Source organism: Dermacentor albipictus, chromosome 9 (assembly GCF_038994185.2).
Source record: "Dermacentor albipictus isolate Rhodes 1998 colony chromosome 9, USDA_Dalb.pri_finalv2, whole genome shotgun sequence".
Taxonomy (NCBI): domain Eukaryota; kingdom Metazoa; phylum Arthropoda; class Arachnida; order Ixodida; family Ixodidae; genus Dermacentor; species Dermacentor albipictus.
The window spans coordinates 24547285-24835642 of record NC_091829.1 but is presented as its reverse complement, the minus strand read 5'-3'; the positions used below and the strand labels follow the sequence as shown (position 1 = coordinate 24835642).

The window sequence follows — 288358 nt, the reverse complement described above, 5'->3', positions numbered from 1 at the left end:
GGAAACGCATCAAGGCAGATGATTATTTTTGTGTGGCAGAAGGGGCAAGCCAAAGGGTGTAAACTGTTCTTAGAGTGTAGGAATGCCGCGAACGCGGGGCGATTCGCGCGGTTTTCGGTTATACGAATGGGCGAGTGCCCGCTTTACCGATTCAATATATAGGCGCATGCCGAAGCCACGCCGGCCTTATTCAAGGACGAACGATTGCCGATGTTTCGGGGTTTCGAAGCATGTTGCTCTAGCGCGCATGGTCTCGGTATACGTACGCAATCAGTATTCGAGGAGTGTGTCACGCGATGCTACAGGAGACACTAGGCAAAGTTGTAACCTCACGTATACCGGACGCTTTAATACGTCAGATCTATAATTTCACGTCTCACGAGCTTAGTACTTCCTGAGCAGCTTTCCTGTCGAAGAATCCACATCTTTGTTCTCATTAGTTTAAAGACGAAGCCAATTTATTGCTGTTCTTTCTCAAATTGGTCCCTGCTGTACAAGTTGAAACGCCTGCCCACGCTGGTCCGAAATGCGAGCGAATAAATGGTAAAGGGTGACACTGCTTCGTTCGGGACATTTTCTTCGTGTCATTGCTCCCGACAACGTTCGCTATGTTTTAATGAGCTTTCGCATCCCACTGTCAGGCCAGTGATGACAGCCGTCGAGAGAAGGTTGTCGACACCGCAGGCGCGCAACATAGGCTTATCTGGAAACAACTGTGAACATTAGCACATGTGAACACCATACACAAGTTCCCGTTTGTGGTGTTCTTTCCGTTGCCGTGATTTATATCGATCAGTCATCCCCAAACTTCCGACTCGGCCGGTTTTGGAATGTATACCGACATATGTGTGCACCTTGCTGTATTCACCTAAGCCAGTCTTCGTTCACGCTGTGCATGAGGGGTCTGTGCCTGTGATCTTTGCTTTCCCCTTTCCCATTCCCCCGGTGTAGGGTAGCCAACCGGACGTTCTTCTGGTTAACCTCCCTGCCTTCTTCTTTTCTCTTTCCTCCTCCTGTGCATGAGGGCACTGAGCGTGGGGGAAGCTCACCTATATTAATTATTCTTAATTCGATAGGTAAAGCACGACTGTTAAGCCACGAGTCATCTTCAGGAAAGAGAGAGACGTGATAAAGAAAAGAAAAGGTTAACCAGGCTGAGCCCGGTTGGCTATACCCTGCAGTGGGGGAAAGGTGAGAGGGCAGGGAAGAATGAGAAGAAAGGTACCACTGTGCACGCACACACATGTACAAGTTCATCGTTCAGCCAGGCAAAGGCGGTTTAAAGTTTATTCTGTGTCATGTATGTAAAAGTTGGCACTGCCCGTCATTCCCATTGGGAACGAAGAGCCGTCCGCAAAAGCAACTCCTATTCTCAGGCGACCGAGCCAAGTAAAAGTAAATGATCAAATTAGAGTCATCTTTCAGGAAACTTAAGCGTACCACATCAGGCATCATGCGTCTTTGCGCCGTTTGTACCAGAATGAAACGTGGGTTCTTGATGTTAAAGTGTGGGTTAATGACTGTCTATCGGTACGAGACGTAACCGACCGCGTTACTTCAAAACCGAAGGCCATACAGTGAATTCGCGTTTACTATAAGGCCTTGCGTTCAGCAGTACTTGGACAACGAGAGAGATAGGCCGAAAATAAGGCACCTCCTGCGGCAGCTAGTGAAAGAGGGGAACTTGTGCGGCGGCATACAGAAACGGCGGTGGTCGAATCCGAACAGCATGCAGTAAGCGCCAATAAACTCCCCTACAATCCGCGACGCCGGTGGAGATTCGCAATCGGGATAAAAGAATCGAGGTCTTTCCCGATTCACAGATAGCTTAATGACAGTAGCTGATCGAATGTCAGCGAGACACTGAAGGATAAAATGCTTCGCAACTTGCTCGGAACCTTGACTCGAAGCTCGAGCAGAAAAATGCGGACACGACCGAATCATATTTGGCAGTCCCGTAACTGTTTTCCATCTTGGTCCATGGCGCTCGTATGTGTACAAGGAAAGATGCAAGCATGCGTATAGCGTATGACGCGTGTGGGAACGTTGCCGGATTGCCTCCGGAGCAATTGCAATATACCGTATTGCTCTAGTACAATCTACCGTTGAAGCACATTTATGCCGTCTGCGTGTGTTTAACGCTTCTTCCTATAGATTTTGGTGTGTGTGAGGTAGTTGGTGTTCACAGCCACCCGTAGTTGAACGACAGTGAGCTAATCACGGCATATACCGGTGGTGCAGTTTTCATCTCATTTTACATACGTTCTACTAAGGAAAATATTGGCGCTTAGAAAATGTAACATGTGCGCAACGAATGACACTGAGCGTCGGCTCTTCGGCAGTCACTCCTACAACATAACCTTCAATCTTGTTCACCGTATGTTCCGTTAGTTGGAACATAACCTGATTGGAACTAATGTGGAACGGGATTAAGAGAGTGGAAAACTTCGTTATGCACTTCCGATGCATTGGATCGATGGATTGATCTCAGCGTTCCAAAGAAAGACCTTTAAGCCATTTATGTGTTACGCAGTGGAAGGCTCAGTGTTCATTCCGATTGTCCGTGGTTGTAGAACGTGCACCAGTATATCGGCACATGGACGTTTCCGTATTACCAGTGAGTGAGTGACAACTTTCTTAATCGAAGGAGTGAAGGTTAAGGGAGGCTAAGCTGCCTAGGCGGCCAAGCTGTGCTTCTCGGTGACGTCTTCAGCGAACGAGAGCAAACGAAGCAAACCAAACAAGCGCGAGCTAGAGCTGACGCCTTCGAGGTTAGCCGTCGTCATCGGGCCACTGTCGTGGTCGTTCTTATCTAGACGTCATGTTTGACGTGCCAGCCTCGTAATGTCATGGTCATTGTCCTCTTCGAGCCATATGCGTCAAGCCGACGTCGTGACCCGGTTGGCGTCAACCCGTCTTCTTGCTGACTTGATCACACACGCAAATGCTCGCTTTACATGGACACGCTGTGCCATCAGTAGCACTACCTGGAACCCCAAACGAGCATAGGTACCCAACTACTCGGAAAATGTGTCCTTAAACATTGGTTTTACACTGCTAAGAATCTGCACAGTTTTTTTTAAAGCGCACCTCTTAGGTGTCCGTTCCAGCTGCGGGCATCAGCGGCGGCGGCGGCGTCCGACGACCTCAGCGGAAAATGAAAGAACGAACGCGGAGCGGGATATGCAAGACGCGAGCCGCGAACGGCTCAGACCAATGAGTGTGGCCCCTTCTGTGGCGTGCACGCCGGAAACAGGTGTCATGAGGACCTGCCCGACCGCTTGGCGCGTGCTCGTAACTGGTCCCAGCCGGACCGCTCGTTTCGTACTGTCGTCTCCTCGCGTCAGCTCTCGCTCGCGCTTGTTTGGTTTGCTTCGTTTGCTCTCGTTCGCTGAAGACGTCACCGAGAAGCACAGCCTGACAGCCTACGTAGCTTAGCCTCCCTTAACCCTCACCCCTTCGATTAAGAAAGTCGTCACTCGCTCACTCTAGTTCGCGCTTGTTTCGATTGTCATAGTTTGCGGTTGTTTTGTAATCTGACTGTATGCGCGACGGGAATTGTACTTTCTGGAAGCTACGCGACACCAGCGATTACACTGTAACTTTCGAGGAGGAAGAGGAAAAGTCAGGAAGGAAAGGTAGCGAGGTCAAGCAAGCAAGCGCCTGGTTTGTTAACCTACACGGGGGAACGGGTTTAAGGGGTAAAAAGAAAGAAGAGGGAGGGAAGAAGGTGCTCTTAGTATGAACACGAGCGGTTGTCCATCAATTCACGCCTACAATCGGTCACTGAGGCCATTCGATTTCATAAATTGTAGCAGTGCCCGTGTCGTCTTGTAAGCCTGCGACTCGTGAGGCCATGGCCCGAGAAGCTTTGTCTCTGAAAATGGTCTGTTATGTATCGGTTTAACACCCTCCGAAGAACGTCGGGTTCAGTGTCAAAGAGATTGTAAAAACACAACACGTGCTGGATCGTCTCTTCACAGCTGCATGAGTCATAGATCGGTGTGTCGGACATCCTGTTAAGTAATGAGTAGGCATTCGTAAAAGCCACCCCTCTCCAGAGGCGGCACAGTAAAATTACATCACGGCGGGAAAAGTTCGATGGAATCTGCAGCTTCAATATAGGATCCGGCTGGTGGTGACGGCAGCTGGTGAAAATCGGGGTGTTCCACAAAGTTTCAGTTTTGTTTTGTGCAAGCAAACGAAGACCCCTCGCAGCGTCTGTCCTTGATAAGCGCATACGAACTGTCAAGGTTTCTTTGACTAATCATGTATAAAAGCGTATACGCGGTTGACCAGCAGATCAGATTTTCGACGATCGCCGACTCTACTACATGTCTCTCTCAAAATCTTGGCCTAAATATATAGCAAAATGAAAACACGTATAGAGATGCGCTCAACTGTTTCATTAAGGGGTATGGTAATCGACAGTTTTTTTCTTTTTTCACACCATAAGTGGAGTGTTGCAACCTAGCCGGGCTAAGGTTCGATAGTTTCGTTCCTGTTTCTTTTCTTCTTCCGGGTATAGCTATAAGCACAGGCTTCAACTCACTAATTCTCTCGCAGCTTTCTGTAAATAAAAGAAAAATGAATAATGGATGCCTCCGAGATTTAGATGTTCGTCTCCTGCAGCTGCCGTTATACCCTCTGCATTTGGTCTGGGGCTTATAGCCTTGTGCTGCTGAGCGTGCGCGTTCGTGGGTTCGACGCCGGTTCGCGGCGATTGCACTCCGATGAAAACGAAACGCAAAAGAAAAAGAAAAAAAAAGCTCTTGCATTTGGATTTAGGTGCATGTTAAAAAACAACGGAAAGAAAAACTCCACGTGGTCAAAATTTCTTCGGAGCCCTCCAGTATACGACGTCCTTCATAACCTGCTGTGCAATTTTGGGACGATGAACCATATAATTTTATCATGTCGATATGGGGTGTAAATGTCAAGTTCTAAAAGATTTCTCACACGAGCTGGCGTGCAGGCCTCTCAATACGTTGGCACGTTAGTTACTGTCCGTCTGGCTTCCTTCCTCCCGGTAGGGGCCGGGCGCAGACGGAAACGTCGGCGGCTAGAGCTACTGTATATGCTACCAAAGGTAGCATATACAGTAAGATATATGCTACCGGTATATGGTACCGGTAGCCTTTTACGGTAATATGCTACCTTTGGTAGCATATACCGTAAAAGGTAGCATATACAGTAACTTTAAGGGCCACCAGACGAGCAGACGACAGCGCACGTTATATGCTTGCTTACTTACTTACTTACTTACTTACTTACTTACTTACTTACTTACTTACTTACTTACTTACTAACTGTATATGCTACCAAAGGTAGCATATACAGTAAGATATATGCTACCGGTATATGGTACCGGTAGCCTTTTACGGCTACCGGTACCATATACCGTAAAAGACAGCATATACAGTAACATTAAGGGCCACCAGACGAGCAGACGACAGCGCACGTTTATTGCCGCATGGAGGGGCGACACTCTCGTCCTCGTTTCCGTCGGGGGGTTGTGGGGATCTGTGCATAGCGTGATTCCGGCCGATTAGTGTCGCGTGATTCGGCGAGAAATTAAGCGGGCGTCTTTTGCCCGACTACACCGCGGCGCGTGCCACCGACCATGCCACTCACTATAGTTGCTGCCAGAAGAACACCTTTCGCGTTTTTGTACATCCTGCGGTCGGGGCTGTGTGGGAGATGGGGGGGGGGGGGGGTATTTACCATCTCCACGTTCAATCCATCGTCGTCTCTGGCCCGCGTCGCGTGCCTGCGAAGCTTCGACGGCACGAGCCTAGCATGCGACCCGCTCATACGTTGATACGTCGGTGTTCTTTCATATATATTTTTTTCTCCTTCGGAGCTATATACGCTTTGGTTCCCACATTCCCGACTCCGGCAAAGCTGAAGAAGCGTCCGGATCACGCGACCGAATAGCCAATGCGGCGACGCGCACTGATTGGCTCTTCCGCATGATAAAAACGGTGGATGAGAAAAAAAAATGAAAAGAAAACAATATAAAGAAGGAAGAAAGCACCAACGAAACAAATTATAAAAAAAGAAACCCCAGGAAGGAAAGAAAGGCGCACCGGTGACGATGACATCGCTCTTCTTATTTTCGCCCGTTCTCTCTCTCTCTCTCCATCCATTCCTCGATTCTCCAGTCGATTTTTCTTGCTTCGTGGCAGGCAATGTAGGGTTACCTCCACGTCGAAAGCTAAGCACGGCGCGCTCTTTTCTAATTGCGTCCGTTTCTTTAACCCGAGTCGCCGAGCGGTTGTCGCGTGATTGTCGGCAGTCTCCGTATACGCTAGACGCGGGAAGAGACGAACGATGCGACGGGCAAATCGGAGAGTGCGACGTCTGTCGGATCGTCGATCGTTTATTCTCTGTCGTCGTCGTTTCTGTCGTCTGCATGTCGCTGAAGATGCCGCCACCGTCGCCACGCGTGCGGACTCGCCGCGTAAACTGTGTGGCATCGCAATCGCTCCTTTGGCCGGGTTTGCGTGCGCGCATCTGTTGGAACTGTCGCGCGCGCTGTTTGTTCCTCTCGTTATTCGCTCGCTCTGTTTGCCGCCTAATTTGCGCGTCGCGAAAAAAAAAAAAGCAAACAAACTTGGCGACGCGTGGGGTGTGTTCGCGGTCGTTTCGTATTTGCTCGACCCCTTGCCCGCCGCGCCGGCGTCGTGTAATTACCGCCCAATAAGTTGCTTTATGTTGCGGTTGTTGTTGCGGTGTGTTTATGTTGTTCGTTCTGCTGTTTTGCCGATTCCTGTGACACTTGGCTGCCCGTCATTTCTTTCCTCGCGTGTTTGGCGAGGCGCAGGCTGAGAGGCTGCTCGTATTAAGCAGAACGAAGGAAGCCTATCCCCGCGACCACGACCGATAATGGCTGGCGTGCTTGCGGTTTGGCGTCTTCTCATTAGTCACGTACGGTGGCGCCGTGGCGCCTCGATTGCGGTTGTCCGCAGTCGTCGCGCCGAGCTGCAATTTGAGCCAGAACGCGAGCGCGGCGTTCGTGGCCTTCTGCCTACTGTGTGGCTGGCGCCGTGGAGGACGGTCCTATGCATGCTTTCCGCGAGTGCCTTCGGGCTGTTTGCTTACACCCTTGCCGGAATTGTTGAGGCACATAACCTCTCCGCACGCCATTGTTAAGGCGAGTAGTTTGCCTCCTTCACCCGTGCTCGTGATTGGTCGGTGGCCGGGCAAGGGAAGGAAAACGTTCGTTCGTTCGTTCGTTCGTTCGTTCGTTCGTTCGTTCGTTCGTTCGTTCGTTCGTTCGTTCGTTCGTTTGTCGTTCGTTCGTTTGTCGTTCGTTCGCTCGTTTGCTCGTTCGTTCGCTCGCTCGTTCGTTCGTTCGTTCGTTCGTTCGTTCGTTCGTTCGTTCGTTCGTTCGTTCGTTCGTTTGTCGCTCGTTCGTTCGTTCGCTCGCTCGCTCGCTCGCTCGCTCGCTCGTTCGTTCGTTCGTTCGTTCGTTCGTTCGTTCGTTCCTTCGTTTGTCGTTCGTTCGTTCGTTTGTCGTTCGTTCGTTCGTTCGTTCGTTCTATTCGCTTTCATTGGGAAACATCATCGATGGTTCCTGCACAATTTCTTTCGTTTATTTATTTGTTTGGTTGCTTCTTTATTTATTTACTTATTTTGCAGATGCACTGCCATGCACTGCTAAAGGCAACACTCTAATGTGCGTCAGGTAAAAACTGCATAGTCAAACGCGGTCAGAGGAACGTACGGAAACGACAGAGACGAGCGCAGCCGTGGTATAGTGGGTAGAACGCCAAGCCCGGCTGTGGATGGAGTGTGCCGGACACCCTTCGTTTGCCCTCGGGTTGGAGCATCTATATAAGGGTTTAGGACCCGTAACAGCCGAGCATCTGGCCGGCAGTGCGCTGGTTTCTACTTTACCACTGGATGCCTAGAGGCAGCTCTAGCCTGCTTCCCAATTTTCAGCGAGACCTTCTGTGGCTGGTCTGTTAAGACCTATGACATGCACGAACTAGCCCGATTAAATGTTCTGATGTAAGGGTCTCACATTGCTCGAACTTCGTAGCTGCAAGTGCCGACTGGAACTATGTCAATGTAGTGCACGTGTAGAAACTGCCAGCGCCACCAATCACAAGTAATCGAAAGCTGGGTAATTGTACACTTGCTAGACTTAACAAAAAATCGCGCGCACGTGCTCTACTATCATGCGTGCCCATTCACCGTGACTCACGAGGAACGTGGCAATCTACCTGAAGAAGGTAAAGCGGTCGACAAGCGAAATCTAGCCGGGGTTTCTTTAATTGTACTCTTTCGAACAATGTGAAAGGGTACACCCAGATTGATTTCAAATTCATGTAGTGGCAAAACACGCATGTAGTCCACGAAAGTGTTCAATGAGCCGAAATATTCGACGGGAAAGCTACTTCTTAGAACAAGCTAAATTCACACCGGCACACCGCGAATAATCGTTGCTTGATGGTGATATGCTGCCTGTTGGTGATGATGAAGCTTTGCTTGAAAGCGAATTCGTTGTTCTCCTGTCACATTTGTCGCGAATTTACCTTGTATACAGTACCTTTTTGCGGTAAGAATGAATGAATGAATGAATGAATGAATGAATGAATGAATGAATGAATGAATGAATGAATGAATGAATGAATGAATGAATGAATGCAGAAATCCATCTGCAGCAAAAAGAATGGCAGTGTCTATCGATTCAGGGAAAAAAAATACATTTCTTTGGACGACTTCTGATGCTGTGTTCCGCACATACCACAACACTGTTTTAGCCTCGTTTAGAACGCTTCACGAATGAACGTACAACACGCTACCGCGTGATAAGCTGTCCAGTCAGAAAGGGTGTAACGGAAAGCTACCAAACGCGACGAGGTGACAAAGGTTCCAACATGCGCTCTTTTATAACTTCGCAGCCCACTGTGACTTGCGCAGTATCCCCTTTAACCGTAGATAAACTTAGTCATGGGCGAAACGCTCCGTGCAAGCCGGTCCATAGGATCCTGATCGCGACGTGAAAAGCTTCCGGTCCTTCCTCCGGTCTTCGCGCATACAGTCGTGCGGAAAAAAAGAGGGGAGCGAGGGTCAACGATTCAGCGCTGCCACGTCGTCATCACCGAGTAACCGGAGCGACTCCGAAGGACGTTACAGAGCGAGTCCGCGTTGCGTAACACCCCGTAGAGAGGAGAGCTTGGTGGCCACTATTCAAGATGGCGCGGAGAACGAGGCCGGCCACGGAAAAGACGGTACTCCGAATTCGAACGACGAGTCGCGCGCAGGCGCTCCAGAACAATGCGCATCCAGACGCGCACACTCTTAACGACGTTTCGTCCGATGGGAAGGGGGACGGGTGGGGGCGTGGCGGCGCCTCTTTCGGCGTCGTGCTCGGCCGTTTAGGCTTAGCCCGGAGGCGCGCAGCGGGTCGCGAAGACAAAAGGGACAGTGCGGAGGCGACTCGGCGGGCGCTGCTGTCCGTGGAGCTGCATCGGGACTCGCTTCCCGGAAGGAAGTAACCGAGCTGGCTTGCGCGGTGGTAATGACGTCCCCTTCGCTTTGTCCTGGAGGCGCGTGCCGGTGCTGACGCGGGTCACGTGGCACCTCTTCTGCTTCCGAGCGAAAGAAGGGCGAACGATATAAGCGGCGCAATGACTCGGCGGAGACATCAAGGCGCTGCAGGGGGTGTAGTCGGTGACGGGTCGTCGCGGAAGTTCATCACTCACACCTGCGCAATATGTTCCAGCGGCTTAGCTTAGCAATTAGCGTCTCTTCAGTACGGCTACTGGAAACGCACATTGAAGCGCGGAGTCGAATTTTTTGGAACGCAGTCTGCCCGCTCCGTTGGCGTTGTGTAGCAATCAATAGTTGCACACACGCAACAAATCAATTACATATTAGTTTGCTCTATCAAGAAAGTTATAATTATACCTAGTGGTCGCACTATGAAACATCTTGTGTGTCACATGTTTAATCACGCACAGAACTATAGCCCCCTCCCCCCCCCCCCGCGCCCCCCCGCCCCGAAAAAAAGAAAAGAAAGTTGGAAAGGACGTTAGGGGGGTGCGCTGAAATCTCGTAAGCACCAGCTTAAGAGATTCGCCGAGTGCATGATTGATGAGGACGCAATGTAATCAGCCGCAGTGGCCGCAGCAAACACTGAGGCTACCAATCGGGCGCGCATTTTATCTGACTCTTGCTGACGCGAGTCGGTCACTGTGCACCTCAAGCTCAAGCTGTGACTGCTCAGAAAGAGCACGTACAAGCGTCCCCCTCATACTTCTGGGACACTAAAACCAAATATTAACTCAAGCTAAAGTGATATATTCGGGCTCCAGAGCGTGTAAGGCGTCAGTACTATCTAGAACATAGCTTAATTTAGTTATCCAAAAATTAAGGTAAATTCAGGACGAGCTTATAGGCTGCCCAGGACATTCAAGTACTAGCCTGACGACGAAGGCACTCCTCATAATAATTCTCTCACGAGTACTCAACCACTCGTTATCAAAGTTTACGGTTATACGGCATTATCAGAAATGCTATTTGTCTAGCTTTATTTTGATTTTTTTCATATAAAAAAAAAGTACGCATTGACATTACCCTTGACATCGAAAGGTTTCTTTTTTCTCCACTCTGCGCCGCTCACGCTTTCGCGTTTCGATGGTTTCGCGATCGGGTAGCGCTGCGTTGGTTTTGCTGGCTAACGAAAATCACACAAACTGTCATTAGCAGAGCATTCCGCGTCCGTGTGATGTCGCAGGATTCCCGAACTGTCCACGCCACATGACCAAGATCAGCTGCAGCGGCGAATCCAACGCTGTGTCGTGGCTCGGTTTCTCCGTGGCCGCGCGTTTGCGTTTTGCGCAGAAAACCGTAGCGCCGCCTCTCGGGCGCGCCGTTTTGCTCACCGACGACTGCAAACGGTGATGATGGCGCATGCAACGTCACCGCTCTCCAGCTGGTGGGCGGGGAATTTGAATTGCGGTAAAGGTACATACGAACCATTCAGACAGAATTTTCTCTTCTTGGTATGAAACAAGCGCTGCGAGGTTTCTGGAATGGTATTCTAACAGTCCACCTCGACTTAGCATTGGCCTTCAGTGTATGTTCAACTCGACCGTGCCTTAGCTTGTTTTTGCTTCTCCTATGCGGTGGTCCGTAGGCACCGGAGCCTCCTCGTTTGGGTTAGTTTCGGTGCCTGCATCGCTCTTCCAAAGCACTCAATGCTTCCTCGTTGCAGCCCGCGTTTGTTAAAGTTAAGCCGCCAAAGAAGTTTATGTATTGTTGAGGTAAAGTATGATGGCGTATGTACGTCGGCGGCGCCGTGTGCAGGAGGTACACGTGAACTCGCTATTGCAAGTCATTGCATTCGCAGTTTTATGCGAAGACAACTTTGTCCAGGCTTGTTGGTGTGCTATAGTTGGTTTTCGTAATGAACAAATAACAGCGCATGTGTGTGCCGCATTCTCGTCCTTGTCTATTCGCGCTGTTATTCCTTCATTATGAAGGATTTATGCGACGATCCTTCAATTTTTCCAGAGAGAGAGAGAGCGAGAGGATGCATAGAAAGGCGGAGAGACCGGTTAACCAGAGGTAGTTTCGGTTGGCTACCCTGCACGAGGAGAAAGAGTAGTGGTTAAAAAAAGGAAAGAGAGTGGAAGGGAGAGATATATAGAGACGAGCAGAAAGAAACCGCGTACACGGGAGCACTATGATTGCCAACGGTAGCTCAGTTGTTTGACTTCGCCGCCACGCAAGCAATGAAACGGCACGATAATGGCCGGAGACCCGATGAGCTGACATTCCGGATGCAGAGCCGGGGATGGAGAGCACGCTTCTTTATGGATGCATAGGCATGCGCTGCGAGATGCTTGACAAGAAAGCATCGGTACGTCGAACCGATGGCGCAAGGTTTCATTGGTCCGACGCTCCGATTGTTTCACCGCCGTAACGGGTCCGTGCCGGGCCCTCCCATCCGATTCACCGTTACGTAAGCAGTCGTCAGCCAGGTCAAAACATGATGCCAACAAGCGAGGCACTTCGCCTGCATCGTACGCCGATCCAATCGAAGATGTTACTCAACGACAAGGAGCGTTGACACATCGGGAATAGGAGTACGCATGCCAGTGTGCAGCAATGCAATGAGTAAACATAAAAGGGCAGGTATGCGGTCGTATAAGTGCGGCTCCCTGGAGACATTCTGCTGCGGTGAACGGAGTCCAGGTTTTATGGACGCATATGGAGCGGAAGAATACGTGTACGCAGTGTGTTTGGTGAGGGGAAGGATATGCTGAAGAAAGGCTTAGAAAAAACAAATGCGTAAGAACGATAGTGCACCTCCATCATCTCTGCCTCTTATCTATGGTAACTATCAGTGATCACCTGTCACGCTCCCTATATATCGTTCAACCTCAACCGAGTGGTCGAGATCGGCCTCCAGCGGACTATCTGCTCACTAAACCGCGCAACATTACTTTTGCTCCTTCCACGTACTACTCGAACGCAAGAGTCGAAATTTGCAGCCAGAAAGACAGGCATGAACAACGCTTATCTATAGGTGATTGAAGGGGACGTTTCGCAAGCGCAGCGCTGTTAGGAACACGAGAATTGCTGCATGAGCGTTTACCCGTTGCGCTGCTATCGGTGTCCAAGTCTGCGGCGCGGGTAAGCGAAGAGCTCTGCTTGCACATACGTCGAGTAGTTCGGACACGGGCGCGCCGACCCACAAAAGCCGTAAGCACTCCTGTAACACAAAGAAAAGCAACAACAATAAAAATAACGCATACTCAGTCTCGGCCCCGTCAAAGCGAGTGATGAATGGCGCGACCGTATATACCAGAGGTGAAGCATGCCCCCCGCCTCCCGAGATGGTCCTGCTGCGAAAGGGGAAGAGGTCGCGATCTGCTGTTCCACGTACGCCTGTCCCGGACAGAAGCTTTGCATATCCAAGTACCCCGGTCGGCGGAGCGGTCTCCGCGGCACAGATGAGTGCGCCTGCTATGAGCGTAATTAGCCGGAGTTTCGCGAGAGAGATGGCGAACGCCGAGTGGCGCGGGTGAAGGGGAGTGGGCATGCACCGGACGACCCTTTCGCGGTTGGCGTGATTGATTAGCCCTGTCTTACGGTCGACCGAACCCATCACGAGCTGGGTATTGAGAAACGCCGTTTGGTTTAAAGAAAGGCGATGGCGCTGTTTGCAGCGTTTCGCATACGCGGGCGGGCGCACTAAAGCGGCCGAACGGGAGCGAAGACGGCTTAATTTTGCGAAACGCGCGGCAAACCGCCGTAGCGTTCCGCTGCTTCATGCATCGAAGGCGCTAATAAAATGGACACCATATTTGGAGATTTATGTGTCTGTAAGTATACTATTTATTGATTAATAGAAGCCACGGTGTCGAATTGTGTGCCGAGAAAGAATTTGCCGATCGAGTAAGCATCCATTCTTCCCTGGCTCGTGTCTTAAGAGAGTTTCTCCAAGCGGTCAACTCTTCGCAGCATCTCCGTCTATAATATAGTATGCACGTGACTCCATCCCGGCCGTTTCAGTTAAGTTGTACAGCTTGGACGACAGAAATCCGAGCATTATGCGTGCAGATCGTCTTACACCCACATTATGAACGCGTTTATGTAAACAACTGGTTTAGGCGATATTATTTGCATCGTCATGGTGCGAACACGAAGCGTATCACGGAGCATTGCAAACCGCATTTCTAATGAATGAATTGTGGAGCTTTACGGACCAAAACCAAGATTTCATTATGAGGCACGCCGTAATTTATGAGGGATTCCGATTTAATTTTGACCATCGGGGGTTCCTTAACGTGCCCCCAATGCACGGGACACGGGCAATATTGCATTTCGCAACATCGTAGCCGCAAGGCCACCGCGGCGGGCAAATTGCATGCTTGTGTGCGGGCACAGTTTAGTGCAGGCCGTAGTGTAAAGGCTTGTCCCGGTCTAGCCTATCCGAATATACTCCATTAGTGCCTGTTCTAAAAACGAGCAAAAATAACCGCGCTGAAAGCGCGACTCATCTAAAACCTCTCAATCTATCCTAACGTAATATACGGTCATCATAGCACGTTCACCAGTACAGTAATAATTACAGAGCAGCAGCGCGACTCACCAGAAGCCTCGCAATTTAGCCTAACCCAATATTCCTCGAGTCATTGCAGAAACGACTGATTACCATTCATTGACGCGACTCTCTCAACAGCGAGGAAGTGGGCGGGGGGGGGGGGGTATCAAGCAACGCGGTCCAGTGTCGCGTGCCGGCACGTCCTCTGTCATGCCGCCAACAAGGGCACGTGCACGTGACATGTCCCGTGGAAAACGCCAGTGCCTCCAGTCGGCGTCCCACAGTGGTGTGTGGGTGTCGCGTTCCACAGCCGGGGCGCTTCGTATAGCGCCATCCCTCCCCGCAGAAAAGCGGTCATTTGCGATGATCAATCTAGTCCTCGGGGAAACGCAGTGCTATAGACCGGCCAGAGGACTTCATGAGGCGAGCGGTCTCGCAAAGAGGTGCGCCGCGTTTCGATGGCACAGCCATAATGGTGACCGAAGAGGTTCCGCCGCAAAGTACGGTGTGTGCCCAATGTCGCCAACCGCCGTGAGCGATGTGATGCGAGAGGGCGGTGAACTGTGCCTCCGGGAGCGTGTTTTTCGACGGAGATTCACGAGCCGCGTGTCTGGAGATACGGTGCAGCCGCGGCGGAGGCGCAAAATCAAGATCGTTGGCGTTTGCCACCACACATATCAGCGGAGGGGGGGGGGGGGGATGTCCTTATGCTTTATAGTTACCCGTTCCATCCGTGTAGTTCGCCACTCCATTTATCTGTCTATCTGTTTGTCCGTCCGTGCGCCCATCCAGCGTTCATCCATCGTCCGTCCAGCCATCCATCCATCCGTCTGTCCACCCGTCTGAGCCTGTCAGTGTTGGCGATTCCTGTGGCCGGAACGCGGCGGCTACGCTCCAGACGTCGCTCCGGCGCTTCTTATTTTTATCGTTCTTTTTCTTTTTTCATTTCACTCTTGACTTGCAGCTCATTGTCGTCGTGTCCTCAAATCTTGCTTCGCGCCATTTTACAACGCGATTCTTTCTTAGCGGCCGTCAGAACGACAGCGTTCGCGACGTAAGAACTCGTGCTCCAGGGGCATTCAGTCGACTTGAGCGCGCGCGCTCGCACAATGGCGCGGAGCGTCTTTTTGATTCGCCAAGCGTGTCGTCCTCTGTGTCGGCTGCTGCTAGCTCGCGAGTCGCAGATGCTCGAAAGCTCTTTTCATTCTTTGGCTGTGTTGGCTTATTCTGTTTCGGTGGTTCTATTTCATCTCGCTGCACTCGTTCTTGTTTTTTCAACCTTTCCTGCGAGTCAGAAACCTCTGCGGAGGCAAGCGTATGCGGTCGCCACGCGCTACTTATCGTGTGGTTCGCCGGACGCCCATACTGCCGTTCACTCTCTCTTCTTACGTCCCTCTCCTTCCTCACAGGCGCGTTGCCTGCATGCATTGTGTGGTCTGCGTTACCTTAGTCTGCCTGCGTCTGGCTCGTACTCACAATGACGTCGTCTAGCAGGTCACGCGACGACATCACGTGACAGGTGGTGACGCGTGTGCGTGAAGAGTCGCTCTTCTGTCGGTCGTCGGGAGTTCCTTCGCCCGCTTTCTTTTTCTCTTTCTTTCTTTCTTTCTTTCTTTCTTTCTTTCTTTCTTTCTTTCTTTCTTTCTTTCTTTCTTTCTTTCTTTCTTTCTTTCTTGTCCTCTTCTGAATAAGCGGCGTGGAATCTGGAGCGAATTTGTTGTTGTTACCGTCTCTGCTTGTTATGTCGTTTCTATTGATGCCTTCAATGCTGCGGCGGCACGACGCGAGGTCGTCTGCGAGTCGCATCGCTGGCACTGAAAGCCCGCCGACTTCTCCGATGATGCAATTGTTCCCCTTCTCCTCTTTCTCCCTGGCACCCACTTTTGCCCGCGGAGCACTGGTTTCGTTGAGATGCGTGGCAGCTGCAAGGGTTATCTTCTATTCCTATCTGCGGGACGAATGTGTAATCAAGATCATTTTGTATTTGAGCGAGTGACATCAATACGCTGTCGCAAATATTGTGTGCCCGTGGCGCGGAACTGGAGGAAGTTTCCCCGTAATTTTTTCAACACCCTTGGGTGATCGTCTTCCGCATCTTAGTCGAATTCTCGCAGTCCCCACTAGGAATTCGAATACATTCTTTTCGAGTGTACTTCGTGCCTTTATTGTGGTTCTTTTCACGCTTTCCGGCCTTATTGCCTTTCCATTGGTTCTTACGGTAACTGAGTACATTTGGCTATCAGAGGATGAGGCGTTTCATATATATTGATCTTGCTCTGTCTGGTAAGCAAGCACGTGTGTATGGTACATTCAAATGTGTATCTCTTAGTATGTACGCTCCTCGGTGTGTGAGGAAGGCTGGTGGCTGACTTGAGGCCTTGGTGGAAGAAAGTTGTCCAAGGGACGGGAAACATCGTCGTAGACACGGGTGTGCTGTAGCAGAACGAACGCGACAGAGTATGCTAGAATGAATCGTAAGAAGCACAGAAGCGCGCAAAGCGTATAAAATTTCTACATACTTAATAGGTGTACCACTGGATATGTACACTAAGGACGAATGGCACCCTAGAAAGTTCAGTGTCGCGAAACAACTTGAGTATGTCGCCTATAATAGGCCGTCGCTTCTACGAACACTTATTCATTCCTCATCGGATGCCTAACAGCGGCGCGTGCCATCGTTACAGATCTGGGACAAAGCTATACAATTTATTATGTGTCACTGTCCTTAGACTCACGTCGATAGGCCCTGCGTACTAATGTCAGCCGCTTAGACTTCAGAGCGCTCTCGGAAGTATATACATACCCTCGCACATTGCCCGAATAAATCTATAGTGCGCACGAGGCCATCAAAGTGCCAGTGCGCTTCTTGAAGGCATGCAAACTGTACGTGCGCTTTTCACTGTGCGTGAACATTCATCTGGAGGAGAGCGCACAGTCTCTTCTTCGTCCTTCTCCACGTGTGAGGTAGCCAACCGGGCAAGGCGCTAACCTTTCTACATTTCTCTCTCTATCTGATCCAGTGTTACGCAACGAAACTGCAGCGGCCCCAGTGACACTGACTTCTCATTTCGGCTCTTTACGCGGACCAATCAACTGCATTGGAGTGTGCAAGAGGAAAGTATACAACATATACTCTTATAGAATAGACCAAGTGAAAGAGTAAACAACGGAAGATATCGAGAGAGAAGGACACGGGACGGGCGCTTTCCAACTAGCCCATCTTTCTACCTTACCGTTAAAGAGCAAAATGTGGGGATTGGCATCGGTACCAGACGTTCAGACAAGGTTTCGACAGCAACGCGAAGAGAAAGCTGCGGTCAAGCTTTCGCGCGACCAAGAAAAAAAAATCACGAAATGGATGTGGGACAAAACGTGCGCACAATGCCTTGCTCCGCACAAGCAGTTCATCCCAGGCGCGCGAAGCGCCGGCCAGGCTTCTGCAGGAGCGAGCCCGCGCTCGCCACATCCCCCGTGACGGCCACAGATGGCCGAAACGATTGTTTCGTCAGTGTGACTGTAAACGGTAGCAGCCAAAGAGGACGACAAACGGCAGGGAGGCGGGAAGAGAGAGAGGGAGGAAAGACTGGAAAAGCGGGCTAAGTAGTTCATCACGCGTGACGTCCGAAATCGTGGACATGTCCGTGCAGGAACCACGCTTGGTCCTGCAGCCCAGCCAACCGTGACGCGGCGCAATCTTGTCTGGCTCACACCGTACAGCGCGTCATGGAGTACCAGTGCGCAGCGTTACATCGCCGAGCAGACACATCCGCTGTGATTCAGCAGAATGCGACGTTGGGCCAGTTGGTTGCTGCTTAAGTTTATTTACTCTTATACAGCTCGTTCGCGCTCGGAGATTCGGCTCAGAGTGGCGCCGCATCTCCTGCCGCTGAAATGCCACGTCGCCCACATTGCTCGCCCTTCGCACGGCCGGAGATGCTGCAAGCTCTCGAAATACGGCGAAAACGAGGACATCGCACGAAATTTTGCTTCACAATACAATTTAATCGACAGGATGAATGTAGAAGGTACCCGTAAGAGCAGCCTGGCTAGTGTTTTTGGTAACCGATCGGCAGCGGAAAAAGCGGAATTAGGCACCGCTGAATTTGATTCCGCGCCGCTTTAGATGCCGAATGTCGTAGTGTGAACGCGAGTTTACCGAGGGAGAAAAGAAAAACGTTATGTATATCCAACGCAAATTTTTGGACCATATGAAGCGATTCTTTCGTGGAACTAAATGTTATAAGACTGTTCACCTACTGCAATGCGTTTTCAGCATAGCGATTACGTGCCTTCAGAGCATACCAGCAATAAGCGGAGATTCCCCCCACCCAGGCGACTCACGTGATCCACGCGACCGCCGATGACGTAGTCTCTGGGATCGGCCCACTTTTCATCACGCCAATTCCGGAATCAGCCGAGTTTACTGTCGCATTACATCGAGGATCGGCCCGCTTTACTGCGAACAGACGCAAGGAGCGCGCGCAGACTTGCCAAACCACAAGAAAGAAAGGTACAGAAAAGTTCGCTTTAGTAAAGAAATTATGGTGCTGAAGGAGAACGTTTGTCGCACTGGGGCTGTTTAGGTATCGTGTTTTGTTTCAGTGCGTAATTCTGTAGGGAACAGAGCCGCCACCTGCACACCTTTAGGGATAGTAAAGAAGGGGCTGCATGTAAGCCGATTCGTTATGTGAGTGCTGTGTGAGTTATTTGATGTGACAGGTGCAGTAGTCATGGTTAGCCAAATCAGGGAGGGGTTGCCTCGAAAGCGTAGCCTGAAGCGCCACCTAAATATGTCTATAACTGAGAACCGTATACAGATATGCCACGGGGGCTATTTAGGATTTATGGCTGCTCTTCTGAGCTCGAGATCATAGGTTCGGTTCCCACTTGTGGCGGTGCCCGCGTTCCCATCTCAGGTGAATGCGGAAAGACTCGTTCGTCGAGCCTTTCCGCGTTCACCGCGCTCACCGCGGCTCGTTCGTCGAGTTTATGTAGCCGCAATGTTTACTGGGAAACGCTGGCGGCGAGGGCTGCACCCGAAGGCGAGCTTTCTGGTAGAAACACGGCGTCTTGCGCGGGCCGCGATGCGGAGGAGGTGAACGCCATCTGGAGGTGTTGCAAGGAATCAGGCGCGCCGCTTCGTAGCCTCCGAGATTTGCGCTCGCAAATCTGCGACGCCGTGGCCGGTCTATGAATGGCAGAAACTTTGGAAAATGGGCTTGTGTTTCAGTTTCCGCGTAACATAATTATGTTTTCTCGTATATTCAAATTGCAATCCGATGCTACCATGTAGGTTGTTTGTACGTCGTAATTTACGATTTTTCTGACGTATTTTACTTTGAGAAATTCAATTAGTTCAGTAGAGAGAGGCGAAGAGGAAAGACAGGGAGGTTAAACAGAAATTAGTCTCTGGCTTGCAACTCTACACTCAGGTTGGGAGATAGGTGTTGGAAAGAGGGCAGAAAGGAAATGATTAAAAAGGTACACACACAGAGAGACACACGAAGGGCGTTCCGTTTAGAGACTGTCACAAAGGCCGGTAGATCGCAAGAAGCGCATTATCGTTTGCACGGCCTTTTTCTGTGACGTTAGGTCGTGCCGATGGTGTAGATTTCCTTCCTCAAATAGTGGTCAGTCGTCCGGCTGGTTGAGTTCGTGGCGAAGGGATTCTCTCTGTGGACTGTACTGCGGGCAGTTGCACAAAATATGGCCAGTCGATTCATGGCCGTAGTGGTCACAGGTTGCGGTGTCGGCCATCCCTATACGGAACGCATAGGCTTTGGTAAAAGCAACGCCTCACCACAGTTCATACAAAAGCGTGGCGTCTCCACGGTGAAGCTTTGATGGGACTCGAAGGCTTAATGTGGGATCAAGGGAGTATAGCCGGGAATTCCTGAAATGTGGCTCGTTCCATTGCGACGTGGTGCACTGGCGAGCAAGCAGGCGGAGCTTCCGTGCTGCGTCAGTTCTAGAAAGTGGTATTGGTACGTGGTGGTCCGCAGTAAGGGCTGAATGGGCAGTGCTACACGGTGGCGTCTGTGCGGTTGGGTATGCGCGGTTGGGTTTGCATGGTTCGCCATTTTTGCATAAACGATGGTCGACGCTGGATGCGGGACAGCGACGGCGGATTCTCTGCGACACGCAGGGCTCCTAACTCTATCGCGCTGAAATGTTTCTCAAATGCGTTCAAGCAGTTGTGTGTACCGTTATTACCAGAATTGAACGAAGTGATAGAAAGAGAAAAAAAAAGGCAGTGAGGTTGACCAGACGCAAGTCCGATTTGTCACCCTGCACAGGGAGAAGAGGATATAGAGATGAAAAGAGAGATATAGCACAGTTTCGTGCCCATTCGGCGTAGCTCCGGCACCAGATCAAGGCGTATAATCCCGGGTTTCGCCAATGTTGACACCAAATATTTCGGACAACTGCGTTAGATCGAACTCAGCCACGAAAGCGTTATTTGTCACCAACGAAGTGGTGACAAATATTCGCTATAAACTTGGGCTTAACCCGTCACTGTACATTTTTCTCCGGCGCTAGAGCTGCCGCATCTGCGCGCCTCGTCACACAAGCAATACTGCACCGTTTTAACAAAACCAAGGGGGCGACGAGGCGTCCAAGCGACGATACGTTACGCGTGCCTCGCGCTATACGTAGCGTGACGCCGGCCTCTCCTCGTTTCGCGATTGATCGCCTCAGCCCCACATCAAGTTCATTAACACGGCGGCTCAGTCGCGTCGCTCTGTGTCGTGTCGGCGTTTTCGGCACACTTTTGACGCCTGAGTAAGCACGCTCTTCGCGACCGGCGTTGCGCGCAGAGCGGCCGGACGTGCCAGGATTTGTCGTAAGCCGCTGACGCCATAAGCACGACAATGGTTTGGCCGGCGACGGTTCACCACGGGCAGCTGGGGGTGCTTTATTTATTCGTTTATTTTGCATGTATAGCGACATGCACTGATGCCGTCCGAATTAGAACAGGTTCGTTTAACCTTCGAAGTATTTAATTGTGGGGTGTGAAACGTGCCGAGAGAGAGAAAATGAAGGAGACATATAGGCAGGGAGGTTAGCGATAAGGAGAAATTTTATTTACTACCCTACACTGAGGAAAGAGGAAGGTAAAACTATTATATATATATATATATATATATATATATATATATATATATATATATATATATATATATATATATAATATGAGAGAGAGAGAGAGAGAGCACAGAAAAGCACGTTTTGACGAAGGGGACGTTAAATAAGGATCTGAAGTTACGCTGTGTTACCAGACTTAGCATCCGTGATGGCATAATGATCACTCTTGACGTTGGAGGAGGCTTGGCTAAAATTGTCGGGTTGAGCGTCCCGAAACATCCAGAAGAGCAAGACCGGTGGCGGCGACGCCGCGGAGTTCCTGCACCAGGTCACGTGTTTTTTCGGCGTTTGATCCAGTATAGTCAACTGTTTATTGGCACATGAGGACTACATTGCCTTCTACAGCAACCAAAGGCTCAACCTTGCGAGGTTCGCCACCCCCTTTTTTTTGCTTATGCACCAAAGCGGCCCAGATATGAGAAAGCTAATTAGAAGTTTGTGACGTCACGTGAAGGTGCCCGTCGCTGACGCTCCGGTGCGAAACTCAAGAATAGAGGTTTGGCTATCGTGTTCTCCCGTGAAATGTCAGCGTTTTCAAGCTGAATAAAGCAATTTTTTTAAAGGTTCTTCACATGTAGCAACTGATTTAGTGTTGCTCTGTAGCGTGGTAAGCCAGCAGTGACAGCATGAACGAACGCGACAGGTATTTACCATTCCTGTAAACCAACGTGACAGCCTAAGGAATGATAAAACTGAGAACAGGCGCCATAAGTTTTGACATGAAGCACGGAGTCGACCTGTTCTATGATAAATCACTGTCTGTTGCCGTAGGAGTCCTCATTAAAAGACCTGCGATGCGTATCTGGACATCGTAGAGGTGCTTTCGCATCTCATCTTGCAGTAGGAAGAGAGAGAGAGAGAGACGACTCCGAGAAACCAGACCCACTAGTTAAAATTTAAGGCACGCCTGCCTACTAGTTAGCCACGTTCTTCATTACATTCGAACTGCACTTTCGTATAAGCTGGGCACCGAGGTTCGCCTTCCCAGATTTCGCGATTAGGCGAGCCCTATAGCAGACGGTACTGAGTCTGAGCTTTCGGCTGAACGCCTCCCACTGTATACAGCCAACAAAGAGAGAGACAGCACAGAAACGTTGCTGTTGCTTCGTTTGCATGCGAAGCATACAAATGAAGCAACAGCCTCGACGCGAACAGGGAACGCCGAGCCCTGCAGTTACGCAGCGTTTACAAGGGCGAACCACCTTCGTGTAGCCCGGTCAGCGTAGCTTTCACCCGCCGCCGACGCTCATCGCTCATCTCGGGTCGGCCGCAGAGGCGCGGCCATTTTCATGCCCACAAACAGTGACGCCGAGAAGATAGAACTGCGCGCGCACACGGGGTGTTGGCCGGCCGCTCCGCTCCCTAGCTCGGGCAGGCAGGCTTAGGCAGGCTCACAAACCAAAAACCCCACCGCGGACGGGTCGTGTTGCGAACGACCATCCCTCTGGCGCGTACTGACAGCCTCTTCGCGCCGTTTAGGCGCGGGCTTCTTTTGACTATCGTAACGAGAAGCTAGTAGTAACTCGGCGCTCACGAAAGCGGAAAGGCACGAGAGAGGAGGTTCGTGGGAAAACCTCCGGTCCTACGAGGTGTGTGCTTCGATATCTCCAAGTGTCTCCCCTGCTCCCTTGAGCACTTTGGAAGCAAGAGCGACCCAAGAAGACGCACTCATCTCCAGGGAATGACTTCGGGGAAAGGGTTCTCCAAGATCGCTCGGCTTGGGCAGTGGTTGAACGGTGGTTCTTCGTCGTCGCCTCCGCGGCCGTCGACGTAATTGCCGTTTCTCGCTCGCCATTTCTCTCCTCCGCGCGGTATGGCTCGCTTGCTCTGGTTTTTGGCCCGGACAGAGGGTGTGTGTCAGTGTACGGGGAGGAGGTGACCGAGGACGACCGAAGGTCGCGCGGAGGGTGATTAATGGCGAGGAGCGAGAAATCGCTGCGCCTCCGCGCGTGCTACGGTATGTGGCGAGTGCCTTCGAAGAACGGTCTCCTTTTTCTGTTTTAATCTATTTCGGGCTTCTGTTCGGTCCTTTTGCGGTCGCCTTGGCATCTGGTTGGCGCTGCCGCCGGCTACCGGCGTGCAGATATTACGCCCTGGCACGCGCGCACTGCATTTCCCGATGTCCAATCGGAGGTGCGCTAGTCGCGCAACGTATTAATAATTACGCCTCCATGGCGCCGCCACCGCCGCCGCCGCCGCCGCCGCCGCATTGTGTGTGCGGGAGCTTTCTGGCATGCGGGGAACTGAACTGCCCGGCGGCACTCGACAGGGAAAGGAGGAAGGGTCGCGCGTGGCAACAAAATGGCTGGCTTTTGGGTCGTAAGCATAGCACTTTATTGCTTTGTTGTTACCCTAACTGGGGCCTTATCATGAGATACATGAAGGGATGTGCATATGCTTGACAGAGCCGATAGGTAACGCGTTACAAAGATGAGTTTTGCATCATCATCATCATCATCATCATCATCATCATCATCATCAGCCTGGTTACGCCCGCTGCAGGGCAAAGGCCTCTCCCATATTTCTCCAACGACCCCGGTCATGTACTAATTGTGGCCACGCCTTCCCTGCAAACTTCTTAATCTCATCCGCCCACCTAACTTTCTGCCGCCCCCTGCTACGCTTCCCTTCCCTTGGAATCCAGTCCGTAACCCTTAATGACCATCGGTTATCTTCCCTCCTCATTACATGTCCGGCCCATGCCCATTTCTTTTTCTTGATTTCAACTAAGATGTCATTAACTCGCGTTTGTTCCCTGACCCAATCTGCTCTTTTCTTATCCCTTAACGTTACACCTATCATTCTTCTTTCCATAGCTCGTTGCGTCGTCCTCAATTTGAGTTGAACTCTTTTCGTAAGCCTCCAGGTTTCTGCCCCGTAGGTGAGTGCTGGTAAGACACAGCTGTTATATACTTTTGCATCATTAGTGGCATAACATAAGAACATCGTGAAGGGCCCGTTGTTTCATGTTTACGTGCCCGAGTGCGAAGGAAAGGAAAGCGCATAAGTCGAAACTGTGCGCGTAGGCACAGACTACCGAAAGAGTTGGAGTTGGCAGACTACCGACAAACGTAGCCGCGACGTCGTGCTTAGCATCCCAACACCATAGCCGCTGAGCAACCACGGCGGGTTGCACTGCAAACGCAAAGCTCGAGAATACTGAATAGTTGACGAGTGCAATGAGTGAGGTGCTCATGCTTCACGGGAATGACTAGAATGCATGCGGCAGCGTTATCGATGATTACCTGTCGACATCCACATGGACCTCCTCGCTTCCTCTTTTATGATGATGGTGATCTGTAAATTATTATTACCTTGTGATCTACTCATGGCGCTATTAACTTCTCGATACTTTGATCTACTGGCACTGTTCTCCTACTACTCATGACCTCACGTTCTGCTGATTCCAGCTACTAATGGTGCATCAGCTGTGTGTCTCTAATAGAATAATCATTGCTCGTCAGTGTCAGCAAGCCGCCAGTGACACACCACCATACAACGACTGCCGTTCGAAGCGCAAAACGCGTGATTTAACGACACACTTAGTGCGTCATTCTCAGTTTCTATTTCGCGTTCAAGTGCTTGCTACGACGTACATCTCGTGCTGTTATCGGGGTCACCCACCCGCGCCTTTGATTATTACACTGCCTCCCGACGGAAGTTTTACGTCATAACGAATGAATGTGATTGTCTTGTGGTAAGAGAAAATTGAGCTTGTGCTAAGCTGCTAAGCACAAGGTCGCAGGATCAAATCAAATGCAAGAAACGACGCCCGTGTGCCGTGCACTGGGTGCACGTTAAAGAACCCCAGATTGTCGGAATTTTTTCCAGAGTCCCCCGCTATGGCTTGCCTCATAATCAAATCGTGGTTTTGGCACGTAAAACCCGAGAATTTAATTTAATATAGAGTGTAAAATTCGGAGCTGTCATCAGTGTAAATAATGGCTGGCTATTCTGGGCTGTGGAGAAGGGTCAAGAGAATGAAAGTAGATTGAGCTAGCTGTTGCATAACATTGAATGAGAAAAAAAGAGAATGAATGATAGGACTGTCATGTAGACGTGAAATTGTAGTACAGTTTAAGAAAGTGACCCGATCCCGAAGCTGTAGTGCACACTAAACAACTCTCTGACCGAGTGGAACTCGCCAAACTTACCACTTACATGACTGCATCAATTAAACCCCTCACTGCAACTCCAACCTCCACTCGGACTTCCTCGACGTGAAGCTACGCTTCTCTGTCGCCTTTGGTTAGGAGTTGCCTTTGTGAAGGCATACTCTACATTAATTGGAGTGACCGACAACGTAGCATGCGAGGTTTGCGGCACCGAAGAAAATATCGACCACCTCCTGTCCACGATATGCCCCAGAAAGAAAAGAACTTGCCAACGCTCTCCAAAAACGGGACAATCGGCCGCTTTCTGTGCAGGTGTTGCTGGAACACCGCCCCAATCGCTAGTCGGCTCATAAAGCGATGAAGGCGCTTTTGTGCTTCTTGAGGACGACGGGCTTGTGCGAACATCTGTGACTATTAATGCAATTTCTATAAGACCACACGCGTCAGCGAACTCAGCGCTAATCTCCTTCTTTCCTTCCCTCCTCTCTCTATCTGTCACCTGTGTTTTCCCCTTTCCGATTCCCCCAGTGTAGGGTAGCCAACCGGACGTTATTCTGGTTAACCTCCCTGCCTCGTGCAGTCACGTCTTCATTGAATTACCAACTCGTACAAGCTTCCACTAGGCGCAGGAGGCTGCTACTCCCTGTATCTTACCCTTGCAGACTCCCGAGCTCCGAGCCGAACAAAGGTTTAGGCGAGATTTAGCGTTTTACGTACTGCAACGGTTGTCGAACCCACGACATCTCGCCGCCGATGTAGCGTTAAGTCAATGAGACGTGCGCATCGATCTCTGGTTGCGTGAGGGCTAAGCGCGGTTCCAGAGACCTGGCTCTATGCGAGTCCGCGCACATATGGCGGAGAAAAGTACGAACTACTGGTTGCAGGCTACGAAGGTTCAGGCGGCGCGAATATACTTGCCACTTTAATCGCGACTGTTCGTTTTGGTGGTCTCGACGTAGAGAGCCACGTGTGCATGAAGAAGAAAATAAACTTTTCTTACACCACGGAGTTCTTACACCACGGAGTTCATTTGTGTCGCGCTAGACATTTACAGAATGCCAATTTCCGCTTTGTCCTTCATTCAGTGAGTCCAAACTAACCTGAATGGGTGGTCTATCGGACTTACGAGAATTAACTGCAAGACGACATGGTATATGCAGCAGGCAGCGAAGCTTGTATGTTCATCTTCGCCACACTCCGAAGGTCTAGTGCATGGATATCGCGTAGTTGTTTTCTTCTCTGGGACTTAACCGATACGGGTGATCCCAACGCTCAGACGTTTGATGCAGCAGTCTGCCTTGTTTCTGCTGCACAAAATTGGTTATTTCGTGCCCGCCGCGCTCTTAAGCTCGGGGCTGTCAGTTTTATTTGTTTCGCTGCTTCGTTCACTGGATCCCGCAGATTAACCAAAATGGGTGGTCTTCCGAGGGTGCCTTCGGAGGGTGAATTAACGAATGGCGTTGTTACAGACGGCACGGCGAAGTTTGTTACATTTTTTTTTTCTTCGCGCTCCTCTCTCTGGTTCCAGTCCGTACAAAACGGTTATTAAATGGTCAGCAGTGTCCACTGCGCGCACTGGTGTAACTGGCTGGCGCAGGCGATAAGCCTCCCCCGTCCCCCCTGCTCTGTACACAAATGGCGAGCCAGATCGATTCGCTCGCGTGATCGCCGCCGCCGTACAGAGGAGAACCCGGTTCGTCCTGTCGTGACGGCCGGTGCGCAAATCGTGTTGGCATTTAATCAACGCCGCTGATCGAGCCCGGCGCGCATCGCTCGTTGCACAAGGGTCGAGACGAGCGCGCAGTATCTCTCGGACATCGCGTGCGTTCTTCGCCGACAGCCACGGAGAATCGATCGCTGGAGGTGTTCGCCGCGGAGCCTATTTCGTGGGCCTGCGGGTTTATCGGCGGCCCGAGCTAGTCTAATTCGTAATGTGCCTATCGTTTACGGTGTGCCTTTATTTATTATTACTATTATGGTTATTGAAGGCGTAGAAGGAGATGTTAATTGGCGCACAGATTTGGCGCCTGCTACTTACTCCCTGTCTCAGGAACAGGTTAAACTATATTTACGCATACATGTTTGTTTGTTTGTTTGAATGCCTCATTTAGACAATACATTGTCTGGGATGTAGGGGCTAAAGGGAGACGCAACTGCCTGACAAAGCGCCCCCCCCCCCCTACCCGCACATTGCTCAGGGGGTGGAACATCATGAAAATATGATGTTCACTTATGCACATAGTTTGTCCAGCAGAACGCGTAGAAGAGCATTTAAAGGGCCACTATGAGAAGCATGATTTCACCTGAATTAGTGAATTACCCTTCCACAATACCAAGAAAGGAAATTTGGAGGACGCTTTAAGAGTGGCACGCGTAGCATTCAAATATACCTCACTGCTTCTAACGCTTCCAGACAGCTGCAGCGTACGTAACCGAAATGTTCACCGGGATACGCTGGCGACGAACGTTATGCACGATGGCGAGCTTTCTGGTAGAAACGCGGCCTCCTGCGTGTGCCGATCCCGGAGGTCATGCACAGCCCCACCAGAAAAATTGCATAATTTTCAGGTTTCTCTTATTGTCTCGCACTTTCAATATTTTATTCTTAGAAGAGTTAATATGAAAGGCATGCGCTGTCGGTGTTTTGTTTCATGACATTTGTTTGTGGGCTGTTACTCTCAAAAGTCCGAGGAATTCAAAAATGTAAACGAAATTATAAGCAACTTTAGTGATAGAATATAACCAGCCATATATAACCTCAAGCCATATATCAAGGCGTGAGTTATAGATATGCCTAAACATATGGGGAAATTTTCCCTCACGGGCAACTCCGCCATCACCGACACCGGATTTTCTGCGACATGGGGCCTTTAACGCTAACGTGTTACAAAGAACACCGGTGATTATCATACTCGCTAATGCGAATTTTGAGCGCAGATGTCTAGGTGTTTTGAATTCGCGATAAATTGAGGCAAAGAATTCGATTCTGCAGGTCAGGGCCTTCTCGGCGGCGGCGCTGAGTCTGTGCTCGAGAAGCTTGTTTAGCACCTGGGTTTAGCAGCTAGAAGCACTTCCACCGGTTGCGTCACCAGTTTGCGATGACACCAGTTTCCTGCGCGCGCACGTCACTGAAGGGGCCGCTCCCATTGGTCTCCGCCGTTCGCGGCTCACGTCTTTCATCTCCCGCTCCGCGTTCGCTCTTTCATCTTTCGCTGTGCTCGTTCATTCGGTTGCCGATAACGACGCCGACGCCCACCGCAGGAACTGGCGCCTACAAGCTGCGCCATGGAAAAAAAAAAGCAATGCCACTTTTACCACTAGAGGACGCTCGGTAAGGCAGAAGAAGCCGCAGAAACGATAGACGGGTGGCGACGCCACCTTGAAGTTCCCGCACCAGCACGACGCACTTGACGTCATTTACTTAGGCGACGTCTGCTAGGGCCTGATTGTTTATCGGTAACAGTGCAGTGTACAATGCGTTTCGAAGCAGATAGTCATTAAGTTTGCCAAGTTGCGAGAACGTTTACTGAGCCGATGGAGGCCCACGCATGAAAAAAAAAAGAAAAGAAATGCTTCGAAACGGCGACGTCACGCTGACGCACTCGCGCTGGGGTTTCTGCGAGAAAAAGATTTAAAAGGTAAAGCGCTTTGACCTTCATTTTCTCTTCAATAATCAATCTATTGCTACGGAATGAACGAAACTAAAGATTTTTTGAGAACGTGTTTTATTAGTTTAAAACTTAGTGTTTCCTTTTTGGTGTGCCTTTAATGCACTCACAGGGACGTAATAGCCGTAACCTAACATAACGCTAACATAAACACAAGATAAGCCCTACATAACAGCCATAACAAACACAAACAGCCGTAACAATCGGTACAACATGGCGAAAAGTCCTGTGCGAATCGAATCGCATGTAATTAAGTAATTAGATGTAACCACTTACGTTGTACTAATTTAGTGATTTATCGATTATTTTGTTTACTCAGTAAGGCTCACTGTAATTCAGTTACATTATTTTGTTTTCGCTAACCGACTGCACACAACCATACACTACTGACGAACCAAGTCTTGAGCACTTAAAGTTGGCGTGAACTACAGTGTCCAATGGGATGAGAACGTGCACGTGTGTTGCCCTGCGTTGCTCCTTCCCACGATTAGCGTCCTGAAGCAACGCCTCGATCACCTGAACATGGAAGGCTTGCAGATGTGCAGACCTCTCTTGGAAGTCCGACTACTGAGCTTTTCTCACATGCCAAATTTTCTCTCTCTCTCTCTCTCTCTCTGTATATATATATATATATATATATATATATATATATATATATATATATATATATATATATATATATATATATATATATATATATATCAGTTCAGGTCATCAGTTTTGAAATATTCTCAGTAAAATTGCGGCAAATATGCACTGTTTTTCCACTTGCTTCCACAAAACTGCTTGTTATGCATTGAAGCTCAAAACTTACTGGAACGCCAGTAGTTCGGTCGCATATGGGACCGCGTATCTGAAAACTGGCGTCGTCCTAAGGATTCGCTTCATTGGATATGACTTTCAGAGTCACCAGTTGCTATTCCAAAAACTGCAATATGTGTCGTAAAATAATCGTTAGAGAGCTAATTAGCAAGAAAATTGTTCGATTGCCAAATATCATTTTGACGCCCGCCTCTCAGAGTATTCCATCTCAGGTCGAAGAATTGTGCTACATAAGCTACAGCTTATTTTTTTTTTTTTTCAAGTTCTGTAACGATGCCAAACAATACAAGAAAGATCCAGTATGCACGCACGACTTATGTACACCTATTTTTGCAATTGTAACACACGAACGCGCTACTGTTGGTTTGGAAAATGTGCAGCTTTATTTTAATTGCATTGCAGATTTGCCCACCTTTCAAGGAACGTAAACACTTTTCTGGCGTCTGTTGCAACTGGTCGTTTAGAGTGGGTAAATTGTGAAAGGCACCGGGAGGACCACCATCAGATGTTTGCCGCCGACAAATTCAAACGGCGCCTCTTCGTAGTGATCCATGGTCACTTCGTACGTTACTGCCAGATATTCACCTATGGGCATTCTTTCAGTTTATCACTGGCCCTAACGGTAGTGTGGCCCTGTCCCCTGCAAGGATGAAGCGCTGCGTTTCGTAGAGGACCCAGACCCGAGCATCGCGCCATTGAGTAGTCACAATCGTGTGAGAATAGTGTTTGCACGTTACTGCACAGTACTTCTCTCCAGCGCCGAAATTGAGCGAGTTTTCAGTGTCGGTGCGGGTGACCCAGCAAGAAAAGTAGGGGAAAGTATCGAACAAAATTTTGGAAAGCAATTTTTAGTCAAGATAAACAACCTTTGAAGGGTCCCAGCGGACACATTGAAAGAGCCAAGCTGGCTCGTTATATGTACACTACCTGTGCAATGTTAATGAAATAGGGACCAAAGTAACGCTAGAATAACGGATTACATTCGAATAATTGTTCAATTACTTCCGTTGGGTAGTAAGTGGTAACCGCAATCAATAACATATTGAAAGAACTAATTGCAGTTTTAATCACTTACATTTTTTTTTCTTTAAGGTGTACAAGTCTGATCACGTTACGCAGAAATTCAGAAAACAAGAATGGGAACAAAAACTACAAAACATGAGAACACGCAAGAAGTATCTATGGCCACAAAGTTTTCGAGGACCATGTTGTGCTACCAAAGACTTGTCCAACGATGACGAGATGCATGAACATTTGGAGAATATCAGGGAGAAACACGTTTAGCCGCGGCATCAAGTTGGTAAACAGGTAAACAGGCAACTGTTCGTCATTCTATCGTAATCATGCTGTCGTTCGGTGAATCGTGATTACATTCCGTGCGCTGTTATCGGGCACTGACCGGCCGGCCAGTCGACGCTGGCGCGGCACTGCAAATGTAAACTGCATAGTGTTCTACGCAGATGTGTAAGTTGGCTTTCCTGCACTGCGTTTTCGGCGCTCGCGGACGAATCAGTGAGACATAGCAAGGTTCGCTATAAAAATAGTAATTTTCGGGCCGCTTCCATGGCGGCCGGCCGTTTCCCGTGTATGGCGCCCCAATTGCACCTATTGAGGTGGGGATGCCTTCGACACACACCCCTTTCCGAGCGTTGACGTCCCATAATGGCCGAGCACGAGGCCGCGAGCGCGTTTTTTACCTACTTTACCGGCAGAAGCCCGGCGGCACCACTTGCCTCCCACAGCCGCGGCGCATGCTTTTCAACAGGACCGTCTGTTATCCGTAATAGGATAGCGATAATAAGGCATCGATTTTTTTCTTCTGAACACTGTAAGTGACGCACGTTATGGAAATCAATGTTGTGCGATAAGGAATTCATTAAGAACCAACGAGCTTAGCATATTTTGGAAGGTGGTTATTTGTCGCACTAGGTGGGGGGGGGGGGAAGGGCACTGCCACTACGCGTTGCGGGTGGCGCTCTACGGTACCAGCATTCCTTCCCACCTTACGCGGAAGCTGCTCTGCTGAGCGCTATTTCTTCAAGGACGAGTTGTGTAGCCCGCGCAGCAGCTGCGACCGCCTGTCGTCTGGCCGCAGACGCTGTGACCACTGACAGGCACAGCGTGTCGAAACTAGGGCTGGCCGAGTATTCCAAGTTTCGAAAACGAATCTTATATACTACACCCTTGGCTGTTCTTATTCGAAAAATAAATGTTGGGTATTTTTGAGTAGACTCCAAATTAGCCAAATAATAACATCCGAATGTTGAATTCTCGTTATAACTGTTCTCCGGATACTAAACAAGGTATCGTAGATTATGAGAAATGAACAACGACAGCACTTTTCGAAGCAACGCAGAAACAAAAAGGAAGCTTTTTGTTGTTGTTGTTGTTGTTTATTTTGCGATGGAAACCTACATGGCAATCCGTGATTTTTGCTTGCTGTCAGTCATTTGGTTTTTTTTTTCTTTTTATCGTCATGTACACTTTATTTTTCGAGCTACAACCTGTGATGTTTTCGTGTCAGCGGGTGCTTTCGGGTACCGTTTATGGCACACAAGTTCTTCAGCAGGTTTCTCTCTCTCCGTGAGGACCGTGAGGGGAATGGAAAGAAACCATGAAGTTCGCCTTCGCGCATCCCCGGCTGCACGTTAGCGAGGAAGTAAACGCTTCTTGCGGATAGAATGGATTCGAATCTCGCTATGTACGCATGCGCATGATGCCTCTAGAACCATGATGCGTTGAAGGCGGTCTGTTCGCTTAAGAAAAGCCTGGTATAATTTGTCTGCGCCCCTGCGTGCGTGCGTGTATTCGTGTTTCGACTAGATGCACTCACGCGAAGCTTTGCTGTGTGCAGATTGCAACTATAGTTGGATGTGCTGCATTTTTTCCCCGCAATATCAGACTTTTTTTTTTCTTTAATTATTTAAAGGGACACTAAAGGGAAACAATAAATCAGTTTAGACTAATGGAGCATTGTTTGAAAACCCTGCACGCAGTTATTTCAAAAAGATCGTTTGATTATTAGATGAGAAAATGAAGGTCCAAGTATCAGTATTTGAATTTCGCGCCGAAACCCCAGCGCCGGTACGTCAGCGTGACGTCAGGGATTCCAAAGTATGTTTTCGCATTTGGGCCGCGTTGGCTGAATAAAGGTTGCCGAAACTTATCATGATTAATATTTGGTTCCTTTAGAACACAGTGTAGTCAATTTGTACCGCTATATATAATTTGTAGGCCCTAGAAGATGCCATCAAAATCCATGACATCACAGCCCCCAGGTGCGGGAACTCAAGTAGGCGTCGCCACTCGTATTTCGTTCTTTCTGGCTTACCAAACGTCTTATCGTTGTAAGAGTGGTGTTTTTGGTGTTGTAGAACGGTAATTTACTGATGCAGAAGAAATCATTTTTCACTTTAGTGTCCCTTTAAAGCGACACTAAGGGAAAATACTAAGTCGGCGTGGACTGTTTAAATATCATTACAGAAACCTCGCAACGCTTGTTTCGTGCCAAGAAATGACTAAGGTTGCAAGAAAATTGCATCTGAAGGGTCCGAATAACGTTTTCGAAATTCAAATCTCCCGCCACCCAACCGGGAGTGGTCACGTTGCGTAGACCGTTCGGGCATCCCGCGACATCATATGGAAGTTGAATTCTGTGCTAGCTGCAGTTTGTGCGAGTTTCGCGAGCCAGCAAAACCACAGCAGCACTAAACGAAACTACTGAAACGCGAGAGCGTTGGCGGCGCAGAGCCGAGCGAAAACGAACCCTTTCGCGTGCCCGCGTCTTTGTCAAGTGTAATTTCAATGAGTTACTTTTTCTAAAAATGAAATAGAAGTGGAGAAGGGGCATTTTATTTCGTCTGATAATACAATGCAAGGATGTTTTTTGCATAGAGTAGTTGAGTACTATTGACAGAATTTAACTGAAAAGTGCTTTCGTCATCGGGCAAGTACTTGAATGTCCCGGGGGAGTCTAATCATGTCCTGCATTTACCTCAGTTTCTCATTTATTAAGGCTCAGTTCGAGATAATATTGACGCCTTGGGGATTCTGTAGCACTGATCTATCACTTTAGCTTGACTTAATATTTGCCTTTAGTGTCCCTTCAGTTAGCGTTTGGGGAAATATAGTTCAAGCCGCCATTCTTTCTTGGAACGCTTGTTTGCAGCGTGGCTCTAAAGTAGTTGAGGCTGTTCGCGTAGTTTCCTTTCAGTGGCAATTACAGATCTCGTGTTTAAAACTGATCCTTTGTCTCTGATAGCTGTATTTTTGCGCTAGAGGCATGTTACCGAAAATAATTTTTTTTTTTTAAAGTTGAACTTTATCCACTTGCATGTACTATCTCACACAGATCCGCCATAACGGTCCCCCATTTTTTTTGCATTCAGACCCTATGAAAAGGTGGCAGCTGCTTTTGGAACCGAACCCGCCACATCCTTCTCAGCAGCGCAATGCCAACCGCCCAACCGTGCACGGCCTTGTTAACCTCCCCCTCCCTCCCTCCCTCCCTCCCTCCCTCCCTCCCTCCCTCCCTCCCTCCCTCTCTCTCTCTATTTACTCCTGATAGTCTACATTCGTAGTTGTTCTTAAGGTTTACGTGTTTGATCTTGTACCTATCCGGCGATAAGATTCTTTTTTGCACTTTATGTACGTGTATTGTATGCATTTTGTGTATTTCACCTGCTCTCGTTCCGCTTCCAAGCGAAACCGCTGTTCACACATTATGTACATGTATAGTGTATGCATGTATACACCTCCACCACGTGACCGGCTTCCCACACTTCACACGCACACACACTTTTCCCCCACTTTGGCACTCCTAATGCTGACGCAATAATAATAAACTTAATAATAATAAACTGCTTCATTAGCTTTTAGCGCTGCAATGTCTGCACTCCATTATGTTTCGTAATGCTAGCTTGGAAACCTGAAGCTGCAATTATTCATCCAACGTAGGAAAATCCGTGATCGTTAGATGGATTTTTTTTTTTACAATTTCGCGTGAATTCATTACGACATCACGGTACGGCTTCTCTTAAGCTTTGTGCTACACCTACCATTAATATTCCTAATTATATAACAGTCAGCGGAAAAATTAACTATGGCGACTTCGATCAGGGATGTTGCTAAGTCTGCACCTTCTTCAGTGAGTTAAGTACCTTATGCATCAAGTGACTTAATTACGTTCCGCACGCACGTAAATGAGCTTCTTTTTATTCAAATCACAGCTCTTGCTCGTAATGTCGTGAGTGTCATCAAATCGTCGAAACTAGAGGCGAAATGACACTACTTAGTTCCATGCAGCTAATTCGCGACAGAAAATAAGCTTCAAGAAGGCGCATAAGAATCCACTAAGGTTGGAAACCGGAAAAGGCGACGTTTAGCCAAATCCATGTGCTGAAGGTTTCCGCTGGCAAAATAGCACGCGACAATAATCCCGTATGAAAGGGGATGCTGTGACTTCATTATTTATTTATTTATTTATTTATTTATTTATTTATTTATTATTACCCTCAGGGCTTACAAGAAGCATTATAGAGGGGAGGGGCATTAGAATATCAGTACATATAAAATATATACAAGGAGAAGTGAAGAACAGTTATACCGCAAATAATATACAGCAACAAATACAATAGTGCAACAATAAAGCAACAATACCATCATAACCATCAACGTTCAAAAAGAAAAAAATACTGAATAGCTGAAAATTGAACGAACTTCGGAAATAGCTTTCCGTGGCTATCCAGGACTCGTACTACCATCTAGCGGTGGCGCCGCGAAACTGACCTCCAATTTTGTTTCTCCGTTCGCAAGGCGCAAACTTCAAACCATGCCTATCGCTGGAGGTCGCGCGCAGCGATGTTTGCTTGATTTATCAGCAACCTTGCGAAGCAGATGTGGACTTTGGGGATACAGCGCACTTTGCACAAATTTCTTTAAAATAGGGTGTCAGTTTGTTAAAGGGAAAAGAAAAAAGCTTGTGAGGCAGTAGAAAAGCAAATAACTGTCGACGTTTATGCGATTAGCATGCAAAACAATGTAGCGACGCACCGTATCCCTGAAGACACCCGAGTTTATAATCCGTAGTGGTCCGTGCGAGGTTTCAATTCTTTCTGCTGTACGCGACAGACACTAGAACCGGTCCGGCTCTCTTTCCTATAACGCTCGGTCGTCAGGATAGGCCATGATCGCACGGTCGACGACGGTATGGCCGCGAAGCGGTGACGATGAAGGAATGACGAAGTAAGATGACATCGATGGAACGACGAAGGCAGTATGGCGACGATGGCGTGCCAACGACAGCGTCAAGACGAATGCGCACATCAACGGTATGGGACGACCACGAGTGTGTGACGACTGCGTGACGACGACGATATGGCGTCAAGACGAGTGAATGATGACTGTACGACGGCGCGAGGCCAATGGGATGACAACGAGTATATGACAATGATGGTGTGAGGCCAAAGAGACGACAACAAGTATATGACAATGATGGTGTGAGGACAATGAGATGACAACGAGTACATGACAATGATGGTGTGAGGCCAAGGAGATGACAACAAGTATATGACAATGATGGTGTGAGGACAATGAGATGACAACGAGTACATGACAATGATTGTGTGAGGCCAAAGAGATGACAACAAGTATATGACAATGATGGTGTGAGGACAATGAGATGACAATGAGTACATGACAATGATGGTGTGAGGCCAAAGAGATGACAAGTATATGACAATGATGGTGTGAGGACAATGACATGACAATGATGGTGTGAGGCCAAAGAGACGACAACAAGTATATGACAATGATGGTGTGAGGACAATGAGATGACAACTAGTACATGACAATGATGGTGTGAGGCCAAAGAGACGACAACAAGTATATGACAATGATGGTGTGAGGACAATGCGATGACAACGAGTACATGACAATGATGGTGTGACAACGACGTGATGACGCGAGCTGGACGACGAAGCTGGAATGACATCGGTGCAATGAGCACGACAATAGGAGGACCACGAGCACATACCTAATTTCCCGAGGCTAGTATACAACTAAGGTCACTTGATAGGAAAACCGGTTGCAGACACAGATACCGGAAAGTTCGTGGAGCATCCTAAGAATTCTGATCGCATTAAAAGCGTGTTTTAAAGGCGTTTCGATGAATGCACACTCTGTCTTTACGTTTTCCGATAAAAACGCGGAATGCCCACAGACCAATTCCTTCAACTTTTCGTATAACGTGCTGCAAACTTGACTCGTGAAATTATGCTCCTAGATACAGGAGAAAAGTGTTGAAAATTTGTCAGCTTCTGTTTTAAGGTATTTCTGCTTCTCGCGCTTGTCTTTATTGCCCGCTAAATTTTCTTGGATACTTTAGTGAGCGAAAGCGCAAGCGGCGCAGCGCCTGTGTTTAATTGTAAACAGCGAAACTAGATAGTGTTATAATTCGACTACGCACTCTATACCAATAGCATGTCTCGCAAACTTTCCCTGTACCAAAACGATTCAAATACGAAAACAAAGGCACCTACTTTTATGATGCCACGTTGGCGTAGAGCGCTGTTTAATTACCTAATTGAGAGTGCGAAGTTCGGTCTTCATTTGCTTGAGTAGTCATCATTTTACAGCGATAGTGGTTAGAGGCTCTCTAGCCTGGTTGTTTTGACGTCCGTCGGTGTCCGTCGCTAAAATACTAAAACACTTCTCAAGAAAATTGCAAAGCTAAAAAAAAAAGAAATATTGTGCCGCGAAGGATTCGGACTTTCGAGTCGCGACCAACAAATTGGCAATCCAGCATTCCACATCTCAGCCACCCGGCCGATGCTGCAGCAACGAATACGGATCCACAAAAAGCGCAATAGCGCGAGCAGCTGCCGTGATTGGCTAAATCTCAACTTATGTATACTGGCTAGAACTGGCGTCCGTGCCTTCATGTTCCTGGTGACGGGCTGTAGCGACGGACGGGTCTGGCCTGGCGATGGAGATCGGCAATTCCTGGTCTAGCACGTTCCTTTCACAGTTGCGCAGGTGGTCCTACATTTTCTTGTACGTGTATACGTTTGTTGGTTGGTTTGTTCCTGGCTTTATGGCTATAACCCCCTACGGAGGATCGGTCAGTCATAAATGGGGTGCTGTAGTAGTTTTTTTTAAATGAAATGAAGATAATGAAGTCATAATCCGTATCCATTACTGATAGCGCGCGTCTGCTTCGTCTTCATTAGTCTTATGTAGCCCTGGGCTTCTTATTTTTACTGGATGACCTAGACGTCGTCTTACTTTCTTCAGTGATAGCATGTCTTTTGATTCGGTAGCACAAATATAAATTTAAAAAAATATGGGGTTTTACGTGCCAAAACCACTTTCTGATTATGAGGCACGCCGTAGTGGAGGACTCCGGAAATTTCGACCACCTGGGGTTCTTTAACGTGCACCTAAATCTAAGTACACGGGTGTTTTCGCATTTCGCCCCCATCGAAATGCCGCCGCCCTGGCCGGGATTCGATCCCGCGACCTCGTGCTCAGCAGCCTAACACCATAGCCACTGAGCAACCACGGCGGGTAATATAAATTAGGAGGGTGATGGTTTGGGCTAGTTGGCTTTCCATTTTAGAACTGGGTGGTACAGCGCGAAGCTGGACAGTGGACATAGGGACAGGGTCCTCGTTTTTTCCTGTGCCCCCTGTTCCGCTTCGCGCTGTACCACACAGTCCAAATATAAACTTGATAAAAGCCGAACGAATCCAGGTGTAGCAGGCTGAAGGATCGTTTTCGTAGAGACCAGTGGTTAAGCCTGGATATATAGTTACGAGAACGAAAAGCCGAGTGATAGTACTTCACCACCGGGAGGCGCAATTTCCACAAATGAACATGACTCGCACATATTTTGCTCTTCGAGAAAATATTGCTCGCTCGCACCTGCGAAGGTGGACCCTTCACATCATTAAAGTCTTCCCCTACCGTAGACTCCATATTTACTCGAAGGAATAATTTTATTGCGATAGCAGTTCTATGGACACTCCAAGCGTATTTTTGCCGTCGCCATCATCTCGGTGAGGTTCCGTATATGTTTAGATGTCCTAGACGTATGTATGCTATATGCCATGCGGTATATGCGGCTTATATTGTCACGCCATTCTATCGCTAAAGTTGGCCATACCAGATCTTACATTCTTGACAAAATTATTCCTCGGAGTTTTTGAGAATGACAGCCCACAAACGTCATGAAACAAAACAACGAGAGCACATGCATTTTATCTTAAATCTTCTCAGGCTTAAATATTAAAAGTGCAAATTTATACCAGAGCTCGAACCTCAAAATGCTAAATTCATTGGCACGGCTGTGCACTAGCTCCATGATCGGCCCAGCAAAGAGGTTTGGAATATGCTGGATAACGAAAAGTGGTTGTAAAGTCGCTAATACGTTGGCTCTAATTATAAGCATACATGAATTCGTCCGATGGCGGCATTCAAACAGAGGACCCCTAGCACAACAGCTCGGTCTTAGCTAACGTTTGCTTCAATTCATACTGCCACTACAGCTACGAGTCTTACATTTCGTGTAATATTCTAACGTGTTGCTATCGCATTAATTGCTTCTTCCTTATGGCGAAACTGGGATATCTTTAATAATACTAATAACAGATACCGTTCTCCGTGCGTAACAATCTACTAACATCGCTATCCCGACAGCATGCTGGCACGCAGTGGCCGCAGCGGTAAGCACGCTAGCTATAAAGGGTGTGCATGTGCAATTATATGTGTCGGCAGAAGGCGCTTGCTTCATTCAAATTCGCAAGAATGCAGTTTGGCACGCGCTCGTAGATACCGTATTATTTTGTACCCGCCTGTTTTGTACACAGGAATGCAATAACTTTTCTGAGCGAAACCATGCGGACTGTGGACCAGGGATTCCGTGATAAAGGTGATTTTCTTTTCGCCTAGGGATGTGAGTATACCTTGGTATTAAAGACTTGTCCAAACTTGGCATTGGGAACGTTGTAGCGCACTCGTCATGCTCAGTTGACTTATCTGAATCACATATAAGTTCACTTCTTGTGCGACGTGAGTGCACTTTTGCTGATAGGTTTCGGTACTAGTTCAATCAGTCCGCCGATCCCCAACGTACAAAAAAGAAAAAACTCGCTTTATTTGAACAATCGGAACACACAACAATGATTCTTGACTATTTCGAACAAGTGCTTCGTGAGTGATCAGTGAAAAAAAAAAAAGCAAATAACGCACTCGTTGGCAATCTCAATATCTTTTGTAGCGTTTCGCTCTTAGCCCCCGCTCCTCGTTATAACGTAGAGGAGGCGCAATCCTTCTAAAGATTCGCGTCGCTCGGGAATTCGTTGAGTGCCGGCACGTCCTCTGGGCGTAGCTTGCGTGTGCACATCCGTCGGGCCTCGTCGCACTGGTAGCCCCCGGGACAGCAGTGTTCCCCGTCCTTGCAGCAGGTGGCCTTGTCAAACGGGCAGCACACGTACGTGCTGTTTTTAGACTGACAGCAGGTCATCTTGTCCGGACAGGTGCTCTGGTCGGGGCAGGTAGTCTTCACTTCTGCAGGTGGCACGAGAGATGGCGGAGAGGTTAAGCGAGTCCGGCATTCCGGCAAACGCGGACGGTTTGGGCGGATTACCGGATGAGTGGAAGCGTATAAGCGTGAGTTACTGGCGTGATGGGGCAAAGCCCCAGTCAGGGATCTGTTATTGCAGTTAACAAGTTTATTCTATTTCGCTTGAACTTTCGGCAGCGGCGTAATCGTTGGTACGACAATAATAGCTCTCTGGTTGATCTTTACCCCGTCACGTCGGCAGTTCGCGCTTACATCTCCAACCCCCTATTCACCCGGCAAAACACCCAGTCTGCTTGCGTTTACCGGAATACCGGACATGCTAAAACTCTTTATTAAAGTTTGAGCATGTCCGATATAAGCAATGGAGACTTTTAGCGTGCGCGCTATTCCAGCAAACGGGGGCGGATTGCCGGATGAGCGGGGGCGTAAACGTGACCGACCCGAAGGGTGCAGCCGCTTGGTGGCGTTGAGTTCAACCAGACAAACACAGAATTATAATTGCAGTAACTCACTATATCCTGCTTCCCTGCTGCTGCAAGTTTTCGGCAGCGGCGTAATCGTGAACACGATTGCACCGCTGTTGCAAATTTACACCACCAGCAGCTAGGCAGAATATGGTAATTGCCTTTGTGTTTGTGTGGTTGAGCTTTGCACCACCAGCTGGCGCCACCAATCTGGCCGCTCACGTTTACGCTCCCGCTCAACCGGCAAACCGCTCGCGCTTGCCGGAATACCAGACGCACTAAAATTATTTACAGGCGTTTGACTTATACCGGCTTAACTCACGCTGGTAGCGACGTCTTGTGACGCTTTGTCTAACCACAATGGCTTACAGACACGTTTTAGTGTTCCTCGAATGCTCTTGCCGAAAAAGCAATTAAGAACACAATGTGTTCACGACTGCGCATTGCCTAAACTTTACACTAACAGCAAAGTAGAATACACTACTGACTATAATAATAGCTCTCTGTCTGTTTGAGTTCTGCGCCCCTGCGTGGAACCACCAATTGTGCATATATATCTTGCCGCACTTTACAGGGACTGCATGTTTTAGGCCTCTTGACAGCCATGTTGCATCTATAGAACATTTTAGTGCGTCCGGTATTCCGGCAAGCGCGGGCGGTTTGCCGGATGAGCGGGGGCGTAAACGTGAGCGGCAAGATTGGTGGCGCCAGCTCGTGGTGCAGAGCTGAACTACATAAACACCGAGCCAATTACTATGTTCTTCTTAGCTGCTGGTGTAAATTTTCTAAAGCGGCGTAATCTTGTTCACAATTACGCCGCTGCCGAAAATGTGCAGCAGCAGCGAAGAAGAATATAGGAGGTTACTGCAATTTTAGCTCTGTGTTTTTCTGGCTGAGCTCTAGCCACCAGGTGGCTCCACCTCTCCGGCCGCTCACGTTTACGCCCCCGCTCATCCAGCAATCCGCCCAAACCGCCCCGTTTCCTGGAATAGTGCACACGCTAAAAGTATCTTATATTTCATAATTCAACGCTGTATTTTGCGCCAGTGGCATGGCGACCCTTGCGCCCCAAAACACCAAATTATCATCATCGTGATCATACCTAAATATTCCCACAGCAACCTACAGTCTTTCAAGCGCATGATTCCTTAATTAAAGCGAAGCTTTTCTTGTCTTCTTCCGCGGTGTTTGGCGCGTCTGCATGGTCGGCTTTTCACCCTGTAAAGCGGACCGACACGAGAGACAGTGCGATCAGCCGTCGCGTAAGCCACATGGTAAAGTCACGTGGTGGAGTACGGCACTGTGTATCACGCCACTCTCTTCCCGGATGTGTGGCATGCCTGTCCTTGCTTCGTCCTCTTGGATGGTTTTTAGGAAATGTCGCTCCGCAGAATTCCAGCGCGTTTCAAAGAGGCTAACGTGTCTTTCGGCAACCGTTACAAATATCGTCATAAGAGTTTTTTGGTATTTCGATTGACTCTCTCTTGCGTTCATTATACTTTCTTTAGACTTACAATTGAATGTCAAGCACGATATTCGTAAGGGAAGCATTAGGAACGCTTTCTACCGCAATTTTGTCACTTTCTTTGATCTGGTCATCTACACAGTTCGTTCCCGTGCTTCGAACTAGAAGACTTCACGCGATCGTTCAGTGATCATGCAGGCGCTACTCGAACGCCAGTGCAAGTTTAGCGCTCATACGAATCAGTACTCATGTTCGTGTGTTGCAATGCCAGCTAGCTGTTTTTCGAGCCTCCACTTGAAAGAATGAGGTCCGAGTAGGCACGCCGCTAAAGAGTGCCATATATGTAGAGTATGCCCTCATACTTATAAGATTGTTTTCACTTCCTTATATACATGTGTCCGCAGAGAGAGTCGCGGAGAAAGGAATGCTCAGTAATTCCGCCCAATAGGATTCCAGCAGATTTAGAAGAAGCTGGACGCTGTCGTCGACATTCGTTATCGATTGTTTTTACGGAAACGTTTGTCAATAGAGACGTTTAGCGTGTCCGGTATTCGGGCAAGCGCGGGCGGTTTTCCGGTTTAGCGGGGGCGCCAACCTGAGTGGCCCGATTGGTGGCGCCAGCTGGTGGCGCAAAGCTCAACCACACAAACACAGAGCTAATTACTATATTCTGCGTAGCTGCTGGCGTAAATTTTCTACAGTGGCGTAATCGTGTTCACAATTACGCCGCTGCCAAAAATTTGCACGGGTGGCGAAGCAGGATATGGTGAGTTACTGCAGTTTTAGCTATGCGTTTGTCTGGTTGAGCTCTACAACACCAGGCGGCTTCACCGCTCACGTTTACGCCCCGACCATCCGGTAATCCGCCCAAACCGCTCCCGTTTACCGGAATGGCGTACAAGCTAAAAGTCTCTAATATTTGGACTTACGAACGCGCGCGCGCGCCTCCTGCCGATAGTTGGCGGCGTGGCCCACGACGGCTGGAGCGCGCTCTCCGTACGGAATGCAGCTCTGTGTCGGCACGAAGCAGTAAAAGCCTGCCTTGCAGCAGAAAGTGCCGTCGCCGCAGCAGGTGCCGTTCGCGTACGGACAGCAGAACCAGCTGAGTTTGTCGTACCACAGGCAGCACTTGGCGCTGCTCGAGCAAGTGGTCCTCCCTCCTGGACACACTATGGACGACGACGACGTCCGGCGGGATGGCTCTGGCTCGCCGGCTCCTTTTCAAAGCATGCATGCACGGGAATTTTTGCGCAAGGGTCTAAGTGTACGAGAACTTGACGCCTATTGCTCGACTGGGAAGTCGGCTTGGCGCGACACGACCCTACCGATGTGGACATTTTACGCTGTGAAACTCGCTTCTTTTTTTTTTCTTTGTGTGTGAGTGTGTGTGTGTGTGTCAAAAATGTTAATTTTGTTTTCATGAACAAGAACTAAAGAAAACCAAATATGGGTGTAGTTTTTTTGTAATGTGACGAAGCCTTCTGTCACGAACTCTGCACTGCACTATACTGCGACTTCAGTAGGCAGCCTGTGACACCTCGAATCGCTAAATTTGCAGTCCTAAGTTTGTGAATTATGGTCAGACTGTTTGGTAGATGGATGCGTATGCCCCCATAATCCATGTAGGCCGCCCTTAGGTGGTACACCAGTTGCGGTATCGCAGTGTACCGCAACGTGTGAACATTTCTTAGATCAGCCCGTGGTCTGCAGAACCAATGGATACTATGAATAAGTTATGTCATCCGAGTCACGGGAAATATGTTTTCGCACATTAGCTTTCATTTCGCCTATGCTCTCGGTGTGAATCAGGGAAAATTTTGCCTTGTAAGAATCATAAAGCCAGAACAGGTTAAAAGCGAACTGTATTTCTGCGGGTCCAGATAGCAGCGGCCCCTAGCGTCAACGCGACGCGACCTATCCCTCAGCCACGTCCCCCTTTACCCTTCCCCCTTTCAATAAATTTTATCACCACCACCACAGGGCTTGTATATAAACAGAGCATTCACAGTGCATGGCTAACTGGTGCTCGTCACCGACCCAATGGGATGGCATTGGCACGAGCTTTGCGAACCCGGTGAGACTGAGCTAAGTTAAGTCATGCAGGAGGCTTTACTGAGGCCGTACCCAACTGACGCCGTACCGGCCCACTGTAATTTGCATGGTATACGCATGAACTCCAACGGGAAACTTGGGCCTGACATGTCAGTTCGATGCGTCTTTGTCAAGTTCGCGCCGGCACCTTGTTGGACTATGAACCTTTTTATCGACTCCTTTAAGTTGTAGTTGTCGCGCTTGGAAGTCCCTCTGTTTTGGCTTTGTTGTATACAGGGTGTCCCACGTAACTTGAGCCAAACATTAAATATATGCATATGTCACGTAGCTGGACAGAACCAAGGTAATGTTGGTTGCCGTCGCTTGGAGATACTCGTATCATTTTCTTGATTTCAGCTTAGATAACTAGTCTTAATTAATCAACTTCTCAGATGAAAAATGTCAATCAGAAAATTGTAGAGCAACATGAACTCCCGATACAGCTTTCTGTCGCTCAGTACGTGCTACATAAAAGTGTTTCTACGAGCTAGAAAGACGCCCGCAAATATACGCAAAATTTGCGCGCGAGTGGCCGCTCAAGTTACGTGGGACACCCTGTACATTCCTGACGAGTGCGACGCACTGATTACCAAAAGGATGGGGGCCATTTATTCATGGCTCGCATTGTTTCTCGCGCTGCAGGTTCAATCTGGCTTCAACATAGCTTCAACAGTTAGCAGAATGCGCCTCCAGTTCTGCAAACACTGGGAAACGCTGGATAACGGCAGGTGAGTCTGTGCCACGACACCCGGAAGCATATATGGTGCAAAGTGATTTGAGATCTCAGCAACTTCCCAAAGGAATAAACGATGAATGCGAAGAAGCCAGCCTTATGTAGTCGCTATAGCGTTGTTTTGCAAAGAAGGAAAACAATATTCCTTGTGAAGGGAATTCGCTTGTGACCTAATGGTCATTCAACCTGTAATGTTCATGCCCTCCTGCTATTCAGCTCGCTGGCTTATAGAGACTACGGCGTCGCGCAGTTGAGCACAAGGTCAAGGGTTCGGTTCCCTGCTGCTGTGGCCACCACTCTTAAAAGAGGAAAGTTTCAGCATGCACGAAAAAGATAACTTCCCGCAAGTGGAGATCACAGATCACACCTCTGCGTTACGCGTAATGCGGTGATCTGGTTTCGCACTTCCCCACGGAAGGGTTATACTTTGACCGTGCGCCGCGCATGAGCGTTATCTCAATAATGCGGGGTGCAATAATGCAAAGAAAGTCAAAGTGACATTAGTGATCCGATGCCGTCTAAAACTGCGTCCTTCTCACCCGAGCTTGGTCTTTGTAGCGTACTTCTTAATTGACTAGTCAGCCAATTTTCATTCGTCCAACCGATCGATATTAAATATTCGAATCTGAGTCATTATACTGTACAATCCCATGTTGAACTGTCATGCTTTTGCAAGCGAAGCTCTTTAGCAGATGAAACGCTAGCGTAGCAATGTTCTCCTAACCGTAACTGATGTCAGTTTTTATTATTATTATTATTATTATTCTAAAGGTGTTTATTAGGCAGAGCTCGGAGCAGCGCAACGTCGACGGGCAGGGCAGTCACAGCTTCCAAGCGCGAGAGCCGTTGCTGAGCAGGAGCGCTCGACCCACTAGCGCTTAGCGCCAGTAGCGCTGAACCCACTAGCGACTCTTGTACAATCTCTTCACTACAACCACCCCCCGGGAGCGAGAAGGGAGCCGTCCGGCGACCTAACAGCTCGTCACGATGAGCGGGTCGTAGTAAGGCTTTAAACGGTCGACATGGACAATGTCGCGTCCACGACGGCGCATGTCTGAAGATGGCTCAACTGGTTCGATTACATAGTTCACAGGAGATGCACGTTCGAGAACACGATAAGGGCCTGCATACTTAGGGACCAGTTTTGATGAGAGGCCAGGGGCAGTTAGAGGAACTGAGAGCCACACGAGCGCTCCCGGATCGAAGGTGACCGTGGCAGTGGCGTCACCGCGAGTGCTCCTCTGGCGCTCTTGATCAGCGGAAGTAAAGGCCCGTGCGAGGTCGCGGCACTCTTCTGCATGTCTGACCGTGGCAGAAATAGGCACGCACTCTGATGCATCCGGCCGGTACGGCAGAATAGTGTCAATGGTGTGCGAAGGGTGTCGACCATACAGCAAGAAATAGGGTGAAAATCCAGTGGTGCTCTGCGTAGCGGTATTATACGCGTAGGTGACGAATGGCAGAACGGCGTCCCAGTTCGTGTGGTCGGAGGCAACGTACATTGAAAGCATGTCGCCGAGTGTACGGTTGAAGCGTTCTGTGAGGCCGTTCGTTTGAGGGTGGTACGCCGTAGTCGTACGATGAACAACGTGGCACTCTTTGAGAATCGCTTCAACGACTTCCGACAGGAAGACGCGTCCGCGATCGCTGAGCAGTTCTTGAGGTGGACCATGCCGCAGGATGAATCGGCGTAGCAGGAATGATGCAACATCGCGCGCTGTAGCTGCTGGGAGAGCGGCGGTTTCGGCGTATCGTGTCAGGTGATCTACTGCCACAATGGCCCAGCGGTTACCAGACGACGTCAGGGGAAGTGGCCCATACAAATCGATGCCAACGCGCCCGAATGGCCGGATAGGGCAGGGTAGAGGCTGCAGACCAGCTGGCGAGTGGTGGGGTGAAGATTTTCGGCGCTGGCAGTCGGGGCATAGCGAGGACTTCGGCGTACGTGCGAGGTCCCCGCTGAGGGAGTTGTTGAGGCTGGCTGACGACTTCCGCGTAGCTGAGTGGCACAGCTGTCGGGATCTGTTGGGGCCTGGCCATGACTTCGGCGTAGCCGTGGGGCGCAGCCGCAGGAACACGCTGGTGGTGTTCAGGCAAGACCTCGTGCAGTTCTTGCGCTATGACACGACGAAGCGGAGGCGCAAAACTTGGCGTAGGCGCGTGTACCGACTGCGGCTGTGCAAAATCCATCAACGAGAGTTGCCGGGCAACTTCCTCGCGGACGAACGCCTTCATTTCTGCGAGCAACGCTGCCTGGTTGGACATGGCAGACAAACCAGCGAGGTGTTCGTCACGCGGTACAGATCGACGGGTCAGTGACCGCTGCCTGCGGAGTTCTTCATAACTCTGACACAGTGTGACAATTTCAGCCACAGAGCGTGGACTTTTGGCCAGCAACATGTTAAAGGCGTCGTCTTCTATGCCCTTCAGGATGTTTCGGATTCGATCAGACTCCGCCATGGTCGAATCGACTTTCCTGCATAGGTCCAGGACATCTTCGATATAGCTGGTGAACGTTTCGCCTGGCTGTTGAGCTCGTTCTCGCAAACGTTGCTCGGCACGCAGCTTGCGAACAGCAGGGCGACCAAATACATCGGCGAGGGAAGTCTTAAATTCCGACCATGTCTGGAACTCTGCTTGATGGTTGTTATACCACAGGCTGGCAACTCCAGCGAGGTAGAACAGAACATGGCTTAGTTTGGCCGCTTCGTCCCACTTGTTATGGTCGCCTACCCTGTCGTACGCCGTGAGCCATTCGTCCACGTCAGTGTCGTCCGCTCCAGTGTAGATAGGAGGGTCGCGATGACGAGGCACCCCGGGACACGCAGTGGGTGCAGGAGGAGGCGTTTGCTGGGAGGCGTCTTGGGGCATGGTAGATGGTAGGGTACGAGACCGGAGTTCCAGGATGATCTTCTGAGGTTACCCCGCACACTCCACCAATTCTAAAGGTGTTTATTAGGCAGAGCTCGGAGCAGCGCAACGTCGACGGGCAGGGCAGTCACAGCTTCCAAGCGCGAGAGCCGTTGCTGAGCAGGAGCGCTCGACCCACTAGCGCTTAGCGCCAGTAGCGCTGAACCCACTAGCGACTCTTGTACAATCTCTTCACTACATTATTATTATTATTATTATTATTATTATTATTATTATTATTATTATTATTAGTGATACGATCTTGAAGCAGTAGTTGGCACCTCTATCGACCCCCACTGCTCTTCTTGGAAGGGCAAAACAAAACTAAACGCACGTAAAACGCTGAAGTTTCTCAAATGTCATGAACAGTTGCGAAGCTCCGCCCATAAGCACTTATCCGCGAGTCAATACGCAAGAAAAATTGTGCAGAACCCATCGAATGTGATTTGCCAGTATAGGCGGGTAGCCCTAACGAACGAGCGAACCAGCCAAGCAACGTTTTCGATGCCGAGTCCGACCATCGAGCAACACAGACCTCCGACCAGCCACGCAAACGGGCGAGATAGTCACAGAACGCTATTTGCGTTAAGATATCACTGCATATTTACCGTCCACAAGGATCGTGTTCGTGAGCCTGCTGCGGCGCTTCGGAACTAGAGGACGCATCAGGGGGGAGGACAGGTCCCCCTTGATGCACCTGGCGGCCTGCACGTCGCACGTGTATCCAGCCGGGCAGCAGTGCTCCTTGTCGTCGCAGCAGACCGCCTGGTTGTAGGGGCAGCAGCCGTACGAGCCGCTTTGTAGCAAGCAGCAGGTCTGGTCGTCCTCACACTCGTTGCCGTCCGGGCACAGCTGGTTGGGCACTGTCGATGACAAGCACAGCCACACCCCGTAAGCAGTCCATTGCGTAAATTTGCGCGTCCCCTAGAAAGGCCGCTGTGTAAAACTGTATATATACAGTGTGTTCCAGCGAACACTTAAAAAAAAAACATTTTTTGTTTAATTACCTGTGGCAGATAGCACAATTCTAGTGCATGAGCTGGTCTACTCGAAGAGGCGGACATGCATGAAAAATTTAAATGCATAATCGACTAATTGAAAATCACTAATCAAGTTTTTAAGTGATTGCTTTATGGCGCATTGAAATTTACAAATTGTAGCCGGGGAGTTCGCAAGGCGTATCCACTTGGAACGAATTCTCAGGATGACACCAGTTTTGAGATATTACTTCCCGAACTATGGGAAGAAATGCATTGGCGTTCCAGTTACTTTTGTGCTTCAATGCATGAAGCGATGTATTTTTAAGAGAGTCAGTTGAACGAGAGCGCATTCCTACCGCAAGTTTGACGACGCATATCTCGTACAAGTGGATATGTCTTGCAGTGTCACCCGCTAGAATTTGTAAATTGCAATATGTGCCATAATAATTAAAGACATAGTGCTTTTTTATTAATTCGTGAATTATGCGCCTTAATTTTTGTGCAACTGATGTACGCCACTTCGAGTAGACCAGCCCGTGGACTATTATTGTGCTATCTGGTGCAAGGAGCTTAAATATATATTTTTTTAAAGTGTTCGTTGAAGCACCCTATATGAACTCGGCACTACACGCTTCGCACGCGCCCGTGCAATCTCGGAGGCCACGCGAAACGACGCGAACTTCGCAGCGGCACCGCTAGATGGCGCAAGGTGTCCAGAGGGAAGAGCAACAGAGGAGTGCGGCTGCAGTACACGGCTCATACATGACGCGTTTCGGCATCGGCAGTACGGCGTGTCGCTACATTGCTTGCATGCTAATCTTATTAACGTCGACAGTCATCAAGACAAGCGTTCTGGTGAATTTTTTCACACATGTTTTTAATAGAAATACGACCGCTGCAACTGGGCATCGAGCCAGTGAACTCATGCGCACCAGCAGCATGTCATAGCCACTGAGTCATCCCGGCGGTCGCTCCGTGAATTTGTAATCCACAATGATTAAACAACGATTCATGGCTGCTATCGAAACTGCTTTGCACGGGAACATCAACTACGCGGTGTACGTTCTCTTCTATACGATGTTGTTTGATATGATACCTGCATTCCCCGAAGTTTTCAAACATATTGCCGCCTGTCCATCTTCATTACCGTTATAATAACGATTTTTTGTTATACACTGATGTTGGAAAATATTTGTGCTTAACAAGCACACAACTGCGTCGGAATTGGCAGTTTCTTTACAGCCTATTTTGCGCACTCATGCTTTTGGAACGGTGTCTTTAAAAGAACTGCCGCGTTTCGAGGGAAGTAAACATTCGTTGACTTGGATATGAATGCGCTTCGTCGTCGTGATGTAACAGAATGTATTGAAACAAACACCACCCGATAAAATCAACTAACGCTAAATCAACTAAATGAGCTAACTAGCCCAACAAGAAGTACTTCTACAATAACTGCGTGCCACGACTTCTTTTCTCTGTTGTCGCGTCATAGCCACGCTGCTGTTTATGGCACACATGCGGTGAACTATCGCACGTGTGAAGGGCCTCTCACCAGGCCTGGACATTTTGAGCTGACAAGCGCAGCGCATACAATGCGCGCTAAAGATCGTGTCTCCAAAGTATCACACCGCTACGCGCCGTGACAAACAGCTGTTATTTGAAATTATAAACGCCGTGCGCCCTTATCACAGACGCCGCGCTCACAGCCGGAAAGGCGACGTCAGTCGCACAAGTGCGCCTACGTAGATGGCAATGCTGTGACGTCACTCACAGTGACACGTGACTTCGAGAATTATTCTTGGTAACATCAGTCATTCGCTTGATCTTTCGCTTCAGTAGACTACTTAAAGTTTAGAGAAACAATCAAACATACAAACCGAATGTATGCGAGTCTTTGTTCCAATTTACTCTGTGCCGCAGCGTGGGGGACGTATTTCCTTTTCGTCTGCTTGTTCCCGCGTCGTGTAGTCGCGCGCGCAGAGAACGAAACTATTTGTCATTTGCTACCGCGTTCCAATGCGAGATCGGTGCTCTTTGATCCGCTTGCGTTGATGATTATACGATGATTATATAAAGTTAAAAGCATGAAGAACTTAACGGACACTAAATCATGGCACTAACTATAAATAAGTTTAGACGGATAGCGCATTATTTCATAACACTGTTGTCGTTAATTTCGAAATAACAGTTTCATTATTAGTATAGAAAATTAAAGTCAAAGTTTGTTTTTGAATTTTGTGCTGAATTCTCAATGCCAGGACGCCACTATGACGTCACGGATCTCAAAGTAATCTTTATTTTTCGTTTTTGGGTCGCGCTGGCTAAGCAAAAGTTACCGAAATTTGCCATGTTCAATCTTTGGCTCCTTTAGAACATCGTGTGGTGGTCTACCTCAACCACTGAAGAAATAGAGAGTTTTAGCCCAGCGGGTTTACGGCCAGCGGAGCGGAGCGGTCTCCACCGTTGCGCCAGCGGAGCGGCTCACGAAAAAAGAATTTTAGCCCAGCGGATCACCCGCTCGAGCGGGGTAAAGAGCGGGGCGCTCTGCTGCCCCACCTAGTGGTTCGAATAGGAGTTACTGAGAAATGAAATTGAATTACGCTTGCTTTTATTATGCAAGAAATGTTGAATAAAAATATATTACATGTTCTCAGTGCATTATTTGTTAATAATGTACTGAGTACTAATGTACGGGTCAGCGCGGCAGTCGCCGTCTTCGATGCAGAACTGCCGGCGTTCATGTTCGCGGCTGCCGTCTTGCATTTCCCATACACGCCCGCGCGCCCTTACGCACGCTCGCGCGCTGCGTATTGGCCTCGAGCTCCACCACTGGAAAAGCTGGCGCCACCGTCGGCGTGACGTGCTAGGAGGGATCACGTGGACATAGCGGCCGCGTCGGCTGCTTCGAGCGCGCCGAAGCGAGCTGAAAACGAGAGTTTAAATTCCCTCGTACGCTGCGGTCCTCATTTAGTGACGAGATTTTCCCGCGTCGAGTGTCTCCTTTACAACGCTTGAAAGGACTACAATATGTAGTGGCTGCCTTTGAAGGCGCGCGGCATGGTAGGCTACTGCTCGGTGCCGCAGGGCCGGACGCACGTAACGGAGGCCGGCGTCAGCCTTATTCAAACGTAGCCGCAAGACAAGAAACTGTGTGAAGCTTGGCTCGCGAAACAAAAAACCGGCAAACAGTTATCGGCTACAACTCGGGTATGCAGCAAGCACAGATCGACGCGAGGAAGATTTCTGCTACGGCGCCCGGTCTGCGATGTTCTGAAAACGCGCACTGAGACGCACGGCCGAGTCCGCTGCCCGACTAATGTCATGACGGTTTGGTCTATGAACTTGTCGATACTATAGATACTGGCAAGTTCAGTGGAGTGGAAAGGCAGCGGTAAGAAGCACATTTAAAGAAAGCATGGCATATGGTCATGTTTGTGTTATGAATTAATGCACTGGATTACAAAAAAGGAGCAGCGGGAAATTGCACGCTGAGAACGCCGATAAACATACAGTGCGACGCAACTCGAGAAATAGTATCGAAAGGTCACAGAATTTTGAAGAAAAAAAAAAGATTGAATCGTCGCGACGGCACATCACAGTCCCCGTAGGCATCGAAGTCTCTACAATGAAATTATTTTTGAACAGCTCTGATAGCGCCCACGCAACAATGGTTGCTTATATACTGTCAAATGCTCATATTCTGCGGCCTAAAGCTCATGGCACGGTGCGAAAACGCACGCGCGGAGAAAGCGAAACAGTGCGCGGACAAGCATGCAGACGCGCACTCGGTCGCTGCGAATCTGCGTGATCGCTGCATTGAGGCTTCATTCTATTACGCTCCATTTAGTTATACAAACACTATAAGAACATGTTTCACATAGTTTGCTCTCAGCGTTTACCTACTTTTCACGCAAGAAGCCGGTTCGGCTGACTCCATCGCGGCGACCGCGCGCAGTGGCGTTCACTGTACGTATTCGGTAAAGAGATAGCGACTGTAAACGATTGTGTGCTTTCAGTTTGCCCAAGATTATTATTTAGACAGTAAGAAACTTCTCTCGTTTCGAAAGTACTTAAGGGAGAGCTCGCGCGTGGTGTTTTCAGTGAGCGCTGACAGCAAAACCTATGAGGAGCGCGCCACGTGATCCCTCATACTACGCCAGCGAGGCGCTTCCGATAGAGGGCGACTCCGTAACTCCTCGCCGCCAATACCCTCCGCTGGGGAGTGCTTTCCAGCGGGCGTAAACGCTGCTCCGTAAAACCGCTGGCCGCCTCAGCGTGGTGCGCATGCGCAGTCGCGTCTCCGCTCGCCCGCTCCGCTCCGCTGGCCGTAAACCCGCTGGGCTAAAACTCTCTAATAACTAGGCCCTAGAAAACGCTGTCAAAATCCACGACTTCATAGCGAGGTGGTGCGGAAACTTCACGGCGGCGCGCGTCTTTTTGTGATTGCGCTTTTTTTTTTCTGGCTTACCAAACGTGTTATTTTTGTAAGAGTGGCGTTTTTGATATTGTATAAGGGTAACTGATTGATATAGGAGAAACACTTTTTCTCTTTAGTGTCCTTTTAAGGAGCGCTTACGTGTGATATCTCTCAGAGGTAGCGCATAGAGTGGTGAATTGATTGCGCCTCATTTCTGCAATGAGTCGGAATTGCCGTTGCAGAGCCTGTGCAATAGGTTAGACATCGACATTGCGAACTTCGGTATAACGAAATTCTCGATGTAACGCAGTATTCAGCTTTTCACAGCCTCTTGTCCATAGAACACCATGTATTTAGAACCTCAATATAACGAAGTGTGTTTGTATGCGATATCAATTTAACGAAATTTCACTGTCGCTCCAAAGGAATGCCGAGGCAATAAATTGAAACTTCCGCTGGCGCCCATGGTCAAATAATTGAATCACGAGCGGGGGCTTGCAAATGGGGCCTCTCAAATTGCGCGTCGCGCGGCAAGAGCGACCGCCGAAGTGGCGCCGTATTATGTTCCGTTTAATGTACAAGTGCGATAAGATCCTATCGCGCCCCGCGCACTGTGTGCTTTAGGTGGGAGTGAAACTGTGCAGGGGTGAGACAAGAAAGATGGTGATTTCACGAGTATCGTCTTTCCAGGCGGGCGAAGAGAAAGAGGGGGAGGGGAACGAGCTCTCAGTGCGATCAAGCGCTCGTGATGGGGTGGGGCGGATAGGGGGGTAAGTTGGCGCGCCTCTCGGCTGTGTCTGCGCACGGCTGTAAGAGCTGCTGAGCGCATACGTAGCTGCGCATCCTGTTTTGGAGGTAATCTGCATCGTGTGCAAGGAGTGGGCGTGCCGAGACGGCGCGGCACCATGTAAGCTGTCTTAAGGCGAGTTTAGTATTGGAGGTTGCATAATCTCGAGTTTCCGTGACTCGCTGAAGCGAGAGGCAGACGAAACACGTGCTCCCCTCTGTCGACGCTTTTCCTGATAACGTCGTCCCAGTTCGGGCGATTCTATCAGCCGCGGGGTTGATAGTGTCGTCGCTGTCCGGGCACGCGAAGCGCACGAGAAGGCATGGCTGGTTTCGCTTAATTCGGAGCGCCAAGAAGATATCGCCATCGTACGTGCCATGAAACGGTATCATTCGTCGCCGACTCCAAAATTTATCAAAATGAATCGTTTTCTCACTCAAATTTGCTCTCTTCCATTGCCGGAAAATTCTGCGGCCCCTTTCCGTGTAAGAAAAATCTAACGGCAACTGCACTTATTTGCATAAAAGTTTGACTCTCAATACAACGAAATTTCGATATAACGAAGCAAATTGCTGTTATTACCGACTTCTTGATATCGGGGTTTAACTGTATATCTTTCCGACAGTTTTCAATTTGATGAAAACGATGTTTGGAAATTGAAGGTGATGTCCTGCCAAGTAGCGCACGCACGCACGCACGCACGCACGCACGCACGCACGCACGCACGCGTACACGTGCGCACACACACACACACACACACACACACACACTGCACACACACACAAACACACAAATGAATTACGCGCCTAGTGGGGTGATCGAATCTCGATCCCCCAGCGCAGCATCCCGAAGCTCTCATCATCAGGCCATATTTCTTTTTCTTCTTAAAAAAAATTTCCAAGTTGGAAACTCACTCCGATACATACGTCTGCACTTGTTGTTTGTTGCGATACATACGTCTGCACGACTGTGTTCTACATCGCCTGATTTCCTCTGATACTCACAAATCACGACTACATTCTCACCTTAACAATATTTCTTATTGGTGTAAGAGATGGAAAATGAAACTCAATGCGACGAAGTGCAGACTAACTACTCCTGTCTTTCCAGTGTTTCATCTATGAAAACAGCGTTAAGGCTTCCGTCCCTTTCCTTCCGCAGGAAAACAGCATGTCTCTCCTTATTTCATAACATTTACTACTGTAACCCTCATCCTCAGCAACAAATACTTTCCCATCCTTCATTCATATCATCTCGCATCGACGATCACCTTCAAGTGTTTGTTCCTCATTGTCACACTAACCAACACTTTCATCCTTTCGTTTGCAAATTTGCAATGATTGGAACCGTTTGCCCACCACCGTTGTATCTATTATGGACCCCAGTGACTTTGAAAACGCTCTTGAATATGTTATCTGATATTTGCATTGTGTTTTTGGTATTTATTGCTACCACTCCCTTCTGCAACGCCCTATGGTCGCTGCAGGTATTCAAATAAACAAGTAAATAAATACCTCGAGATGTTTTCTCTTCGGGACCATAGTATGCTTAAGTAACCTCTATGTGATTCCAACAAAACCTATAGGTTTTGTTGGAGTGACATAGTTGGAGGGCTCAGCGTTGAGCACTGAGATCTAGAAATATTGCACCATTATTTTATTGCAAAATAGAGAGAGAAATTAGATGTATCCAAATTATTCATTGAGTGCGTTAACTTCGAGAAAGAAATGAGCTTAAAAGGGCGCCTCAGCAGTTTTGGGCATTGCGAACAAATAACCGTGGCGCGTTGGTCAGGCGCTTAGAATCGCGTCTGCAAAGCCTCCCTTTGAAAATGGCCATGACCTTTATGTTTCCTTGTCCCCTATGTGAACTTCAGGAAACATCATTTGTGCTTGCTGCATCCTTACTCATCTTTTTGAACGACTCGGAGAAACAACTTTAATCTTTCCTGTAGGATGTTTTCTTTGTGTTCACGACAGGATGTTACCTGGGTGTGCAATCTATCTTACCTGGCTGTGTACTCCCTTGAGTGCAGATTCAGGTAACATAGAGTGCACACAGTGATTATATATTAACACATGCTGCAGATAGGTTGTCTACCTGTAAGATGTATTAACCACTGATGCATCTAGGTGGAAAAAGGGGGTCTGGGGCGCCTGCACCCCCCTCCCCCATTCCTTTAGCAGCATCCGATGCATTGATGGCCAGATGCAATCAACACTACAGGCATTAAAGCCTCATGGAGGGAATTAGCTCTAACTAACGGTAACGATCGTGCAGTAGCTGGAGACGCGGTGCAGTGGCATGAAGTTGGATCCGCCCGTTGCACAGCACGAGAGCAGCTTAAGTTTCAAACTAAAGACCATGCAGCCTCCTTGAGGGAGCTCCACTAGTCAATCAAGGGCACACACATTAACGGCTCTAGCTTCATTCTCAATGATTATGGCAAGTGACTTGGGAACTTGTGACTTGTGAACCTTGTTGATGCTAGTTGATGCAAAGGCAGAGAGTGTTTATCTTGGCAGTGAAGCTGGCCTCTTGGCAGCACGGCAAAGCGACAGTTCAGTTTCTCCTGTACCATATAATAGTGAACAAAGTGCATAGGGAAAATTACGCGCAACTGTAACCAAAGTGACGTCTTACCGGTAACCTCAGGAGTCGCCGCAGAAAGCAGTACAGGCTGGACCTTCTGGACCATGGGCATTGTGTGGTTGCTGGCCTTGTGAAGACACTGACGCGTGGATACCTTGCAGATGTATCCTTCAGGACAGCAACTTGTGTGATCGCTGCAGCACTGTGCGTGCGCGTACGGACAGCAGCCATACTGGCCGCTTGTCAGGAGGCAGCACGTCTGGCCGTCGTTGCAGTAGTTTCCATCGGGACAACGGATTTTCTGTACGGACAGTTCTGCGGAAAAGGGAGAAGTGCAAGTTTGCGAGTAGTTCTAGTCTTGGCTTGAAAGGGTGTTGCATATGTCTGGGGCCATCGCTGGGACTGCGGACGATGGAAGAGACTGGGAGGGGGCGTTGAGCTAGATGATTGAAGCCAAATGAATTGGTCCCAACATGCAACCGTCATGTGAGAGCGCGCGGTAGGTTGTAGTGTTTCCGGTCCGTCCGCGCTTTGCGCACTCTGCAGGCAGAGCAGCCGAACAAGTGCCGCATCAATTAAAGACTACTTTCCTCGCCGTTATACGTTCAGAGGTCACATGTACGGCCCCACTTTTCGACGGAATAAGTAAATGAATCTGCTTCATGGAAAGTTGGCTTGCAAAGGCTGGGTGCATCAAAGTAATGCTCCCTCCTATTTTATTTCCTCAAATATCACTACGTTGAACGGATGTGCACAGTTTCATGTGCTCATGAAGGTTCAAATGGGATTTTAGGGCGAAGGCTCCTTTCCCAAGCGTAGCACTCCTGATGAAAGCCAAGTGTCTGAGAAAGTGTGCCTGTTTTGAGCGCAGTGGGTGCCCGCCAGTGGTGGGGATCGAATCCACCACCTCATGTAGCCGCGGCGGGCGCACCACCACAGCGCCGCAGCTGAAAGGAAGCTTTAGGTTGCAACGAACCGCAGTTTTTCAGTTTTAATACTTGTGAAATGTAGAAACGATCTCATTAAGCGACCGCTGAGCCTATTTTAATGAACTTCCCTGCATTTTTGAAGACATTTTTATTATAACGTCTTTCTGATGCATGCTCGTGCTTTAGGCCTTTAAAATTTAAACGAAGATAGCTTAATGTTGTACACGTAGAAATTTGAAACATGAGAGTTACTGCATAAATACGTACCTGCAAACCGAAAAATAGACATCTCAGTTCTGTAATCTGCTAATATCCTTGTGTCTAAAGCATGTAAATGTGCCTTGTCAGTTTGCCAAAGTAACTTCTATGCTATTCCAACAAAGGCTAGAGCTGTCCTCGTTCGGAGCACGTGATTCTGTATCCTCATGTGCCCTGGGCACGTGCGCACACTGTGCATTCGTTGATTGCGAGCTGCCACGCTTGAGTATATATCACACCGAATGGAGTGGCTCGCTCACCGGAAACGTCAACTTCAACTTGTCTCGGTGCGCCCATAACAACGCCAACATTCGCAACCACGGCTACGGTATGGTTGCTTTTCGCGTGAACCCACTGATGCGTCGATACCCGACAACGGTATCCCTCAGGACAGCAGCTGCTGTAGTCGCTGCAGCACACAGCATTCTGATGAGGGCAGCAGCCGTAATGGCCGAATGTGAGGAGGCAGCAGGTCTGGCTATTTTGGTAGTAGTTTCCGTCAGGGCAGCGGACGCTGTTCACTAGAAGATCTATTCGAAGTACAAACAGGTTGTTTATGCCAGTGTATGTGTGTGTACCTATGCATATACGGCGTGTTTGCCTTAATCAAATGAGCATTCTTAAGGTACTTCATGCACTTTCCAGGGACAGATTTCCTCTTCCTCTTTCTTTCTCTAACAGTTTTCCCGCTAGCTTGGGTCACTGTGGGTGGGTAGTCAATAGTCTAATACGCATACTTCCTGCAACTGCCGATATTAAAAAAAAATGCTGCATGGTCTTAAAGAAAAACACCTGGTATGTATCGCTTGCATGTGTGTATAGATGTACTACATGTGTGTGTATTGTAAGACAGAGGCCGAACCAGCACTTTCGTTCGGCAGCTCCTACGCTCAGCTTGCGTATGACGATTAGTATATGATAACAATGATTGTATACAATTAAAAGAATGAAGAGCTTAACGGACACTAAAGCAAAACACTAACTGAATCAGTTTAAATGGATAACGCATTATTTCAAAACACTGTACTAATTCATATCAAAATAAAGGCTTTATTACTAGTAGAGAAAATGCAGGTCGAAATTTGAGTTTTTGAATTTTGCGCTGAATTCTGAACGCCAAGGCGTTACGGATTTCAAAGTAATCATTTTTTGTTGTTGTTGTTTTTGGGTCACATTGGCTCAGCAAAGGTTCCCGAAACTCGCCATGTTCAGTCTTTGGCTTCTTTAGAACACAATGTGGTGGTCTAGCTTTACTGCTATAGAATTAACTAGGCCCTAGGAGATGCTGTCAAAATCCATGATGTCATGGCAGGCTGGTACGGAAACTTCACGGCATTTTGCCACACGTCTTTTTGCCATTGCACTTTTTTCTGGCTTACCAGGCGTGTTATCATGGTAAGAGTGGTGTTTTTGATATTGTATAAGCGCACTTTATTGATACAGGAGAAATCCTTTTCTCTTTAGTGTCCGTTTAAGGAGCGCTTATGCGTGATACCTCTTGTAGGTAGCTCACACAGTAGTCGATTAGCACACACAGTGGACAGAGGCTCTGCAATGAGCCGGCTTTAATCGACCACTTTTTATATATCATATAGGTATATATGGCAGTTTTCAATTTAACGATACAAATGTTTGGAAATTTTAGGTGATGTCCTGCCGAGTAGCTCACACACACACACACACACACACACACACACACACACACACACACACACACACACACACACACACACACACACACACACACACACACACACACACACACACACACACACACACACACACACACACACACACACACACACACACACACACACACACACACACACACACACACACACACACACACACACACACACACACACACACACACACACACACACACACACACACACACACACACACACACACACACACACACACACACACACACACACACACACACACACACACACACACACACACACACACACACACACACACACACACACACACACACACACACACACACACACACACACACACACACACACACACACACACACACACACACACACACACACACACACACACACACACACACAAATGAGTTACATGCCCAATGGGACGATCGAATCTCGGTCTCCCAGCGTAGCAGCCCAAAGCTCCAATGATCAGGCCATAATTCTTTTCTTTCTTCTTTAACAAAATTTCCATTACGGAAACTCGTTCCGGTACATACGTCTGCAGCTGCTGCATTTCGGCAAAATTGGGCACTGACTCGCAAAAATATTCTCGATTAGGTCGAACATCCACATCTGCATTCTGCACAGCGGTCCGAATTTGTCATATACAGTAGCCAGGAGCCAGGCGCGTAACAAGATCGAGATGCATGCCGTACTCGTCGTCAACAGAGAGATAACTAATTTCGTGAGAACTTGATGATAACTTTTTTCCTTTTTTCGGAATTCATGTATATTTCTATCGTGCCAACGCCAACTAGCTCTGAGATTATCGCTGTTTGTATCACACTGCATAGCACAGTTTAGCGATAGCATATGCACACATGCTACCTTACTTTTACGTCAATGACGCAGTGAAGAAATGGGCAAATTTGTAGCATTTGTTTAACCTCTTCACAAAAGCTTCGTTTCACGAAGATTCCAAAAAATGTGTGCTGAATTTACATATTCTGTTTTTCTTTGAAGTATAAATTTGTGTTCTGTGTTTTGTGTTCCAACTCAGGTACATTATTCTTCTGATGCAGCTTGCGTTCAAATTTCTGTATGTATGTTTTCCTTTCTTTTTTGTTTTTTCTTGCCGCGTGTAGGTTAATATTGGGATCTCTGCACTCGATGTTGCTTATATGACTCAATATTGAATGTGCAAGACTTCACCATGCGCGACCCTTTGCGGTAGACCTGTGGTTACCGCGTTGTGCTGCTGAGTTCGAGGCCGCTGGTACGATCCTGGCTGGGTAGAATCCTGGGTAGGATCCTGGATTGTGATTGGGTTGGATCGCAGAAAGTGCTCGTGTACTTAGATTTAGGTGCACGCAGTAAGAGGTGCCCTATATTTGACCAGCTGTGAAATAAAAATTTTGCGCACTGTTTAAGCGAAAAATTAAAAATACTGCTCAACGAACCAGGAGTATTTTTTCACAAGGCACTTAAAATTAATCCGGAGGTCCCCACTGCGACATGCCTCGTGGTTTCTGGCACCCACAATATTTTTTTGTTTTCTTTTGTTTTGTTTTGCTTGCCTTGTAAAAAGGAGTCCGGGCGCATGTCTCAATTGAACTAGAGTCTTCATTCATAATGGGAACAGCGCGAACAAGACGACGACGGAGTGAAACGACACAGGTCGAGCGCTGACTCACAACTATGTTTACTGAAACACACATCAGGTATATAAGCGACACAAGCAATTACATGGTCAATCGAAGAACGCACAACTGAGCCACGTGTATACAGGGCATCTATTACCGTATCGAGCTATCTAGGTACGTTAGTTCTTGCTGAGAAAGCGCTATCGAAGGCTGGCTAATGCACCACATGCCCTTTCGCTGAATGTGGCCTGCTTCCACAACTAATCTGGTGGATGCATACCAGGGCAGACGATGTCGTTGACTGCTGGACCTGTTAGAAATACAGACATCGACCATATCTCACGCTGTTGAGCAAGGCACAGAGATTGCATTGCGGATTCCAGCTCACTGCTTCGTGACACAGTATCCTCCTAGGAAATGAAAAGGATGCTGTAAAAAAAGCTATTATGTTAAATTGTTCACGCTGCTTGCAGGCTTGCCGCCATTATTTTTTCGTCTAGAAGTTTCATTTAACACAAGAAAATGGATAGTCGAAAATATCATCTCAGTACCTCTTTAAACAAGAGAAAGCCCGACTTTTACACCGTGTGTAGCCCAGGAAAAGCGGGCGGCACTTTGTTACTCAGAATACAATGCCCTGCACATGGAATTCGCAGCGAGCGTGAACGCAGCCTCACGTGCCTGCATCCATTCAAGTGCACCAACGACAGTCATCATCACTGCAATACCGACTGTTGCAGAAGCGGCCATAACGTGTGATACTCTTCGCCTGCCATTTAAGAGTTAGCACAGTGCGAGGATGTGTGAATACAAAGACATTCTTTCTGTGCTTGATGTCCTTAGTTTTCAAGTGGTAGCAGGCGGTGTGATGCTAGTTTTAACGTGAAATCATTATGTGCCCCATCATGCAAAAATCCGTTGGCGTGACTGAAAGATGGCAACAAATATGGCCGACGCCGCAAAGAGTCGAAAGACGTAGAAGAATGCTCGGATTGACATCACATTCCTCTGGGAGGTTCCTGTAAACCAAGTAAATTAATGGCTTTGAAAACAAGATTTAGTGCATTTCGGTCTGCCTGGGAATCGAACCCGGGCCTGCGGGGGGCGAGACGAGCACGCTTCCCCGATGCCATGGCGGCTTTTTTTTTTCTTTATTTCCAGCTTGGCTACAAGCCTCAAAAGTGTTTGTGATCATAGATCACACTCGTTTTATATGTGTCAAAGTATCAAGCATTGACACCACAGCTTCATCACAGTCATTCATCTTGTACACGTCTCGTACCTTCACAACCATTTCCACAAAATATTCATACACCGTTCGGCCTTTAACATCGCAATGTCTATATGCCAACAGACTACGCCGTACTGCGTGCAGTCCAAGTAAAAAGATAACATACATCTGTTCAAAATCGCGTTCAGGGGGTAAAAAACGAATGCCATGTGGATTGAGGAGTACGTCTATCTTTAACGTTCTCTGTAATGTGTCCCAAAAGAATATGGCATTATTACAATCGATGAAAACATGTTCAATCGTTTCAGCTTTGTTACACAGAAAGCATCTGCTTCCCCATGGCACATAAATCCCTCTTTCCTCTAGCCACGTTTTAACAGGCAATGTTTTAACACGTTTACACGTTTCTCTAGCCACGTTTTAACTGGCAATGCCATGGCGGCTCCACAGTTCTGGATTACTAAAGGCGGGCCTAATGCGTGCCTGATTGCGCACGTCATGTCGCATCCGTCTGGCTGATTAAAGTTGCGGCGTGTGTGCGTCGTTGAGCACGTGATGGCGGCGCAGCCAATAGGGAGGAGATGGCGCACGTCATGAGTGTGTAATGAGCGCCTTCTTGACGTTCCAAGATCTACAGACAGTGTAATGCTTTCGCATTCCCACACATGGGCAGCCTTAAGTGTCTGTGCTGAATTTTTTAGATGTTCAAATATTAACGGACTTACATCGCTTATCTTTTTCTGGTGACTGTCTTTTTTCCCGTCTAATCAGCGACAGAAATCTGGACATCTGAAATGTCCAGATTTCTGTCGCTGATTGTACCTTGTAACAGGCTTACTTGTGTATACTAAAATAGAAGCACGAATGACACAAGCAACACAGACAAGAAAAACCACGAAACACAGCGCTGAAGCATTGCGTAGTCTTTCTTGTCTTTGTGGTGCTTGTCGTTGGTGCTGCCATTCGAACATGCATGCATTTTAACCAACTCGCCCGATGACTGCCCTTCTCAGAGATTTATCGAATCAGATTGCGTATGCGGCGCGAATGCTGGTGTACATTGTGGATTCGAGCCTTAGCGAATACGCTAGAATGTGTTATTGCCAGGAATTTCTTGCTGATGCCATTCTATTTAATAATTAATTGCAGTTAGTTTTCTTTTCTTTCATTACTGCTCTGAATGCCGAGCTGTCAATGAAGAATTTATAGGAAATTCAAAGGGACGTAAATCCGTTATGTTTTCAGCGAGGTACTTTTTGGCCGTTTACTTTTTCTGGTTGATGAAGAAAGCCTGCGAAAAGCTAAAGGCTGTTTTTTTGATGTGGGCACACAGTTAGCCACGCCATGTCTTTCATTTCTCATAGGCTTTCCTTATAAGCCGGTAAGAATTGAGCAGTCAGAGAGTACCCGCCCTGCTGAAAATGTGCCAGCTATATGTTTCTTTTAATATCCCATAAACTCTTCATTGATATCATGCCATTTAGAGCAGAAGTAAAAGAAATAGCTCATTGCAATTAATTAATAAACTTAATGGCATCAACAAAAAAAATTATCGGCGGCTGCTCTACTCGACTGTGAACAATATCCACTTGGTTATCTTCGTGTTAAATAGCCTGTCTTTTTTAAAAACTGGATGCATGATAGCTGGAGCATCATGTATACTGTGGGACATATATAAATAGCCAAACTACTTGACCCGTAGATTTTCGACGACCGACGACTGCGCTCGCCGCTATCATGGAGCTTCGAATGCCACTTGTTTTCTGAGACACAAGTTCAGCCAATGAAGAGTTAGGCTGATGACTCACAGTTACTACCTTGCCTATTACCGCGACCACAATGTTACAATATCACCCTAAAATTATAAATGCGATTCCTATGTTCTGCTTGCTACAAAAAAGAATCGGGCTATGAGAGGTTAAGTTCTGCGCTAACAATTAATGAAGCATGGACAATCATTTACCGTTACGGAGGCTGGCCACGCTCCTGAGTGCAGGAACGACCGGGTCCACCTTCTTGACCATAGCCACAGTGTGGTTGGTGGTCGCATGAACGCACTGGTGTGTAGACACCCTGCACTGGTATCCCTCGGGACAGCAGCTACTGTGATCGCTGCAGCACTCGGCGTGCTGATAAGGACAGCAGCCGTAATGGCCGGATGCGAGGACGCAACAGGTCTGGCCGTCGAGGCAGTAGCTTCCGTCAGGGCAGCGGACATTTCCTACCGGCGATTCTGAACAAAGCGTGTCAGTGGAAATAGACAGCGGCGTCAGTATGTCCATTACAAAGTCAATCAAGTTACAAGCTTCTGTATTGTAATGGCCATTATGGAGCGCTACGTTAATATCGATCGATAGATTGCACTTATGCAACAAGGAATGTCAGTCTTAGTCGGAAAACAAGCTTGGTGAATGAAAACAGCAACATCAAAAAAAAAGGTTGACAGGTGACCGGCCGTGTTAAACAGAGTGATATATTTTTTGATACCAGTGAAGGGGGCAATTTTTCAGCACTATGTCAGGACTTCACAGCATACCGCCCACGAGGGCCACACGCTGCCTGAAGGCCGGATTGTGAGAGTCCTGTGGGCAAATTCAGGCATCTGTGAGAACTGGTGCGGCACTTAGCCTCCAGTATGAGGAAGAAATGACAATTTTGTTGCCAAACGGCCGGTACACGCTATGAACCGGTGGTCTCAAGTGCATTGAAACATAGATTTGTGAGCATGTGCAATCTTTCGTTGGAAACCCAACACCGGTGCTGAGATAGCATTATTGGCGCAGTGTCAATATAACTGAATCGAACTTGCATTGCCCTACTGTGCGTTTCGATGGAAGGTCAATTGTACCTGGTAGTGCCTGCAAATCGACGCTTTTGCTTAAGGTTATTCGTCGTTTTTCATCCCATTTACAAATGTTTGATCACACAACAGCGCTTCAGCAGTGGATCTAGTAAAACTTTCTTGAGACTCAGTGCTAGGCTTATATAGATAGCAAGCCATTCCCCGTGGACGTACTTTAGGGCGCTCATAATAAACTGACGAATGATTAACTGACAGTGAATTATCATTTGAACACCCCAATTACAACTACAAATAAGTTCCTCTGTGCTTTCGTTGGCGTCATTATTTATTGGCTCGCTTATATGGTTGTGACCAGAAAACGTCGCACCCTTCTGTTCCCCTTCTTCTCGTTCGTTGTGTGGTGAGGGTTACTTAAGACTAATTATGTGACTAGGCAGAATGGAAGATATAATCTGAGTATCTCCAAACGACCACAAACAACATACGTTTGTTCTCTCGAGCTACGTGTCATTTAGGTATTTTTAAATCTTGGTGCATGATAGTTGGGACACCCTGTATACGGTGCCCCGGCTAACGTTAGCCAAGTTGTTCAATGAATAAAATGAGCAAAATTACGTGGTGCGAGCTGTGCTTCTAAAACATATAGTGTTCGGTTGTCAAATCTCTGAGGTTGAACAGCTTGGCTAACATTAGCTGGGACACACGGTATAGCTGCGCCAGCGTCAACGTTAAATTAAAATCTTAGGGCTATCGCTACGAAACAATAATTGAGCAGGTCCTCGATGTGTGTCTGCAGGCTGGTAATTATGTGAGGTCAGGAGTCACAAAAACCAGCTTCACAAATGATGAAGCTGGTAATTCGTCATATCCTGTCTGTGACTCTGAGTTACTACCTTGCCCGCTACCGCGACCACAACGTTACAATATCACCTAAAAGTATGGGTACACTTCATATGTTCTTCTTCCGGCTAAAAAGAGTCGGGCTATGAGAGGTAAAGTTTTGCACTAACAAATAACGAAGCATGAACAGTCATTTACCGTTACGGGGGCTGGCCGTGCTCTTGAATGCAGGAACGATTGCTTCTACCTTCGTGTCGAAACCGTTTTGCACGAGAACATCGACTACGCGGTATACATTCTCCTCTATAGACCGTTGTTTCATGTGATGCCTGCATTCCCCAAAGCTTTTTAAGCGTAGAGACGTCTGTCTGTCTTCATTACAGTTATAATCATGATGCTGTCTTCTTGTACACTGAAGTTAAAAAATATTTGTGCTTAACAAGTCCCCACAATTACGTTGTTATTGACAGTTTCCTGACAGCCTATTTTCCGCAGTAATGCTTTCGGAACGAGGTCTTTAATTAAAAGAGCTACTGCGTTTCGAGGAAAGTAAACATTTGTTGATCTGGATATGAATGTTGCTGTGTGCTTCATCCCTGTGATGTAACAGAAGGTATCGCAACAAACTCCACCCGATAAAACCAATCTCACAGACACCGAGAACGCTCTGTGCCAACATTTCATGGCACGAGCAAGCGTGACCTGCAATTTAAAAGCAACAGTCGATTTGTGATCGCTGTGGAGGATATATTTTTCCTGTAATCCATTTTCTAAATCTCTTATTGAGAACTCCAGCGAGAACGGAAACAGATTTCTCATAGTTCCTACGAAAAAAAAAAGAAAGAACGCCTTCTCGTCCAGCACTCTCACTGCCGGTGCATGCTGAAATAGAACCTGGAGATGCAGTAAAGTTTGTGAGGACTGCAGAGCTACTACACACACTTCGAGATGGCAATGCTCCCTCAGAGATGATTTAAGCAACACTGCACTGAATACACATTTGAATTTGGGTTTGGCTTACATCTTGCATTCGGTGAAAGCGTTTGCACCAGAATACCCGGCAGAACAACGACAAATGTATGAGTAAATCAACAAATGAATCAACAAAATTACACTAGGCGGCGTACCAGCCACTTCAATCAACGCAGCATTCATGAAGCTCGACAGCTTCCGCACCGCAGGCACCGTGTGGTCAGCCAGCGTGCACGTCTGCGTGGCGACGTGGCACTGGTAGCCTTTGGGACAGCATGTCAGGTGGTCCGGGCAGCACACAGCTTCGGGCAGCGGACAGCAGCCGTATTTACCGCTTGTCAATTGGCAGCAGGTCTGGCCGTTTAGACACTTGTGTCCGTCGGGGCACGTGACGCCTTTAGGACCGGGGACCGAAGGTAAAATGTAATGAAGTGCACTTGGTGTCAACACGGTGTCTGTACTGCGTTGGCATTTTTCACATTCCCTAATTTTCCGGGTTTTCCCAAATTGTTTCTGTGAGGATTGGCTTGCAGTATATGACACCGGCGATTAAAATAAGAAGGGTTTACAGCTTAAAAGTTAGTGCTAGTACACGATTTTCAACAATTCTACTAGTGAATGGCAAATCTGTTGGAATTCACTACAAGAGTTGACTGAATAATGTGTAGACTTGCAATGGATTATGCTCAGTTTCTTCTGGCATGCCACTAGATTCGCAATAACCACTGGATAGGTACAGTGTACCCTATCCAAAGCAACCGCAGCAAAAATTCCGTCTCTCTTTTTTTTTCGTGAATTTTCGAGAACACACTTTTTCAGAAAATTCCAGGCACAGGGACAAGCGAATGTGGCACCCTACCGTGGATTGACAAAGCAGCGCGTAGAAACACTAACGTCTTTCGGTGCCGATATTACAGCGTCTTGCAGTTATGACCTAGTAAGTGAACCGATCATGTTCCTACGCTTGTCATGCATTAGTTCAGGCGTGGAATAACGTAACGCAAGACGTCATTAAAGCAGGTGTACCTGGGACTGAACAAACGACCGTTAGTCTTTAAAGCGCCCCTAAACCACCTAGAGGTCGAAATTTAATTGTGGTGTTGTAGTTGTGCACGACTCTGCAACGAACATTTTGCCGGGAGAATTTTTCATAATGGTGCCGTAACAGCCGAGAAAGAGAGAGAAAATAATCCAGAAAAAGGCAGGGAGGTTAACCAGAGGTAGTTCCGGTTGGCTACCCTGCGCAGGGGGAAAGGTTAAGGGGGATAAAAAGAGAAACAGTGTGGAAGGGGGAGATAGAAAGAAAGAGAGACAAGCGCGAACAAAGCGCTTACACTACAGAGCGGTAGGGGCAGCATTCTTAGTCTGTCGTGAAGCCCCGTAGACCGCAGGAATCTTAATAACGCGAGTAAGGCCTTCAACGCGGATGTTCTTTCGGAGCATTGGCCTAAAGCATTTAGTTCTTATAGTGGGCGATTGTCCAACTGGTCCAGTACTTTGCACATCACTTGTATCTGAGCACCATATCGCGGGCAGACACATAACACCCGAGCTATACACGTTTGATGATCTAAACGAGGCCCTCGTTCGTTTCGCTCTTTCCTTTGCTTCTCTCCATTCGTCTGTTGGTCTCCTCGCCGAGAGCTCTTCCACATGTCACATGACATACGTCATTGCCAATGCGCTTTTCAAAACGCTGTTCACTTCCGGTTACCGCGACTCCGCGCTTCTCGGCTACCCGCTCTTGCTAGCATGCCAGCTCGTGCTCTCACGAAGCGTGCTGCTATGGACTATTTGTTGCGCGCACGTCTAGAAAGGCTCGCCAATATAATGGATCCGTGCGGTGACACACCGTGATCGTGGCGACGATGTAGGTTACTAAGTTCTGCTGTTTTCGCCGACTGGCTGTTAGCCCGTTCCGCGCTAATGCGTGGAGAGTAAAAACGCAGAGGAAAACATTTGCTGCAGGAAGGCGACAAAAGTCGTTGCTAAAGGAAAAGACGAGTGCATTACACACCACCCATATTTCCTTAGCATATGTCTTAATGCTTGTGTCCCGGAGGCGGCGTACCACGCTTTCCGGGAGCTCGGCATGCAACTAGGGGAGTTACACAAGTGAGCAAAATATGCGTTCATTACAACGTTACTAGGTTAACTAATTGAAACAGCTCCAATTCGCTCAAGCCAGGCATTGTGCAGCGTGTCATCATGAGGGGGCGTCATGATGAAGCATCCGGTGTCACGTCATTTCCTTTTTCCACTCGGCACTGTTGCAGCCAAGCACCGCCCACAGATGCCTTCTAGCCATCACAAAGCACTATCGGACTTTTTTCGCACGGCTAATCAGACATAAGCATGACTGTATTTTAACGCGAGTGATTTCGCACTTGCGTTCCGAATCGTTACCAATTCAGAAATGAGCACAAGCAAGCAACATGACTAGGAAGAGCAGGGAGCGCACGTATCTGCTAGCAGACTAACTAGAAGTCATAGATTCTTGTTAGACCAATTTACAGCAAATTCACCTCTTGACATCAGCAGATGCACCCTCTTGGCGTCGCGACAAGCGCTTGGGAAACCGGAATCATTTTTTTCTTTTTTATTCTGTGGCGCATCTGCGGCATGTAGCGCTGCTGCATTTGGCATCATTGATAGTGACGGCATTGTGAATCCGATGCACGTGTTTACTTGAGATGGTTAAAGAATATCGGAGGTGGTTTAGGCACCCTTTAAAGGGAAGCTGAAGAGTCTGTCGAATTCAATAAGACGCTCATATACGGATGCGGGAACCTTATAAACCATGTCGGTAAAATTTGGGTTTTTTTTTTTTCAATTAGGAGCGACGTAATCGTCGGTTGAAATTGCGCTGTAGCTCCGCCCCCCTTTGAGTGAGCGAGCGGAGCGGAGACCGGAAACCGCGGTGTTGTGACGTCAACTCTGCTTCGTTCCTTCGCAGCGTCCGCGACCGTGCCTGACCGCGCTTGTTTCTGCGTGCGTGCCATCGTGTATCTGCTTCGATCGACCCTGCATTCCTTTGTTGGTGCGTCTGCGTGTATGTAGAGTGGTAGTCAACGTGCGTGGTAGTCAACGTGAGTGGTAATCAACGTGAGTGGTAGTCAACGTGAGTGGTAGTCAACAGATGAAGGTCGCTACACGTACCGCATGAACCGGGAAGCTTTTCGCGCGTTTAAACCGTCTTTGTAGATTGCCGACAGCTTTGGACAGCGCACAAATGCCGACGATCGCATCCCCGCTTACGTTCCACGAGGAGGCATGCAGGAACACAACACTACAGTTGTTTGACCGGAAACTAGCTCACTAGATCACCGAAAGATCGCCGAGATCACTAGATCGCTTTGGAAAAAACACACTCACTAAAGAGCATTTCCAACACGAGGAGATCACAAGGCTTTGCTTTCGTTCGCGTCTAAAGCACTGCTCGCACCAGCATCGTTTGCTTCTTCGAGAGGCCGGCTCTTCGCAATCGGCTCGTACATGTAGGGAGTAACGCCGAACTCCTCAGAAAGACGCAGTCTCTCAAAATTTTCCATTACCGTCTCAGAAAACAGCACCAAACTACCTGGCACCGCGCTTCATGTGTAGCGGCAGCGGTCGGCAGCGGCAGAGTTGACGTCACGACGCAGAGTTGACGTCACAGGCAGAAACGAGACGCACGAGCTGGGCGTGTCCGCTGCTGCACTTTTCGTCAAAATAAAATATATTTGCGCTTTCTTTCGCTCAATTTGGATACGATATTCGAATTCGGAGGGTTGAAAACCATTATGTACAGATGTTCACTCATTTTTTCTGGAAAACCTTTCAGCTTCCCTTTAATGTAGTATATCGATAATTAAGACATCTTTGGCTTTTTAGTTGTTGTTCAGTGAAAGTCCGCACTATCTTATCCCCAGAAATGACAATCGCTATAGCATCAGAGTGCCCTAAATAATATATTAGTAAAGTTGTTTTTACAAGCCAATTTAGGTATGTGCCAAAAGCGAGTGCATCGTGATGTCATGATACGTTGGTTCAATCTTCTCCTGCAATCTGTGTGGCTGCCACACGCTCGTTAATATTGAAGGCTTTGTGTGCCTTGGCGTGTTGCCGCCACTTTTGCTTATCGCGTATGTCTGTTTCTAACTTCTCTTTCTTGTCTCTTTTGTGGGCTTACCCCGATAATAGCGCTGTCTCAAGCAAACTCGCTGCTGATGACTGATGATTGACTACGATGATAATGTTAAGTATTATGATGGTGATGTCGGATCACAATTCTCACCTCCAGCTCACTTTCAAAAGGCATTGTCTTTCATTGGCTTCAACTTCCATTTTCTTTTTTATGTATATAAAGAACATCATCCTACCTGTAGCCTTATTGCTACACAGTGTCAGAAAAGCTTTCTCTGTGTTATGAGGTCGCGATAACGTTGATAACATCATTTCGCGACCACATTTTCTATCAAGTGCAAATACCTATAAGTATTTTTCCTACCTTCATACTTGCAAAGCGTAATCTTCTGACGGGCGCAAGAAATGCGTGGTGCAGATCATACCACTTCAAGAATGTGCATCATAACTCTGCCTAGTGCTCTAACGATTGGAAAATGGAAAATGGAAAATGCACGGAATTGCGTAATGTTATTAGTTTCGTGTAAGTAATAGCATTAGAAAAATGGAGTATGCATGCGCATAATCTCTCGAGTCCGGGTAACAGCCGAGGTGATGTGTTGGCAGAACAGTAACTGTCTTGCTAGTCATGATACTTTCATTATTTTTTGTGCGAAATCTATATAACACATGTCGGCGGAAAATTTTATAGCAGCTTTTTACACTCAACTGCGGTGTCACGCGCCTGCGACATGACACCTGCGTGGTGATGCAGTTAAGCTCTGTAAGTGTTGCATCAAATGATGTAGCCAAAACATGTTACCCGAGACCTGAAAAACACTAACAGACATCAGAATGACTGCAAAACTTACCATTGGTTAGGTAAGATCTCATTTTTCGCACATTATGATTATTGTAAAGTAGGCCTGATGCTACCGAAAATAATAGTCACGCAGTTGTTAGCAGTGCTGCATAGTACACAAAAGAGAGTAATAATTTTAAGTGTTAGTGCACGGTTTCTCACGTATGAACACAGTAAACAAGTGCAATGTTAAAGTCGTGGCTGTTAGAACAAGTAGTCTTGCGAACGTCAATTACTTGCAGAGGCCGAAACTCAGCTTTCATCGCACCGTCTTCGAATTCCAGTTAGCAGTTATACGAAGGGCTGCAGACGTTTTCCACAAGGTTTGTGTCAAAGCACGTGCATTTGTTAAATTAGTAGTGACTCACGTATGTCTGCGGCATCATGTGACACATTGTTTCTTCTTTCAGGACGAGACAACGACGAACACCTTGGACGCAGTTAGTTCCATCAGTTAGTACGATAGTGACGACCTTGTATTCTTACCAGTCGTGAAAGTCGGCGGCGGCACTGTCTTCGCTGCACCTCTTAGATTGTGTCGAGAATGCATAGGCATCGTTTCACCAGTGGCTATCTTGACGCACTTCTGCAAGGTTATTATGCAGCGGAACCCCTCGGGGCAGCAGCTGCCGAAATCTTCACAACACGTTGCTCGCGGGTAGGGACAACAGTTGTAGGTCTCGTCGAACAGCTCGCAGCAGGTCTGGTTGTCGAAACACATCCTCCCATCCGGACAGTGTATTAGCCGTCCTGGTCGAAAATTGCATCTCGGAAATATTGGTTTTTCGGAAGACAGCCACACCAGCTAGGAGAAACGCGGCGTTTGCACCCGCCGAGTAAAATATACACGCATACAGATACTCTCTGTTTCGTCATGTCACGCATACCACTACATGGCAGCCTAACTATTCTTGAGTAAAAAATTGGGTAACTCCACTCTTTTGGTGAAGGATACTAGCTATGTTGACCAACAAGAAGTAGTTCTACGATAACTGAGTACCGCATCTTCTTTCCTCTGTTGTTGCATCATAGCCACGCTGATATTTATGGCATACAGGCGGTGAAGTATGGTGCGTGTCAAGGGGCTTCTAGGCCTGGACATTTTGAGCTGACAAGCGCACCACATACAATTCGCGCTAATGATCGTGTCTCCAAAGTATCACACTTCTATGCGCCGTGAAAAACAGCTGCCATTTGAAATTATAAATGTCGTGTGCCCTTATCGCAGATGCCGCGCTCACAGTCGGAAAGGCGACGTCAGTCGCACAAATGCGCTTACATAGATGGCAATGCTGTGACGTCACTCACAGGGACACATGACTTCCAGAAATATTCGCGGCAACATCAGTTATTTGTTTGATCTGTTACTTCTGTAGTCTACTTAATGTTTAGAGACACAATCAAACCTACAAACCGAATTTCTCCAAGTCTGTGTTTCACTTTACACCACGCCACAATAAGGGGGGACATACTTTCTCGTCTACTTGTTCCCACGTCGTGCAGTTGTGCGTGCAGAGAACGAAAGTATCTGCTATTTGCTACCGGGTTCCAATGCGTGATCGTGCTCTTTAATCTGGTTGCGTCTGCCTTAGTGCACGTGAATGTGGCACAGACTTATACCGTTAATATGGTGGTCTCATGCAGAGCGCGCAAACTCGTGCGCTGTGCAAAATGAGACAAATGCAATAGCTTGCGCAACATCGTCACCGGAAGTGTACCGTGCTTTGGGTGCACACGTTTTAGGTGCAGCCTGGGCGGAAAAAATTCATCCGGAGCTTCCTCATTATGAAGTGTCTCAGTACTCACCACGCAGTTTTGAGACGCTAAGCTTCAGATTTTTCATTTTTACTTGATTACCTGCTTTGAAGGGTCGGTGGAAAACGAATTATTACATCAACAAAATTGTGATGATGATAGTTTTGTGTTAACACACGGACATGAACCTGAGTTAAAACTCTTGCTTGGGCTAGTTGGTTCATGCTTGAAGTAGGTAAAGGCAAGGCGCAGAAGACCAGGACTTAGGAAGAACACAAACGACAAGACGACAAGACAGGCGCGTTTGTGTTCTTCTTCCTAAGTCCTGGTCTTCTGCGCCTTGCCTTTACCTACCTCGAACCTGGGGAAAGTAGCCCTTAACAACTTCGCCGTAAGAAAGGGAGCCACTTTTATGCACTTAAAAGCAACAACAAAAAAAAGGAGGGGGAGGGCATCAATATTTTTTTGCTCACGATCTTTAGGAAAACAAAGGGCCCAGAACCTAAAACTTCATGGCTTACCGTCAGACTTCTGTAGTGGCAATTCAACAAGCTCCGGAACGATGCTGTCGACTTTCTCGAGCATCGCTACTGTGTGGTTTCTTGTGGCGTGGATGCATTGCCGAGTAGAGACCTTGCAGCGGAAACCCTCGGGGCAGCAACTGGCATGATCACTGCAGCACTGCGCGTGAACGTACGGGCAGCAGCCGTATCGCCCTGACTTTTGAAGGCAGCAGGTCTGGGTGTCCTGGCAGTAGGCTCCATCGGGGCATCGAATCAGCTCACCTGCGCAGTGGGTATCTGTTAGTGGCGCACATGGAACCAGACCACATAAATGTTGCTTTGGCAGTAACCACTTCCCATCAAACGCAGATGCTCAGGTAAACATTGTGCCTTATTTATTCTTGCTTCGTTAATAATTTCGATGAGCTGTGTATTCAGTGCCGGTAACATATAGTGGCGATTGCTACGCATGTATGGCAATTGCCATTACATTGCAAAATAAAAAAAAGCATTATCTAGACACCCAGAACTATCTCTTTAGGCTGGTATTAATGCATTTCAAACCCATATTTTGGCGGGGGGAGGGTTTTGGTTGTGAAGAACATTGTGCAAAATTTTCTCGTCATTTTAAAATTTCATACCATAAAGGGTTCATGCATCATTTTCATACCCGCCATTTTGTTTCCTCTGTTGTTTCTTTTCTTCCAGAGGCCAGCGCAACCGTTATGCAGGTATTAACGCATTTCTATAACGAACAATATCATTATGGTCATGTTTGCTTCCTGTCTAGAGGCCTGCGGAAACGTTTCGAAAAACAGAGCACCGGACAGAATATTGTGTGTCGGTGAAGTATGTGTTCATACGCATGCGCATTTCTCTCTGCCAACCTCTAAGCACCTTGTTGAAGGCGATGCCATGTGGAACCTGCCTCGACACATTTTTGTTGGGCAATGTTCTTATCTCTCTCTTTCTTTTTCTTACTACTTTTATTTATTTTAATAAATGCCCCACTCTTCCTTTTGGCAATTGCCTTGCTCGACAAGGGCTGAGCATTGAGTACTGAGATCTAGAAGTATTGCACCATTCTTTTATTGTAAAATACAGAGAGAAATTAGATATACCCAAAGTATTCATTTAGCGCGTTAACTTCGAGAAAGAAATGCGCTTAAAAGGGCACCTCACCAGTTTTCGGTGTTGCGAACAAATAAGCGTGGTGCGCTGGTCACGCGCTTACAATCGCATCTGCGAAGTATCCCTTTGAAAATGTTCATGACCTTTATGTTTCCTTGTCCCTTATGTGAACTTCAGGAAACATAATTTGTGCTTGCTGCATCCTTACTCATCCTTTTGAACGACTCGGAGAAACAACCTTAATCTTTCCTGTAGGATGTTTTCTTTGTGTTCACGACAGGAATGTTACCTGGGTGTGCAGTCTATTTTACCTGGCTGTGTACTCCTTTGAGTACACATCCAGGTAGCATGGAGTGCACACAGTGATTATATATTAACACATGCTGCAGATAGGTCGTCTACCTGTAGGATGTATTAAATACTGATGCATCTAGGTGGGAAAAGGGGGTTGGGGCGCCCGCACCCAACTCCCCCATTTTTTTAGCAGCATCCGATGCATTGATGGCCAGATGCAATCAACACTACGGACATTAAAGCCTCATGGAGGGAGTGAGCTCTAACTAACGATAACGATCGCGCGGTGGCTGGAGACGCAGTGGCATGACGCGTAGTGGGATCCAACCGTTGCACAGCACGAGAGCAGCTTAAGTTTCAAACTGAAGACCATGCAGCCTCCTTCTCGAGGGAGCTCCACTAGTCAGACAATCAAGGGAGCATGCATTAATGGCTCTAGCTTCATTCTCAATGATTATGGCAAGTGACTTGGGAACTTGTGACTTGTGAAGCTTGTTGATGCTATATAGTTGACATAAAGGCAGAGAGTATTTATCTTGGCAGTGAAGCTGGCCTCTTGGCAGCACGGCAAAGCAACAGTTCAGTTTCTCCTATACCATATAATAATGAACAAAGTGCATAGCGAAAATTACGAGCAACTGTAACCAAAGTGACTTCTTACCGGTAACCTCAGGAGTCGCTGAAGAAAGCAGTACAGGCTGGACCTTCTGGACCATAGGCATTGTGTGGTTGCTGGCCGCATGCAGACACTGACGGGTGGATACCTTGCAGATGTATCCTTCAGGACAGCAACTTTCGTGATCGCTACAGCACTGTGCGTGCGCGTACGGACAGCAGCCATACTGGCCACTTGTCAGGAGGCAGCACGTCTGGCCGTCGTTGCAGTAGTTTCCATCAGGACAACGGATGTTCTTTACGAACAGTTCTGCGGAAAATGGAGAAGTGCAAGTTTGCGAGTAGTTCTAGTCTTGGCTTGAAAGGGTGTTGCTTATATCTGGGGCCATCTCTGGGACTGCGGACGATGGAAGAGACTGGGAGGGGGCATTGCGCAAGACGATTGAAGCCAAATGAATTGGTCCCAACACGCAATCGTCATGTGAGAGCGCGCGGTAGGTTGTAGTGTTTCCAGTCCGTCCACGCTTTGCGTGCTCTGCAGGCAGAGCTGCCGAACAAGTGCCGCATCAATTAAAAACTACTGGGAACCAAACTTTCCTCGCCGTCAGGCATACAATTTTCTGGGTACCGGGACACGCTGGAATAGAACGGAACCTAAGGGCGGACAAGGCAGCTCGAGAGCACACAAACCGAGCAGCGACAAGCACCGACCCTGAGGAACCCATACCAGTCAACCCAAGCTACTCAGACATTCTGAATTACTATGAGTGGGTCCGAATCAAATACCCTCCACCCCACAAAAGCCTAAATCAGCATGAAGCAACCTCTTGGAGGAGGCTGCAAACAGGAACATACCCAAATCTAAACACACTAAGCAAGATCTTTCCCACCCAGTATAGATACATTTGCCACTGGTGCGGCGCCAAGCCCACCTTATATCACATTACAAGGAGATGCGTTCACAATCAACAATTCCTTCAAATAAAAGACCCGAGTGCGGAGCAGTAGGAGAGGGTGCTCTCCAGCAGCGACTCGAAAGTCCAGCATGGACTAGTAAGGCACGGTTACCGAGTAGCCACCCTCAGTGGTGCCCTGGAATAGGGGCGTTGACCCTGCGCAGATGGCGAAGAAGGCTGTGAAGACCACATCCGGCCGACCACATCTGCCACCGCTAATTTCTAACCAGTTAGAGCAAATAAAGCTTTTCCTCCTCCTCCTCTTACACGTTCAGAGTTAACGTGTTGGGCCGATTTTTCGATGGAATAAGTAAAGGAATTTGCTTCATGGAAAATTGGCTTACAAAAGCTGGGTACATTGTGTATTAGATTTTTATAAAGCTTTTGAGCTTGTCTGCCATGAACTTCGCTCACTAAACTAAATCTTGACACTAACATTCTTGCCTAGATAAAAAAGCTTTGTTGAACTGACAGCAGTTTTAATTGCCAATGGTTACGATTCTTCTCTCTGTCCTGTCCTTTCAGGGGTGCTTTAAGGTTCTGTCCTTTAATCCCTTTTTTTATAATTTACATAAACGATTCACCTGATAGTATTAACTTTTCTATTTGACAGTCATCATCGCTGCAATCACGACTGTTTCAGAAGAGGCCATAACGTGCGAGAAGCTTCGCCTGTCATTTCAGAGGTTGCACAGTGCAAGGATGTGTGAATACAAAGACATTCTTTCTGTGCTTGACGTCCTACTCAGTTTTGCAGGGGCAGCAAGTGGTGTGAAGCTAGTTTTAACGCAAAATCATTATATGCCCCATTACGCGAAAATCCTTCGGCGTAGCTGAAAGATGGTACCAAATGTGGCCGACGCCGCAAAGGCTAAAAAACATGTAAGAAAGAAATGCCCGGATTGACATCACAGTTCTCAGGAAGGTTCCTGTAAACAAAGTAAATTATTGGTTTCCAAAAGAGAATTTGGTATATTTTGGTCTGGATGAGAATCGAGCCTAGGCCTCCTGGGTGCCACGCTTCCCAGACGCCGTGGCGGCTCCACGGTTCTGGCTGACGAAAAGCGCGCCTAGTGTGTGCCTGAATGCACATGTCACATCGCAGCCATCTGGCTGACTAAAGGTGTGGCTTGTGTGCGTCATCGGGCGTGTCATGGTGCAGTCGATGGGGAAGAGGTGGTGCACGTCATCCCGTCATGAGTATAAAATGAGTGCATTCATGACGTTCCGAAGCCCACAGACGGTGTAATGTGTTCGCATTCCCACACATGAGCAGTCTTAAGGGTCATTGTTGAGTTTTTTTAGATGTTCAAATAATAATGCGTTTGCATCGTTTATCTTTTTTTGGTGACTATGTTTTTGCTGTCTAACTACTGTCTCAACGTTATCAGTTATCGCTGCGAATACTGCGCTGCGAGAACTTCCAGATTTCTGTCACTGATTGTACTGCAAAACAGACCTCCTTGTGTATAAGCGTGAATGACACAAGCAATACAGACAAGAAAAATCACAAAACACGGCACTGAAGGATTGTGTGGTCTTTAGTTTCTTTGTGGTGTGTGTGGCTGGCGGTGCCATTCCAATATGCAAGCATTTGAACCAACTAGGCCGAGAATCGGTCTTTTCAGAGACGTATTGAATCAGATTGAGTGCGCGGTGCTAATGTTGGTGTACATCCTGGAATTTACTCCAGCACCTGCGAATATGCCAGAGTGTACGTCCGCCAAGCAGTTTTTGTTGATGCCACTCAATTTAATAATTGATTGCAATCAGCTATTTTTGTTCATTACCGCTCTGAATGCTGAGTTTGCAGGAAGTGCAAAGAAACGTAAAGCCAGTATGTTTTCAGCGAAGTACTTTTTGGCCGTTTAATTTTTCTGGCTGATGAAGAAAGCCGGAGAGGCGCTGCGATCGCCGAGGAGTGTGGACGTGCTCGCGTCGGCTCCGTGTTCGTGAAATGATTTTGCAGCATTTTCTTGCGAATTGTGGCCTAATTTTTACACCAGTCGATCCGTGAAGATACCACGACTCCGTAGACGCCTCATTTTCAGGTGGGACACTCCATTTCCCTGTGCTACGGACATTTTCCTGTGCTGCGAACGTTTTTGTGAATCGCCCACGCCGCCGCCGCGCGTGCTCGCCGGGCGCACCGGATGCGCGGCGCGCACTCGAGCGAGCTCCGCACCGCCGATCAAGTTTCTCTGCAACGAGCATGGAGCTCGAAGTGGCCGCCGAGACGGGCTGGCGAACAACTCGCCTTCGCCAACCGGCGAAGCTGAGGGACGACTCTTCACCCCAGAATGACTCTACCCAAACCTCAAGCACTCGTTCTCGTTCCAAGACCAGGCCACCAGTCAAGGCACAAGTTCTAAAGGCTGGACGCATGCCTCCGCTACCTTCCAACCAGATCAAGATCATCATTCGCCCCAGGGGAGCCCTCAACATCGCCAAAATTGGTAGTCCTACCGTGACTACAGCCGTTCTCCAAGCCGCACAGCTCAGCCCAGCAGATATTATACAAGACACGGTGTGCCCCAACACCCAACAAAATATTATCGTTGTCTGTACACCAAGTCTGCAGAACGCCGACCGGTATGTCTGCATAAAATCTATTCAAGTCAATGGGGTCACGCACGATGTTAACGCGTATGAGACGGCCGCCGAGGACACCACGAAGGGAGTCATCCGCGGAATCCCCCTCTCCGATACCCCACAGCAAGTCAACGCCAATATCGTCAATACCCGCAACCCCCTCGCACTAGCCGCAAAACGCATTGGAACGACAACCACCGTTGTTATCGCCTTCAGTGGCCCCGACGTGCCATATCTGGTCTGTTACGGAGCTACCTTAATCCCATGCTCATTATTCCGCAAGCAAATAGAAATTTGCTACCAATGCGGCCGCCTCGGACACCGCATGGATGTCTGTCCTTTTCCAAATAACAAGATCTGCAGAGGTTGTGGAGTCCGCAACCCACCTCCCGATCACACGTGTAACCCGAAATGCTCACTGTGCGGCGGCCCTCATCTTACAGCGGACAAATCGTGTACGGCTCGCTACAAGACACCATACGTTATTCGCAAGCGCATTGGGGAACGCCGAGCTGCAATGCAAGCCACCCTTCAAGAAAGCGACTTCCCGCCCTTGAACTCCAAGCCCCGCTCCAGATCCCGGACTCCATCACGCTCGACGCAACATTGTTCCCGGACCCCTTCACGTTCGAGACAGCGCCGTTCCCGATCCAGATCTACCTCTACCCCACCCGCCAAGTCTCCTATTAACAAGGTGAGCTTCGCAGAAGCCCTTAAGGGCGCCTCGCGAGAGGGTCGCAACACATCTTCTCCACAGTCCACGAACACCAATGATAACGCAGAAATAGCTCACCTCAAAAAAGAAAATGCCATTATGCGCGACCTAATTCACAAGCTCTCGCAAGAGGTTCGCGATCTTAAACAATCCAAGACACCCGCCCCTACACCACCCGCCGAAGCGCCCCACTCCTCTAGCCACGACGCTCCATTGACACCAGCCCCCAAAAAGCGGGCCCTCCAAGAGGGAGCCACGGGCCAAGTGCGCTCAGAGGTTAAAGACATGCTAGTCTCACTTCAAAGCGCGATGACCACACTCCAGAACGCAGTCGAATCCATGCAACACGCCGTTCTCGCACTGGCACAGCGCGTCACAAACATTGAAACCCACCAACAAACTCTCCCCATGCCCGCTCCTCCTACCCTCCAAACCCCAGCACTGCCCCTGACGGCATCCCCCAATCCCCATCATGGCCCACACTAACAGAGATACACTTATCTGGCAGTGGAACTGCCGAGGCTATCTCCGCAAACAGCCAGTCATCCGTCAACACCTTCGTACCCTCACCCGGCAACCGGACGTCATCATGATTCAGGAAACCCATATCGATTCGGTCACCCTCCCAGGTTACCAACCTTTCATCCCGCCACATGCTTCTCGCCGCCTCTGCACTTTCGTCCACAAGAGAATCACCGCCATCGAACACAATCTCCACGACCGAAACATCGAACACCTTCTCGTTGAACTTATCCCCACCAAGAGACGTAAGGAAAGTATTTTTCTCCTTAACGTGTACAGCCATCCCTCTGCCAAAGTTCGAAGCCGTTTTCTCACCCTCTTCAAGAAGGCCCTTAACGTAGCTGGCACCAACCCCCTCGTTATCGGTGGAGACTTCAATCTCCCCCACACGGTATGGGGATATGGCTACTCGACGACGGCGGCTCAAAACCTCTGGAAAGACTCCCAAGACCTCGGCCTCACTTTCATTACAGACCCCACGTTCCCCACACGCCTCGGTAGCTCCACTTCCCGCGACACGACCCCCGACCTGACATTTACCAAGAACGTCAACAATGCTCAATGGAGCAACACACAACATGATCTCGGTAGTGACCATTCCATCATTGCCATACTTATCCCTCGGATAGCTGCAGTTACTGCCAAACCCCGTGAGTTCACTTGGGTTGACTGGGATGCATTTCGCAAGCATCGTTCCGCTGACCAGCACGCGGAACGCATAGCGGACATTGATGCATGGACCCGAAATCTCCACTCCGATACCAATGCAGCCACGCACACCGTTACCACCGATGCCCCCGTCGAGCGCATGGACAGTAGACTGGCCCATCTCCTCGCGGCTAAAACATCCATCCTATCCCGCTGGAAGGGGCAACGTCTCAACAGGCGCCTCCGCACTAAAATAGCCCTCCTCAATAAGGAAATCGAAGTCCATTGCCTCACTCTGAGCCGTCAGCAGTGGACTGAACTGTGCAATACTGCTGACGGACAGATCCATTGTCCCTCTTCTTGGAAGCTTCTCAAACACCTCCTCGATAGTCAAGCCACCCGCTCTTCCCAACAAGATCGCCTCACTAAACTTCTGTATACAGAAAGGAAGAAACAGGGCCGCGCCCAAGTCTTAGACTACCTCACCAACAAGTATCTCCCAGTGGGCCCAGTGCAATCTCACGGCTCCTACACCGGGGCCCCCAACCCCCCACTGGACGAAGACTTTAGTGTCGCTGAGATCCAAGCCGCCCTGCATAAATTAAATAGCCGTTCTGCCCCTGGGCCCGATGGGGTCACTAACAAAGCCCTCCGTAATCTGGATGATGCCTCCATCACCCACCTGACAGACTATATCAATGACTGCTGGCGTAATGGTGCCATTCCGCCGGCTTGGAAAACAGCAAAGGTCATCCTTATTCCCAAACCTGGCAAACCTTCTAGCCTCGATCATCTTCGCCCCATCTCACTAACCTCATGTGTGGGAAAGGTTATGGAGCATGCCTTCCTCACGCGAATTAGCACCCATCTGGAAGACACTGCAGCGTATCCTCACTCTGTCATTGGCTTCCGGGCCCACCTGTCGACCCAAGACGTCATGCTACAACTTAAGCACCATATACTAGAAGATAGAACACGTACTACTAAAGCTATACTCGGCCTCGACCTCGAAAAAGCATTTGACAGCATAGCCCATTCCACCATTCTTGACCGCATCTCACGCCTTAATATCGGTGCGCGAGCTTATAATTACGTCAGAGACTTCCTCTCTAATCGCACGGCCTTCCTTTCGGTGGGGGATCTCCGCTCCGACGCCCAGACTTTGGGCAGCGCGGGAACCCCCCAGGGCTCCGTTATCTCCCCAATGCTTTTTAATCTTGTCATGATCGGTCTTGCCAAGGAGTTGCAGCAAGTGGACGGTGTCACCCACACCATATACGCTGATGATATAACCATCTGGGCCCACAAAGGCAGTGATGGCGAAATAGAAACGGCACTACAATCCGCCATTGAAACAGTCGAGACCTATATCCAAGGCACGGGGCTTCGCTGCTCCCCTGCGAAGTCCGAACTCCTTCTCTACAGGCCTACTCTCCGTGGCCGCCGTCCAAAATGCTGCACCGCTAAACGCCATTACGAAGACATTGCGCTTCATCTCACGGATGGCAGCCCCATACCCCTCGTCACCAATATCCGTGTGCTCGGCTTGCTCATAGAGGAGAACGGAGCGAATGGCATGGCCCTTGCCAAAATCAAGATGAACACAGCTAACACCATGAGACTTTTGAAGCGGGTCTCCAACCGCCGTGGGGGTATGAAAGAGGAGAATCTGCTCCGATTAATCCAGTCATTCGTAATTTGCCACATCACCTACGTTGCTGCGTATCTAAACTGGTACAAGGCTGAACAAACCAAGCTCAACATCCTCCTACGCGGAGTCTATAAACAAGCCCTCGGCCTCCCCGGTTGCACCAGCACTGAGCTCCTCCTTCAACTAGGCGTCCATAACACACTGGACGAGCTCATCGAGGCCCAACGTCGCTCTCAGCTGGAGAGACTCACTCTCACAGCGACGGGTCGCCATATCCTTACCTCGCACGGCATCACCTACCACCATCAACACGGCCATAAGCACCAGATCCCCTCCACCATACGAGCTTGGATTCACGCCGATCCTATCCCCAGAAACATGCACCCCGAATACAACCACGCACGTCGCACAGCACGTGCCACGGTTCTCACCAAATCCCTTACTCGCCACGACGGTGTGAGTTTCGTCGACGCCGCCGAATATCCCCACGGTACCCGCTTTGCAGCCGTCACCACGCGTGAAGGCTCTCTCCACCATGCTATCAGCCTAGTAACCGCACACGCTGAGGAAGCTGAAGAAGTGGCCATCGCGCTAGCCACACTAGACCCAACATGCCATACCATCGTCTCTGACTCCCGCTCCGCCGTTATCAACTATATCAACGGCCGTATTTCACACCAAGCCTTGCGCATCTTGCAACAAGCGCCCCGCTCAACCGACCATCAGGTTACACTCGTCTGGTTCCCGGCTCATGTAGGCACCGTCCACCCGCACCTCCCCAACCTCAACGAGGTTACCCACTCCCTGGCGCGAGGCCTAGTAAACCGCGCGGGAGAAGGGGAGGCTGCCCCCACCGGTAGGGATCGCCTGACACGCTACAATGATCTTGTGAAGTCCTTCTACTTAGAGCGTAGAACCTTCCCCGGCCCACACAACAAACTATCCCGAGCGCAGGCTACAACTTTCCGCCTGCTACAAACCAATACTTACCCCTCGTTACAGCTTTATAACAAGATCTACCCAGACATTTACCCCAATCCCACGTGCCATATCTGCAAGACACAGCCAGCCACACTTCCACACATGCTTTGGGACTGTACACACCAATACCCCGACACTAACCCCACGACCCTCTCGTCGAGGTGGCACGCTGCCCTGCGTAGCCCCAACCTTGACGAACAACTCTGGGCGACCCAGCAGGCCTGCGAGGCGGCGAAGAGGCAACACCTCGACGTCCCCACGTGGGAGGCCTAGGCCCAGCCACCATCTCTTGCTGGTTTCAATAAAGTTTATTCAGTCAGTCATGAAGAAAGCCCGCAAAAAGTTAAAAGCTGCTTTTTGATGCGGGCAGACAATTAGTCACGCCATGTCTTTCATTTCTCGCAGGCTTTCGTTATCAGCCAGAAAAATTGAATGTGCATAGAGTACCTGGCTGAAAACATGCCAGCTTCAAGTTTATTTTAATTTCCCATAAACTGTTCATTGATATTGCGCCATTTAGAGCAGAAGTAAGTAGCTAATTGCAGTTAATTAATCAATTTAATGGCATCAATAAAGAAATTGCCGGCGGCTGCTCTACTCGACCGTGAACTATATCCATTTGGTTATATTCGCGTTGAATGGCCTATATTTTTTTTAGAAACCGAATGAATGATAGCTGGAGCACCCTGTATACTGTGAGATATATATAAAATGCCAAACTACTTGACCCGTAGATCAGATTTTCAACGACTGACCACTGTGCTCACCACTATGATTGAACTTCGAGTGCCACTTGTTTTCTGAGACACAAGTTCGGCCAATGAAGAGTTGGATCGGTGACTCACACTTACTATGGTGTCCATTACCACGACCACAACTTTACGATATCACCATAAAATTATAAGTGCAGTTCATATGTTCTGCTTGCTACCAAAAAGAATCAGGCTATGAGAGGTCAAGTTTTGTGCTAACAATTAACGAAGCATAGACAATCATTTACCATTACGGAGGCTGGCCACGCTCGTGAGTGCAGGAACGATCGGGTCCACCTTCTTGACCATAGCCACGGTGTGGTTGGTGGTCGCTTGAACGCACTGGTGCGTAGACACCCTGCACTTGTATCCCTCGGGACAGCAGCTACTGTGATCACTGCAGCACTCGGCATGCTGATAAGGACAGCAGCCGTAATGGCCGGATGCGAGGAGGCAACAGGTCTGGCCGTCGAGGCAGTAGTTTCCGTCAGGGCAGCGGATATTTCCTACCGACGATTCTGAACGAAGTGCGTCAGCGGAAACAAACAGCGGCGTCAGTATGCCCATTACAAAGTAAATCAAGTTGCGAGTGTCTGTATTGGAGCACTACGTTGATATAGATCGATAGATTGCACTTATGCAAAAAAGAAACGTCAGTCTTAGCATGAAGACAAGCTCCGTGAGTGAAAATAACAGCATCAAAAAAAGGTTGACGGGTGGCTGGCTGTGTTAAACAGAGTGACACTAGATTTCCTGAGAGCAGTAAAGGGGGCAGTCTCTCAAGACTATGTGAGTACTGCATAACATACCACCCACGAGGGCCACACGCTGCCTGAAGGCATGAATGTGAGAGTCCTGTGGGCAAATTAAGGCATCTGTGGGAAGTGGTGTAGCACTTAGTCCCCAGTATGAGCAAGAAACGACAATTTTGTTGCCAAACAGCCCGTACAAGCCCGTACACGCTATGAACCGCTGGTATTATGTGCATTGAAAGAAAAGAGTTCTGAGCGTACATGATCATTCTTTGGAAACCCAACACCAGCGCCAAGATCGCATTATTGGCCCGGAGTCCATGTAACAGAATCGAACTTGCATTCCTCTACTGTGTCCGTTGTGTCCGTACAACCGTCCGTTGTAGTGCCTGCAAACCGGTGTTTTCGCTTAAGGTGTTCACCATTTTTCACCCCATTCACAAATATTTGAACACACAGAAGCGTGTTGGCAGTGGATCTAGTGACGTTTGAGACTCAGTGCTAGGCTAATATATATAGCAAGCCGTTCCCCATTGACATATTTTAAGGAGCTCATAATGAACTTACCAATGATTAACTGACAATGGATTATCATTTGAACACGTCAATTACAACTAGGGTCTCGACTCCGCCAGGTTTGATGTCTTCAATATCATAGCATAAGAGAGTTTATTGATTGGTCAGCTTCCTGCTCATAAGATGTTCACATGCTATGTGATACCATCGGTCAAGAGGATGTTCCACATACACCCCCATGGCTACGAGTGACTCTGGAAAACTCCCAGAGTTCCCAGGGTTAGAAAGCTCCCAGGGTTAGATGTGGCACGCATACATAAATGCCCCAGAATGTGGACGTGGAGGTAGCCGCCACTGTAGCACAGTTGGTAGTGCAACGCACGTGTATGCTAACCTTGTGGGTTTGTATTCCACTGATGGCAAGTTGCTTTTTACACCTTCATTTTCCTTTATCTTATCGTTTCTACAGTTCAATTATAACTAGAAATTATTTCTCCTGTTTCCCTGGCTTCATTTTTTGTTAGCTTCATATGTTAGGTAAAAAAAAAAAAACACGATCTGCTGTTGGAAATACAGCAGGTCCGCTGATACGAACCTGGTAAAGTCGTCAAACTTCTGAGGTTTAACAGCTGGGCTGACATTAGCTGGGCCAGATGGTATAGCTGCACCAGCGTCGGTGTTTAAATAAAATCTGCAAGGTTGTCACTACGAAACAATAATTGAGCAGGTTCTCAATGTGCGTCTGCTGGCTGGTAATTATGTGAGGTCAGGAGTCACGAGATCCAGCTTCACAAATAACGAAGCTGGTAATTCATTGATTGCTTTGGAGCGTTTTCCTAATTTCCTAATAGAACAGCCTAGGGCAAATGTTGAATTTTTTTAACGCATATGAATTGGACTAGCGCGGCAAGAAATAGTCACTAAATAGCTGCACCCTTTCAGTGCCACTGACGTACCGCTACGTTTCCGCGTCTCATTCCTGCCATGTCTCTGACGTAACCGTACGTTTTCTACTTTCTCCTCTCGGATGTGTGCAGCAACGGGAAATTGGCGAGTTCCAAGGTGGTTCCGCCATGTGTTGTATATTTCTACAGACATGTTTTTTCCTCTCTCTGGGGTTTACTCAGTCTGCATTCTTTTGTTGCTCTTGTTAGCGGCTGTGGAACGCACCCCTGCGTGGGCGTGGTTGCATCGCGGAGAGTGAGCGCCTCCGCAGATGATCTATACGTGGCTTGCGGCCGTCATTCCGTCTCCTAAAAAGCCCAATGGTGGAAGTTCCAGTTCAATAAAACAGAAGTGCTAAAGCTGCTTGCAAGAAGGAAAGTATTGGTTGTTATAATTCAGGATACAAAAAAAAGAAAGAAAAATGCACCGGCGATCACGATACTCCCTAATGGAAAATTCGAGAACAGCTCTATACGTGTTTTCGTTTCGCGATGTATCTCCCAGACGACGCGCGCTCCTCTGGCGCCCTCTCGTAGCGATCGTCGCCACACTACGCTTCTCGCGCTTTCGCCCTACCCTCCTCCGCTTTCCACCTCACATTGGTTCCGTTGCACCCTCCTCTCCGCTTTCCTCCTCGCCTCTTTCGTCCCCCGCTTCCCTGCGCGTTCGCTTTCGACTCTTGCTGTGCTGGTTCGCTCGGCCATGCGGCGAAGCTCGCCGCAGGAACTGGCGCCTGCTCTAAAGAAAGAGGCCTACGCTACGCCCCGTTTATCGAGGTTTTTGGCGGTAGCCAAAAACATGCTAACCAACATGCTAACCAACAACCAAACGTTGGTTAGCATGCTACCTAACGGCATGCGCACGCAGATGGTGTCTTCCTTTTCTGTGCTTTTCTTAATAAACTTCAGTTGTTATACAGCGCTTGTCTTGTGTCCTTCCTTCTTGTGTTGCCTTCGTTTTGCGCGCTGATTCAAAGAACGCCCCTCTTTTACCGTGGCCGCGTGATCGCTTTGATATGGCTGCTCCTGCGGCACTTTCAACTGTTGAGTAGAGCGGAGGCACTACTGATTGCAAATGTACGAGCCAAGCTCGGACTCGGAGCTAGCATGACAGCTGTTCTTGAGATAAGGAGGCAACTTGAGCCGCGTGGGATTCTCAACCTGACACCCCGAAAAAGTGCTGAGAACGACGGTGTTTGTGGGTCTGCTGCTGGTTTTTTAAGGCGAATGCCTTAAATGTCCATGTTTCAAGGTCGCGTGGTTAGGTATGGAAAATCGGAGCGCTCGTGCCATTGCTCGCGCGATCGTCGTCGTGGTCTTCCACATCGATGCCGCTAATCATGCCAAAAAAACACAGTTAATTAATATAGAGCTAAGGCACTCCAACCCACGACCTTTCGTGTTAATGAAGGCTAAGTTAAAGCACAGTTAATTAAGGTAGCTTTACTTAAGGCGCTCATCCCCACGACCTTTGATGGGAGAAAGCATATAATAAGAAGTAATGCATTCGAATGAGAATGTCGATTAATTTAATGAGTGTCTCTTGAGCACGCAGGCTTTCGCCTTCACCCTCCATAGCATATACTAAAGTGACTGTCATTTTTTTTTTTTATACTGTGGCTTCTTATTCCTTCTGTCAGAGAGGAACGCGAGGGCCACATGTCATTATCATCTGTCATTATCCGTGACAGTTCTTTCCCATCTGCATAATAAGCAAGAAACCGTGGTTTGCGTTTGAGAATATTCGAAAAAAAAAAAACCGCCGGGGGAGCGTCATCGTCGAAAAAAAAAAAGAAACGACACTGAAATGGTTAATGGTGCATAAAGCCTTGCTTTATGTGAGAAAAGTCTATTAAATGTAGCTGTTTACGTCTGTCTTTTGTTTTTAAAGCTGTTTCATTTATTATTTTGTGCCGGGGATATCTGAACGCAGAAGAAATGACAAATTTTGAGTCCTGTGGATTGCTTCTGTCAAGACCAACTTTCTGATAAGACGAACAAGCTTTCCCGTCTCTTCGAGCTCGTCTTCACGTGAGTCTACTAACTTGTACGCAACGTGTGCTACCTTGGGTGAAATTCGTGGACTCGCGTTAATGGGGTACTGACACAATATCTTCGAGTCTTCCTTCTTTCTTGCTCTAACCCGCCGTGGTTGCTCAGTGGCTATGGTGTTGGGCTGCTGAGCACGAGGTCGCGGGATCGAATCCCGTCCATGGCGGCCGCATTTCGATGGGGGCGAAATGCGAAAACACCCGTGTGCTTAGATTTAGGTGCACGTTAAAGAACCCCAGGTGGTCAAAATTTCCGGAGTCCTCCACTACGGCGTGCCTCATAATCAGAAAGTGGTTTTGGCACGTAAAACCCCAAATATTATTATTATTATTTCTTGCTCTAAATTAAGATCCGGTAACTCTAAACACCAGAGAAACTACTGTCAAGCCTTACAGCGCCCTCGATAATATAATAGCTTTTCTGCAGCTAGTTGCGCTTTCCTTTCTGCTGTACGTGTCGTGACGTCAGCAGGCAATACGTATGTGGTCACGTGGGAGCAGGACATTGCGACATTTTGACACTTGCTGCGACTCGCTTCGTCTTGCTTCATTCTGCTACATCGGCCTTCACAACGAGCAGCAGCATACGAGGTGACCGAAGGAGTCGGAGAGAGTGTCGAAGCGTCGCACTGTCCTGCTCCCATGTGACCACACACATACTGCCTCCTGACGTCACGACACATGCAGTAGCGTCATGGGAAACGAAACAAAGATTAGCTTTAGGAAAGCTGTTATATTACATTATTTACGGCAATCTGAGGATTCTCACTATTTCGTTTAGGGTGTAGAGGTCTAAGGCTGGCATACAACGAAAAAAAAATGGCTATTCGAAATTATCGTGAGGCTTGTAGCGCGTTAAAAAGACAAGACAAGTCTTTTTAACGCGCTACAAGCCTCACGATGTCTTACCAACAAGCCCGAATCACTGCTTTACAGCATCGAAATTATCGTGTCACGTAAATGTTTACATTTATTTCTTGCCATGATGAGTATATGTTTGTACGAAGGAAACAGTGAAATTATAGTTGAGTAAAAGAATTACTGCGGTAGCTAATCAATTAGTAATCGATGTGCTGCACTGTCCGCATCTGAGAACTTGCTCCAGCATACGAAAAACGCTAGTAGACTGTACGTTAGTGTTCCAGCACTTAAATCGGAGATTTTGTGCATCAAATTGAACGTACCAAAAATTATACGTCGGGCTTTGTGGGGCTGAGAAGAGCTCAAACGGGCGTCTGGCACAAAGGCATGCCTTAATTTACATCCGCACGTTTTCGCGCTATGCAAACTTCTGAATTGTTAATTGAATCATCTTGGGACAGTCTTTAAAACTGATTGTGCGCGCCTGAATGATCGAACGCAGCCGCGTAAGTTTCTTGAGTGTATTCACGCTCCCTAGGAACTGCCCGTGCAAAGCACTGTTTTCCGAGTCAATTAGTGTGAAACGCCGAGATGTTTTTGTTGGATGACTACTCGGGACGTGAAAATCGGTATTTCTCCCGTATATCGGCGTCCTGTCCGGATTTAGGAGATCAGATTCGGTACACACGCCACTCAATCTTGACGACAGCCTAGATATAGGTTAGTGTTCTTCTTTCGTGTCTCTCCGAATCACTGCACATCTCCTATGGTAGCGTGAGAACGAGCGAGTTCGCTCGCACAGTGAACGACCTGCGCTCACGTGACCGAGCCACCTGCAGCGCATCGCCGACGCGTAAGCCGCGGTGTCGGGATGCATTGATGGCGCCTCACCCGCGGAGAGTCGTCGGCTCGGCCCCTGCTCGCGATGCGCTGAGATTCGAAGCTCTCGGGTTTCGCGACGCCGACGGCGGCTCGGCTACGCAAGCGAAGAAGGTCGATCCGGTGGCGAAGCCGCCGCGAGACGGGCCATCGTACTTTACCCTGTGGGAGCATCGTTGGCGGGCATAACGATAGCGCGAAAACGTGATTCAGCGCGGCTATAAACCGACACTGTGGTTCGATCTAAAGCCCTCCTGCTCCTCCTCCTCCTCCTCCAAACTATGCCCGCACACCAGGGCAATCGCTGCCGTCGTTCTAACATTTATTCGAGTTCAGAACGCGTTCATTGCCAAAAATATTTCCCGCTCTAGCGCAGTGGCGTTAGTGGCAGGGTTCGTACATGTCCTCCTTGAAATCTTTGAAAACCCTTACTCCTGGAAAAAACAGATTCCAGGACCTTTCAGAAACTCCCCGAAGATGAATGTGCTCCTTGAAAACTGGGGTTGGAGACGAATTTTGAACATTCAAAGTAACAAACTCCGCATAGGGGCCATGAAGCGTGGACACTGTCGCGAAACATAGACATTCTCATTTGGGAGTGTTGCTCAACGCTTGCAATGTGGCTTATCCACAGCCACCAACTTCCACCAAGGACAGGCATGTTCATGTCACCGTTGACATCGTGAAGCTAGACAAAGCCAGATTAAGCGGCCAAGCCGGGCCACCATTTCGTTTTAATAGTTGTTTCAGATCTCAGCCACAACTGCCTTATTTTTCGAGTCATCGGGCAAGCCCGGGCAGCCGCCGGAAGCCAAGTAATTCCGGCCGACGTCTGGGGGGGCGAGGTAGAGGGGGAGCTGCGTCTTACCCAGATCACCCATACTCCCTTACGGGTGCAAATAAAGTGCTCTCTCTCTCTCTCTCTCTCTCTCTCTTGAGCCCTATGCTTTAGAAGTGGCGAAAAGTCAGCTTCGGGCATTTGGCTTTAACAGGACGAGTATCTTAATTTGGTTGAAGGCGAGACACTGGTAACCATTTATTCCAGACAGCGATTGACATCATTACGATGGAAAAGTCATCTCAGATGAGCCGCCTGAACCTGCTTATCTGCAAGAAATTGCAGCTAAGAAGGCGATTTCAGTATCTTTCAGTGCATTGTGCGAGTAAAGTTTGTTTCAGCTTCTCATATTTTGGCCGTTGGCATCCTTGAAATCTTTGAATTGTCTTTGAAATTTTGTTCGGATCTGCTGCGCAAATCCCATAATAGTATCGGTGGAGGCGCCATAGGAGATCCTCTAGATCGTTGTCACGAGTCATTAATGAACTCTACGAGCGCGTCTCACATAATTGACTTGGTCCTTCTCGGATTAAGCTTCGGGGGCGTGCGTTGTTGATCCTAGGTCTTCAGCTGTAGAGGCTAGATGGGGGCCTCCATCGTAGCCGTACCATTGCTTTTAGTGTTGCCAAGGAGAGTCCAAGTCGAGATAACATGCGATAGACCCTTTTATCGGGTAGTCAGTGAATTCCTGTAACCTAAATATGTGCATCCTCTGTGCCTCAAAAGCGTGGACATATATCCTAGAAGGAGGAGCGCTAATTCGAAGGTACAGGTTGTCAACCCCGAGTCATTAAAACATAAACAGAGACTTTAAATTGGGTGCAACTGATGGTAACAATAAAGTCCGTAGAGACTCACAAACAGGGTGCGCATAAAATCGAGAAACAACATTTGTGCGATAACACACAGGGCAGTGCCTTTGCGTTTCGAGGCCAGAATGCTTTTCTGGCCATGGAACACACGCATGGAACACACGCATGGAACACACGTGAGCGAATATTCGAAACAGAGTGAGGTCTCATCGGTCCGCTGCAGAAGGAATCCGTAGGCGGCTGAGTGCATAGCAATGGAATGCCAGGACTTTCATACAGCATGAGCCGTAAGGACCGCCCTCCTTCCGGAAGCGCTTAGGTTCAAAGCTGAGGGGAGCTTCAGCTTGTCAGCGGTCGAGATAAACAAAAGAGGTTTAGATAATCGGTGGCCAAAAAAGCGGCAAAGTGATGGGGGTGGGATGGTCACATCCATGGGTAACCTTACGAGCTAAAGCGGATAGGCACAGTGTTAGATTATGATGTGGTAGCACGTAAGTAGCTTACAGAGGCCCAGGTGACTATTCGTCTTCACCCTTACTTAAAGGGGATGGCATTAGAAACATGATACTAATATGCGAGACTATAGAACGCAATATATACGAACGCGCTAGCTTGGTAATGCATAGCTAAAGCGACTACAGCGCAGACACACGAAAGGGACGGACACGAGTGCTTGCGTCTGTCCTTGTAATCGCCCCCTGCCTGTTTCAACGCTCTAATCACTTTCTATAAAGAGTGCAGCTGACATATATAGCCGCGCGATTGACCAGTGGCGGACTCTAGAAGGAATCCACTATGGCGCGTGTGGCCTTTCACTTCCGTCGACCTACTCACTATACATTTCATCGTTTCGAGCCAGTAAACTGCTTTCGCTGCAAAAGCTTTTTATGCGAAGCATACTAGCCGCACAACCACGCTCTTCCTTGCTGCGCCGCGCACGGCCGCGTAGCTGCCATATTAAGCGGACGCTTAAGCTTCGCCTTCAAGAGTGGAACGCGACAGCGTTCCCGTCGATCGAACCGCCAAGGGGTGTAAGACAATGGGCTACGGCGCAGCGACTACGCGCCCCTCATCGGACGCGGTGAGCGTCGAGCAGCGCAGCGTTCGGCGCGACAACGAAATGTGCGCCTGAGCAAGCGACGCACGCCTGAGCCGACGCCGACGACACCAGAAGGGGGGGTATTCATCGAGAAAGACAAGCCGAGACAGCGGTGACTGCGGAGAGGGGAAGGGAGAAAGCATCGTTCCGCCCGACGCGATTTCAGGGAACAGGTGAAACCGGGCTTTTCTGCGACACGAGCTCCTTAACGCTGTCGCGTTAAAATAAAAGCTGGTATGCTTCGCATCCTGGGCTTAACCTTAGCTAAGCCACAGCCATTTTTATGTTGCGGCGTCTCACCTCCGGACACTTGATCGCGCTGGTCTCGTGCGAGCGGCGGGACCCGCTCGAGCACCGTCCCGAAGAGCCGCTTCTGAGTGACTTTGTGCGTGCAGCTGCTGTTGGCGCCGTCGCAGCTGTAGCCCGTCGGACAGCAGTGGCGGCCGTCCTCGCAGCACTGGCCGAACTCGTAGGGACAGCAGCCCCACGCCTCGTCGTCGATCTTGCAGCACGTCGCGCCGTCGGGGCACAAGCTGCCGTCCTCGCATTGCAGGAAGCGCACCCGAGCGCCTGCAGCGTTCGAAGCGATCCGACGTGTTCCCGCAGGATGCGTTGTTGGGCAAGTTGGTTCATTGTAATAGGAAACATTGGTTGCGCTTTCTAGACAATCACATGTAAGAAGACAGGACAGGCGCAGGATTGCGCCTGTCCTGTCTTCTTACATGTGATTGTCTAGAAAGCGCAACCAATGTTTCCTATTACAGTGTTCCCGTAGCTCATGCGCCCTGGTGCACGTTCGAGGAGCACCGACACAAAGTCCGTTATCGGACAATGTCTTTATTTTTTAAATTTTTTCTTTGCTTCCTTGATTACCTCACACAATTGCTGAATGCGTCAGCTGGAGCCCTCGCTACGGCTGCGACTACCATTTATAGAATCTCCCGCGGCAAAGCAACGTTGATGTGCCGCTTGGGAGTGACGTTTAAGTGCGCCTACTCCTGTCGTATAGGAAAGGCCGATAGGCCGACGTGATACTCGTGTAGGTGCGAGGAAACCATCGGGCCCCTACTGTGTATCCGTCCCCGCTACGACGTCCAAGTGCTCTCTATCCGGACAACCTTAAACCGACTGGACTAGGGTCAGTTCTCTGAGTCAGATTATACTCAGACCGTGGCCATATCCATCACTGGCACAAAAAGCGATTCGTGCACTAGTGCAGTACTTGAACTGCACCGAGCGCTCCTGTGCATCCTTCCACGTGCAATCGGTGTTTACTCTCTCCCTCTTTACATTCCCCCTTTCCCTTACACCGAGTGTAGGGTAGCAAACAGCACGCTGGTCTGGTTGACCTCCCTGTCTTTTCTCGTCTTGGTTTCTTTCTCTCTCATACTTCATAACGTCATACTTGTCAGTGCGCGCTGACAGACAACATAAAGTCACCATTCCTATTTACAGTGCTAAGATGTTCTCAGACTCCTCCGTACCTAAAACTTGCTCGGGATGGTCTTACCTGATGCAACGACCAGGGCTGTTCCAAGAACGATCAAACTTTTGAGTTGCATGGTCTGCGGAGAAACAAGAAAGCCTCGTGTTAAACATCTTCGTATTCCGAGCGATGTGCTTACCTTCCAAGCTAAACATATACGATCTGGTCGCATTTAATTTTTCTTTATATTGTCAACTTAACGAGCGCTCCGTTAGCCGCACGACACTCTCCCCCCTAATGCTATTACGATTTTCATTGGTAAAGTATTTGTGTTTTTCGCTCATCTTTCTGATTCTCTAAAAAATTAATTCAGGCGTTCAGAAAAGCTTATAATTAGCGAAGAACATTATACGCAGTGTCGTTTTTGAATTTTGCACCTGAAACGCAGAGCCGGTATGTTACTGACACCACAGATTTCGAAATATATTCGCTCTTTGTTCCCGAAAGATATATTTCATAACTCACTACGCATACACTTTAATTTCGTTAGAATGCAATGTAATCCCCTCCACGTCGATAAACTATTTTTTTTTCTCTTTGGTGTGCCTTATAGTAACTTGGAGTTTTATATTTGTAATTTCGTGAAAAATTATGCAGTTCATGTTTAATGCTGCCGTTTGCTTTTATCTATATAAATACGAGTTAGTACAACTATTTCTAGGCAACTTTCCTTCCCATTTCTTCTTTCTTTTTTTAAACCTATCTTATTACTTGCTTGTCCATCCTGTCTGTCCATCCTGTGTATTTGTAAACCTCTTATTGTACCATGTGTCCCAGCTAACATTAGCCAAGCTGTTGAAAGGAAAAAAAATACTTGAAAAAAAAATACAATGCAAGATATAATTATAGCACCTGCCATGTTCGGTCGTCAGAGGGGTGAGGACCAAGCGCCGCAGGTCTCAGTATAGTATATTGCGCCGTGTTTTATAAATATTTTTGTTTTCGTTGACCAGCTTGGGTAACGTTAGCTGGGACACTCTATATGCATACCTGCCGAGTTTTTTACCCGCCGGGGTTGCTCAGTGGCTATGGTGTTATGCGACTGAGCACGAGGTCGCGGGATCGAATCCCGGCCACGGCGGCCGCATTTCGATGGGGGCGAAATACGAAAACACCCGTGTACTTAGATTTAGGTGCACGTTAAAGAACCCCAGGTGGTCGAAATTTCCGGAGTCCTCCACTACGGCGTGCCTCATAATCAGTAAGTGATTTTGGCACGTAAAACCCCATAAAAAAAAGAATTACCATATTCCACGACAGGTGGGGCCACTCTGATTTTCCCGTTGTTTCGTCATTTTCTCACTCACAAAGGCACTTTTCTCGCTACGAAGGACTAATTCGTTGTTACAGAAACTAGATCTTGTAGGTCGAATTAATATTCTCATTTAGTTTCCCTTTAACATTTTATACACTTCGTTTATGTGAAGAAACTCATCAAACTGGTTCTCAAGGGCGTCATTAAACTCACGAAAATTTTTTTTAATAGCTTATTTGTCATTGGAGATTCGAAGTGGAACGTCTAGCGTGGTACATCTAGGCATTCGATTTTGCCCAACTAAGGCCGTAGTCCAAAACCCTGCAGATATTCAATGTGATAGCGCTTTCAAGCGCCAATATGTGCATGTAACATCCATATCTGCTGCGACGCGCTTGTGTAAAAAGGCTTATCGCCTAATTCATATGGATCAAACGTTTTATTCATTACAGACACCGTGCAGATCATTGTCTTAACATTTCTAGATTCTCCAAATATATTCTTCCAAGGCTTCCAACTAACTACGGGAAACAGACAATCCAATTCAGAGTCATGAAATTCTCGATGACTCGCCGTTTCACTTTAACGCTGCCACTTGCGTAGCAATTTTCAAATGGTTGTTGAATTACATATGTCTCTTTATACATATCATAAACTTGTGCTATCGTTCCTTTTTGCATTCTGCTGTTCCTGCTCGCTCTTTCAATTCTGAATATATTCGTTGGCGCGCAATATATTATCTTTATGCATTACTACTACTGTTCTATCTTCTGAAGGGTAAGCCATACGTCAGGAGATCGTCCGTAAGCACAGGAGAAATGAGAAGCCATTTGGCACGGCGGTCACTGCGCCGGTTTTGGCGAGGTTTGTTTTATGTAAAAGCAGGGTGTCTACGAACCGGGAAAACCGGGAATCCTCGGGGATTTTGAATAGTCTGGAAATGCTCAGGGAAAACTCGGGAATTTGTGCCTCTATCAGGGAAAATTAGCCGTAATTTTATTGAAAGGGAACGAAAGTCACGCTAATGCTACTTCGAGTAACAGAGAGCGATCGTAGCAAATCGTCTTTCACGCCGTGTCGTCGGCTCGAGGAGTTGCCAGTGTGCAGTCAACGGCAGATATTCCGGACCCCCAATTTTCGGGACATGCCCTATACTTCGGACGGCTTCGCGGCACCACCACGTACCCCATAGAGTCGATGTATGAAAACGTCTGAAATTTCAGACCCGTGAACCCTTCGCCGTCCGATTTTCCGGAATTTTTGCCGCTACCCCAGGTCCGAAATGGCACTAATCAAAGCCACTGCCACCGCCATTTTGATTATCTCACCGCCTCGAACCGGCGCTCTCGCACCCAGATCCGCTGACAGCCGTAGTAGCCAACACCGCGGCAACGGTAGGCCTAGCTGCTTCGAGCTTCTTGCCGATCGGTGGTATGGTTTTCATTGAAAGAATTAGCTGTTGTCAGCAATGACACTGACTCCGCCTTTGTAATCCTCGTCATTGGCTTCGACGCTCGGAAAGCACGGCGCGTTGCACGATTTTTGTTTCTGAAAGTCAGCTTCGCCTCAGTACAGAACTGTGACGTGGTGAAGCGTACGCAAAGTATTGCGGTGAAGCTTAAGCGTGGCAAGGGAAAATTGTCACTGAACACAGTATGTATTTCTTAATTATACACGCGTGCACATGCGGTCTCTTGTCACATTACGAGCACCGATGTGCCTAATAAGTGTACTGGCAATCCTTCGGAGCTTTCTTCGGACGTGCCTGTGGCGAACTGAGCCACTTGGAGGCAGTAAAAGGCATGGATATATTTTTTTTTCTGATTGCCCGATTTTTCGGACATTTTCGCGGCCCCTAGGGAGTCCGCAAAATCGGACGTTGACTGGAACTGTCCAAGAGGATGCTTCAAATGGTCAGTGAGGCGAACGCGCGGTGGAAGGAGGGCGAGAATAGAAAGGACTGACGCATTGAGGGATGAACGAGGAAGGAAGCATGTCGACTCTTCTTTGAAGGAGCCTGAGCTCAACAAAATGTTGGCTGACGCCGAGATGCAGGTGTCCCTAATGCAAACCAAAATACACTCTTTAAAGCAGTAAAACGCAACACTGAGGCGTTGTGCACGGGCTGAGAGTGTGTCAGGACAGTTGAGGTTGACTATCGAGCTGATGAGAGGGAATATCACTTGTGGCAAAGTCCTGGCCTCATACCTATGAGCTTGCTATCACTCGGTAGAAATAGCTCATAGTCGAAAATACTTTCTTCTGTGTGTATCTCCTTTTTACTCGTATTTGAGAATGTCCGACTCGATTTGCAATTTTTTTCGAATACATTTTATTTGCTGTACATTTTACTAACCCCTCACTTTTATTCTCTTCTTGAATAACATAAACACTACTCCTTGGTACTCAAACTGGATTAAGTCGTTTTTTCTTTATTTTTTCACACGCTTAATGGAGAGTGACAGCATCGGGTGGCATAGTTTCAGCCCGTGTTAGCATAAAACATAGTTCTGCGTCACCGAGGGAATTTCGCAAGGGCACTAAGGAAAAACCTGGTAAACTCAGGGAAATTGGAAATGACAACTTGGTAGACACCCTGTATTCCCTTAAGAGGATATCTTTTAATATATTTCCTGGAACATTTCCTCTTATGATGTTGTATTGGTCTTGCTCTGGAGAGGGAATCTTAAGGAAACATGGGTGCATGTAAAGGCTGTGTCAGATGGCTTGCAGGTCAGTGATGTACTGCAGATTTACGTGCGCACTGCCCCTCTTCTGTGACGCCGGACTGCATTAGAATGGGAGGTGTTCCACACCGCACACATGATAGTTTCTAGCGCACAGACATTTCAGAAACTTGTTTACTCTCTTGCATCACTCCGTGGCTTACCCACTACACCTCATTCTCCGCCATGACCCACTTTGCAGCTTCGACGTCGAACCCCACAATTTAATTTGCTTTCTTTCTCCTGCTTCAATCCACCGCCGGGCGGCCGTCCACTGTTGACCAGCACATCACAGTCATCGCAGTAAAAGGCATGCATATATTTTTGTCTGATTTGTCTGAGACCTTAGGGGGTCCGAAAAATCGGGCGTCCAAGAAGATGCTTCAAGTGGTCCGTGGGGCGAACGCGCGGCGGAAGGAGGGCGAGAATAGAAAGGACCGACGCATTGAGGGATGTCGTGTAGCTTGCCAAAAACTTGAAGATTGTGCGAGGAAGGCACAAATGGACGGGTACAGCCTGTTGACATGTCGCAGACCATCGTACCGGAGAACGGCAGTGGCACCTCAGAAAACGAGAGCGATGTGGACCCTACACGCAGGTCACGCAGATCATTGTCAGCATGTGCCTCTGCGATTATGTCGAAGTCCACAGCAGCAGCGGAAAGCGCGTCGACACGTGACAGGGCATCGGCAATCGCATGAACGGGTCCTTCGATGTACCGGAGGTCGACCGTGAATTAGGAGTTAAAATGCAAGTGCCGAATTTGCCGGGACGTGTGTGTGCTGTGGTTTCCACGAAAAGCGAATGTGAGCGGCTTGTGATCTGTCAGTACGTGGAACGCGGTACCTTCGAGAAGGTGGCGAAAGTGGCGAATGCCAAGGTAGACAGGTTATAGAAAGGACAGGTAGACAGGTTCGCGGTCGAAAGTGCTGTATCGAGCTTCTGCCGGCTTTATCTTCTGCGAAAAGAAACCGAGTGGACACCACAGATTCTGCTGGAATTGTTGCAGAACTGCACCGACGGCACTGGAGAAAGTGTCGGTGATGAGCCGTATGGGCGTGTCGATAAGGGGATGCACTAGGAGGGTGGCGCTTGCCAGGGCATTCTTGGCTTCTTGGAAGGCGGCGTCTGCTTCGGATGTCCACTCCAAGATCGGAGATGGTGCCTTTGTAGACTTCAGCATGTCGATCAGAGGTAGAATGATGCGCGCTATATTAGGCAGAAACCGACGATGGAAGTTCAGAAGCCCGAGAAATTTGCGGAGCTTGCGAAGCGACTTTGGGCGTAGAAAATGCCGCAGAGCTTGAACCTTACTGTCCAATGGCTTGATTCCCTCAGGTGTGACAAGGTGTCCAAGAAATTCGACGTTGTCAACACCAAAGGCACATTTGGCTGTGTTGATAGTCAAGCCATGTTCCTGGAGTCACGAAGACAGCAACCGCAGATGGTCAGCGTGCTGCTCTGGTGAAGAACTGGTGGTGAACCACGTATGACTTCATTGATGAAGCGTTGAAAAGTCTGGCCTGCATTCCGTAACCCTAAAGGCAAGCTACTTGCGTAGAGCCGGACAGCGGTGCGAGAACACCTTGCAGGGAGAGGCTGGTCGTACACTCGACAAGTACACGGGAGCGGAGATTCACGTTCAAACCGAAATGGGTAAGAAAGTCCGCACCTAGCATTGCGAAGCACACATCGGCGAGGTGGAAAATCCACCGAAATATGCGACGCAGGCCCAGGTCAATGGTGAAAGAGCGTTGGCATGTTGCGATTGTGGATGTATTCACAGCTTGCAAAGGCGCAGTCCTCGGACAACGGTGTCGGTCGAGGCGGGAGGCAGGAATGACGCTCACTTCTGCACCAGTGTCCACCAGAAAGCGATGGCCTGCGATCCTGTCTGTGATGTAGAATAGGCGGCTTCGCGTAGCGGTTGAGTCACGCGCCGCCATTAGTGACCTGCTTCCATGGTTCCCTGCCAGCGACAAGGCTGTCGACATTTGGCAGCGATAGCAATACAAAACTCAGAAACGCTATATGTCACCTCATCTTTTCGTGCGAAAGGCTGTAAATGGGGAGGCTGGTTAATGTACTCGGAGTCCAAAGGTTCCGTTTGCTGTATCATGTGCAAACTATTTTCGATTTCAGGCAACCCCAGTGCTTTCACCACGCACGGATTTTCTGATTGGAAAAGGGCAGAAAAAAAAGGTTTGCGCGCATGCCAATAGCGTCGAGCACCAGAACTACGTGGCAGCATGGCTCGCCCACTCTAACTCGAGCAGCACAATTGACAAGGAGCTGGTTAAGCATCTTGTCACTGAGACCGTTTACTGGACAGAGGTGTTGAAGCGCGTAGTCGTTGTAGTTAAGCTTCTAGCTGAGCGCAACCTAGCGTTTAGGGGCAGTGAGGAATTTTTGGTTCACCGAGAAATGGCTATTATTTGGGAATGTATGAGGCCATTGCCAGGTTTGATCCCTTTCTAGAGGAGCACATCAAACGCTACGGGAACAAAGGAAAATGTCACCCATCGTGTCTGTCAAAAACCATTTGTGATGAATTTATCGAGCATATGGCAAAGGCTGTCAAGGAATGTCTCGTTGACGAAGTGAAACGCGCAAAGCACTTCTCTTGTTGATTCGACTCCAGACCTTACTCACGTTGATCAGCTGTCAGTTGTTTTACGATACTATATAAATGGGAAAGAGTACGAATGCTTTCTTGGATTTGTTCCAATAGAATCGCATACCGGCTTGTATCTTTTCGCTACCGCGATGACTCTCTTGACGACCAATGGCATCTCAATTGATGATTGTAGGGGCCAAGCATATGCTAATTCGAGTAATGTGTCAGGAAAGTACAAAAGACTGTAAGGTCAAATCAAAGACCTGAACGAATTGGCAGTCTACGTCTCGTGTGCTGGTCATTCACTGAACTTAGTTGGCGCGTGTAGCGTTGATAGTTGCCTTGAGGCAGTCAAATTTTTCACTGTAATTCAGAGACTGTATGTGTTCTTTGCTGCCTCACCTAAGCGATGGAAGTATCTTTTGGACAGCATGGGCGGAACTGGCCAGCAGCTTGTTTTGAAAAGCCTCTCTGAGATCAGGTGGTCAAGACACGCTCAATCATGTAAGGCCATTCTGAAAAATTTCAATGCAGTCTTGTGTTGCCTTGAAGCTATATCAAAGAACGAGGAAGAAAATGGTGACACTAGGAACAAGTGCAGTCTCTCTTCAAGAAAATGACAAAGTGTAGAGACTGCATTCATGGCGATTTTCTGGAGTGAAATCTTGGAGCGCTTTTACAAAACGAGCGTAGCACTTCAGAAACCAGGCCTAGATATTTCAACAGCTGTAGACCTGCTGAGCTCGCTAGAAGGCTTTGTTAATTCTTTGCGACCTCTCTTTGATACCTTCGAAGAAAGAGCACGCACGCTAAGTACCAATGAATGTTATCAGGATGAGGGCAAACGCATCGTTTTGAGTAAGCACCCGGACGGAAAAAGCGATAGTGCGCTACAGGGTAGAAAAAGGTTTGTCGTAGAGACCTACAATGTTGTACTTGACAGTCTAGGCTCTGCTTTGCGAGTGCGAAAGGCTGCCTACACTGAGCTCTGCGAAAGGTTCGGATTCTTAAAATTGCTGACAGAAGTTGGGAACGAGGCCTCTCTGGCACAGCAGGCTGAGAAGTTGGTGAAAACCTACAAAAATGATTTGGAGCCACAATTTCCTGCTGAAATCGTTCAGTTTGCGAACTTGCTGCAAAACTCTGTGTGCCAGGACACGAGTCCCCTGGGAATAATGAAGTTGCTGCACGAGAGAAAGCTTATTCATGTGTTTCCGAATCTTTCTATTGCTTTGCGAATGTACCTAAGCATACCCGTGGTAAACTGGGAGACCGAACGATCGTTTTCCAAGTTGTCGCTGATAAAAAAATCGCCTTTGTTCGAGCGTCCTTGACGACAAGGTGAACTCGCTTGCTATCATGTCCATTGAAAGTGACCTCCTCCGCGATCTATCCTTCGAACAGCCTATATCTGATTTCCCCAAAGCGAAGGCGCGAAAGATGCCATTTTAAAAGAGGACTGTTTGCGCTATACATGAATAGTTCCAATAAGTTCGTTGTGTCGCCTCCCAGCCTCCACGTTGCCAATGAAACGCTGAGCAGTGTAATTCAAGATATGCAAATCTTCGCTGTTCGTCTCTTGTTTGTTCTTCTCGTGATATTTAGCGTGCTTATAAAGAACTGTATTTTTGTTGTTTTTGATAGTGCCACGTTTATTTAGTGTCGTCCTTGCTTGTCTTACCGTGAACGAAAATATTTTCAAAAAATGTTTTGTAATTACAGTTGGTAATTTTCATCTGTATTCTAGTGCATTTTGATGGTGTTTCCATTGCCTTAAGTATTGTGTATATCTATTGCATATTTATCGAGTAATGTGTATAACGATTGCTGCTCGAATTTTAATAAATAATGTTTGGATACAACCATGCGTCTCCTCACGGGATTAAACTTAGTGATGCAAACAAAGCCTAGCTTCAGAAGGATCGACATCTGAGCTGTGTTGTCTTTTCTACGTTCTTGTTCGTCTCGAGTGCACTCAACTTTTCCTTAAAGCCTAGCTTTTGCTGAAAACAGAATCCAGAATAATTACAAAGTGAACATATGTGTTGGTGTTTGCAAGACCACGCGTTCAAGCAAGTTTTGTTGTTTTCCTTACAATAATAACAATAATATGAATCCCGTTGATCGCACTTCGTTCTCTTTAATTTGGCGGAAATAAAATGAAACATGGCATATTTCCAGTAGCGTAGCAGGCGACAGGGAGTGGGGGGGGGGGAGGTCAGTATAGGGAAAGGGGGCCTGCATGCGCATTAGCCCGGGGCCCCCATTTTTCTTAATCCGGCCCTGACTGGGGCTGAGGAGCCGGGGCGTCGTTGCTGGACGCTGGAGTGTTCGTTTCGTCTTCCATCGCGTGTGCTTGCTACATCCGGGTCACCGGGCTATAGGGGCGCGAAATGCGTCCGCTATAGACAGACGCGCGCAGATAGAAGTCAACGAACTTTGAGTGCAACCGACGAGTATATAGCCGAGCGGCGGTGAAACTTTACCTTTATTGTACGTGCCTTCCACGCCGATGAGGCAGGCGTCGCGAACATAAACATCGGCTCGTTTTGCAGACGTCCACGGCGGCACCGCGGAATCCGATCCTTTACAGCAGTGAAACGCAAGACTGAGGCGTTGTGCGCGGGCTGAGAGTGTGTAAAAGGTCAGCTGAGGTTGACTATAGAGCAGCTGAGAGGGAACATCACTTGTGGAACTTTTGGGTAAGCCAGCTCGAAGCAGGCTAGATTCCGGTCTCATTTCAATCTTAATTTGGCATCTTGTTTCCGTCTAGTGTCTTTCGTGCAAGCGACTTACCGGCTAGGGAAGATTAAGCCTCCAATAAGATTCGAATGAGCCTGAATATCAGAATAAGACCGGACTAAAGAGTTTTGTGCAAGCGGGCCCTGGTCTCATGCCAATGAGCTTGCTATCACTTGATAGAAATAGCTCATAGTCGCAAATATTTGCTTCTGTATGCACCTCTTTTCATTCGTGTTTGAAAATGTTTGACTCGATTTGCAATGGGCTTGACCATTTTTTTTTTCGAAGCTATCGCTGTGCATTTTACTAAGCCCTCCCTTCTGTTTTATTTTTGAATAAAATAACCACTGCTCCTCGCTATTCAAACTGGAATAAGCCATTTTTGTTATATTCTAACATGCTTGCTAACGAGTGACAGCATCGGGCGACATGCCGTCTGCCCGTCTTGACATAAAACAAAAGTTCTATGTCACTCTGGAAGTTTTGCAAAGGCACTCAGGGAAGACCTGGAAAACTCAGGGAATTTGGAAATGTCAACTTGGTAGACATCATGAAAAGAAAAAAAAATTAACTCTGCTATATGAGCAGGTTTGTGGGGAAATTCATCAATATATTGTTACGAATATTGTGGAAAATCTCACAGTAGCGAAGACTGAATCATCAAATGTACGATACTGGTAACTCAGTGACAATAGGAAAAAGAAAAAAATATATATCGCAATTCCGCAAAGTGCACCCATTGAGACATTGTTACCATATATCGCTCTGGAATGCGCCATTAATTTGCGAGTAGGACTTGTACAAAACCCTCGTAAGCGTTGTAAGAAATTTCACATGTGCTCACGCATCCCATTTTTCCGCTTGAGGTGCTCCAACAGATGGGCTTTACAAGACTGCGACATTTGTTCTTTTACGGAGTTAGAAATATGTAAAGTTTGGGCGTCTGTTCTTTTACATGACTGACATTTCCGGCATTTTTTTTTTATAAAACCTCTGAGGCACTTAATCAAAGTCCGGCTTTCTGCAGCTTGTGAAATTCGACTTTTTTTTCTCCTAACAGCTCTCATTCGAATCGGTTGAGCGACTGGGTAACGAGAGTATTTTTTTGCGTTGTACAAGTTTCTGGAATAGGCCAATCGGAGTTGGTCCCGAGCTAATGTTTTTCCCCTTAATGAAGTACTGATATAAATTTTTTGTCCTGTTTTTATTACCTTATTGGATAACCCTCGACTCAGAAATTACGTTATGCAATCTCAATTCCCCTAAAGCGTAGCGAATAGTTAATTACGGTAGCCTTTAATACGACCGTTTCAAAACGCGCGACAAGAGCAGTGTCGCTTCGGAGGTGAATATATGTTTGCAATGGCGTCACCGAAACCTGCTGTTGTAGCGTACCAGACGCACCTAACGTGTGCAAACACACGCGCACACACTTCAGTACTCGAGGGGACAGTCGGGAAGAGGGCGTCCCACTGCGCTTCCGAGAGAAGCGAACTAATCGGAGGGGGTGTTTGGCAGCTTTCGGCGACAGTGTCATTGCACGACCTTCAACCCGGCACTTCCACTTTTGGTGATGCGACGACTAACACGTTTTTTTACGTCCGAAGCCGCGCTGCGTTTCACGAGGTTTTTTAGGCAGGCCGTACAAAAGTTGACGAAATAGTTCATTTGTGGTGTTCTCGAGGAAGCGAGGCATCGCAACGTAACCATCGAGTCGACAACTGGCTAAACACTGCAAGGGGGACGCCAAATTTTCGTGCCAGTACTCCTTTAAACGTAATACATCATGAGACGCCTCATTACAGATCTTCGCGCTGGGACTTCCTCCTGTATATTTGCTAGCCTTGCAGTACGTGCTACATTTGAAACCACTAAATTAAGTAGACAGCGCGAGAAGCACTTTCTTTGGACATCGAGGCATTCAGACAGAATGGCACTCGCTCTAGAGGTTCACTTGCCGCCGCCTGCCAAGAGATACAGCGAAGTAATCAGTTCTCGAAACCAGCAGCAGCGCCTGTGCTTCGCGTGACATGGGCCTCGAGCGATAGCGGGGACCCCACGCGAAACTGTGGAGGGAACTTAATATTCAGCACTTCCTTGTCCCGGATTGCGGGGACTGGTGGCAATCCACACGGATGCAACTGCAACCATATATACCCGCGCTCGCGGAGCTACCTTTCTCAGGCGTTGCCCACTTCCTGTCCAGCAGAGCTTAAATGATAATAACACAATTACCGTTAAAGAGACACTAAAGAGAAATCCTTAGACAAAGTTTTCTTTCAAAACTGCATTTTTGGTAATTTCTCAACAATAGGTTGGTTATTAGAAGCGAAAGTGAAGTTCAAAGCTCCAGTTGTGACATATTTGAACCACCTGTGGCTTTATAAAACGTTCTCAAAACTTGCCAAGTTCGTTTTACGACTCCATCTTTTCTGCTCGGAAGAAATGCCATCCCAATCTATGACGTCACGGCGCGCTAGTGCGGGAACTTCAAGGCGGCGGCGCCACCCGTTTCTTGTTCTTGCACGTTTCCTAGCTTACCAGGGCTCCTATTACGGTAAGAGCACATATATATATATATATATATATATATATATATATATATATATATATATATATATATATATATATATATATATATATATGTATCCGACGCCATAATTTGAGGGTGATAGCTATTCAAGTTGATTTCATGTAGTTATCGAGCCGTCCGTTGAAGATATTATCATGTTTACTTGCCACGGAAAAAAATGCCAGAAAAAGAAACGAAAAACTTCATTTGTCGCAATCAGCAGTTTAGTCTTACATTTTAAGGGCAAGGGTGCTAACTTTCTTTTTTTTTTCACTGTGTTAATCTGCCGCTGTGGCCCTGTGTGCTCTGCGGGTATCACGATATGCTGCTCAGCGCTAGGTCCCGTGATCGATTCCCTGCAGGGGCAACCACGTTACAATGGTGAAAACAATGTAGGTCGACAAAATTAATCCGGAGCTCTTGTAGCTCCATGCTCTGCTTCGAAGCGGTTGGCTGCATTCTTCAACGAGTCGGACACGATCACTCCCGACATGAGAGAGAGCACGCGAGCGCGGCAACTGCGATAATGACTACCATCTACCTGCCCCCACTACCGACAACGCTGCACCTACGGGCAAAAACCCGATCCCCCCGCTCCGCCTGAGTGTGTCGTGTGTGGCGGATACCCCGACACGCCGCACGTGCTCTGTGCACCACCCACTCCCTGACGCCCTCCCACCCGAAACCGCATTCGCCTTCTCACTTGGCCCCGAGCGGCTGACGACAGCAACAGCACCTGCAGACCACGTTGCCGTGGCTACAGTGTACTAGAATATATTCTAGTTCACTATACCGTGGCTAACTATATGTTGACGCAGAGATATGGCGCAGGCAGCCAACGGAATCCTGGACTACGGGTTACCAAGCGCGCCGTATGTCTAATCTTGAAAAAGTAAAAAAAAAATGTTTTAAGTAGATATAGTTTCGTATTACTACTACTACTACTACTACTACTACTATTACTACTACTACTACTACTACTACTGCTGTGGCTAATACAGTGAAAACAAAAACTCACCGCCGCTATGCGAACGGCCGTCGAGCTGCCGGGTAGTGCCGCCGCCGGACCTTCTGTCACGATGCGTGCCCTTCGCGCCAACAAGAGTCCGAGGGCTCTTCGCTCGTTGTCTCGCGCGACTCCGGCGCTTTCGATGATATACACGGCGCTCTCCGCTATCGCTTAAGAGGGGCAGCTGAGTCTGAGTGGTTGGGGCGTCCGGAACCTCGCTCGGCTTGGCAACGGCGAACTCTCGCCGCTCCTCTTCCCCTGGTTTCGTCCCATTGAGCAAGAACGGCAACGCGTCTCTCTCCTCCTACTGCTCTTCCTCTTGCAGTAGCTCGTCTCTGTCTCTGCTTCGCTAGCGTAACGGAGAGAGAGAGATTGTGGGGACGAAGACGTGAGAGCGGTGGCCTCGAGTCTGCTCCGCGTGTTGTTTTTTTTCCTTTCTTCGTGTGAAGAGGGCGTGTACAGGAGGAGGAGGAGGAAAGGATGAGGTGCGTGTTTTATTCGTCTTTCCACCACCACTCGCTGCTTTTGTTTCGCAGCACAGTTTCGCAGCCAATCCTCCCCCCCCCCCCCTCTTTCCTTGACAGCACGACCGGTGGCTTCACCGCTTCTACAATACGCGCAGAGGCTCGAAAACACCTGGGAACGCAGGCCGGTCCGAAATCAACATCAAATAGAAGGCGGCGGTGTTCCGACTATCACTTTCGGGTGTACAATCAGTCACTGTCGCGAGTTTCCGCGTGACTACAATAGGAGTTGGAGGCTGTCCAGTTTCTCCGCATTGTCAAATTGGTGATGTTGTTCCGTTTGGCTTACAGCGTCGTATTGGGTTTCCAATGAGTTCGCAAAGTTCCTCTTGGCCGCCTGGTATCTCTCTGTGCCAGGTCGGTGTCCGGAACCTCGAACGCTTTACGGCAAGTGATGTTGAAGCGTGTGGAAAAGATGATGACGCTCGAGCAGTGAAGACTTGGTTTTATTCTGCATTTTTTCCAGCTTTAGGAGCTGTGTCGACAGCGAAATGAGCGCCGCAGCCGACAAGTCTCGGGTATCCTTTTTCACGCCACCACACTGCTTTTCTCCCGCCGGAAGAAAAAAAAGGGGCTTTTCATCGTCTCCTATTTCCCTCACGTCGTCCGCTCCCCCGCACGTGACGTCAGCCCTGCTGTCATGGTGGCAACCAGTTTGTGCTTCTCGGACGGCGAACAGCGCAGTGGGGTCAACGTTCGGACCACTCACCGTACGGCACCCGTGGTTAGGAGGACTTGAACGTGACAAACCACGGGACCACGCTTTTTGTGCACACGTGCGCAGATTCCTGAAGATCAGTGGTGCGCAGTGCGACGCCATTGTGTCAACACTGAGCAGTCCCCGCCGTTTCGCACGAAATCTTTGTAATGCGGTTGCGATGGCGAGTGATTTTGTGTGTGAAGCTGCGGCACACTCATTGTTCCATTGAGTACTCATAATCACTTTCCTGACGCGTCGGCGTCCTCGGACTACAGCTCTCATGGCGCTGCGCTCATGCGAAGAATCATGCGAAGAATCCTTTCCGCTCGTACAGGAGACGCCGATGCGTCCGATGCTAGTCGCGAGAAATTTCGCGAAAGCGATTGGAAGTGATCGTCCGAAATTAAGGCCCCTTGTGTTAACGTAGTATGCTGCCAGGCAGGCGTTCGCTTATGCGAGAATGTGGCACCGAATCCATTAGACGGTTACATAGACGATTGATAGTCATACGATTGCATCAGATGGGGAAAACATGTTGAGTTCACATCTCCTCCTTTAGACCTTGAAAAAAGCAAAAAAAAAGGACGGGAGGGGGGGGGGGGCAAGTAAGCACAATAGCGCATTGTCCATACAGCGGCGACGTTCAGCATCTTATCGCACGGCTTGAACCCGTGTGTATGCTGCCGTGCCTCTCCGATTATCGCGTTGTGTGTCTGCAGACCGCGTTCTCTCCGATTTTCGCTTGCTTATTGAGGAAAAGCGAATGCGCACCTATCAGATAAGTGCGGGAGCGCTGTCAATGCTTATATTCCTGAAGCTGCGGCCACTAGCTCATCCTTGGTTGCGCTGGTAACGTGCAATCCGTGGTTCGGCCAACTCCTCGTTCTTACCGACCTCACGGCTCACCTGTCTTGAAGCAAAATTCCTACTTTTCAGTCAGGTAGAAAACCGGGTCAGTTGGTCAATAATGATGGCATGAAGCGCTAACCGTGTAAGCCGGCGTATTTTTCAATCTTGTTCTGGAATTTGATAGGCACTTTGCGTTCAGATTGCTTAAATGGAGAGAGAGAGAGAGATGTCTTTCATTGTGACTGGAGATGTCTACCCGGATGTAAGCCTGACATAGTGAAACGTCGAAGTGCCAGTGATGTTCTAGAACACTCTCGGGTGTTATCCGCCCGGCAACTTGTGATAACCAGTCACTCCAGATTGCGAGTATGAGCCCCTTGTTGATGAAGGCCAGTCTACTGCAAAGGTCTCGTCTATAGGGGACTGTAATGAAAGACGACCAATAGTGGAACGCTTTAAATTCAAGGCCGGGATGATTAAACGATTTTATTGCAATGCTTTAACTTTTCGCGCTTCGTCACAGGTTTGAACAGCGCTCCGTTCACATGTTATGACTTTGATCAGTGAACAGTGGATAGGAAAGGATTGGAACCGACCGAAAGGAATCCTGTATACCGACTGAAATCACGCGACGTTGTCATGACCCAAAGCTTTTTTTGTTGCTTTTGTTGTTCGTCTCTGAGTGTCGTTGGTGCGCTTATATTTTCTGATGGGCGGCGGGATGAGCGCGCGCTTGTTTTCCATTGGCATTTACAGATATGCGGCGATATAAGAAGGTTTGAACGCGAGCTAGTTCGTATGAATCCGTACAATGAAAACAGCTCTATTAGAACGCGCTGGGATGGGCAAAGGCCCGTCATGCGTCAGCGCCCTTTCACGCGTCCTCACCGACAAGGAGTGCAGATTTCTCCGGGACCGAAGCATGATGTATACGTTCGTTTTTTATCTTCAGACCCATGCCGCGACTGGAATTTTCATTCTTCTCTCTTTACCTTCCCCCAACTACCCTTCCTTTTCAAGCTTATATATTTGTGCACGCACGATAAAACCAATTGGTGGCAGTAAGCGCTCGTCATGTTTTTCTCTCTTTCTCGCCCGTCTTCTAATAGCGCTGGTATCTTCAATGGCTATTATGTGTACGCCCTTCACGGGTACAGAATAATGTGACCACTCTAAGGGGCCAGTTATCGTCAGTTGGCACAGGTTAAGAATTTTGACAAACCTCATGGATAACGGTGGAACTGAAAGCACTTGATGCACTTAAGAGTGCACAGCTATCGAAAGCGAAGCGAACCGCGTACGGAGTAAGCGTTTCTTTAACAATGAAGCACTGCCGGATCGCTATCTGCGAGCAGACAATACGTTTTCTAAGCACCTAATTCAGAATAAGCCTTTGTTCGGCTCGATCGATATGAAGTCGCCTCGACACGAAAGGTTCGCGGGTTCGTGCTGACAGTAAGCAATCGTAGAAAACGACAGGGAAACGCTCTAAACAGCTCGTTGATTCATTCACTAGAACAGAACGCACATAAAATCTAGTACATGTATCGAGTGTTACGCATAGCGTAGTCAGTGTCGGCCCGATCGCGCGAATGCTCAGCATAAATTACACCCTTACCTAAAGGAGAAGATAATGCAGTCGGTCCTTTAGAACGTCGTTGGGCCGTTGGCAGTGTTCTGTTGGCTTGAACGACCATGTTATGATCTTTATTTGTCATTGCAATAGCAATTATATGGACACACCAGGCGCATTTCTGTCGTCGTTGTGATGTTCCGTGTACAGTCAAAAGGCGATAAACGTCGCGTCGCCGCGCGCCGTATGCTGTATATATATATATATATATATATATATATATATAGACGAGAAGAAAGGGGGTTAACCGAGGGACCCGATATTTATTAGTCATATAATGAGAAGCCAACAAACACTGACACCAAGTACAACATAGGGGAAATTGCATGTGCTAAATAAATGAAATAAAGTAATGATTAATTAATGGAAATTAAAGTGGATGAAAAAACAACTTGCCGCAGGTGGGAACCGAACCCACAACCTTCGCATGTCGCGTGCGATGCTCTACCAATTGAGCTACCGCGGCGGCGTTTCCCCAGCCACTTTCTTGGGTATTTATGTGTACTAGTAGAACCCTGGGAGTGTTAGCCAGCGCCCCCACTCACAGACCTTGGCGGCGGACGTGGAACGTCTTTTTTGCCGCAGGCGTCACGAGAACGTGATCTTTTCGGGTGAAGGCAACTGGTCAATAAACCCACATATGCTACCTGAAGGCATCAATGTTGCCGGATTCGAGACCCTCGTTATGTTATAGACGAGAAGAAAGGGGGTTAACCGAGGGACCCGATATTTATTAGTCATATAATGAGAAGCCAACAAACACTGACACCAAGTACAACATAGGGGAAATTGCATGTGCTAAATAAATGAAATAAAGTAATGATTAATTAATGGAAATTAAAGTGGATGAAAAAACAACTTGCCGCAGGTGGGAACCGAACCCACAACCTTCGCATGTCGCGTGCGATGCTCTACCAATTGAGCTACCGCGGCGGCGTTTCCCCAGCCACTTTCTTGGGTATTTATGTGTACTAGTAGAACCCTGGGAGTGTTAGCCAGCGCCCCCACTCACAGACCTTGGCGGCGGACGTGGAACGTCTTTTTTGCCGCAGGCGTCACGAGAACGTGATCTTTTCGGGTGAAGGCAACTGGTCAATAAACCCACATATGCTACCTGAAGGCATCAATGTTGCCGGATTCGAGACCCTCGTTATGTTATAGACGAGAAGAAAGGGGGTTAACCGAGGGACCCGATATTTATTAGTCATATAATGAGAAGCCAACAAACACTGACACCAAGTACAACATAGGGGAAATTGCATGTGCTAAATAAATGAAATAAAGTAATGATTAATTAATGGAAATTAAAGTGGATGAAAAAACAACTTGCCGCAGGTGGGAACCGAACCCACAACCTTCGCATGTCGCGTGCGATGCTCTACCAATTGAGCTACCGCGGCGGCGTTTCCCCAGCCACTTTCTTGGGTATTTATGTGTACTAGTAGAACCCTGGGAGTGTTAGCCAGCGCCCCCACTCACAGACCTTGGCGGCGGACGTGGAACGTCTTTTTTGCCGCAGGCGTCACGAGAACGTGATCTTTTCGGGTGAAGGCAACTGGTCAATAAACCCACATATGCTACCTGAAGGCATCAATGTTGCCGGATTCGAGACCCTCGTTATGTTATAGACGAGAAGAAAGGGGGTTAACCGAGGGACCCGATATTTATTAGTCATATAATGAGAAGCCAACAAACACTGACACCAAGTACAACATAGGGGAAATTGCATGTGCTAAATAAATGAAATAAAGTAATGATTAATTAATGGAAATTAAAGTGGATGAAAAAACAACTTGCCGCAGGTGGGAACCGAACCCACAACCTTCGCATGTCGCGTGCGATGCTCTACCAATTGAGCTACCGCGGCGGCGTTTCCCCAGCCACTTTCTTGGGTATTTATGTGTACTAGTAGAACCCTGGGAGTGTTAGCCAGCGCCCCCACTCACAGACCTTGGCGGCGGACGTGGAACGTCTTTTTTGCCGCAGGCGTCACGAGAACGTGATCTTTTCGGGTGAAGGCAACTGGTCAATAAACCCACATATGCTACCTGAAGGCATCAATGTTGCCGGATTCGAGACCCTCGTTATGTTATAGACGAGAAGAAAGGGGGTTAACCGAGGGACCCGATATTTATTAGTCATATAATGAGAAGCCAACAAACACTGACACCAAGTACAACATAGGGGAAATTGCATGTGCTAAATAAATGAAATAAAGTAATGATTAATTAATGGAAATTAAAGTGGATGAAAAAACAACTTGCCGCAGGTGGGAACCGAACCCACAACCTTCGCATGTCGCGTGCGATGCTCTACCAATTGAGCTACCGCGGCGGCGTTTCCCCAGCCACTTTCTTGGGTATTTATGTGTACTAGTAGAACCCTGGGAGTGTTAGCCAGCGCCCCCACTCACAGACCTTGGCGGCGGACGTGGAACGTCTTTTTTGCCGCAGGCGTCACGAGAACGTGATCTTTTCGGGTGAAGGCAACTGGTCAATAAACCCACATATGCTACCTGAAGGCATCAATGTTGCCGGATTCGAGACCCTCGTTATGTTATAGACGAGAAGAAAGGGGGTTAACCGAGGGACCCGATATTTATTAGTCATATAATGAGAAGCCAACAAACACTGACACCAAGTACAACATAGGGGAAATTGCATGTGCTAAATAAATGAAATAAAGTAATGATTAATTAATGGAAATTAAAGTGGATGAAAAAACAACTTGCCGCAGGTGGGAACCGAACCCACAACCTTCGCATGTCGCGTGCGATGCTCTACCAATTGAGCTACCGCGGCGGCGTTTCCCCAGCCACTTTCTTGGGTATTTATGTGTACTAGTAGAACCCTGGGAGTGTTAGCCAGCGCCCCCACTCACAGACCTTGGCGGCGGACGTGGAACGTCTTTTTTGCCGCAGGCGTCACGAGAACGTGATCTTTTCGGGTGAAGGCAACTGGTCAATAAACCCACATATGCTACCTGAAGGCATCAATGTTGCCGGATTCGAGACCCTCGTTATGTTATAGACGAGAAGAAAGGGGGTTAACCGAGGGACCCGATATTTATTAGTCATATAATGAGAAGCCAACAAACACTGACACCAAGTACAACATAGGGGAAATTGCATGTGCTAAATAAATGAAATAAAGTAATGATTAATTAATGGAAATTAAAGTGGATGAAAAAACAACTTGCCGCAGGTGGGAACCGAACCCACAACCTTCGCATGTCGCGTGCGATGCTCTACCAATTGAGCTACCGCGGCGGCGTTTCCCCAGCCACTTTCTTGGGTATTTATGTGTACTAGTAGAACCCTGGGAGTGTTAGCCAGCGCCCCCACTCACAGACCTTGGCGGCGGACGTGGAACGTCTTTTTTGCCGCAGGCGTCACGAGAACGTGATCTTTTCGGGTGAAGGCAACTGGTCAATAAACCCACATATGCTACCTGAAGGCATCAATGTTGCCGGATTCGAGACCCTCGTTATGTTATAGACGAGAAGAAAGGGGGTTAACCGAGGGACCCGATATTTATTAGTCATATAATGAGAAGCCAACAAACACTGACACCAAGTACAACATAGGGGAAATTGCATGTGCTAAATAAATGAAATAAAGTAATGATTAATTAATGGAAATTAAAGTGGATGAAAAAACAACTTGCCGCAGGTGGGAACCGAACCCACAACCTTCGCATGTCGCGTGCGATGCTCTACCAATTGAGCTACCGCGGCGGCGTTTCCCCAGCCACTTTCTTGGGTAATTTCCCCTATGTTGTACTTGGTGTCAGTGTTTGTTGGCTTCTCATTATATGACTAATAAATATCGGGTCCCTCGGTTAACCCCCTTTCTTCTCGTCTATAACATAACGAGGGTCTCGAATCCGGCAACATTGATGCCTTCAGGTAGCATATGTGGGTTTATTGACCAGTTGCCTTCACCCGAAAAGATCACGTTCTCGTGACGCCTGCGGCAAAAAAGACGTTCCACGTCCGCCGCCAAGGTCTGTGAGTGGGGGCGCTGGCTAACACTCCCAGGGTTCTACTAGTACACATAAATACCCAAGAAAGTGGCTGGGGAAACGCCGCCGCGGTAGCTCAATTGGTAGAGCATCGCACGCGACATGCGAAGGTTGTGGGTTCGGTTCCCACCTGCGGCAAGTTGTTTTTTCATCCACTTTAATTTCCATTAATTAATCATTACTTTATTTCATTTATTTAGCACATGCAATTTCCCCTATGTTGTACTTGGTGTCAGTGTTTGTTGGCTTCTCATTATATGACTAATAAATATCGGGTCCCTCGGTTAACCCCCTTTCTTCTCGTCTATAACATAACGAGGGTCTCGAATCCGGCAACATTGATGCCTTCAGGTAGCATATGTGGGTTTATTGACCAGTTGCCTTCACCCGAAAAGATCACGTTCTCGTGACGCCTGCGGCAAAAAAGACGTTCCACGTCCGCCGCCAAGGTCTGTGAGTGGGGGCGCTGGCTAACACTCCCAGGGTTCTACTAGTACACATAAATACCCAAGAAAGTGGCTGGGGAAACGCCGCCGCGGTAGCTCAATTGGTAGAGCATCGCACGCGACATGCGAAGGTTGTGGGTTCGGTTCCCACCTGCGGCAAGTTGTTTTTTCATCCACTTTAATTTCCATTAATTAATCATTACTTTATTTCATTTATTTAGCACATGCAATTTCCCCTATGTTGTACTTGGTGTCAGTGTTTGTTGGCTTCTCATTATATGACTAATAAATATCGGGTCCCTCGGTTAACCCCCTTTCTTCTCGTCTATAACATAACGAGGGTCTCGAATCCGGCAACATTGATGCCTTCAGGTAGCATATGTGGGTTTATTGACCAGTTGCCTTCACCCGAAAAGATCACGTTCTCGTGACGCCTGCGGCAAAAAAGACGTTCCACGTCCGCCGCCAAGGTCTGTGAGTGGGGGCGCTGGCTAACACTCCCAGGGTTCTACTAGTACACATAAATACCCAAGAAAGTGGCTGGGGAAACGCCGCCGCGGTAGCTCAATTGGTAGAGCATCGCACGCGACATGCGAAGGTTGTGGGTTCGGTTCCCACCTGCGGCAAGTTGTTTTTTCATCCACTTTAATTTCCATTAATTAATCATTACTTTATTTCATTTATTTAGCACATGCAATTTCCCCTATGTTGTACTTGGTGTCAGTGTTTGTTGGCTTCTCATTATATGACTAATAAATATCGGGTCCCTCGGTTAACCCCCTTTCTTCTCGTCTATAACATAACGAGGGTCTCGAATCCGGCAACATTGATGCCTTCAGGTAGCATATGTGGGTTTATTGACCAGTTGCCTTCACCCGAAAAGATCACGTTCTCGTGACGCCTGCGGCAAAAAAGACGTTCCACGTCCGCCGCCAAGGTCTGTGAGTGGGGGCGCTGGCTAACACTCCCAGGGTTCTACTAGTACACATAAATACCCAAGAAAGTGGCTGGGGAAACGCCGCCGCGGTAGCTCAATTGGTAGAGCATCGCACGCGACATGCGAAGGTTGTGGGTTCGGTTCCCACCTGCGGCAAGTTGTTTTTTCATCCACTTTAATTTCCATTAATTAATCATTACTTTATTTCATTTATTTAGCACATGCAATTTCCCCTATGTTGTACTTGGTGTCAGTGTTTGTTGGCTTCTCATTATATGACTATATATATATATATATATATATATATATATATATATATATATATATATATATATATATATATATATATATATATATATATATATATATATATATATATATATATATATATATATATATATATATATATATATATATATATATATATATATATATATATATATATATACGATAGTGGCTCAATCTCGCGCACGAAGGCAGCAAAGCGACGAGGAAGCGTGGTCAAATGCGACACGCGAGGCGAGACTGGACCAGCCTCAAGCTCGTGCCCGTAGCCAAACATCGGAGATAGGTTTCATCGACTGGAAGCTGACCCCGAAGCGTATGCCGTCGAATAATCAAGGGAAAAAAAAACAGTTCGGGCAACCCATTGACACGAGTTCGTTATCTTATGCCCTCTCACAGCAGCCGATCACACAAGCTTGCCACATGCCTGCGGATTTTGCAACTGTTTATTGTGTGCTTCGACATGCTCCTTGTATTGATATGATTACTAGCTATCGGAGGTCTATCTTACATTACTTCGTTATCCTCGACTTTGTAATCGTATTTCCGTTCAAGTGTTTTATTTATACGCCTTGTTTACTGATTTAGCCGATCATCTTTGACTAACAATTATATTTTACATGGTTGTTCTACACATGTCGTAATACGCTTGTTCCCGTGTGTAGTTGCAAGCATCTTATTTACATGCCTTGTTTGTTTTTAGTATATCGAAATTTTAGTATATCTTAACTTTTAGTATATCGTAATTCTTTCACAATGTATCGTTCATGTCCTCGGCACAATTCATAGTCATTCCCATGATTTTATTACATGTTGCTTTTACGCACCTTCCACACAGTCCCGTCACATCCATTGCTAAAAATTCAACGCCTCACTTTTAACTCATTACCACTGGCCTGGTGCGCTTTGGTCATACTTTGCCCGTGAGCGTTCAATCGCTATATTCATCATCAAGTCAGCAGTTATCGGATTGTTAAGAGGGGGGGGGGGGGGGGGGGCGCTACTGAAGAGGAATTCAAGTATGAAATTTTTGCGTGCCAAAGCCACGATTTGATTATGAGGCACGCCGTAGTGGGCGACTCCGGATCAGTTTTGTTAGAACAACATGTTAACATAAAAACAGAATGTCAAAAAAAGAAACATCGGAAATAATATTTAAATGATATAATTATGTCTTCGACATTAAGCGAAGTGTTGGGATATATAATTTGTGACTTTCCCTTCATTGTGATATACGTAACTTGTTTTCTGTGTGTACTGTATGTTGTGAAATTCGAAATACCTGTTGGCACCAGGCACCATTAAGTTTCGATGAGATGTCCATAAATTTATTCCAGTCCAGCCATCTATACATCACCAATCAACACTAAAATAATAATAATAATAATGGGTGGGGAGGGGGCAAGGGGGGGGAGCGCGAGGTGGCCTAATTAATGCCTTGCCGCATGGACATAGACATCTTTGCGACATTGGATACACCACCACTATAAGACTGGCGGATCAGGCGCGGACCTGTGTAGCTTTCATTTTCCTTTTTTTAAACCGGCCTTGTAACCGCAATTTCCAGTGCTTCCTTTATTCGTTGCTCTCTCTCTCTCTCTCTCTCTCTCTCTCTCTCTCTCTCGGGCGGGCAAAATTAAACCGGAGTCCTCCACTACGGCGGGCATCATAATCCGATCGCCGTATTGGCACGTTAAATTCCACACCTTTATTCTGCCCCAACAGCAGAACGCCATAGAGGCTAAGCTACTGCGGTGGGGAAATTTTGGCCATATCAATGTTGAATTGAACGCTTTAATTAAAAACTATATTCAAGCGTGCATCTTTACGCTTACAAAGGGAGAAACAAAAGCTAACACCTGACGAAGCCCCCCCCCACTACCACCACCACGCTTAAATCGGATGAATTGCACACGAGCTGAGACAGCACGCAGAACACTATATATAGTATGTTAGTCTGGTGTACTTGGAGCTAAATGTGCACAATGAACAACAGACACAGATTCAAACACGCATGCACATCGGAAAATGTATACACAAGAGGAACAGAAAAGAGCCGTGTTCTTTTTTGCAGGTTTGTATGTTTGGTTGTTGTTCTCCGCTGAAAAAACGTGCATACGACCTCGGTTGTGACGTTCCGCCAATGAAGTGGTCCGAAACAGGCTTGAAGGGCCACTTGAATGTTGCAAATACCGAGAGCCGCTGGGGCCATTTTTATACTGTAGTTAAAGTGCAACGAGATAAGGAAGGCCGGGTGAGCTAAACTAAGACACTACATCTCCAGCGTACCCAGTACTTCTATGCAATGACCTTTGTACGAACGGATGTAGACGCACTAGGCTTCAAAAAACAAAACAAAAACAGTGCAAGCCGTCTCCTCTGATACCCAGTATCGGACAGCGCGATCATGATTGCGGGCGCGCCATTGCTGCTACAAATAGCCGACAATGCTTCGTTTCCGTCGTCCCTGTAATAGTCAGAAACTTTCTTGTCAACTTGTGCTGCAGCCTGGAGAAACGCAGGGAAAAAAGAAACCAATACTTTTTCCCAGAGCGTTTAGTGATTCTGCGCAGCTTTGCCCGTCGTGCACGGTTAATAAAAGCACCTGTCTTATGAATTGACCAATCCGCTTCTTCAAGGTAGAGTGCCACGCGGCGCGCAATACGGGATGCCGCTGAATCGTGGACAACCCTCGAAACCAGAAAAAATGCCTTGTTGCAAGGAACTGAGAACGCGACGATCACTTGCAGCAACACTGGCGCCTATCACGCCAGCCTTTATCTGGGGACCTCAAGCCTTGCTGCGCTGCGTAGGTGATGGTGAAAACATTTATTAAAGATGGAGCCTTAAATTATAAATTAAGTTTAGGGTGGCTCTTGGTCACGGGCGGTGGCGTTCAGTGACCTGCTGCGTCCAGCTGATCAGCCGCCTCTGGACAGCCGGATCGGAGCTGGAAACCGTGACCTCTGAACTTTGAGTCCGTAAGTCTCCATTCGCAGGGTGGTTGAGAATCTGGGCAAATGTATATGATGTGGTGGACGTCGGCAATGGGAGCTCCGCGGAGGGTGAATTTTGTGGAGATTTGCGTGGGGTGGATTAGGGCTAGAAAAGCGGGGGAAAGAAAGGTCCGTGCTTGGAGTTGCGTCCAAGTGACTCGCTGCGTACGCGGCTCACACTGCCGTGACGGTCGAAGCTAAGCCGACATCGGATCTGTTCACTGCCGAACCCACAGCGCGGATGAATGCGTTCCCTAAATACTCACGGGGGCTCAAGGCTCGAGGCGTGCAAACGAACGCGTTAAGCTCGAAAAGCAGCGGCATCCATTTTGACCGAGTGAAAGTTGGCTCGCTGGCGTCAAGGTAGAAATGCGAGGATTACAGTTTATGGCTTCGTTTTGTCCTCATGGGAAACTAGCGAGACAACAGGACAAAGTCGTATTAAGAAGTTCATGTTAAATGCATATATATATATATATATATATATATATATATATATATATATATATATATATATATATGTATATATATATATATATATATTCTTTTCTCACGCTTACCTTGGTTCTCCGCAAGAACAGTGGAAAATTACCTATCAAGAAAGGCGTCAGGCAAGGAGGCACAATCTCTCCAATGCTATTCACTACATGCTTGGAAGATGTATTCAGGCGACTGGGGTGGCTGAGGAGTGAGAATCAACGGCGAATGTCTCACCAACCTTCAGCTTGCAGATGACATTGTCCCGTTCAGCAACACTGGGGACGAATCACGAGATATGATTGAGGACCCTAACCGAGAAAGTGTAAGAGTGGGGTTGAAGATTAATATCTTCAACCGACGCTGGTGGTACGACGTTGATGCTGTCATTACGGTCCGGCCTTTGATCACGGCTTGTCGGGGGCGTCCGGAACATGAACGAAAAGCACCTCCACCAGATGTCACGTGGTAGGCACGGCGAAGGAAGCAGCGAAACTGTAACGAAACTAGCGTTTTATTGGGCGAACCTGTGCCCTCAAAAATAGGCTACACTCAAGGAACAATGACAGAGGCGAACACAGTCGGCGATTGTCGAAAATATGATCTGCCGGTCAAGCGCGTCGGCTTTTATACATGGATCTGCTCGAGTGCAACGTTGGACACGTTCTTAGCCTGAGTCAAATCTATGCACGACCAATAGCTCATGATCCGTGAATTGCGTTACTCGGCTGCTGCTGGTTTTATTATTGTGCTCCAGCATGGACGACTACCGTCACCTCAGGGAGGCGGAGGAAACCAGCCACGCATGTGTTTGGAGCGCTGCTGCCCCGAGGTGCCGGTGGAAAGGAGATGCGTGACATTTCGATGGGACCGCCCGCCGGCGTAAAGCAGACACGCGCGACGTACGCGCCACCCCATGAGAGCCGAAGGAAACTAGGCACGCAAGGGTTGGAACGACGACAAAGAGAGCGCGCGGAGTTTTTGCTCGCGCACATGAAAAGGTCGTAGCATGTTAGCCATAAACAGCCTCGCTGTAAAAGCACACACATTCGGATTCGCCTTTGTCTGTGGTGAAGCGAGCTGTTGCCACGTTTTTGCTAGCATAACTAACATAAATTTGTGTCGCCACCTATCGGCAATTCCTAAAAAAGCAGCCGTTCCGGCAGGGTCCCCGTTCCCAGCGCCCGCTCTGGATCTGTCAGTGCGAGTTGGTCTGTCGCATGACATAAAATGACAAGGACGGATATTAAGTACGATAGCGCAGTGAGCACCGTATGTCCATTGTCTTTTTTGGAGCTACCGAGATTCCCAGAACGGCCGTTAAATATCCCGGAAACGTCTACAGCGACGAGTGTTTGCTGAAATTTTGTAAGAGAGACCAGACCACAGTGACCGGCTGTCTAAGGGTGCTTGTCTGTGTCCTAAATTGTTTCGTAATAATTGACGCTTATCGCAGTTTTTGTTTCTTTTTTTAACTTTCAAAGTTATGAATGTCGGTTGCTCTCGCAGGCGCGACACGTATACCCGATGCCCATTTTGGTGCAATCGCCCGTAGAGCAGGAAGGATTTCAGAAGTGGGCTTCTTGGCAACGACGTTCTTATTGTGGTGAAGCCAGCTTTGAAGTGCGCTTTTCGGCGAGCTGCGCGCACGCAGGCATTCGGACACTCGACGGCGATTTTCGATGCGCGTCATAAATATGTAGGCTGTACTGGCGTAATAGAAAATAAGCACAATGTGAATGAATAGAATTTATTGATTGGAAAGACAGAGAGGTCGACCTGATCTAGTGCGCTCTAGTCTGCTACTCTGCACTGGGGAAGAGGGAAGGGGAGTGAAAGTATTGGGATGGATGATGATGATAAGAGAAGTGGTGAGTGCTTATGTATACATGAGACAGTTGCCTCGCTAGAGCCGCTCGTCGAGCTTGGTGTCCTGCAGGAACTTCAACAATACTTTTGTTGCACGCACTGAAATTGCAGTGTCGGGCCATGGGCCGAGGATAGCTTCCTCCGACCGTAGTTGTCTGCCAACGCTGGCTAGGAAACTGTCTAACGTCCTTCGCTCCAGCATATATGCTGGGCAGTAAGCACAGTACGTGTTGCAGTGTTTCGGGCATCTGGCAGTGTACACAATCGGGGTTGTTCGATTGGCCGATGAGGTGTGCGTAGCGACGGGTGAAAGCAACGCCGAGCCGAATCCTGTGTAGCAATGATGTTTTGCTCCGTGTAAGCTTCGGGGGCAAACAGAATTTACCGTCTGGGTCAATCGTATGTAGACGTCTGTGAACATTATCAGAGTGGGCTCTGTAAGCCTTTGTAAGGTCCTGCATGAGTGCCTTGATCATGGAGTTGGTGTCAGGTCGCGAGTAGGCAATCCGTACTTCATCAGAGGAAGAGGAGGCCGATCTTGCCTCACTGTCAGCGAGTTCATTACCAAAGACACCACAATGGCTAGGCATCCATTGAAAGGTAATCACGTGGCCACTTAACTCGGCACTGTGACAAAGTTCGACGATTTCCAGCACGAGCAGATAGTATGGTCCTTTCTTTAAAAAGTATTTTAGCGCCTGTAGCGCTGATTTGGCATCGCACAATATTGTCCATTTATGGGGTGTCTGCGTTCTCATAAAACGGACAGCCTCTCGTATTCCCGCAAGTTCTGCAGCCGTAGATGTCGATTTGTGGTCTAATCGAAATCGTTGAGTAATTCCAAGTTGTGGGATGACAAATGCGGCCGTTGTGGCAGATGGCGTGACCGAACCATCGGTATACACTTGTACAGTCCCACTATATGATGTAAATATATGGGACAGGGTGAGCTGCTTCAAGCCAATGGAGGAAACGTGAGATTTCTTCCTAATTCCGGGTATCTGAAGCCTCACTAGTGGTCTTGGCAATGTCCACGGAGGTGTCACGGGGATGTCGGTGGCCTGGAATCTTGCAGGTACAATGCTTGCGTGACATGCAATAGCTTTAGAAAAAGCACAGTCAAGGTTGGTGCTTGGAAGTGTTGACAGTGGATGGTGTGATTGTCTGGTTAGCAGGCGAAGATAGGTTCGCACAGGTTCACAAGACCTGTATATGTCGATAGGACAAGCCCGCGCTTCCGCTATTGTGCCCTTAGTTGACGTGCAGCGTGGCAAGCCAAGACATATTCGTAGTGCTTGTGCCTGAAGGCTCTCCAGCGTGCGTATACAAGAGGACCCCATGTTAGATAACACAGGCATGCTGTAGCGTATGTAGCCCACAAAAAGTGCCTGGTACACTTGGAGCAAACTTCGCTCAGAGGGGCCCCATCTCAGTCCTGATATTACACGAAGAACGTGTATGAAGTTGGTCAGTTTAGCCCTAAGCGCAGTAACATGTTTGGTCCAAGAAAGGCTGCGGTCTATTATCACGCCAAGATATCTCTGGTGGGTGACTAAAGGGAGCGCTGTTCCGTCGACAACGATTGGATAATGTGACATTGACTTGCGCGTGAATGCCAGGACTGCACACTTAGTTGCTGAGAGTTGCAGGCCTCTACGGCGCAAGTACTTCGCCGTTATGGTAGCCGCACGTTGGAGTCTTGCACGCACTTGTGGACGTGTGACCCCAGATGACCAAATACAGATATCATCCGCGTACGTACTGATACGCACTGTTTCAGGTAGCTCGTCTGCAAGGCCCACCAGTATGATATTGAACAATATTGGGCTAAGGACACCACCCTGCGGAACACCCCTGCGAACGTCATGTCTATCAGTTTCACCATCCGAAGTGGACATGAAAATGGTGCGGCCACTGAGGTAACTCTGCAGCCATGCATACATCCGGCCACCAACACCAATATCCTCAAGCGCCTGAAGAATCGAATGGTGGAAGACGTTGTCGTAGGCACTTTTGATGTCCAGAAATATTGCGCATACCAGACGACGGCGTCTCTTTTCCTGTTGAACAGAAGATACTAGGTCGATCACACCGTCAATTGATGATCGGCCTCTTCTGAATCCATTGATGAAATCAGGAAGTCCACCACTTTTCTCGAGTAGCCATTCCAGTCTGCTCAGTACCATCCGCTCCATCACTTTACCGACGCAGCTTGCCAAGGCTATTGGCCGATAATGTGAGAGATCATGTGGGCATTTCCCAGGTTTTAGTAAAGCCACAAGACGACTGCACTTCCAGTGATTAGGCACAGTTGCTGTGTCCCACGTAGAGTTGTAGAGCGCCAGGAGAATTTCTCGAGCTTCTACTCCAAGATGACAAATCGCGGAGTATGTAATTCCGTCTGGTCCTGGACAAGTTGACCGGCGGGAAGAAGATATCGCAGCGTCGAGCTCGTGCATAGTAAAAGGTGCGTCCAGACGGTGATCACTAGATGACGGGAAAGTCAGTCGTGAATGGGTTGGTATATCGTTCGAAGAGCTCACGAGTAATTTGCAGAAGTCATCGGCGACCTCAACTTCACGCCGGCCTTGCCGTATGGCCACAGCGCCGAACGGATGAAGCTGTTGTGGAGGCGAGCGAAGGCTTCGTACAATTTTCCAAATTCTAGAGAGAGGTTTTCTCGGATCCAGAGAGCCGCAGAATGATCTCCAGCGTTGTTTGTCAAGCTTGTCAAGGTGTCGCAGGACATGACGCTGAGCCCGGCGTGATGCAGTGACGTCTAATGGTGATTTGGTCCTTCTGTATTTCCGTTCTGCTCGACGCCGTATCGCGCGAAGTCGCTCGTACTGGTCATCAATAGATGATCTCGGTGAGGGTGCGCTGAGGTGTTTTGTTGTGTCACGTAAAGTTGCCGCGATGACATCTTCAATATTGGATGGTGCTTGGATGGCTTGACATGCATTGGTCACAGATTCTCGAAATGTTGGCCAATCGATAGAACGCACAGTGTGAGGAGCTGGGGGACGTAACCATTTCAGCTGAACATATGTTGGTAGATGGTCACTTCCATGGGTGTCGAGATCAGTACACCATCGTGTAGCAGACAGCAGGCTTTTTGAAACAAACGCAATATCAAGACAACTGCTGTAGTTAGAGCCCCGAAGGTATGTTGGCGAGCCATCATTGATCACCATCAAGCCTTGACTAAGCATGAAGTCAGCCAAGTCTCTACCGCGGGCGTTCGTCGAAGCAGAGCCCCACATGGGATGGTGGGCATTAAAGTCACCGATGACTATGTGGGGACCCGGACAAGCTTTCAGTATGGACAGCAAATATGAACAGTCTATGCTCGATGTTGGGGGTATATACCCGCCAATTACTGAGAGTGTGCGCCGCTTGTAATTCAGCGTTATGCAAACGTACTCGTTGGAAGCATGTGCAGGAATGTCTTTACGAAGGCACGTTAAATTCCGACGAACAAAAGTGAGCACTTTGCTTGAATTGTGATCATTCTTTGACCACAGTGGCACATATCCAGATACATGTAGTGAAGACGTCATGTTTGGTTCACATATTACAGCCACGGGAAACTGGTATTTAAACATCCATTGGCGAAAGTCTGCCAGGCGGCCTCGTAGGCCTCTGGCATTCCACTGCATTATTGCAGATCGTCGTAATTAGTTTTCAATAGATAGCGCCATGATGCCTTATTGTAGAGCCGCGAGGAGCGGTTCCAAAGCATCTAGAACATGTAGCGCGGTCTTAGCAACCGGCGTCTGTAGTGCACAGGTGACGGGTGACTGGCCGCAGGGGGTTCATATTGCCACATCCTATATGGTCGCCGCGGGTATGTGCCAGGCGATGAGAACGACACTGAAGTAGCGCAAACAGCACGAAGCATACGAACGTATGGCATTGAACTTGTATTTTTGTATTGTCAAAAACACGTGGCAGCCCCGTGTTGCCCACGTCTTGGGATCATAGGGGCCAGGGTGTTTTTTCAAGCTGCACTTGCAGCTTTTCTTCCCTGCCTCCCCCAATCTGTTCGAAATAAAGATATATTCAATATTCAACTTAGCTCTACACGGTGCGCTGGAGATTGCAGGACGTTTGGAGAGAGCGCTTTCGTAGCGTTCAAAAAAGGCGAAAGATGTTTGTGTAACGCTAGAGCGCGATGGTAGGAACTGATGCATATATTTCCTGCGCAATTTCTACTGCCGTTTCTGTAATATTCTCAGCTACATTAAGCTGCTTAAATATCACTGCACTCGTACGGGCTTTAATTGCATATTTAGTCATCATGATGACTCACGTTTAATATCTGTTTCGGCAACTCGTGTGTTGCTACCTATAACATTTTCTTTATTTCTTTTTTTTCCTTTATTTTGCATCGTGTCCTTGTGAAAGAGGGTACCATGGCGTTTCTCACAGTCCCTGTTTTGTTTAGGGACGTTAGAACGTGCAACAAACATACTTTTGTACGAGCAGCCGTTATAAGGCAATCAAGCCTCGCAAAAGAAAGAAAATTAAAGAAGGAAGGAAAGGTTCTTTATATTGGTGACACAGTCGATTTATAGATCTTGATCGAGATCAGTGCACTAGTTCGCCTTATTGTGGAAGCTGTCGAAATGTAGAACAGTCATGTCTACTGAGTAAACGCACTGTCATGCGATCTTTGTATTATTATTATTATTATTATTATTATTATTATTATTATTATTATTATTATTATTATTATTATTATTATTTTCCTGTGTCGTAACTGGTTTATTCTGCTATCTCGGTGTGTTGACATACGGATTCGCAACGCTCACCCTAAAGACATGTTATATAGTAGTTCTGGTCTGCAGAAGAAGAAAAGAAACTGCAGTGTTGGTTGTGGCAGACCTGGCCTCAGGTCTGCAGACTATGAATATTTTCAACCGTAGACAGACATTCAAATTTTCTAGTGATGTGCTGGAAGTTTGGGTCTAACTGCTTATAGACCAACGAATTCAAAAAGTGTGTATGGTGGGGGGGAGGGAAGTGGGGGTGGAGGGGGGGGGGGCGGGAGTGATTTTTAGCGTCACCGCGGCGCGTACAGCTTCGTACTCAACCGCGCCAGCGGAACAACCGCCTGTAGCAGTTCGACGATCACCGGCCAATCGAGCGAGCGTCTCAAACGCCCACCGCATTCCAGCAAAAAAACATAACGAATTACCACTGCGGGGAAGGGGGGAAAGGAAACGCCAACACAACGGAGCGCTCACAGCAAAGACCCGGAGCTCCGGGAGAGGAGGTCCGGGCTCGGCAATATAAATACGCGGCCTAAATTTAGTCGGGCCGGGCTCTCCGAGTCCCTCGCACGCACGCGCAGGCACAGATCCTCGGGCGTAGAAAGCGAGACCCGCCGGCAGCAGTCAGGGCGGCAGGAGCAGCATGTGGGCCGTTACGCAGGACGTGTCCTCGGCGGCAATCGCCAACCTCAAGGAATCAAGCCATGGGGGCTCCTTTCACGGCAGGCACGCTGTGGTGCGTATGGTCACTGTGCTTTGCGGCAGTCTATAACCGCGAATGTTCCGAGGTATGCGACTCCTGCGTGCCATTGAGAAGCGCTTGCCGACGACTATAGCGTGTTTTCGTCCTGTGATGAAGGGCTTTGTTGGACTTTTATACATGTCACTCGACTTTGTAGATTAGTTTACGTAGTAGGAATTTAGTTTGCGGAGTGTATCTGTGACGGCTGTCTCAGGCAATGAAAATGGAGGATATCTGAGGCAAAACAATATTTTCTTGTTGCCGGAGTTTCCGGGAGCAAACGCATTTCTTCAATGCGTTTTGTGTTACTGCAGTGGCGGACGTTGGAATTAGCCTGATAACTTTCATGGCGATTAATAATTAACTTAGCGGGCATGCTATTGCGGAATTGAAGTCGGAAACATGTAAAGCATAAGTGTTAGCTAGAAAAATCTATGCCTTGTAGCAGCTTCGAGATATAGCTATTCAAAACATTAATCGAAATGCCCTGTTGTTTAAGCCATCGTGTTTCCGCGCTGCGGGGAAAAAAATGCACTACGGACATTGTCAACTGGAGCAGGAACCAAACATTTCACATTGAAAGTCCGTACTTCTTGGCAATAGTGCTAGGCACAATGTTTCCAGCAAAAGGTTGTGGTCTCAATACTGACTAGTCTTTAATGCTGCGATTACAATGTGTCCCCTAAAGCCATTAATTAAGAAACTAATTCATAAATCACGTTTATTAATAATGGTATTCGCGGTCATCAAGCAGACTGTGACGTCCGTCACTGCAGTGAAACTGCGACGGCGAGAATTACATTATTTTTTTTTTCGGAATCCGTTATTTTTGATTATCTGCGACAGTCGATGGAGCGACGAGATTTCCTTCTCTGACAATTCCACCCGATTCCATGCCGTCATTTACATAGTAAACCGTCCGTTAGCTGTTCTGCCCACTGTCGGGACTATCGAACTGCCGTGTCCTTTCTCTCGATCTCGAAGCAAATGAAACGTCGTCTGCTCGCGTTTCACCTCTCGGCGCAGACGATCGACAAGCTTCCGGACAAGGTGCTGCTGCTCATCTTCTCGTACCTGCCGCAGCGCGAGGTGGGCCGGCTGGCCCGCGTGTGCCGCAAGTGGCGGACCGTGTCGGCCGACTCGCGCCTCTGGACCCACGTGTCCCTGCGGCCCGAGGTGTCCGGCCTCCACGTGGCCAGCATCGAGAAGCTGCTGGCGCTGATCGCGGTGCGGTTCGGCGCCTCGCTGCGCTACATCGAGCTGCCCATCGAGCTCATCACGCACACCGTGCTCCACGAGCTGGGCAACAAGTGCCCCAACCTGACGCACATGCTGCTCGACTTCTCGACGGCCATGCAGCTGCACGACTTCAACGACCTGCACACGTTCCCCACCAAGCTGCGCGTCATGTGCATCTGCCTCTCCGAGGTTATCTTCATGGAGGGCTTCATGCGGAAGATATACAACTTCATCAACGGGCTCGAGGTGCTCCACCTCATCGGTGAGCGATGTGCGCCTGCTCGAACTTAAAACGTTCTGTCGGGTGATCGGTATCACGTGGTACAATGCAACTGCATTTAAACAACATTAGCGAAGAAGAGCCTGATGTAAGACAGTTGGGGTACGTCCGGGAAAATATACGAAATACGTAGCATAACTGCGGGAGACTTAACAAATACAGCGGAAATATGTAACAAATGCTTTACATTACCGCACTTAACTAAGTACAACGATAATAACATGTGAAAGAGATCTTGGCATCGTGGTCACTGATTTCCTTTCTCTATTAGCTATACAAAGCAAGAATGTACATTCGCATGAATACGTATATTAGCACATCAAAAAATAGAAGTGAGCTTACTGTAATATGCCGCGGTTTCTTCAGTGTGTTTTGTGTTACTGTATTCTGTTGGCGCTGGTTTCACGAGTTCAATAGTCACATCGGGCAGATTTATGCGCCGGTAATCAAGAGCTGTTTCTGAACATTAGTTCATCTCTATCTCTCCCCCTCTCTCTCTGCTCTTGCTAGGCACATATGAGAAGGTTGAAGAGGAAGAGGAGGAAATTTACGAAGTCATCAATATTCACAAGATTAAAAGTGCTGTGCCGAATCTGCGCTGTGTCAACATGTACGGTATCGCGTTTGTGGACGACAGTCACGTTGAAGCCTTCAGCAGTAACTGTATTCAACTGGAGTGCCTTTCACTGAACTTCTGCGCTAAGGTAACGGGTTCCACACTGAAGCTGCTCTTTCAGAGATGTAAAAAGCTCAAGACCCTGTTGATGCAGCAGACAGGTAAGCAAATTTTGTTCTAAGGCGTTTCCTTTACAAAAGCCCCTAATTGTGTTGTTCAACCTAGGACTTAAGGCGGAGCACGTGATGGCAGCCGACTGGGAGAACACGAACATACAGGAGCTGGATATTACAGCCACAGAGCTCCCTACAGAATGCCTTAGCGACCTGCTCTCTCGGTTGCCAAACTTGCGTTACTTATGCGCGGGCCAGCAGGATGGCTTCACTGATCAGGTCCTGGCTTGAACGAAGCGTGTAAAGGTACAATGTCAGTTGACTGGTGAAACTTTGCAGGTCTTGAAGGACTGGATGGAAAAGGGGAACGTCAAGAACCTGATAGCACTGGATCTTGACAGGAATGAGAACCTGTCCGAGGAAGCGCTTCTGAAATTCCTCAAGGTGCAGGGCCACATGCTTCAGGGGCTTGTTCTGTCTGGCATTCCCCACCTGTGCGAACAGTTCTGGCAAAGCACCTTGCAGATCATCAAAAAGATACGGTACGTCAAACATTCGAAATGTTTAGCTTGTCCGCATACGTAGTACCATTTACGGGACATCGGGTTGCCGCAGACGTGCACGTGAGCTGTCGCGTTGGTGGCGCCCTCTTGTAGCGTAGAGTTTAAATAGGTGGGACACAAAGTTACTAATGAAGTCACGAACTATTTCGACTTAGCTGTTGGTGCAAAGTGCCGGCAGCGACGTAAGAGTTAGCTAGCAGTTTTTCTGTTTTTTTTACCTATGTAACAACAACAACAAAAAAAAACGTTTCTAACACGTTGTTTGTGTAATACGTCACAGGAAGCCGCTAGTGGCGTTGTTACTCCCATTCACGTTACCAGTAACAAGGTATTCCGTTGAGGGTAACAGAGATAGAGAGAAAGAGTAGGGTAGAAGGAAAGGCAGGGAGGTTAACCAGACTGAGTCTAGTTTGCTACCCTACACATGGGTAGGGGAATGGGGAGTGAAACAGATCCTACCCAGTGCCTCCATGCTAAAATTACCCGTTCGACAGTTTTAGCGAACCGCTTTCGGTCTACCGTTATCGCAACCGTAGTCCGCCAGCCGACATGTTTGCGCGTGTTAGCCAAGCCGAACCTGCACAAGGCTCAGCTAGCACATGCAAAGCTGGAAGACGGTCTAAGCGTTAACGGTAGAGCAGGAAGTTAAAAATATCAATGTTGAATATTGCGAACGGCAATCTAAGCTCGGCTTTCTTCTCGACCAGGATTCTCGTCGCTGGGATGGCGACTGGCTGCTGCAAGAAGATTCACCAGAAGATTCACATCGACTCCATGCTTGACGCCATTGCCAATAACTGTGCCGAGATTGAGAGACTGGAGATTGGCTGGGACAGTGAAACGCTTCGTTTTAGCGACCGCAGCAGTAAGGCCATTGATACGGTGCGAGTCAAGTGTCTCCGCTTGCGCTGTCTCGTTCTTTGCGACGGAAAGTATTTTGAGCTCGTTAAGTCGAACTTCGATCGAGCGGACAGACACACGCTGGTTCGTTCTACAACAAACTGCCGGGTGACGCTTGTCTACCTTCTGTCCTGCTACAAGGACCTTATCTTTAACTGACTCCCACGGGAGTTTGTGTAACTGCTTCCCAACAAGCGTCCGAGCAATGAGCAACGATGGATGCACAAGAACCTTTGACATTTATTTCATCTAAAATTGTACCTGGCGTCAGTCAATCTTTACTGTTCATGCTAAATTTATAAATTGATCCAAAGGAACCACAGTGTCTTTAGCAAGACCCTACATGTAGCTTATTTTGTTATAGCGCAAGCTTGACACGGACAAAAGGAAGGCACATCAGACACACACAGCGCTGTGTGTGTCTGATGTGCCTTCCTTTTGTCCGTGTCAAGCTTGCGCTATAACAAAATAAGATATGCCGTACCAACAAGCCCCTATTGCTATCCTATCCTCACCTACATGTAGATAGTCCAAAATGCCTGAAGCGAACTTGTTGTGTGATTGTCAATGCTTGTTGAAGCTCAATACACAGCGTGTCTTGCCCGCTGGTTTACTTTCTGAGAACAATGACAGCCCAGAGTTGCTGAGGAATAAAGCTCAAATGATGCATTTCCGAACAGCCCGCCCACCGCATGCTGCAACAAATGCGGTTTCGTGCACGACTACCTTAGGAAAAAAGAAAAACAAAGTGCGATACTTGCGCGTAGTACAAACGGTCAACGTTTGAACCTACATGAAAGATGTTGACTGTTTCCTGTACACGCAGTTGGATTTCTCAGAGCCATAGAGAATTCGGCCCAAGGCGGATGTCGAAATTTGCCTCAAGAGAGCTTGCTGTTAGGACATTTGATATATGAAATTCACAATGAAAACAGCGCACACTAACAGGACAAGAAAATTATGCAGAAACCCTCGGCTATGGATCATGCGCCCATTCCCTCGCCTTCCCGGAGTCCCTTCGTGACAACTGTGAAGAGGGAATGCGTCCACTTCTTGCTCTCGTTGGTGTGTCGGCGTCAACGCCGGCTAGCGTTCGACAGAATGCTCGCTTGCATCCGCGATGTGTACTCCATCCATGGGCGAGTATCCTCTATGGATTCTCGTCCGCCGCACTTGACCGGCGACGGGGAGGGCAACGTGGGACAGAGAGGCGCTGGGCAGGCCGCACCCTAACCCACAAGTTTCAGTGGGGCCGGAGGGTCACGTGACCAGTGTGCCGCCTATCCCATTAGAGACAGTTGTAGGTCAAGCGAGCGCTCACTCTAAGCTGTTCACCCTAACTGACCGGAAAACTCAACCCGCGTTTGTCGCATTCACGTAAACGCCGCTGCACTAAGATTTCGCATACTGACGAACACGGATATAACGTATTATTGATAAAACGAAGTTTACATTTGGATGACCAGACTTGGTGTCATAGGGCTTCCTACGGCTCTGACGAAATGCAAAATCAATCGCACTGTCCGTTACAGCAAGCGAATATTTGTCCCGCTATTAACCCTACATATAGAAGTGCGCACGCAGAAAAGTGCGTATTCTGAAATGCGCGAGCGCATTTTTTGTCAGTTGCTCGTAAGCGTTCAACCAAAGTTTCTTACGCATGATCACCTCGATCGCACCATCGACTGCACCATACCTTGAGAAGCTCCTCACGGTGGGAAAAGCCGAACTGGCGACGGCGATTTCATTCATCGAAGGCGTTGAAAGCATCGTACTTCGAAACGCCGTCAAAAGTCGCACGGCAATTTATTCCTTAGAGTAAAATAAAGTTTTTTTTTGTTATTATTATTGCAATAGCAACCAGCATTTTTCATTTTCCTGTGCTGCCCTCTGCCGCACGCTGCTGAAAACGTTTTGTAAGGGTGGTGGTGGTAGAAACAGTATTAATGGAATCATTATTAATATCTGTACCTGAGCCCACGTTGAGTGCGCGTCGGTTGTGCGTTTCCTGGTTCGCGGAATCATTAATGGCTTCTTCGGGGCAGCATGTCGTTCCTGGAAACCATGTCGCACTTACCGACTACTGGGTGAGCAGGCCTGAGCGCGCTGTTCTGCAAACAGTGCGGCCGATAAAGGCATACTGAGTTCCGTTTGCCGATACGACTGCCTTGGAGTTTGTTGTCGCTGATTTCTGCACTTGGAACTCGCTGTTTGTATCTTCGAAGTGTTCGAAGTTTAAGCAAAGCGTGCACTTGTTTGCCCTGACACCTACAGCCACAGACCATTGTTAGCGTCAAATATTGGAGAAAAGGTGCATCGCTGATATGAAAGGTCAAAACGTAGCAAAATATATCTGCGCACATGCGCCGTGTTGTTCCACCCTGAGACGAGTCAATATGAGCGGCCGAACCACTTAGACAATGGCAGCTGTGATCCAGATAGAGATATTACGGGCTGTTGATTTATTACTGATTCTCGTTTTTCTATAACGCCTTCGTTCTTACGATTTCGCGTGCCATAAAGCATTATTAGAGAAAAATGTGCTCGCATAAGTGCTCATTTATAGGCCATGCTCTTCCCTTGCGAAAAGGTGGCTGCTATAGCTGACACCGTTGGCAAGTGAGCGAAGCGGTTGTTTATGCTGCTGCTTCTCTCTTGAAATTTTCGTGTCATTGTAAGCAAGAAAACTTCCCATACGTGGGTCAATCCCGGAGATAGTTAAATACCGGCCCGACCCGCGGCGGAGGTGAAGCAAGCGTTAAGCACTCCCCATACGAGGGCCGACCCGCGGCGGTGGTGATACATACACAGCTTCGCTGGTCATCTTTCCTGACAGAGTGGAAATGCACTGAGAATTTTTCATTAATTTTGGTAGCTGTCAATGCAAGCCGGCAACTACGTGGTTCATGGTGCAGTTAGGACGAGGCCCTGGCCGCTTTTTCTTTCAAAGTGGAGTTGCAGTCTTACGCTACGCACGTTTTCGCCACCGCACCGACGTCGAGCTACCAGTGGAGTTTCAACGCCGCACACGGCACGAATGTTTACAGTTGTGCGCGACCGAACACTTTTTTTTGTGTGTGTGTGAGCAACCACGCGCGCGACCCTTCGAAAACGTTTCGCGACAAATCCGCTAGGGCAGGGCGCATGCGCATGAAAAAAGTCGGATTGACACTACAGGTGCGTTTGTGCCGTCGCCGTGAGGTTCCGTCGCCGTGAAGCCGGGCCACGGCAGCCCGTGGGCCGGCCCGGAAGCGTGCCCTCTCCTGTCGCGAGCGAGGCAGGGGAGTCAGGAGAGGGAGGAGGGGCGCTCTTCTCCGGCGGCTGCTACGGTGCCTCGATTTCCTCCTCGCAAGCAGCTCCGCATAGAGTGGAGACAACCGCTATCTACTACGGCGTTGGGCACGCGAATGGCGGACACCATAGTAGACGCCTTAAGCGGTCGCCATAGGCTGTACCCTAGGGACGCGTTGCCGGCGCTCGAGTGTCTTGAAAGCGATCTGCGACGTGGCCAAAGTGTGCGCCTGCGCGGGCCTCATCGTCAAGGCGATCTGCGATGTTTGCAGAGTGCCGGCAGCTTTGCATGCACTGTGCTTTCGACGTTTGCTTCGCGTTGAAGGGAGAGATACACGAAGGTCAATGCGCTTGCCTCTGCCGCGATTCCTCACTCCAGCATTTCGACAGCGAGTTTCCGCGCTCATCGAGCGAGATGTGTTCATCTTTACCTGTGCGCGGGTGACACCGTGCTAGTTAATTTAGTTGAAACACGCTGGCGGGCTAGTTGGTTTGAATCCATGATAGAATCTGTAAGCGCGACTGAACAAGGACATAGAAATAGACCCACAAAGACAGCGCCGTCGCTGTGTCTGTTTCTTTATACATTCTTGTTCAGTCACGCTTACACATTATATTGTTAATTTACTTAGAAAGCGCATGTTTACAAGTTTATGCAGTCAGTAAAACTACTGTCCTCACTTTGTACAGCTATCTACGAACTTGCTATCGCAATCGGTGCTCTTTCGGGCGGAACCTTCTTTTTATTTTTGAGCTTACGTACTGCACGTTCACGACAATACAAGGCGCGTCTTCGTAATTTAGTATTGTGAAGCAGTGGAAAGTCCAGTAAATGCATCTATACTATCCGAGCCTTTGGTGGCTTGCGGTGCCGGCACATAGCACCATGATTGCGCTTACTTCGCAATGGCTGTTGCAGCCGATGCCACTGTGTGCTTTTGTAACGATATATCGGATAGAACAAAGATTGTTTTAGTGTAGAATTCAACCTTGATATAACGATGTTCCAGCTTCCGTTACCGGTGAAAGCCGGTTAGAGGTACACAATCACGACTCTTTTTCGGGGTCACCTGAATTGGTGCGCCACCGAGGGCGAGACTCCAGACCATGAAAAGTTGGTCACATGAAGAAACACTGGAGTTGCTTTTCAGATGTTTCCTGTATACATGTAGGGTTTAATGTATGCAGTGTTATTTTTCATGTAACACACTTCAAATTGATGGCAACATAACATTTCAAACCTACTTGAACCAATTTTTAAAGAATGCACCTTGCATTAAATATTTTAAAATATTTTTAGCTGCATGCAAAATTCAGTATCTTGAATACGGTTTATTCGATATGAGAATTCATTATTCTAAATTGTAGAATATTTGTTCCTGTTCGAATATGAGGAATAGCGACATTTATTAGAGCTTTGTGGGAGGATCACTGATGAAAGTCGGGGCTGCTCCTAAAGACGCTTCTGCAGGGCAGCCACAAGTGCCGTAAATAGGCAGCAGTTCCTCAGTGAATGCAGCCAACTTGTTTACAGACATGTGCGGTCAAACAATATGAATGCCTCGCCCTTAGGTGACCTATATGTCTGTTGTCTTGACTTAGGCAAATTTGTCTTTGTTTGGTCAGTGTCATCCTGGTCGCATCTGTTCAAACCAGCGTTCAGTGCTGTGGTATTGGTTCCTTCAATGAGCACAATGTGTGTGCATCCAGTGACATGTTGTTTTTCTTGTTTTGTTACGGTCATTCCCAATGTGCACAACGTAGCTGAAAGAAGTTGTTTATTACTTGCAAGCTACTCATTTGACTGGATTTCCAGTTTGGCATCACATGCACATATCAAGTAACGTAAACAACCATTTTTAACCAGACAGACTCTATGAAAACTTTATACTTCACTTTGCTGAGGTGGGAAAATATTCATTATTTGATACAATATGCGGACATCATTTTTCTTGAATATTCATATTCAGATCAGAATGTTCAGTACTTGGATAGCCCTACAATTTTTATTTCATGACATCTAAGCTATGTACCAGTTCTCTTAATGAAATAGGTGGCCTGACACTGTTGTGTAGGCAATTCCTGCAGAGAACATTACAAACTTATTCGAATCACCTCCTAGTGTACACACATGGTTCTGTCAAATTAGACAAAGATTGTTGTGCAGCTGCATTCTATTCCATCTCTGAGATATGCATGGTCTGGCCGTCTGGGCTGTACAGCTTTGTCGACAGTTGTTGAAGGCATGGCAATTGCTGCTCTGCGCAAATTAAAGATGTTGCCTCCACAAAGTGTGGTCCTCATTATAAACTCAAGGGCCGCATGGCAACAAATCTACCGTGGCCTATCGTCCAAGTTCCCAAACAAATCACTAGCCCCAATGAAAGAAATCGACAACAAAGTCTTCATGGTAAAGTTTCAGTGGATTCCCTCCTACATTGGCATTGCTGACAAAGAAAAAGCTGATGCTCTTGTATGCAGTACTCCTCCGTCCAACCCAAGGTCAAGGGCCCAAAGAGCAATCAAGCTAAGAAATCTGACTTTTGAAATCACTTTGGGTTCCACCACATCTGCCACACATAACCAATAGATTTCGTGAAGAGGAAGCCTGACTCTATATCATATAAGGACAGGATCTGCCAGTACACCTGCATGGTTATTTAAGACGGGGCGCACCAGTTCTCCGAACTGTACGACATGCAACCAGACAGGGGACATTGTACACTTTCCATAGTTGTACCATAAATTCCGAGACGAAAGGGACGCTGTCCTGAAAAATCTGCAACAAAGGGACCTTCCACATATGTGCCTCCAATGCCTTGTGTTCCCCGAAGTACCAGTTATAGACCGCAAAGAAACTTCATGTCTGCTTATCGGATTCCTAAGAGGGACTGGTATGATGGAAATGTGGTGAAACACCACGGTGATGTTATAAGAGACGCTTGCACAGTGCAGTTGCCGGCCTTGATCGCCAGGCTAAACCCACGTGTTGCTACATCACCACCACCATAGGTAAAAATGCTCTTGCTATGTGTTCATTCCAAAAAAATAAACAAGTTACTACTTTACAGTTAGCAGTGCATCATGAAACAAGTGCTTTTCTTAACAATGTGATTAATCGGAAGCTTTTGAGCAGTGAGAAGCAGCACTTGTTTAAGAACAGTAGTTGCACCTCACAGCAACTAAGTGTTCAGAGCAAATCATGGAACAAGCAGTGATGGAACAAAAGATACAGAGCAGTTGGACAGGTCAGTAAGTGAAGTTGTAATTCTCACACATAGTCATTACCAGAGCTTTTGCAGCAAATACAATGTACAGGGTGTTTTTTAGTGAGATTAGTGTTCTTTGGGAAAATCACACATTTTTTGGTATGTCTCTCTGTATCTAACCTCTTTCAAGCCCACTCAGAACATTGGGTATGTGCCCAAATAGGCAACATGGGCCATGTGCAACTGGGTAAGTGACACTGGTTATTTGAACATCCTTAGCTAATCCTCTAGGATGGGTTTGTGCCACTGGGTAGGTGGCTGTATAGACAAGCAGAATATGGGGCACGAAGTGAAGAAGTTTGCAACAGAAAATTGAAGAAGCAGGCTACAGAGAAGTGAAGTGGTTGGCATCAAATGAGCCAAGTGTAGAGAATGAAGTCAAGTGAGCAGAATTGGATGAGAGCATTCATTCAGCAAGGACCGTGGAAGTACGGAGAAGTGAATATGATGCCAGTAATGCAACATTGAAGTTGGCTACACGGAAGTGAAGAATTTGAAAAATACAGGGTGCTGCTGCATTGCTTCAATGCTAATCGCATTAATGTTCATGGTGAGATGGGTTCTGCTAGGATTTTTAGATATCGCAGACAGCAGATAGCACGATGCTAGTCCTTGAGCTCTATTACTCAAAGTGGTGAACATTACTTGCATGAGAAATCAAAACGAATAATCAGCCAATTACTTTACAGGACATGTTGCATCTTATGAAGTGTAACCTGTAAGTTGCAAGGTGCATCTATTTGAAATGAATACAGTGGACTTCCACTAATTTGACTGCGCTTCATTTTCTTTTTGGTTCATTTTATCTCAACTGAGTCATTAGGGTAGATCCCTCTGATCATTAAGTGATGCACTTGAGTGCTCCACTTAAAGAGTATTCAGTAGAACCTTGTTCATACGTTTTGCGAAAAATGTGAGAAAAACATACTAACCGAAAAAATGCACGATCCGATTAACGAAACAAATTCTAGACTTAACTATTGTTGACATTGTGTAATGCGAAGCGTCGCGCGGATCCTTACGGCACGGGATGCCTTCGCGCGTGGAGCTGGTGGTGTTCCGGTGGCTCAATATGCATTTTCTTGTTTTCCTATTGTGTGGTGTATTAAGAGGGCGACAGAAAACCATAACGAAATCGAGCATGGTGGCAACACCGGGTGCCGCTGAAGCAAAACATGATGCCCACATCGCGCTGCCGGCAGCATGGAACGGCAGTGCATTTGTATTACCGCCTACTAAAAGCGTGCAGTACGCTACCAATGGCACTACGTACCTTACACTGTAATAGAGATAAGTGAAGATGCTTATCGCAATAGGTTTGGCTGCGATAGCTGTGAATGCGGCATGTTACTACCCCGAAGATTTGCTGGTACCCAAATGACAAACTGAGTGCTTGCCAGCGTTTTCACGTGAGACAGGCAGCCAAGTATTGCGGTGAAGCTAAATACTGTGATCGATCGCACGCGCCTCGCGCATTTTCTTGTTTACACGGGCTCTAGCGGCTGGAAAACGTATCATACGATTACAGTTTGGCAACATACTGAATGTTGGTGTCGAAAAATTGTGTTTTCTGGGGACGTATAAACCGGTGAAAAATGAGTGTAACTCTACTGGGTGCTTTCTCGATTGCGAACGTTGGCGCCGGCAAAATGTATGTAACGGGAACATATCAATGAGGTTCTACTGGAATTTATTATAAGGTTTTAAAACTGCATTGCTACTGATTGCAGCGGCGCTGTTCCCCGAGTTTTCAGCTGCCCCCTCACAATTGACCTATTTAGCCTAATTGACTATCCGATTGGCTACCCAGGTTGGGTCCTCGATAACTTAGCTTATGGTGGACAAATATTGATCATAATAGCTTGAATGTTGGTTAATTTGTTTCTATAAAAAAATGAACAGAAGGAAAATATACGAAAGTTTCTCACTACGTACATGCACTTCCGGCACACAGCAAGCGTCGTCTGCTTGTGTTACAAGATTCTCCATGTTGACGCGAGCTGGGAGGTGAATGTTGGTCTCGAGCTTTCTTTTTTGCGAGTGCCATGGATCACCCTTGGTACATTGTGGGCTGTAAACGTAACAGTTAGCGGCATGTCAAGCTGAGACATCATGTTCCTCTGCAAAGCAACGTGCAAATGGAGTGGCTGCAGCACATCAGGCTGTCGGTATCCGATCAGCGCCAGCATCTACGCAGTTCCTGCCATCACTTCACGCTGGAGGATTACTGCCATGATAGGTGTGTCCAGGTATTTGGCTAAACGCAAGCAGAAGTGGATGGGCGTTTTAGTGGATAAGCAGAAGTGCAACTGTGGACGGCCTGCATGGCGCAACTAACTAGTGGCGACGACCAAATTTAGTGTGATTAGCAACAACGAAGTATTCAGCATGCATGTTGGTGATTTTCTTTCGCTCACTTTCTTTTATTTTACAGTCATTGGGACATGAGTTCCCATGAATAACTTTGCACTGCGAGTGGGATAACCAACTACGCAAAGTCAAAGTAATACCGTGCCTTTCCTTCCTCTGTTTTCTCTGCATCGAAGTTCTAAAAGTATTAACTCCTATTCAAAATCAAGAAGTGGGCTGTCAGAGGGACTATCATACTGTGGTATAAAAGTTTAAAACATGGATAAAGTGCCTCAGAAAGGCTGGTCAACGTTTTAATATGAGGACCTATCTTCATCAAAGGTAGCCTTGTCATCCTCGGCAGGTTAGTTTTAACAGGTTAGAAGAGGACATCATATGTGGTCATCGTCGGGTGGCTGTAAAGTTGCTTGAGACAATGAGCAGCTCACAGATGTCGTTTCACAGATGTCTGTGACTTCAACAAAGCCTATTGCTTACAGCACACACTTACAGTATGATAAGCACACTGCTTCATTAAAAGACCCAAAGCTAACATGTTCATGGCTTTTTGGAACTCATTATGGAAGACATCAGGTACCCTCGAAATTAGCAGTGCCAGGAGCAAAAGTGTGGACACTACAGGCAGAACGGATAGTTGAGCTAGTTGGTATTTCGTCACCAAGAAACTAGGCCACTGGAGCGATGAAACATGAAAGAGGACACATACAAACATTTAAACGTGCTCCCTTCATGTTTGTGGTCCCAGCACTCTGTGAGGGCCATACAAAATGTAATGACCAACTTTTTGTTCAAAAGTCCGAAAGTCAACAAGAATGAGTGTTTGGTAATATGTGGCACCATCTTTGTTGTAATCATGTGGACATTTGGCATCAACAGATAGCATAATCCAGTCACCAGTATACTAAACAAAATGGCAGCGCACATAGTCTTGTTCTGTCAATGTGAGTAATACATTATCTGGTGAAAGAGCAAATTACAGCCCTAGAAATTTATAAGAGGCTTCAGCTTGCATATGGTGACATTAGAGAGCTTGAGCAATGTGCGAAGGTGGGTCTGGCATATTAAATATGGCCAGACCAGTAATCGCGATTAAAGTTGGAATGGTCACCCTCGGACAGCCATGAATGAAGGCAGTAAAGAAACCTCTGATGCACTCATCAGAGAAAATGGGCAAGTAACAATAGCCAAAATAGCAAGAATGCTTGAAATGGGTCAAAATGAAGTTTGGGAGATGATTGAAAGCCTAGGTTACAGGTAAATAACTGCTTCTTGGTACATTGAAATGGTGCAGAAACTCAGTCACTCAACACGATAAATGACCTACAGGAAAAGTCGCCTTGCAGTATGTAATGCCAGCCATAACATTTGTCCCTTAATAGAGAGAATCACATAAATGTAAGAGAAATGCTTCTACACTTGCTTCAAATGCGAGGCCAAGAATGTGGAACTCTGTGATATATAGGCAATCTATGAATCAGTGCAACACTCTCTACAAAGTTGGAATGGAGTTCTATTGGAGGGGTACCTTCAAGGTTCCCATTTGGTAGGAAACAAAATTATGCAGACAAATGGAGGTTATGTGGGAGAATGAATGAATGTATGAAAGATAGAGACAAAGTTCTGCTTCATTAATGTAGCGTAATAATTTTCTTTTTAATTGTTGCTTTTGATTGTGACCTTGATAGTCTCTGAATGACAGCACAGGAGCTGTGAAAAAGCATTTTAAAACTGGCCATGTACACAAATAAAAATGTGTTTGCACAAACAATGTATTGCACCTCTCCAATGCAGGCTATAGGCACACCATACAAAGACGTGTAGCTTTTGCATAGCTTACATGGTATCCTGCTTTTGCCCCTAGTGGTTTTACACATAAAAGTCTTTTGAAAAGTAAATTTCTTGTTTTTCTGGACCTTTGTCATCTATGGACACTGCAACACAAAAATTCCATGAATGAGGTTCACAAACATCACCCTTGCAAATGTAAACTTCAAAAGTTACTTGAACATTCAGGTTCCGCTCAATACAGCGTTCATGCAGTGTCAATTCAGCAGTGGCTTGCATTGCAGGTTGCAGTGTTCCTGCAGGCAGAGGAGTTTGCGTCCACACATGTTGACTGGAATGAACCTTCCATCGGTTTGGAGCTCCAGTAGCTAGGCCAGCTGGAGGCTCAAACCTAAGACACAGGTGGCCTCCGGGTGATAGCGTTACACTGAACACGCGCTTTCCGTCACTCACACTTTCTTCGCTCAATCCATCACAGTCAGTGACGTGAGGAGCAGCAATGGCAAGCACTTCAATAGAACCAGAGTCTAGGTCAACAACCTTGACGCAATGATTATTTGTATCTGCAATGTACATTTTGCCTCCAAACGTACACAAACCTCCAGGTTCATTGAGCTTTGCTGGTTGTGAATGCAATTCAGATAGAGTTTTATCACTTGCGCCTCCAACAAATGTTTTGCACAATCGCTTTTCCACGTCCACTTCTCGTATCTTGTGGTTGTAGCTATCGGCCACATAAAGCTTTCCTTTAGCAGTGTTCCAGGCAACACCGAGGGGGTGCTGAAGCTTTGCATCTAAGGCTACACCATCTGCATCCCCAAAGCAGAATAGGTCCTGTGGAAGTTCACAAGAATAGAAGATGGGGTGAGTTGGTTGGGTGACATCATTGAAAAACAGTGCAAATATATGAACAATACACTAGAAAGGGACACCTCTCGCTTTTATTTTCTGAGGTGAAGTTGCTTCTCAGAGTTAAGCACCAGCACTGCTCTAAATGTCTGGTAGTAGAAGCATTGATAGGTTTACAGACACTTGCATTGTAGCAAGCCATTTGTTTTACTGCACAAAAAAGGTCTAGCATAGTTAGACTCGGCAGGTAATCTACAGCACTGTGTACTCAAGTTCTGACTTCCTTGAGCTCAACTTCAACCTTGAGGTCAATTAATGTTGGGGCATGTGCACTGCTCTGTCTTGAAGACGATGTGTTCCTTAGCGAGTTAATCGCACATTTAATTATTGGGTATCTGGGTTTCTAGCCTCTTGCGTGAATCGATCGTGGAGGTTGTGCACTCTGAAAATGTGGCCCGATACCAAAGATAGTGCATAAAAAAAAAAATTACGCTGTTCGTGTCCTACTCTCCTCGTGCAAGGGATGATGAACCAGAGTGTCGCACGCAGTGACTCTGCCCCATTCTCACCCAGACTTGGAACAGATTAGCTTTGATCGAAATCGACTAGAGGTTGAATCACCTTCCAACTTTCTTCCTGATTTTTATGCATTCATGCCAATGGAAGTAAACTCACTGTCGCCAGTCAGCAACTGCATCATGTCCCTTTTTTGTGTGTTGCCCAAGAATTTGTGCTGTTCTTTAAACATAAGGCTAGCATTCATTCAAAAGACAAGTACGTAGTAGCTTACCGTAGGATCAAGGCCTCCGCCAACAACATTTTTAACCGTCCCGTCCTTCAGCGACAGCACTCTTACGGATGAACTCTCACTGTCTGCAATGTACAGAGAGCAGGGTGGCTGAAAACAAAGCCCTGATGGCTGGGCAAATGTTGCTCTGAGAGGGTAGCTGTTATTTCTGTTCCCTTCAGCACCGCTTCCAGCAATGCACACACATGTGCCTGCACTGCAAGTCCTGAAAAGCAAGAGTAAAGAAGTTGAGTGGGCACACCATTACCCCAGTCTGATGGGCAAATTTAGTGACACTTTGAGGGAGTGCACTTCGGCAATAACATTACTCACAGGCTGTCAGATGGAAACATTTAGTAACACTTGCTGTGGAGTGCACTTGCCAGAGGACGTGTTTAAAGAACTCACTTCTCTGTGTTGAAGTGTATATATAGTCTGAACAGCAATGTGTCAAGAATAAATAAATAAATGCTCACAGCAGAGTCGGCACTAATCCTATACCACTTTTTGATGATTTCAAATGTTACGAGCTTCTTTGTGTCATGAATGAAGCCCCCCCCCCCTCCCTTCAGAAAAAGAAAGAAAGCTTGAAACGTTAATGCTTGCTGGCTTCCGCAGTTCTGACCTTGTGGATTTTGGATATGTCCCTTGCTTGTATTGGCTCAAAACAAATAGGTGTGTTGATGGGATTACAGCATTTCTATTTTTGATGGCAGCGGTTTTTGTACAGAAACATCTTTTTGTAATAATACAGTAACCGTTTCTAAAACTCAAAATGCCGAGAGTGACATCAACCCTTATGGCTTCATAGATTGACACTGTCATTAATCCCAAATGGCACTTAGTTTTTCTGTCTAGCACCATGCCGCCAAAGTGACACTCAGCGAGGCGAAGTGCACTCGCTCGAAATGTCACTAAATATTGTCGTCTGATTTCTGTACTACAAAAGAAGCAAAAAGTCAACTCGCCGTTTTCCAAATAGCACTTCATCTCGAAGGAAGAAGGCCCAGATCTGATGCAAGCCAGCCATGGCAATGAACACTATGTCGTCCACTAAACAGATGTCCCATGGTGAGTTGAGCGGCTGCTGTTGTCCTAGGTGGCCTCCCACGGTGTCTTCACCTTGTTGCCCTGTCCCAGCCAAGGTGCTCACTGTGCTGTTCTCAAGGTTGACCTCACGGATGGCATGGTTCCCAGTGTCAGCAACAAGAATGAAGTGAGGATCTCGCCACTGAACACCATTTGGTTCATTGAACAGCGTGCAATCTAGAGGACCATCTTGATAACCAGGCTCGGAGCCTCCCACCATCTGAAGTACCTTGCCACTATGATCCGTGATGACGATGCGATGATGACCAGTATCTGCAATGATGAGTCTTGTCTCAGTGGCACACGTTTTGGCTGGAAAGCGTAACATCCCTGTGGGAAGAACACCCGGAGCCAATGGCAATGAGGTCAGAGACGAAGGAAGGAAATGGGCCATTGCCACCCGACAGAAGGGTATCAAAAGCTGAATCGCCCCTTCACCCACAAGAAACAGCAGAGCCTGTCCTGATGGTCCAAGGACAACTAATGTGGGCCAGCAGTTGATCTTCAAACGTTTCCAAAGAGAGCTTTGGGCATCGTTTACTACTGGGTGAATGATGCCAAGGCGCATTAGGGCTTTGCTGACATTGCCTAGCTCCTTCTCATGGTCAAACTTTGCTGAGTGCACCCCAACCACCAGGAGACCAGAGTGGACGGGGAATTCTTGCTCAAGATGTTTCACTATGGGCAGTATGTGCTGGCAATTTATGCAGCAGAACGTGAAGAAGTCCAGCACGACGACCCGGCCACGCAGGTCGGAAGCCACCAAAGGTCGTGATGTGTTTATCCACTCCGAATCTGGAAAAATACAGGAATTGGCTGTATTTTCCCGGTATTTCCCGTGGCATGCATTGTGCGTTACATTCAGTTGCTATATTACTTATCGCTGCTTGTAATGCTGCAGTCAATAGATCAATCTAAATCTGGCATCAACCAATACACACAAAGCTACAGCATTATCAGTGATGCTCCGTGCAGGAGTTCAGTGAAGAAATTCCCTTTTTCGGGGAATTTCGGCCACAATTTTGGACGAAAGGGAGTCTTTGCGATATTACAGGGAATTCTAAGATTGGTGAACTAAATATTAGAATTATGCCTGTGAGCAAGCCATCACTTTAATAACCCACAGCACATACTTTTCAGTGCATGGGCAAAACTAGGAGTTGGTCAGCTTCAAGTTCTAATAGTCATTGTTGCGAGTGTGCTGTTGAGTACAACATGTGAGCTGCAGTTTGTTGCATCAATATTGCATAAGGTAACCTCCTTATAATCGTTAAAGAGCTGCGAGTCACCAGTACTAGTCGATGCTAGAGTGCTGTCTACACAGAAGATATGTTGGGAACCGAGATTATAAAATTCAGTTCTCAATACATTGCTGTCCAACCGAGACGTTGAAAAAACTGCAAGGGTTTGAACATGACTTCACAGACAGTTGCCAAGACACGTTGGTGTGTGTGGGTGTGTTTAACCTAGCCATGTAGGCTGTTCGACGCGGCATCACTTTAATTCCGGCTGCAGAGTCGAAACTCGGCAGAACAACATGCGTAGCGTACTGTGTTCTACTTTAGTCTTTAGATTTGTCCTGTTGCTCTTCCTTTCCTCTTTCCTCCCCTCCTTCCTATCTTCCATTTCTGTGTTGCTGTCACCTCCCTTCAGAAGAGTAGGCAGGCGTTGTGCCCCTTCTGGTGGCAGTTGCCAGCCTGCTCCTCGCTTTCCCTTTCCTGTTAACTGTGTATATGTGTTAAAAACAAATAATAATAATAATAATAATAATAATAATAATAATAATAATAATAATATGTGGAGGGAGATTTATGGGGATATTTTTTATAGCACTGCAAGGAAAATTGGCGCAAATAGAGAATTTTCGTGCACAGGAATGGGAATTCTTCTGCAAGGTATGGAACATCACTACAGTTCATTTTGAAATGCAGCGCGAGAAGACCTGGCACATTCTGAACATAGGCACATACATTACAGTTCGAAATGGTAATCTCCTGTTTTATTGAAGGTACTGCTGCTCAGTATATAGTTGCGCTGTCATTACCTTCGGTGCTATATATTTGCTATATATAGTGCATGCTGAATGTGTTAGCCGTTTCACATCGACACAAAGCACGATCCAGCTAGCCAACATCAATGTAGTCAGTCATAAACTTTATTATCGGTCCTGGGAGTGATGGGTTCTGCGAGCCCACCAGATGGCCCTATAGTAAAACACCTGTAGTTTCCGGTTCATCTAAATAGCTTCTCTCTCTCTCTCTTTTGTTTTGTTTTACACGAGCAGGATTCTCAGCAACAACTCCAGGATAAGCGTGCCCCGGCTAGGAATGTGTTGCACAGTCTAATTGATCACGAGCATTTGGTTTCGCCGCGTTATCAACCACCTCCGAGCTTGTCGTACAAGAGAGACAGGTTACAAATGACAGATTCGTTTAACCAGAAGCAAGAACAGCATAACTTGCCCGTTCCCAAGTCGGCGACGATGAAAGGATCGTCGGAACTTGACACTTCGGCTATATATCTTGCGGCGATTTCATTTCGCTTGCATTCTTCTGCCGCGTAGAACTGATTTTCAAACTCTTCCTGGCTGTTTCGAAGCTTGACCAATGATGTTGGATAATCGTCGCACGTTTCCATGGTTTGAGCGGGACACACCCCGCGTGTAACAAAACGGGACGACCACCAGCAACAAGTGAACACGGCGTATGGGTAGAGTACGGACAAACTGCTCCAAGCATTCAAAGCAGAAGAAAAGGTGTTCCGACGACGCGGTTGGTGAGAAACGCGTCTTATTGTTCGTGGCCTCCGCGATCAGCTCCGGCGACGCGCAACGGCGCGCTGCCGGAGCTGATCGCGGAGGCCACGCATCGTTGGTGGTGGTTCACGTCTGCACCGCTGCACAGCAGCACACGTTAAAAGGCTGAACTAGCGGGAAATTTGAACGTGTAAACACCTGTAACTGTATGCAAAGTGTGAAAGAAATTAAAACAAATGTTTTTAACTGTTCCTATCCTCCCCTATAATCATTCAAATCCCTCAGGCGCCGTAAGAGACGATGAATCCGGCAGCTCGGTCGCGCCGCGTGCTCTAGCAGACGCCGTGTGTCGATCCTTGGAAGCGGTCGCCGACAAGTGCTGCGGGCAGACGATACGCTCTTAGTTTAGCAATGTATGCTTCAATATTGAACAACCTTTCGTCGTCGTTGTCGGTAAGCGCTTAAAAATTGAGACGAACAGTCTGTGAATCGCAAGAGAGGGAAGAGGGGTCAGTATCTCGAGCTGCGACTTTGCCTGGTGAAGACGGATTGTAGGCAAGGAGTGATTCGCACCGACTACAACAGCAGGTTTTGCCTGTACGAGCTCGCAGTTTCCATATTACCTGAAAAGAGTCGAACGCATGGTTCGTAGGATGCTCTCGAACGTGGAGACCAAGTCTTGCGACTACGCATGCGAGAAGCACCTCGACCCGGTTTCCGTCACAAGTACAAGGACAACAGTGCACATTAAGATTTAAAAGCTTGTTGGTAAAGCTTCATTACGGGGATACAGCGCCATAAAAATAAGAAATACTGACAGGACTGGTGCTGTCCTGTTGATCTTTCTTGTCTCGCCTTTCTTTTTTTTTTAAGTTTTTGCACTGTCTCCGTAATGAAGCAGTCCACGGTAAATTTGTTATCGCGACAGGTCCGGAAGAGCAAATTTGAGAAATATGGCTAAGCTAAGGTGCAAGTTAAGGAAGCCCAGGTTGTGCTGCGATGTTGGCAACCAAAAACCCTGAATTTGTTTTTTCGACGCTTAGTACGCTCGTCGATACCACGTATTCCACGGCAGCATGGTTTATGAGGAATTAGCTCTCCATCTGTGGCTTCTAGAATTTTGAACTTCTGCATAGAATCTGTGTGTGAAACGGGCTATGCATCATTTTTCTTTGAGTATAACCAGTGAAGTATATGAACGTTAACTTACTTTACTAGGTGAAGGCACTCCTATTTATACAGAAACTAATCGTATGCAGCGCTCCTCAAAACCCTGCTTCGTAAGAAATGGAAGCGAGAATGCTGCGTATTGTGACAAATAGCGATGGTTGGTTCATGCAGAAGTAACAATGGTAAATTAGGTTACTAGCGGATTCAGCAAAAGACGAACTGTGACTGCCGCACTGAGAGAAATATTATGCGCTTTTGTTCAGAAAAGGTAGCCAAGCGTATCAACAATTAGAAATCACATTTTAAGATTTTGCAACGTAAAGACAGCGGCTTAAGGTTTATCGTTAAAAACAGTAGTAGGCACTCGAACAGCAGGCTACAAAGTGCACTGCCAGCAATTTGACCAGGCAATATCTGCATCCCGGCCATCACCACCCCGGACACCAGCCCTGTAGCTACTCTACAGCCCTGTAGTCGCATGCGCCTCCCACCGGCGCTCCAACATTAGCGCTGTGCTTTCGATGTTTCGTTCGCGCTGAAGCAAGACATGCATAAAGGCCAATTTGATTACTGCTGCTGCGATAGCTCACTCCAGAATTTTCACATGAAGTTTCTGTGCTCAGCGAGCGAGATGTGTTCATGCTTACCTGTCCACGCGTGACAACGTGCTGGTTAATTTAGTTAACAGATGCTAAAAGGGCTATTTCGTTTGAATCCATGATAGAATGTGTAAACGTGACTGAACAAGGACATACAAAGAAGCAGACACACAAAGTTTCTGTCAGTCGGTTTCTTTCTATGTCCTCGTTGAGTCACGCTTACACATTTTATCATTGTTAATTTAGTTAGTAAGTGAATGTTTACAAGTTTATACGGCTGATAAAACTACTATCCTTACTTCGTACAGCTATCTACCAATTTGCTTTCGCAATCGGTGCTTCGCCTTTCGGGCAGAACTGAAATTCTTTTTTTCTTTCTTTCTACCATATCATAATGTTGCGCAGCCTGGAAAACCGACAAGAATGTAAAGTAAAAAATATATATACAACTGCAGTCCCCAAAGGTTCATGACAGATTGACCAGTCCACGTCATTCCTTACTAGTTATGGCTCTCGAGATTATTAACGCCACTAATTGGAATCGAAAATCTCAACGACCACATTCTAAAATAGCATGCTTGGCATTAATTCCACTGTGTGGCAGTACATGCTACAAATGCCAAAGGAAGTAATTTTTAGGTTGTAAACGTAGGTCGTGCACAAAGCTTTAAACATCTATGATGTGGTTGTTTATAGACAAATCTTGAAAAATGTGTAAATTAATGGGCAGTAAAGACAGCTAATTCCTATTCTGCTATATAGGATGTTCAAAAGTTGAAACTTCCTGGAAACTGGTGAAAACGAAATCGCTTGTATAAGAGATGCAACACGGTGCCAGTGGTGGAAGTGGTTCCAGGACTATGGAGCGGCGCCAATGCACGAAAAACAGGGTAAATAAATGTCAATAATTTTTTGTGAGTCGGGGCGTTACCGTGCAGTCTCGAAGCCTCTTTGGTCACAAGCACCCTTTTGCAACTCGTATGAAAGCATCTGTACATGCACAAACTCAAACAGTGCCCCTATAAAGTTTTTTTTTTTGTAATCACCAGCTGACATTACTGGACAAAAGTGATGTATAAACAAGATCTTTGACTAACTTGTGCGATTTTTCAAGAATAGACATCAAAACATTTTTCCCAATAAAAAAAAAAGACTCAAAATGGTGTTTAGTGTTTTTCATATTAGGATAGCATTCTAGCATTGCTATTGAAGCTCGTATGTGGTAAATAATGTGAACTTAAGTAAGCTCAACTCAAATATATGCAATCTTCCTTTTGGTCCAGGAATGCAGTGCTGACCTGCAAAAATGAAATTTATTGTTGCCACTGATCATGAACTGCACACGGCATGGCGCGCAATCTTCGGAGCGCAATCTTCGCAATAATCTTCAGAGAGTGCAGCATACGCTACTGCAACGTATACGAGTTCTTGGAAAGATCTATAAAACTATCCTTCAGGTGTAGGCCTGATTATCATTCTTTTTTTCATTCACTATTCATCAGTCTCGGAGCGAGATGCAACATTGAATGTACATAAGAGTGTTTCTAACACTGGTTTGATTTCAGCCAACATTTCGATCATTCTCCCTGGCTACTTTCCTTTTAAGCAAGAAATTTTGTAGCTCAGTCCTTGGGCAGTAGGGAGAATAGTGGAAAGAGGTCTAAGGTGTAATTGAATAGATTGTTCTAAATACCAGCAGCCGTGTGGAATTGCAGTAAAACTGCGAGTAAGGCAAGAAATTGAGATCTTAAACAACAGATGTTGCAGCACCATCACCAACACTGGGCCCGCAGTACTTGTATGTTGAGGGCGAATATTGGCACAGAGAGGAATAAATTACGACACTTTATTCACTAAAAGCTTATCACAGCCAAGGGACTACAGGTGGCATCCCTATCAAGCGTCCATGCTAGATATAGGAAATTAACGCTGTTCACAAAATCGTACAAAACAACAATAAAGCACACTGGAGTGGAAGAACAAATATGACAAAAAGAAGCACACACAACATGAACACTAAGTTGTGGGTATGCCAGTAAATGACTTTGATGTACAAGCTTTCTGGCCGATGCGTCTGTGGCACTTGACTGCAAGCTAAGGCCTTTGTACGGGCCATCGAATAAAATTGACAGTCACTTCAAATGTGATAGGTTATCTCGTTTTGTTCCTTCATCACGGCACACAGTAACGGCAGCTACAACAGCTACCCCACAAAGCAAAAACACACACAACATCCTTTGGCACACAGGGTTGACTCTAGGGCTCAGAGCGAGCACTCGACAGCTGAATGCAAGCTGAAGCCTCACTCGACCTTTACTCAAACTTGTCTTTCACGACAAACCAGACAAATTGTGACCTGCAAAGCGACAGTTCACATACTGAAAGTGAGAAAACAAATGAATGTGAAAACAGCACTCTCAAAACAGCAACTAGTGAATGAAATACTCAGAACAAACTCGGGTAGGTTTAATGCAAGCCACATAGGAAGGGCATTGTGCAGTAAACATGGCAAAATAGAGTTGCAGTATAAACACTTCTTTACCTAGTAAAAAAAAACTTGGCACTATCATGGCACATTTGGCTGTTAGGGATGCTAGAGACCAAACAAATCAATTTCGACTGGTAAAGCGTACTCTCAAAACTCAAATTCGCACATACTTGGTAGAAAAAGGTCAAATATCAGCAATAAGAACTGTAGTCCACACACAAACCATGGAACAAAATGACATCGATAGGTCATCAGAGATATAATGGAATTTTTTGCATATTTGGGTCTGTTCATGCTTAGCAAAACTTTCCAGAAGCTCTGAAGCTAGGTCATTGCATACTTCTGAATGCCCTGACATCGCCCTTTACTAGTAAATTACTGGCTTCGAGCTAATGATGTCCCTATCTGTGATGTCCATGAGAGCGTGTGTGTGGATTTTCAAGTCTAATTCCCATATCCTTTCTGGTTTACCAAGTTCCTGCACGCAGGGAGAATTGACACATTTGGTATTCAAGATGTTCTGTCTACTGTTCGAGCTTAAGATTATGAATTTTTTCAGCATCCTTTTAAAGATTGTGGGTTGCCACTGCTGAAATGAAAAATCTCGAATTCACAAAAGAGCTATCAATGTTATCTGCCCTGAACATGATGCAAAGGGCAAAGCTGGTCATGATGAACCAGAGGCAGCGTAAAGCGTTCTACCTGAACTGAATATGAACTTGAGTTCTGCTTAACCTGCCTACTGGAAATTTGGTTGACTTGGAGTAAATCCCCCACATACAGCACTTACCATATATAGCTAGATATCAAATGACTGCATACTAAGGCTACCTGACGACAAAACAACATACCTTTCAATCAATTAAAATTTGGCAATGGTAGACTGTGTCTAGCAAAAAAGTTGGTACAACACCAGTAACTATCTTTCATTACAATGAAAAAATGGCAGAAAAAAATACTTCTAAAGAAAAACATCTACTAAAGCTTCACTTGTTTATACATGGCCTTGCATCTGAAATAACACTACGTTGTGTAATATGGCACTGACATTGGGAAATCTCGGACATCAAATGCACACTTCAATGGGGATCTCACGTACGAAGAATTAGAGATCCTGAAGCTTCACATAAAATGCAGAACTCCGAGACAAGATGTCATTCTTGAAGCTATGAACACAAGCAACCGTAAGCAGTAGGAAGAAAATTCTTAAATGCAAAAGATAAATGATTGTTGGACGAAGAGGGCTCAAGATGGCTCAGTCTTTACATACAACAGGCTACAAACACACCAGTTATTTGCGAGTTAAGTAGTATTCAAAGGTTAGAATATCACTCCCCCAGTGGCTACATCTATCTAAACAAGACATAATTAGTTGTGGTCATGTCACCTCGTTAACGAAAGCTTGCACATTTGAAACATTTCAGTACGACCTGCTAGTCATAACTCTGGTCGCATGAGGACTACAGCAGAGTTCTTAAATTTCAGAAATTCGAACATGCAATCTAGTGCACTGCTGTAAAATGTCATAGCCACTGTAGTAGATCAAGATAAGTAAATCTAACATCAAAAGTTCCATGTACGTTCCCGCAAAAGACTTAAAAATAAACAGCTAAAGTGACAATACGAAGCCTCTTGTGCTGCTCACCAGTTGAAAAAACTCTTATGCCGCTCGCAAGTTGGCAGGCAGTAATTGCGTGCAAGCCTGGCATCCTGTCTGAACAACTGGTGGCATGTTCACTGTTACCGTGCACAAGTAAGACTGCAGTTTGCAATTGGCAATGGGAAATTGTCAGAAAAAGGCACATGGGTTTCATGGCTGCTTTTTCTACAGCTAAACTACTAAGCTCTTGCATTTGTTTTTCTAGCTCCTCCTATTTCGGAGAGCTGCTCAAGTCGATAGTGCCATGTTGGCATGCTGTACGTAACAAAGCAGTGTGATGTCAAATTTGCAGCCTCTGTTCTTAATGGCATGCTATCAACTTTAGGAAGTTGGGGTTATTGCTTTTTACTTAGTTTTCCTCAGGGCGAAGCAGAGTCTGGTATGTCCTTAGCATCAAGTTGGCCAGCCAAGAAAAGTAATTGGGAATTGCAGCGCAAAACATATATATATATATATACATAAAGCAATGTAGGTGCCCAAGGAAGGGTTTCCTCAAGTTACCCAAATGATTTCTTAATTTATTTCACCTCAATGCAAATTTCTTTCTTTCTTCCTTTTAATCCTCAGCAAGCTGGGTCCACAAAGTTTACCTTGAAAGTGACTGGGGCTAGAGTTCAGTAGCATTTGTTATTTGTTGAAACTATACCAAACCTCAATTTTGCATTGTTTTGAAAAGACAATTGCCTGGTTCAGTATCAAACAGGGATAAGAATGACAATCAATGCCTGCCTCCACCAATTTGCCCCAGTTATAACTTTCAGAAATTGCCTGTGAAATATGCTAATGCACAGGAAATATGCACTACAACCATTATTTTTTGTGTTGGAACATAAACAGCTTGGATACCCTTTCATGGATGAAATTAAATCTTGCACGCAAGGCACAGTAAGCAAAGTGTTGAAATTACTTAAGCCAGCAAATGTGCTTGCACATAGCAGTCAGACACATTCGATGTCGAAGCGAGTGATCAACTAGCTTGCAATTAGGGTTTGCCTGCAATAGAAATAAAAGACAAACTTTCAACTCACAAGTGGCTACATTGCAATACACAGTAAAACACACTGATAGAGTTATTTTCTGACATGAAAGTTGGTCAAAGCTCTCCCTAATGTGCAAAGAAAAGTAGGAAGTAGCACAGGGAAAAAGAGCAATCAACTTAAATGAATCAGCCATCTTGTATTTCAGTTTCGTCAGAACGCCATGGCATGCAGGCTCCATAAGGACATGCAGCGGCACCAAAGGAAAAGAATTTTGATTACCTCTTTACAGAAAAATTTGTTGGGGCCATCACAGCGCAGAACAGTGTATTATCTAATTGCTATCAACCCACACATCATAGGTTATCATTCGGAAAGTGAGAGGCAGGACTAATTCACAATGGAGTACAAAACTTAAACTGCTGTGGATAAAACGAGAGGCAAAAATTATGATATAAAGAATAACTCTACATATAAAAGATCTGCTTTCACTTTCAACAGCATGCAAGAGTGAGCCCACATGTATCTGTCTTTGCAAACAGAATGTTTTTTTTTTTTCCAATAAATGCATGTACTCGGACACATACTGTCATGGATAAATATAACACGAACAAGTTAGGGCTAACTGGAATGCGTTCTCTCGTCTCCGCTTTTGCCACTTTGATGTCGGCACAACTACAGCTTGCACGGCTAGCTTGGAGCCTCCACCACCCTCGGCAACCGGATATACAGCGGCGCGAAACCGCACTCTCTCCAGAGTTATTACTTGTGAGAGCTGTCCTACTTTATACTTTCCCGCTAGTGTTTCATTTGTCCGTGACAGTGTGCCTAGAAAGAAAGGTAATTGAAGTGTACCATAGTGTTACAGCTGCAATTACATACACCTAGAAATAAAAGCATTAGTCACCTTGTATACGTTGCTGTTGCACACTAACATGCAAAACCTCAAGTGTTGCCATTTTGCATGTGCTATATGCCAATGTGGTCTGATAAATTGGTTAGAAAAAATCCTCCCAAAATATGGTAAGCAAATTAGGTTCCAATGCAATTATCAGACTTTTTCTTCTGTTCAGCAAAACTTTCAATTTTAGTGATAGCAATGCAGTGAATACTGGAAAGGCACTTCTAAGGTGTTTAAATTTTTATGGCAGTGTTTGCTTACGTTATAGAAAAATGTTTGTTTGGTGCCTGTGAAAAAATATTCCATATTTCTAAATACAATTTGCCAAAAACGTTTACAGTGAAGACAGGCACTGCAAATAGTGCTGCCTTTTTTTTTTCGCTCCCCCCCCCCACCCCCAATGATTTCACTGAAGTATCATTTAATACCAGCTAGAATAGACTAAATACTTTGTGGAAATTTCCTGAAAGCATATTTTCGCCATTACAGAAAATTCTGCTAAGTGCAACAGCAAGTTTGCTAAAATGACAGTGGGCTTCAACCATGTCAACAGAAACATATTTCAAACATGTTTATAGTTTCCAGCTGGGATGCACATTTTTTTCACCAGGACTGTGTGCGACCCCTACGAGGTAAGCAGCACAAGAAAAAGAAAATGTTCACAACAATGACAGTTATTGTCATAAAAGAAAAGTGTAACCAACAGGGTGTGACACCTTTGAGAGTGCTAGAGTAATATGGTTAACTGGCCACCTGAGGGTTACTTTTACCTTTGAGTGGAACATCAGTGCTGCAGTTTACTGTGGGAATAGAGGTTTGTTCACATGATGATGTCAGTGACTCATCCTGTCAGCACAAACACTAGATGTGTAACATTAAAAACAAAGCTCACAGATAAGGCGTCTGCCAAGTTCTTCGTTCACATCTACTCCCCTGTATTGCCAGTCAGAGAAAATGGAAAGCAATATTTTGAAAACTGATTGATCACTGCAGTGATGGAGCAATACACACAGGCGCTGATTCTTCCGAGAGGGCATTGATGCTAATGTCATTGCCAGCCATACTTTGTATATGAAGCGTAGATGGCACAGAAGCTTATCGCTTGTGTTCAGCGTCAGCTGTGCAGCATGAAATCTGCAGTCTTGCATGAAGTGCAGATTGCAGAGATGTACCAAATGCACCTCCATTTTCTATTAGATGACAGGCAGTAGTACTGAACAGACTACAAAATGATGTCTCGTTTGAAGACGTAAAATACCAAACGCCTACTTTGCTTCACAACACTGACATGTTCGATTTGGCAACTTTGCTTCTGATATGCTTATCAGGAGTACTGATGCTTTTAATTCTTGCCTTTCTTGCATGGTGACGTGCATATTTAATGTTCATGGCAAAAGAAAGACAGGAAAAAGAAAAGCACTAAGGAGGTACGAGGAAGAGGAAGTGGTAGAAAAGTAGAATGCTATGCACTTTCTGTTGTCGCAAAACCTCGGTAAAGTGCGAAATGGAGTGCAATACAGAACAGTCGGAGCACCTGTCTGCCTTCCTCTCGGACATGACCTTACTTCTGCTGTTTCAGGCAAATTAGGCAAGCACTTAGTTTCATGTACCCTCAACAAAGACTTGCCAGGAACAACACATCTGCTTCGTTTGCGATGCCGGCTACCCTCCAGCAAGAGAGAAATGCGCGGCCCCACTGTCCAGGCCATCGTAGGGCTGGAAGACAGGACGTTCTGGGTTTCAGCTGCACGTCCGAAGAAAAACGTGTCACAGCCAACCTTCCTTCTTTCCAAGACCGACTAGTGCTGCAGCGGGTTGGCGCAGTCAACTCCGCGCATGAGCCGCAGGGCCTTGCGGAAGGCCGTGGTGCGGCGCCAGGGCATGATGAGCAAAGGGGCCAGACTGCCGTTTTCGGCACGCAGCCCCATGAGCAGCAGCTGTCCCTTGAGCGGGCCGCAACAGCGTTCAAAGTCTGGCGCCTTGAGGACAGGGCGCCGAAGCTGACGTCGTGGCAGGCCCTGGCGCAGCTTGAGCAGCTTTGAGCGCTTGCACTGCAGCTGAGATCCCTGAAGGCGCTTCACCCGGGCACGCACCACTGTCGTCACAAAATGGAAGAAAGTCGGGACAATTTTGCAGAATGCAAATGAGTAGTTGCAGAGGCACAGCAAGAGGTGTTATATGTGCCCATACCTCCTTTTTGACTGTTTTCCTTGGTCTATATTTACCTTAATCATGCAATATGAACTCAACCAGAGTGTCAGTTATGTACTGGTGAGCCAAAGCAAAACACAAAATGGAAAAGACAAAATAGAACATATACTTTTGTTTTCACACAAGTCAATGTGTGCAAAAACAGTACAGTTTATTTTTACCACTGATCAGGTAATTTTTCTTTCCAGTCTGCGCTTCATTTAGGCCTAGTGAAAGAACAGCATAGCTGCAGCGAAATGTGGCCAGAAATGGCATCAGTGAAATAAAAACTTTCCCGGAAACCTGGGTGCACAGTCACACACACTTATGGTGTGAGTTCGCAGGTTCGACTCCACACTGCAGCAGCATATTCCAATTAGGACTGAATGCAAAAATGCTTCCTTGTGATGCACATATTAAAGAACACCTGATGTTGAGAGTTCATCTGGAGCTGTCCACTGTGGCATTCTTCAATCCGTTGTGCAGATTCAGAATATAAAGCCCTATCGGTGCAATTCACAGCCTGAAACTTCAAAGTTCACTGTGGAGTTCGCACACCAAATCACAAATTGCACATGTCAAAGTGCATGCAAAGGTGCTCTGGACTGACGGGGCTATGTTTACGAGTGATTGTGGACACAAAACAGCCTCTTTGCTAAGCATGTCTTGTCATGTGTCCTGTGTGTCACTTAGAAGCCATCTAAATTCCTTTTCAAAGAAGAGAATGCAAGACTCATGTCAGCCTCATCTGTTACCTCAAACCCTTACAGTATGACTAGAATCTTTCATAAAGTTTGCAAGAAAATTTAACCAATGCATACAAACTAGTGTGCCATGTCATTCCCTAGCACTGAAACAAGGGGACAAATATAGATGCACTTACAACCAGATGGATTGCAAGTTCATTGCACATACATATTTTCTTGCATACCGGTACGTATTGCTAGTGGGCAAAATGATGTCGCTAAATTTGTGACAATTTGTAGTTGACTACCAAAGAAACCTTGAATTTGAAACTGATAGTGCAAAAACTGTTATATCAACGTTATCCATGCTTTTGAAATTAACACAAATGTCAAACATAAATTGGTATTTCTTTTCTAATCGATTTGTTGAGCACTATGGTCATATGATTAACCAACTAGTTTGACAATCATTCACTGTTTCAAGAATTGAGTAAATACATTGTAAAACCCTTTAAGTGCCACCCATCACATGCAGCGTGGCAATGGTTTTGAGACAACTTGCAGCAAGAGTGCAGATTGTTCCCGTTTAAAAGTTTCTGCATGGAAAGCAAGGGCAAAAGCACAACAACAGTACCACAGTTACTTTATTTCAAGCAAAAGTTAACCAGCTGTTCTGTACAACCTAACAAGATGTTTGAAAAAAAGTATATACCTGAAAGCATACCTAAATTATGCACACTAGCAAAGCTGTTGGAACACAGTTAAAGAAGATCATGTGAAACACTCAGAGAATGGAAACAATACGCCCATCTGTCGCTATACATTATAAAAGGCTGGTGACAGATGCACACCTTCAATCAATCATTCTGTAGAAAACTGACAAAGAGGCTCTCATTCTTTCCTATCCTTCAGCTACATGAGCCATAACTGCCAACTGTGTCACATTATATTGATAAATGGCAACGAAAACTGTCGAGTCTCCCTTATACAAACGGCTCAGCAACTTATTGCACAAATGTGAGCTCTCGTCTACCTAAAGAAGCATCATTTCTCGACGGCATCAAAACACTGCAAAGCTAAACTGCTGAGCAGACCCCCACGTTACGAAACATCCTTGCCAGCTTTGTCATCGCGTGACGTCATCCTAGGGCACAAACGCGCTCCATCGAAACACACGTGGACGATTTGCAGGCGGCGATAGCAAACCGACAAATAAGCGCACCGAAATCGTGAGCGCGTGCGCATTTATTAGAGACAGGTTCGAAAGCGGGGCAAACCCACCGAAGTCGGCGCGGCAGTAGTTGTCCACGAGCGACTCCGTCGTGTTGGCCTGTTGGCAAGCCCTGCAGGCGACCGACGCCGAGGCCTCGCTCGCTGCAGCGGCGCTCTGCACACCGATGCACATGTCATTGTCCAGGGGAAACTTGTCGCAGCGGACCATGTCCGGCCACGGGTAGCCGTAGTGTGCCATGGTGGACTCGCATCCCCTGCGCACGGCCTCGCACAGGCTTCGGCAGGGAAAGATGGGCCGCTCCAGACAGACGGGCGAGAAGAGCGAGCACAGGAAGAGCTGAGTGTCCGGGTGGCAGCGCCGGTTCACCAGCTGCACCCAGGAGCGCGCCTGCTGTTGAACCTCCGCCATGCTGTCGTGTTCGAGCAGGTTGGGCAGTCGCATGCGCGTGTAGCCGATGCCGCGACACAGCGTCAGGTTGGCCGGTATCTCGAGGCAGGTGGGCTGCGCAAGCCGCCCGGCCCAGTCGAACCCGTCCAAGCCGGCCGCCGACGCCGCTGCCGCTACGGCGAGCAGCGCCGGCAACAGGAGCGGGACAAACCCCATCCTGGTGCCCCCTCCACGGATGATGATGCCGCCGCGCCCAGCTGCTGCTGATGCAGCTCCCCGCCGCGGCACCGGCGCGCCGCCAGCGGTTCTCCGGTCCCGTCGCTGCAGAAACACAGGGGCGAGCGAAAGCCGTTGCCGCGCGGACGCTGATGCCGAATCTGTCGCGCACGCACGGCAACCTTGGGAAGAATCCTGCGCACCCCCACCGCACCACCTCCCGCCGTCGTCGCACCCGCCACCGATTTCCTCCGCCTGCCACCCACCAGCCCCAAACAACCGCACCCTCGCGTCCTCGCCGTCCGTTGGCGGTTTGCGCGTCGTCTGCTCCGCTCTTCTCCCCGTCCGTCGTCTGCTACCGCAGCCGAGATGTCTGTCAACGCACTCGCGTGTCGCGTCGAGACGGCGGAGTGCCTCCTCGCTTCGGGCCGCGGCCTGCACGCCACCGCCTCTCTTTACCGTGCGATGACTCCACACGCCTTTCGAAAAGGCGAGCGAGTGCGCCGCCACAAGCAGAAAGAAGCAAGCAACACGAACGCGAGCGTGTCCGCTGAGAGACGAGACGCTTTTATCGCCACCCCCACCCACCTCCCCGCCCCTCCGCAGGCGTGCGTCGCACGTTCGTTGCTCGAGCGCGGCGCAACCAACCTCGTCGCCGAGGGGGGGCGATAGATAGGAGGGTGGCCGGCGCGTGCAGGCACGCACAGATCGAACAAGCGCGGCAGGAAAAAAAATATCCGCGAGGAGGGCGCAATCAGAGACTCGGGGAATGCAGACAGACCCTCCGCCCCCTTGTTAGAAGAGTTAAAAAAAATAATACTGAAAGAGAAGAGTATTAATTGGCTACTGAGGTGGAGGCGCGCTGCACGTGCGTAACGTCCTCGACATCCCAGTGCCCCTCCCCCAGCACGGTTCGCGTAGCTCATACCTCGCGTCCCACAGAACGGCGCTCTATTGAGGCACGGACGTTATTGTTGATATTCGAGGCATGCACTCCCACGAAAACAAGATTGTTATTCTTGTTTTGTTCTTTAGCCGTAAACCGGTGCCCAGGCAGCAACCGACACAGTAGTCAGCGCACCGAAACGTTAGCTGTAGTCAAGCTCCTTATATTTAGACCCCTAGACATAGTGGCTATAAGGGACACGCTCAGTTGCACCCCATAGCCATCTCTTTTTTTGTAGTCCACAGTCCCCGCCTTCGCTTTACGCAGGCGCTACCGTTTCCTGAAGCACGATTGCACGGCCGGGTAGCTTTTATTGCGATAATAATACGGACACTCCAGGCGCATTGCTGCCGTCGCCGTGAGGTTTCGTGTGAGTGAAAGCTTGTGAGAGTGAGCCGGCGAACGCGGTTCAATCTCGCGTGCACTAGCGAGGAACGCTGCACAGATGCGTGCCCTCTCCTGTGGCGCGCGAGGCAGGGAGGTCAGGCAAGGGAGGAGGGGCGCTCTCCGGCGGCTGCTAGGGTGCCTCAATGCTATCGCCCGCCGCTCCGGCGGGCCTGGAGACAACCGCGGCGTCTACTACGACGTTGGCCACGCGAATCACGGACGCCGCAGGGACGCGTTGCCGGCGTACGTGTTTTGAAAGCGATCTGCGATGTTTGCAGAGTACGCGTAGTGCCGATAGCTTCGCATGCGCTGTGCTTTCCACGTTTTAGTCCGCGTTGAAGCGACAGATGCACGGAGGTCAATTGGCTCGCGGCTGCTGTCACGATTCCTAACTCCAGCGTTTTCAGACAGTTTTTGCTGTCATCGAGCGAGATGTGTTCATGCTTACCTGTGCGCGCGTGACACCGTGCTGGTTAGCTTAGTTGAAACATGTTGACAGGACAGTTTGAATCCACGATAGAATGTGTAAGCTGGACTGATCAAGGACGTAGAAAGAAGCAGAAACCCAAAGACAGCGCTGTCTCTGTGTGTGTGTGTTTCTTTCTACGTCCCCGTTGAGCCACGCTTACACATTCTATCATTGTTAACTTAGTAAGCGAATGTTAACACGTTCATACGGCCGATAAACCTATTGTCCTTACTTCGTACAGCTATATACTAAATTGGTATCGCAGTCGGTGCTTCGCCTTTCGGGCGGAACTGCGAACTTTTCCTACATTTGAAATGAATGCCAATGTAATTAAAGGAATTGACAACCGATTTTTAAGGACCTAGTTTTTGTATGGCGCAACGCAAATCTCACCATCGGTAGTGTACACCTGCAGCAGTTCCAAATGCACGTGGATATTTTGTAAGCAGAATTTTTCCATCTGAGCAGCCTCTAGAAAAGAAAGCGTCCCTCCGCCAGCAACGCTGCGAAGTGAGAGTGATGCCGATAGCCCACCTCGCAAATTGTGAAAGCTGCCCGTCGTTCTGCTTTCACAGGAGTGAGTGCAGCACTGGATGAGGTACCAGTTACAGAAGTCTAGCCTCCGCTGGATGTAGCTGTCCGCAAGTCTCCGATGTAGAGATAGGTGATAGGATGTTTCGACAACACTCTCCAAACTGATGTGACATTGCCTTGACATGTACCAGCGATTTCTCTTACGCTCGCCTGTGGCTCTCACTTTACGTAGGCCGAGACGCCGGTCTCGAAATCTTCGCTCAGGATATGGTAACGTCTTCTTCTTTGACGACGTACCGAAAGCGCTTGAACACCGTCTTGAACGTAGGAACTGATAGTACGCGACGACCGGGGTGTCGTGCAGCGTACAGACGTGCGGCTAAAGTTCGGTTTCGATTCGCGTTACGCACGCAATAACCATGTCGACTCCCTCATCCATCGAAAAATGGCCACACGCCGCTGCAGCCACGTTGAGTGACGGAAAGGATAAAACAGCCGATGCTGATGCGCTGCAAAAGCATTTGATACCGCGGATTTCTAGATTACGAAGTTACCAGTTTCTGCTGTTATTATTATTTGCGCGTGCGTCATGGCCTCCGCACGCAAACGACGGCCACGACGCACCACTTTCCGTTCGGGCTGCAGAAAAAGCGCGGGATGTTCGTAACGCGCACCGCTCCAGCTTATATCAGCGCGTGGGCGCGGCATTGCGTCACTCAGCTGAGGTTATGAGCGCTGTAGCTAGGCGCGCAATTACAATTTCGCAAATCCAACAATTGATACCGGATGGACTGATGATCCACTAAAATTTCCTCATTACAAACACCCAACTAGAATAATTAAAAAGCTTCAAATTCTAGTTAATTGTTCCTCTAAATAGCACTTGCAACCCGTTCGATAGCGCCCGTCGCGGCCCCTGATCACTTCACGCAAGAACAACAATTCTACCTCCGAAAGCCTATCATTTAAAACTACTTAGTCTTGAAACACCCTGTACTTTACCTGTCGACTGACGTGCAAGAACGTAGTTCGCGATGACAATGTTGGTGGTTTCCTTCCTGTACATGCGCAGTGTACACACCACAGCACCCCCGAGACGACAGCATGCATGCACTCTGTATGCATGCACTATGTATGCATGCACTCGTGCTGCGCACGTTTCAGAAAACTAGGCGTGACACTTCAACTGATGGCGGAAGTTACCCCTAAACTGTACTCGAGGTGCTGTTAACCCAGGTCCTCAAAAAAATTAAACGCCGGAAATGTAACGAAGTTGCACGAAATAAGGACTGCCGGTGCAGCAGCAGAAAATAAAGTCATGTGTAGGTCTTAAAAATTAAAAGTAAGAGTCCGTACAGCATGTGCTGTTCGCCTAACATGAACGCGTATCGTGTCATCCACGTATTCTTTTGTTGCTTCTACATTTTTTCATAAAGCGTTCACAAAGGGTGAATATTTTCCCTCGAATGAAGCGCGGTACAACACTTCCTCTAACAGTGAGGATTTCAAAAAGAACACGCCGTCGCTTTTGGCGGAGACGAACGACGTGCTGCGAGAACGGCCCGAACTCGTCAAGTGATCTACTTACTTTAGGCGAGTACTACCTCAACAAACGATGCGACACTTATTGTTAAAACGGTTCACAACATAAGAGCACAAGTGAAGTTTTCGACCAGAGTGCATGATAGATGTCGCACATTCACTCCACGGGTTTACAGATACATACAACTACTGAAAAAAAGAGAAAAAAAACGGCACAGTTTTCTTTCTTTATTACTTTAACTAGGCAGGGCGTCGGTAATCTTTCTTTCGCGGCTTTGATAAAAACAACCGACATCAATCTCAGGCACATGAGGGAGCAATGTGTGGAGCCCCAAAACCAGACGCGTGACAAAAATGCACAGCTGATGATTCAGCAATCAAGATGCGTGGAAGGCACCCCCGCTCATTCAGTCGAGGCTAATCTCAGTCGGGTGAAACCTGACAACGTGGGCCTGAAGAGTGGACAGCCGTCGAAACGTCTTGCCGCAAACCTCGCACTTATGCGGCCGCTCGCCGGTGTGCGTCAGTAGGTGCCTCTTGAGGGCGTGCGAGCTGGACAGCTGCTTGGGGCACAGGGAGCACAAGAACGGCCTCTCGTTGGTGTGACTCCGCATGTGACGCTTCAGGTGCCCCTTTACGATGAACGTGTTGGGGCAGAGCTTGCACTCGAAGCGCCGTTCGTTCCTGTGCCACACCAAGTGCTGATGGAGGGACGTTTTCTGGGCGAACGAGCTGGGACACAGGTGGCACTCGAAGGGCCGCTCTCCGGTGTGCGCGGAGCGGACGTGGTTCCGCAGCGTCTCCTTCAAGCCGAACGTCCTGGTGCAGTGCGGGCAGTTCAGCGGCTTCTGAGCGGTGTGCATCAGCAGGAGGTGTCGGTCGAAGCTGTACTTGCACGACAGCACCTTGGAGCACGACGGGCACTGCCAGGTCTCGCCCGTGTGCACGGTGCGAACATGGTTTCTCAGCGTCTCGTTCAAGCGAAACGTCTTGGTGCATTGCTGGCACTTCAGCGGCTTCTGCCTGGTATGCATCAGCAGGCGGTGTCGGCACAGGCTCGACCTGCTCGAGAGCACGCTGGTGCACGACGGGCATTGCCAGGTCTTGGCCGCACCTCGCGGGGACGCGGGAACTCCTTTGTCGTCCTTCGAGCATGGCGGTGCTGACTCGTAGCGGGCAGTGCTTCCGGACGCCTTCGCGGAAGGTGGGTTGTCGTCGCCATAGCTTGGAGGGTTCCAGGTCGCTGATCTTACGCGTTTCGGTCGGGAAGTACCTAGCCCGCAGGCGGGCTCTGTGATGCCTGGCGGAGCGGCGGACACTTCTGCTTCGTCGACGGAACCGACTTGGAACTGTTTCGATCGCTGTTCCGTTCTTGAATCCTTGGCGACATTGTCCCGGGACACACCTTTCTTGCGCTTCACGCCTTGGGGGCGCACGACGCTTGGTGCAGGCAACGGGAGTTCAGCTTTGCCGAGGGATTGCTCTTCCGATGGATGTTCCAGACTCTCGTCCTTGACGATGCCCCGCCCACACGTGGGGTCCGCGACACACGGTGCAGATAGCGCAGCATCGGCGTTGTCATAGGCTGGTTCTTCCAGGCTTCCCTTTTTGGCGACGTCCTCGTACTTGGCGATGGTCTCCTCTTTCTCTTGCTTTATGGCATGCCGTTCGCGAGTATGTAAGTCAAATGGTGGTGGAGACAGCGTGATTTCGTCTGTGCTAACATGCTCGAATTCCTGTTCCCAGTGCTGCGCCCAACTCGCATCGTCCGCAGTGTCCTCGTCGCAAGCAGTACGCCGGTCTTCCTGCTCATGATTAATGGAGATGCTGGCGACCAGGACCCCGCCATCTGTCTCCCGTACCGCACGTGTGACCTCGTCTGTGCTCGAGGTTCCATGCGCGTTAGTTTCAGTGCACGATGTAGGTAACGGCCGTGATGTCACCTCGTCGCCTATGCTTTCGTGGCAGGGAGTGCTTCCGGATGCCTTCGAGGAAGGTCTGTTGTCGTCGTCATACTGTGGAGGGATCCAGGTTACTGCTCTTACGCGTTTTGGTCGGGAAGTACTAAGCCCGGAGGTCGACGATGTGATAGAAGCGCCGTCGGCTTCTATAGTAAGGTTTAGGGGATTCACCAAGGACCCATCCAATGCTGATCGCCCGGTACTACAGATGTGCATAGTAGTGCTTTCTATTTGAACAGCCTGACCCTGCCTTTCAGAATACAGCGGCGAAGTAGTAGTGCTACTGCCTAAGTGCTGAGTACTCACAATGTTGTGAAATCCCGATGTGGCGTCTTTGTTGTTGGGGGCAACCTCTGTTGGCGAACGAAGTACGTCGCTCCCTGAATCGCCTACAGGTGCATTCGCAGTGTACAGTATGTATTGCGTAGGGCTTAAAGTAGCTTGAGCCAGTACTAGCCCTTCAGAACAGCGTGCGGAATCAGGGGCGGCCCTGGGCTCCGGCGGCGACGTTCTCTTGCGCGCTTTCACAGCTTGGCTTTCCAAACGATATTCCACAGTTCCAGCGCAGTTTGGCTGCAAGGTGCAGCGAACATTGTCCTCGACCGTCGTACCGGGCGCTGTGGCGTGCTGGGCGGGCTGCTGAATTACACATCCGCTACCAAGTGCAGTGCGGCAGCTTTCTAAAGTTGTCCCGAAAGTTGTCAGGTTCTGAGAAGATTCCACCACAGGGCCTACACTGTTTCGGCGCGCAGAGACCTGCCTTCGGTGAGGGAGCACCTGTGTCTGACTTGTTTGACCCGCCCTGTCTACGCAGCCATCGAGTTGTTCAGGAGCATTGGGTTTACCTGGAAGTACACCAACATTGTTCGACGGGTTTACTCTGTGGGTTTGCTGTGCCGTTTGGTCGGGCACGTGGCAACTGAGCTGTGTTGCCAGACGTTCACGAACTTGCGTTTGTTCTAAGGTTACATTCGCTGTTCTGTTCTGCCCGGAAAACGTTGCCCTCGGCGCGTCATCTAAGTCGGCATCAATTGCGTCCAGAATGGATACCAATTGCTCCAGCAAGACATCAGTCTCGCGAGAGAGCACTCGGTTGTGTCTTCGCAAATGACGGAGGAGGCTACCCTTATCCGAGCACTCTGATCCACAGAATTTGCAGCGCAGTGAAGTAAACGCCGAGTGCATGTAGGTATCTCTCGGGGGGTTGCTAACTTGATGGGAGTTGCTGGAAGGCCCAAGCGTACGATTCTCGTTTGCGGGAGCAGGCTGACGCAAGTCGGGGAAAAGTTCGTGTGTCAGACTAAACTTGAGCACTTGACGGTTACTCTGCGTTGGCAGGTTGTGATTTCTCTGCCCATTATCAGCAGAGGTCGACGGAAGTGAGCGGGAAGGTCCAGCTGAAGGTTGCATCCTTGCGCGGTCCACGACAAGACTTGACAAAATGTAGGCAGTGGGTAGAACGTATCAAGGCTCGTAGCGATGCGAGGGACAGGAACGTTCTCAAACGCGATGGTCCGGTATGCCCAATATCCAGATTCAGATCCTTTGCCTCCGTCACTACTTATTCATTGAAAGGACCTGCGATAAAACAAAAACAAAAAAATCAATTTTCTTTTTTTATGGAAGGCTTACCAATGCGTAAGAGGGAATTATACACGACGGTGTGTTCAGATAAGGACACTCGGGAGGGGGCGGAGGCGCTCTCGACTATTATTTTATTTCAGCAAAATGTTTGTAAGACCTACCAAAATCTCTCCACACACTAGGAAACGAAAAGTTCTATGCTTGTGTGCTCCTCGCACATTTACTTTAAACTTGGCTAATGAAACTCATGCAGCTACAACGCACTTCGTGCAATCTATGTGAAGTGGTTAATTCAATGTTTTACAGTCACCAGCGACGTGTCGAATTTGGTGATGATAGGTGTAGCAAGGAAAAGTACAACACGCACCAAGAAACGTTTAGGGATCCTATACCTTTTGTGTCACAGTGTTTCGCAGTTTTTTTATGAGCTGGAGGCTTGAGCAGACAATCTAATGTACTTTTCGAGTAGGCAGAAGTGGTTTAAAGCAGCTACATAAAGTACGAAAGCATATAGTTTTTTTAAGCTCTGAAAATCGGGAACATTGTGCGACTGTGTAAGCCGCATTTTCTACATTGCCTCAGTTAACGTCTTTAAAGAGAAACTTCCTTTCCTTCTTTTGATTTTCCCACTGCTGCTGTTGTCTGGCAGACCGCGTCGGGGGGTGGTTCAGAGCGCGGAACCATGGAAGGAGCGTGGCAGAGAGGAAAGCAGACGCAAGAAACTCGTTTGTGTCATTGCGCCACGTCGAATGTGCACAATTCTCTCTGGAGCTCCCTGGGCGTCGCCACATTAGATCCTTCATAGTCCAAAGTTTGATGAAAACTCTTCAGGCGAAGGTGATAACATTGTCAAATAAACTGGCACTCGTCTAAGGTTCAAAAGGAAATAAAACATAAAATGACGTTTCGAGACCGCTAAGGGTCCTCTGTTCACAATGAAGATGAGCGCAAGAGGGGGCGATTTATGTGTTAAAAATTATTTAAATTATGGGGTTTTACGTGCCAAAACCACTTTCTGATTATGAGGCACGCCGTAGTGGAGGGCTCCGGAAATTTCGACCCCCTGGGGTTCTTTAACGTGCCCCTAAATCTAAGTACACGGGTGTTTTCGCATTTCGCCCCCATCGAAATGCGGCCGCCGTGGCCGGGATTCGATCCCGCGACCTCGTGCTCAGCAGCCTAACACCATAGCCACTGAGCAACCACGGCGGGTGCGATTTATGTGTTGGGTGGCGCAGAATGCGCATGTATATCTCTGGGAAATTAACCGTGTCCGGCTAATCGCGTTCCTAGACGTCTGAATATGTAAATATTCCAAGAGTAGTCTTGAAGATAGGCGCTTCTCTATCGCCATTATGCTCGCAGCATCCCAATCGATGATGTGGTTAGTAATGTGATGATCCGCCAAGGCGTTTGAACTTGCATTGCCCTTCCCGACATCCATTCCGTTTCCGTCGCCTGTGGAAACATCGCCCTAGGGACATTTGAAAATTCTGCGATGACTTCGTACAAGACCGCTCCAAAATGTTTTGCCCAATACATGGAATACTGCTTTTTGTGTTATTTGTGGCCAAGACATGCTGTCTTTCCTTGAGCATCTGAACTCTTTTAAAGCGCAGTTCTCTTTGCCTTTTCATTCGACTTTGCCACTGCTGCTGCTGCTGTCAGGCACACCGCGTCGGGGGGTGGTCCAGAGCGTGTATATACTTGGAAGAAGCGTGGCAGAGAAGAAAAGATACGAGGAATTCGTTTGGACCGCAGCGCGTCGAATGTGCACAATGCCCTGCGGAGCTCCCGGGTCGTTGCCACTTTAGCCTCTGACAGCTGTAATTATCCGTGACCCCCGCAAGCGCTTACCTTTCTACCAACGTGCAAGTCCAGAGGGAAGCTACATAGAATGGAAGAGAGGAGTGCGGAGAGGGGGCAGGGAATGTTAGAACCGAAGCAGTCCCGAAACGAGTGAACAACAGCCTTGCCACGTGAGAAGGCAAGGCAATAATAATAATAATAATAATATATGAGGTTTTACGTGCCAAAACCACTTTCTGATTATGAGGCACGCCGTAGTGGGGGACTCCGGAAATTTTGACCACCTGGGGTTCTTTAACGTGCACCTAAATCTAAGTACACGGGTGTTTTCGCATTTCGCCCCCATCGAAATGCGGCCGCCGTGGCCGGGATTCGATCCCGCGACCTCGTGCTCAGCAGCCTAACACCATAGCCACTGAGCAACCACGGCGGGTAGAAGGCAAGGCAACGCTTGATTAAGTTCAAGGTACGGTACGGTGCGTTTCTGCTGTTTCTGAAAAATAAAACCATGCAAATTTGTCTAGCGGACAACTCACGCGGGGCGTGCAGAAGCAGAGCCGTATTAATTAAAGCGCACCGCAGGGTTTAGGCGACAGAACGGAAGCGGTCACACGTCAGATCAACACTTGTGTGCCCGCTGCGATAGCTTCGCTGCTATGGCATTGCTCGAGGTCACGGATTTGACGGAGGCAGCCGCATTTCGACGGGGATGAAATAAAAAACGCCCATGTACTTTGATTTAGGGACACGCTTTAAAGAACACCACAGTGCCAAAATTAATCCGGAGTGCGCCACTACGGCCTGCCTCATAATTCGATGGTGGTTTTGGCACGTACCGCCCCATAATCTAATTCAAATCTAATGCTTCTGCCACGATGCGATGTGCCATGTGAGTAATGACAACGCTCAACCCTCTCAGGGGTTATGAAATATGGCGCACAACAACGCCTCATGCAAACACCTCTCTCTGTGTGTTCTGTGTATTATGAAGACAAACGGCAGCGGTGTACGCAAGGTAACATTCAACGTCAACTCACCGCTCTCGTGTTGGTCTAAACTTTAAAGAAATTACACATTCGCCGTCCACATCACCGCTAATTATACCCAACTAAAGCAGAGAGCACAGGAAACTTCGCTTGCATCGATTCACACAGCGCATGGGATCTGCATAATTTTTTTCATGCTGAAATATATGTGCCTGCTGAAAAAGTAAGTTCAGTTCTGATGTATAGAGAAGTTTCATGTCACATAGCAACTTCGTTTAGATTAGAACATAGCCGGTACCCTCTTCTGACTGTCCTGGTGTGCATGAACACACCCGCAGAACATAATGATGTCACCGTGCAATCTCTTTGAACCAAAAAAAAGTCCAGCCTGCGGCATCGTTTGCCGCGACATGTCGTGGCGCTGTTTCTGCGCGTGAGGTGAAACGTCAACTGGATCGACATGGCTACTGGATCGACACGTGCTCTGCGAGACCGGATTACGCCTATTTCGTCGAACACTGTGTCATCCGAGACATTCCACCGCATATGTAACGTTTGACATGTGGGATATGATCCGTGTTCCACCCATTTCATCGAACGCCACTTTATGGAAAGACTGCGAATACATTTGATCGAACAGAATGACGAGGCTAGCTCCGCCCCGTGGAATGTTGTTCCTTCGAAGCAGTTTTTACCGAACGCTGTTTCATCGCGGACTTACGGCACCGGTGCGGTCACGGCTGTGCGCGCGGCACCTAATAACCCTTCTGGGCAGTGCAGACACCTTGAGTGAGCCGATCCGCTTACCTTGAAGCCGCCGTCGCTGAAGAGCGCCTAGCGGGAGACACACGGTCCGATTTGGTGTCCGATCCGGCGTCCGACGCGCTGGAACAGCAGCCGGAATCGAGGTGTTTTGCCGTGCCGAAGCGCCGGATCGGACGTCCGGCGTGCGACAAACCAGGCAGATTTTCATCGTCCGACGCGTCCGACGCGTCCGACAACCGCACCGTCGTCTGGCCGCAGCCAATGACAGCGCGGCTGGCATGTGACGTTCTCTGACGTTCCCTCTACGGAGGCGGCGCTAGCTGGCCGGTTTGTCGCAGTGTATTTTTTTTTCCCTTGCCTGCTGCAGTTTGTTTCCGACACGAAATAGTTACCAGTTCAGTAAAATTATCTCGAACGTGTGCCTGTTATGCAAAGCAGCGCCTAGTACACTAGCACTAAGCTACTGGTGAGATCGGGAGCTGCGTCGCGAGGGCACTTCGCGGGCAGTCAGCACGGTCGTCTTTGCGACCGACCGTCTGAGCGAGGCTGCTCGCTTCGCTTGCACGATTGCCCTTCGCAACGACTGCGTCGAGTAAACCAATTGTATTTAATTACGGGCGGCCTATGTGTACAGTGTTAATTGTTTTGGCAAACATAACTGCTCTTCGACGAGCTCGGGTTCGATCGTAAGCGCCGTCGGCCGCGGCGTCCGCCTAGCTAGGCCTACCGGCCCTATCGCTGGCTGTTAGCGGAGTCGCGCCGTCGTGAAGTGTTCTGTCACTCGCAGGGGCATAATTTTATTCACAGTGTTCGCGTAAAGCGAAGCAGTGTTGTGCAGAGTTGTTTATGCGTTTCTCGACGTGGCTATGAAGTCAAGCTGGGGCGCTGGCTATGGGCGGAGCTTACGCGCCGCACAATTTTCGGATGCACGCACCGTGTGCCCCGAATCGTCGTATGCCGCACGCCGGAGCATGCGGCGCCGCACGTCGGATCGGACGCCAAATCGTACCGTGTGTCTCCTGCTAATTACCGAGCCACTGGTCACCGTATGGCGTGGAGTTGGGAAATCATCGCCAGATATTTACTGCGCCCTCCTGCGCGCCTAAACTTTCACATTCAGTCATCCTGGCTCACCACGCCCAACTGCGTAATGTTCGCTGCCTGTGCCACTGCAGGTGAGCGGAGCTTTCTGACGGATGGGCGAAGGCATAGACTAAAGCCCTCCCATGCTACTGCCGCTGTCATGAAGCGGCTTTCGCACAAACGTGAGCGTTCTGCACGGTGCAGCCACCTGGTGGCGCGGAGCTTAACCAGCCGAACACACAAGATCACGATCAGAAGCGAAAGAAATGGGCGGGTTGGTATGGAAGTCAGCGCTGTGTCTCGTCTCTTCTCGTGCCTTTGCTTTTGTCCTAGTAGTTCGCGCTCCGAATTCAACATAGATAATGCTAGCAGTAACCAAGTGTAAAACATTTAAAAAGACAACGTGTTCACGATTATGCTACTGTCGAAAATTTACACCAACAGCAAAGTAGAATACACTCGGTCACTGCTACGTTAGCCCTGTGTGAAGCGGTTTGTACATTCACGTTTTTGGATTACTTTCCCCCATTTGATGGATGGATGGACAAGGCTGAACCCTTCAAATCGGGCAACAGCACGCGCCACCTAGCCGTTACTAGTGCTATATTTCGTACTAAGTGGAGGGTGAAATTTAACTCTTGCCTTGATTTTAGCAACCGATCAGATAACCTCAGTTTGGCTATTTCTACCCGCTTAAAGTATATTATGCCTCCACTAGCTGTCCCTAAACCCCAATGCTGTGAAAAATTCAGCCCCTTTCACCGTTCGCCCATTTGTAGGGCGAAGCCCTTTACAGAAAAATATCAGGTGTGCAGCCGTTTCGTCCTCCTCTCCACACGCACCACATAACCTGTCTACCCCTTAGGTACATGACTCGGTACGTCTTAATCCGGAATACTCCCGTCCTGGCTTCAAACAACAAAGACCTTCCTCTAGAACTGCCGTCGATATTTTCTTCGGCAATTTCCTTCTCGAAAGTTCTGTACGTTTCCAGTGCTGATCCCTATTTTCCACAGCCCCCTTTCTGTTTCTTTTACCTTTTTCTTAACCGATGTTTACTGGTTTGCCCCCCCCCCCCCCCTCCCATTTCGCCATTGTCCAAATATTTGCTTAACAACTTTCTGGTTCCCTTCCTGCATTTTGTGTCAACTTTCCTCATGTACAAGTAACTGAAAACTTTCCTTGCCCACCACTTTTCCGCCATTTCTCTCAATCGCTTACCAAAGTCTGTCTTGCTGCTAGTTTCGCTGCCTTCGAATGATGTCCGTCCAATGTCACCATGTGCCCTGCACTGATCTGGTGTTTTTCCGTGTGCTCCCAACGCAAGCCTACCCACTCCACGTTGCTTAATTTGCAACCTTGCTCGAACCTCCGAGTACAGGACCGCATTGCCGAAAGCCAGACCAGCACGCGAAGCCTCTCCAACCAGTGTGTCATGCGCGCGTCCCCGTAGAGTAGAGCCAGTACATCAAGGTACTGTAGGTAGAGTGTACTAGAATAGTCTAGTACACTGTACAACTGTACAGTAGGCGTAATGCTTTACTCTGACTCCGGAGGTGGTTCGCGTTTCCATTTTCAGAGAACGAGATGACGCGAGCGAAAAAAACAATAAAAAATCGGCAGCTGTCTTTCCGATCCCTTTCTTTTTCTGGTAGTGCAATGGGCAATTAAATAATGTTCCCTGCACGCCCGCTGACCCAGGAAGGTCGCTGGTGCGTTGTGATTTGTCGTAAAATGGCTAGGGAGGAGCGAGTGAGGTTTTAAAACAGAGCGCCCGACCCCTCACGAGTGTTCTGGACGTATCTGCACCTTACGTTTCACTGAGTTTTATGCGTCAGACGCTTTGGCAGAATAGGTCAAGACGACAGTTTCGACCCCAAGGACGCTTTGTCGGCTTGAGTAACAAGCAAGCATTAGAGAAGAAGGGAAACGTTACAGATTGACAAAACCTTGCACACTTTGGAGCTTATCCTGTCTCCAAACATTTATCGTGATGACACACTTTGACAAACTTTAGCATCTGTCAGCGAACATGCGCTTGTTATTACCAGTATAGGACAGGCGGGGATTAGCGCCTGTAGGGATTAGCAGAGGTACTGTATACGGCCATGGCTCCCTCTAGGGATCCAGGGCTGCATTAAGGTCTGTCACCTTAGGCTCCAATGTCAAGCGAGAAAGCCACTCCCTGCACGCGTAGGAGCAGCGCTCTTTTTAGTGTGCGCGTGTGAGAGATAACGCTGCACGAAAGGTGAAAGACGTGAATGGCCATAGTCAGGGGACAGTGCTGTCGCGTCCAACATTCCCCGTGTTTAAATTATGAGTGATGAATATGATCCAGGTGAAACGCACGAGACAATTGCATGCACCCGTAGACTGTTTGCATTGGCTATGCACCACTACGCTGATTTAACGATTCCAGAACGGTTATCTTGTCGCGTTTTACAGGTCACGGGCAAATTTCGCCGTGTTATGGGTGTTATGTAGCACAAACACTCGCTGATTAATGCTGCATGCATTACGTAATTATTGTACACGTAAAAATTCTCGTGGGTACATCGAATTGTGCAACTTCTGCAGTTCCTTGCATAGAGAAAAAAAAAATAAACCGCTATTTTATTTCTTTACCTCAAAACACTGCAGGAGCTGTCAGTGCGTCGTGCGATATTCATACCGCAATTTAACCGATAGAACACTTGCGAACGCATTTGTTTTTGGACAGCTGCATCGAAGAAGCAACAACAACAGTGCCGATCTCAATCGCAGTTGGTCGGCGGGCCCTGCGGAGTTTTAGCGTCGCTTGTAAAATGTTGGCTTCTCGGCAGCGCGGTCGGACATGACTCCGCGCGCGTTCCTCGAGGGCAAACATACCTTTCGCGAAAGCCGTAAGGCCCCTCCATCGTGGTGGGCGAAAACGTGTATGGAGTGGCTTTAGTCGTAAGGGGGCAACGCGCGCGGAGTTAAGTCCTGCTAACGACGTGATGGCGCTCGGCAAACAGAGGCAGTAAGAGTTACTGTTTACGGCTTACTGGGAGCACACGCGGTAACCCAATAAGGCGGCGGTGTCCAATGCAGTGCGCGTAACGAAGGACAGAGTCGTACAGTGGTGGCGCGTGACTTGGCAAGGGCGCAGAGTGACCAACTCTCAAGGGAACAGGTGAACTACAGCGCCTCAACGTCAGTGTCTGTGCACCAGGCCGGGCTGTGGACAGACTTGAATCAGCCTGTCTCCCCACCCTCTCCATAGACACACTGCTCTTTATCGCCGCGTATATAGTATTTTCTCTGGCGAGGGCGCTTTAAAGCAGCCCACTCATTACCAATGGGTCAGCCTCAGCTCATCATCATCGTTAGTATCACTGGAGGTGGCGCCAGCGGTGCAACTATGACTCCCTGAAGGGAGCCATATAGAGTAAGCCATATATTGTACTAACTCTAGGGGTTGGTGTCGAGGCACCCTAAGCACGGGCGCTGGCATGGGTATCACCCCGGCTACACTTCACCCCGCCCCCGGCCACGTGTAATGGAAAAAACAAAGTGGCTCGTTAAGTCGACCGCTTGCGAAGCGTTTATGTGCTTCCTTGATTGTGTACGCGCATTACTTCAGACGGCTTGGAACAAACATGGGTGTTGGCTTCGCCGTTGACACGTGCGCAGCCCTACAAGGCTGTCCAAGGTAAAACCAAAAACTCTCGCCCACTGACTTCATTTCTCCCTCAAAGGTGGGTCATAGCTCAGAGACAGGAAACGTAATCTTTCCATTGAGTGACATTTACCACCGCCGTATACCTCCTGGACAGTAGTGGGCTGTGCGCAGGTTCGGTGGTGCTAAAGGCGTGGCTGCGAACAATTTATTCTACAATAATTTCCTTCGTTTAGTATTGAGCCACGTTACGTTGCCCTAGCTACTTCATTCGATCCCGCCCAATACAGTAGAAGGTCACTTTGATCACAAGTTGTGCAGTAATCCTGTGGTCAACAATGGCCATACAAGGGAATAAGGAGAAGTGCAAAGGAACGCACTGCAGTACGGCCGTGGGAGACCGGCACCCGCAGACCATGTCTCGCGAGTTATATCGCATTACGGACGTGTGGCGAAGGCGAGAACAGCTCGTGGATCTCGCGTTACGACGGGTTGTCGGCTCTTCACAAGCGTGACCAGCAGCCACCTTCTGTTTATGCGCTGTGCAACCGCGTGTTTTTCTGCCTATAGTTAACGCACTAAATATGACAAATCAAACGCTACTACATATAGCAGCCTACTATGCAATAACGTTGATTCGATCCTCGTGAAGCGGCAAATAATTACTCGTCAAAGAAGCGAAAAGGCACAGGGCGCATTTCGCTGATCGCAAGGTGGATTCGCCCGCGCGGCGTGGGCGATGACGGTGCAAACTGCACCAAGCGTGCCGCTGTTCGCGCCGACAGCACCTGTGGTTTCGGCGATCTGTGCGACAAGACTCGCCGTAAACTACAACATTTTAGCTTCATTTTCTTCTTTCAAATGTATGAACAGAACCGAAGCGAAACTATCTCACTAGAGGGGGATCGCGCAGTGTGGCCAAACCGCATGTGCGCCCCTGTCAATGGTGATAACTGCACGGCGCGCACTATATCTTCACTTATGCTTGGGCCACGCGCTCCGCTGTTCAACTTTCATTTGACGCTGATAGTACATTGTGTGTGCACATGCATCGAAATTTATGTCTTTCTACATGCTCAGAGTTTGCATCTTTTGTTCACGTCATGTGCACCTTTCTTCTTTATCTTAATGTGCACATTCATTTTACGATAACTATTTGCATCATCTATTTAAAAAAAAAAATGTGCACACACTATTGTTTATCAGCCTGCTAACACAGAAACGTTAACGGTACTCGGCGGTCCACCATATCGGGTGCCGCTAACCCTAGTGACGCCACTGGTTTACGCTCGCATGCTGACAGGCTGCAGTGGCAACAGTGCTGCGACTGAGGTTAAGGCGCCTTCACACATCTGGTGAGAGAGAAATAGGAAGGGATGGATGTCGTGATCATTCCAATTATGCGAGGCGGTGGTAGTTCGGTGAACACAGTGGCTTGCTAACTCAAATTTCGCGCGCGGTTAGCGCAAAGATTTACGGAATCGAGCGAGCTGAAATCCCCAGGCTTCGCCGTAGCAGCGATATGTTTTGTGAGCACGTATCATACATGTGCTTTCTCTGGTCATCCGATCACAATCTAACATATATAACGAGAAACATCTTGAAGCCCCAACAAAATATATATATAAAAAAAAGTCGGCACACGGTTACTCACAAGTATGGTTGTTCTAGGGACCAATGCGCTCACAAGAAGGCTCGATGGCTTGATGCCATACTCGATGCAGTGCGACGTCAGTACTTGGTCAGTACGTCTTCGAATGGGTTTCGACGAACACACGCAGAAGCAGCCACTAGGTGGCTTGAGGCGCTAGTTGTCATGGTGGCATAAAAAGAAGAAAATCAAAACAATATCTGAAATGACATTAAGGCACACATTAAATATGCTTTAATTTTGCCATGAGCCATACGTGCAATGTCTTGATTTCTCAACGCTCTCAGTAACTGAGAAATACGCAATATACTTCCAAACATCCGCGCTAAATGCTCGAATTCTGGACACCGGCGCTAAGACCAAATTTATATAGGAGACACACATTGCGCTGTGTCGTTATTCTCTGTTATTTTGTTTAAGCGCTGGTCTTCCAGTATTTGAACTATGCTAAACCAACCGGCCCAAGTTTCTACCTTACTGAAGGCGATACGTGCGTGTGACTTCTTGGTGTCTTGCATCAAGTGCAACTACAGGCTGCTCCATTGTCTACCCCTAAAACAAAGGGCTGTCAGGTCATCTGACTTGGCCCCGTAACCTAAGTCCTTCAAACTTTACCCGCAACCAGATAAATGACCGGAGAACTCTGAAATCAGGTTAGAGTACGTACGTCATTCTAAACTTTACCGCTTACAGCCAAAACCGCATAAACTTTAGAGCTGATCCCGAGCATTAGAGCTAGGAGTAGGCCGAGGTATGGTTTTGAGTTCCGAACCCTCTCTGAAAGTCAATTAAGGCATAAGTTTGTACAAATCGGACATGTAATTTTGCCTTTCTGGACAAGTTCTGTGGAATGCTGTCTACACCACTGACCAAAACGCCTGTTTATTCAACATCTCCATCAATTTCCTCATTACGAAAAGCGTGTAGGAGCTAGCAGCTTCGACAAACTATCTGAGACTATTTTCTCAATTAAATGAAATCTGACAGAATCACTTCATCTTCGGAATTCCAGGCTACATTATATTCTGTGTTTGTATACAAGAGGTTTAAAACCTCCTTGTTTGTATATCACAACCAGCAGCCTTCTGGTCCACATTAAATAAACCTAGACGTTGACTAAGCGATGACAATAAGTAACGCTCGTTACCCCAGCGCCAAAGCCTCTGTAGCGGCAGTCGTATAATATCGCTGTTCCCCGAGGCTGGAGAAAAGCATGGTTGTGGAGCCACTAATTGTCGCAGCTTGCCTGAGTAGTGGGCATGGGCACATATTCTCTATGATGGGCATGTCGCACGACTGATTGTCGAGAACGGCGAGACACTGGAGCTGGAACGGGAGAAATAAGAGCGCAATGCCACGGCCGTTGCCAGGTGTCGGCCAGCACGGCGTAAGCGTCCTGTGCACGCGACATTCTGCATGACAACGGCGTCAGGCGGCAGCCAACGGGCTGCAGCGCTGTGTCGGCCGGAGAGACATCGCGATGTTGCACGGGCGGCGCGTGCTACTCGCGCTGCTCCTGTGCGGCCTGCTCTGCACGCTGCTTGTGCCGTTCACTCTGGTGCTACGTTCGCCGACGGCCTGCAGCTCTGGTGACGAAGACGACGACGACTATGAAGGCGGAAGCGCGGGGGACCACCGATTAGCAGTGATCATTCCGTTTCGCGATCGCTTCGACGAATTGTTGCGGCTGGCGCCTCACTTGCACCGCTTTCTGCGCAAACAGGAGATTCGGCACAGGCTGGTTGTGGTGAACCAGGTGCGTGGTTTCGTGCTGCTTGAGTCTGGGAAGTCTGAGCGCGGTGGTTTCTTTAGGGATGTCATGTCGAATCTTGCTGTCACCTCCCGCGTGTTCATGCACGTCTCTCTTGCATAATTTGACACCTGACTAATGGCTGCGTTTAAATTAAAACCAAGCGCATTCCGACAGTAATCTATCTCGGCGGCACTGCCTTCCGCTTCGCGAAGCTTGGAACTCTGCCTGTGGCGTCATTTGTTTCTGCGACCATTCAGTTAGAACTTTACCGCTTCAATTGTTATCCTATTATTGCCGTGAGAAATGTCGCGCGCTGAACAGTTTAGAAGTACACAAATGGTTGTCTGATTACATATCCTTCGCTTGTCATAGTACCTGTAGTGTGAAGTGTTTGCCAAACGGGCCTTAAGAAGACTTGATATAGAACTTGCAAGCACAATCGGAATATTGGCTTTGGTTTATTGCTGATGATTGTGATAAGAAATATAGAAGTTAATGATTAACTCACAGGTTGAAGTGAGACTCCTATAGCCAGTGACAACGTAAAATTGAAGTGGCAAATACACTGCTGTAACACAAGTAGCCACTTGTGTTTACGAGCTTGCATAAGAACATGGCATAGGTGAACTACTTTAAATATTGGCGTCTCTCGAGAACAATGTTTTTGAGATTAGAAGCATAATGGGCAAGTACAGTGCAACTTTGTGGGTGGAACCTTTACAGAAAATTTATGTTGTCGCCGAGTGTAGACAGGGACACGTCTCACTGCATTTTGAAAGAAACTCTGTCAGCTGAGCTGTACTGTAGTTTTGTCTTGTTGCATTTTGCAGATTGACACGCTGCGATTCAATCGAGGCTCGCTTATCAATGCTGGCTTCTTGGAGAGCGAGGCAGACTGTGACTATGTTGCCATGCACGACGTTGACCTCCTGCCGCTGAACCCCCAGCTAAGCTATGCATTCCCTCCCAATGGTGGCCCGCACCACCTCGCTGCACCAGGCCTGCACCCGCGGTACCACTACCCAACCTTTGTTGGTGGCATTCTTCTGTTGAGCACAGCCCGCTTCCGCCAGTTGAACGGCATCTCGAACCGCTACTGGGGTTGGGGCCTCGAGGATGATGAATTCTATGCACGTATTCGCGAGGCTGGCCTCAACGTTACACGACCTGTTGGCATTACAACAGGAAAAAAAGACACTTTTCGACACCTGCATGACCGCCGGCGCCGGCCGAGAGACACAGCGCGGACGGCACAGCAGAGGCGCGAGAATCGTCGTAGGGACCGCCGAACTGGGCTGGGTGACATAAGGTATCAAGTCAAGGCAAGACACAAGCTTAAGATTGACGGGGCACCTGTGGATGTGCTTGATGTTAGACTGCTTTGCAATCGTACTGACACGCCATGGTGTGAATTACCTGTAAATTGATTGACATGGACACTTTGGTGTCCACTGGACTCTTGTTTTCTTGCATCAAGCAGTGGTGTGGTCCCCCCCCCCCCCCGACCCTTTTTTTTCTTTAGCACGTGTTTATGTTGTCATCGGTCACATGTGTGAAAACTGCAGTGTCTTCGTTCCTTGCTGCAATCTGGCAGGCCGGCTTTCACACTTGTTACTTTGTACTCACATTGCTGTGGCACTGCGTATAACGAAATGCCAACTAGCTCCCATATGTTGATAATTTTGCAGTTCTTCAGGGTGTTATATTTTTGTTGTTAACAGGCTGCATGATAAAGTGCCATAACTGCCTGTTCAAGGGCAACCTTCAGTGTCATAGATATGTAATTATGACGAAGGAAAGCTGCAACTTTGGGTACTGTCAGAACTATAGTGGTATTCAGAGATTTGTCATTATACATAGTCTTGCACTCTAACCTCGGAACATTCTTTTGCAGGTTACACACCACTCAACATTGGGAACAGGTTTTGTGAAGTTATTTGTTTCACAAGATAGCTGCTTCAGTTGCATGCAGGATTATAACCAGCCCTGTTAATTTTAAAAGTGCAGTGGTTTGAAAGTGTGACATGAATAACAGAGACAGACGCCTGTGTGTGTCTGTCTGCAATTTGTGTTTTGCTTTCAAGCCAATCCAATCTTAGAATGAACACGAACCAATTAGCCCCATTAATTTTTCACCTCTGTTAACTTGTAACACCAGTGCCTATAATTCCTTAGTTAGTCACTGTAGTACATGTTTAGTGCTTGCAACTTTTTTAAAGCAATATTTCTATTTTATTTGACAGTATTCATTCTGCCTTTTTTATTTTGGCTGCTTTTGAGCTTGCACTGTTTTGACTGCTGTAAAAAAAGTTTTCCTAAGCAACTTCTGACTCTGCACATGTACCATGTTTCTTTCCCATGGCAACATGACTCTCACTTACCTCAAACAGCAAATTGGCATTGCTAACAAATTAGCTCATTGTCAAGAGCAGAATTCAGTCTCATTTAGGTGCAGACAAAGTCAATAACAGATTATAGATCCTGAATTGGTTGATACTTGATATGTACACATGAAGGTCACGTTGGAAGATTCCATTGTTAAATTCTTTGCTGAAGCTGCTATCAAATCTACAAGAGCACCAATTTGCACAAACATGAAACATCTGTAGTTGTTTTGCCATCTCTTGGTTCCATACTCATGTGTTTCAGTTACAGAGCTTGCAGTTGTAGGTAAAAGTTTTCAATATTGAACACAGTGCCTGCTGCCAGTAGGCATACAAGTCTCGGACTTTTAGTACAGGACTCTGATGTGACAGGCGATGCTTACTGTAAAAGAATGAGGGCATGTTTTGACATCGTTTTGTAGGGATGTTGTAAGCAGTGTCTGCTCTGTGAAGAATGGCTGCGAGAATAAGCTGTGCTACAAACAGAATTGCTTATCACGTTTATTCACATATATTCATGTAACAGCAACTGAATTTTCAGCTTCATTTATACATTGACTCAATAAGCTGGAGTCGCTACTGTGGGTATGTCCAAATAATCGAATGATCGGAAAAAGTAATGCTCTGAAAGATTGGCCAGTGACTAAATATATTCCTTTGAAATTGGTTCTGCCCTGAACTAGATGCAAATGAAAAATTGAAGTATTGGTGTCTATATGACACTCATAAACAAGCTCTAAAGATAAGGTGATTCACAATAAATTTGAAGTTGACTGGCATGCATTTTTCATGAACCGAATCGAGTTAAGAGACAAACTCGTACGTCTACTTTTTTTGTTGAGCCTGCTTATGTCAAATTTTAAAGAAATTATTCAACACAGTTTGCTTTTTCAATAGGTCCTTTACACCAAACACTCACAAGAAAACACAGTGTAGAAATACAAAGAGAAAGCTTTCTATAAAACAACTGTCGTATTTGAAACTATCACTGTGTTATGATCGGAAGGAAAGGAAACCGACCGCTCAATTTACTAGTTAAATAATAAAAAGCCAACAAACAATGGCCTGAAGGACAGCATAAGGGAAAATATTTGTAGTGCTTAGTTGAAGCAAAATAATTTGAATGAATGTGGATGAATAAATAGTTATCCACGTTCTAGTGCAAGTGGCCAGTGTGTGCAAAAAACTTTTGCATCTTTAACCATTGTGGTATGTAGGTGTCGACAAGCACTGCGTCCTTGCTTGCATTTAAAGCTGGCACAATGCAAAGCATGTTTTTTTCTTTGAATGAACAGGAAATATTTCTTTTGTTTTAGGGAGAAAAAAAGAAAAATTAATTCAGGAACTCCTCTGGCAGTTGTCCAAGTGTGTGTAAGCATTATGCCACTTGCTCATCTCCTAGCAGCCCGTTGTCATTATCAATGTTATGAACTTGATGATAATGCAAGTTTAATTATGATAGAGTTCATTATGGTACTCGAAACCAAGGCCATTGGTGTTAATTGAGGTGAAGTTAATTGTCCACAATTAATTGAGATGTAATTAAGGCACTCAGACCCTCAATCTTTGGTGGGAATCGAACCTACGGCCTTTGGTGTTAGGGTGAATTAAGGCAAATTTAGTGAACCTGTTACAGAACTACCACTACATTTGCTGATGGGGGTATGCAATGCTTTATTGATGGCTCGGATACTTTTTTTGAGCTTGTTCTTCATTGAAATGTACGCTGTTCTGTGCGTTGTGTGGGTGATTTCAATTAATCTGTGCACTCTTCACTACACTTTGCTGAGCATTTGTAGCCTCTGCCTTATGTGGGTATGAGCCATTGCTTAAGGGGCTAAAAGCCGTTCATTGTCTTACAAGCAAATTTCTCATTGGGTTGGCATAGAAATGCCTAAGCATTTAAAAACACATCACTGACAAATTTCTCGTTGGGTAGGCATAGAGATGCTTACGCATTTAAACACGCATCACTTTTTCTTTTTGGCAATTTTAAGGCCACGAGTGACATGCATGATTTTTGAGCGAGAAGAAAGGGGGTTACACGAGGGGCCCGTTTTTATTAATTTATTTTATTGACCAGTTGCATTCACCCAAAAAGATCACGTACTCGTGACGCCTGTGGCAGACTGGATGTCATCTGCCACCAAGGTTTGTGAGTGGTGGCACTGGCTAACACTCCCAAGGTTAGTTTTAGTTGTAAAATATAAATACCCAAGAAAGTGGATGGGGAAACGGCGTCGCGGTGGCTCATTTGTTTAGAGCATCACACGTGTAATGCAAAGATGGGGGTTGTTCCCCACCTGCGGCCAGTTCTTCATCTGCTTTCATTGCCGTTAATTTATCATTTCTCTAATTCAATTCAATTCCCCTATGTTGTCCTTGGTGTCTTTGTGTGTTGGCTCCTCTTGATATGATGATTAATGGTTTTTTTGAAAAGCTCATCTACAGTGGTGTTGACTGTGTCAAACTGTTCTCGATGAATTGTGCAGGCGTCTGTGGCTGCGTGCAATATTTGAATACGAGATGAGTGTGTGTGCCTCTCTATTCTTGCTTACAGAAGTCGTCGTATGCCCTTGACTTTTGATTCCTTGTCATGTTCTGCAACTATGCTGACGTACATTCTCTGGCTTTTTTATCACAGGCTAACGGCTCACATTGACTAATGCCATCCTGTCTTGCAGTGACATGTTTGTTTTTCACACGTTATTGTACTTCTCTTATGCTGATGTACATTCTCTGGCTTTTTTATCACAGGGTAACGGCTCACATTGATGAATGCCATCCTGTCTTGCAGTGACATGTTTGTTTTTCACATGTTATTGTACTTCTCTTATGCAAAGCGTGCATTGCGTTGACATATTAGAGGTCCAGCATGGATGTGCAATCTCTCGTTTATATAATGCATGCAAGAAATGCAAGTGCCTAAATGACACAAGTTTTGACTATTAATTTCTACAATACAGTTCATCTTTCTCAGTGCCTGTGACCTAGATGCATTATTGTTGGTTGTACAACCATGTCATTTTGCGTTACAGGAGCAGTCACTCACTTTCATTAGGCCCGGTGCACAGCTGTCAATATTTTGCACACATCACTCACTTTGGTGCCTTCTACAAGTTCACTGGTTGCACGAAGTAATAGTTCTGATTTTCTTGTGGACTGACTTGGTTTCATTTGTTCATTCTGCCATTGCTGCTATGAAAACAACGGAAGTGTATTTCAGTTATCCAAGCCCCTTAGTACTGAAGCATTTCGGAAACCACAATAAGTTTATGGAGTACCAAATTTACGTTCTAGTCCTGTTATTTTTTTTTTTAATTTCTTTTATGAACTACGTCACCACACCTGTGCAGGTTTGCCAAGTGTCCAAAATTTAGCTCGACAACCCCAACTTTTGAGTAAACGCCAGAGTCCCGACCTAACCCAGTCGGTATTGGCAAATATCCCAACTTTTTTTTCCTTACTGAATAACGATCAGTAAATCAGATTTAATGTTTAATGCGTGATAGCTCGGTTGTATGTTCTTCTCTTTTTATCTTCGCTTGCATTGTGATAAACATAAAGGCAGTTTTGCTTTAGTCTTGCTTCTAGTTCTGTTGTAGGCCATAACCATTCACCGTAACTCTTATCTGTATTGGTAGCCGTTTTAACCAGGCAACTATACTGCACCTTATTGACGCATGTTGCGACAAGGTAGGACTAAAGAAATTGGGTAACTTTGTTGCATGTATGGACTGGTGGCTTTTGGTACTGTCAGGTCTCTCTCCCCGTCCCGACTTCGTCCACTCAAGAGTTGGCAACCCTACATTGCAAATGTGTGACTTGAGCTACTCTGTGTTATGATGTCACAGTAATGTCGACGACGACTTCATACTTGTTAAGTGTTGTCCTCTTTCTTACTAGAAGCATGCGGTAGTCCGTTTACAACTTCAAAAATATGTGTCAGTTCTCCTTTGAATTGTCTAATGTTCTTTATAACCTAATGATCTCTGTCGCATCTCGTGCTGCTGTTACAGCTCATTGCCACAGCTGTGTTGCAGCACTTCACCATGCCACTGATACTGCAATGTTTAGTGTGACTTGTGTTACAGGTTTTAGCAGTCACTGCACTATGCCTCTCCAACAGAAGCATGCATTAGTCTATAACACTTGAATTTTTTTATATAGAACAATAGTAGTAATCGTGATTCTTATGGAAATTTTTCCTTTCTGCAGCTTTGTGCACGTGGTGTTTTCTTACCGTCGACGATTATGTCCACATAGCACTACTGAAAAAAAAAAAGAAAAAAAAGTCCAGATGGAGATTCAGAAACAGATGGAGACTAAGTAATCGTTCAAGCAGGGGATGACCATAATTAACTGTAGCATAAGAAGATAGCACACAAGAATGGAGACACACAAGTACTACGAATTAGGCGAGTTGGTAAAGCCCGTGATATAATATTTAATAGTTAATATTTAACTATAGCACAAACTGATAGAGCACAAACAAAAGAATGGAAATGCAGTGCTCTTGTGTTCTTTCGTTTTTCTGTTTGTGCACCATCTGTTTATGATAGTTAAATATCGTCAGCCTGTACTTGCTTTCCTGATTTTTCAGCTTTAGCAAACAAGGGACATTTTGGGCTGGAGCAAATATTTGGACAAGCAGACAAAGATAAAGTTACTTTGTCTAAAAAGCTTCGGCTTGGTCTAGCATAAGACATTCTTTGTACATCCGCTATTGATTAAAAAAGGAATGTAATCGTGGATACATCTTGAATAGAAGTGTACGGGCAAATAAGTGGCCATCGGGCAGAGATGTTATTGTGCAAAGATAAATAAACTGGAAAATCTCAACATTGTGTTCAAGAGAAAATAGGGGTGTTGATTAGAACCTTGGTGGGCTGTAGTTGTTTCTATGCGGGGAAAAACAAATTTCAGCTTTATACTAAATTTATCAATTCCTGCAATTTCCTTGTATGTTTATGTTTCATGTTAGTATGAGTTTACTAGATCTAAGACAAACATAATTAAGAGGTGGCACTTGGATCTCTGTTTTGGTCGATTGAAATAAAGGGCTGGTCACATTTGTACGAGGATAGTTGGGTGTATCAGTAGTATTTATACTATATACGTATGAGAAGTGATGCATGGCTGTGTGAAATATATTTCTTGTAACTTGTGCTTGTGCAACGCATTTATGTGTGGCTGTAGTTTCTTGGCAGGAAACCTTGTGCTCAACAAGGTGTTTTTGTCCTTGTTCCCTGTGCTGCATCACTTCCTTTTTATATGTAGTAGCTTTTTAATCTTGGTGTTGCAGTTTTGTATTGTGTTCAAACCATATTTTGCTGTTGGGAACGTATGCAGCCTTGCTAATTCTGTGCAGTACTGAAAGATTTGGTTTTCAGTGTGGCAGAGTTGATTATGAGAAATGGGAACCACTCATCCGTGGAATACATCAGTTTTATTACTCTTGAAATCACGGACCCTTTTCAGCTCGTGCAGTTCACCACACCACTGCACGATGTGTCGGCATTTTGTCCAAAAAGAAGACCACAGCCAAACTGCACTATATAATGACCAATGTTTTTCTATTAAATACGTAAAGACGGGAAGAACACAAGTCACTCTACGTGAAGCAAAAGTAGACAGAAGCAGACTACACAGGCACTGTTCTGTCTGTTTCTCATTGTGTCGTCTGCTTCTCTCTACTCTTCAGCCCTGTCTAATATGCCATTTGGCTTTCTGTCAAGCACCAACTAGTCTGCCCTCATTCAGCCAATAGTGTTGTGCTGTCCAAGTGCTTTAGGCCACCTCTGCTTCATTAATCTGTTCTTTGCTTCAGAAATGTTTGGCTGTGGCACTTTTGAAATCTGTGCACAGCAGTATAGGTCCATCAAATTCACCACTATAGAGAAGTAGGCAGAACTGAAAGGTGGCACGACAAATTGCGCAAGAGGTTCGTGCTCTTGCAGTACCTCCTTTACTGCACGGAATTGGCAGGACCAAACTTTGACCTAGCACAGTCACATTTTTTAGGCTTTTTGACACCAAGTGTGCGGCACTTGGTAGGATTTGTGTGAAGATAATTTGCTTCACTTGTGCCTGTCTGTGATGAGTGTGGTGCGAGTACAGTCTCAGTAGCACTGTATTATTAGGCCGTTTGCATCAGGCCAGGCTGTTTAAAATCACTGAAAATCTAGAGTTCATTTTCTGCACTCCTAGTGTAATTGTAGTGCCATGTTATTGTTTTCCTAAGCATTTGAAAGGTGGCCTAGTGGCATGACTGTGTAAATGTGCCATAATATATATGCGTCAGTTGGCTCTGTGTGTCTGAGGGTGTGTGCTCCGGTCATTGAATGCTTCCCTTGTTGCAGCTGAAGGGAGATACCAACCACAGTTCTGACTTCTGTGGCCCAAACGGCACGTCTCCTTACGTTGGATACATTGCCTGCACTAATTCGGGGAGTGGAGGACTTTGGTCCTCCATGCAGGCATCGCGCAGCGTCGTCGTACTACAGTTAAACCTTCTTACAATGAAGTTGCATCCGACGCAAATGCCGCCACTGTATCTAATATTCATAATAAGTGTATATCCATTATACATTGATATTGGCGATGTGCATTTTAGATTTACTTTCTTATAGTGATAATTTGTTATTTCCATGTCCTTTATATCAGGGTATAACTCTAATAAGCTTTGACCAATGCCTATGTGATGAATTCGTCTTTTTCTCAAGAGCATCCCCTCATTGGTCAGTGTTTGGGCATGTGACACTGATGATAGCAGTTGGCTTGATAAGGCGATTGCAGCAGTGGTGGCTGGTTGGCAACAGCACGCCAGAAAACTTTTGTGCATGCAGGCCAAGATTTGCTTGAGTTAATGCCTCTCCTGCACCCGCTGATGTGAGGGTCGAGCTGTGCAAGCTCTTTATAGGAAACAGGTGCTTGTTGCTTGGCGGTACAGAAACTGAAGCTTTTTTCTCAGATCTTTGAGTTAAAACAATCAATCCACATAGCTAATAAGTTGCACTCTTCAGAGCTGCATTGCAGTTGCTGTCTCCATGTCTCGTGGAATTGCATAGAATGGCCATTTTGAATTCCTTTTATTTGGATGTCTGTCTCTCGCATTATATTTTCTGGTCAGCAAACAGCACAGGTTTCTAATGCTACCGTGAAGTAGTACACAGGGATAGCAAAGAGAAGGACAGGCTGCGTGTGCCCATGAGCATTTGCCATGAAGGCTTAACTGCCTATACTGACAGCAATGCTTACAGATCGCTATGCCGTTTCCCTTGACTTGCACAATGTGTGCAAGTGTCTCGCTACACTTCATACTTAGGAGGCAACACTGCGAGTAGTCCAGGCACAAAAGTGCATCACTCTGCACGTTTCATAGTGAACATTGGCCTTGGAACCACATATGTGTGGCATTGGCATTATGTAAAATCGCATACTGTTTGTATACCTTGTGCTTCCAGTGTGTCATGCACTATGTTTTAGTCATGAATGCAGGTGGTGTGCTCTTAGAGCTGTGCAGCGATGCAATTAGGCAATTGTGTCACTCCACTTATGGTTCTATGGTTATGGTTCAGACCCATGATGTCTTCTATGCAATAACTACATCGTCTATTGTGTCTAATGGATGAAACCAACGTGATTCCGAATTACCTAACACATTCCTCTGTCGTGTTGTCATGTGAAACATGCTACTTTTTTTTATCGCATGCAGGTGGCACGAAAATGTTGCTTTAGTACCCGCATCCACAGTATTGCCTGCTATGTACGAAATGAAGTGCAGCTCAACGGGAAGTTAGGTGGCACTCTACATGGCACGTTATGCTGCTGAAAATGCAGTCGACTCTAAACTTTGCAAGTCTGGCTGGTTAAAATCAGTTCGCAATTACAAAAAAAATAATAATAATAATAATAACCTCGACACCCACAGGAAGAGATTTAGATGGTGATGCCAGGCACTATACTATAGCTGGCTTTTGTTAAAAATTTGTAAGCGTGCATCGCATGCACAATTTCTACACATTTCTCAAATACTGTAAACTTGCACTTCAGAACAAGAATTGAAGAGGCATTGAAGGCCAACAGTAAATCAGCTTATACTGGTAAAGTATTGCTTCTATGTACTCTTCATTAATTTGGAGGAAAAAGGTTGACTAATCGTAAGCAAAATTGTGGTGCTAAGATGGTGTGTCGCTGTGTCTTTATGAATTTAAAGTATCTTGGAAGTGTTCCATTTGTAGCTATGTGACTGAGGTGGTGGCATGGAGCAGAGGTAGAACATTGAGCTTCTAATCTGAAGGTCGTAAATTAGACTCCTCCAGTACACTGCATCTACAGACTTGGAATGGTGCAAAAGAAAAGATGCCAAGAAAATGCCAAGACAGCAAAAGAAAAGATGCTGAGAGCAAGTGGGGCAATGCCAGTCTAGGTGGAACCAAATTAATAAGTCCAACTAAGTTTCAACAAAGGCACTCCCTCCTCACCAGAACAGGAATTTGTCTCCCTGGTGCAGCATTCGGCCAGCACCTCCCTCATGATCCCAACATTTAACCGGTGGCCCTCAACCCCCAGCGGCTGCGGAGCACCTGACCAAGGTGGCGGTCAGACCTGCAATGCAGCAGAGGGTGCTAAGAATCTCTGGACCCGGACAGGCCGCCATTGGAAACTGAACCTGGCAATGTTCCAAGACATGAACCATTTCCAGTGAAGGTAGCTTAGCCGGACCTTTTAAGCAATTATTGGGCATTGCATGATACATTATTGGCCTTAGTGAGGTTAGAAAAAGTGTGGAGACTTATACAGCGCTAATAGCCACGTCCTCTGCTACAGAGGACTTCCAGATAAGAGACAATACGAAGTAGGACTCCTAATCCATAAGGACATAGCAGGCAACATTGACAAATTATACAGCAGTAAGGAGAGAGCAGCAGTAGTCATAATAAAGCTGAATAGGAGATATAGAATAAAGGTAGTACAACCCTACGCTCCACCCTCCACTCACAATGATGAAGAAACACTAAAGTTTTATGAAGATGTTGAATTTGCTATGAGAAAAGTGCAAACTCGGTATACTGTAGTCATGGGTGACTTCATTGCATAAGTGGGGGGAAAGCAGGCTGGTGAACAAGCAACTGTCAACTGCAGCATCGATTCTAGGAACACTGTAGGAGAGATGTTGATAGAATTTGCAGGAACGAGTAAGCTCCGAATAATGAATACCTTCTTCAGGAAGTGTAGCAACAGGAAGTGGATCTAGAAAAGCCCAAATGGAGAAACAAGAAATGAAGTAGATTTCACACACTCTGCCAATCCAAGCGTAGTGTAGGATGTAGAAGTGTTAGGTAGGGTAGAATGCAGTATCATAGGTTCGTGAGGTCTAGGATTTCTCCCAATGTGAAGAGAGAAAGAGTAAAATTTGTCAAGAAGGAACAGGCCAATCTAGATGCAGTAAGGGTAAAGCAGACCAATTCAGGCTGGTGCTTGCTAACAAATATGCAGTTTTAGAACAGAGAGATGAAGATGACATAGAGGTAATGAATGAAACTGTAACTAGGCTGGCTTAAGAAGCAGCAATTGAAGTGGGAAGCAAGGCACCAAGGGAACCAGTAGGTAAGCTCTCCCAAGTAACAAAGGACCTAATAATGAAATGACAAAGCATGAAAGTGTCCAACTTAAGAGATCAGATAGAATTTGCGGAACTGTCAAAACTGATCAATAAGGAGAACGCAAGGATATTCAAAATCATAACGTGAGAAAGACTAAGGAAGCTGTAAGAAATGGATGCAGCATGAAATCAGTAAGAAAACTCGGCATAGGACAAGCCAAGATGTATGCACTGAAAGATAAGCAGGGTAATATCATCAGCAATTTAGAATATGTAGTAAAAGCAGTAGAAGAATTCTATACTGACCTGTACAGTACCCAGAGCAGCCATGCTACCTTAATTCGAAGTAGTAATGAACAGGATAGAGAGGCTCCTCCTATTACTAACAATGAAGTTACAATGGCCTTGCAAGACATGACCCAGGGAAAAGCAGCAGGAGAAGATGGAATAACAGTCGATTTAATTAAAGATGGAGGAGACGTAATGCTTGAAAAACTGCCAGCCCTTTACAGCAACTGTCTATCGACTTCAAGGGTCCTAGGCAACTGGAAAAATGCCAACGTTATACTAATCCGTAAAAAGGGAGACATTAAAGAATTGAAAAATTATAGGCCCATTAGCTTACTTTCAGTGTTGTATAAAATACTCACCGTGAGAATTTCCAATAGAATAGCGGCAAAACTTAAGTCAACCAAGAGAACAGGCTGGCTTCAGAAAGGGATACTCTACAGTGCATCACATCCATTTCATCAGTCAGGCAATCAAGAAATCTGCAGAGTACAATCAACCTCTCTATGTGGATTTCATAGATTATGAAAATGCATTTGATTCAGTAGAAATATCAGCAGTCATAGTGGCATTACGTAATTACCTTAGAAAATATCTACAGAGGTTCTATAGCTACGTTAATTGTACATAAGAAAAGCAGGAAGATACCTATAAAGAAAGGTAGTCAGACAGGGAGACACAATCTCTCCAATGCTATTCACTGCATGCTTGGAAGAAGTGTTCAAGCTATTAAATTGGGAAGGCTTAGGAGTAAAGATCGACAGTGAATATCTCGGCAACCTTCGGTTTGCCGGTGACATTGTTCTATTCAGCAACAATGCAGATGAGTTACAACAAATGATTGAGGAAGTAGTGATGAACAGGACACAGAGGCTCCTCTATATAACTAGCGATGAAGTTAGAATGGTCTTGCAAGATATGTCCCCAGGAAAAGTGGCGGGAGAAGATAGAAGAGCAGTCAATGTAATCAAAGATGGAGGAAATATGCTTGAAAAGGTTGCGGCCCTTTATGCGCAATTGCGCCATGACTTCAGTGCACCAGAGAGCTGGAAGAATGCCAACATTATATTAATCCATAAGAAGAATTTAATAATTATAGCCCCATTAGCTTTCTTTCAGTACTGTGTAAAATATTCACCAAGTCAATCAGGAAAAAACCCGCAGTAGTTGCTTAGTGGAATGGTGTGGGGCTGCTAAGCACGAGGTCGCAAGATCGAATCGCGGCCAAGGCGGCCGCATTCATATGGGGACGAAATGCACCTGTGTACTTAGATTTAGGTGCACATCAAAGAACCCCAGGTGGTCCAAATTTCCGCAGTTGCCCACTACGACGTGCCTCATAATCAGATTGTGGTTTTGGCACGTAAAACCTTATTTAAAAAAAAATAAATCAGGGAAAGAGACCAACTTCAGGAAGGGATTGTCTACTATGGATCACGTCCATGTCATCAATCTAGCAATTGAGAAATCTGCAGAGTGCAATCAACCTCTCTATATGGCTTTCACAGATTATGAAAAGGCTTTTAATTCAGTAGAGATGCCAGCAGTCATAGAGGCATTGCATAATCAAGGAGTACAAGAGGCATACGTTAATATCATCAGAAATGTCTACAAAGATTCCACAGCTGCCTTGGTTCTCCACAAGAAAAGCAGAAAGATACCTTTAAAGAAAGGAGTCAGGCAGGGTGAGACAATCTCTCCAATGCTATTCACTGCATGCTTGGAAGAAGTATTCAAGCTACTAAACTGGGATGGCTTAGGAGTGAGGATCAACGGCAAATATCTAGGCGACCTTAAGTTTGCACATGACGTTGTCCTGTTCAGCAACGCTGGGGACGAATTACAACAAATGATTAAGAACCTTAACAGAGATTGTGTACGAGTGGGGTTCAAGACTAATATGTAGAAGACAAAGATAATGATCAATAGCCTGACGAGAGAACAAGAGTTCAGGATCGTGAGTCATCCTCTATAGTCTGTGAAGGAGTATGTTTATCTAGGTCAATTACTCACAGGGAACCTTGATCAAGGGACGGAAATTTACAGAAGAAAAATGGGTTGGAGTGCATATGGCACGCATTGCCAGATCCTAGTTGGGAGCTTACCACTAGCATTGACAAGAAAGTTGTACAATCACTGCGTTCTGCTAGTGCTAACGTATAGCGCAGAAACTTGGAGGTTGACAAAGAAGCTCGAGAACAAGTTGAGGACTGTGCAGAGAGTGATTGAATGAAAAATTATAGGTGTAACGTTAAGAGACAGGAATAGAGCGGTGTGGATCAGAGAGCGAATGGGTATAGCCGATATTCTAATTGACATTAAGAGAAAAGAATGGAGCTGGGCAGGCCATCTAATACGTAGGATGGATGCCATGAGAAGGGAAGTGCCGTCGAGGACGGCAGAGAACTAGGTGGGGTGATGAAATTAGGAAATTCACGGGTGCAAGTTGGAATCAGTTGCCACAGGTCAGGGGTAATTGGATATCGCAGGGAGAGGCCTTTGTCCTGCACTGAGTAAAAACAAACAAACAGAAAAAAGCGCTGTTGATGACGAAAGTATTTTAGCTTATATTGGGCAATTTTGGCTAATGAAAAGTATTGTAAACTTTATAGGAAGAGTCTTCATTCTTTCTGAATGAAATACAGGCAATTCTTTAGCGATGAGCAATTAACTATGCATAAGTAGACGCTGTCAAGATCCACGACGTCACTGTGAGTTAATGCAGGTATTTTACGATGGCATTGCTTCGAGTGTTTCACTTTTACATCCTTTCTAGCTTACTGAGCCTTCTCTGACGGTAATGGTAGCCATATTGGTAGTGCAAAAGTGCAGTTTACTAATGCAGTACAACCTCATGATAACGAAGCCTCACTTGACTCAAAATTATCTTCGTTGTATCTGGCATTTGTTATAAGTATACAGTCACTATAAGCTGATATTGGCAAGAAACATTTCAGATTTACTTTTTTACATTAAATAATTCCTTATATTTCTGTTTGCCATGTCAAGGTCTTTAGCGTCATTGTGTATGTTAAGCACATTTATGTGTATAAATTTTGAGTCAGTTTCAAGGCAGCTCTGGTGGCTTAGCTTCCACCACCTCCTACATTTGTGTGCTGTCCTGATAGCATTGCATAAAAGCAAACAGTGCGCCAACTTGAAAGCAACATAAACATGGCTATACACATGCAAACACATTTTGCTGCTGTGACAATGATAGGGCAGAGGTGGCTGCTTTCAAAATTTTTTTTATTTGTGCTTCCAGCGAGCTGCTGAAAAAAAAAAGGCATATTTTCCCATCATGTCATAGTTTCAAGAAAGTCGTGTAGCTCACAACAACAACATTTTGAAGCAACAACTACGACTGTACTATAAACGTGCACCCCTACACTATACATGCTGCTAGCTGCACGGTGCTTTTGAGTGCGTGAAAGGCCACTGCACATAACAAGGCTCACATATTGTACAGGCCCAACTTGTTGAGGCAGAGAGTTTGTATCTACCATTGATTGTGAAGCTTTGCTACACAGGTTCAATACCATGCTGTGCCGTAAGAGCTAAATACAGGCATGCGGAAGTCCAGCTGTTTGGACTTCAAGGAGTACTGACGTGAAAATGAAAAATTATTATTATTATTTTTTTTGCATTGAATGAAGGTTATAACACACTGAACATTAGGAAAAATATTGGCAAGTGCCAGAGCTCCCAAGATAATTGACCGTAATATTTGTTTCTATGAACAAGCTTCGGCGTCGGTACTCGGGAATTCTATGTGTCATGCCATCACAATAAACTGGCACGCTCTGTCTGAACTGGACACACACACAAGCACAGTTAGAAGAAACCCGGGCAGCACTCTTGTCAGTCTTTTCTTTTTTTTTACAAGCAACGTCATTGGTCTTAGCCCTATTGCTGCACAAGGTCAGAAAATTTTGCTCTGTGTCGTGACGTCACGGTAATGTTGATTACACCAAGTACACCATTTTTAGACTGATGCTTGGTACCAAATTAATATGTAATGTTTCCCCACCTTCACACTTGCTATGTGTCATTCTTTTACATGCACGAAACATGCGGTAGAGTTTCTGCAGCTTTTAAGGTGTGTCAGTACTCTTTTAATCAAAAGTACAGCAAATGCTGCTGTCCTCGAGAAGGATGCTACAAGGATAGATAGGTCATGGCTGCATACTGTGTAGCGATTGTTTTCTTTATCCCTACTTTAATTTGTGGGTGAGGAAAAAAAAAAACAGCCACTAGTCAGGTGGGGGCATAGCCAGCAGTGTTCTTTGTCACTTGGCTTCTTTTCTGGCTGATGTTGGCTTCATAGCAGCTAGCTGCAGGGCCATGTCTGCCAAAGTTGTTCAAGAATATTTGGTTTAATAATTTGAAATTGGGAATCATTAACTTGTTATTCAGTGCCCTTCAATCTTCCAATGAGCCTTATTGCACTCTTCCGGATTACACATATTTTACATTGATACCTGTGTTATCAATGAAAAAATTGTTAATGTCATGAAGCAAGCACGTGGTATAAGAGAAGAGTGCAAAAAGAACTGCCAAGAATGACGCATTTTCCTCATAGTTTCCAGATAACTGTGAAGCATATCTGTGCCAGATTTAGCGGGCTGATCTCACTGACTGCACCTCCAGCTGTGTGTAAGCCTATGCGTTGGTCCTGTTCCTTTAGCTTGTCATTAAATGTCATTGCCGGGATTGGCTATTTGTTGCGACTGATAACTAGAAAAATTAAAAGGATGGAATGAGAAGGAATCCTCACAAAGTACAGCCCTACAGGACTTGAAGGAATATCGAGAAGCACACTGCAGTGCTTGAAGGGAGCACTTAAGGACCTACAACAGTTTTTGTAGACGAGTGAGATAAATTAGGATAGCTTAAGCTCTGTGTTCTTGCCTTCGTTACTCTTACGGTTATGGGAGCATTCCAACTCACAGTTCATGTAACTGCTAGATCCATGGCAGCATCCCGTCCAATCGGGATGGAAAAAAAATAAGCGGATGTTGTACCACTCTGCACTGTGCTTTTGTACTTCAAATTACTTTTCACTTATGTGTGTGTCCTCAAAGGTGTCTGGCAGGCCTAGCCTTCGTGTGTTTTCTGTCAAGTCCTCTTTTCCAATGGCTTCCTCTGTTCTCGAATCAATACATTTTTTAGTTCAGATTCCTTTTGTTCTATCGCATTTGCAGAATCCTTTTGTGTTTAGCAGGGAAGCCATACAATCATTTGGTAATGCAAGGCAAAAGAGAAACACATTATGTAAGAATTGTGACAGAATCTACATCTTGGCCTCACATATAAAATTACCATAGCATGTTGTGCATTGCACCTAGCAACTTTGTGTCAAGAAGCTTAACCAGACATGAAAGCTGTCTGCTTTAAGTTTGGCAATCATAAGTATGCATTGTTGACATGTTCGCAGGTTTTTTTCTTTTTTTTTATGAAGTAATGCATCTGCATGCAACAACACATCCTAATGCTGCCAAGTAACGGCCTCAGAATTGGAAAGCCAGGTTATAATGCACCATCCTAGGCTAAGTTCACGTAACCATGTTTTCTTGAATCAAAGAAAGCTTCTGTTTTAGGACAGGAAAGCTTCAAATAAAACGATGTATGAATAAATGGATGCAAGCACCAGACATAAAAAATGAGCGACTACAGATAAAAGAATGCAGTGATGGTGGACAGTGATTTGCCTAGGAGACCACAGTTTTTCTCAATTGTGGCATGACATTGGGTGGTCCTATTTAATTTATAACAAAATATCTGAACCTTTAGTGAGTCTAGGCACCTTTGCCCACATTGCAAAATTTGTGCATGACAAGATCTATTTATATTTGAGAAATTATGGCATGTGCACCTTTACTCTGACACTCTTTCGCTAAAGTTTTGAAGTGAACAGAGAGATGTAATCAAGGAACACAAGTCACTACTATTCAATGCACTGTTTGACGTGCATGATGTTTCTCTGTGTTTGTGCAACTGTTGTTCATTTAGTTTTCAGCTTCCTTCAAACCTGTGTCTACTGGTTTGTGAACATTTTGAATGCATCTCATGCTGGTGTACATATAAACTTGCTATTACTTTTCAATAGGACTGCCTACTTACGATGGGTACTCAACTCAGCATAAACTTTTACTTCTGAAGTTACACAGTATTTTACAAGGCCTCTTATGGTTTGTTTTTATCAGTATGTGTAAGCTCTGGAATTAAGCTATTTGGCTGACTGGTTGAGGAAATTGCAGCCCATATTGAAACTGCCACATACAGGGTCTTCTTTAGCAGGGAATTTTTGTGGCTCTTGTCTAAGAGCCATGGCTGCTCGCACAGTTCAGTGTGTGATATGAGGTGAAATGTGCAAAGCCTTTCATGCTCAGGATGTAAGCTGCCTACATCAAATGACACTGCATAGCACATGCTGTAACATGCAGGTATGTCCAAATGACTGCTAAGTATCCTATGACATATATTTGCTCATATGAACAAACTGCAACAGAGCTTTAGACCCGCTTGTTGCCCGCTGCTTTAGACTAAGGTGATTCTAACACAGCTTGCAGCTTTCCTTGCCTTACAAGTCAACTCAAACTGCATTAAAAGGCACCATGATGCAAAGTTCTCTCTCAGTGTTTACCAAAAAGCTTGTCTTGGTGAAAAAGAAACTGAGATGTAGCTCAGAAGTACTAAACTGCAGTTACAGGTTGCCTACTTATGAAAATCCGTGCTAGTTGTACTTGTTTATAGGAATAGGTGCCACAACAGTGTAGATAAAGACTGATTTTGACGACCATGAGACTCTGCATGGCCAATTTGTAGATATTAAGGGGCATATACGAGCCAAGCTTGCCAGATCAGAGAGCACAGATGAAGACAAGGCACACACAAATAAGTTTCTTACATAATAGCATATATTTTTTAGTATCTGTATGAAGCTTCTCTGCAGTGCATGAGAGGCAGAACCCTATTTAAAGCACTGCACCAAAGCTTGCTGGCAGTTTATTGGATATTACTCTATTGATGATCTCTAAAGCTGCAACCACACGGAGTGTATTGTATTTCTGGTATATTTTCAGCTTGGCACTGTTGGCATGTATATTTTGTACCATATGGTAATCGATCGAGACAGATACCCAGAATATGCATTTTGGCAATGATAGCAGCACATGGTGCTATGTTGACAGACCAACACCAGGTGGTGCCAAGCTGAAGATTTGTTCCAGTTGCATTCCTGTGTTTGCTGCCTTACATGCTAGCATTTTAAAACTGTGCATTTGATGCTTCTAAAGTGTACTTTAATCTCATTGGGTGTTTTCTGATCTGTTGTGTTATAATTACTGCTTTCAGCTGGCACTGTTGAAAGTTTCATAAGCACCTTGAAGATAGCCGATATTGAAGATGTTCATATCAAGTCAAAAATACACACAGAAGAAATAGCAATGAGGCACTCCAAAAGCTAAGAGCAGCGGCACATCTTTTCAAGTAAATAGGCAGATTAATGAACTTGCTTGTTTCCAGCATGGGCATGAAAAGGCAGTCTATATGGGGACTCACGTGAGACCTTTAGTGTGAGAAAATTCACGCCACACGTAGCGAGTTGTAGCCACGCTGCCGTTACCCTAGCTACATTCCACGCTGCGCATGTCCTTAAAGAAATCTCAAAAGGCAAAGCACCCTACATCTGCAGCAAAAACAAGGTGACAATACATTCACTCTAAGGTGCACACAACCAGTATACATGGTACTTCAATGTTTTCTGCATGCTCAAAGACAACATCTAGATACAATGATTCAACATGCGCACACACAGGCATACCGTGCCATAGCACATTGCTCTTGCATCAGTCTCGATCTGGTGTGGTCCCCCTTGCACTTTCCAGGACAACAACTCTTTAACAATTCTTTTCTGCCACGCAACGCTTTCACACTCTTCCTTGCTGTCTTTTAAGGCATCTTGAAACATAGAGCTGCGCCAACGTCATGCGAAGTTGTTGTCGCAAAGAGTGAAAGTCAATGCGACTGCTGTAATATCTCAAGTCACTGCAAACATATGTAATCTGGAAATGTGGAGTGGGCGATCTCTCGGTGCAAAAGCAGCAATTTTTCATAAACGGCAACAGGTTACAAAGGTAAGCTAGTTTATGAGCAATTGTCATGACAAAAAAAAAAAGCTGCTTAAAAAATTGAGATAAGGAAGTAGACATGGACACATTGCTTACTACCAACTGCCATGCATATTGAGCAGAAGGCAGTTATATACATGGAGAGAGCAACAAAACAAACACAAGTGTGAGGTTCTTAAAACAATAAAAGTGGGGGAAACCATAATCTGAATATGTTATATGTCTAAGCAAAGTTGCAAAATTTCTTTGCCGAACAGCATAAGTGAAGGCGAGTTCACAGTTTCTTCCATTTTTTACAGTTTTTAAGGTCTTGGGCTTTTGTTTGTTTGCTTGCTTTTCTTTGTGTAAGTAGACTGCCTTTGGCACAATAAACATGAGAGTTGGTAGTCAGTACAGCATCTCTGACTGCTTCCTTTTCCTAAAAATTTTTTTATGTTCTCTTATGATTTTCATAGGGCACTTTCAAATTATTGTGAGTGACCTGTGTACCTATACCAAATCATTTTCTTCTGAAAAGAGCACAGAACAATAAACAATCAAATGCTGCACACAGTTAATAAACGGGTAAGCCATGGCTTTGTGCAGACTGGAGAGTTTTTGCGGGGTGGGCAATTTCTCAATTTATTCTAGAAAATTTATACATGCTTGTGCAAGCAAATGGTAGTGCACAATGTCTCGGTGATGGGGCCATGAGTCGACATATATTACGATATAGGTCTACTTTTGCAATACAAGTAGAAAGCAAATATCTCTTGATTCCATCATCATGACACAGGCCCAGGCAACATATGCTAACATACATGTTAGCTAAAATGATTGCTATGTATATACTCTATATATGCTAAAATTATTTCTATTATCCTTAGATGCTTATCACCAGCAAAGCTGTAGAAATAAATGAACTCTTTGGGGCTAACATTTCTGGGCATGCGAGTACTGGACCACTGTGTACATTTTACTCATTTCAAGCTGAAACCTTGCGAGTCAGCAAGCTGTTTAAGGCTTTTTCCAGCTTCACTCGCAAAGTAATTTGTTCACACAACATTGCCGCAGCTCTGTGTCTTTTATTTCTCAGTGTCAGACAGCACTTCCTATAAAAACTAGCATGTCAATACAACCACAACTCTCTAGATCCATCTCTTCAACAACTATAAACCTGACCACACCCTGGTCCCATGCGCTTCTGCTGTGTACTAATGGCACAAGAACAGAAACAGGGCCCACATTGCGCCGTAAGCTTTACATTACTGCAACTCTCCAGCCGAGGGCCACAGGACTGTCGAATGACTGTTTACAAGGCCACTATGAAGGCAAAAATCTCTATATGTCATGCCTGTTCAGCACATACGCCAGACAATCAAAACTAGATGAAATGGCAACCGTGTGACAGAAAGCTGCAAGCCTCACTTGCTAAGTTATCTAAGCTCAGTTATAGGCCACGAGGCTGCCATAATAGCTGCATGGTCAAGGTGCTCGGGGAGCGCAGGGTCTGATAAAACTGACGAAAAAATGGAAAAGCATTCTAAGGTTGCCTATATGTGGCGCAACTTACTTGCTTCAATATCTAAGCACCATGCACACATGGCTGCAGTGTAACAGCAGGCATCTCAATGCCTAAGCTTGCCACAGTACATACAGCAAGTGCAAGCAAACAAAAATGAAGTTCACTGTCTTTTTTTTTCCAAGGTGCAGTGTGTATTAGTTATGAAGCTCGTTGTGAAGATGTGCCAGTTGTGCCAACATCTCCAGTGTGCACAGCAACAGCCCTCTTCACACATTCAACATGGCCACAGACAAAACTACCATCTCTCAGCTACAGTGGGCAGGCATGCTTCGCATAAATCGTCCTGGCACAATCTCCAGAAATTGCAGCTGGTGTACTACTAAGTCTGAGTGACATAACAGACCAACAGCATTATATGGGTGCCGAAACTGTTGTTAAAATAAACACCGGTGTGGAGAGCACCCAAGGCAACATGGATGCCGGAAGTTTCACAGGTGTCTTGATTGCTTTCGTCGTCACAGGTACACGCTGTGGATGCCCTTCTCATGGATGGGTCGCTGGCTTCCAACAGTTGGCCGAAGTTGACGACGAACATGGCCGGACGACAATGTCTGAGAAAGTTGACCTGATGGAGACAGGCAAATGGTCCTAAGGATACGCAGTAGGCAGAGCTATGTGGCTGCGTTTTGCCAGCTAAGGCCATCTACACTTGGTGTCATCATCATTATCAGCATATATTAAAATTCTGTGCAGGACGAATACCCTTTCATAGGTCTCTACTCTGCCCTGTGTCAGCCAAACTCTTCCTAAGCCTGCAAACTTCCTAAACTCGTCACTGCATCTAATTCTCTGCTGTCCTTGACTATGTGTTTTCCTTCCCTTGGCATCAATCCTTTTACTCTAATTATATTAGACAGTCATCTGTTCTACACACTACAGGACCTTAAGCTCTACACTACCCCTTAAGCTTAACTAGGATCAGCACATCCATCTTTCCCTGCTTTGCATTACACCCACAATGTTACGATTCAGCGCTGATTGCATGGTCTCTAGCTTCTGTTCAATTTCTTTTGTTGTTCTTGAAGTTTCAGCCTGATAGATCCATGCCAGTTAAACAGAGATTATATACCTTTAAACTAAGTAGGCTTCTTTTAGGCAAACATGGGGGGATATTAAAAATCCAATTGCCTCACCAGTTAGCTCAAGTAAACGCTAAACACGAGCGCTATGACTCTCAGCATTTGTTCTGTGGTAAGACGTGACTTGGTTGCAGAGAAAAGTGCAAGCCTGCCGTTACGGCATCCTCACCTAGCAGAGTGGCAGAAAAGCCTGGAGCAGGTCGTGTGGCAGGTCATAGTAGACGAGTGACGGGCTGAAGGCTGAGCGCAGAGCTGCGAGATCTGGCAGTGCGGCCGCCCAGGGCTCGCCACGGCGGGCAAACACAGTCAGTGAAGAACGAGGCACTTGTGCCAGCAGCCGCTGAAGGTCGCCCAGTGAACGACGTGCCAGAGGCAGCCACACAGGAAAGCTCACGGGTTGACCAAGGTTGTACTCTCGAACCAGAGCTCCCATGCTCTCGACCATATCCCGCGTGTACCTGGATGGAGCGGAAGGCAAGGTCTGTTACGATTGTAAAACATGCGACTTACTTTGCAGCTCTTGTAAAGGCAACATCAAAATTCTGGGGAGAAGAGTTTGGCAGTTTCCCCCGAAGGGTGAAGCATTGTGCTAAAACTCCTTGGACAGTGTTCTAACTATGTACAGCTAAACTTTGACAACGAACTTCGATATAACAAAATTCTCAATATAACAAAGTATCTAAATTTTCATAGCCTCTTGTCCATAGAACACCATGTATGTAGAACCTCAATCTAATGAAGTATGTCTGTATTTAATTTCAATATAACTGAAATTTCACTGTCGCCGCAAAAAATGCCGAGACAGTAAACGAAAACTTCCACAAACACAGATGGTCAAGTCATTAAATTACAAGCGGCTCCTTGCAAACGCACTTATTAAATGACGTGCCCTGCGACAAGAGCAACTGCCGAAGTGGAGCTACATCATGTTCTGTATAAAGTTCAAATGCAATAAGATCCAATACAACGAAATTTCAATATAACGAAGCAAATCGCCGATTTTACTGACAACGTTATATGGAAGTTTAACTGTACATGATTGCAACATGTTGGCACAATGCAGCACACAAGGCAACTGCTGCTGGACAGAAGGAACAGCGCCCTGGAATATACAAGGCGTCTCACAATGCTGGCGTGATGAGTAGTGCTGCGAGTGGCATTGTGCCTGGGTGTTGCAGAAGATGAAAATGACAGGAAACCGTATGCATTAGTCAGCATCCTGTGTCATATCGGATAACATTAGCTTGATTTTTACTGCTCCGACCAGTGGATACACTGAGCAGCTCAGCAGGAATGCTAGTGTGCTTATAGCATGCACATAGACACCACTCATGCCAGCAGGGGAAGGTAAAACGCTGCCTTTGCTCTGATACTAAGGCGATTGAGCGTAGCATTGACGGCGAATCCACTTCACCTTGTTGTTTTTGCAGCCAAATGCATCCTGCATCTTTGTGCACGTGCCATCAATAGCGGGACAGCACAACAACGGCTGTGCTGGTGGCCTGAACGCACCTAAAGCGTCCGTGTAATTGTTATCACAATAAATAGAGAGGCAGATCACAAGAGTGCAGACTACTGACATGTTCACAGAGAGAGAGATGCTGTCTTTAGTGAAAGCAGGAGATGTTTGCCTGGCATGCTACTTCAGGTGTTTTGTGATAATTATGACATACACGGTGATCAGATATACACACAAATGTCACACACATTCCAGAGGCTGGTCATGTTTAAACACTTTTGTACCACACTATTTTCCAAAATTCTGAACAAAAATGGTGAATTTTTTTAGCGAGAAATTTTGTTATGAAAACACTGCAGACAATGTTTAATGTGTTTATTTAGTCAAGATCTTAACCATCAATGTAAAAAGTGAAGCTTAACAGCACTGAACTTCATTAATAGCCGACGTTGGGTTTTCATTTTCACAAGAAAGCCGGCAAAGCTTGAACTGCCGGCTGCATGATTTTGCAAGGACTGATTTGCCACCTTGTTTTATTTCTTCTGCAAGAACAAACTCGCTCCTACTTGCACTTCCTCTTAGATTGTGTCCTGCAATCTACAAGAAACACAGCGAAGCACTGAGGTGAAACCAGCTTGTCCATGGCATTTCATCGGTCATCCTTGTTCTTTTTTATCAGAAATGCGTGGATGAATCCAGCTCGTCCAAGGCACAGAAGCGGTACAATATTCAGGAAGTACTCGATTGACTTCCTTTACAACTCCAAGGAAGGCAGCACTGCCTTTGTACAGGCAAAGCATGAAATAAATCTGTAATCTAAGTTCACTTGGCCTTGGTTTTGGTAGGAGAAAAAAAAAAGAAAGAAAAATGCCCAATTTGGCTCCTAATTGGGAACAACCTCCACAGTTTATTTTCAGTTAAACCCTCAAACAGTGTGACACAACTTTCTGTTTACCACCAGCTCAGAATACCATTACAAATTGATTTTATTACAAGTAGATTTGCATTCTGGCTTGTTTCTAGCTGGGATATATTAGTTTACTCTCTGTATTAGTATATATAGGTGGAAGCAGTTGATATACATATATATAATCTAGAAGTATAATGGAATTCACAGTTCCAGGTTTTCTCTTGGTCAAACAATGAAATGAATGAAGAGGAGGCAACAAATGTTGGCACCTTAGATTGGTAGCACTCATGCGCTAGTTGGCCCTTCCAGTTTCACCATTCATGAACAGAAGCCATATTACAACAGTGGTTCTCAAACTTCTTGCCATCAAAGACCCATTGACCTGCCCCTAGGCCATCTGGATAGAGACACCTTCAGATATGGTTGCTATAATGAATAATGTGCACAGAAAACTAGATTAGTTGGGACAGTAGCTAAATATACATTTTACTCAGCCAACATTGTGCTGTTGTGCTAATTGGTCGCGTATTAGGTGACTTATGTGCCATTCGCTCTCTAGTATCAATGAGAAATGCAACAGGTTGCATGGGGTCAATGAATCTGCTTGTGTCAGGATCGTTTGAGCACAGCAGAGTCCATAGTCTGGTCTGATATCTACGTGCTTTCTTCTTTTCAAATGCCTCTCCAGGCATTTTATTGGTTCTTTTGATGGCCTATTCTTAGAAATGGTGCATGTCTAATTAATCTGCTCTCTATAGACTCTCTTGAGCTCTCTTCAGGACCTTTCCAAAGAAACATAGTTTGAAAGATGCCTTGGAGCCCCTCAGGTGTGTGTTCACTGGTGATGCAAAACTGTTAAACTATTTTCCATGGAAATGTAGGCAGTTTTCTGAGGCAGAGTGATAGCACACTCTCGATATAGTGCCATCACTTTACTTCTATAATAAATGTCAATCCAAGGCTCCACAAACACTGCTCTCTAATGTGTCTGCGAAGTAAATTTGCAGTATGTTGCATCAATTTCGATACCTGTAGAATGCATGCTCTCAGCAATTGGGCTGATCATTTCAGCTAGTGTACTATCAGTAGTACTATCAGTTCTTCTTTTTTTACCATCAATAGCTAGACAGTAACTCAACTATTGATTGTATCAGTAGTACTATGAATAACTTTCCATAACTATCCACGCCTCTTGTCAATACTGTACAATACTGTATGCTGGAGAACCCACCCCATCTTCAAGCATGAGCCTTCCTGGGTAGTCCAGCCGAGGGAAATGATGGAGCGAGGGAAACGGGTTCGGCAGAGAGTCAAGAAAGTCCAGGCATCCACAGGAGGCACAGCCGCACAGTCTGGTCCTGGCAGCACATCGGCATTCAGCACCACAGGCCCTTGCAACTGTGTGGTGGCACCAATTCTTCATCACCATCACTACCACTGTTACCAGCTGTTAAAATGAAATTTCGCTCTGACTAATTTAGATTTATTAAAATGAAGTACTCTTGTCTTAATATAGTGGAAGTTTGCACTTTCCGTGGAGCCTATGTCCTGTAAACTTTTGTGGCTGACTGCATTGCATGCCTTACATGTCAGATCTGTGTTACATGCATACTTTAAACAAATATGTGGTTTACTATGCACATGTGGAGTAACCGTTAATACTCCATCCAGAGTAACCGTTAAGTGCCAATAAAGGCAGGAGACATGCCTGCACAAACTGTCAGCACCTTTTGCACAGTCGATGCAGTCATCCCAGATTCGTCAGATTGTGTGCTCCACTGTATGGTGTAGCCCACTGTCATAAACAATATTGCAGCATGAACTGAAGCCTAACAAAAGGAAGATTCGCGGCTGCAGATCTTCAGAGTATTGAAATAAAATTTTCTTGGTCTAAATTGATTTATCGTTCTGTGTCACTCAGCAGCAGCCTGTGTCTGCAAGCATGCAGCCTGCGAGGATACCTTGTCAATGTAGCGTGCCAGGATACGGCAGGCAGGTTCAACGACCTCAGTAGACTTGAAGTCGAGCTTGGCACCCTTAGGCATGCCGCATAGGGCCAATTCATGCAGCCACTCGTCCAGTGTCAAGTCGCCATTCCCACCACCATTGCCGAAGGCTGCTGTAACGGATGGGTGCGCCATGACAGGCACTGGGTAACGACCGCTGGCACCCATGCTGACGTCTCCTTCGAGAATCATGCCAGGTCCTCGCAAGGCCATCGCTAGCCGCTGCCGGCTGTTGACGGCATGCTCCCAGACCACCTTGAGCCCGTCGCCGGCAGCCTGTGGAAAGTAGTCCACCAGAGACGGTGCCACCGGGCCCGAAGTGGTACGACCCCTGTGCCAGTATTCCAGTGACATTAACCTCAGAAAGCCCAGATGCTATCAAGAAAAATTGAAACAACTTGTTCACATTTATATCTGCCTATGGAGAGTACACTTATCCAAAAAAAGAAAATGATACAATGTTGAGTAAAAATTAATTTGTCTGCACAAAATTGATTATTTAGTAACTGACTTGATGAACTATACCCAACTGAATATTCGCTCTGGTGTATAAAAGAATGTTACTATATGATGTTCGTTAGGTTTCTTCTGCTTAAGTTGGAATTTTCCATCAACATAACAAAAATGATACATCAAGCTTTGTAGGGCTAGCTAAGGTTGTGACGTGGGATTGTTGCTGTGCCATTTGGAACATTAGTGTAATGCAAACAAGATGACACAGAACTAGAAAAGTGGTGTGTGTGGTCACGTGCTCGTCTCATAACTGCATTTTGTTTGTGTGACAAAAGACTCCACTATGCATGAGTGCATAGTGACCACACTCCAAAAGAGATTAACTTTTGTTAATTCACTTCAGCAAATAGCACAGCAGCTTTATCTTGCAATCATTCCCTTGCGTTCTTGAAATTATACATGAGTGAAACTTCTCTACCTTATTTCATGTGAATGATACTTCCTTGAGTGTATGTTTCATAAAACATAATGCGTGCAGTTGGTTCTAACTAAATGAATGAACTTGGTTTATAGGAATAAATATAATTATGTTCTGGAACACAGACAAAATGGACTGAATGAAGTTGACTTTCTTAAAGACTAATGCTGGAGGACTTAAAAAAATCTGCATATATTAAGAGAAGTGACTTTTGATTTACTTTCGGAAGGTACATGGCATAGAAACAAAGCTAGGACAAATTTTACAAAGGTTGAAGATGCAATAGGATTATAATGATACCAGCATTCAACACACAATGCAGTTAGGGCACTACGAAGTGAAAAGAGCTGTTGCATTTACCGAAATTGCTGTTAAAATACCAGATATTTTGGAAGATACATTCGCACGATCACATACGACTTTTCACTTTCACACAGGACTGGAATGCGTGCAATTAAACATCATAATGAAATCAAATCTAACACTAAAATACCTTATTTATAGCTAGTATTTGTTATAAGCGTGTATCCATTACATGCTAAGATTTTTATTTGCTTCAATATATCTGATAATTTATTGCATCCACGCTCGTTATATTGGCAAACACATGTGGGCTACGGCAGTTACAGAAAGTGTAGCTCGTTAAAATATAGGAAAGATGGCATATTGTTATTGGGCAGAATGGCATAAGTTTCCTGGGATCAGAAAGTCTTGAGAAACCTTGGTTCTCATGAACACAGCCAAATGGATCACTAGTTTTTTGCACCTACCCGGTGTTGGCAGCCCCGGGGCAATGTACTCTGTGGGCCGCCTTGTAGTCTTCATAATGTGTGGCTTGGAAAAAAAAAAAGACAAGAAAAGGAATCACACAAGAAAGAAAATTAGCGTGATTCAGCAACTGTTCTTGCTGCACTTTCGAGACAATCAATCACATAAACTATGTTTATGCTTCAAAAATGGTGTACCATTGCGCTCAGTATGAGCTACAAGGCTTTGCTATGCGTTCTTGCATTGTAGCCCATGATGAGTGCGGTAGCATCTCTAGTTGTGCCATGGATAAAGAAAAATTTTAAGGTCACATGAAGAAAAAGTTATACTCACAGTGTAGCAGAAGAAAATAGTTTTATTTACAAACATACTATTAGCTGCTGCGAGCATCACAAGTTGAATCACATGTACTGGTTGCCAAATGAGTTAATATGACTAATCAGCCGTTTTTTCTTTATATGCAGCCTCGGAGTGCATCTTGTAATTAAGAAATTCAAGAGGACCATGTGTTCAAGGTGTATTTGTTACTATCACTAATTAACTGCTTAATATTTATAGCCCTGGAGGACACATAGTTATTAAGAAGAAAACCAGTTTTAAAGGCATCTTGACCAGCAATGTGCATTGTGACTATGAAACCCAATTCAGCACTTACACATCACTTACACATCAAATGAGAGAGCAGAGTAGGTTTTCATTTAACATTAAATATGGAAATAATCAGTTTGTGGTAAGTGCAAGCTCCCCTGCTGATATAAAATTGTAATTTATAGAGTTACTTTCTTTGGTTATTTGCAGGTCACTTACATAAATGCACCTGCAACAAACAAAAGCTTCCGGAGCACAAAATTCAAGAAGAAAATTAAATTTTGTCACAAATTGTGCAGTCATCCTATAAATGAAAGAGGTGGTCAGTACTTCGCTGTACAATCATATTTTTACTCGCCTAAATTTAGGGCATTTGGTGAAGTCATGAGGAACATATTCGCAATTATGTGCCCCCCAAAACTTTTTCAATCTCTCTTACATATTTACCATGATTATATAAATATGTTCCATGGTTATAAGAAACCAAAATATGTTTGCCCATGAAACCAGAAAGTTTAAGGGATACATATTGCACTCATGTTTAAGTATGTGCGTGCTTCAGATGCACATAATCATGCAACACTTTCTAATTATTATGTCAGATGCGAGTGCTTATCAATCTAAGAACTGGGCAGGTTCCATTTAGATATCACTTCATAGAAAATGTAAGTAGTTATAAGTTTCACTAATGACAGTAAAATATACGCTCTTATACAATTTGATATCTAAAAATATTGCATTGCAGTAGAAACCAATTTGATTGTTTGAACAGTTACGTGCTGCCTTTTCAACTATTTAATACCCTTTTTAATTATCTCTGTGGCGTGAGGCAATTTGATTACTCAATACGTGTTTGAAGAAATTGTCCACGCAATTTCAAAGAGCTTATAGACTTTTTCTGAAAATATACTGACCATTAATAATTGTATGTGCGTTATTTTGTAGATTCAACAGAATAATTTATCTGTGCAAAACAAAACAATAGAATTTGAGCTGCTGTCGTTTTATATACCTACATTCGTTCACATGAGCATTTAATGTACGCATTTTCATTCTACTTGATTTGTAATGCTGTAAGAACAATTATTACATAGTACACCACACAAAACACCAACGCAAAGGAATTGGGAATGCCGGTAAAATTTTACAATTTCTAATATACATTACACGTAATATAACAGGCTTAAATTATCATTTGATGCCGTATGAGAATCTTCCCAGTTCAATTATATTTTTTCAGCAGGCTTATATATATAATTCTGATTATTGCAGGAACGACCACAAATGTGCAATTTATTGCGGATGGTATATAACGTGCAGCGATTTTTTTTCTCGATCGAAGGAAGTGTGCACACTTGCACCCAACGCGCGCGCAATATGTGTGACCTAGAACAGTGAGCGAAATAAAACTCTACGTGTGGTGTAAATAAATAAAAAAAAATCACTCTCCAATTTCTGCACGCGCACATCCGAAATGCGCGCTGTCCCGTTATAGTTTCATTAAACGCCAACACCAAAGAATGCGATCGTGCAAGCGGAAATCGGATTAACAGGGGTTCTACATTATTCCCGCTCGAATGATCGCAATCTTTCACACAGGGCGAGCGCAACAGCACGCGCCCATTGCAAGCGCGTTATAAAACCACCAAGCGCGCACGTTATGTATTGCGCGCTCGAGGGAGGAATAAAATATTAGAGCGACGCGATTTCGCTCCACAACAAACACCGCGGCTATGTACCACAAAGACCCGCAAGCAGACACCGCGTCGAAGCACAAGAAGTACGCGAGTACGACCCGCAAAGAGATCGAAGCGCTTGCTTACCCGACATTCGGATCGGAGCTCCTCAGGTCCGGGCGGGCAACGGTACCGCTTCCATTCAGAGGGCACTGGCCTCGACTGGGAAGGTCAATGACACCCTCAGCCAGCTGAGCCAACGCGCTCCGCGCGCCGCTTGACACAGAAACAATGCTCCCCACCTCCTCCGTTCTTTTTCAGCCTCCTCTTCTCTCTTTTTCGGCACCGAGCGTCCGTAGTGCGTGCGTGCGCGCGGGCATGAAATATATAATTCTCACCCGATCATCGGCGATCGCCACCGAAAGCAAATAGGACGCGCAAACTTCGCGTGGCTTGACTCGGGGTGGGGGGGTTCAGTGCCACCTCGCCCTACGGGACGACGAACGCGCACGAAAGCACCGGCCGGGAAGTTGGTGCGGCGTGCGGAGACAAGTTGCGGCCGCCAACGAAAACGGAACCGACCAGAGCGCACGTGCGAGGTTGGGAGAATACACCCCAGTAGAACGACCCTCGTTCCCCTCGAGAAAGATACGCTGCTAGGCACCGCTACGTTTTTTAAAGCGCTGTAGTCGCTTAAGATGCAAGTACGCACGTTGCTTGTGAAATGAAAATTGCTCTAAAATGTTGAAAAACGCACTTCTTATAAACCAACTTAGAGTTGTTGCAATACTGCGAGATAAATTTGTTATTTTTAAATATTTGTTTTGCTGCTTTGGTGCCGCTCTAATCGCAAGTGTGGTGTCATGGCTGCGCCCAGCGTTAGTCGTTAGTACGCTGGAACGCTGGCAGAGAAACTTTTTCGTGCTGTGCTTACTGTTCCATTAGACGATTTGTTCTGCAAAGGATTTAGTTTTCGAGTTCAGTATGCTCTGGAATTCTTGTGGGAACATTCTTGCTTAGTTTTGTAGCGGTGCTCTTCGCTGAAATGGCGTTAGGACATCAGAAACCGGGCCGCACTTAAGTTTCTTGTGCATAAACACTGCAGCATTTGCTGCGAAGGAAGTACAAGCCCGCGGTGACGGCAGGTGACCATCTTCGTAACAGCCTTCCGACCCAGACAACAAACTTCGCACAATGAGCTACAATCTACAGACCGTCGAAGCTGTAAGTACTCGTCGGCGAAGCTCAATCTGTGGGTCAAAACGTGAACTTGTCGATTCACGTTTGTACGCGTAAATGCTGTTAAAACCTATATAAAAAAAAAGTTTTGTTCTGGTATTGTAGTTTCTGCCTTAGTTTCAGTTTTCCTTTTTTTTAATATGGTGCCCCACAGGAAGTTGGCGCGCTTGCATGTTCAGTACTTTCGCACGAATGATTCGAAAGTTGTGAATAGATTCCGTCACTCATAGTGAAATATTTAGCGCGCACAACTGACAAAGACACAGTGAAGGGGGACACACGAGTGCTTACTCACAACTGTTTTATTTTCGGAAAGATACAGAACATATACACCCTAGCTATCAGCGTTGAGCATGTGCAACAATAAACAGTAAATAACAAGAAAAAGTAAGCAGTACAACAGAAACAGATTAAAAAGGTTCAACCAGTATTTAATAAGGCAAATTCATTTTCAGGTCATATTGCAACCGATGGTTGGCTTATGCATTCTTCAGCACACTTTCTGATATGAAACGCTCCTGTGATTTCACGTGTTAGTTTGTTTTTATCAGAAAACGAAATGTCAGTATCAAAAAATACCACTTGCTAAATCTTTCACTATGGATTCGTACCAACTCGCCTAACTATCAGTTCTGCTGCAGATTCCGTCACAACCAGCATGTCTAAAAGGGAGTTCTCTCAGAGCCATCCATGGCAGTCCTGCAATACCACATTAAAAGAAAAGGGCGATTTGCAATTCTTAGGAAAACTTGGAAAACTGCGCCGTTTGCGAGTGTGAAGATTCCTTTTCCATTTCTGTCATCCCTGTTGCTTGGAAAAACCAGCAGCGGGAGTAAACGCGGGGAAGGCGGGAGATGGAAGTTCAAGACGATGAGAAAAACGAGAGCAAGGTGAAATCGGGAGCTGACGTTTCTACAAATGGACTTGTCTTTTTCAAATAGCAGGAATGGTAAACAAAGCGATAGGCACAGGTGCCTTTAGTTTTATGTGTTACATCATTGTCAAATTCTGCACTAAAAATGTATGAGTGAAAGAAACAGGGCTGGCACTCTTTCCTCGTCTTGTCTTGTGTTACTGGACTAGTTTTGTCATGTAGATTTTATCACGCAAGTTGATTACAGAGCTAATATTGCAGTAACCAAGTGTATTCTACTTCGCTACTGGTGTATAAATTTTCTGCAGCGGAGTAATCATGAACATGCTGCCTTTCTAAGTGCTTTCTTTTTCTACAGCAATATTTGTGGAATGCAAAAGCTTCTCTGTAAGGCATGGCAGTTAGGTGAAACATCACAAGTTGTTGCTACAAGCATCCAATATTGTCCAAACATCCTTGCATATACCAGAATACCGGACATGCTGAAACACTATTTCCAACTAGCCCTATTATTAGTTCTCTTTCTGTGAACTTCAGTCTTTCTTCACACAGCACAATGTTTGCACATGCTAGAACAAGCTTAGAGTGACAGGAACATGAGCTAGTTAGTAGGGATTCATCATGACAGAAGGTAAGGCATGCGGACATGTGCACAAGAGAAAAGAACCAGACAATGCAAATGCAGCTAGAAATCTGAACACAAAGCTGCGGAGATATGTATCTTTTGCACGGATTCTGGGATCCATAAACTTTTTCTTTGCTGACTTTGTTCAGGTACAAGATGGTGAATATTCACTCATGTGGCTCATTGACTATCAGATTCTACTGCTGAGTGTGAGGGTCACAGGGTTAACTCCTGGTCACTTAAGTAAAAATTAAATTCTGGGGTTTTACGTTGCAAAACCACCATTTGATTAGGAGGCATGCCGTAGTGGGGCATTCTGGATTCATTTTAACCACCTGAGGGACTTTAACATACCCCCAATGGAGGGGCAATTTTGCATTTCGCCCCTATCGGAATGCGGCTGCCGTGGCCGGGACTTGATCCCGAGACCTCGGGCTTAGCAGCGCGGCACCAAGTTGCTAAGCCACCACAGCCACCATGTCAGGCAATGGTGTGACAGCAGGTTGCAACGGCCCATGGATGCTCTTGACAGTGACCATGAATTACTTGCAAGCAAAAAACTCGTCGTGGTTGCTCGGTGGCTAGGGTGTTAGGCTGCTGAGCACGAGGTCACGGGATTGAATCCCGGCCATGGCGGCCGCATTTCGATGGAGGCGAAATGCGAAAAGACCTGTGTACTTAGATTTAGGTGCATGTTAAAAATCCCCAGGTGGTCGAAATTTCCGGAGTCCTCCACTACGGCGTGCCTCATAATCAGAAAGTAGTTTTGGCACGTAAAACCCCATAATCTAATCTAATCGACTTGCAAGCAAAAGATTGCACTCCTTATATCTACAGGCAAGGATTTCCTTCAGCTGCAAAGCATTATTTCCAAGAAACTTGTGTTATCTTTGTTGCTTTGTGCTGCTGTCTGGTGGATCACAACATTTTGTGTTCATAAAATTTCCTCTGCCTTGCAGATTTTTGGGGAACTGATTTTGCACACACTATCTATATTAGGAGCTTTTCAAAAAATTTTTGTCAATATATTGAGATAGCACTCACTGCAGCGTGTTGCTGAGGTTCCATGAAAATGTGTTTTAAGGCCCCTTTCAACCTCGGCTTATCTACAATGTGTCATGAGTGATCGTTGCTTTTTGGCTTATGAACAAGGCATGCTCACAACATTGATGATGGTAGACATTCTATCATCATTGCTTTTATTACATTACATTTTGTATAATATTAACACCATTAATACTAAATAATAAGCCATTATGGTGATTTTCCTATTAAAATAAAAGCAACCCTTTAACCCAGTCAGGTGCTGTATGCACAAGTGTGCAGGCCAAGCAAGTACATCAAAAGCAGTAGCACTGATGAGTATTTAAGATCTGTCACCTAAACCTTAGAAACACTTGTGAACAATGTTCTGTAAGTTTGAATAACATGTGTAAAATGTTTTAGTAAAATAAGTTGAAAGGTAGGTGGTTCGGTGTTTTCTTTCAGCGTCAGTGTGTCGTTGCATCTGGCAACTTCACTTTTTGTTTTTCTCAATATTTTACGCCCAACATATCTTTCAAGTGACTGTATAGATGTGAATAGTAAGTGTTCTTACGGTCTATATTCTGTGAATTTGATGAAAGCTTGCTGAAAAATGAAAAATTCTTGATTCATTCTGCAGCCTTACACTTTTTGTGATTATAAAGATGCAAGATATCTATCTGGTGAGAGTAAGTTTTCTTTTTCGATGAACAGAATTAACTGGTACCTGAAGGGGTTAAGGCGTCAAAAGAAGCCCAAGGTATCCTAATCAATCTGGAGCCCTCCACCAGTGTCTCTAATGGTCCCAGTGTTGATTTTGGATGCTAGGGGCCAAAAAATCAGTGTAAGTTGCAGATACTTCCTTGTGACTTGCCAAAACATGATGTGCAGGCGCTGAGGCAGCTTTACTGCAACACGGGTGCGGGCTGCGCTGAAGCAAATCGATACCTGACTGGGATGCAGGCGTCAGTCCAAGCATGGGACATTGCCTGGCAGCTTCTTGACATGACCAAGGTATGCCAAAGTTTCAAAGGGTGTTGACATTCCCTAAAGGGACACTAGAGAGATAAATTATTTTAGATGTATTATTATTAGTAAGTGACCCCTCCACTTTAGCAAAAGCCACCCTTAGCGTAAGAAGATGGGTGGGTATGCTGCCTCGAAATTTCCACACCGGCTCGCCTTGTCGTTTGCTCGAGCCCACTTAATTTCTTATCAGTAAAGATGTACTACATCATAATCTAAAGGAACCAAACACTGAACTTGGCAAGTTTCTAGGTTCTGCTGCACAACAACAGGGCCAGATAGAAAAAAGTTGCTTCAAAATTCATAATGTGGCACTGATGTACTTGCACTAGGGCTTTGGGGCAAGATTCAAGAAATGGAACTTTGACCTTCATTTACCATTCCAATGATGGGTTTATTACTGCTAAAATAATGAAAATAGCTTATATACTGATTGAGCATTTTGCTGTACCATCCCTTTAAATTGGTACACAATGATATTCCAGTCCTGTTTGAACTCACGGATGTAATGAGTAGCGCCAGTTTTGATGAGGGGAAAAAATTGTCATTATCACTGTACAAGCAGAATTTCTCAACATAATAGAAAGTAAATTGGGCAAAATCACAGAAAAAATAGTAATTCACAACCTAGACATCATATTATGTGCTACCTTATTTACGAGCAAAGAGAAATTGAGACATTATTAACGTTGCACTGGTAAGAGCAACTCCGAACTGCAAGGTTCTTTTGCAACATACCAGATGTATTTTCTTGCGTGGACTTCTTGAAACTGTCATATTCTGCTGTTGTCACAGCTAGGCTACGTGGGCATTAGTTTGCAGCAAGAAATACTTCAAAGGTAATCTAATTTCCTCAAATGTTCTGTTTAACATTTCGGTAACTTAGGACACGTCTCGAAATCGTGAAGTTGTAGTAGAGCTTTATTGAAGGCATGTCTATCCCAGTGAATAATTGCGCATTATATCTGTATTTGAAAAATATATTAAATGTGTGGTTTATCTTACATGCACCTGAAATATCAATGAAAGACATCAGCTTTAGCTAACGTGTAAGGTTCAAGCATAACTGCTAGGGCGAGTACAGTTCAAGCTTGTTAACGATTTAAGGAGACATCAGTGAAAATTGCCATTCATATGCTTGCGCTAGTTCATAATCATAACCAATGTGTTGAAAGAAGAAAACTGAAAGACACAGTGGCACACTCAAATTCATTATGTGAGCCTATCACTGAGTCTTCTTCACCAGCACACACTTAATTCTGGAACGCAGTGCCAGTTGGTGTAAACCAATGCATGCTAATGTATACCAATGCCAGACCAACGCCAGCTGTATTGGCTGGCATGGATCACTCACACATTTCAGTTCTAACCTAAAATGGTGTTCACATGGCTGTCTGTGACACACTCTTATTCATTTGTCATCTGAATACAATATGTTATACTTTAGGTTAGGTTAGGATTGATGTGTACGATTGGGAGTGATTGGTGCCAGCCACCACGGCTGGTGTTGACCTGGCAACGTCTTCAATTGGCTCACATTGGCATCTGTATGCACTAGCATAGATTGGCTGGCAGTGCCTTTAATGCAGTGCTACTGAGCTGTTGTAGCATGAGATACGCTGGAACATGCTTCGAAACTTTCAGTGAAATTTGATGTTGCTGATCACGGTGAAGAGAAGACGTTGAGGGTGAAAATGGGTTCTTTAATTTCTGCTCCCATGCCTTTGCAGCCAGTGGAGGTTCAGTACTTCGGTGCAACGACCTTACACACCAAGCTCTCACGTCACTGGCACCAACTGCAGCCACATGAGTATGACGACTTGCGAGTCCGATTATTGCAAGCCATTGTGAAGTATGCACTTGGCCCGAAGCTCGTCCTGACCAAAGTCTTGGTGGCTGTAAGTACTACAGGAGAACTTCAGTTGTGCAATTTATTTATTGCGGTATTGCAGTGAATGATTTAGGCAACACTGGTCAACATTTATATTGAACAGTGTGGGATGAATTGAATGTATTGAATTCAATTAATTTTATGTTCATTTCCCTTTTTGTTATTTCTAAATTTCAATGAACATGAATAATTTCTCCAAAGCTCTATCTGGCTTCATTGTCTAATTTCTTTATATGTTTGTAGCTAACAAAAATTGCATCCCTCTTTTCCCTTTATTCTGCTTGTTTGTTTAAAGCAGAGAGTTGCATTTGGTAGAGCCACTTGGTGCATGTACCTTACAAATATTGTGTTTTGTTTTACATTAGTTGTAGCTTGCTATTACTTTCTTGGCAATTGTAACTTCACGCTGTTGTGCTCAATTCTGTTTTATTTACCAGATGGCATCATATGTTGTGAACACAATTGGAAGCTTCTGGCCTTCTGCTATTGACGACCTGCTCCTGTCATTTTGTCCAAAGGTGTTCACAATCCTGGCAGTGAGTATGTTCACCGATGGTAGCCAGCTTTGCGTTGTCACCTTTATGCACATTCATTCTTTCAAAGGTTCACTTTGACATTGAAGTGATGGGATTGGCAGTGAATGTATGATGTCGACAAATGCTGTTAGCTGTGTGAAGGCATTGTTTTGAGCAAAAGCTGTGGTATAGTAGGCTGAGTTATGGTAGATTATGTGAGGCAGGTGCTGTGGAAAGGCATTGCATTGAACTAGTGTCGTGAAATAGTGATAGCAAGTTGGGCTAAGTTAGGTTAGGTTAGACCTTCAGTGTGGGAAGGCATTGCATTGAACATAGTGTTGTGAAAGTGATAGTATATTGGATCAGGCTAGGTTAGATTAGACCAGGCTGCAGTGCGTGCTTTGCTTTTGTTCATCTGTGCTCTGTGATTGTTACAGGTTAGAATAATCATTCTTGTTAGCTTAGCAGAGTGAAATAAATGTTAGTGTATTGTGGAAGGCTTGGAAAGTCACTTGACTGCACAAAGGCTGTGTAGATGAGGCCAAACTCTCTCTGTTTCAGCCTGACCACCTCCTGAAACTCCTGTTGGAGCTACTGACCTTCATTCCCGAGGAAGTACGTACATGCTGTCACCTGCTAAGGTGGCTTAGTGGTTGTGGGATTTTGCAGTTGAGCACGAGATTAAGGGTTCTAGTCCCATGCCATGGCGGCCGCATTGGGTACAGCCAGCCTAAAGAACTTGCAGACCTTGAGATCTGAATAAATGAATTTCCGAGCAGTTTGTGACCATAGCTAGTAGAAGAGTACAGCACTCTGTTGTTTTCATACACTGTAAAATCCTCCAATTTCATGTCACCAATTGTTAATGAATCGGACACTTTGGGCATATTTGCGGCTAATAAATTTAGTGATTTTGGGCTTGTACCGTGCAGCACACTTTAACCTCAAAAGCTCCTATGTGTTTCTCTTTAAACATTTAATTTTGACTATAATCTTAACATTTAATTGTGACTTAATCCTGTCAGCTGCTGTGGAAGGCAGCCATATTGGCAAGGTTGCTGCACGTTCCAGAAGAGCAGTAAACAACCCTCCTGGAATGGCTGCCTTCTGCAGCTTCCAACAGGAAGCGACTCAAGTGGATGCTAGCGCTGCCTTGGCAGCAGCTAGCTTCCCCATAGTTGAAAGCAACGTTAAATTTTTTTTTCTTGAAAACCAGCAAGTAAATGTGCTGCTTGTTAAACTGAGTGATCAGGGCCATAAAATGCGATCTTTCTGCAATATTTCAGTAAAAACTGAGCAGCAGTAAGCATGAAATAATTTTTATACATTTAAGAGAAAAACTCATGTTTCTGCTTATATGCCATTACAGCTGCAGTCGACAGAGCAGTCACTCCGAGGTCCAAGTCGACAGCCACTGGAAGTGTCCAGTGGCAAAATCTTGACCTTTATCAACCAGCTCGCGGTACTAGATGCTGATGCTCTGAGTTGTCTCAGCTCGTGGTCCCAGCTTGGCTTTGACTGGGAGAAGCAGTTGGTGTTGCTGCCACGCATATTCATGTGCGTCCGGGAGCCCGAGTTCTGCCGGCCTGCCGTTGAAGTACTGACCGTCATTGCAGGACAACCGGACCTTCACAAGTGGGTGGCTGTCAACCATGACAGTAAACTGATGCTGCTCAGGCTTTTGGCTTTTGCTGTGACTTTCATTGAGCATAAGCTTTTAGCTAGAGTCCTAACCCAACTGCGATGGCTATGGCATTCCGCTGCTGGGTATGACGTGGTGAGCTTGATCTCTGTCCTCGTTTTCCACATTTCAGTGGAGGTAAAAGGCAAACTGTGGAACCCTAGGTGGCCAAAATTAACTTGAAGTCGCCCTCTACATCTTACCTCGAGATCGTATGATTATTCTGGCAACCCCAGAATTTAGTGCTTCCATTTCGTGATTTATTGTGCATGGTTGATGATGTGAAGTACTTGAAAACTATTAAAGCTTGTGAATAGTGTCTATTTGATACTATGACCAAGCTGAATAAGATTATGTTTGATTGCTTATTCAAAACTTTGGTATTTGCAGAGTCCTGTAGTGTATTCATAGCTGGGTATTATTAGCAGAGTAAACATTGCGAACAAATAATTTTGTTTGCGTACTCTGGGCCCTTGAGAGAATATGTGGCTGTGCATGGTAGGAATTAAGCTTTAAGATGCACTCATTGACAGCCAGTTAGCATCTGCGTATACCTTCAATACTAAATAGGAAGAGTGTATTGCCTGCAGTCATTCCAGAGCCATAATAGTGCTTCTTCTCTGATTAGATTGGTCGCATTGTATGGGGCCATTCTATAATCAAGTGATGTTGCAATCAAGCGTACTCAGATTTAATTTGTAGAACACAGATGCTGCATCCATAAATAGTACCAAACAATGCCAGTTTTAGTCCAAATGATTGCGATTTAGCTGGAAAAGCCTGGTTCTCCTATAACTTGGCCTGCTCTACTACGTAATTAAAGAGGAAAAAAAAACCGCGACTTCAGACGGGTCGTAAGACGAAGGAGTGGACAGTACGAGTGGTACTACCTTCTTATCTCATTCGTCTTCATCCCGTCTGAAGTCGCGGTTCTTTTCCTTTTTAAACAGGTTGGGCCAGCTGGCCCAAATCTTGAATCTATTGGCCCAAGCCGGCCCAAGCCTTGAATCTACTACATACCTTCTCATTCTTTGTGTCCATAATGACTGGATCAGTGATTCACTTTCATGTTTCTTTATGCAGAATCAACAGTGTACAGTTTTAAAAATCATTGGAAAAGTATCTGGATTTGCGAGTACATAGTGTCTTTGATTTGGTGCTAAAGTTGAATAGAATATTTGATTTCTTATTAGTTCAAATATTCCCTTTAAATATCTGCACATTCTCTACTAGACATGGTATCAATTGCCTATTCTTTGTGATTCGAGAAATAAATTAATACTAACCTTAATGTTTCGTCATACAAGGCAGAAAAAAACAATCCTGACATAGTTTGTTTGCTAGTGTTGTGGATGCCTAATGAGGAATATGTGGCAACTTTGGGGCATGTAATGTAATGAGTTAGGCTAACATCCTCAGCATATCATTAAAATATGTATCTCACTCTGCCCTTTGATTTTTGTTTCGCACCACATAAACTAAGTGGGATGCAACTTGACAGAGCGCACTTAACTGTTCCGTTGAATTAGGAAGACAGTTTGCTGGAGCTCAGCTACAGAAGTGCCGACTTCAGTAGCCCTCTGATGATTGCAGTTCACATATTCTGCTGCAGGTACCCCAAGTTTGTCTTGGAGATGGTTGAACATGTGGTGCGGTTGGAAGATGTCTACTCTGAAAAAATGGCCTCTGGTGATACGGTCAGTATTTTTGCTCTTTTAGTGTTGCACTGCTGTTCGTGTTACCTATTGAAGAACTAGCATTGTTAGAACAGCTGGGAGACATATTCGAGAAATTTTTGGGAATTTATCTTCCAGAGTTCATCTGATCTTTAATGAAAGGTGTTTCCAAGGCGCCTTTTGTTAAATCTGATTTGCATAGGAATGTTGCCTTTTCCTACCACCACTGGCGAGCACACTGGTACATAACATGAAGGTATACAGAAATCCTGACTTGCCTATCTCGCAGTGCATTTGGTGTGCCCAACTACTTTCTTGGTGCGATGACTTTCTGTTTATTACAGTGTTCTCTTGCACCACTTGCCTGTCTTCCTCTCTGCACCTTTGAAACCTTCTCTCTCCCCTTTCATTTTCCGCTAGTTGTTAGCGCTAAGTGTGTGTGCTGCTGTACAGACGGGGTAGAAAAAAAGTGAGCTTGCGAGTGAGAACAAGTGGTGTGTGTCGGCCAGTTGGGCAATGTCGACATCACAAACCCCAGTTGCAATCACGTGAAATGGGCACCATTGAAATGCCTGAGATCATTATCTGCAGCTGGAAAAGGTTGTTACATGCCCATTGCTGTGCTGGGAGCTCATAGTACTCTCGATGTTTAAGTGGGTGTCACACTGTGCGGCTGTTCCTCAGGTTACTAGTAAGGTTGAATGGCACTTGAATATTGCTTCACGAAAATTGAATTGGCAGCACCCAAGTTCAGTCACCTTATCAGGCTAGTCAGTACTTATGTGTTTGTCTGGGATGGTGATTTGGAGCTAGGCGGTCTTCATAAAGGATTTCTGCAGCCAGAACTGTTAGGAGGTAGGCAAGAGAGTTGTGCCTTTTTCCATCCATGGCGAGCAGGTTTTGGCTACAGAAGTTCTTAATACTGCAGTGCTTGGTCCGTGATTTGTGGCAATGCTTGCCCACCTCTACTGCTTACTGTGATAACTGTTTCGATACTTCAAAACTACGTTTGTGATATTTTAGTCAGCATTGTGTTGGTAAAGGATATGGTGCTGCCCCCTTGTTACTATACTCCATTCCATAGTTAGCAGGCAACGCTGTAGTGTGGTCTCAGAAGTGTCACCCGAGTTCTGCCGTGCAGTTGTTTGCAGCCTGTGATGCATTCTGCTATATAAGTACAGTCGAACTCACTTGTAACAATACTGGTGCAGGATGCGGGGTGCGAGGCATGCAGGGAGTGCGGCGGCTCACATATTTTGTCTTAATTTTGCGTTCCTTTTCTTCTCGCCACAGACACCCAGTAGCCGGACTCATTTGTTGTAGCCAGTAATGCGGCATGGAAACACTGTAGTAAGCAGTTTATTTTGCCACAGAGCACACAAAAGTTCATGGTGCGACAACTGCTCATCGTTACATCCGAGTGTTGTTAAAACCAGTAATGCTATTAATGGGTTCAACTTTACTTCTTTGTCTAATTAAAACGTTTCCATGTTTGTCCCTTCTGCTTTTGTTCATGCAACCATTACATTTATTGGTTATAGCTATGCGATTTTCATGGCACCTGAATATTATATTAAGTGGATCATATATTAAGACTGCAGCTCGTAAACGTAAGGTTACATTTAGAAGTTGTCACCAAGTATGCAGCTGAACCTCGAGATGCGGATATCAGCATGTAATGAATATATGCTAACAAATATATGTAATGATTATAACAAATATCGGTCATAACAAAGGTATTTGTGTGCTCGATGTGACTTCATTGTAGTAAGGTTCGATACACTAGAAATGGTAAAACTAGTACTCTGGAACCATTTTCTTTCAGTGCGGGCACACAGACTCTGAACGGGAACGTATGACCAGTGGTGAATTTCATCAGCACTGACCTTCAGCTCGCGATATTGTTTTTCTACCCCTAGTCTTCGTGCTCTTGTCTAAGCGTGTTTCCATTTTGTCTACGGCGCAGACACGAGAAAGGTACACCACGTTTCCCTGACGCATGTGTGCATGCATGAGTTGTATGAGAAAAATCTGGCGACTGCGCTGAGCTTTAGTAATATGGATGCAAACACGCTTTTGCCCATTTGTCCCTAGCTGAGCTGCACTATGCGACCACAGACAAGTACTACAGATCAGGCTCACCCTCCATTTGTCTTTTGTGGCATAGCAGTCGTAGTGCTGCGCTTGTGTTAAGAGGCAAATCGTTTGAAAGCATCTTGAAAAAATTTTTTCCTTTTTTTGTATTTGTGGTGTTATATTATTTCCCCCTTTCACTTCTGCAGTAGTTGTTGTTTACCTATGCTTCACCACTAAGCCTGACATGGAGGGTTCCTGCCCAGGTGAGCGAAGCAACCTGTCGCTCAGTGCGGGGCTGGGGCCTTAGGTAGATATCTGCTTTAGAGGCAGCAGACCAATGAATAATAACACATTGTTACTGCTAATTTGTTGTTTTGTATGCTCTTTTGTATCGACCGGTGTGATCCCGTTTGAACAGAAGTTAAGCATCGGTTCTTGCGTAGTGCGCATTGCCTTTGGCTAGGGACAAATGGAGCAAGGTGCATACTCCTCCATAGAACCGGGGCACTGACCCCAGATTTGTGTCTTGCAATTCACACGTGCGCACAAGGATCGAGCAAAGGTGGCGCAGCTCTCGCGTGTCTGCGCCATTGACAAAACGAAAATATGCACTGTCCGCACTGTGGTTCAGCGATTTCCCAATAAGCAGGTCTTGGATCTTGGCGGTAGTGGGTGATGTGCACATGTGTGGTTGTTATTGCAGGAATCGTGCGGTCACCTGTGCAGTCTGCTTGTAGAAATTGTGGAGTGCCACACCCACAGCTTGGTGACGATGCTCCTCTCTAAGCCTGACCACAAGCCTGTTATACTGAGGCTATTTGACCACCTGTTGGTGAGTAGTCAAAACTTGCATGATCTACTGCACACACTTATTTACCTTACGTAGCTCAAGGAGATGCTAATGCAAAAGATTAGTTAACACATGTTAGTAAATAACCCTTCTCTAATACCCCCCAAAAAGAAGAAAAAAAATAACTTGCTATGCGAAGAAGCTCGGTGAGCCAGGAAAGATGCTCCCACACCAGCCTGCCACAGTGTCATGGACTTCAGGAGCGTCTGATTGGGTTTGGTCAATTTTTTATGTGTAGCAGTAGATTAAGTTGTACTTTAATACAGCTAAAGAATGAACTTAAAATATTGCCGAAACATTAGCTGAGACGAATTAGCTCAAACACAAAAAGATACTTTGAAATCAATGTTACAGTCGAACCTGACTATATCGAACCCGTTTACATCGAATTGTTCTGTATATAGAACAATTTCTGAACACGGTATAGTTACAGTATAGCAAAAGTTATGCTTACATTGAACAAAAATACCAGCAACTCCCGATATATAGAATGACAAGCGGTGCAAAAGTGCCCCCAGAAGTTGGCTTTCCCTCGCAACGATGGGAAACTCGGCGGCACGGGGATAAGGTATTGGGTTACAATAACATATATTAAATCATAACATATTAAAACATATCATCACAAATTACACGCCCATCATAAAAAAAGAGGTTGCGGATTGCAAATGGTTGCACCACCAGTTTTTCTTCTTAGCGTCTGCTGTGCTTGTAGGATGGGGTCATTTACTGCTAAGCACTGGTAGGGTGGGCAACACTTTGTGTTCGCAAGAGGTCAGGAAACTCCTTGTGAGCCTGAAGCCCCTCTGCAAACTTTACTTTCGCAGAAGTTCACTGGGACGCCTCGTCAGTACCCTATAGACGAGACGTGGAGCAGAGGCTCTCTTCCTGCCTGGCACGCCCTGCAGGACGCAGTCTCCGCAGTCGAGGGCTCCCAGCGCGAATCCCTGCTGCTTCTGCTGCAGCCACTCTGGCAGAATCTGTTCGAGGCCCTTCTGCGCAAAGCGCAGCTGCCTCCAGACAACTCTCACTGGGATTCAGGTATGTTATCTTCTCTGGTTGTCTGCCACATTGCTATTCATCTTGTAATGTGCCAAGTACAACTGAGTAACACTAATAACCAAGATAGCACACATTGGATGAATGCAGCAGAGCACAATGTGCATAAATGCCGATAGAGTAAAACCTCGTTGATATGATCCCGTTGCGTGCAGTTTCTCGGTGCCAACGTTCACAATTGAGTAGACGAAAAATTACACGATGCAGTTATGCTTTCTTTTTACCAGTTTATGAATTCCTGGAAAATGCAATCTTTCAGCACCTGTATTCAGTACAGCGCTAGACTATGCTCGTATAATATGTTCTCCCGTGCATGTGATTGATAACAGTAGCCGCCTGCCACAACAGCTTGCCTGCCCTGTCTCACGTGTAAACACCAGTGCACATTGTGTTTCCCATTTCACTACAAGCAAGTCTCTTCCCGGTGAAATGCAAAAACGCCCTTGTACTTAGATTTAGGGGCATGTTAAGGAAGTCCAGGTAGTCCAAATTATTCCGGAATCCCGCTATCAGCTAGAGCAGGCAAATTTTGGGAAACTTTGTGTAGACATTGTAAATACAACCTACTTTGGTGCGGTGATGTGTGCGTGTGGCAGTGAACTGCTCCTCTTTGCGCAAGCAGACTGGGACAGAATGGAGACACGGACATCATGAGCGCATCTTAGTGTCTACGTCTCTCTTTTGTCCAACAATGTTACCAAAGTTCGCATACCAACATGCCCAGCACGCGGCAGTACACTGCACACAACTAATGTGTGCAGCAGTGCACTGCGCAGAAATATTTCTGGGCGCTTGCAGAATTTGCAAACATAATTTTTTTTTCTTAAGGAACAACTACAGTAGTGGCAAGCTTGCCATGACGGTGTGCTGCACCACACCCCACTGGCAAGAAATTTTCGCATTGACCATGCAAGCAGACCCCCGTTGTTGGTGCAGTGCCAAGCAAGCGCTGAAGGCCCTGCTGGACCTAATCAGCTTCGAAGTGGAGCCATAGCATGCGATGCTTCAAAAACAAGGGGGAAGAATAGCAAAATGTACCATTTTGAGAACGCTTTATTTCTAATTTCATCAATTCGCCCAAAGAAAGCATCCAGACAGCGGTGGCCAGATAGCGGTGGCCAGGTGTGGACTCAGAGTTGAACTTGCCTTGTACCGCAGCTCTCACTTGTGCTATAGATTTGACAGTAGTTGTCGCTTGTTGCAAAAGATAAAATTGACTTGAGCTGATACTGCCGGCCACTGTTTTGTGTGTAGAAGAAACTGCAGCCGATGCTTGCGTCATCGGAGGTTGCGGCGTGCTCGAGCTCGCTCCCCGCCGTTGACTCGGCCGTTTACTTTGCCGTCCTGCGTGTGTATTGTGCGAGTGCAACTGCTGCGGACAAATCTGCGGGTTAGAGAGCAGTATGTGCGAAGTTTCACTATTTCACAACATACCGTGCCCTAATTTTGGATAGAACGGAGTTTGGATATAACGAACATCTTTTGCTGAATTATCATAGTCTGTTGTAATGATCATCGACTGTATGAGCAAAGTTTCATTTACAGTACTAAACCACTTGTCGGTTTGCACTGTGTCGTCTTTCTCTGGTGGGTCCTATCATGGTTGTTGGTGCTACTCAGCCAGCATTTTCATTGATTCAAAACAGTTGTGGAGAAAATTTCCTGCTTTTCCCTGAATTTTCCAGAACTGACGGATTCTCTTAAAATTTCGAGTTTTCCCTCATGGTAGACGCCCTGGTTTTTAGCTTTAGCATTGGTCAATGTTAGCAGGTTTGTCTTTTATAGCAAAACCATAAAGGTAAATCTAACCCTTTCTGATCACGATCATTTGCTCACTTTGTGGTTCCTTCTGGCGAGGAATTATTTTATGTATTTTGACTACTGTGCAGAAATACCACTCATGCTAACAAATTCGTTGCAAACAGTTTATTTTGGAAATATTTTTTTTATTTCTTAGACTTCTTAGTCTCTAGCCTGCATCACATTGTTGATCACCACGAGAACTGCTTTCTCTGGGGTCCTCATCATTATCTCCTTCAGTGCTTTCCTATGCTGGTCACCTCAAGGTAGAATAACTTGCTTCTCGGCACTAAAGTAATATTAAAATTCCGTAAATCAAATGCGAGTTCTTTCTCTGAATTGCACATGGAGAAAACGTCGCCATCCTTGATACTCTGTGCCACAAAAAGCATGTACGAATTCCACGTATCGTGCCACTAAGAAAGCCCTGCCCTCATGTGGAGACGCCAGGAAGTGCAATAATCAATAGCTGAAGAAGTGTGAAAAAAAATTTTACGTGTCTGGAAGGGCCCACCTGTGACTGCAAAGAGTTAGTGATCTTTCTTCTGGTAATGCGATCTGGTCACGTATGGTTCAAAGCCTTGCTTACACAATGTTTGTCAGAAGTTCCAAAAGGCACTGTGCTTTTGGCCCGACTTCTCACTGCGCCGTGTTCTGGCATCCCTGTAATGCTTCTGTGGCACTAAAGCCCCGAGGATTGAGCGAAGGGCTTCACACTGTTTCTGAATTTTTGGGGCACAGAGCCACAGCCACTGGAACTAGGAAAACCAGGAAACTAGGGAACTAGGGAAACCTGTCACAGGCACGTGATTGCATAATTGCTTCAGAACCTTTGTATAAGAGTGTACTAGTTTACTGTGCAGTGTACTGTGGCTCCTTAGGTGCAGGAAGGGTCCTTTTGGTGAGGTAACACAGCTAACGCAGTGTGCATTGTAAAGAACACTTCTTGACATCATGTTTGTCAAGATACAATAGCATCTACACATATTATGCAAGAGCTTCTTAAAGCAAATACTTTCTTTAGCTCTTTTTGCCGTTTGTCCGAGGTTGGTAGTTGCACTCAGCAAGGAAAACGTTTGTTCGCTCTCTGTTCCTCACTCTCTCGCTCACTCCTTGTCTTGTTGGCTCTTGTGCGCTCGCACTCATTCATTCAATTTCTCGTTGCGGCTGTGCAATTACTTTGACAATCATGATTGATGGTTTATGCACAACTTTCTTATGTGCATTCGACTTCAAGTAAAAGTAAAACATTTTGTGTTATTTTTCTGGTTTAGCTTTGTGAAAGATAGTGGGTTGCTATTCTGGGGCTAAATTTGTGCTGGCATGGTTAGTAAAGCTCCTTATTGTGCAGTGTTGTTACGATTGATGCATTGTATGCTGTGAACATGGTGTTTGCTTTCAGAGGAGAAAGATGCCTTGCGGTGCTGTCGCCAGGACATTGGAGACTGCATTGTGAGTGAGACATGGCATTCTTTAATATCTTAGCAGTGGGTGTGTAGAAAAGACCTTTGCTTCCTCTGTCCGAAAGACGTGAGGGTGAGAGGAGACCCTTGAATAGTTTCTCTAATTCCATATGCAACTTATCTCAGAGGTGCTCCAGAGGTGCCTTCGGCACGTTAGTGATGAAGGAAGAAAACGATTAGTAGAAATAGATGCTTTTATGTGGGAGTCATTCAGCTGAGAAATTCATGCAGCACACGATCAGACAAAATAATTGAGTGCCAAGCTATTTCAATGATTTATTTTCCTCTCCCCAAGATATTACTGCATGCAGCCGATTGTGACAGTGTAAAAGCAAGCACTTGAAAGAGACACTTAAGACAAATTATTTCAGCTGTGTTAATAAATTACCCTTTTGCAATACCTAAAATTCCACTCTTACTGCAAGAAAGGGCTTGAGGAGACAGAAAAGGCTCAAAAACAAAAGATGGGTGTTGATGTCACTTTGAGGTTCCTGCACTAGTCTGCCATAATGTCGTATATTTTGCCTGCTTCTGCTCGTGCCTGGTTAATTTCTTATAGCTGAAGCTCGATCGCATTGTCTTTGAAAAGAGCTAAAGACAGAACTTGGAAAAGTACGAAAATCTTTTACTCAGCCATGCAACCAAAATATGCAAAAAAGAAAAGAGGGTTAGCTGTATCAAGGACATGGCCGCAGTGGGGTACGGGAAACATCTTGTGCATGCTGCAGAGGGTGTACGGGCACTATGGTACAATGATGACGTAACCAAATACAGAAGTTATACTTATTCATGAATTAGAAAGCTTACGCACCTAAGCTAATGGGGGCCTTAGTCTAATTTAGTAGCCGTGCTTGCTCCCTATTTGTAGTGGGCCTGTTGATTTTACAGAGGTTGCTTGGCCTGTAGGGTTCAGGAATTACCTGCCTGCTAGCGGCACCTGAGGCTGCCCTGTGCTGTTTGAGCCCGTCGCACTAGTAGATGGTTGGGGCTTCTGTGCTTGCACTCCCTATGGAGACGGACACATTCTGCTGTGGTCATAGGGTTTGGGTATGCCTTTGTGTTGCTGCCTGAGTCACTTTATGCCACTTCTGTACCCTTTGTGCCGAACGCATGGGGGGCCATGGCCTGGCTAGCATGAAATTTCTGCAACAATTTGCACGCTCATAGGTGTTATAGCTGGGGGTGCGCAATATGAAATTTTCACTTTCAAAGTGAATTCCAATAATAAAAATTGTGTGCCAATCGAATATTTTTTTAATGCAAATGCTATTGGTTTAGCAAAAAATGAAATTTTTTCACCAACCAGAGGTACGGGAAAAAAACGCGAGTTTATTGCACTGCAAATAGCACATGGAAAAATTTTGCTTAGTGATCAACAAAATTCTCTGGACAGCACTTTCGTTCGAAATGATCATAACTGCAGTTATTTAATGTTGTCTTGAAGGAAGGATAGGTGCTCGACATGTTTGGGGAGTAGCAGCACCCTCCTGGCAGGTATCTCTCCGCAAGCCGAACCAACAGTGGGAACCGTGCTTTCACCACCACTCACATTTATTTTCTTTTTGGCCCAATATTTCATCACACACGTCTTTCAACCTGTACTTGTGGCAGGGAAAATTGCTGCCACAAGCAAGTGAAAATTGCTGTTGGTAGATATTCAGTCTGACAGTGCTGATGTGTAAAGAACCTCTTCAAAGTCTTTCGTTGTTGAGGACACATCTGGGCTCCTTGTTGTTGAAATTTTCCTTGCTTCTTCTGAAGTCAGGTTTTTAAAGCAGTTTGCCATTGCAGCATCCTGACTTACTACTTGGTCGAACTTGTAGTTTGGACACAGTGTTTTCAGGCACTTAGCCCCAGACTAGTAGCAGACACAGAGGTTTCCACCTGGTGTCTGGTGTTGTCTAGATGCAAGAGGAGGTTGCACAGTGTGGGAACTTGAGCTGATAGTACCAGCTAGCCATAAGTGCCAGCAGGGGTCCTGTGATGGTACGCACTTCTTGTGATATGATTCACTGCACAGCAAATACACTTCACCGCAATACAATTCGTATGCTTCGCCGCATAACACGGCTGTACTGGGGCGAAGCTGAGTTAAAGAACTGAGAGCAATTTTCGGGGTTCAAATATTTCAAATACTAAAACGAATCCAACCGAAGACTAACCGATTCGAGTTTTCGAATATTAGCACACCACTACTTATAACTCGTGGTGAGCTGCAGTTTAAGCTAACTAAATTGTTCCTCAGACAGTCGTCATAGGTGGGTTCTGCCCGATTTTATTTTTTTCAGATGGCCCTGTTTGATATCTTGCGGGAGAGCCTGCTCGCGGCACTCGCAGTTCACCTAGAACTGGCGATGCGGGCCCTCGAGAAGGACAGCCGGGCGTGGCCGGCAGCCGAGGCATGCCTGTTGGCACTCCAGGCAGTGGCAGAGAACGTCAGGCCCCACCAGGAGCCGTACCTGGGTCCCCAGTTCCGTGCGGCCCTGCCTCGCCTCATGTCTAACCCGCACCTCCAGCCAGCTACCCTAGTTTGCCTTGGCTCCCTTGGCAGCTGGCTACAGTTGAGTGCTCACTTGTGTGAACCTCACAACGTGTTTGAACCTCGCATATTTGACGTTAAGAAGCTTTATCTCGGGAGCGTAAGAAATCGTTTTCCCCGGTGTCTACTTGCACCACATTTGATGGTTAGTTGCACTTAAATTTAATCCATGAACTGTTCAGGGAGCACATTTTTGATTCAGGCCATCAATGTTGTCACGTAGTAGTGACCGTGAATAATACAGCGGCAAATCTGTGCACTGCACTGTACAGTGTATCACGACAAGCGTTGACGCAAATGGCCAAAAGAAACTGTCGCCGATTGCTGATGCAACACTACAAGTTCTCACTGCTACCACGTGATCACGGGCAGCAGCGTTGCTGCATGGTCCAGCTGAGCTGTCGCTTTGGAAATCAAATACTCAGTCAATTCTTTTCACTGTCCAGAGTACTACACTGTGAGGAGTTCTAACAGGGCAAGTTATGAAACAGCCAAGACTTCGCAGTGCTCATGTTCCTAGTGGCTTTTGTTTCCTTTGACAAAGGATGTACAGTTGAATCTTGTATAACGAAGACGTACCTGACATGGAAATACCTTCATTATATGTAATAGTATTTCTCATCTTATTGGGTGCAACAAATACCTTGATCGGGTCTGTGGGAACGAAACACAAGTGTGATGCCTTCGACAGGCTGATTTTGATGGCCTGTCGGCAGGCTGCTGCATACCAAACATGGCGTTTGAGCAATGCTGCATTACAAACTTGCTCTTTGCGTGAGTGTCTACAGGGTTTTTCCGTAAGGTAATGAGACTGCCTGTCGCGCGGTGCTGCAGTTGCCAGTAGTGTGCCCCCCCCCCCCCTAGAGGCAGGATTTGTGGTGAGGGTTCTAAACTAAGTAATGCACCAGGAGGCAGTCGCGTCCGAGCTCTGGCGCAGTGAGGATCTGAAGGGGCACAAAAGCTGTTTTAGAGTTTTTGTTACGGCAGAAAACAAAAAATGGAGCGTTTGCTGGAGCAGCGGTACACACTTAAATTTTGCTTTCACCTGGGAAAAACTGCTTCCAAGACATTTGCCTTGGTTAAGTAGGCTTACAGAGATGATGCCCTGTCAAGGGCCCAGGTTTCCCAGTGGTTCAGTGAGTTCAAGAATGGATGGGATACCATTGAAGACATGGAGCGATCTGGATGCCCTTCAACGAGTTGTTTGGACGAAAATGTGGCCGAGTGAAAAAATCTCCTGATCTCCAACAGTCATTCGAGTATCAGATTAATTGCTGAAAACCTCAACATGTGCAAAACAACAGTTCACAAGATTATTTAGGAAAATTTGAACTTGCGAAAGATTTATTCGAAATTGGTGCCAAAAGTGTTGAGTGATGAACAAAAACAGTGACTAGTTGACGTTTCCCATGAAATGTTGGTGCAGTTACGAAATGAACAGGACTTTTTATACGGCATAATAACAGGTGACAAATCACGGGTGTTCCTGTACGACCCCGAAATGAAGCGCCAAAGTTCGGAGCTGTACACCGTGAACTCCCCTCACCCTAAGAAAGCGAGACTGTCAGTCCAAAGTAAAGACAATGTTCATTGTCTTTTTTGACAAGTGTGGGGTGGTCCACAAAGAATCTGTACCTGTACCTGGGACATGGCATCAATGCCATGTCCCACAAAGAAGTCCTTGAGCACTTTCACAGAGCCGTCAAACAGAAATGATGACTGGAGATTATCCTTATGTAATATAATCCTTGTGTAATCCTTATGTAATGCCTCTGGGCCTTTAAGGCTTGGGTGCATGTCCCACAAAGAAGTCCTTGAGCACTTTCACAGAGCCGTCAAACAGAAATGATGACTGGAGATTATCCTTATGTAAGGTAATCCTTATGTAATCCTTATGTGATGCCTCTGGGCCTTTAAGGCTCCAATAAATGAAATGAAAAGAGATTGCCGATCGCTGGAAGCTCCACCACGACAAGGTTCCCTTCTTCATGATGCCTCCCGACCAGACGGGCTTCCGTCAAAACCTCGACTTCAAGGTTCCAGCCCACATCTCCTTTGGTGTGACCACCTGCCTGGCCCGAATAGGGATTGCAACCTTGCCGCGGCCACCGTACAGTCCCGATGTGAGCTCGGCAGACTTTTTTCTGTTTCCAAAGCTGAAGAGAAGCCTGAGAGGCCACTGTTTTGACACTGTTCCCGCCATCCTAATTGCTGTCACAGTCTCTGAAAGAGGTTATGGCAGCTGACTTCCAGGGAGCCTGTGCAGAGTGGGAATCGCCTTGGCAGCAGTGCATTCATGCCCAAGGAGGCTATTTTGAAGAATTTTAATAATATGTACCAGTTGGGTCTATAAGTTTTTTTTTTTTACCTTGATGCAGTCTCATTACTTTATAGACAAACCCTGTATGTGTATGTATGTGACCAACCGATGTGATTGCACAATGAGTCTGTGAAGACGTGCATACAGAATGCGTTTCAAGTTGCTCTTGCTGAGTGTTTGACAATTCCTGCTGCGAAAATACAAATCCTGAGTTGTGAGCAAACAAATATGTTTGCTTTCCTGTCACCAGTATTGTCTCGTCTTGTATCTGCCATTTGTTTCTCGCCAATATTAATGTCTAAAGAATATGTGCATATAGTGAGCATTAGATATAATGAAGGCATTTCTAGTGTTACTTGTTTCTCTGTACAGAAGTTCGATTCCTAATTCGCACTATTTTTAGTACAGTCAAACCTCGGTGTAACAAACAACGATACGAAGCAGCATATAATGAAGCCAGAGATGTTTCCTCGTATGTTTGTGTCTGGCATGTGTGTGCTTATGACAGAAATCAGATGTGCTGTACATATTTGCATACTGAACACACAAAAAGAAAAAGAGTGTGCGAAGTTGGAGGGTGCATTTATTATGTAGGGTAAAATTTTGAGCGGCAACCACTAAGCCTAATCTGGGGCACTAAGGTTAGATCTTGAGACCAGCTCCCAATGAAATAGCAGAGGGGCATTTTGTTTTCTCAGCTCGAAAACACTCATTCTGAAGCAGCATCTGCACCTAAATAATCTGCACTTCTGGCCACCTTTTCGGCCTCTTCAACATCAGTAGCACTGCCCCATAACAGGTTTTAAATACACGATTTCCTTTACGATATCAGTTTTTATGCTTATAACGAATAACAGATATGTTGAAGTCATTTCCATTTTGGATGCGGCTTAATTATAATGATGTTTGGCTGTACCGAGGGTCAACTGCTTACGCATATGCATACTTGTGCTGTAATCCCACCGTGCCTGCAGGGACCCCCAGCAGCTTGGCGTGGTGCTGCCTGTGCTTCTTGCGGGCCTGGAGGCTGGCCCCAGGATGTCTATGGCAGCCTCCCTGGCCCTCAAGGACCTTGCCCGAGACTGCCCTCAGGCTCTTGCCCCACACACCCAACCCCTACTGGAGGTCACCCAGCGACTTCTTCTGGGACAGCAACTGCGTCCTCGTGAGAGGGTGAGCCTGCACATTAGTATACGTGCCCACTCCCCAGAATTTTCGGTAAAGTTTATGAATTTGGGCTTGTTTTATGAATTTCCAAATGTCACATCAGTATTTATGAAAAATAGATTCTGTTCACAAAAAAAGTTTCTCATTGATCTCCGAGCCTTCTATTTGAAGTCTTTCATTGGTGAAAGGACGCAAAAGGGGTACTTGCTTAGAGTAAGCTTATAGAGGCAAGTTCCTGAAGAGGGTGAAATTGGCCCCAGCAAAGTCGCTGAAAGAACCACTGTAATCTAAAGACAATGCACTCGTCAATCTTTGGCGTTCCAAGTTCGCTGTTGCTTATGTGCTGCATATAAAGGCAAATCATTGTCGATGAACTATGTATGTATCCCTGAAAACACATGTGCTCAGAGCAAACTTTCAAAAATACATGTGCTATTCCCCTCTGCGTCAGTGCCATGTCTGCAGAATTTTGTAAATCTTAAGAGTCCGCAGGTTGGCAGACGTGCATTAGCTTCATCAAGTATTTTTTGTATGTCCGTTTTGCCGGCTTATTAAACCGGCATTGTCAGTTTTGAGCTATGTATCAATATTTGGCCTGTGCTAGTGCTAACCATGCATAAGGCCAGAATATAGTAGCAAGTATCTAAATTAATCCCACATACAGTAAATTGAGCATACCAGAGATGGTGTGTTGGGCTGACACTTTCGAATTGATTTAAGCATAGAAAACTACCACGAAGCCCATAGTGGCATATTCTGATATACTGGAGGAAGTTTTCTGTTGTAGGTATAGATCATGAAACAAATTATTGATTAATTACCATACTAACTTTTTACTCAAATTTCTTTTGGGCATGAACCTACTCTTCATGCATGCTTTTCCTGCGCAAGAAACAACACAGATTACAAGGACGCACACATGGACAGCGCTGTCAGTGTGTGCTTCTTTGTTGTCCGGGTTGTTTCTTGCACTAGAAAAGCCGTTTGAAGAGTGATCAAAGTTAACTACCCTGACTTTCAGTTCTTTTATACTCTTCATGGCCAGATATAACGCTGAACAAGTTATTCTGATTCTCCGTCATGTGGAATGATGTTTAAGCTTTGTAGGGCTAAAGGGTCCCAGGCTCACCAGGCCCATTGGAAATTTTAGTTATCACTAGAGGTCGTGAAGTCAAGATTGTCAGCGCATGGCCTACGTGTATTGCTCTTATCTGTAATGCCCAAACCTGGTGTAGGGCCCTTTAAGGGAATAAGAGTCATTGGTGTCTTCTAGTTTTTGCTTTGTTGTTCTCCTCACCCCCAAGGTTCGCTTGCTAAGCCTGGCCGGCCAGCTGTTGGCGTCTTGGAACCTCGGACTCTCCGAGGCTTGGCTATCCACAGTGCTGGATTACCAGCTACAGCTGCTGCAAGCAGGGCCGCCCGCGGTGGGAGAGGCATTACGCGAGCTGGCAGCACTCCTGTCGGGGCTGGCAGGTCGGGAGGAGCCGCCCTCACTGGTCGAACCAGTGATTGCACGAGCCCTGCCTGCTCTCCACGCTGTTGCCGCCAGTCATGCCCGTGATGAGGACACCATTGAGGTAGGCATCTGCTAAAGACATGTTGTCGAGCCTATATGACAAACATATGTCATAAATATAGATGCAATGAAACATCGGTTGTAAATAATATGTAGTATTCAACGAAATATAGGATATAACGAAGGGAATAAAAGTTACAGCGACGTTTCACTTCATGAACGTGGGTTACGTGCAGGCGTACGGGTGCTATTCCCTTTTTCTGCATTGCGCGTGGGACGGTGGCATGTGGCAAGCTGCCTAGCACATTCCTCGGGAGCCTCCTGGTGATGCCAAGCCTGCGCCTTTTGCCGGACCTGTTAAGCTTGTGCCCGGTGCTTGGCGACAACTTTGAGGTTGATTGATTCGTGCTCGGCCTGCCCCACCGCTTGCGTTGCTGCTCCGTCCTTGCTCAGCGCTTGGCCTCTCAATCATGAGACGAACCCAGCACGTCCATAGCACACACAGAACCCATAGCGAGTGCCAGAGGAGGTCAACCCAGCCTACTCTACTCCTCTGCGACGCTTTGCCTCCTTCCTCACTTCGCTCAATACCACCTAGACTTTCCTCTAGGTTGCGTTACTTTGCCGCGCTCAGCCACTAGGTGGCTTTGGCTCGGCACACTCCTTCGTAATTTCCTTGGCTACAGTGTGCTAGAATATAAGGGTAATGGGCTCAGCAGGGCCAGGCACGTGAAGCTGCTTACGTTACCTTGGAAACGCAGCTACATTGATCTCTACAGTGCAACGCCTCATGTGCCACAGGGAAAGTGCATATTGCTGCATATGCAAAGAAGAGACATCCCAAACATGCACGGTGAGCACCGCGGCATTGACGCACAAATGGGGAGGGTACGAACGCGGTCGCGTACACATCATTGATCTCAACCATGCGACGGATGTTGCTCTGGCCTGCCATTATTCTCTTTTTCCACCTCCAGGTGCCTTCCTCCTCCAACGCTTGCTTCCCTCGTAGTGACAAACATAATATTGCTGATTTGACAAATGGGGCATGTACGCTTGCACGTAAAAAAACTAATTTGCCCATGCATTATCCCGATGAATACTCGACTGCACTGAAAATGCAAGATGTAAGGCAATATCAGTTACAGTAAATTGGCTTTGTTTCCTTGGAAGTTCAGAAAAGTCTAAACATTCAGAAAATTCTACTTAATATGGTACATTCTGTTTGAACAAATGTTTTGCCAAGTGGCTTGGTTGGCCTGCAACTGGCAACACAGTATGCTGATCCCATGCGACCACAGCAATTTCACGGTTGCATATCGATGGTGCAAAGTGCACTTGTAATTTAGCATTGTTGCATGGAAAGTTACTGAGGGACAGTCAAAACCAACGATAGACCTTTTGCTTCCTGCTTGCGTTTACTTCATATAGTATGTCTGATTGCAATTTTTAGAGTGCAGCTCTTACGCACCCATTTCTGCAGCGAGCGCTGGTGTTGTCCCTCGTAACTGAGTGAACAAACACAGCGAAGGATGAAAGCGATTAGGAGCGCAGCGGGAGATGAAAGGGGCCATGGTCATCTAACTATTCTTAATTTGTCATTGTAACTATGAGCAGAGGGGCCGATATCGATACAAAAACACTGTGCCTCTATGCATAGTTTAATTTAAAATTTCAATTTGAAATAGTGACCGCCATGTGATGTTCGGAATTTTGGGGCCACAACTTTGTCATCTGCTCCAAAACAGTCCGAAACCTGACCGCAAAATTGATGGCATAAATTTTACATAGTAGAATTAACTTTGCTTTTGCAGTGCATTTCAGCTCGTGATTAAGGCAAAGTGCGGCTTCTCGTAGCACTAAAAAAGTTGTCATCATGGCTCCTTCAGTGCTTATGGCTGCTGTGGTCATTGCTGCACATATAGCGCTCAAGATAGCTGTAACATGCTGCGCGTAATGTTGCACAAACGTATGCATTACAGGTATGCAGGTTACAAGTAGCACACACTCAGACTGCACTTTATCTTTATTTGCTTCGCAGGCTCTTTGTGAATGTGTCAAAAGAGCAGCTGTCTCACTGGGTCTGCCTGCAGCCGAGCAGCTCCTGTCTCTTTTGGTTCAACTTCACGAGGCATGTCCCCAGGCAAGTGTCAAGCTGTGTGCTGATGTGTAAGCTTGTGCTACTGCCCAATTGCCTGATCCCATGCTAGCATACTAGGTGACGGCCGTAGTTGAAAGGATGTTCCACATTTGCCGCATGGCCGCAAGTGGCACTGGCTGAAACTCCTGGGGCTCGATCTAATCATCATCATCATCATCATCATAACAACAACAACAACAATAATAATAATAATTACAATAATGTTCTCCAACTACCCCGGTCATGTACTAATTGTGGCCATGTCGTCCCTGCAAACTTCTTGATCTAATACACGTCCACAAATACTTGGGAAAGTGGACGGGGGTACAGCTGTCACCGTAGCTCAATTGGTGGGGCATTGTGTCAGTCATATGAAGGTTGCGGGTTCAATTCATGCACTATAGTTTCGTACTTAGCAGGCAATGCTGCAGAGGCTAGGCAAATGGTGCAACCGTGGAAGTCTCACTCCGTGCATTTTGCAGCACAGTTTTTGATCTGCAATGCTTCCTGCAAAATAGCTGCTTCGCATGTTTTAATATGTTCATGTTTTGGTCGCAAGCGCAAGCTGCGACCAAAATCACATTACTGCAACCATTAGTTGCAGTAATGTGACACTTTGTTCATTCGGTGTATAGTTTCAGAACTGGGACATTTTCCATTTAATAAATACGTTATGCTTCGTGACATAAAGGTATGAGACTTAATGTTACATCAAATTTCATGGCACATAACTGTGTCTTTCTTTCGTTTGTGACACACTTTTTGGTCACAAAGCAGTAAAAGAAGTTTCTCTAGCCTTAGTAGTGTTGTCCACTACCTATAAATCTGATTACGAGCACAAATTTGCCTACTGATATCTAGTGTCATCTGCTGTACTTTCTTTGGCATTGGGATGCACGATGAAAAATAGTCTCACATTTGCTCTCATTCCACTGTGTACACATCTTCAAATGCTCGGAAGGTGTAAGCCTGTGCATTTATCTGTGCGGTACGCTTTCTTGGCAGGTATGCACCGTAGTGCTTATTTTGCAAACTTGTCATCTCCACAGGCAAGCGTTGTGGAAGCCTGTCGGCCACTACTGTTGATGTTATCGATTCCTGCTGACAAGCCTCACCCAGCTGCAGCTCCAGCACTGGGACGGATCTGTAATGCAACCTTGTTGCCGGCGGCAACATCATTTAGCAGTGCGTACCTTCCAAGATCTCACGTATATATATATTTGTTTGCTCAAACCAGCATTTGAACACACATAAAATAAGCATTAAATGTTGGGGCTATAGCTTAGAGATAAAGGGTAATTTTGATTATGTGGAGCTTTGTAATGTTTGCTCTAATGTTAGTGCGCAACAGTTCTTACACTGTGCCTTTATTGAACGCAAATGCCAAGGCTGAAAATCAAACTCTTTACTCTTTTCTTGCCATCAGTGTACTATATCCACCAAGTCTCGGGTGCAGTTCTTGAAAACTTTCATCAGAATTACCTGCTTAAATGCCAACTATAATGAAATTTTGGCCCACAAGAAGCCTAATTTCAGATAGTGCGATACATAGCACAGCCTCAGTACAAAATTTAACATTTGAAATGTGAGTGGACGTGTCACTCCTTGGCATGTCTTCCGAGATTAAGACGTGCTGGGACCTGTGATGTTGCATAAGCAGTACAGCCTAAATCGTATGACACACCGAAAAGAACTTGCAAGGTTTTCACGAGCTTCACTCGGAAGTCTACCCATCTGCCTCGGAGTCAAGGCAACTGTGTCTAGAAATTTTCGATTTGAGTTAAGCCACAGAATTGAACTGCTCAATGTGGCCACATACATCTCCAGCTTGAACTTGCTAGATAGCGAATGAAGAGAAACTGAGGCCTGTGTGTGCAAAACACAGTACAACCCTGATTATACAACTTTCTCGGGACTATGCAAGAGCATTGTATAATCCAGGTGTCTTATAATCTGTCCAACAAAGATTGTCTATAATACGCATTTTTGCTCAAAAGAGTTGTGAGGAGCTCCAACTTAACCTATAGGCTAATTAATACTCTGCAGGACACAGAAACTAAACCGCCCAGAAGTAAATGCAAAGAGAATACTGCATTGCAGTTGCCAATCGCTCTTTATTCGAGAGATTTAGCATACCGTGATTGTGATCTGTGCCTGCCAGCATGCTAAGACATTTTTTTTTTCAGATTTACAAACTTAAAAACTTTGGGCAGTTTCTCGTAGACTTTCTTTTTTTTCTTGAGCCATGCACTGCAGCTGTCTTTCAAGTGCAGCAAAGCCCGCAAGGAGGTCACCTAAGGCCTCATTGCCTGCACAACTGAATCATCGAATGTTGTCGATGCAATGTAGCAAATCCGTGAACATAGGCACAAGCACAGCTGCATCTGTGGTTTAGTCCTCATCCGAAGCGGCAGCCAGCCGTGTCGGCATGATACAATGACCACCGCAAAACTGGAAACCAGATAACAGATGTGTGAGAAGTCTGGTGTGCTTGCGTATAGACAAAGCTCGGAACTGCATGTGTGAACACTTATCTCTGATACGAGCAACGTGACTTCCAGTGACTAATTGATTCAATCTTCGCACACGCTTTCACGCTACTCTGTGCACACTAGAGCGGTATTCTTGAGTGATAATTTTCAGAGATAGTTTCGCTTTCGCAAGATATGGCAACGGACGCATTGAACTGTGCAGCTAAGAGTGCTGTCAGCTGTATATGCAAACGGGTCCAGTGAGTGGAGCAGGCGCTGCTGACAGAAAATGCAGAGCGAGGGAGAAAGTGCAGTGAGTCAACAATGAAGCCGGGCGGCGGTAGAGCGATGTGAAGAGAAGGAAGAGAAATAAACTATGTGAGGGCAAAGGATGCGAGGGAAGGAAAAAAGTAGTCTAACAGGGAGCCTGGAGAACAGTCTGAGCTTTCCGCATGCGAAGGGGTGCCCTACCCTTCCTGATGGAGGGGACAGCACTGTGAGGGAGCTTCCAGAAGGTGGCGATGCTTCTCATGTGTCCACCATAGGGTTTGTAGTTTTGTGTGGGTCATCATATGAGACAGGACATGCATAATCTCACATTGTAGAATTGGAGTTTTTAACGTGTTGTCTCTAGTCTCTATGGAGAAGTCGCTGGGACTGCACCAATTTTTTCGTAAAACCCATGACATTGCAAAATCAGAGGACATGTGCGACCAGCGTTCCACTTTATGTCATGGAGACAATCACAAACCTCTTGAGCAACCACTACCTTAATTTACAAAATATGCCATGCATTTCCTTTGCAAAATGTTCTTCAATCATCGCTGTTGGTTTTCACTGAATTGCACAGGCCCTGGTTAGTCCTGAGGACCCATTTACATTTTGCACGGTTACTTCCTTACCTGCTTCGTGTTGGAAACCCCCTCTTCTTTTTTTCATTGCCGTCCTCTTCTCAAGCCTTCCTCTTCAAAGTTTCCTTTTGCATGCAGTGGTTTATCATTACCTTCTTACTAGTGCGGTTCATTATACACTGCGAATATTTGTTTCCTCTTGTTCACATCGCAGACTTTCAAGAAAGCACAGCTGTCCTGGAGTCATTTTACCAGCTTCTTGGCACTGTAAGCATCCAGGCAAATTATTCTATTGGTAGTTACTTTCAGCCGTTTTGTGGGTTCAGAGGTTAATAGGCGCCTGTGCAAGTTTGTGTAGGACGGGAGCCATGGAAAAACCGGGCCAGCACATACAAGCAGATTGCGGTGGTTGTTTATACAAAAATTAGGTCACAGTGGAGCAATAAGTTACACTCCTGACAATCCCTAAGCTTTTCTTCGTCAAAATGTGGTACAGTTGTTGCTGAAATCTCGCATAAAGGTGGCATTGCAGAATTTCTGTACTGTGCCAACTGTCTTAAAGGTCGTGACGTGCTGCCTTCTGTGAGTTAGGAAGCACAGAAGGTGCCACATGCCGATAGTGTGTCTGAACTACTTTTGTAGACAGATATATCGAAACTGATCATAGCATCAGGGCTTTTGTGAAGACATGAGGTTTTTGTTAAGATTTCATTGACGCCCACCTTTAATTGTGCAATTGAAGCACGCTCTAAAGTTTGTGAATCTAATGTCAATTAGTGAAACTTCATTAACAACATAATTAAGCATCCACCTCTTCAATTATAACCTGGCTGGATAGACCTGATTGTACTGTCTGCCATAGGCAGCTAGTAAAAAAACTAGCAATACTGCTAAGGGCCCAGATGTGTATGCAGTACTTTTTGAAATATGCTCTTAAATAAAATGAAGTGAAAAATGCATGGCATAAAGCAAGAATGACAGACAGCTGAGCTAGTTGGTAAGGATTCATTATGCAAAAAAGAAGTGAGGCGTGCAGACAGGACACAAAAGTAGAAAAGTGGACAACACAGTGTTGTCCACTTCTCTACTCTTGTGTCCTGTCTGCATGCCTCACTACTTTTTTACATAATGCATAAAGCAAGTTGCTAAAATGCCTCCACTCCATAACAGCCAAACATTCCAGTAAAGGCTCCACCCAGAAAACTGCACTGGTTCTCTGTGCCTCTGCTGTGACATCACAGAAATGAGCAAGTGTAATTGGCAGGCACATTTATGCAAAATCTTCTCAGGTTGTGCAGTGGTGTACTCATGACTGCATTCTTAGGTTGTTGACAATTATAGGTCATTTATGCAAGCTGCATTTGAAACATGATTTGTGCCCGCACCCAAAATACTTATTAGGACAAGACCACATTTATAGACTCAGTGTAAGTAATTGAAAAATCTTAATTTTTGCGTTATTTTGTTTTGTTCCTGTCTGTATTCACTGCAAGAGAGACGTCAAAATAAAATTTAAATTTTTGCACAGAATTGTCACCTTGCAAAAAGGTTGTATAAGGCTTAGCCTTTGGTGAACTTAAAGCGTCAAATGTAAAATGGTGTCACTGCAGCTTGCCCGCAAGGCTGCTTACCTGCTGAGCAGTGATGCCGTCAACCTATCCATGGCGTTCCAGTGTGGTAAGCTGCCTGCATCATAATTTTTGCTTGCTTTAGGCTTTACTTTGGACAAATTCAGATGAACAAACAAAATGTGTGCCTTATCAGAAGTTTCTTAACAGAAGTGATCCACAGAAAAGAAATTACGCTATTACAGGGGCACCCAAATATATATTAAAGCGAAAGGGTATGTGAAGTGAGGAGACATTTATTGCATATGCATAATTTAAAGTCGCCCTTGTTTATGCCATTCAGTAATTTTAGATGCTGTCACTGTGCAAAGCTGTGTGTTTTCACAAAAGCTGCTGTTTCACCTAACTCGCTTACAAATCCTCTAGTGCCCTCGTGTTGTTGAATAAGAATGCTCCAAGGAATGAGAGCATTATCGGCTGCATCATGTGTAAACACCACTGGTTCTTGCAACTTCTTGACAGTTTCCTCACCATCACGATGAGCCTGCAAAGGCTCCATAAGGACCTCTTTCAGTCAACGCTTCTGTGGTGTCTACGGCACTGCAGGTTTCTATGTCATCATTGATATTGGAGTTGTTGTTTATGCCCATAGAAGTTTGCGTCATTAGTATTAAAGAAATTGCAGCAGAGTCAATGAGTTGGAATCCTTACACAGCAAAGCTTTTGTTTGAGTGTATATAAAGAGCTGAAACAGGAACACGCGTGAGCACACACACGTGCACACATGTGGGCGGGTGCAAATGCACAAAAGCGCACACAAATTATACCGAGCCTTTTGTTAAGCATAGTTGCTAACTACTAGCGAGTACGACGAACACCTTGAACTCATCATGGTTTCTGAGGCAGCATGTAGACATGTACATGGCGCAGTTGGAATCCATTCTATTTGTGAGAAGCGCTTACTTCCTCATTACTGTGCAGGCACACGTGCGCGAAGGTGAGCCTTCTGGTTCTTTTTTACTTTCCCTCGTACGGCTAGCACCGCAGGATGGATGGATGGATGTTATGAGCGTCCCCTTTGGAACGGGGCAGTGGGTTGCGCCACCAAGCTCTAGCTATTATACTGCCTAATGTCCTACCCATGTTAAACAATGCAAAAAAAAACAAAAAAGAACACTATGAACTGCCACACCCAAATTTTCTGATCCCCTATTGCGAACTGTGCTTTTGGACGTCTCCGTCTTTTGTCGTTTCGCTACTTTTCTTCCACCAATCCTCCAATCGCCTCTTACTAATGCCTATTCGCGGACATGTTTGCTTTACCACTGCTCCCGCTGAACCCAAGGGCTTCAAGGAGGCCAGTGGTGCCTAAATCGACCGCTGGGTAGACGTCTTCACATTCTAATAAAACATGCTGCATCGTTTCCCCAGCTTTACCGCGTTTCCCTAGCTTCGCAGATGAGTGAAGGCAAGCACCATCTGGTGCTGCTGCAAGGAACTCAACAGAATACGCAGCCCATGTGCTTCGTTGTGATCGATTGGCCTAATCAGCAAGGGAACAGCCAGGCTGCAGCCATGCTCACGAATCCTGGCGAGGTTTGCAAAGAAGAGCTTTGCTTTTAAAAAACCATGGCAGCTCATGTTTGACAGAACTGCCTGCAGAACATAAGATGTGCCACACAGACAAAGAAAATGCTGAACTTCAAGTGGCATTTACATGTTCACCTTTTGGCTAAATGTCATGCTTACTAGTAGTTTACCAAGTTCTAACAACTCTGACCATCAAACAGGCCTCTTGAAAACTTGATTTCTGTTGAAAACTTGAGTCCTGACTAATGGATTTCGTGAAGAGTGTTAGCTGCATTGTCCACATATATCTCCGAGGGACATTGAAGAGACACTTTACCGCGCATAGGTAGTAAACGAGTATGGTATGAGCAGTTTCGTTAAATTGAAGTTGACTATCTTGATTATCGCTACCCTCCCCTTTTTTTAACTTCGTTCAGTATTGTACTCTTTAGTTCAATGTCAACGTTCCTTGCTTCTGTTTAAGCTATCGTGGCCATTACACTTCCTGAGAAAGGGACAGTCAAGGCAGCTGCACTGTTCCTGGTAAGTCTATTCCGTTGTTTCTTTATTGCTACTTTAATTGTTACTACTTAATAATTACTTTAAAGAGGACCATTAAGTCAGTGTAAATTGATAGTGTTCGTTAGAAACTGTATTTTGGTTAATTTCATGAGAGGTTGATAATCGGAAGGAAAAATCAAGCCCAACATTTTTTCTTGTCTTCAAGCCGAAACACCCTGCACCACAACGTCAGTGTAATGTCACTGATTTTAAAGAATTTTCTCATATTCTGGCCATTGTGGATAGTAAACGTTTTAGCAACTTGCCACGTTCATTCTTTGGCTTCTTTAGAATAAACATAGTCCATACTTGCCAATATAAGAAATTAACTAGACCAAACCAGCTGGCTGTCAGTCTGAAACCTCGCTGCGAACTGGTGCACGAACCTTAAAGTGGCATTGCCGCCGCTCTTTTATTCATGCTCTCTCGTACCACACATTCTCTCATGGTAGGAGTTGCTTTCTTGGTATTGTAGAATAAAGTACTAATTTAGTACTATACAGCTCAACCTGTCTTTCTTTTTAGTGTCCCTTCAAGACTTGTTCTCTTGTCGAAATGTTGGCTTCAGCAACATTCCTCATTCTAACACGATTAATCACTAGAAACAACATTGTCCTCCGAAATTCTTGCATTATCACGGGTGTGCTTTTGCACGATAACAGGGATTTGATAACAGCTGTTCGGCAAAAGTGAATTACATGAGAATGTAAATGAAATTCTCATGGTAGTAAGCACTCCCTCCCTTCTGACCCTGGCCATGGCATCTTGTCATGGCAGAAGTCCGAGTCTAAGCAGCGCAACGTCATAATCACAGAGCTACCAAGCCAATTGAATAAGTGGAAGAAATGTGAAATGAAAGCAATGAGTTCGAATACACGTCTACGATACAACTCAGTTTCCGTGAACCTTTTTTTTTTTCCAATTTCTTTGTTGCTTGCTTTTGAGCTGTCAAAACGTTATCGCTTTTTACTTCCTGTTCTTATGAAAAAAGTTAGGCACCTGGAATTGACAGCGCTTTCTTACGCAGGAAGATTATTGACTATATTTATTTTACCAATGACATGGAAAAATTGGCTGCCCTCCTACCTCCCGCACCCTCCTCCTCCTCTATGCTAACACAACTAAACATGCTTGTTTTTGAAAGTCTTGCTTTTCTTCATCCTGTTCCATGCGCCAGCAAATTCTTTTTCTGCCATTGTGGGTGGGGCAGAGTAAGCTATTTAAATTCTGCGAAGGAAAGCAATTTCATGAACCACACATTTACATTGAGCAGCTGTAGCAATTGTTGCCTCCACGAAGACAAGTGCCATTGTCGAAAGCCTAGCTCGAGACACACTCCTTGTTCAAACTACTGTCGATCACTTCACCTAAATTGAACAAGGAAACCACTATGTGCAATGCTGTCGCGGCGCAGCTAGGGAAGTGATGAGCAGAGGAGGTGGGTGTGCACACCCGTGTGAGTTCCTGCTTTGGGAGGGGAGAGACAAGCACGGGAATAGGTGGAGGAACTTGGCGTGGGGTCGTCTGCGGGGGCAAAATGCAAAAGCGCTCATGTACTTACATTTAGGTGCGCACACGTGAAAGAACCCCAGGTCATCAAAATTTCATCCTAAGTCCCCCGCTATAGCATACCTCGTGATCAAATCGTGATTTTGTCGCATAAAACCACAGAATGAAAATGTTTAATTAGATGTTGAAATTGATAAATAACTGATGGACTTGAAGAGGTGTCTTGAGTGAAGACATATTATTTGTGGCCCCCATGGAGGAAGTAAACAAAGCTGAAGGAGCATGGCATCAGTTAGCTAGCATCGGTAAGCCGACCTGCTCTGAAACCGTTCAGCTTTGTCCTTGGGATCCATCTGCATGTTGACTCTTGGGAAGTAGGCTGGGCCTTGAACGCATTTTTTTGGTTCGCGGTAGCGTTTAGTAATGTCCTTGTTGCGACCCACACCCACTGCCACCCGTTGTACTCTCTCCCATACTTTTCTCACTCTCAGCAGCTAGAAATTACCGCATGTGTATTGAGTGGTGAGAGCCTATTTCCCATGAAGCTTTTCCATGAACATATTCACAAAGTGCACATGTCTTTGAGTAAATACAATCCATAGGTGAGCTCAGCAGCAGCACCTTTTTTGTTCTTTTCTGCAGGCTGAGGTGATCCAGCAGAGCCAGCAGCATGTGTCACTTGTACAACTTGTACAAGTAGTCAACGCTTACCGGTTGTCCCTTCTGGAAAGGTGTCTCATGGTGTGCTTGTTTTGCTTGATTTCATTTTACGAGTGATCGCTTGTGTGGGCTGTTCATTTCAAGCACTGATAGTGTCGTCCACTGGCAGTGTACAGGGTGTGTACAGCTCCTTGAAAGCCCTCGAAATATTTTTTACCAATGGCCATTAAAATTTCTTGAAAACAGATGTGCTCTTTTAGTATTCCTCAAGACCGAGATGTTGGCTAATCTTTTGCAGCAGCCCTGAAACACTTCTTGAACATAGTAAGAAAACATTGCTGATCTGTATAAGAGGCTCCTGTGAACATGTGAGCCAGATATTATTGCGCTGCATGCAGCAGTGAATTTAGAATCTGGTGTCAAAAACTGAAAAAAATTGCTTGCCCTTGCTTCTGCAACGTTGTCGTACAGCGTCATCTCAAGCAGCTGGACCTACAAACAGCTATTGGCTGATTTCCTGATGGTGAGATCATTCTCAGTATTACGCAGTCGCAAATTTTTAGTTAAATAAATGAAACATACGTCTGTGATCTAAAAAAAAAATAATTTCATGTTTATACTGCTGCATTACAAAAAAAAAATTGGAGGCTTATCAAGGTTAAGCACAGTGGATGCGAAGCATCCACTGAGCTTAACCTTAGCGTATCCTTAGCGTTTGGAGGCATCTTGACCGCATACACGCCCGACGCAAAGACGCTGGCGCGGTTGCGGGCACAGAGACTGACGCGACGGCGGGCGCGCGCCGCTTCATCCCTGGCGTGACGTCACATATCACGTGATGCAGCGATGGTGGCGCCGCCCCCGCATCGCGCGTGACGGCGCGAACCGAAGCGTGGAGGCCTCCGCCGAACGACGTCCGACGGCGCGATATGAGGCCCCATCTGCAGCCGGTGTGACGTCACCACGTGACGTCGCGTGGTGACGTCACATCATGTGATCTCACTTCAGGGTCAATGGTGGCCAGCCACTGCCGGGAGGCGACCGACGGCGCGATATGAGGCCCCATCTGCAGCTGGTGTGACGTCATCACGTGACGTCATGTCACATGACCTACTTGAAGGTCACTTGAAGGTCAATGGTAGCCACCGCCGGGAGGCGACCGACGGCGCGATATGAGGCCCCATCTGCAGCCTGTGTGACGTCATGTCACGTGACCCCACTTCAGGGTCGATGGTGGCCACTGCCGGGCGTTGTGCGAAGGCCCGAAACCTACGTTAATATGCTTCGCATAAAAAAAAAAGTTTCGCATATTATCGTCTGCTGCATGTGGCCTTAAAGATAGCAGTGATGTGCTACATAGCGTTGTCTAGCACGGCTGCCACGGGCTGCTGCAGCCATTGCCGCAACGATGCACGGTTAACCCTTTTGCCACTGAGACACTATACTTTTGGGCAGGGCTTTGCTCCCTTGACTTCTCCCCTGTGTAGCTTCCACCGCGCTAGTGGAGATGGAAAGAGAAAGCCGCGAGTTGGTGGTATAACTTCACTTATGCTTGAATGACTGGAAAATTCTTGCAGCATGAGATTCATACAACGTCATCCTTTAATAGCCATGCCATTCTATGATTAGTTAGAAAAGTGTTTCAGGGTGCATTTAGGGATACGAGAGGGTAGGTGCCCTACTGGTATAGGCCCGAGCAGCGTGCATGCAATGTGTATGTGCCTATTTGTATATGTATGCATATACAATTGACCTCTGTTAATTTGACCCTGACGGGACTGACAGAAATGATTGAATTGTCTGGAAGGTCAAATTAAACAAGATGCAGAAAAAACATCAAAACACACCTCTGATTCATTTGGCACTGTTTGCCAAATTCTAACATGCCCCTGAGTCAAACACGCTCCTGCTTTCTGCGCGACCAAAGTAGGAAACGAAAGTAGAGATAACATTAAAGCTTCTAAACAATGTAGAAACCTATTGCACATCTGATTTTTAGCAAGGAAAATGGGCAAGGGTCTAATATGTGTTTGACGTAATAGTTCTGCGGAAACCCACAAAGTGAAAAGAAGTAATTAATAAAGGGAAAATGAGACAATCACCAAATTGTAGCACTTTCTACAAAGGAAACCCATACGAGTTCCTCGAAAGAAAAGCTTCACAGTTTGAGGAACATTCGTCCTGGTCCAAGACTCAAACTCGGGACCACCGCCTTTCCGGGGTAGCTGCTCTACCATCTGAGCTAACCAGGCGGCTAGCAGATGGCAGGGTGAAGTCGAACTTGTGAACAACTCGAAGCAAACGTTTCTGCAGAACTATTATGTGAAACTCTTTCCATCTGTCAAACTCTTGCCTCGAACCGGCATTATTGCGAAGACGACAGACATGCATTTGCGAGATTGAAGTGGCAACAAGCGAAATTTGCTGCAGTAAATGTACTTCTGAAATGCACAAGGCTGGTTCATTGACATAACTCTAGTAGCTGGAGCAAGATGTCTCAATTTATTTGACTTGCACTGGAATGCCTGTTGTATTCACGGATAGTGTAATGCACTGCATGTTTATGAACTGATTGCATGCAAGTTAAATACCCTCGATAAATGGACCGCACAGAAGTGATTTTCCTGTTGTCCTGCCCTAGAAAAGAAGTGCAAGGAATACTGAATGCCTGTCTTGTCACCACAGGTGGTTGGTGGCGGTGAGTCACCACGGTCAGCGGTAGAGCCCATGGCTGACGTGGTGCTGGCACTGACCAGGCAGAACCTGCAGGCCACCACCCAGGTCATCACGCAACTGCTCTCGCAGCCAGCTTTTCCAAGTCCACAGTTGAAGCAAGAACACAGAGTGCGCTACTTACATCTGCTACTTAGGTGAGATCACTGCCGTAGTAGTGTTTGGTTCATGCAAAGCAGTGTTGGTAACTGCATATCATATTGACCGCAAATAAAGACGGGGACAGAGGGAGAGAACACATAAACAGCACGGGCGGTAACTTTCAACTGTTTTATTCACGGCAGCCCGTGGGCATATATAGGCATATAGAACATGCGCAGATCGCAGCAAACAAGAACACTCATCAGCCTAGCGTGGCAACCAATTATAAACAAAATCTATTTCCGATTGAAACAACCTAATGGAGGTGTCGCTAACACAGCCTTGGCCTTTCTTTTTTATGTAATAAGCCTTCATCAGTTCGCGTGCAGTCTGGTCATGGCTTCTTCCCAGAATCTTTATCTCCTTAAAAAGAGGTGCACAGTGACAGGCATTGCAGTGCGCAGGCAAGTGCACCAATTCATCTTTCGTTAACTTTTGTTCATGTTCCCTGGCTCGGTGACACGGTGTCACGCAGCATGCGAGGTAACTGCTTCGGCTTAGCAGAAACGGTACCCCGGCAGCTACCAGGCATCTCACAATGCTGGCACGATGGTGCGCATCACCAACGACATTGCAGGACTTGCATCTCAATTTTGCACAAGATGAGACTGAAGTTCATAGTTTGAACTGTGCTGTCTGTTGCGCTCAGATCATTGTATGCACCACAATGCATTATGTGCACAACTTCTTGCAAGAACACTGGTGTTTTTGTGCACGGTGGTGATGCCAGCAGCGCAAGGCAGAATGCTGCTCTGGCTCAACTGCAGAGTTGATGGAGCCCGGCATGACAGTGCATACACTTGGCTTCGTCACTTTTGCAGCCGAATGCACTGTGCGTCTTTGAGTCTTTCTAAACTTCCATGACTGGGCCGCACATGGCACTTTAAAGGGGCACTGCAATACTTTTTGAGCGTGGTAAGGAAACATTTGCAATCTGTCGGCAACGCTGCCATGAGCATGCGAGCAATATTCTTCTGCATGCAGCAGGGAGCCTGCAATCTCACATAAAAGACCACTATCGCTCTCCTGCAACTTTCATGGCCTCTACTATATTGCCCCAGTCTGTCATAGTCCATGTCAGGGTCCATGTTATTCCTCACGTTGTAGATCTCATAGGACTTGTCGTTGCCAACTCGTAGTTGCCAGCCGTTGAGCAATTGTTCATGCGTGTTACTCTCAAGAAGAGGCTTGCGCATGCGTGCAAACCCCTCCAATCTCAAACGTGGAAGCTCAAGTTGTTCACGTGTCTCTCCCATCCTGTCATTGCTCCATTGTCGTTCTCGGGCACCTTTGTCAGATTATGGCCTTGAAATTCTACTATGTGGGAAGAAAAAGAGAGGAGTGATTGGCAGGGCATTGCTATCAGCGTCACACCAGCTGAGAGTGTTTAGGAAGAATGACAGAAGTAAGTGTTGGACTTTTTACATAATGCAAAACCACGCAATAAAACAGGACAAGTGAGAAGACGCGGACGCAGCACTGACTACCATCTGCTCTTTGTATCTTTGCTATTATCAGATCTTCTTTGAAAGTTTCTTTGGAACTATAATCACTGAAAGGCATCGCACACACCGCTATGTGTTCTCAGGTTTGAAAAAAAGGCAATAGAGTGTTCTAGTTGAGCGTCCTTACAGTACGCTCCACTCTGAATTGCCCCGCTAAGCCACAGCGGAGTGGCGGGTGATTTTCACGTTTTCACGGAGCGTAAAAACGTCAAACTAAAACACTCTAATGCTGAACCCCTTTACCCCTTGTGGAGATAACTGGTGGTAACAGAATTGTTACCACCAATTGCGTTGTCTAATCACTGGTGTGGACTGCATGTACAGCTGGTGATACACATGAAGACACGGTATATAGTACTCGCAGTGATATGTGCGCTTCATCTGTTTATTGTCTTCCTGTTGCGCTGCAGGTTATAATGACTCAACACAAACTAGCCTGATCTTCAGTTCTGTGTGTACACGTGGCTGGAAAATGTTTTTCTCTGAATGCAGGGAGAGGACCAACAAGCGCCTCATAAAGGAGGCACTCGTCGAAATGAGCCTGGTGTGCCGGGGACTCGTGGGCACAGAGTACGCAGCCCAGACAACGCAGCCATTCCCGTAGGCTGCTCAACGAGCTCAGTGATAGAGAACAACTTTTTATGGTGGGTTGGGTGGTTCTTGTTCAACATAAAAAGGGTTTCTGTGCGAAAGAAACAAATCCACAGTAAAGGTACACGAAACGACAGGGCGTAGTGCGTGCTTCCAACTTATTGAAAGAAGTATCAGCAAATGAATAAGCAAGTAATCAAATGCCTTTTCTGTTTATCCCGAGACACGGTCTCAAGTGTGCGAGCGTGTCTTTCATTTTCATCACTGACAAAGATGCTTTATTTCCACGTAGTCATATTTAACAGATTTAGCCTTTAAATCTCTGACCCTTAGAACATTTTCTTGGGTGAGGAGGCTCATAACTAAAGAAAGAACAGTAAATGAGGATGAGAAGAGCCATGCCAGTTGTCATCTTGTTCTTGTTTTTTAGTGCGGCTGCTTTCTCCCGACTCATGTTGTTGTGTTAGCATAGACTGTTTATAACATAAGTTGTTGGAGTCTTGAATTTCCGCATTATCACTGAAACATTTTTCAAAGGTTGTGCACATGCAAAATATGTAAATCAAGCATGTGTGTGTGTCCTGGAATTGAAGCTTACGACCAGGATGTGCCCTCACTTTCATTGGCAAGGTGGTTTCTCAACTTCCCAAGTTTTGTACCATCACTGCGAAGCATTTCGTTTACTCTGCACTAAACTGCAACTTTGGGCGCCGACTCTTGACACGATGGCGCTGGTTAGGCATAACTGGGGAGCATGCAGTCGCGGGAAGCTTGCCCTTTATGTATGTTGGTACGAGCAGGCGATTTCACGGAGATCTGACTTGAGATCATGCACGCAGACTGAACTGATGGCAGCTCGCTTGAAGTGGAGTTCACAGTCGATCAGCTGGCAACTACCACGAACACTTATGCTGAAAGTTTGTATGGGCACGTACTGGTAGGAATGGCGAAAGCTCATGTGGGGACAATGTTCCCAACTGATGAATTTGCGGGACACACAGTTGCAACTGGCAACGTCGCGGAGTCAAGATCACATGTGTGATATTTGCACTTCGCGATGATGCGCATCGTGCCAGGCAATTGCAAAATGCACTCAGGGCCGCGACTGATTTTTTTGTGATGCTGGAGTTGTAAAAAACAATTAATTGATTTTACAATCAAAGTTAGTATTCCTGGCCTGCCTGATAATCCAGACATTTGTGCAACCCCATTTGTTTCCAGAAAAAATCATTCGAAGACTGTATTTACTTTCTGCACACAGACTGAAGAGCCAAAGAGCAACAATATGCGTATGTTTCGTGCGAACTGCATGGCGTTGACAAGTGGTAGGAGCAAAAGGCTTCTCCATCACCTAGGCTAGCTTAGGAAACCCCTGCACACCCACTGAACCAGCATGCTGCCGCCACATTTTTTGTCTTCTTTTCCCCTCCATTCTTTGTTTGCCCGCTCTCTCTGCGTCTCCTCCTCCTCCGCATCACCCTAGTCGCTCCCTCATTGGCCTGCCTATCTCATTGAGAAGCGTGCTCGCTGCCTCTTTTGTCCACATTATAGCCGGTATTTTGTGTCACGTGGCTGAACTATAAGTAGTATGCGTATACATGGAGTTCTATGGGAAGGTAAACGTGACTGGGGAAAGACCACATTCTATCCTGTCCTGCAGTATAAGTGGTGACGTTATAATTGGTCTGAGCTGTATATGATACGAGGCACTTGTAATAGCTTGCTTATATATTCCTTTGCCAACACGTCCTTTAGTGAAGTTGAAACTGTGCGCTACGTCCCGTCATTTCATGTGCAATTTCTGTGTATTCGTCTCTTTGCGCAGTAACTATTCTGTCTGTGATATCATTCTTAGTACATTCTTTTCTTTTTGTTCACACATCATAGCAGACGACAAAATCAGTGTGCTACTGACTTCTAGTGCTCATCAACGCATTTACTATTGTTGTGAAGATCTCAGCCACACTTCACACCGTGAGACCCTACTGTGTACAGCTGTGTGTGGATGAAGCGATAGCAAGACTGTCCAGCAGATTGCACGTTGTTGCCAAAATTTTCCCGTGTGTTCACGAGTGACTCACCTTGTATTGAATGTCTCTCCACTCAATGTTTCAGCTCAACTCCAGAAAGTCAAAGGCAGTTGCTATATGTCAACAATGAGCTTAGGCAAATTCTGAGATAAGTCAGGCAAGATTACCATCTGCTAAAGTCAAGGCAGTTTTCTGCTTTAGCTTTGCTCCTAGGTTCTCCACCAGGCACAGGGACAAAAATTTGTACAGTTGTAGCAGACTTTCAATGCATGGAAACGAGCACCTTCTTGTCAGCTTTTTGTACAGATTAGGTATACTGCACCAATGAGCAGTAACTGCTCTCTTGGCCTTGTTTCCTTGTACAGTTTCATAAAGACGTTCACTACTGAAATTGAAACCTTGTCTTTGTGTTCTCTTATTTCCAATTTGTTTTTCTTGTTAAAAGAATCTGCAAAGTGCAGGTAATGTGTGTGGTGCTGCATATTGAGTTAGCAAAATCTGAACTATTTGTGTGCACTTCAGATGTTATTTTGCAGGTACATTTTGCATTGCCGCTCTTAAGTCTTATGCTTTCTTTATTAAAGGGACACTAAAGAGGAACACTAAATCAGCTTATGCTGATGAAGTATTCTTTGAAAGCACGATTGCATTACTTTCACTATAATAGGTTGATTTTTTGAAGAGAAAGTTATTTTTCTGAATTTCGTGCCAAAACCTCAGTGCTGGTACGCTGGAGTGTCATCGTAGATTTCAAAGTACTTTTTCGTGTTTGGGCGAAGTTTGCTCAATAAAAGTTATTGAAACTTTCTATGTTCAGTACTTTGCTTCTTTAGAACACAATGTATAGTCCATTTTTACTGAGAATGAATTAACTGGGCCTTAGCAGACGCCGTCAAAATTGATGATGTCATGGCAGGCTGACGCAGGAACTTGAACGCAGTGATGTTGCCCATCCTTTTCTTTTTGTCTTTCCTTGCCTACCAAGCCTCTCATTGCGGTAATAGTGGCATTTTTGGCATTGTAGAAGGGTAATTTACTAAAATGGGTGAAGTCATTTCTCTCTTTAGTGTCCCTTTAAAGTTTGAAGCCTGCAATTTTGTTCTGTACCATGACTGGAACATTGTAATGGGTCTTTTTGTCTTCATTCCTCATCATTCGTCTGATCAGCACAGCAGCTTTGTCGCCACCAGATTTGGCTAGTGTTGTATAGTAGGTGTTTGTAAAAATTTTCAGCAGGTTTATTTACTTTAGCAAGTAGTGTCAGCTTGAACAGAGCATGTAGGAGATTATCGCATAGTCTTCAGCAGCAACCCTTGCAGCTAATGAGCACATTCTGGAATACAGGGTATGCACCAGGTGCAGTGTGCACTAACTTATCGCAAAGTCATGTGCTGTGAAATACAATCCGCCACATGATATTCCGGAACACTCAAATGTGTGGCTGAGCTCTGTGGAGCACCAGTGAGGCTGCCATGGCCATGCATCGAAGAAGGCATCGAAGGCGCAGTGAAGCTCAGGCGCAGTGAAACTTAGAGGCATTGCTTTGTGTCGCCTGCAACTTTATTTGTGCCTGGCAAGCCTGCGTCTTAGTGCTGTGAAGTAAATTTTGCTTTCAGTAGCATGTTGCCGTTGCGGCAAGCCAACCTTGAGTTTGCGTGCCGCATGCAAACGGACGGCGGTTTCACCAGCTCAAGCCCAGTACGCTGGCTCATCAACACCAGTACCATCGGCATGCGAAAACATCGTAGCAGACCACACGACGTCAGGCCTCCAGGCATCGCTGGGCCTGGAGGCGCGAGGCATCGCTGGGCTGCTGATTATTCATCCCTAACAGTCCTGGACTGCCCGAGGCGGTGCTTTCAGCCAATGAACATTGCATACGCAGCCCTGGGCACTCCTGAGCAGTCCTGAGCATTCCGGGATGAAACATTGAAGAGGCCCATCGTACCTGTGCAGGTTTTCTTAAAGGTGTGACTGCAGCACTAACAATCGAGTTCATTCGAGGAGTGTGGCTGTACAATCCCATGTCCCGCACTATCTTGTGAGTGAGTGTACATTCTCATTAAAAAGGTGCTGTTTCAAGTCGCCACCAGCTGTGGCGGCTTGGTAGTGGCCTTCTGCTGCTGAGCGTGAGGGCGTGGGTACGACACCCGGGTACCATGTCTTCCAAAGGGAGCAGAATTCAAAGCAATTGTGTACTCAAGTTTGGGTACACGTTACTCTCCAACATTTTGAATGAAGTGTTGAAAAAATATATACGTTTCTGTAATGCCCTTTAATACCAGATATTCAACAAAATTCTTGAATTAAAGGAGAAGCTGTTGGTAGTCGAATGCTGCTGCTACCATTCCTACTGCATTCTAAACAATGCACCATGTCCACACAAAACAATGCGCTCCCATTCCCTGCCCATCACTGCCCTGAGCTCCTTTAGCCAGCATAACATTGAGGATCGGTGATGTGACTCAGACCACCAATTTGACACCACCAATTTAGGAGTCTATGGCATAGAGGTTTCTGCACTTACTAGAGGGCAACTCTGGTGCTGCAGTCATTCAGCCACCATGGGAATGATGGGTAGCACATGGATCTGTTTGATCTTCGTGTTTGGGGCTTCAGAAGTTCTTGTGGATTCGTTTAGTATGCTTCATCTGGGCCTAAATTGGCCTCGGTTTCAAAGCAATTTATATATTTTCTTTTAATGCAGGGGGTAATAAGACTCTGCAAGCACACATACTCACTACTAATTGCAGTGATTCAACTTGTCCGTGCTTCCGTGGTGCAATGGTTTCAATATCGGGCTTCAGTGCTAGTGGTAATGTTTGTTTAATTATATATAATGCAGTACTTTGTTAAAAATGGTCACTGTGCAAAGTCATGAAGCCATTAAAAGCCGGAAGGACGAAGTTTAGGCAAATTCATGTATTACCCACCATTCCCCTGCTGGCTGAACTGCCCTGCTTGCAGCTGCCATAGACACGAAGTCCACAGTTCCCTCTAGTAATTGTATGAAACTCAATGGTCCATGGTGCATCAGCAGTATCATTCTCCAATACCACATTGTGCCACACTGCCCCATTTGTTAAGGAATGCAAATGTCTTGTAATTCACTGGATAGCCCAGTGGCTATGGCGTTATGCTACTGAGCTTGAAGCTGTGGTAGCCACTCTAGGTGTGGATTCAATCCCGGCCATGCCGCCCACCCCCCAATGGGGGCGAAATGCAAGAACACTTGTGTGCTTAGATTTTTGTGAACATTAAAGGAACCCCCAAGTGGCTACAATCTGAAGTCTCCTACTATGACATGTTTCATAATTATATCATGGTTTTGGAACCCAAACCTTCAGAATGTAATTAAAGGGCAGTGCCCTACTGTTTACTGCCAAGTGATGGTGTCTGAAAAAGCATAGTTATTGAACATTTTCAGGTGAAGACTTGTGGCATGCGAAATTGTGCAGGGACCACCGAGCATATTAACATGGCAGCATTAGGACGCTCATGCGAATGAAAACCTGGCCATGTCCGTTGGTTTAGTCTTGGTGTGGGAGAGGAGGAAAGTCTGTCACATCATAAGTGGAAAGGGGAAAAACATAGAAGGGAGGTGAGAGAGCGTGGTGGTGAGAGTGTTTCCATCGAAATGTGCTGCGGTAGCCAGGCTCGAACCCAAGGCCTTGAGCTTAGCAGTGCAAGTTTACTGCTGTTTTGAAGTTGGGGACAGAAATGCTGTACGGGTTTTCTGTACACTCTAAAAACAGTTGCACCCTTTGGGGTGTTTTTTGTCCCACAACAATAATCGTCATCTGTCTTGCCCGTGTTTCTTTAACGCTGCGAGCCCGGTACTTCCCAGTCACGAACGGCATGCGCGTTATCAGTGTGACGCAGCATTCTCGACAGGAAAGTAGCGAGCGCCGAGTTTTCAAGAAAGGAAACGCAAGCAACGCAGATAGCGATTATTGTTGTGGGACAAATATACACCCCAAAGGGTGCAAACAGTTTTTAGAGTGTAGGAGGAAAATGCAGGAAGTACTTCCAACAAAATTGTGCATTTTCAGTTGCAGGTACAAGTGTAACACTGTTTGGCTCAGATGTTCATGACATTGTGCAGTAACTAAATTTGTTTTGCCCCGAGCAGAAATTGTTTCAGGGCCCATTCAAAGAAGTTGGAAGTGTAAAAATTAATCCGGAGCCTTTCAAAAATCAAATGGAGTTTAACAACATACACTACCAGATACACGATGGCGTGGTGCTCCGGATAAATTCCAACCTCCTAGGGTCTTGCAGCAAAGCTGTTAGTGAGAGTCTGCGATGATATCTGTGTAGCGGCATGTGATGGCAGGGTCAATATCAGATGTAAGTGCAATGCAATGTGGCAGATCCCCGAATTTGCTTTGAAATGTGTAGATATAAACTATAACTATAAAAGTTACCTCATGTATGTATCGTTCGAACAGGAAACAACTTATACAAAGTTTTATTTAACTTATAATCCTTTATATTTACATCTCATGTCGTGTTATGCTGGCCCCGCGTTGGCCAGCTAGAAGTTTCTACGGCTTCAACGGTGAAAGCCAACAGTGTGGAGCTGCAACGTAGCCTGTGTGGGAGGCATTACTGTCGTCGCAAAGAACAGACAGCCATGAGGACGCAGCAGCAAATGCTGCCGGGTTCGAGTGAGGCTGCGAGCCAGCAAACAGATGTCTAGTAGTTCTGAATGGTTCGAAAACTCGCTTGTAGAGTTTTGCTGTCTTCGATGTATCAGTTGTCATGCCGGTGTGCATCTGTGAGGGGCTTTTTGACATGCACATAAACATAGGCACATGGTTTTTTTTGCATTTTGGCCTTATTGGAATGCACTTAGGGAGCCCAACCCATGACCTTGTGGTCCACACTAGAACCAGCATTGCCATAGCTACTGACCAGTAGATTTGCTGAATTTTTCGATATTTTGTGATTGAGTGATGAAGCTCTGGAGTCTGCAGAGTTCTGTCAAGTGTCAAAGAATAGAATCTATTGTTTCTAAATTTTGTACCCTTTCTACTGCTTTCTGTGAAATAACCAACTTCTATTTTGTGTGAGCATCAAGCGATATGTGCCTTTTTTATTTGTAGGTTTAAGGATTTAGGCAAAATGCTGAACACTTCAAACAAGTTTTGGAAGTGCCTCAGATGACATCCTGTACAGTCGCGGACAGAATAAAATGGACCACGGTATCTCCGAAAACGTTCAATTCCCGAGCAGCCTGTAGCAGTAACCAGTAAAACTGCCCACAACGTTGTTCGCATATTCTAGTCGAGGTCCAAAATGCAAATACCAGATTGCGTTGTGAGGTTGCGGAGATATTCCGCTTTTTCTTAGATTTCATGGTCCATAATATTCTGTCCGCGACTGTACGTAAGTTTGAAGGCTGGAACAAGGTGTCCTTTTAGTAGTTGTGGCATCCGAGATTTCCTGTGCACCGTGCGGTTTTTCAAATCACATACTGTGCCAAGGAATTTGGAGCTGATTGCAGATATCAAATTGTAGAACTAACTGGATTCATGCTAGTAAAAACTGCCTTTAACACTTTCAGCGTCACTGATGTGCCGGTATGTTTCCGTGCTTGTCCCGCCATGTTCCCATGACATTGCGACTGTTAGATGTGAATGCGAGGACCAGTCCTTGATAGCATTTGCCATTATTTGTGTCATTCTTGCGTTTCCGCATGGCAAAAAACAAAAACAAAAGAAAACTACACATTGAAAGTATCTTTTGCCAGCATAAAAATTTCTTCAGGTTTTTCAAGCAAGAACCTACTATTCTTTTATTAGCTGCAGCAACATTGCGTAGAACACAGTAAGGTCTCTCTGATTTCCCTGCACTAAATTGGAGTGCAACACGCTTGTCAGTGATTTGACAGCAGCACGTACCATTTGCACTCGCTACTTTGGAAATGCATGTGACGTGAGCTCTTGGTAGCAGACAGGGTGAAGCACTAGTCGATTTACGGTGCGCGGATGGAAATATCTCCTGCATTGGTTGCAACAGCTCCTCCAGCTGGTATAAGCAGAAGTAAGAAGTTCGATGCCGGGCTTGTTATGCACCAAGTTGCTTTTGTTCGAATGGCTTTCTGTTGGGATGCATTATCTTGTTATAAAAAAAAAGCATCCATGGTACCCATGTAGTATAGGCGATGTCTTAAATGTGGCGGCCATAATGTGTTTGTCTCCAGAATCGCTTCTGCTGCATGCAGCCCACAAAAGCACAGCCTTTAAGATCAGCTTATATTGCTCAGGAGGGCAACTGTCGCTGGGGTGCAGATGTGGATACCACCTATTACGACTGTGGTCATTATTTCAATGACGAAAAAGAAAAACACCCTTGCCTTTGCTACATGTGCATTTATTGAAAAGGCTCACTTACCTGTAGCGCACGAGAGCTCATTTGTTGCTGCAATTACACAAAGTGAACTCGTGCTGCATACCGCACTGTCAAAGACTGGTTCAGAAGGTGTAGCCAAACTGAAGAGACCTACAGCCACTGAGCTATCGGTGCAAGTCTGAAGCTGTCCACGGCAACTTCTTTCATAGCCATTGTGTTTCTTCGAGGCATTAGACTCTGTCGATCAATCTTTTAGTAAACACATTTTATTACTTTTAAATGCACTTTTATGGCTCCTGGTCTGTGTAGTGTAATTTTCTGCCACAACAGTAACTATGGAAAAGCGCCTTTGCACACCAAAATCTGCAATAATGCTGTACACGCAACATCAGTAATATGCACTTTTAATGTTCATCCTCGTCACTGGCCATTACAGACGAGGAGACACTGCCCTGAACATCAGGGTAGCGGACTCAAGTTTTTAAGTGTGATGCCCTGCTTGCATGCATTGTTTTTGTATAAAGTGTTAACATCAACATTACAGGAAGTTTGCAGCTACTAACAATAAAAAGAATGTGATCAAAGTGGTATGTTTCTGAATAGCCTAAAAGAACATGCAGTGCAAGAAATGATGAAAACTACAAGGCAAAGCCAACAGACGTATGGCAATGTAGTAGCCATAACTGGCCTAGTTATGGCCTAAAGTAACTGCAATCATTGGATTTGCTCTGGGCCTGTATCATGCAACAGTTTTCATTTTCAATTTGTTTTGTCCTTGATCATTAGCTGATAACACCAAAGGCATGGTGTTACCATGCTTTTCGTGCAGGCCACTTGCTGAAAAGGGTGTTAAGAGAATCGAAGTAAAATAATTGTTACATAATACGGCTCCTGGTTAACAGAGGCAAACTTTGCGGCGTAATTTTATCTGCAGTAATACTACTTGTGAGTATCGTCTTTCTTTAATGCTGTATGTTGTGCTTTCCAGTCAGCATCACTTGGAAGCACATGGCGCTACTGATAGCAAAGTACTTGGCGCAACTCTGTAATGAGAAAGGGAGCAGCTGCAGGTATTGCATTTACAGCTATGGAATGAAATTACACATGAGAGGGTGCAAAATGTCAGAGTAACACAAGTGTCTTGCCACTAAAACATGACAAGTAAGAATAGCAACAAGGCATCTGCCTATGTTTTTTTTTTCATGTCCCTAGTCACCTCTGAACTGTGTATTTGGTATAATGCAAGCCCACAGTTCCCTGTCTGTCTGCAAACATTGCATGATGCAGAACACTGGTAAAATTGCCCGTCTAGAAACGTGCACATACACAACCTTTACTGCCACCCAGGTGATGTCAGTACTTTTGGTTGGTTGTGCATTGACAGTTGTGTAGCAGTCGCGATGCTGGTCCACTCTTGACGCCATGCTATTACAAGTCTCCAGCATTCACTACAGAATGCTTGTTTAGGGTCCTGCATGAACATTGCAAAGAAATGCTATCACAGTTGCAGCCACTCTGTCTTGCAAAACATCCGTGCACAACCATCTATGCAAGAAAGACAGCCAAGCACGTCACCAACATTCCACAGTGAAGCTCAAGGTCACCAACTAACAAGTCAAGCCAAGAATGATGCCATATAGAAGCTCTGGTTGGCTGTCTGTTTCTTCTCAGACTTGAGCATTTGGTGGTCAATGAAACTTTAAAGCCTACTTGGCTCTACGGAGTCTCCTCGCAGCCAGCTTGCTGCAGCCATTCTTCTTAAAGAGTATCAAGCATGCGCACATTGTCTTTGTGTCAAGAAGTCACCGCTTGCGCTTTCGTGGCATCTTGACTGAGCGCAGGTAAGGGTTGTCGACGAGCTCCGGTGGCCTTTCAGGACTGCTCTTGGCCTGTTCCTCTTCCTGCTGCTCAAACACCTGATCCTTGGGAAGCAGCGCTGCTAGGTATGGCTGGGCCATTGGCTTGCAAGCTATCACTGCAAGGGAACAGAAAGAACACTATAACCGAGGATTCAGTTAAAAGCTCGGTTTCAGAACTGAACTGGGAGATCATAGTAGCTGTTGCTGATGGGCAACTATGTCGAACGCATTGGTGATTGACTACCTTGTCTTACAAGATTCCTACAAGATTACTAGAGGGTACTCTAGTGCTGCAATCATTCAGCTACTATGGAAATTACCAATGGTTAATATATGGATTTGTCTCGTCTTCATGCTTGCGGCTTGAGATGTTTCTGTCGCGTTATTTATTACATTTCATTTTTCTAAACCTTCAAGAAGCTATATTTTTTCTGAATGCATGACAGCAATAAGGCTCTCTACACATGAGCTTTGGTTGTCTACCGTCTATGTTCCGGCTTCGACCCCATGAGATGGAATGCATCTGGAAGATATCTCTGCAATGTGACGCCTCCTTGCGCCTACAAGAAAAAGTTAAGTACATAGTATTGTTGCTGCATTCTAACTTTTTTTCGTGTGTAAACCTATGAAAAAAAAAAATTAGCTTACATTAAGTGAAATAGAAAATTAGGGTGAGCTGGCATAAGTTGACAGTTTTGAACTGTAGTGCAAAAAAACTGCCCACAAGAGAAGAGGATTGTGTGTGTGCCTCCTCTTGTCCCACAGTTGAAAATGATTTACACTAAGCGCATAACAAAGTGCAATGTTTCCTTGTGCACCGATGACCTTCCCGTTCAGTTACCAAGCATTGGATTCAGCTGCCATCTTGTTTAGACAGCAAAAGTAGCCTGCATCGTTTTCTATTTAGAGGCTGTCTCTCTTGCCAACTTCTGGACAATGGCTGCTGTCCACTTTCTTTAAACAGTCTATGTCGAGTATTGGAACACAGCCATAGTTGTAGAACATCCGCCTTACACAAAGGTGGCACTCGGTTCAAATCTTCGCACCGCCTGGTACAGTGCTGACTTTATCCTATTCGGAGTTCGACGCTGTCTTTGCAAAGCATAACATGGCCACTGTCCACTATGCTGCTTGCTGTCTATGGCAATTATTGGAATATACAGCCATTCTGAATAGTTCCATTCATAACACACTATTTTGTTGAAGCCACGTGGTTGTGTGAAGCCAAAAGGAGGAAGTTAGGCACATCTATGTATAGTGCTACCTATCATTTCTATATTGGTTGAATCGCCATACTTGGAGGTCTCACAGACAGTAGCATCAGACTTTCTTCTAGTAATTTTCGTAGGATACTCCACGAGAAAAGTGAGCTGCTATGAAAGCACAACAGGGAGGTGCTCACAAGGAAATGGAGCTGACTGGTCTGCAAAGAGGCTCTGAGTGGGGCCTGTCTTGGCCACAAAACGGGTCAGGGCACGCTCCACGTCTCGCTTCTGGCTGGCCAGCTTCTCCCGAATAGCTTCATACTCCGTCACAGGCTGCTTGTGTGTCTGCAAGGAAGAGGGGTGGGGAGGGTCAGGAGACAGTGTGTGTGACTTGAATGAAGTGCAGGAGGTTGGATGACTAGGCCAGTTTGTAGGCATTCATGGTTTGATGAGCAAACAAAATAGATTAGAAAGAATGAGACAGGACAGGTGCTTACTGTGACAGGTTATTTACACACAGGCGACACCTGCCGCAGTAGCGCAGTGGCTGTGGCATTACGCTGCAGAGCGGAGATCGTGAGTTCGGTCCCTGCCATGGCAGTAGGTTCCCACAGTGGCGGAATGAAAAAACACTTGTGTACCTTGCCTTAGATGTTAAAGAACCCCAGGTGGTTAAAATAATTCCGGAGTTCCCTGCTACAATGTGCTACATAATCAGATCGTTGTTTTGGCATATAAAATCCCAGAATTAAAATGCTAATAGATGAAGATAGATTAAGAGGCCAGAAATAAGGCGATGTAAGAAACAAGAGAAAAATATGACATAAAACAAGTGCCATCAAGATACAAAGCCCGATAAATCTTGGTACCACTTGATTCATGTCAGGTTATGCTTCCTTCTTGCTTCTTTGTTTGCCTTTTTTTTCTGCCTGCTTGACTCATCACCTGTCTATAAATTCTATGCTTCAAATAAACAAGTTTCAGTAAGTGCCTGTCATGTCTTAGCCTTCCTTGTGTATTTTTGCTCATGGACTGAATGGAGCTACAAGTAAAATTTTTGGACCCATTTTTTTTTTTATGACAGCAATGGAAAACAACTTCTAGAACAAGCTGGACCTCTGCTCGCTTACTGGTGTCCGGATGTAGGCGTGTGGATCAGGAAAGGGCACCATGTGTTCGGGAATGTGAGGTGGCAGGGGCTTCTTGTCTCCAGCCTGCAGGATCTTTGGCATCGACGATCGTGTCTGTAAGCCCGCTTGTAATATGCAAAAAGCATGCGAAAATGAGAGCTTGAAGGATTTGCAGAAGTCCTTTTTTTCGCCATACCAAATCAAACAGCATAACAGCAATAGAATGTAAAGGAAACAGCACAGATACTGACCAAGATGAAAGAATTGTTCAAAACTTGACATTTCAACTCTCACACGGAAGCCCTGATCATTTGCAACCAAAGTGTCAAGTTTTCAATAATTTCTTCATTTCAGTCAGCATCTTTGTTTTCATCGTGGTTCTTCCCGACCAAGATTTCATCACTCTTGACTTCAGGGATAGACTGCATGAATGATGGATCAAGGATATTTCTGTAATCAGCTTCTAGATAATGGAATATGCTGCACAAAAGCCCTTTCAGTCAAACTAGCTGGTAATTAATGTCGTCGGTGTAATGTTATTTTATAAAAATTCAGAGGTCCAATGAAGGTAACAGGTAAAAATCCCATGAAATGTCATGGTAAAAAAAGTTCACATGGTGCACACGGGCACACACAAAAAGTTCAAACGCTTTCCTTACGTGTTGGCAGTGTGATGCGGTTCGGACGCTTGACAAAGCTCCATAACGATTCCACATTGATGCCTAAAGTGCAAAGAAGATAGTATCAAGACACATAAGAATGTCATGGAAAGCAATGACATGCTCTACATTCGTAATGTATTATGTTTTACCTTACTGCGCGCAGCGCTTATATAGGTCAGGGCATGCTCCTCAATCTAGTGGTTTGACTGACAAGCGAATCGTACCCATTTCGATGAGGGCCACGAAGACATCTCCGGACAAGACCTCGGTCCTCCCGGAGAGCTCGCAAAAGGCTCTGCTGCTTCGGGCGATCTCGACGAGACCTGAAAAGATCGCAAGAAACGCTATCGCAGTAAGCATTGAATGTCGACAGGCAGCTTCAGATGCTGACCCGACGGGTTGATTGCAGACAAAAAACACGGCAGGGCAATATGATAATATGCGGAACAAAGCCGTGGATTACTGCACCAAGCGAGTTGCAATACCGTCGTCACAAGGGTCACTTTCGATCGAGTTTGTCTCATTTGGGCAGGCTGCGGAAGGGAGCTAATTATGGTAGAGAAATTCAATTCCATTTGAAAGTGCACCTTGTGGGCAGGGTTTTGTGGAACGAGTAAGGTGTCAAAATGTCGCTGAACTCAAAGGAGATGCGGACACATGCATAATTGTGACTAATTTCTCCAAGTCCATTCTCGCGCCGGCACACTTACAGCTTTGAAGCATCTCCACCAGAGACTCGACTGCTACTCGCTCTGCGCTCGAGAAGCCAGTTTCGACACAGATCGAACATACTGCCGCAAAGAGAGCTTTCCGGCGCGCGTTCACAGGGCCCGCATCACTGGCGGACGACGCCATCTTAGCATATTCGCCGAGGGAACTCCTGTTATCCCCGCACATTGCATCGCGAAAACATCAACGTTTAAGGTAGACAAATGAAACACATTTCCCCCCACAACGCTTCTTTGGCGCTGTAATTGCTGCGAGTTTTTCTTATGAAATAACAAAAGGAAAAGAAATACAAATGTTAAGAAATAATTGAAGCTTTTATGTTGATGCCGTAGTTACATTAACTAAAGCATGAACTCGTGCCACTACCAAATTAACTTGTAGACAGCTTCTGACAACACCCAACATCATCTCTACATACGAGCAGTCACGAGTACGACGGAAAGCAGACGAAAAACAAAACGCAGGTGGTTGAGGTGATTTCCGTGGTGGGGTGCGAATGCAGTACTTGGCGTTATTCTATAATGGAGTGACGTGACACACGCTTGTTCAGAGAACAAATGCCTAAATGCTCCGCGTACGGATGCCGAAGTGGATACGACCCGACCACTTCCAAAGGCCGACACTTCTTCGGCGTACCCAAGGAACCCGCGCTAGCCGCCAAATGGAGCGCCGCGCTCGCTCGCAAAGGAACGGCGCTAGGCGCGAAGAGCACGATTTGCGACCTGCATTTCTCGGACGAAGTCCTGGTCAAGAACTACGAGCACGTCGTCCAAGGCAACCTAGTGCAAATTCCGCGCGGCCGCTGGTGCCTCAAGCCGGGCGCCGTACCAACGCTCCGACTCGCGAGCAGCGTTGAAAAGCCCGTCAGACGCAAGAGAAGACGGCAGCGCCTGGCAGCAGTGTCCGAGTCGCAGGACCAAACCGTAGTGCAAGACGAACGCTTCGCCGCGCTCAGGGCGAGTCTGGCAGAGTGCAAGGACGTGTCCGGTTGGAGCGTGCACGGATGTGGCGACGAGCTCGTCGCCTTGTGCAAGATGAGCGTTGTGGACTCCATCGTCGTCGTTGAGAAAGCTGTCGTCGTCCGCGACACCTTGGAGGTGACGGTGAACGCGATTGGACGTGTGGTGCCGACCGAGCACTGCCTTGCGTCGCCTACCGTCCGCGTGAACGATGCGGAAGAGCTCGGCAAACTTGTGAGCCGTTTGGACGCGATGAACATTTGTTCGGGCTACCACGGTGGCGAGGACTCGAGTGAGGCCGAGCTTCTGAGGACGTTCGGTGTGTTCAGCGAACAGTGCCACGTGCTATCGATGCAGCCAGTCTGTGCTGCGTGCCAGCTTCTCAGTGATGGCAGCTAGCTGTTTCGAATATTACAAACTGTTATGCTCTGTCTTCGAGACATACTTCCCATTCCGTACAAACATCTCACGAAAGAATCTCCAGAGGCCGGCAATAGGGCCACATTGCCGCTCAACCACACTCAACATAATATGTCGAGTTTGAGGACACTAGCACGCAACTCCCCTTCACAGGTACGAACGGGCTGTAGAGTATACGTGTCACATACTTTTTGCATGTGTGTGACATTCTACGTTGGCAACGATGCGTTTGACTTCACTGACACCGTGTTCCTTGAACAAACGGTAGAGGGTCTTCATTCTACACACATGTACAAGCTTCCCAAGCTCTTTACTAGTGTAACGAGCTGCACTACATATATTTCCATTAAAGCCATTTCCATACTATGTGACCGTTACACTAGTAAAGAGCTTGGGAAGCTTGTACATGTGTGTAGAATGAAGACCCTCTACCGTTCGTTCAAGGAACACGGTGTCAGTGAAGTATTGACATAAGTGGAGTTGGTCATCGGTCAGTGGAGTGGGTGGTTGAAATTGTTTGTTACATAGCAAAAATTTTCATAAAGTTTATTGTAAAAGCAGTGAACATTGTAAAGGGATGCCATAGTGCATGGAAGAAAACCATATTGAGCAAGCACAGACCTATGCATCATTTTCCATAGTGGATGCAAAGAAGGATACTGCACCAAACAAATCACCTGCCATGGTGGGCCAGTGGCTATGGCATTCTCGCTGGTCATGGAGGTCCTGCGGTAGTTATGTGGCAGAGTTATGGTTACGCTCTGATGGGTACAGAATGCTAAAGACTCAGGTGGCTGAAATTAATTTGAAGCCTCACTTTTATAATTTCTCATTACCTGTGTTTCTTTGGGACATCAACTGATCAGAGTAGCATGAAAACCAAAATACATCTCCTTGTAGCCCTTAAAGTAGTGCTGACATCAATTTTTTTTTTTCATTGAATGTTGGTCCAAGCCCTCTAAACCCAGAAGAAATACTAGTAAGCATCAGAGTGCCACATGGCTGTGAACCATGTGGCATTCTAACTCTAACTGGTATTTCTTTTATTGTTTACATTATTTGTAATTAATGTGGTCATACCTAGCCTTGTTCTGCGGCACGACATGACCATGTATTGCTTTTTGTTATGATTACACAGTAATGTAGATGACCCCGGATACAGAAGTTTGAGACTAGTATCAGATTATGATAATGTGACCCAACCTTCATATTTGCTAAGTGTCATCATTTCACATTGGATAAGCATGTGGTAGGGTTTTTGCAAGTTTGAAGATATTTGTCTGCACTCTTTAAAGGGCCTCACCAGGCCCCACTGAAAATTCTGGTAATTGACTGGAAGCTGTAAAACGTTGTCTAGGAAGCGTGTTACTGAAATAATTTTTCAAATTGGTTCTTTATTGAAGGAGACAGAAGAAATGAACTGTCCTGTTACCATGCCGACAACAAAGACACACTCTCCCTTCTGCCTCAAGTAGCATTCCCAAGCGGTCTTCCTTCTCTAACTTCTTCCATACCGGAGCCCAGGGACGTACTGTGGCATCAGGCCCTGCCTCTTTTCTTGCGGCGCTGCACTTTCTGCATTGAATGTTTAGTCATCGTGAGTGATGAAACATGCACTTCGAAGAGGCATTTATGCATGTGACTGTGACTTTGGCTGGGAGCGGGCTTCAAAGAGAGGGAAGGAACGCAGCATTTTATTTGAAATTTCAACTGTTCTCACGTTGCACAGTGCCGTAGCACCTTGCAGACATGATCGACAGTGCATCATGTATATGCTACACATGTTTGTTAAAAATGGCCAAACCTGGCAAGGGCTAAACCACCCTGAACTCGAAAATTAGTTACATAATGGCTGAAATATACTACTATGAACCTATAGCTGCAAGAATGTTTGAAATGGTGTAGTAATAGCAAAGTTACAGGCGTTCGATGAATGAAAGCACGGCTGCAGCTCTTTCTCGCTCTCCTTCGCAAGCTTCCCCACTCGTGCTCTCTCCTACTTGCCACGTGCGCTCGCCCACTCTATGCAGCGCAGCGAATGCTGCAAGTTGAGTCTGCCTGCCAGAAGAGAGGCTCCTCTGTTGTCTGCCCCTAATCACCTTCTGTGTGAAGCTAACCGAATGAAAGCTTCGTGAAAGGTTCAGTGGTGTACACTTGGCGAGCCACCCTCCATTCTCACAACACAAATTTGGCTCTTGTCACGTTGGCACTGTCGTTTCTCAACAACCGGCCAATTGACGGCGTTTGCTCCTGGTGATGTTATGACATGCAAAGGAGGCAACGGAAAGGCCAGGAGAGGAGCACAGGATTGTTCTTTGAATTCGTGGTATTCCCGCAGTGCATAGCACTGCCCTCATTCGCCAGAGATGACGGTCACAGCATTCTAAATGTGATGCGTGCATTTGTTTTAAATGTGTAAGAAAATGTCGGAGCTTGTTTGGGGCCCTTTAAGGGATGCATGCTACTGCAAAGGCAGAGGCTGTAGAGTTCTCGCTTTTGCCTCACTGTTTGTCAGCTATTTGAAACCTTGAAAATAATTGCGAAGCTTTGAAATAGGTAAGAGAGAATGTGGCAAAAGGTGGGACGTTTTACTAAAATGCAAGGATGGATTCATGTTTGGCAAATGCTAATCTGCTTTAAAGTAGGATGTGTTTCAACATATAGAGGCATTTGGACATATCTGTTACAGTGCGTACCTACAAGCCTTTCAACTTAAGTGCTTCAATGCAGTAAAGGAGCATGGAAAGCCAGGAGTGTACAAGCCAGTGAAGGCATTCTCTTAAAATGTACTATGGGAATCACACTTGTCTAGAATGGGTGGCTGCAGCACTTTGCAAGCATCTGCAACAGCTAGTGGCAACTGCTGGGTTCCAGATATGTTTGTTCTACACTCTAAAAATATCTGCATCCTTTGGGGTGTATATCTGCCACACAACAATAATCGTCGTCTGTCTTGCTTGCTTTTCCTTTCTTGAAAGCGCCGCGCTCGATACTTTCCTTTTGAGAATGCTCTGTCATGCTGATAACGCGTAAGCTGTTTCCAACTTGGAAGTACTGGGCTCGTAGCAGTGAAGAAAGAAAGGAAAGGAAGATGGATGGCGGTTATTGTTGTGTGGCAAATGGACACCTCAAAGGGTGCGACCATTTTTAGAGTGTATCATGCGCATATACCAAGTGTTTGACATGACCACGTGTGGTTTCACTACGGCATCAGCCTGTGCTTTTCCAAGCGAAAGATGGCAACCAAATAGGCCGACTGACCATTCTAGACAAGTGTGACTCGCACCGTACTTGTCGAGCATGAATTTTTTCTGGGTGTGTTGTGCATGCCGCTAATTATAAGCAACATCCAGCACGTTTCAGCCATGCTTTCCGAGTGTTACCATACACGATCAAGCACCAGTACCGAGGCTGTAACTCGAAGCATGTACTATAATATTTATCAAGTTGGGAATTCCAGGTGGCAAGGATTAATTCGTAACAGCCCACTACGCTGTCCCTCAAAGCCCAGTATGCAGCTTAGAGATGTAAAGCCTCATAATTTAAGCAATCTGGAAACAGAACGCTTTCTCAAACTGGGCCTATTCCCACTAAGTCTGCTAACTCATAAGTGCCAGCATGTGCTTGGAAGAGCATCATTTCATATGCACTGCACACTTCGCATATGAAAAGATTAAGTGTATGGACAACATAGAGTAATATTGAGATGGAAGCGTGCACAGAGAGGTACTAGGTGTTCTGTCTTTAGAGTTAATTGTTCAACTGTATAATCGACTAGATTGCAAAGTTCATTAATTATCCTTAAATTACATAGGGGCACATATTTAAGAAGGATCGACATAATCGACATAATCAGTGAAGCATGAATTCGAATGCGATCCCGGTTGGAAAACACGACCCAAGGAAAACAGATCATGGCATGGGATAAACAAGTCCATGCGAAGCCAGAGCCCGCGGAAGCTACCATAACGCCACCATGGGAAACACCACTGGGCATACGGAGGCAACAACGCCCTATCGCCAGACGAAACGCGGAAGCTAGAAAAATATTTGAAAAGAGATTGGGATTAAGCACGCCGCAGCACACCACTGACATCTACACGGACGCTGCAATCACAAACGACATAGCAAGCATGGCCTGGGTTAGCACATCTGCACCCCAACACAATGGCTATCACACATGTCAGCTTCCTGGGGGTGCAACCTTGCACGCTGAGCTCTTAGCTATATGGGGAGCGGTCAACACCATTCCCATTGACATGGGAGACATTGCAGAGCAGAGTGTGCGAAAAAATTATCGGATCCTTACTGATTCGTACGAAGCAGTGGCCGAATTAACGGGGCCTACGACAGATGATGCGGTGGCCAACGACACCAGAAAAAAGCTAAAGAGAATACAGGACATTGGGACAAATGTTGAAATCCTATGGACACCGGGGCACACCGGCGCGGATGGGGGAAACGCAGCCGCTCACGCAGCTGCCGCGCAAGCGGGTGGGCTTGATTACTCGTACAGCTCCCCACACTCCATTTCCTCGCCAAACCCCGCGGACCAAAATCCATACCTAAAGATGTTGGCTGCAGGCTCTCCTAGCAGAGCACTCATGCATTACATTCGTACTAAAATAAAAGCAGACAGTAAACGGAGACTATTAGAAGCTACACCAGTACATGTGTTTGACGACAAGGGCGGGCTTACCCGCACGGAAGAGGTTTTCTTGAATAAGGTTATGGCCAACGCTGCATACACACCACACATACTTGAGAAATGGCACCAACCCAGACAAGCCACGATTGCGAAGACTTACACCCGATGTACACATTGCCAGGAGTCATGCAGAGCAGACTTGCAACACCTCATTTGGAGCTGTGCAGCTTTTTCACAAGGGAGATCCAACATTCAGCATCTACTACACGGAGACATTAGAACACTAGGAATTGCAATACAAACTAACCGTGAAACACAGAAAGCCATTGCGACATATGGCAGACAAAGTGGCCTGTTTCGAGTAGTGTAGAAGGGGTCGATCAGCCCATGTGAGAGCGGCGGAACTGAACATGCGCCTGAGCCTGCATAAAGCGGAAGATCCCAGACTGAGATGAAGAAGTGTTTCAGCCAACAGTCTGGGTACCCATATTCCCTTCCCTCCTAATCCCCATCAGCGGCCTAGAGCCGTCCCCTTCCTTAAAATAAAGGCTTTATTCATTCATTCATTCATTTGGTGGATGAGGTTTAACGACGTAAAGGCATTCTAAGGGCAAAATATTTTCATATAAGACTTGTAGCCGGCAAGCTTGCAAGGCATTTATGCTTGGATTATGAAGATATCATCAATTTTGAATGCATTCTCAGATTGTGAATTAATGCATTGGTGTTCTTATTTTTGTCATGCATAAAAAGGCATTTTGTTTTAAGAAAGCAAGTTGAACAGTGGTGCATTTTACCTTAAACTTCGACTGGTGCTAGTTTCAAAATCTGGATCTACAGCTGTGATCTGTAAATAAAAAAAAAAGAAAGTGACTATAACTACTGATTCATGGATTCAAATCTAGGAACTGGTGACGACTGTGCTTTGCCAGCTCATTTTCTTCACTTCATAACTGCAATATGTGTCCCAAGTTAATTTTTAGAAAGCTGATTAGTAAAATTCTGGTAATTAGTTGACTATGCATTTTGTTTTCTTTTGCAAGTAACTTCCATCTCTTCAAGCAATCCAGCACAAGGATTGTAATTGTGCTATCTCCCACCGGTGATTCTTTGAAGTTGTACCACCAAAAAAGAAATACCTGGTGCATGTGTGTGCATAGATATATATAGGTGCATATGTATCAGGAACCTTTAGCAGCTTCAACAAAGATGGTTGCATTTTTCCAAAGGAACAGGACCCACCTGACGTAGGAAGGGAGCAAAGTACAGTGTTTCAGTGTGTTCAGAAATTGGGCGGTGGATGTAAGCAAGGTGTTGATTGCAAGTTCAAAGCTCCAACATCAGAGGGTCATATTATGCAACAGTTCATTTTCATATCTTTTTTTTCACCTTTTGTCAGTGGCTCAAAAACCACCGTGCTGTCATTAACATTGGTATTGGGCACTTGGCTGGACAGATGATGAGTCAAAAACAATTTTTACAAAGTAATGGCCGCAACGCAATTACGGGCGCATGCGAAATATACCAGCAAGCATGATTTAGAATGGGGCAGGGGATGAAACACTCATGCTAAAACTATAAAGCTGAAAATGATTTTTGCTTACCTCTACTTCCAAATGCAGGACAATGTTCCTTTCTGTTGCAAAAACCGAATTTGCCAGAGGATTTCTTGCAAGGCATACCTGCCTGTGGGTACAAGTAAAATGTTGCAGTGTTTGCAGCTAAACAACTAAAACGGCGGAGCCATTTCTGTCTTCCTCGGCAGAATGTGCTTCTTTTGCCAGGCTATCGGGCATCAGACATCATAATAAGTGTTTCGTAAGCTCCCAACAGTTCACAACTTGTTTTAACCTATCACCTATCATTTAGTCATTACCGATCAGGCCAATGGCCACTACAGAAAGCATGTTAAACTGTGGAGGGCATGGTTGGCTGGGATAGGCAATGCAGACATGAGAAGAGGGAAACAAAAAAATGGGTTAAAGGCTCCTATATGATAACTGTAGTTGGTTTTTCAGTAACTTATGTGTTTACTTTTGACTTAATTGGTAGTTGACATCCATTTGAGTCATGATTATAAGTTTGCACGTTGGGCTGTCGCAGCCCCTGCGGGACAACCCTTTCCTTCACTAGTTCTTTCATTTATCATAAATACACAAAGCTATGCATTAAGCTTTCATGAGAAATGTAACATGACATTTTTTAATAGCTACCCCTTCTGCTTGTTGGTTCCAATGGTCCTATCTGAACAAATGTTCTGAAATATTTAGGAATCAAGCTCTCAGCAGTGTACACAGCGTACAACGCTCATAAATCTTCCAGTTTTATTTCTGGTGGCAATACACTCTATTACAAAGTGTTTTCCAAGATCTTCTAGTCATAAATGGGTTTTGTGAAATCACAAGAAAACATGTTCATCAGCTGCAGGACAGACTTCTCCCAGAGATCAGAGGGCACAACTGTGACACATAAATCAAACCATCTTATGCCTACAAATTTGCTGGTCTCATTACATTACTGTTCATTATTACTGATCTTCTGTTGTCTTTGGCTATTTACTTCAGGTTTTCTTAGAGAGATGGAAACATGTGAAAGGCAGGAAAAGTGTTGCAATGAAAGTTGGTGTCTAAAAGGGATGTTTCGTGCGAGTTGCCTTATCATTTGCGCAGCCTGGCATACATGCCAGTACAATGTTTTGCCATGTCATATTGCATTATTTTTCAGGACTTGCCTTGCTTTAGAAAAGGTTACTGTTTCACGCCTAATGTGAAGTGGTGATGCTGGCAGGTCAGTCTTGCCATCAATCTTGAATTGTTTAGTGCTGTACAAGCTGACCTTACGGTTAAAGGAGGCTGCATAAGCCAATGTACACAAACATACAATAATACTCACAATTTCTCCAAGGCGTGGTTTGGGTGCGACTTTCAAAGAGTGGAGCTTGGCCTCAGGCAAACACAAAAAGTTTGTGTAAAAATATATTTCTCTTGCATAGTATACAGAGTTTCACATCTTATGCACCACAGGAGAAAATGGAGGGGGTGTTCTGTGAGAGATGGCCACCGGAAGTTGTTCTCAGAAAGAGAGACAGGAAATGCCACAGCTTGCGAAACCATGTCAGGAGCACATGGAATAGACATCACTATGTGCCTCACATGCAAGCTAAGCTTGCATCATATCTATCTCCACACCAGCCATTTACGATCGGCACTCCTATTTGAGCAGAGATTGAATGGGACATCAGTAATAATTGGCACAACTGCATTGTTGCTTGCGAGCCTGGTTTCCATAAATAATGTCTTTTTTAAACAAGCATGACTGTCATTGTTGTAGTCTTTTGCCGCCACAAGGTCACAGGGATGATTTTTCTGAATTCGCACGGGAAGCTTAGTTTACAGAGACATCTAAACTTCATTTTCAGCATGAAAAAAAAGAGGGGGGGGGGTGGAGAACAAATTGGTTCACTTATTACTATGATGTGCTATTTCTCTGCCTCCAGCTGCAGACAGGGACTCGAGTTAGCTCAATTTGTCGGCACTGTTTTTGTTTTGCTCTCTTAGAAAGATGTGCAGTTCGCAGACTGTGTAATGTTATGCAACAGCCTTCTCTAGTCACCAGGCTTTTGCAACCATCGCGTGTGTAGTCCATTCGCTCCTGCGTGTTATCGCAGCAGACGATCAGGTGGCAGGACCAACACCCCACAACTTCACAGGCGGCCTAGTCACTTGCCAAGCTTCTTCTTCAGGTTATCAGCAAGCTTGTCAAGGAACTCGAATGTGTTGAGGTAGTCGCTGCGCTGGACGCTGCAAGCGGAATGAAAGCTTTGATCAGACTGTTGCTGCTTCAATGTGCACAAACACCACAATTGTTGACGAAGCCATAGAGAGTATGTTGTGATTGAAAAAAAAGTGAAGAATGTCTTCTGCTGCTATTGACCACATTAAATATAAATGCAAAAAATTAAACACTGTAGAACATAGATACTGAAGTTGGAGATGTCTAAAAACAAAATATGATTGTTAAGCAAAGAAATAGTGCCTTATTTGTTTTAAGTCAGTGTAGCAGTACACATTAGATGCACTGTGCCTACAGAGGACATTCTGGTGAAGCTTTAAGATGACCTTTAGTAACTTTGTTTTTCACACACAGTGGAACCTAGATGTAATAAACTGCATTAAGAAAAAAATTTAGTTGTTTGTATTCGACAGTTGCTATAAAGGTGCACACACGAATAATTTGTGCACGTGATTACAAGTAGCTGAACATGTTTTGACCTGACTTTGTTTTGTACCACAATGACTTTGCATGAGATGAGCTGCGTTTGCTGCTCGTATACGGTATGAGGACCCTAAATATACCAGGGGCATCCACAAATAAAATTCCGATTCATTTTTAAATGGGGCACAAACAAGAAGATATGTTTACACTGATGCACCGGCTGTTTTCCCAGGGACAGGGAGATACTCATAGTCAGTATAAGTGGGCCCTCATTCAAGGAAGTGTCCCCTTATACTGCCGACCTATGCCTGGAACTGACAGTGAGTGAACAAGAGAAGTCCCAGCTCAGAAACTTAATGTCAGAACACTGGCCTTGGAACGAGGCTTGCACTGCTTGCCTGCAGACTACTGCAATTTTCAGACTACTACATCGTTCGCTCACCCAGACATGCCCTTGATGCAAATGGCCAGATCCTTGGTCATGCAGCCGGCCTCAATGGTTTCAATGCAGACAGCCTCTAGCGAGCTGCAGAAGACAGCCAGCTCATTGTTGTGGTCCAGCTTGGCTCGGTGGGCTAGCCCACGGGTCCAGGCAAAGATGGATGCTGTGCACACAAGTTGGGTGCACGATGAAAAACCAGGGCTACAAAGCAATCTTGTTCATTCGCAAATAATAGTACACAGCAGCCCATCTGTGAGGACAAGCAAGGAAACCTCACAAACAACAAACAAATAACAACAATGAAGAAGTAAACCTTAGACTGTCATGAGAAGGGCTACCTGCTTTCAAGAAAAAGAATGATGTACATGTAATAGAAGCAAACATCACAAGATTCACATGAGGACAAATCTACAAAAGTGTGTGCTACAGGCAAGCCACTGAAATTGTAGTGCATGATATACACCACATAAGCAAATACTTTAAACATAGTGAGGAAGGTGATATCCCCATGTGTGGCTTGGTTTTTCCATCGGTTGGACTTAAGGTGCCAGAGTTGCTTCTCTTCTCTTTGTGAGGTGGGATGATGTGCACCAACGTAAATGCAAAAATGCCAGTCATCACTTTGTTCTGTCCTTGCATTTTCATTTTTGTGATGCCTTTAACGGGAAGCTAAGTAGAAAAATAATCTTAGCTGCGCAAGTAAATTGTCTTTCTTCAACACCAAAACAGCTGCTCTTACTGTGAGAAGGTGCTCAGTAAGTCAGGAAAAATGGCGAAAATCCCCGTTAGCAATGGTAAAGGGAATGGTACTGCTATATTTATCGCTCGCCTTTTTCTAAAGCCTTCACAAACAATGAACATGACATGCTGATTGTAGTATGCTGCAGATCATCTGAGAAATGTTAGTATTTGTCTTTAAAGGCAGACTAAAGGAAAATATTAAGTCTAGCTACATTGAAAGGTTGGGCTTCTGTAATAACGAGCTCATCATGGGCTGCTGTGCTAGAGGAACCTGTGTGACGTGTTCGATTCTGCCCAACACCGGATAAATTTCTAAGGGTTTTTTTTTTTAATTGAAGAATGACCTAAAGAGGCTAGACAAACTCAAAGTGCCTGAAGTAGGCCAAGAATGTTATTTGCATTAAACAAACTTTGAAATCTGTGATGTCACATTGACGTACTGGTAATAGACTTTCATAGTGGAAAAAAAAAAGCGTGACTTTCATTTTCTTATCTAATAATCAACCAATTACCGTGAAATTCACGAAAGCAGAGTCATGAAAGAATACTTTGTCGGTCTAAACTGATGTGACAGTCTGTGACTTAGACCCATAAGTTCAGTCACTTGCAACTTTACCCTCGTAATGTTCAACAAAATGCAACCACTTCAGGTGATATACCAATGGGGTTGGTGGAGGTCTCCTGGCCCTTCTGGTACATCCTGTAATGGCGAGTCACCGTGCCATGGGCAGCTTCTGCCTCCAGGGTCTCACCATCAGGGCACACCAGGACACTCGTCATCATGCCCAGGGAGCCATAACCTGTGCACAGCACCACGCATACACACGGTTGGTGAGCACACTTTTCTGCATTTCAGTTTAGTTACCCCGCAACTTCACCATAAGCAGGACGTAAGTGATATCTGGTCTCAAAAAGTTTGTGTGCAAGTTGCGTGCAGTGTATTGAACATGCATAAGGGACACTCACTTTGAAACGACCCCAATGGTCCTATTAGCCCTTTAACAGGTTGAGTGAGGCAAGCTAGCCTCACTCTAGGTCTTTGTTTCTTTTGTGACTAATGATCAATGCACCTTGTGCATTTGTGTTGTTTGCATGGTAATGTAGTGAACTGATGGGAATTTCAACAAAATCATGTACTGTGCCGAGAACTTTGCATAAAGCATTTTTTCTCGATTAACTCCGCAAGCGGCAAAGAGTGAAGATGAAGAAGGCTACAAGTGCACTGAGCACCACAACCCTTCTGCACCCCTTGCAAGAAGGTCAAACCACCTAAATGCTAACTAGGACAACTAAAATTCTCGGTTATGTGGGCATTTTTTCAAGGTCCGCAAACCTGAGGTGCTTGCTGGTTATAGGATTAACAACGCACCCTGTGCCACAGCATCCGACTGCACGTCACCGTCGTAGTTCTTGCAGGCCCATACGAAGCCTCCCTCAGACTTCATGGCCTGGGCAACCATGTCGTCGATGAGCCGGTGCTCGTACCAGATGCCACTCTTCTCGAAGTTGGACTTGTACTCCCTGTGAGATGGAAAGCAAAGAGATCATTATACCACTTGCCAGCAATGGCTCCATGGAGTTTTACAGTTAAATGAGCGTGCATCGAGTTCTGCAGACTGTACTCTGTATATAAGCGCTCGGTCAAAATGAAGAATCTGTGCACACAACAAAGTGGCAACGATTATGTGCCTCTAGCAGGTAAGCTTGTAGAGAAGGCCATACCTTCATGCAAACATGTATATGCACAATGAAGATAGTATTCATTTTAGTGTCTAAAGCTGAGCTTGTTCATTAGGTTCAAAGTTTACAACAGCACACATAAAACAGGACAGGGTGAAAGGCAAGATGAAGTGCTGACTATGTTTCTTATGTGACCTGCAATGTGGATATGTTATATAAACAACATAAAGAAAGAGAATCAACACAAGAGCGCCAAGAAAGAAATATACAAACTAATCCGTGCCTACAATATGGGAGCATCACAAGTGCTCTTTTGCAACTGTAAGAACTGTGGATAACTACTTCTTGGGTGAGTTGGTGTTAGCTTAACATGATGCTTTTTAGTGCAAGAAAAAATGAAAAACAGTGAGAAGGATAGTGAGATTAAGGAGAAGGAGAAAGAAGGATACGACTGCACAATTGTCTGCACATTGCAGGTCTCGTCCCTACTGTTAACCACTGTTATTTATTGTCAGGATCCTAGGGAGAAGCAAGGACAAAGCCGCACATGAACTGTTAAAGGCCTGCCATATCCAAACCACTGGTCTAGCCTGTGTGAGTCAAACTTCTGTTACACTTTATGATCCAGCATTGAGATTGCTAAGATTGCTATTGAGATTTAAAAGTGATAACAATGCCTTCGGCTGACTGACGTCCTTTGCGTGTTTTATGCGTTTGCGCATTTGTATATTTGTGTATATATAGGATGCCCTGTTTTTCGGAATAAACAGTTGTAAGAGTAGCACTTATCTTTCCTTTCCTTTTGCCTCCCACTGTTTTCTTTGTTTTTTTAGAGTTTTTTCACTAAAAAGCATCATGTTATGTATGAATTATAACTGTAAAAACTGTATTCTTTAAGTGTAGGAAGCGAATAGGAAGCACAGCTTAGCGAACATGTCGCATATCTGAGTGCACCTATGTTTTGGGTCTGCTGTTTTAAATTCTCACTATGCAAGCAGAAAGAGGAGGACATACTTTTCATATATATCCTGGAAGATGTCCTTGAACCGGCCATCATACTTCTTGAGAATCGTGTTCTTGGTACTGCAAGCAAGAGAGAGTGAAAAGAAAGGATACAAAGTTAATATCGGCAACTTGAAAGTGCATTCAAAGAAAACTCAAGCCATAATCTAAGGTTGAAAAAGGAGTTTCCCATACCTGAGGTATAGTGGGAGCTCTCGCTGCAGTGCAAACTTGAAAGAACTGTGGGCAAAGTCCTTAATTGACTGTGCGGTGGGAAAGAGAGGAAGCAGGATAGAGGACGGAGAGAGGAAAAAAGAAAAAAAAAAGGAGGTCAGACCATACATAACCCCTATATAAAGATTTATTCTCTATAGTAAGCGGGGGGGACATTCCCTGTACTTGTCTCGCTTCTCAACTTATCTTTATCTGCCCTCCTGTAGCACGCTTTTACGGAAGCCATAAAATACTGCAACACCCTTGAACTGAAAGAAGGCCAAGGCTTTTGCCAAGACACTAGAGACATAGTAGAACAGCTTTTTCAGTGAAAGTAGTATTAGAAGATGAAGTTCCAAATATAATCTACGTTCCTTTGTAGCTGAAACTAAAAGCTAAGATGTTAGGTTTTGTAGAAGATATTTCTGCGTACCTCACTTTGTGTACTGCAGTATGATGGCACTGTCTACCTACTTTGTTAAGCTTGGTTAAAGATGCCTTTCTTAAAATTATTATTCACCTAGGTTGCCACGTTGCATAATGTCGGAATGAAATTACACGTAAGCATGGAGGCCTATTTAATACAGATACTGCAAGAGCGACTTATGAAATGTATTGCAGTGCATCTGCATGAAATGGGCCTCCATGCTTGCGTGTAATGTTGTTTTTGGGGTCTTGCTGCTTAGTTCAACATCGAACGACTCTGGTTTAACTAAGCTGCAGCACAAAATCGAATCTCATGTATGGAATGGATGCTGTAAAATGGGAACATTCTCCTTTTCATCACGATTTTTGGTTAGCCATGCCAATTGTGAGTCAGCCATATCCAGTCTCACATTTTTATTTATGCAGTACTGGTGCCGCGGATTTTTCAGCAAGATCTTTAAGGAATGAAAAGTGGTGCGAGTAGCTTGCGAGTATATATGGTAATCACTGGCGCTCACCTTATCGGTGTTGAACATGGCCATGGCCACGCCTCCTGTGCCCTGAAACTCGTGCACCTTGAACGCCATTGGCGGCTCGCCTGCAGCGTTGGGCGTGAACTTGATCTCGAGGGTGCCAGGCCCCGGAACGACAAAGTCAGTGGCCCTGTACTGGTCCCCGAAGGCGTGGCGGCCTATCACGATGGGCTTTGTCCAGCCAGTGACGAGGCGAGGCACATTGGTGCAGATGATGGCCTCACGAAAGACGGTGCCGCCCAGGATGTTACGGATGGTCCCATTGGGCGAGCGCCACATCTGCTTGAGCTTGAACTCGGTGACGCGCTTCTCGTCGGGCGTGATGGTGGCGCATTTTATGCCAACCTTGTACTTTTGGATGGCGTGCGCACAATCGACGGTGACTGCATGCACAGAGAGCAGAGAAGACGTGGCGACTTGAAATAAGTAGCTTGAACTGGACATTTGTTTCTAATGGTTATGTTAAAGTAAATGTCTCAAACACATATACTGTGGGCTGCCGGTTTATACGGTAAAATGGTAACCTATATTGCACACTTGACGAGTAGTAAACGTGGGGGGCATATAAATAATTTACGTAGTTTTAATATGCAGAGGATAACTCTTGCATTTCTACTCAGTCAACATGCATCCCTACTGGCCAAATATATTGTAAAATCCATAAACTGCTACTATATTTTTTCTTCATGTTTCAGAAAAAAAAAAAGAAAATGTAGAATAGAGATCGCTGTGTGAACAAAAAAAAGAAAGACAATTTACACTCAATTCAGTAGTGCTCATTCGCTCAGCTTAACTTCTGTGCATCTATGGGCAGTGGCATCTGTGAAGCAACACAAGAAATGGCGTATTGTTTATCCATAACTTGTGAAAACAATTGCACGATCTGCTTCTAAAACTACTTTTCAAGCAGCAGTAATGCTCAGAGTTGAAAAATTCGAAATATGCATGTCTGGCTTTTCACTAGTTTGTTGAATATAAGCAGACTGCAAAAGCTACCCAGTGCTGCTCATGATGGCTGCGAATAATAGGTTGTTGGTTCCTTTCATACATATACAATGTGCTGCACTGCTTATTTAATTTTGGCTTGAGACTTATGAAACACTTGGTATATGCGATTGCTGGTCATTGTGCGTTTGACATATCTTCAAGGTCACCTGCCTCCTTCTATGCACTAATGAAGATGTTACTCTCTCAAAAGGCTGGTAAACGGAAGGTTTCAAATTGACAGACCATTTGGTCATGTGAATGTCATTGCTAACCATTTTTACTCTACATACCCTTCTGTAGCCACGAAGGGCAACCACAGTTGCTTGAACAGTTTTCAATTAGTGCATCCACCTACTTACCCTGGTCATCCGTACGATCCCGGTTTTCAATACCAAGGTCATAGGTGTGCAGTTCCACATTCAAGAAAGGAAGGATCAGCTTGTCCTTGATCAGGTCCCAGATGACTCTGTGTTATGTTGGCATGACGAAATAGTGCATATGCTATGATGTTAACCATATGAGTAGTACAGTAGCACCATAGAAAGACCAGCAGTATAATTATTAACTCTAAGCTACACAGCTACTCAACAAGAATGTTCTGTGAGTGATGTCTTGTTCATGAGCCTGACGTATGCATTCCATGTCCAGTGAAGTATGGAACAATTTGTGTGCAATAAATTTCTCAAAGCAGAAAGGCACAAAATGCCTGTGAACAGGAAGTGTCGAGCTGTGCGAATTGCTTGAGGGACCAACGATTCACGTAGTAGAAGATCAGTGAAAGTCATATGAATAAACAATAACCTCAATAGAATTTGTTTGTAGTGTGCATTCACATTATTTGTAATGCCCGACCGAGTGACAATGAGGCTTATGCTTGTGGTTAGGTATGAATTACATGGTATCAGCTTTCTCTATCTGCAGTTTCTTGAACAAATGATAGTGGAGGTACAAAAAAATGTTAATAACTTCAAGGCAGTACATACGGTTCCAGTTACACTTGTGGCTTTCAGTGCTCAATAAAAATTCTGTCCATTAATGTGGTTAGTCATACGTGATTGGAGGTGCAGGTAAATATGGTGCTGATGATAAAAATTCTCATAACAGAAAGGTCAAATGCAGTACTGACAAGTACTATTACAGCCAACTCCAGCTGAATGGGCTTAGTTGAATTCTAATATCTTATATCTGAAAGATATCTCTAAAGTTGCAACTGGTTGTGATGACAACCTTTGTTGTTGCATACACAGTACTGAAAGCGTGCTATTAATGCACTCTCAATGAACACTTTTATGCCCGTCAGTGTAATAGAGATGTCTTGCTTCAACAGTCATAGTTTCTCATCTAAAGCCAGAGTGTAGAGACCAACTTTGCAATTTCCTAACGTCGTGCATCATTCTCAAAGCTAGTACTTGACCTTACTGTCTACAATGCTGCTGAAACACTACGTACATTTTAGCACAGTTTTACAAGAAATCTGTTACCTACTAAAGTGCACCAAGGAAACAACAATTACACCAGTTCGTGGTGATGCTGCTTCCCATTTATACGAATTGCAGACATTGCTGCTACAGGTGATGTGATTACTACTGTTAAAGCCATGCGATGAAATGTAGAGAATTTTTAAACCTTAAAACTTCTTCCAGTGAACAGCTGCACATCACACAGCACTAACTTATAGATCATATCTAGGGTAATTATTTCCCATAGGGAAAGAAAGGAATTCTTGCCTACGTATTGTAACCAGCATTTGTGCTTGCTTCAGCTTCACATCGCACAGCACTAACTCGTAGATCATGTCTAAGGTAATTAATTTCCACAAGACAGGGATTTTTGCATACTTATCGTAAACAGCATGTGGCTTGTTTTGAAACCATTAGACATCTCTAAAAATGTCAGAGTACTAAAACCCGCAATGTCGCGTTTGCGCGAGTGAAACTTGACGCCAGCTTTTTAGAAGAGGCGCCATCGGGATCAATAACGTTATATATATATATATATATATATATATATATATATATATATATATATATATATATATATATATATATATATATATATATATATATATATATAATGGTGTGGAAGAAATGGGGAGCCACGTGCCCTTGCACCGTCCAGTCTAGAAGTTCAGGCGAACGTTTGCTTTGGAGGTCAGGCGCAGGCGATTAGAAACATCCGGCGCGGTGCATTTTTTTTTTCCTCGATCACGCGCCGTCAATCACAAGATCGCGGCAACCCGATCCTCATAGATCAGTTTGCCACGTAAGACGAATCTCACCTCGTCATCTCATCGCCCAGGATGTCCACCACAGGTCCGCCTGAAGAATAAAGCAAAATGACGAGACGATCATGGTCATGCGAGCGTCGCTGTTCACCGGACCGAAACTAAAGTAAACGTATTTCTCTACGTACACTGAATTTTCGCCATGACTGCGTCCCAGCTGCTATCCTTCGACGACTGGGCGTGTTCGGTTGTTCAGGAAGCTTTAGCAGTGGAGCAGGTTTTTCCTCCTGGCTCACAACCGGCTCCTCCGATCAGTCGCCTAATGGGGGGGAGTGGAACAAAACTTCGAGCGCCGCTTCGAAACACCCGAATCAGCAGCGGGTGTTTGTAAAGATAGGGGACGCCCGGGAGAAATTCTGCCGAATGTAATCTCTCGGCGCGCTCCCGAGGGCTGATAAGAGGCCGGGCGGATCTCAGTTGCGACAAGGGGGACGGCACAGTTGTGAGCACAGATGACAGACAGGAAAGACCCTGGCCTCCCGTGCTACGAAACAGATTGCCGGCGTCTGGCGATTCGGGCCGGTCAACGCCTGATTTGGCAGACGACAAAACAAGCGTAGTGAAACCACTCCTCGTGTTACCGGACAGCTTTTTTACGCTGATGATGATAGTGCAAATTGATTGCCATGGCGCAGCGGTTGCTGCAAATGTTTAAACCCAACAGTGGAGGCTGGAACTAGAGTTGATCTGCTACACTTTTGAAGGACTGCTCGTATTGTTTGATACAACTGTAATTTTTGCAACTTTTGCGGCTTTCTGAAATTGATTATGGGGTTATGCTAACAAGGTGAAAACCGAGCGAGCTTTTTTTAGCCGTTCTGCTGTCAAAGTACGCGCGAAGATATCCGAAACCGGATACGTTTATTTCCTTATTTGTTGACGGTTTGGCTTCTTTTTTCTCAAGTTTTCCCAGTGTTTGAACGAACCACGAGCACGATGAATGCTATCACGCTTAAATATCTCATCTCTCTCGAAGATCTGTCAAAAAGCCTGTAATTTTAAACGCCAATGTACCGCACGATAAACAATTAGCATAATGCTTATCGTGCTTCCACTTTTGCTTGAACATTAGCATATTTCTAATCTCTCTCTCTCTCTCTCTCTGTTTTCGCTTTTATTTGTCCCCATTAGTTACTCGGTACAGTTACTCAAATAGGACAATTAATCTAGAGCACGTGCGCTCTGGATGTGAGCTGCACGTTGAAAAAAAAAAAAAAAATGTCGTTTTGACTGAGAATTGAATCTGGCGCCTCCACATGAGAGACGAGCATTCTACAGGCTCTGCGGTGAAGCTAAGTCCACAGCTCGTAGCGCCGCAATATTTGTACGGTCAGCTGTGACATCGCCTCCGATATCGCCGGCGTAGCGCGTTGCTCCGAGCCGTGTACCTTGGAGGCTATTACCTGCGTGAGTGCCCATGCTGCTAATACTACACGTGAGGCGACTGACCAGCGGGCCGTGGATTCAGTCCTTCGTCAAGGCAGTTTTACTTATGGCATTTTAAAATTGAAAGGATTAGCGTTCACATTTTCCCAGGGCGCCAGTTTGTGTGGAAGCCGAACAATGTGCATTTAAGGGAGGCACACAAAATAAATCAATATTTGTGATCAGAGTGCGGAATTTTATTTGCGCATGGCTGATTCCTTCGTAGAAAAATAATCTCCTCGTAACATTCTACTTTGTAACACCCGGTAATTGCGGCTGCCTAAGGTTTGTGGCTGTGTTTGGCAAGGGGGGGGGGGGGGGGGATGGGGTAACGCTTCACCCTTCGTTTACTAGTTCGCGGATGGGCGAAGCGAGAGTATACATCCACCCTACTCCCCCTCCCTCCCCTCCATCCGCCCGTAATTGACGCTTATTACCTGGACAAAGCCGAGGTACGAATGCTGGAATGCGAGAAGGGGCTATTTGTTTTTAGTGTGTGTTTTGCTGAATGCCTGCTCAAATCTGGGATACCTTTTCTTTTTAACCCATAAATATTTTGGTTACCCTGGTCGGAACCACCACAGCACGACTAGCGCCTAGTCCTTCTCTTCTTCTACTACTACTACTACTACTACTACTACTACTACTACTACTACTACTACTACTACTACTAGCCATCCGCCTGGCAAATAAAAATACCCAATGCTTGTGAGCCGTGAAATACATATTACGCCTAGACACATGACATCTAATTTTCAGTGTTCGAATTTTACCTCTGTTGGACGTCAGGCGAATTTTTCGGTTGCTTAATTTCCGGGTGGCAACGTTGGCGCTGTTGTAGCTAGAGTGTTGCTTCATGTGTTTAGGTCACACGGTCGGGTGGCGTACACGGGGACAATAGCGCTTACTGGTTCAATTTCAATTTGCGTCATCGAACGACAGTTTACTATACATTTCGGTATGTCGTCCATGATATCGGGCGCCCCGTCAACTCTACACTTTCTTAAACTGCTACCCGGAATACTAAACCGTCGTTATCACGTTATTTTCTCTGTGTGTCTGTAGCAGGTCGAATTTCCTTCCGTTCAATCACAGCTCTCGCCGCATCTAGCTTGCAGATAAAATAATAATCGTCGCCTGTCATTTACACTTACTCGTCCATGATGATGATCAATGCAACGATA

The 288358-nt window shown here is 46.2% G+C and overlaps 10 protein-coding genes across 16 annotated transcripts; 3 read left to right on the top strand and 7 right to left on the bottom strand.

The window, feature by feature from the left end:
- Positions 1-39948: 39948 nt before the first annotated feature.
- On the bottom strand, positions 39949-108659 carry LOC135901915 (progranulin-like). Of its 4 annotated transcripts, XM_065431745.2 has the most exons (12): positions 108430-108657; positions 95524-95578; positions 94314-94583; positions 85510-85779; positions 76491-76754; positions 74423-74686; positions 72633-72896; positions 67336-67575; positions 64529-64798; positions 56892-57155; positions 48673-48927; positions 39949-40385 (listed from the first exon to the last, which is right to left on the bottom strand). In XM_065431745.2, the coding sequence occupies exons 2-12, from the start codon at positions 95573-95575 to the stop codon at positions 40150-40152; spliced, it is 2649 nt and encodes an 882-aa protein (XP_065287817.1). In that variant the 5' UTR covers positions 95576-95578; positions 108430-108657; the 3' UTR covers positions 39949-40149. The 4 variants fall into 4 exon arrangements, with proteins under 4 accessions (XP_065287817.1, XP_065287819.1, XP_065287818.1 ...); XM_065431747.2 differs by lacking the exon at positions 85510-85779 and having other exon boundaries at positions 108430-108659; XM_065431746.2 differs by lacking the exon at positions 72633-72896 and having other exon boundaries at positions 108430-108654.
- Positions 108660-128497: 19838 nt separating this feature from the next.
- Positions 128498-132659, top strand: FipoQ (F-box/LRR-repeat protein FipoQ). The gene is made up of 6 exons (XM_065431751.2): positions 128498-128669; positions 129702-130176; positions 130705-130971; positions 131036-131202; positions 131263-131465; positions 132194-132659. Exons 1-6 carry the CDS (start codon positions 128577-128579, stop codon positions 132543-132545), a joined length of 1557 nt encoding a protein of 518 aa, XP_065287823.1. The 5' UTR covers positions 128498-128576; the 3' UTR covers positions 132546-132659.
- Positions 132660-134366: 1707 nt separating this feature from the next.
- On the bottom strand, positions 134367-148595 carry LOC135901916 (NHL repeat-containing protein 2). Its single transcript, XM_065431750.2, has 4 exons — positions 148289-148595; positions 145706-146621; positions 144741-144963; positions 134367-143935 (listed from the first exon to the last, which is right to left on the bottom strand). Exons 1-4 carry the CDS (start codon positions 148461-148463, stop codon positions 143183-143185), a joined length of 2067 nt encoding a protein of 688 aa, XP_065287822.1. The 5' UTR covers positions 148464-148595; the 3' UTR covers positions 134367-143182.
- A 3581-nt stretch (positions 148596-152176) lies between these two features.
- Positions 152177-162161, bottom strand: LOC135901920 (secreted frizzled-related protein 5-like). 2 transcript variants are annotated; one of them, XM_065431755.2, is made up of 2 exons: positions 160534-162161; positions 152177-158471 (listed from the first exon to the last, which is right to left on the bottom strand). In XM_065431755.2, exons 1-2 carry the CDS (start codon positions 161087-161089, stop codon positions 158176-158178), a joined length of 852 nt encoding a protein of 283 aa, XP_065287827.1. In that variant the 5' UTR covers positions 161090-162161; the 3' UTR covers positions 152177-158175. The 2 variants fall into 2 exon arrangements, 1 of the variants encoding a protein (XP_065287827.1); XR_011508547.1 differs by having other exon boundaries at positions 158344-158471; positions 160104-161859.
- Positions 162162-165182: 3021 nt separating this feature from the next.
- Positions 165183-178598, bottom strand: LOC135901921 (uncharacterized). Of its 2 annotated transcripts, none has more exons than XM_065431757.1 (2): positions 178450-178598; positions 165183-168506 (listed from the first exon to the last, which is right to left on the bottom strand). In XM_065431757.1, exon 2 carries the CDS (start codon positions 168336-168338, stop codon positions 165375-165377), a length of 2964 nt encoding a protein of 987 aa, XP_065287829.1. In that variant the 5' UTR covers positions 168339-168506; positions 178450-178598; the 3' UTR covers positions 165183-165374. The 2 variants fall into 2 exon arrangements, with proteins under 2 accessions (XP_065287829.1, XP_065287830.1); XM_065431758.2 differs by lacking the exon at positions 178450-178598 and adding an exon at positions 172115-172278.
- Positions 178599-179669: 1071 nt separating this feature from the next.
- On the top strand, positions 179670-187661 carry beta4GalT7 (beta-1,4-galactosyltransferase 7). The gene is made up of 2 exons (XM_065431759.2): positions 179670-180202; positions 181030-187661. The coding sequence occupies exons 1-2, from the start codon at positions 179927-179929 to the stop codon at positions 181624-181626; spliced, it is 873 nt and encodes a 290-aa protein (XP_065287831.1). The 5' UTR covers positions 179670-179926; the 3' UTR covers positions 181627-187661.
- A 9483-nt stretch (positions 187662-197144) lies between these two features.
- Positions 197145-212239, bottom strand: LOC135901924 (protein FAM151B). The gene is made up of 7 exons (XM_065431763.2): positions 211894-212239; positions 211739-211813; positions 209330-209393; positions 207584-207959; positions 206854-207020; positions 203423-203711; positions 197145-202739 (listed from the first exon to the last, which is right to left on the bottom strand). The coding sequence occupies exons 2-6, from the start codon at positions 211743-211745 to the stop codon at positions 203423-203425; spliced, it is 903 nt and encodes a 300-aa protein (XP_065287835.1). The 5' UTR covers positions 211746-211813; positions 211894-212239; the 3' UTR covers positions 197145-202739.
- Positions 212240-212444: 205 nt separating this feature from the next.
- Positions 212445-255654, top strand: cdm (importin-13-like protein cdm). Of its 2 annotated transcripts, XM_065431761.1 has the most exons (22): positions 212445-212815; positions 216244-216366; positions 218109-218276; positions 218707-218805; positions 219346-219399; positions 220154-220419; positions 222078-222162; positions 224921-225049; positions 225892-226105; positions 229326-229375; positions 231675-231946; positions 235220-235418; positions 236717-236989; positions 238970-239071; positions 240118-240253; positions 242605-242657; positions 244001-244067; positions 246012-246070; positions 248240-248338; positions 250943-251127; positions 253129-253280; positions 255115-255654. In XM_065431761.1, exons 1-21 carry the CDS (start codon positions 212786-212788, stop codon positions 253238-253240), a joined length of 2775 nt encoding a protein of 924 aa, XP_065287833.1. In that variant the 5' UTR covers positions 212445-212785; the 3' UTR covers positions 253241-253280; positions 255115-255654. The 2 variants fall into 2 exon arrangements, with proteins under 2 accessions (XP_065287833.1, XP_065287832.1); XM_065431760.1 differs by having other exon boundaries at positions 253129-255654.
- A 6348-nt stretch (positions 255655-262002) lies between these two features.
- LOC135901928 (transcription initiation factor TFIID subunit 8-like) lies at positions 262003-267353 on the bottom strand. Its single transcript, XM_065431766.2, has 6 exons — positions 267181-267353; positions 266695-266793; positions 266468-266530; positions 265809-265933; positions 264876-265023; positions 262003-263589 (listed from the first exon to the last, which is right to left on the bottom strand). Exons 1-6 carry the CDS (start codon positions 267323-267325, stop codon positions 263417-263419), a joined length of 753 nt encoding a protein of 250 aa, XP_065287838.1. The 5' UTR covers positions 267326-267353; the 3' UTR covers positions 262003-263416.
- Positions 267354-276188: 8835 nt separating this feature from the next.
- LOC135901927 (isocitrate dehydrogenase [NADP] cytoplasmic-like) lies at positions 276189-286309 on the bottom strand. The gene is made up of 10 exons (XM_065431765.2): positions 285878-286309; positions 285744-285783; positions 283825-283931; positions 282464-282861; positions 281502-281569; positions 281319-281387; positions 279994-280145; positions 279284-279424; positions 277884-278046; positions 276189-277026 (listed from the first exon to the last, which is right to left on the bottom strand). The coding sequence occupies exons 1-10, from the start codon at positions 285891-285893 to the stop codon at positions 276945-276947; spliced, it is 1236 nt and encodes a 411-aa protein (XP_065287837.1). The 5' UTR covers positions 285894-286309; the 3' UTR covers positions 276189-276944.
- Between the last annotated feature and the right edge of the window lie 2049 nt (positions 286310-288358).

Coding starts and splice junctions, on each gene's coding strand:
- LOC135901915 (XM_065431745.2), bottom strand. CDS start 95,575: ATGCAACTCAAAAGTTTGATCGTTCTTGGAACAGCCCTGGTCGTTGCA. Junction 94,584..95,523: donor AGCCCTGGTCGTTGCATCAG/GTAAGACCATCC, acceptor CGAACGCTGCAG/GCGCTCGGGTGCGCTTCCTG. Junction 76,755..85,509: donor CGTGGCCAGCCTCCGTAATG/GTAAATGATTGT, acceptor CATTTTCCGCAG/AACTGTTCGTAAAGAACATC.
- FipoQ (XM_065431751.2), top strand. CDS start 128,577: ATGTGGGCCGTTACGCAGGACGTGTCCTCGGCGGCAATCGCCAACCTC. Junction 130,177..130,704: donor CGAGGTGCTCCACCTCATCG/GTGAGCGATGTG, acceptor TGCTCTTGCTAG/GCACATATGAGAAGGTTGAA. Junction 131,466..132,193: donor CAGATCATCAAAAAGATACG/GTACGTCAAACA, acceptor CTTCTCGACCAG/GATTCTCGTCGCTGGGATGG.
- LOC135901916 (XM_065431750.2), bottom strand. CDS start 148,463: ATGGAAACGTGCGACGATTATCCAACATCATTGGTCAAGCTTCGAAAC. Junction 146,622..148,288: donor CGTCGCCGACTTGGGAACGG/GCAAGTTATGCT, acceptor GTATTTTTCCAG/ATTCGGAGTGGATAAACACA. Junction 143,936..144,740: donor GCGGAGGCCTTGATCCTACG/GTAAGCTACTAC, acceptor GAACTTCCACAG/GACCTATTCTGCTTTGGGGA.
- LOC135901920 (XM_065431755.2), bottom strand. CDS start 161,089: ATGGGGTTTGTCCCGCTCCTGTTGCCGGCGCTGCTCGCCGTAGCGGCA. Junction 158,472..160,533: donor CTACTGCCGCGCCGACTTCG/GTGGGTTTGCCC, acceptor TTGTGACGACAG/TGGTGCGTGCCCGGGTGAAG.
- LOC135901921 (XM_065431757.1), bottom strand. CDS start 168,338: ATGCAACCTTCAGCTGGACCTTCCCGCTCACTTCCGTCGACCTCTGCT.
- beta4GalT7 (XM_065431759.2), top strand. CDS start 179,927: ATGTTGCACGGGCGGCGCGTGCTACTCGCGCTGCTCCTGTGCGGCCTG. Junction 180,203..181,029: donor GGCTGGTTGTGGTGAACCAG/GTGCGTGGTTTC, acceptor TGCATTTTGCAG/ATTGACACGCTGCGATTCAA.
- LOC135901924 (XM_065431763.2), bottom strand. Junction 207,021..207,583: donor TGGCACGCTACATTGACAAG/GTATCCTCGCAG, acceptor GCCACCACACAG/TTGCAAGGGCCTGTGGTGCT. Junction 203,712..206,853: donor GGCTCATGCTTGAAGATGGG/GTGGGTTCTCCA, acceptor CGCTCCATCCAG/GTACACGCGGGATATGGTCG.
- cdm (XM_065431761.1), top strand. CDS start 212,786: ATGAGCTACAATCTACAGACCGTCGAAGCT. Junction 218,806..219,345: donor AGGTGTTCACAATCCTGGCA/GTGAGTATGTTC, acceptor TCTCTGTTTCAG/CCTGACCACCTCCTGAAACT. Junction 229,376..231,674: donor AGGACATTGGAGACTGCATT/GTGAGTGAGACA, acceptor TATTTTTTTCAG/ATGGCCCTGTTTGATATCTT.
- LOC135901928 (XM_065431766.2), bottom strand. CDS start 267,325: ATGGCGTCGTCCGCCAGTGATGCGGGCCCTGTGAACGCGCGCCGGAAA. Junction 265,934..266,467: donor CCGCATCACACTGCCAACAC/GTAAGGAAAGCG, acceptor GCATATTACAAG/CGGGCTTACAGACACGATCG. Junction 263,590..264,875: donor CCAGTCAGCTCCATTTCCTT/GTGAGCACCTCC, acceptor GTTCCCTTGCAG/TGATAGCTTGCAAGCCAATG.
- LOC135901927 (XM_065431765.2), bottom strand. Junction 281,570..282,463: donor CCATGTTCAACACCGATAAG/GTGAGCGCCAGT, acceptor CCCACCGCACAG/TCAATTAAGGACTTTGCCCA. Junction 278,047..279,283: donor GACCTCCACCAACCCCATTG/GTATATCACCTG, acceptor TTGTGTGCACAG/CATCCATCTTTGCCTGGACC.